Source organism: Somniosus microcephalus, chromosome 26 (assembly GCF_052327205.1).
Source record: "Somniosus microcephalus isolate GS21.2 chromosome 26, FLI_Smic_1.0, whole genome shotgun sequence".
NCBI lineage: Eukaryota > Metazoa > Chordata > Chondrichthyes > Squaliformes > Somniosidae > Somniosus > Somniosus microcephalus.
Genome location: NC_141012.1, coordinates 54671105 through 54959462, shown reverse-complemented (window position 1 = coordinate 54959462; position 288358 = coordinate 54671105). Strand labels below are relative to the sequence as shown.

Genomic DNA, 288358 nt, shown 5'->3' with positions numbered 1-288358 from the left:
GGCAGGTTGCGGGCCTTGATGAAGTGGAAGAACCTGGTGACCCCCGGGTGGCAGAGGTCATTGTGGAGGGCCCGCAGTCTATCGATCTGCGTGCTGGCGCAGGTGCCACGCGATAGCGCATCCGGGGGTTCATTGAGCTTCCCGGGCCGGTACAAGATCTCGTAATTGTAGGTGGAAAGTTCGATTCTCCACCTCAAGATCTTGTCATTTTTGATTTTGCCCCTCTGCTTGTTGTTAAACATGAAAGCAACTGAACGCTGGTCAGTGAGCAGGGTAAATCGTTTTCCGGCCAGGTAGTGCCTCCAATGACGCACAGCCTCCACAATCGCCTGGGCCTCCTTCTCAACAGCGGAGTGTCTGGTCTCCGGGCCTTGAAGGGTTCGTGAAAAGAAGGCCACGGGTCTCCCCGCCTGATTGAGGGTAGCGGCCAGGGCAAAGTCGGACGCGTCGCTTTCCACCTGGAAGGGGATGGATTCGTCCACTGCGTGCATGGTGGCTTTGGCAATGTCCTCCTTGATACGGTGGAAGGCTAAGCGGGCCTCTGCCGTCAAGGGAAAAGAGGTGGACTTGATCAGCGGACGGGCCTTGTCCGCATAGTAGGGGACCCACTGGGCGTAATAGGAGAAAAACCCTAGGCATCTCTTCAGGGCCTTGAGGCAGTGGGGCAGTGGGAGTTCCATAAGGGGACGCATCCGGTCGGGGTCGGGGCCGATGACTCCGTGTTCCACAACACAGCCAAGGATGGCGAGGCGGTTTGTGCGGAATATGCACTTCTCCTTGTTATATGTCAGGTTCAGGAGTTGGGCGGTGCGGAGGAATTTTTCAAGGTTTGCGTCATGGTCCTGCAAGTCACCGCCGCAGATGGTCACATTGTCCAGATATGGGAAAGTGGCCTGCAACGCATTTTGATCTACCATCTGGTCCATCTCCCTTTGGAAGACGGAGACCCCGTTGGTGACGCCAAAGGGAACCCTAAGGAAGTGATAGAGGTGGCCGTTTGCCTCAAAGGCAGTATACTGGCGGTCCTCAGGGCGGATAGGGAGCTGGTGGTATGCTGATTTCAGGTCAATGGTCGAGAAGACGCGGTACTGGTTGACCATATCAGCTATGCGGGGGAGTGGGTAGGCGTCCAGCAGGGTGTAGCGATTTATTGTCTGGCTGTAGTCGATGACCAGGCGCTGCTTCTCGCCGGTCTTAACGACCACAACCTGGGCTCGCCAGGGGCTGGTGCTGCCCTCAATAATCCCTTCCTTCAGGAGCCGCTCCACTTCGGTTTTAATGAAAACCCTGTCCCCGGCACTGTATCGCCTGCTCTTTGTGGCGATGGGCTTACAGTCGGGGGTGAGTTTAGCAAACAGTGGGGGGGGGGTGACTCTGAGTGTGGAGAGGTTGCACCTGGTGCGCGGCGGGCAATTTGGAAGCTGCTGGCTGCGGACTGTGAGTGGGGGTAGGGGTCCACCTAACGCCATCGTAACACTTTTAAGGTGGCACTGAAAATCTAACCCCAGCAGGACGGCAGCGCAGAGGTCGGGCAGGACCAGAAGTTTAAAATGATCGTACACAGTCCCGTCTACTACGAGTGTCACCATGCAGTAGCCGCCGATGTCCGCCGACTGGGACTCGGAGGCCATAGAAATCCGCTGGTGCGCAGGCAGGACTGGGAGAGAGCAACGCCGCACCGTGTCGGGGTGGATGAAGCTCTCCGTGCTCCCAGAGTCAAAAAGGCAGATTGCATCATGACCATTTACCTTAATGTCCATTGTGGAACTGGCCAGCTGGTGCGGTCTCGCTTGGTCCAGTGTAACGGATGCCAGCATAGGGGTCGGTGTGTCGCTGCGGGTATCAGATGAGGCGGTGTTGGGGGCCTGCTGCGTTCCGGCTGTCGTCCAAGATGGCGGCGTCCATGATTCCCATGTGGCTGGAGGCGTCCAAAATGGCTGCTGTACCGGTGGTTCACACATGGCCGGGGAGTCCCAAGATGGCGGCCCACATGGCCCACACATGGCGCTGCTGGGGTTCGGGGTGGCTTTGGCCCTGCAGACGCTAGCGTAGTGTCCCTTCTTCCCGCAGCCCAAGCAGATCATGTTTTTCGCCGGGCAGCGCACTCTGGGGTGTTTTGCCTGGCCACAGAAGTAGCATTTCTGGCCTTGGGGCACTGCTGTCTGGCCTTGGGACACTGCTGCGGTAGTTGGGCCGTTGCTGGGGTGTGGCTGGGGTGGCACGGCGCTATGAGGTGGTCCTACTGTGTCCCAGGCTGTCATTCCCCGCGGCGTCCACGGTGCAGAGGAGTAGGCATCCATGCCCCGGTAGGCTGCATCCAATGATAGTGCGAGTTCAGAGGCCTTGTTGAGGTCGAGGTCACTCTGCTACAAAAGCGTCCCGGATAAGTTCCTCTGTATACACGGCGGCCTTTACATCCTTACAACCACAGGCCCGGCCAAGCACAGACAGTGCCTGACGGTATTCCACGGTCGATTCCCCAGGTTGTTGTTTACGACTCCCCAGAAGGTGCCTGGCATACACTTCGTTCACTGGGCGCGTGTACTGGTCCTTGAGGAGCTTGATAGCGTCCGTGTACGAGGTCACGTCTTGGATGACCGAGTACACTCGGTGGTTCACTTTGGAGGTCAGGACATCCAGTTTGTCCTCGTCCGATTTGATTGCTGCGGAGGCGGTCAGGAATTTTTTGAAATACTTAAGCCAGTGAGTAAGCTTGGTGGATGAGTCCGCCTCCCGATGATCTAAGTCCAGGCATGCTGGTGTGAGGATCTTCTCCATTATAAAAATTTTGTTAATAAAATTGATGCGCTATCAATTACTCATAAAAGACTGAGAGTTAAGAGAGTAACTAAAGGCTTTTATTAACAAAAGAATGAAGGTCTGCCTCGAGTGGTCGACCGGTCCAGAAATACAAAGGGCTGGGGAGCAGTCACCTTTATACTAGGACTTGTGGGAGGAGTCAGCCGAGGCATGTCCAGGCATGTACACAGTGGAATACAAACAGTGGTTTACCACACTTGCCTAACCCATTCTCGGCTCCCCAGAGACAGTGATTTCTAAGGTCCACGAGGATTCCGTGTTCCACCAAGAAATCAGCCCCGAGGGTGCCTTTCCCACCCCCCTCATTCCACTTCAATAGGATGCACGTCCATGTGGTGTGGAGTGCTCCCAAATGAATGGAGAGCGGGATGGAGTACGCGCCAGCCTGTTCTCTGCCTGCGAAACCCGCTACTGAGAATGGAGCCTGGGTAGATAGAGGTGAGGCAAAAGGCTTAGCTGTGTGGATCACGGTGCATGATGCTCCCGTATCCAACAGGTAACTACCCTTCTCCTTCTCCACCTCCATCTCCACAACGGGTCTTCTCCACGCATCATAACGGAGCAGACACAGGTAGACGGGCTGCGCGGGCTTCAGTCATTTGGGCGCTTCGGTTGGGGCTGGGGGAGCAGCAGGGCTGTTGACGACTGCCACCTTCCCCTGCGAGGTCATTAGAGACCGCATTGCCTCTAAAACCGACTCGATCGTGTCGGGGTGGATCGACGCATCGGCTCCCCTCTCCCAGACGGGCGCTTGGGCTGGGGCTGCGGGAGGTTTTCCCTTTAAATCCTTCTAGGGATTTCTACAGTCTCGGCGCCAATGACCCTCCTTTCCACACCCGTAACAACTGCTCTTGGCTTGGGGGGCGCGATTCCCCTCCTGATGCCATTCCTTTTTTAGCAGGAGCTGCAGGCCTCACCTCATGCACCTTTCCTTTTGAGGAAGGCACATCCCTACTCTTGTTGTTCCTGTAACTTATCGTGAGCTGATCAAGTACTACTTCCTCCGTGGAGCGGGGGTTAGTGGGGTCAAACCATGCCTTGGCCTGCTCCCTCACCGGCGGCAAGCAATTGGCGACCAGACACCGGAGCCAATGAGCCCTTTGGTCATCATTTAGCACGTTCCGGTCCGGTCCTCCCGGGCAGCTGCGCCGGTACACTGGCCACAATCTTCCGGCGAAAACCCATGGGGGTTCTCCCTCGAGCTGTACCGTCCTTTCCAATCGGAGGAACGGAGTTCCGTCACCCTCCCCTATGATCTCCAGGATCTCATCCCGTAACTCCTCATACGCCTTGTGCCCTCTCTTGCTCTTGTCAGGGAGACACTGGAGGAGCGAGCTGTCCAAGGAGAACAGCAGCATTTTGGACTGTTCAACCCCGTCGCAGTCATTAACTGCTGCGGTCTGCTCCACGTCCCTAAAATGCACGGAGGGATCTCCTGACTCGGAGAGTTTTGGGAGGTGACTTATCATTTCCCTTAGCTGTCGTGCGCTATGGGGCATTATGATCTGATTCACGAGGGGTCCATCCCCACCATTCTGGTCCGGACCGAGCCTCCGGTGTCGCGTGGGACACATCGGTGCCGGTCCTGACTCTGCTTCCTGGGGTTGCTCTGCCTCAAGAACCCCTGTGTTGGACTCCTCCGTTTCCTTCCCCGGAATCCAAGACTCATCATAGGCAGGAGGTGCTGAGGGCTCGGGGGTTGGTACCCTAACTGTCTCTTGTGGAATCGGTCTTTTGGATTCCTTGGCTAACAGTAGCTGGCTCGCTGGCGGGTTTATGAGACACACCAAGCCGTTTGCCTTGGCTAGGGCCATTCTTAGGTCCTCTAGCTCCCGATGGCAGGCACTATGGTCGGTGTTCTCAGACCTATCCTGCATGGCCATCTTATAGGCTGCCCTAGCCCCCAAAATTCTTTCCTCCTGTGCCGCTACCTGCTTAGCTAGGCGGAAAGACCTCTCTTTCATTCTACCTTCACTGGCCTTGGCCTCAATGACCTGACATTCCAAATACTCTATCCGGGTCTCATGGCGGTGAGTTATGGATTGGCGTTCCTGATTCAGTGCTTTAAGCGATTGAATCAGTTTCTGACCTCCCGCAACCTTTTCCTCTACTTCTGCTAATAACCCCTTTATCTGGGCCGTGTGTGCTACAACGACTTGGTCCAAAAGCTGGACTTGCTTCTTGTAGCACATCAGCCAGACCGCCTTTTCTATCGATTTCTTATGCTCATTGCTTCCTGTACACTTGATGGCTGCATCTAGCGGATGCCTATCTCTCAATAGGTCTGATATCCACTGTTTTGTGAGGTTCACCTCCCCAAAAACATAGTCCGCTATCCTTTCATCCATCACATTTCATTTATATAAACCTTGATCTAACATGCTACATTCCTGCTGCCAAGGTCCTGCCGCGGTCGCCATTTCTGTATGGGTTTCTCTTGCTCGTTCTGGTCTCCTGCCAGGCTTCGTGCAATAATTACCCTTGAGTGGTTCGACCCACTCTCCCCTACGGTTCTAGACCTTAGACTTAGGTGCAGGGAACTGTAGTGCAGAGAAAGACTCAATAGACCAGGTTGAATAGCACAAAATGGATGCTTTTATTATTAAACAGTTTGCAGCATTATAAAATACATGTCATAAGCATAAATTAAAGTGACTACAAGCATGCACATATCTATAAACTTAATTCCATGGAAATGGGAAACACACGGCACATCGAAAAAGGGGAAACACATTACGATTACCCTTACCCCCTCCCCTAGACCTAGACTAAGTTTCGACCTGAGGAACTCGGAATCATGCTCACCACTTTCAGATTTGCAAAAGAGGGGGTTCGCAGCCTTTTGGTACAGCCTTCCGTCGTCACGTGGATTTGGAAACTTCTGGCGCAGCTTGTTTTTCTCTCTCTCTCAGGCGAGGAGGCAGTGGACACAGCCTCGATGAGCGTTCATCATGACTGGATCCATTACCAGTTGTTGAAGAACTGGATGCCCATGGGAGAGTCCGAGAGTTTCTGGCCGAATGGTATGTCGAGGCCCTGACTGGCTAGGCCCGGAGTGTCCTTTTATTTCTCTTTCCCGCCTGGCTCGGGGTTTTCCAGAGGGTGTCTTCTCCTTCGGCCTGGGTCATCGATGATCTCCCGACAAAAGTACCCGGGCCACCCTCCTTCGTCTTCCCGTCGTGGTTGAGCCTTGCCTGGCCGAGCTGGCTTCCCAGCCAAAGTCTTCTCGTCGTCACCGAAGTTACGAATTGTACCGAAGAAGTGAATCGTCCTATGAATGAAGCGTAGCCGTCGAGGTGAAGCATTGCCTCCAGTGTGTGTGTTCTTTTTTTTTTCGATGGACTTTCAAATCCATAATTATACTCTTATCTCCCGCCAGATCATAGTCCAGTCTTTGTAATATTTTTGGCGGGCAGAAATCTCTGCAGGGGCGCTTTGTCTTGTAACGGGAGCCGGTGATAGCTTAACTGGCCTTCCTGGCCGATAATGTCTTTTACTTTGTCACCGTAACTTGGTTCGCATATTGATCGGTCTGGAGATTGCCCTTGATGGCTGTTAAACGGTTCTTCCTTTGTACAGTAAATGGGTTTAAGTGTTCATTCAATTGTCCGCCCATATCTTGATGAGCCCCATCCTGTTAGCTGAAACTGTCTTGTACTTAGAATCCAATTGAATATGTATGCCCATTTCCTTGCGTGATTAGTTAATGAAAATTTTCGAATCTTACAGAACCCGGTAACAGAGAGAGCGAAAGCCTGGGAACAGAGAGAGAGAATCTAGGAACAGAGAGAGAGAACCCGGGAACAGTGAGAGAGAGAACCCTGGAACAGAGAGAGAGAACCCGGGAACAGAGAGAGAGAACCCGGGAACAGAGAGAGAGAAACCGGGAACAGAGAGAGAGAAACCGGGAATAGAGAGAGAGAACCCGGGAACAGAGAGAGAGAACCCGGGAACAGAGAGAGAGAGAACCCGGGAACAGTGAGAGAGAGAGAACCCGGGAACAGAGAGAGATAACCCGGGAACAGAGAGATAGAGAACCCGGGAACAGAGAGAGAGAACCCGGGAACAGAGAGAGATAACCCGGGAACAGAGAGATAGAGAACCCGGGAACAGAGAAATAGAGAACCCGGGAACAGAGAGAGAGAACCCGGGAACAGGGAGAGAGAACCCGGGAACAGGGAGAGAGAGAATCAGGGAACAGAGAGAGAGAGAACCCGGGAACAGTGAAAGAGAACCCGGGAACAGAGAGAGAGAACACGGGAACAGAGAGAGAGAACCCGGGAACAGAGAAAGAGAGAATGCGGGAACAGAGAGAGAACCCGGGAACAGAGAGAGAGAGAGAACCCGGGAACAGAGAGAGAGAACCCGGGAACAGAGAGAGACAGAACCCGGGAACAGAGAGAGAGAGAACCCAGGAACAGAGAGAGAGAACCCGGGAACACAGAGAGAGAGAACCCGGGAGCAGAGAGAGAGAGAACCCGGGAACAGAGAGAGAGAACGCAGGAAGAGAGAGAGAGAGAACCCGGGAACAGAGAGAGAGAGAACCCGGGAACAGTGAGAGAGAGAGAACCCGGGACCAGAGAGAGATAACCCGGGAACAGAGAGATAGAGAACCCGGGAACAGAGGGAGATAACCCGGGAACAGAGAGATAGAGAACCCGGGAACAGAGAGAGAGAACCCGGGAACAGAGAGAGATAACCCGGGAACAGAGAGATAGAGAAACCAGGAACAGAGAAATAGAGAACCCGGGAACAGAGAGAGAGAACCCGGGAACAGGGAGAGAGAACCCGGGAACAGGGAGAGAGAGAATCAGGGAACAGAGAGAGAGAGAATCAGGGAACAGAGAGAGAGAGAACCCGGGAACAGAGAAAGAGAACCCGGGAACAGAGAGAGAGAACACGGGAACAGAGAGAGAGAACCCGGGAACAGAGAAAGAGAGAATCCGGGAACAGAGAGAGAGAGAACCCGGGAACAGAGAGAGAGAGAGAACCCGGGAACAGAGAGAGAGAACCCGGGAACAGAGAGAGACAGAACCCGGGAACAGAGAGAGAGAGAACCCAGGAACAGAGAGAGAGAACCCGGGAACAAAGAGAGAGAGAACCCGGGAGCAGAGAGAGAGAGAACCCGGGAACAGAGAGAGAGAACCCAGGAACAGAGAGAGAGAGAACCCGGGAACAGAGAGAGAGAGAACCCGGGAACAGAGAGAGAGAGAACCCGGGAACAGACAGAGAGAACCCGGGAACAGAGAGAGAGAACCCGGGAACAGAGAGAGAGAACCCGGGAACAGAGAGAGAGAGAACCCAGACACAGGGAGAGAGAGAACCAGGGAACAGAGGGAGAGAACCCAGGAACAGAGAGAGAGAGAATCCGGGAACCGAGAGAGAGAACCCGGGAACAGAGAGAGAGAACCCGGGAACAGAGAGAACCCTGGAACAGAGAGAGAGAGAATCCGGGAACAGAGAGAGAGAGAACCCGGGAACAGAGAGAGAGAACTCGGGAACAGAGAGAGAGAACCTAGGAACAGAGAGAGAGAGAACCCGGGAACAGAGAGAGAGAACCCAGGAACAGAGAGAGAGAGAGAACCCGGGAACAGAGAGAGAGAGAACCCGGGAACATAAAGAGAGAACCCGGGAACAGAGAGAGAGAACCCGGGCACAGAGAGAGAGAGAACCCGGGAACAGAGAGAGAGAACATGGGAACAGAGAGAGAGAACCCGGCAACAGAGAGAGAGAACCCAGGAACAGAGAGAGAGAACCTGGGAACAGAGAGAGAGGAAACAGAGAGGGAGAGAATCCGGGAACAGAGAGAGAGAACCCGGGCAGAGAGAGAGAGAGAACCCGGGAACAGAGAGAGAGATCCCAGGAACAGAGAGGGAGAGAACCCGGGAACAGAGAGAGAGAGAACCCGGGAACAGAGAGAGAGAGAACCCGGGAACAGAGAGAGAGAGAACCCGGGAACAGAGAGAGAGAACCCAGGAACAGAGAGAGGGAAACCGGGAACAGGGAGAGAGAACTTGAGTACAGGGAGAGAGAGAACCCGGCAACAGAGAGAGAGAGAACCCGGAAACAGAGAGAGAGAACCAAGGAAAAGAGAGAGAGAGAACCCGGGAACAGAGAGAGAGAGACCAAATCGATTGACACCTACAGAATGTTGGAAAACTGTACCTTTTAGCTATGTAAGCTTTGGCAATATGGTTCTCTGTAAACTTTCATGCCAATAAAGCAATTGAATTGAATTGAATTGAATTGAGAACCCGGACAGAGAGAGAGAGAAGTGAAGTCCCTGTTCTATGCGGACGACCTGGTTCTGCTGTCTCCCACAGAACAGGGATTACAGCAACAACTAGACCTACTCGACAAATACTGCCAAAATTGGGCTCTAACAGTAAATCTAAAGAAAACCAACATCATGATTTTTCAGAAAAGACCCAGATGTCAGGAAAACAAATACCAGTTTACCCTCAGTGATACCACTATAGGACACACTATGAGCTACACCTACCTTGGTCTAACTATTACAGCATCAGGGAGCTTCAGCATAGCAGTGAATGCACTAAAAGAAAAAGCCCGAAGAGCCCTATATGCAATAAAAAGAAAATTCTACAACATCCAAATCCCAATCAAAATCTGGCTCAAAATTTTTGACAGCATAATCCTGCCCATTGCACTGTACGGTAGTGAAGTATGGGGCCCGCTAAATCACCAAAGCTACACTAAATGGGAAAAACACACAATAGAAGCCCTACATGCAGAATTCTGCCGAAGCATCCTTCGCACCCAAAGAAAAACGCCAACAAATGCATGCAGAGCCGAACTAGGCAGATACCCACTGATAATAAACATCCAAAAACGAGCACTAAACTTCCTAAATCACCTCAAATCTAGCTCCCCAGACACCCTTCATTTCAAAGCCTTTCAGACCCAAGAGCTAAACCCAGAAAAGAGTCCCCTGAGTCAGCTGCTACTGAAACTAAGTACTCAGCCGGACCCTGACCAGCCCCAGACCAACACAGCCGTCCAAACACCAATCCGAGTGAACCAAATCATTAAACAATGCAAAGAAACCTACCTGGAACATTGGAACAAAATAACCGAAAGCCAAAGCAGATTAGAATGTTACCGGGCCCTAAAAAGAGAATATAAACTGGCAGACTACCTCACGACCATCAGAGACACAAAACAGAGACAGACCCTCACCAGGTACAGACTAAGCGACCACCAACTGGAAATTGAAAAAGGCAGATACAAGAAATCCTGGCAGCCTAGAGAGAATAGAATATGCGATCAATGTCTGGCCGGCGAGGTTGAAACAGAAATGCATTTCCTCCTAAAATGCGAAAAATTCAACACATCAAGAAACATATTATTCAACAAGCTAAGCCAAACAACCCCAGATTTCAAGGAATTGGATGATCTGTCAAAATTGAGATGAGTCCTAGGAGAAGGAGACAGACCATACCTTGGGGCCAAATATGTAACAACATGTCACAACCTGAGGACTGTTTAAAATTAAGACTGTTTAAAATTAATATTGAACGTACCAAATGAAGTACAAAGACTGTTTAAAATTAATATTGTTTAAAAGTAATATTGTATGTACCCAACAAATGTCATATCGATTGACACCTACAGAATGTTGGAAAACTGTACCTTTTTGCTATGTAAGCTTTGGCAATATGGTTCTCTGTAAACTTTCATGCCAATAAAGCATTTGAATTGGAATTGAATTGAATTGGAGAACCCGGAAACAGAGAGAGAGAACCAAGGAAAAGAGAGAGAGAGAACCCGGGAACAGAGAGAGAGAGAACCCGGACAAAGAGAGAGAACCCGGGAAAAGAGAGAGAGAGAACCCAGGAACAGAAAGAGTGAGAACTCAGGAACAGAGAGAGGGAACCCAGGAACAGAGAGAGAGAACCCGGGAACAGAGAGAGAGAGAACCCAGGAAAAGAGAGAGAGAGAACCCAGGAACAGAGAGAGAGAAGCCAGGAACAGAGAGAGAGAGAACCCGGGAAAAGAGAGAGAGAACCTGGGAACAGAGAGAGAGAATCCGGAAACAGAGAGTGAGAACCCGGGAACAGAGAGAGAGAGAGAACCCGGGAACAGAGAGACAGAACCCGGGAACAGAGAGAGAACCCGGGAACAGAGAGAGAGAACCCAGGAACAAAGAGAGAGAGAACCCGGGGACAGAGAGCGAGATCCCGGGAACAGAGGGAGAGAGAACCCGGGAACAGAGAGAGAGAGAACCCGGGAACAGAGAGAGCGAGAACCCGGACACAGAGAGAGAGAACCCGGGAAAAGAGAGAGAGAAAACCGGGAACAGAGAGAGGGAAACCGGGAACAGGGAGAGAGAACTCGAGTACAGGGAGAGAGAGAACCCGGGAACAGAGAGAGTGAGAACCCGGACACAGAGAGAGAGAACCCGGGAAAAGAGAGAGAGAGAACCCGGGAACAGAGAGAGTGAGAAATCGGGAACAGAGAGAGAGAACCCGGGAACAGAGAGAGAGAACCCGGGAACAGAGAGAGAGAGATCCCGGGAACAGAGAGGGAGAGAACCAGCGAGCAGAGAGAGCGAGAACCCGGGAACAGGGAGAGAAAACCCGGGAACAGAGAGAGAGAACCCGGGAACAGAGAGAGAGAAACCGGGAACAGAGAGAGAGAACTCCAAAACAGGGAGAGAGAGAACCCGCGAACAGAGAGAGAGAACCCGGGAACAGAGAGCTAGAGAACCCGGGGACAGAGAGAGAGAACCCGGGAACAGAGAGAGAGAGAACCCGGGAACAGAGAGAGAGAACCTGGGAACAGGGTGAGAGAGAACCCGGGAACAGAGAGAGAGAGAACTCGGGAACAGAGAGAGAGAGAACCCAGGAACAGAGAGAGAGAGATACTGGGAACAGAGAGAGAGCGAACCTGGGAACAGAGACAGAGAACCCGGAAACAGAGAGAGAGAGAAACCGGGAACAGAGAGAGAGAACCCGGGAACAGAGAGAGAGAGAACCCGGGAACAGAGGGAGAGAACCCGGGAACAGAGAGAGAGAACCCAGGAACAGAGAGGGAGAGAACATGGGAACAGAGAGAGAGAACCCGGGAACAGAGAGAGAGAAACCGGGGACAGAGTGAGAGAGAACCTAGAAACAGAGAGAGAGAGAACACGGGAACAGAGAGAGAGAGAACCCGGGAACAGAGAGATAGAACCCTCGAACAGGGAGAGAGAGAACCCGGGCACAGACAGAGAGAGAACCCGGGAAAAGTGAGAGCGAGAACCCGGGAACAGAGAGAGAGAACCCAGGAACAGAGAGAGAGAACCCGGGAACAGAGGGAGAGAGAACCCAGCAACAGAGAGAGAGAGAACACGGGAACAGGGAGCGAGAGAACCCAGGAACAGAGAGAGAGTACCCAGGAACAGAGAGGGAGAACCCGGGAACAGAGAGAGAGAGAACCCGAGAACAGCGAGAGAGAACCCGGGAACAGAGAGAGAGAGAATCCGGGAACAGAGAGAGAGAGAACCCGGGAACAGAGAGAGAGAGAAACCGGGAACAGAGAGAGAGAACTCGAGAAAAGTGAGAGAGGGAACCCGGGAACAGAGAGAGAGAACCCAGGAAGAGAGAGACAGAGAACCCGGGAACAGAGAGAGAGAACCCGGGAAAAGAGAGAGAGAGAACCCGGGAACAGAGAGAGAGAACCCATGAACAGAGAGAGAGAACCCGGGAAGAGAGAGAACCCGGGCACAGAGAGAGAGAACCCGGGAACAGAGAGAGAGAACCTGGGAACAGAGAGAGAGAGAATCCGGGAAAAGAGAGAGAGAACCTGGTAACAGAGAGAGAGAACCTCGGAATAGAGAGAGAGAACCCAGGAACAGAGAGAGAGAACCTGGGAACAGAGGGACAGAGAACCCGGGAACAGAGAGAGAGAACCCGGGAACACAGAGAGAGAAACCGGGAACAGAGAGAGAGAGAATCCGGGAACAGAGAGAGAGAACCCAGGAACAGAGAGAGAGAGAACCCGGGAAGAGAGAGAGAGAACCCATGAACAGAGAGAGAGAACCCGGGAAGAGAGAGAACCCGGGCACAGAGAGAGAGAACCCGGGAACAGAGAGAGAGAACCTGGGAACAGAGAGAGAGAGAATCCGGGAAAAGAGAGAGAGAACCTGGTAACAGAGAGAGAGAACCTCGGAATAGAGAGAGAGAACCCAGGAACAGAGAGAGAGAACCTGGGAACAGAGGGACAGAGAACCCGGGAACAGAGAGAGAGAACCTGGGATCAGAGAGAGAGAGAACCCGGGAACAGAGAGAGAGAGAACCGGGGAACAGAGAGAGAGAGAACCCGGGAACAGAGAGAGAGAACCCGGGAACATAGAGAGAGAGAACCCGGGAACAGACAGTGAGAGAATCCGGGAAGAGAGAGAACCCGGGAACAGAGAGAGAGAACCCGGGAACAGAGAGAGAGAGAACCCGCGAACAGAGAGAGAGTGAATCCGGGCTCAGAGAGAGAGAACCCGGGAACAGAGAGAGAGAGAGTCCGGTCTCAGAGAGAGAGAACCCGGGAACAGAGAGAGAGAGAACCCGGGCACAGGGAAAGAGAGAACCCAGAAACAGAGAGATAGAACGTGGGCACAGTGAAAGAGAGAACCCGGGAACAGAGAGAGAAAACCCAGGAACAGAGAGAAAACCCGGTTACAGAGAGAGGAAACCCGGGAACAGAGAGAGAGAACCCGGGCACAGAGAGAGAGAACCCAGGAACAGAGAGAGAGAGAACCCGGGACGAGAGAGAGAGAACCCGTGAACAGAGAGATAGAACCCGGGAAGAGAGAGAGAGAACCCGGGCACAGAGAGAGAGAACCCGGGAACAGAGAGAGAGAACCTGGGAACATAGAGAGAGAGAATCCGGGACAAGAGAGAGAGAACCCGGGAACAGAGAGAGAGAACCACGGAACAGAGAGAGAGAACCCAGGAACAGAGAGAGAGAGAATCCGGGAACAAAGAGAGAGAGAACCTCGGAACAGAGAGAGAGAGTACCCAGGAACAGAGAGAGAGAACCCAGGAACAGAGAGAGAGAGAACCCAGGAACAGAGAGAAAAAACCCGGGAACAAAGAGAGAGAACCCGGAAACAGAGAGAGAGAGAAACCGGGAACAGAGAGAGAGAACCCGGGCACAGAGAAAGAGAGAACCCGGGAACAGAGAGAGAAAACCCGGGAACAGAGATAGAGAACCCGGGAAGAGAGAGAGAGAACCCGGTAACAGAGAGAGAGAGAACCCGGGAACAGAGAGAGAGAACCCAGGAACAGAGAGAGAGAGAACCCGGGAACAGAGAGAGAGAACCCGGGAACAGAGAGGAAGAAGCCGGGAACAGAGAGAGAGAGAACCCGGGAACAGAGAGAAAACCCAGGAACAGAGAGAAAGAACCCGGGGACAGAAAGAGAAAACCCGGGAACAGAGAGAGAGAACCCGGGCACAGAGAGAGAACCCGGTCTCAGAGAGAGAGATCCCGGGAACAGAGGGAGAGGACCAGGGAACAGAGAGAGAGAACCCGGGAAGAGAGAGAGAGAACACGGGAACAGAAAGAGAGAACCCGGGAAGAGAGAGAGAAACCCCGGGCACAGACAGAGAGAACCCGGGAAGAGAGAGAGAACCCGGTAACAGAGAGATAGAGCCCGGGAACAGAGAGAGAGAGAACCCGGTAACAGAGAGAGAGAACCCGGGACCTGAGAGAGAGAGAACCCGGGAACAGAGAGAGAGAGAAACCGGGAACAGAGAGAGAGAGAACCCGGGAACAGAGAGAGAGAGAACGCTGGAACAGAGAGAGAGAAACCGGGAACAGAGAGAGAGAGAACCCGGGAAGAGAGAGAGAGAACCCGGGAACAGAGAGAGAGAGAACCTGGGAAGAGAGAGAGAGAAACCGAGAAGAGAGAGAGAGAACCCAGGAACAGAGAGAGAGAGAATCCGGGAACAAAGAGAGAGAGAACCTCGGAACAGAGAGAGAGAACCCAGGAACAGAGAGAGAGAACCCGGGAACAGAGAGACAGAGAACCCGGGAACAGAGAGAGAGAACCCGGGAAGAGAGAGAGAAACCCCGGGCACAGACAGAGAACCCGGGAAGAGAGAGAGAGAACCCGGTAACAGAGAGAGAGAACCCAGGAACAGAGAGAGAGAGAACCCGGGAACAGGGAGAGAGAGAAACCGGGAACAGAGAGAGAGAGAACCCAGGAACAGAGAGAGAGAGAACGCTGGAACAGAGAGAGAGAAACCGGGAACAGAGAGAGAGAACTCAAGAACAAGGAGAGAGAGAACCCGGGAACAGAGAGAGAGAACCCGGGAACAGAGAGAGAGAGAACCCGGGAAGAGAGAGAGAGAGAACCCGGGCACAGAGAAAGAGAGAACCCAGAAACAGAGAGATAGAACGCGGGCACAGAGAGAGAAAACCCAGGAACAGAGAGAAAACTCGGTAACAGAGAGAGAAAACCCGGGAACAGGGAGAGAGAACCCGGGCACAGAGAGAGAGAACCCAGGAACAGAGAGAGAGAGAACCCGGGAAGAGAGAGAGAGAAACCGTGAACAGAGAGAGAGAACCCGGGAAGAGAGAGAGAGAACCTGGGCACAGAGAGAGAGAACCAGGGAACAGAGAGAGAGAACCTCGGAACAGAGAGAGAGAACCCAGGAACAGAGAGAGAGAGAATCCGGGAACAAAGAGAGAGAGAACCTCGGAACAGAGAGAGAGAACCCAGGAACAGAGAGAGAGAACCCGGGAACAGAGAGACAGAGAACCCGGGAACAGAAAGCGATACCCCGGGAACAGAGAGAGAGAGAACCCGGGAACAGAGAGAGAGAACCTGGGAACAGAGAGAGACAGAACCCGGGAACAGAGAGAGAGAGAACCCGGGAACAGAGAGAGAGAGAACCCGGGAACAGAGAGAGAGAACCCGGGAACAGAGAGTGAGAGAACCCGGGAACAGAGAATGAGAGAACCCAGGAACAGAGAGAGAGAACCCGGGAACAGAGAGGGAGAACCCGGGAACAGAGAGAGAGAGAACCCGGGAACAGAGAGAGAGAGAGAGAGAGAGAACCCGGGAACAGAGAGAGAGAGAGAGAGCCGTCCAAACACCAATCCGAGTGAACCAAATCATTAAAAAATGCAAAGAAACCTACCTGGAACATTGGAACAAAATAACCGAAAGCCAAAGCAGATTAGAATGTTACCGGGCCCTAAAAAGAGAATATAAACTGGCAGACTACCTCATGACCATCAGAGACACAAAACAGAGACAGACCCTCACCAGGTACAGACTAAGCGACCACCAACTGGAAATTGAAAAAGGCAGATACAAGAAATCCTGGCAGCCTAGAGAGAATAGAATATGCGATCAATGCCTGGCCGGCGAGGTTGAAACAGAGATGCATTTCCTCCTAAAATGCGAAAAATTCAACACATCAAGAAACATATTATTCAACAAGCTAAGCCAAACAACCCCAGATTTCAAGGAATTGGATGACCTGTCAAAATTGAGATTAGTCCTAGGAGAAGGAGACAGACCATACCTTGGGGCCAAATATGTAACAACATGTCACAACCTGAGGACTGTTTAAAATTAAGACTGTTTAAAATTAATATTGTATGTACCCAACAAATGTCAAATCGATTGACACCTACATAATGTTGGAAAACTGTAACTTTTTGCTATGTAAGCTTTGGCAATATGGTTCTCTGTAAACTTTCATGCCAATAAAGCATTTGAATTGAAATTGAGTGAATCCAGGCTCAGAGAGAGAGACCCCGGGAACAGAGAGAGAGAGAGTCCGGGCTCAGAGAGAGAGAACCCAGGAACTGAGAGAGAGAGAACCCGGGAACAGAGAGAGAGAGAACCCGGGAACAGAGAATGAGAGAACCCAGGAACAGAGAGAGAGATCCCGGGAACAGAGAGGGAGCACCCGGGAACAGAGAGAGAGAGAACCCGGGAACAGAGAGAGAGTGAATCCAGGCTCAGAGAGAGAGACCCCGGGAACAGAGAGAGAGAGAGTCCGGGCTCAGAGAGAGAGAACCTGGGAACAGAGAGAGAGAGAACCCGGGAACAGAGAGAGAGAGAACCGGGGAACAGAGAGAGAGAGAACCCAGGAAAAGAGAGAGAGAGAACCCGGGAACAGAGAGAGAGAGAACCCGGGAACAGAGAGTGAGAGAATCCGGGAAGAGAGAGAGAGAACCCGGGAACAGAGAGAGAGAACCCGGGAACAGAGAGAGAGAGAACCCGCGAACAGAGAGAGAGTGAATCCGGGCTCAGAGAGAGAGAACCCGGGAACAGAGAGAGAGAGAGTCCGGGCTCTGAGAGAGAGAACCCGGGAACAGAGAGAGAGAGAACCCGGGAACAGAGAGCGAGAACCCGGGAACAGAGAGAGAGAGAACCCGGGAACAGAGAGCGAGAACCCGGGAACAGAGAGAGAGAACCCGGGAACAGAGAGAGAGAGTACCCGGGAACAGAGAGAGAGACCCCGGAAACAGAGAGAGAGAGAACCTGGGAACAGAGAGAGAGAGAACCCAGGAACAGAGAGGGAGAACACCGGAACAGAGAGAGAGAGAACCCGGGAAGAGAGAGAGAAAACCCGGGAACCGAGAGAGAAACCAGGAACAGAGAGAGAGAGAACCCGGGAACAGAGAGAGAGAACACGGGAACAGAGAGAGAGAACCTGGGAACAGAGAGAGAGAACTCGGGAACAGAGAGAGAGAGAACCCAAGAACAGAGAGAGAGAACCCGGGAACAGAGAGAGAGAGAACCCGGGAACAGAGAGAGATAACCCGGGAACAGAGAGAGAGAGAACCGGGGAACAGAGAGAGAGAGAATGCGGGAACAGAGAGAGAGGAACCGGGAACAGAGAGAGATAACTCGAGAACAAGGAGAGGGAGAACCTGGGAACAGAGAGAGAGAACCCGGGAACAGAGAGAGAGAGAACCCAGGAACAGAGTGAGTGAACCCGGAAAAGTGAGAGAGAGAATCCGGGATCAGAGAGAGAGAACCCGGGAACAGAGAGAGAGGACCAGGGAACAGAGAGAGAGAGAACCCGGGAAGAGAGAGAGAGAACCCGGGCACAGGGAAAGAGAGAACCCAGAAGCAGAGAGATAGAACGCGGGCACAGTGAAAGAGAGAACCCGGGAACAGAGAGAGAAAACCCAGGAACAGAGAGAAAACCCGGTAAGAGAGAGAAAACCCGGGAACAGAGAGAGAGAACCCAGGAACAGAGAGAGAGAGAACCCGGGAAGAGAGAGAGAGAACCCGTGAAAAGAGAGAAAGAACCCGGGAAGAGAGAGAGAGAACCCAGGCACAGAGAGAGAGAGAATCCGGGAAAAGAGAGTGCGAACCCGGGAACAGAGAGAGAGAACCCGGGAACAGTGAGAGAGAACCCGGGAACAGAGAGAGAGAACCCGGGAACAGTGAGAGAGAACCCGGGAACAGAGAGAGAGAACCCAGGAACAGAGAGAGAGAGAACCAGGTGACAGAGAGAGAGAGAACCCGGGAACACAGAGTGAGATCCCCGGAACAGAGAGAGGGAGAACCCGGGAACAGAGAGAGAGAACCCGGGAACCGAGAGAGAGAGAACCCGGGAACATAGAGAGAGAGAACATGGGAACAGAGAGAGAGAGAACCCGGGAATAGAGAGAGAGAACCCGGGAACAGAGAGAGAGAACCCGGGAACAGAGAGAGAGAACACAGCAACAGAGAGAGAGAACCCGGGAACAGAGAGAGAGAACCCGGGAACAGAGAGAGAGAACCCGGGAACAGAGAGAGAACCCGGTAACAGAGAGAGAGACAACCCGGGAACAGAGAGAGAGAACTCAGGCACAGAGGATGTGAGAACCCGGGAACAGCGAGAGAGAACCCGGGCACAGAGAAAGAGAGAACCCGGGAACAGAGCGAGAAAACCCGGGAACAGGGAGAGAGAACCCGGGAAGAGAGAGAGAGAACCCGGTAACAAAGAGAGAGAACCCGGTAACAGAGAGAGAGAGAGAACCCGGGAACATAGAGAGAGAACCCGGGAACAGAGAGAGAGAGAACCCGGGAACAGAGAGAGAGTGAACCCGGGAACAGACAGAGAGAACCCGGGAACAGAGAGGGAGAACCCGGGAACAGAGAGAGAGAGAACCCGGGAACAGAGAGAGAATACCCGGGAACAGAGAGAGAGAACCCGGGAACAGAGAGAGAGAGAACCCGGGAACAGAGAGAGAGAACCCGGGAAGAGTGAGAGAGAACCCGGTAACACAGAGAGAGAACCCGGGAACAGAGAGAGAGAACGCGGGAACAGAGAGAGAGAGAACCCGGGAACAGAGAGAGAGAACCCGGGAACAGAGAGGGAGAAGCCGGGGACAGAGAGAGAGGTTGAAACAGAGATGCATTTCCTCCTAAAATGCGAAAATGCAAAAAATTCAACACATCAAGAAACATATTATTCAACAAGCTAAGCCAAACAACCCCAGATTTCAAGGAATTGGATGACCTGTCAAAATTGAGATTAGTCCTAGGAGAAGGAGACAGACCATACCTTGGGGCCAAATATGTAACAACATGTCACAACCTGAGGACTGTTTAAAAATTAAGACTGTTTAAAATTAATATTGAGCGTACCAAATGAAGTACAAAGACTGTTTAAAATTAATATTGTTTAAAAGTAATATTGTATGTAAACAACAAATGTCAAATCGATTGACACCTACAGAATGTTGGAAAACTGTACCTTTTTGCTATGTAAGCTTTGGCAATATGGTTCTCTGTAAACTTTCATGCCAATAAAGCATTTGAATTGGAATTGGAATTGGAGAGAAAACCCGGGATCAGAGAGAGAGAACCCGGGCACAGAGAGAGAACCCGGTCACAGAGAGAGAGAGAACCCGGGAACAGAGAGAGAGAGAACCGGGGAACAGAGAGAGAGAGAACCCGGGAACAGAGAGAGAGAACCCGGGAACATAGAGAGAGAGAACCCGGGAACAGACAGTGAGAGAATCCGGGAAGAGAGAGAACCCAGGAACAGAGAGAGAGAACCCGGGAACAGAGAGAGAGAGAACCCGCGAACAGAGAGAGAGTGAATCCGGGCTCAGAGAGAGAGAACCCGGGAACAGAGAGAGAGAGAGTCCGGTCTCAGAGAGAGAGAACCCGGGAACAGAGAGAGAGAGAACCCGGGCACAGGGAAAGAGAGAACCCAGAAACAGAGAGATAGAACGTGGGCACAGTGAAAGAGAGAACCCGGGAACAGAGAGAGAAAACCCGGGAACAGAGAGAAAACCCGGTTACAGAGAGAGGAAACCCGGGAACAGAGAGAGAGAACCCGGGCACAGAGAGAGAGAACCGAGGAACAGAGAGAGAGAGAACCCGGGACGAGAGAGAGAGAACCCGTGAACAGAGAGATAGAACCCGGGAAGAGAGAGAGAGAACCCGGGCACAGAGAGAGAGAACCCGGGAACAGAGAGAGAGAACCTGGGAACATAGAGAGAGAGAATCCGGGACAAGAGAGAGAGAACCCGGGAACAGAGAGAGAGAACCACGGAACAGAGAGAGAGAACCCAGGAACAGAGAGAGAGAGAATCCGGGAACAAAGAGAGAGAGAACCTCGGAACAGAGAGAGAGAGTACCCAGGAACAGAGAGAGAGAACCCAGGAACAGAGAGAGAGAGAACCCAGGAACAGAGAGAAAAAACCCGGGAACAAAGAGAGAGAACCCGGAAACAGAGAGAGAGAGAAACCGGGAACAGAGAGAGAGAACCCGGGCACAGAGAAAGAGAGAACCCGGGAACAGAGAGAGAAAACCCGGGAACAGAGAGAGAGAACACGGGAAGGGAGATAGAGAACCCGGGAAGAGAGAGAGAGAACCCGGTAACAGAGAGAGAGAGAACCCGGGAACAGAGAGAGAGAACCCAGGAACAGAGAGAGAGAGAACCCGGGAACAGAGAGAGAGAACTCGGGAACAGAGAGGAAGAAGCCGGGAACAGAGAGAGAGAGAACCCGGGAACAGAGAGAAAACCCAGGAACAGAGAGAAAGAACCCGGGGACAGAAAGAGAAAACCCGGGAACAGAGAGAGAGAACCCGGGCACAGAGAGAGAACCCGGTCTCAGAGAGAGAGATCCCGGGAACAGAGGGAGAGGACCAGGGAACAGAGAGAGAGAACCCGGGAAGAGAGAGAGAGAACACGGGAACAGAAAGAGAGAACCCGGGAAGAGAGAGAGAAACCCCGGGCACAGACAGAGAGAACCCGGGAAGAGAGAGAGAACCCGGTAACAGAGAGATAGAGCCCGGGAACAGAGAGAGAGAGAACCCGGTAACAGAGAGAGAGAACCCGGGACCTGAGAGAGAGAGAACCCGGGAACAGAGAGAGAGAGAAACCGGGAACAGAGAGAGAGAGAACCCGGGAACAGAGAGAGAGAGAACGCTGGAACAGAGAGAGAGAGAACCTGGGAAGAGAGAGAGAGAAACCGAGAAGAGAGAGAGAGAACCCAGGAACAGAGAGAGAGAGAATCCGGGAACAAAGAGAGAGAGAACCTCGGAACAGAGAGAGAGAACCCAGGAACAGAGAGAGAGAACCCGGGAACAGAGAGACAGAGAACCCGGGAACAGAGAGAGAGAACCCGGGAAGAGAGAGAGAAACCCCGGGCACAGACAGAGAGAACCCGGGAAGAGAGAGAGAGAACCCGGTAACAGAGAGAGAGAACCCAGGAACAGAGAGAGAGAGAACCCGGGAACAGGGAGAGAGAGAAACCGGGAACAGAGAGAGAGAGAACCCAGGAACAGAGAGAGAGAGAACGCTGGAACAGAGAGAGAGAAACCGGGAACAGAGAGAGAGAACTCAAGAACAAGGAGAGAGAGAACCCGGGAACAGAGAGAGAGAACCCGGGAACAGAGAGAGAGAGAACACGGGAACAGAGAGAGAGAGAACCCGGGAAGAGAGAGAGAGAGAACCCGGGCACAGAGAAAGAGAGAACCCAGAAACAGAGAGATAGAACGCGGGCACAGAGAGAGAAAACCCAGGAACAGAGAGAAAACTCGGTAACAGAGAGAGAAAACCCGGGAACAGGGAGAGAGAACCCGGGCACAGAGAGAGAGAACCCAGGAACAGAGAGAGAGAGAACCCGGGAAGAGAGAGAGAGAAACCGTGAACAGAGAGAGAGAACCCGGGAAGAGAGAGAGAGAACCTGGGCACAGAGAGAGAGAACCAGGGAACAGAGAGAGAGAACCTCGGAACAGAGAGAGAGAACCCAGGAACAGAGAGAGAGAGAATCCGGGAACAAAGAGAGAGAGAACCTCGGAACAGAGAGAGAGAACCCAGGAACAGAGAGAGAGAACCCGGGAACAGAGAGACAGAGAACCCGGGAACAGAGAGAGAGAACCTGGGAACAGAGAGAGACAGAACCCGGGAACAGAGAGAGAGAGAACCCGGGAACAGAGAGAGAGAGAACCCGGGAACAGAGAGAGAGAACCCGGGAACAGAGAGTGAGAGAACCCGGGAACAGAGAATGAGAGAACCCAGGAACAGAGAGAGAGAACCCGGGAACAGAGAGGGAGAACCCGGGAACAGAGAGAGAGAGAACCCGGGAACAGAGAGAGAGAGAACCGGGGAACAGAGAGAGAGAGAACCCAGGAAAAGAGAGAGAGAGAACCCGGGAACAGAGAGAGAGAGAACCCGGGAACAGAGAGTGAGAGAATCCGGGAAGAGAGAGAGAGAACCCGGGAACAGAGAGAGAGAACCCGGGAACAGAGAGAGAGAGAACCCGCGAACAGAGAGAGAGTGAATCCGGGCTCAGAGAGAGAGAACTCGGGAACAGAGAGAGAGAGAGTCCGGGCTCTGAGAGAGAGAACCCGGGAACAGAGAGAGAGAGAACCCGGGAACAGAGAGCGAGAACCCGGGAACAGAGAGAGAGAACCCGGGAACAGAGAGAGAGAGTACCCGGGAACAGAGAGAGAGACCCCGGAAACAGAGAGAGAGAGAACCTGGGAACAGAGAGAGAGAGAACCCAGGAACAGAGAGGGAGAACACCGGAACAGAGAGAGAGAGAACCCGGGAAGAGAGAGAGAAAACCCGGGAACCGAGAGAGAGAAACCAGGAACAGAGAGAGAGAGAACCCGGGAACAGAGAGAGAGAACACGGGAACAGAGAGAGAGAACCTGGGAACAGAGAGAGAGAACTCGGGAACAGAGAGAGAGAGAACCCAAGAACAGAGAGAGAGAACCCGGGAACAGAGAGAGAGAGAACCCGGGAACAGAGAGAGATAACCCGGGAACAGAGAGAGAGAGAACCGGGGAACAGAGAGAGAGAGAATGCGGGAACAGAGAGAGAGGAACCGGGAACAGAGAGAGATAACTCGAGAACAAGGAGAGGGAGAACCTGGGAACAGAGAGAGAGATCCCGGGGACAGAGAGAGAGAGAACCCGGGAACAGAGAGAGAGAGAACCCGGGAACAGAGAGAGAGAGAACCCAGGAACAGAGTGAGTGAACCCGGAAAAGTGAGAGAGAGAATCCGGGATCAGAGAGAGAGAACCCGGGAACAGAGAGAGAGGACCAGGGAACAGAGAGAGAGAGAACCCGGGAAGAGAGAGAGAGAACCCGGGCACAGGGAAAGAGAGAACCCAGAAGCAGAGAGATAGAACGCGGGCACAGTGAAAGAGAGAACCCGGGAACAGAGAGAGAAAACCCAGGAACAGAGAGAAAACCCGGTAAGAGAGAGAAAACCCGGGAACAGAGAGAGAGAACCCGGGCACAGAGAGAGAGAACCCAGGAACAGAGAGAGAGAGAACCCGGGAAGAGAGAGAGAGAACCCGTGAAAAGAGAGAAAGAACCCGGGAAGAGAGAGAGAGAACCCAGGCACAGAGAGAGAGAGAATCCGGGAAAAGAGAGTGCGAACCCGGGAACAGAGAGAGAGAACCCGGGAACAGTGAGAGAGAACCCGGGAACAGAGAGAGAGAACCCGGGAACAGTGAGAGAGAACCCGGGAACAGAGAGAGAGAACCCAGGAACCGAGAGAGAGAGAACCCGGGAACATAGAGAGAGAGAACATGGGAACAGAGAGAGAGAGAACCCGGGAATAGAGAGAGAGAACCCGGGAACAGAGAGAGAGAACCCGGGAACCGAGAGAGAGAGAACCCGGGAACATAGAGAGAGAGAACATGGGAACAGAGAGAGAGAGAACCCGGGAATAGAGAGAGAGAACCCGGGAACAGAGAGAGAGAACCCGGGAACAGAGAGAGAGAACACAGCAACAGAGAGAGAGAACCCGGGAACAGAGAGAGAGAACCCGGGAACAGAGAGAGAGAACCCGGGAACAGAGAGAGAACCCGGTAACAGAGAGAGAGACAACCCGGGAACAGAGAGAGAGAACTCAGGCACAGAGGATGTGAGAACCCGGGAACAGCGAGAGAGAACCCGGGCACAGAGAAAGAGAGAACCCGGGAACAGAGCGAGAAAACCCGGGAAGAGAGAGAGAGAACCCGGTAACAAAGAGAGAGAACCCGGTAACAGAGAGAGAGAGAGAACCCGGGAACATAGAGAGAGAACCCGGGAACAGAGAGAGAGAGAACCCGGGAACAGACAGAGAGAACCCGGGAACAGAGAGGGAGAACCCGGGAACAGAGAGAGAGAGAACCCGGGAACAGAGAGAGAATACCCGGGAACAGAGAGAGAGAACCCGGGAACAGAGAGAGAGAGAACCCGGGAACAGAGAGAGAGAACCCGGGAAGAGTGAGAGAGAACCCGGTAACACAGAGAGAGAACCCGGGAACAGAGAGAGAGAACGCGGGAACAGAGAGAGAGAGAACCCGGGAACAGAGAGAGAGAACCCGGGAACAGAGAGGGAGAAGCCGGGGACAGAGAGAGAGGTTGAAACAGAGATGCATTTCCTCCTAAAATGCGAAAATGCAAAAAATTCAACACATCAAGAAACATATTATTCAACAAGCTAAGCCAAACAACCCCAGATTTCAAGGAATTGGATGACCTGTCAAAATTGAGATTAGTCCTAGGAGAAGGAGACAGACCATACCTTGGGGCCAAATATGTAACAACATGTCACAACCTGAGGACTGTTTAAAAATTAAGACTGTTTAAAATTAATATTGAGCGTACCAAATGAAGTACAAAGACTGTTTAAAATTAATATTGTTTAAAAGTAATATTGTATGTAAACAACAAATGTCAAATCGATTGACACCTACAGAATGTTGGAAAACTGTACCTTTTTGCTATGTAAGCTTTGGCAATATGGTTCTCTGTAAACTTTCATGCCAATAAAGCATTTGAATTGGAATTGGAATTGGAGAGAAAACCCGGGATCAGAGAGAGAGAACCCGGGCACAGAGAGAGAACCGGGGAACAGAGAGAGAGAGAACCCGGGAACAGAGAGAGAGAACCCGGGAACATAGAGAGAGAGAACCCGGGAACAGACAGTGAGAGAATCCGGGAAGAGAGAGAACCCGGGAACAGAGAGAGAGAACCCGGGAACAGAGAGAGAGAGAACCCGCGAACAGAGAGAGAGTGAATCCGGGCTCAGAGAGAGAGAACCCGGGAACAGAGAGAGAGAGAGTCCGGTCTCAGAGAGAGAGAACCCGGGAACAGAGAGAGAGAGAACCCGGGCACAGGGAAAGAGAGAACCCAGAAACAGAGAGATAGAACGTGGGCACAGTGAAAGAGAGAACCCGGGAACAGAGAGAGAAAACCCGGGAACAGAGAGAAAACCCGGTTACAGAGAGAGGAAACCCGGGAACAGAGAGAGAGAACCCGGGCACAGAGAGAGAGAACCCAGGAACAGAGAGAGAGAGAACCCGGGACGAGAGAGAGAGAACCCGTGAACAGAGAGATAGAACCCGGGAAGAGAGAGAGAGAACCCGGGCACAGAGAGAGAGAACCCGGGAACAGAGAGAGAGAACCTGGGAACATAGAGAGAGAGAATCCGGGACAAGAGAGAGAGAACCCGGGAACAGAGAGAGAGAACCACGGAACAGAGAGAGAGAACCCAGGAACAGAGAGAGAGAGAATCCGGGAACAAAGAGAGAGAGAACCTCGGAACAGAGAGAGAGAGTACCCAGGAACAGAGAGAGAGAACCCAGCAACAGAGAGAGAGAGAACCCAGGAACAGAGAGAAAAAACCCGGGAACAAAGAGAGAGAACCCGGAAACAGAGAGAGAGAGAAACCGGGAACAGAGAGAGAGAACCCGGGCACAGAGAAAGAGAGAACCCGGGAACAGAGAGAGAAAACCCGGGAACAGAGAGAGAGAACACGGGAAGGGAGATAGAGAACCCGGGAAGAGAGAGAGAGAACCCGGTAACAGAGAGAGAGAGAACCCGGGAACAGAGAGAGAGAACCCAGGAACAGAGAGAGAGAGAACCCGGGAACAGAGAGAGAGAACCCAGACAACATCAAAAATGAAATGCTCAAGTTCAGCAATATGGAGATGCAGGGTGCGGTACTCAAATTATTCAACATCATATTACGTTCAGGCTGTTTTCCCGATATCTGGTGCCAAGGACTAATCTCCCCCATATATAAAAGCGGAAACAAATCAGACCCAAATAACTACCGCGGCATCTGTGTCAACAGTTGTCTAGGGAAGTTATTCTGCAGTATTCTAAATAGTAGATTACTTGATTTTCTTAACAAACATAATATCCTCAGAAAAAACCAAATAGGCTTTCTTCCAAAACACCGCACCGCCGACCATATCTATACCCTTCACACCCTCATTGAAAAACATATACACCAAACAAAAAATGGGAAAATATTCGCCTGTTTCATCGACTTCAAGAAAGCCTTTGACTCTATATGGCACGAAGGGCTCTATTATAAACTTCTTCAATGTGGAATAGGGGGCAAAGTCTATGACCTTATTAAATCAATGTATCTGAAAAACAAATGCGGGGTCAAAATTGGAGACAAACGCACCGATTTCTTCACCCAGAGAAGAGGCGTCCGGCAGGGCTGCAATTTGAGCCCGACCCTGTTCAACATATACATAAATGAATTAGCAGACATGCTGGAGCAAAGCGAGTCACCAGGTCTCCGTCTCCTGGATGGAGAAGTGAAATCCCTGTTCTATGCGGACGACCTGGTTCTGCTGTCTCCCACAGAACAGGGATTACAGCAACAACTAGACCTACTCGACAAATACTGCCAAAATTGGGCTCTAACAGTAAATCTAAAGAAAACCAACATCATGATTTTTCAAAAAAGGCCCAGATGTCAGGAAAACAAATACCAGTTTACCCTCAGTGATATCACTATAGGACACACTATGAGCTACACCTACCTTGGTCTAACTATTACAGCATCAGGGAGCTTCAGCATAGCAGTGAATGCACTAAAAGAAAAAGCCCGAAGAGCCCTATATGCAATAAAAAGAAAATTCTACAACATCCAAATCCCAATCAAAATCTGGCTCAAAATATTTGACAGCATAATCCTGCCCATTGCACTGTACGGTAGTGAAGTATGGGGCCCGCTAAATCACCAAAGCTACACTAAATGGGAAAAACATACAATAGAAGCCCTACATGCAGAATTCTGCCGAAGCATCCTTCGCACCCAAAGAAAAACGCCAACAAATGCATGCAGAGCCGAACTAGGCAGATACCCACTGATAATAAACATCCAAAAACGAGCACTAAACTTCCTAAATCACCTCAAATCTAGCTCCCCAGACACCCTTCATTTCAAAGCCTTTCAGACCCAAGAGCTAAACCCAGAAAAGAGTCCCCTGAGTCAGCTGCTACGGAAACTAAGTACTCAGCCGGACCCTGACCAGCCCCAGACCAACACAGCCGTCCAAACACCAATCCGAGTGAACCAAATCATTAAAAAATGCAAAGAAACCTACCTGGAACATTGGAACAAAATAACCGAAAGCCAAAGCAGATTAGAATGTTACCGGGCCCTAAAAAGAGAATATAAACTGGCAGACTACCTCACGACCATCAGAGACACAAAACAGAGACAGACCCTCACCAGGTACAGACTAAGCGACCACCAACTGGAAATTGAAAAAGGCAGATACAAGAAATCCTGGCAGCCTAGAGAGAATAGAATATGCGATCAATGTCTGGCTGGCGAGGTTGAAACAGAAATGCATTTCCTCCTAAAATGCGAAAAATTCAACACATCAAGAAACATATTATTCAACAAGCTAAGCCAAACAACCCCAGATTTCAAGGAATTGGATGACCTGTCAAAATTGAGATTAGTCCTAGGACAAGGAGACAGACCATACCTTGGGGCCAAATATGTAACAACATGTCACAACCTGAGGACTGTTTAAAAATTAAGACTGTTTAAAATTAATATTGAGCGTACCAAATGAAGTACAAAGACTGTTAAAAATTAATATTGTTTAAAAGTAATATTGTATGTAACCAACAAATGTCAAATCGATTGACACCTACAGAATGTTGGAAAACTGTACCTTTTTGCTATGTAAGCTTTGGCAATATGGTTCTCTGTAAACTTTCATGCCAATAAAGCATTTGAATTGAATTGAATTGAATTGAATTGAAATTGAATTGAATTGAGTACCCGGGAACAGAGAGAGAGAGAACCCAGGAACAGAGAGGGCGAACCCGGGAACAGAGAGAGAGATCCCGGGAACAGAGAGGGAGAACCCAGGAACAGAGAGAGAGCGAACCCGGGAACAGAGAGAGCCCAAACTACAGACACAAAAAAGGAACCCATTAAGCTACATAAAATAAACCAGACATACAGATGGGCCCCAGACAGTGGAGATAAATTCATCACAGCACTAAATTCACCTGATCTCACAAGTAAAATTTCAAAATTTAAAGAAAATCTATATGAGATCACCAGAGATGGTGTAAACATGGCCATAGAGGATATAAATATGATCTTCCATGAGGCAGCTGTAAAAGCCGACCTCGTGAAACAGAAGAGGAAGAGTCACAAAAGACAAAATAAAAATAAGAACTGGTTTGACCACGAATGCAAAAATGCCAGAAAAGACCTGAGAAAAATATCAAACCAAAAGCATCGGCAACCAAACAATCCGGACATACGTACTAGATACAATGAAACCCTCAAAAGATATAAACACACCATTAGGAACAAAACACAAAACTATACCCACAAAATACTCGAAGAAATTGAAAACTCCACCAATCCAAAACAATTCTGGGAAATGTGGAATAACCTGAGTACATCACAATTGCAAGCATTACCAATCCAAGATGGCGACATCTGGAGAACACATTTTGAAAACCTCTACAAAGACATCCCAATAAACGAAACAAACCCAAGTCAACATCAGGTCACAGAGAAACTCCACACATTAGAAGCAACAATTAAAGACAACCAAAACCCTCTAGACTCCCCAATCACATGGAAAGAACTGGCCACAAAAACAAAATCTCTCCACCTAAAGAAAGCCTGTGGCCCAGACAACATCAAAAATGAAATGCTCAAGTTCAGCAATATGGAGATGCAGGGTGCGGTACTCAAATTATTCAACATCATATTACGTTCAGGCTGTTTTCCCGATATCTGGTGCCAAGGACTAATCTCCCCCATATATAAAAGCGGAAACAAATCAGACCCAAATAACTACCGCGGCATCTGTGTCAACAGTTGTCTAGGGAAGTTATTCTGCAGTATTCTAAATAGTAGATTACTTGATTTTCTTAACAAACATAATATCCTCAGAAAAAACCAAATAGGCTTTCTTCCAAAACACCGCACCGCCGACCATATCTATACCCTTCACACCCTCATTGAAAAACATATACACCAAACAAAAAATGGGAAAATATTCGCCTGTTTCATCGACTTCAAGAAAGCCTTTGACTCTATATGGCACGAAGGGCTCTATTATAAACTTCTTCAGTGTGGAATAGGGGGCAAAGTCTATGACCTTATTAAATCAATGTATCTGAAAAACAAATGCGGGGTCAAAATTGGAGACAAACGCACCGATTTCTTCACCCAGAGAAGAGGCGTCCGGCAGGGCTGCAATTTGAGCCCGACCCTGTTCAACATATACATAAATGAATTAGCAGACATGCTGGAGCAAAGCGAGTCACCAGGTCTCCGTCTCCTGGATGGAGAAGTGAAATCCCTGTTCTATGCGGATGACCTGGTTCTGCTGTCTCCCACAGAACAGGGATTACAGCAACAACTAGACCTACTCGACAAATACTGCCAAAATTGGGCTCTAACAGTAAATCTAAAGAAAACCAACATCATGATTTTTCAAAAAAGGCCCAGATGTCAGGAAAACAAATACCAGTTTACCCTCAGTGATACCACTATAGGACACACTATGAGCTACACCTACCTTGGTCTAACTATTACAGCATCAGGGAGCTTCAGCATAGCAGTGAATGCACTAAAAGAAAAAGCCCGAAGAGCCCTATATGCAATAAAAAGAAAATTCTACAACATCCAAATCCCAATCAAAATCTGGCTCAAAATATTTGACAGCATAATCCTGCCCATTGCACTGTACGGTAGTGAAGTATGGGGCCCGCTAAATCACCAAAGCTACACTAAATGGGAAAAACACACAATAGAAGCCCTACATGCAGAATTCTGCCGAAGCATCCTTCGCACCCAAAGAAAAACGCCAACAAATGCATGCAGAGCCGAACTAGGCAGATACCCACTGATAATAAACATCCAAAAACGAGCACTAAACTTCCTAAATCACCTCAAATCTAGCTCCCCAGACACCCTTCATTTCAAAGCCTTTCAGACCCAAGAGCTAAACCCAGAAAAGAGTCCCCTGAGTCAGCTGCTACTGAAACTAAGTACTCAGCCGGACCCTGACCAGCCCCAGACCAACACAGCCGTCCAAACACCAATCCGAGTGAACCAAATCATTAAAAAATGCAAAGAAACCTACCTGGAACATTGGAACAAAATAACTGAAAGCCAAAGCAGATTAGAATGTTACCGGGCCCTAAAAAGAGAATATAAACTGGCAGACTACCTCACGACCATCAGGGACACAAAACAGAGACAGACCCTCACCAGGTACAGACTAAGCGACCACCAACTGGAAATTGAAAAAGGCAGATACAAGAAATCCTGGCAGCCTAGAGAGAATAGAATATGCGATCAATGTCTGGCCGGCGAGGTTGAAACAGAAATGCATTTCCTCCTAAAATGCGAAAAATTCAACACATCAAGAAACATATTATTCAACAAGCTAAGCCAAACAACCCCAGATTTCAAGGAATTGGATGACCTGTCAAAATTGAGATTAGTCCTAGGACAAGGAGACAGACCATACCTTGGGGCCAAATATGTAACAACATGTCACAACCTGAGGACTGTTTAAAAATTAAGACTGTTTAAAATTAATATTGAGCGTACCAAATGAAGTACAAAGACTGTTAAAAATTAATATTGTTTAAAAGTAATATTGTATGTAACCAACAAATGTCAAATCGATTGACACCTACAGAATGTTGGAAAACTGTACCTTTTTGCTATGTAAGCTTTGGCAATATGGTTCTCTGTAAACTTTCATGCCAATAAAGCATTTGAATTGAATTGAATTGAATTGAATTGAAATTGAATTGAATTGAGTACCCGGGAACAGAGAGAGAGAGAACCCAGGAACAGAGAGGGCGAACCCGGGAACAGAGAGAGAGATCCCGGGAACAGAGAGGGAGAACCCAGGAACAGAGAGAGAGCGAACCCGGGAACAGAGAGAGCCCAAACTACAGACACAAAAAAGGAACCCATTAAGCTACATAAAATAAACCAGACATACAGATGGGCCCCAGACAGTGGAGATAAATTCATCACAGCACTAAATTCACCTGATCTCACAAGTAAAATTTCAAAATTTAAAGAAAATCTATATGAGATCACCAGAGATGGTGTAAACATGGCCATAGAGGATATAAATATGATCTTCCATGAGGCAGCTGTAAAAGCCGACCTCGTGAAACAGAAGAGGAAGAGTCACAAAAGACAAAATAAAAATAAGAACTGGTTTGACCACGAATGCAAAAATGCCAGAAAAGACCTGAGAAAAATATCAAACCAAAAGCATCGGCAACCAAACAATCCGGACATACGTACTAGATACAATGAAACCCTCAAAAGATATAAACACACCATTAGGAACAAAACACAAAACTATACCCACAAAATACTCGAAGAAATTGAAAACTCCACCAATCCAAAACAATTCTGGGAAATGTGGAATAACCTGAGTACATCACAATTGCAAGCATTACCAATCCAAGATGGCGACATCTGGAGAACACATTTTGAAAACCTCTACAAAGACATCCCAATAAACGAAACAAACCCAAGTCAACATCAGGTCACAGAAAAACTCCACACATTAGAAGCAACAATTAAAGACAACCAAAACCCTCTAGACTCCCCAATCACATGGAAAGAACTGGCCACAAAAACAAAATCTCTCCACCTAAAGAAAGCCTGTGGCCCAGACAACATCAAAAATGAAATGCTCAAGTTCAGCAATATGGAGATGCAGGGTGCGGTACTCAAATTATTCAACATCATATTACGTTCAGGCTGTTTTCCCGATATCTGGTGCCAAGGACTAATCTCCCCCATATATAAAAGCGGAAACAAATCAGACCCAAATAACTACCGCGGCATCTGTGTCAACAGTTGTCTAGGGAAGTTATTCTGCAGTATTCTAAACAGTAGATTACTTGATTTTCTTAACAAACATAATATCCTCAGAAAAAACCAAATAGGCTTTCTTCCAAAACACCGCACCGCCGACCATATCTATACCCTTCACACCCTCATTGAAAAACATATACACCAAACAAAAAATGGGAAAATATTCACCTGTTTCATCGACTTCAAGAAAGCCTTTGACTCGATATGGCACGAAGGGCTCTATTATAAACTTCTTCAGTGTGGAATAGGGGGCAAAGTCTATGACCTTATTAAATCAATGTATCTGAAAAACAAATGCGGGGTCAAAATTGGAGACAAATGCACCGATTTCTTCACCCAGAGAAGAGGCGACTGACAGGGCTGCAATTTGAGCCCGACCCTGTTCAACATATACATAAATGAATTAGCAGACATGCTGGAGCAAAGCGAGTCACCAGGTCTCCGTCTCCTTGATGGAGAAGTGAAATCCCTGTTCTATGCGGACGACCTGGTTCTGCTGTCTCCCACAGAACAGAGATTACAGCAACAACTAGACCTACTCGACAAATACTGCCAAAATTGGGCTCTAACAGTAAATCTAAAGAAAACCAACATCATGATTTTTCAAAAAAGGCCCAGATGTCAGGAAAACAAATACCAATTTACCCTCAGTGATACCGCTATAGGACACACTATGAGCTACACCTACCTTGGTCTAACTATTACAGCATCAGGGAGCTTCAGCATAGCAGTGAATGCACTAAAAGAAAAAGCCCGAAGAGCCCTATATGCAATAAAAAGAAAATTCTACAACATCCAAATCCCAATCAAAATCTGGCTCAAAATATTTGACAGCATAATCCTGCCCATTGCACTGTACGGTAGTGAAGTATGGGGCCCGCTAAATCACCAAAGCTACACTAAATGGGAAAAACACACAATAGAAGCCCTACATGCAGAATTCTGCCGAAGCATCCTTCGCACCCAAAGAAAAACGCCAACAAATGCATGCAGAGCCGAACTAGGCAGATACCCACTGATAATAAACATCCAAAAACGAGCACTAAACTTCCTAAATCACCTCAAATCTAGCTCCCCAGACACCCTTCATTTCAAAGCCTTTCAGACCCAAGAGCTAAACCCAGAAAAGAGTCCCCTGAGTCAGCTGCTACTGAAACTAAGTACTCAGCCGGACCCTGACCAGCCCCAGACCAACACAGCCGTCCAAACACCAATCCGAGTGAACCAAATCATTAAAAAATGCAAAGAAACCTACCTGGAACATTGGAACAAAATAACCGAAAGCCAAAGCAGATTAGAATGTTACCGGGCCCTAAAAAGAGATTATAAACTGGTAGACTACCTCACGACCATCAGAGACACAAAACAGAGACAGACCCTCACCAGGTACAGACTAAGCGACCACCAACTGGAAATTGAAAAAGGCAGATACAAGAAATCCTGGCAGCCTAGAGAGAATAGAATATGCGATCAATGTCTGGCCGGCGAGGTTGAAACAGAAATGCATTTCCTCCTAAAATGCGAAAAATTCAACACATCAAGAAACATATTATTCAACAAGCTAAGCCAAACAACCCCAGATTTCAAGGAATTGGATGACCTGTCAAAATTGAGATTAGTCCTGGGAGAAGGAGACAGACCATACCTTGGGGCCAAATATGTAACAACATGTCACAACCTGAGGACTGTTTAAAACTAAGACTGTTTAAAATTAATATTGTTAAAAGTAATATTGTATGTACCCAACAAATGTCAAATCGATTGACACCTACAGAATGTTGGAAAACTGTACCTTTTTGCTATGTAAGCTTTGGCAATATGGTTCTCTGTAAACTTTCATGCCAATAAAGCATTTGAATTGAATTGAATTGAATTGAATTGAGTACCAGGGAAAAGTGAGAGAGAACCCGGGAATAGAGAGAGAGAACCCAGGAACAGAGAGAGAGAGAACACGAGAACAGAGAGAGAGAACCCGGTAACAGAGAGAGAGAACCCGGGAACAGAGAGAGAGAACCCGGGAACAGAGAGAGAGAGAACCCGGGAACAGAGAGAGAGAACCCGGGAACTGAGAGAGAGAACCCAGGAACAGAGAGAAAGAACCCGGGAACAGAGAGAGAGAACCCGGGAACAGAGTGAGAGAAACCCGCGAACACAGAGAGTGAACCCAGGAACAGAGAGAGAGAACCAGGAACAGAGAGAGAGAACCTGGGAACAGAGATAGAGAATCCGGGAACAGAGAGAACCCAGGAACAGAGAGAGAGAGAACCCGGACTCAGAGAGAGAAAACCCGGGAAAAGTGAGAGAGAACGCGGGATCAGAGAGAGAGAGAACCGGGAACAGAGAGAACCCGGGAACAGAGTGAGAGAGAACCCGGGAACAGAGAGAGAGAGAACGCGGAAACAGAGAGAGAGACAACCTGGGAACAGAGAGAGAGAGAACCCGGGAACAGAGAGAGAGAATCCGGGAACAGAGAGAGATCCTGAACAGAGAGAGAGAGAACCCGGGAACAGAGAGAGAGAACCCTGGAACAGAGAGAGAGAACCCAGACACAGAGAGAGAGAACCCGGGAACAAAGAGAGAGAGCCTTGGAACAGAGATAGAGAGAACGCGGGAACAGAGAGAGAGAACCCGGGAACAGAGAGAGAGAACCCGGGAAGAGAGAGAGAGAGAACGCAGGAACAGAGAGAGAGAACCTGGGAACAGAGAGAGAGAGAACCCGGGAACAGAGAGAGAGAATCCGGGGACAGAGAGAGAGAGAAGCCGGGAACAGAGAGGGAGAGAACCCGGGAACAGAGAGAGTGAACCAGGGAACAGAGAGAGAGAACCCGGGAACAGAGAGAGAGAACCCGGGAACAGAGAGAGAGAGAATCGGGAAACAGAGAGAGAGAACCCGGGAACAGAGAGGGAGAGAACCCAGGAACAGAGAGGGAGAAACCAGGAACAGAGAGAGAGAAACCGGGAAAAGAGAGAGAGAGAACCCGGGAACAGAGAGAGTCAAAACCCGGGAACAGAGAGAGTGAGAACCCGGGAAGAGAGAGAGAGAGAACCCGGGAACAGAGAGAGAGTGAACCCAGGCACACAGAGAGTGAGAGCCCGGGAACAGAGAGAGAGAGAACTCGGTAACAGAGAGAGAGAGAACACGGGAACAGAGAGAGAGAACCCTGGGACAGAGAGAGAGAGAACCCGGGAACAGAGAGAGAGAGAACCCGGGAACAGAGAGAGAGAACCCGGGAACAGAGAGAGAGAACCCGGGAACAGAGAGAGAGAATCCGGGAACAGAGAGAGATCCTGAACAGAGAGAGAGAGAACCCGGGAACAGAGAGAGAGAACCCTGGAACAGAGAGAGAGAACCCAGACACAGAGAGAGAGAACCCGGGAACAAAGAGAGAGAGCCTTGGAACAGAGATAGAGAGAACGCGGGAACAGAGAGAGAGAACCCGGGAACAGAGAGAGCGAACCCGGGAAGAGAGAGAGAGAGAACGCAGGAACAGAGAGAGAGAACCTGGGAACAGAGAGAGAGAGAACCCGGGAACAGAGAGAGAGAATCCGGGGACAGAGAGAGAGAGAAGCCGGGAACAGAGAGGGAGAGAACCCGGGAACAGAGAGAGTGAACCAGGGAACAGAGAGAGAGAACCCGGGAACAGAGAGAGAGAACCCGGGAACAGAGAGAGAGAGAATCGGGAAACAGAGAGAGAGAACCCGGGAACAGAGAGGGAGAGAACCCAGGAACAGAGAGGGAGAAACCAGGAACAGAGAGAGAGAAACCGGGAAAAGAGAGAGAGAGAACCCGGGAACAGAGAGAGTCAAAACCCGGGAACAGAGAGAGTGAGAACCCGGGAAGAGAGAGAGAGAGAACCCGGGAACAGAGAGAGAGTGAACCCAGGCACACAGAGAGTGAGAGCCCGGGAACAGAGAGAGAGAGAACTCGGTAACAGAGAGAGAGAGAACACGGGAACAGAGAGAGAGAACCCTGGGACAGAGAGAGAGAGAACCCGGGAACAGAGAGAGAGAGAACCCGGGAACAGAGAGAGAGAACCTGGGAACAGAGAGAGAGAGAACCCAGGAGCAGAGAGAGAGAGAACCCGGGAACAGAGAGAGCGAGGTCGCGGGAACAGAGAGAGAGAGAACCCGGGAATAGAGAGAGAGAGAACCCGGGAACAGAGAGAGGGAACCCAGGAACAGAGAGAGAGAGAACCCGGTAACAGAGAGAGAGAGAACCCGGGAAGAGAGAGAGAGAGAACGCGGGAACAGAGAGAGGGAACCCAGGAACAGAGAGAGAGAGAACCCGGGAACAGAGAGAGGGAACCCAGGAACAGAGAGAGAGAGAACCCGGAAACAGAGAGAGAGAGAACCCGGGAACAGAGAGAGAGAGAACCCGGGAACAGAGAGAGAGAACCCGGGAACAGTAAGAGAGAACCCGGGAACATAGAGAGAGAGAACCCGGGAACAGAGAAGGAGAACCCGGGAACAGAGAGAGAGAACCCGCGAACAGAGAGAAAGAGAACCCTGGAACAGAGAGAGAGAGAACGCTGGAACAGAGAGAGAGAGAACCCAGACACAGGGAGAGAGAGAACCAGGGAACAGAGGGAGAGAACCCAGGAACAGAGAGACAGAACCCGGGAACAGAGAAAGAGAGAACCCGGGAACAGAGATAGAGAACCCGGGAACAGAGAGCGAGAGAACTCTGGAACAGAGAGAGCGAAACCGGGAACAGAGAGAGAGAGAACCCAGGAACAGAGAGCGAGAACCCGGGAACAGAGAGAGAGCGAAGCCGGGAACAGAGAGAGAGAACCCGGGAACAGTGAGAGAGAGAACCCGGGAACAGAGAGAGAGAACCTGGCAACCGAGAGAGAGAACCCAGGAACAGAGAGTGAGAACCCGGGAACAGAGAGAGAGAGAACCCAGGAACAGAGAGCGAGAACCCGGGAACAGAGAGAGAGCGAAGCCGGGAACAGAGAGAGAGAACCCGGGAACAGTGAGAGAGAGAACCCGGGAACAGAGAGAGAGAACCTGGCAACCGAGAGAGAGAACCCAGGAACAGAGAGTGAGAACCCGGGAACAGAGAGAGAGAATCCGGGAACAGAGAGAGAGAAACCCGGGAACAGTGAGAGAGAACCCGGGAACAGAGAGAGAGAATCCGGGAACACAGAGAGAGAACCCGGGAACACAGAGAGAGAAACCGGGAACAGAGAGAGAGAGAATCCGGGAACAGAGAGAGAGAACCCGGGAACAGAGAGAGAGAGAACCCGGGAACAGAGAGAGAGAGAACCCGGGAACATAGAGAAAGAGAACCCGGGAACTGAGAGAACCCGGGAATAGAGAGAGAAAGAACGCGGGAACAGAGAGAGAGAACCCGGCAACAGAGAGAGAGAGAACCCGGGAACAGAGAGAGAGAACCCGGGAACAGAGAGAGAGAACCCGGGAACAGAGAGAGAGAACCCGGGAACAGAGAGAGAGAGAACCTGGGAACAGAGTGAGAGAGAACCCGGGAACAGAGAGAGAGAGAACCCGGGAACAGAGAGAGAGAGCCCAGGAACAGAGAAAGAGAAGCCGGGAGCAGAGAGAGAGAACCCGGGAACAGAGAGAGAGAGAACCCAGGAACAGAGAGCGAGAACCCGGGAACAGAGAGAGAGAGAACCCGGGAACAGAGAGAGAGAACCCGGGAACAGTAAGAGAGAACCCGGGAAAATAGAGAGAGAGAACCCGGGAACAGAAAAGGAGAGCCCGGGAACAGAGAGAGAGAACCCGGGAACAGAGAGAGAGAGAACCCTGGAACAGAGAGAGAGAGAACCCTGGAACAGAGAGAGAGAGAACCCAGACACAGGGAGAGAGAGAACCAGGGAACAGAGGGAGAGAACCCAGGAACAGAGAGAGAGAACCCGGGAACAGAGAAAGAGAGAACCCGGGAACAGAGAGAGAGAACCCGGGAACAGAGAGATAGCGAACCTTGGAACAGAGAGAGAGAACCCGGGACCATAGAGAGAGAGAACCCAGGAACAGAGAGCGAGAACCCGGGAACAGAGAGAGAGCGAAGCCGGGAACAGAGAGAGAGAACCCGGGAACAGTGAGAGAGAACCCGGGATCAGAGAGAGAGAACCCAGGAACAGAGAGAGAGAGAACCCGGGAACAGAGAGAGAGAACCTGGGAACCGAGAGAGAGAACCCGGGAACAGAGAGTGAGAACCCGGGAACAGAGAGAGAGAGAACCGGGAACAGAGGGAACCCAGGAACAGAGAGAGAGAGAACCCGGAAACAGAGAGAGAGAACACGGGAACAGAGAGCGAGAACCCGGGATACGAGAGAGAGAATCCGGGAACAGAGAGAGAGAACCCGGGAACAGAGAGAGAGAACCCGGGAACAGAGAGAGAGAAACTCGGGAACAGAGAGAGAGAACCCGGGAAAAGTGAGATAGAACCCGGGATCAGAGAGAGAGAGAACCGGCAACAGAGAGAACCTGGGAACAGAGAGAGAGGGAACGCGGGATCAGAGAGAGAGATCCCAGGAACAGAGAGAGAGAGAACTCGGGAACAGAGAGAGAGAACCCAGGAACAGAGAGAGAGAACCCGGGAACAGAGAGAGAGAACCCGGGAACAGAGAGTGAGAACCCGGGAACAGAAAGAGAGTACCCGGGAACAGAGAGAGAGAGAACCCGGGAACAGAGAGAGAGAGAATCCGGGAACAGAGAGAGAGAGATCCGGGAACAGAGAGAACCCGGCAATAGAGAGTGAGAGAACGCGGGAACAGAGAGCGAGAACCCGGGAACAGGGAGAGAGAGAACCCGGGAACAGAGTGAGGGAGAAGCCGGGAACAGAGCGAGCGAGAACCCGGGAGCAGAGAGAGAGAGCCCGGGAACAGAGAGAGAGAACCCGGGAACAGAGAGAGAGAACCCGGGAACAGAGAGAGAGAGATCCGGGAACAGAGAGAACCCGGGAACAGAGAGAGAGAGAATGCGGGACCAGAGAGAGAGAACCCGGGAACAGAGAGAGAGAGAACCCGGGAACAGAGGGAGAGAACCCGGGAACAGAGAGAGAGAACCCGGGAACTCAGAGAGAGGGTCCGAGAACAGAGAGAGAGAACCCAGGCAGAGAGAGAGAGAACCCGGGAACACAGAGAGAGAACCCGGACACAGAGAGAGAGAACCCGGGAACAGAGAGTGAGAACCCGGGACAGAGAGAGGGAGAACGCGGGAACAGAGAGAGGGAACCCGAGAACAGAGAGAGAGAACCCGGGAACAGAGAGAGAGAACCCGGGGACAGAGAGAGAGAACCCGGGAACAGAGAGAGAGAGAACCTGGGAACAGAGAGAGAGAGAACCCGGAAACAGTGAGAGAGAACCCGGGAACAGAGAGAGAGAGAACCCAGGATCAGATGGAGAGAGAACCCGGGAACAGAGAGAAAGATCCTGGGAACAGAGAGAAAGGACCCGGACACAGACAGAGAGAACACGGGAACAGAGACAGAGAGAACACGGGAACATAGAGAGACAGAACCAGGGAACAGAGAGAGAGTACCCGGGAACAGAGTCAGAGAGAAAACCCGGGAACAGACAGAGAGAACTCGGGAACCGAGAGAGAGAGAACCCGGGAACAGAGAGAGAGAGGTCCCGGGAACAGAGAGAGAGAGAACCCGGGAACAGAGAGAAAGAACCCGGGAACAGAGAGAGAGAGCCCGGGAACAGAGAGAGAGAACCCGGGAACAGAGAGTGAGAACCCGGGAACAGAAAGAGAGAACCCGGGAACAGAGATAGAGAATCCGGGAACAGAGAGAGAGAACCCAGGAACAGAGAGAGAGAGAACCCGGACTCAGAGAGAGAAAACCCGGGAAAAGTGAGAGAGAACGCGGGATCAGAGAGAGAGAGAACCGGGAACAGAGAGAACCCGGGAACAGAGTGAGAGAGAACCCGGGAACAGAGAGAGAGAGAACGCGGAAACAGAGAGAGAGACAACCCGGGAACAGAGAGAGAGAGAACCCGGGAACAGAGAGAGAGAATCCGGGAACAGAGAGAGATCCTGAACAGAGAGAGAGAGAACCCGGGAACAGAGAGAGAGAACCCGGGAACAGAGAGAGAGATCCCTGGAACAGAGAGAGAGAACCCAGACACAGAGATAGAGAGAGAGAAACAGACAGAAGGAGAGTGATTGGGAGAGAGAACGAGAGATTGGGAGTGTGAGAGAGAGACTGGGAGTGAGAGAGAGAGAGATTGGGAGTGTGAGAGAGTGTGTGAGAGAGAGACTGGGAGTGTTGGAGAGAGAGAGAGTGTGGGAGAGGGAGAGAGCAGAGCCCGAGCAGCAACCGGAGCACGGAGCCTGAAGCCGGAGAAAGGCCTGAGGAACCGGGCCGAGCGAGGCACCGGAGAGAAGGAGAGCGAGCAGCAACAGGAGTAGACCCAGACCGGGAGGAGCGGCCCGAGCCAGTCAAAGAGGCGAGTGGAGAGGTAGGGGTGCCGGATCGGGTCGGGCCTGGAGAGCGAGCAAGCCCGAGGCCTGAAACCCGAGAAACTCCGGGGTCGGAGAAACTCGGACAAACACCGGGCCGGGACAGCACAGCCGAGCCGAGAGGCTGGGGCCAGGGCAGAAGCCCGGAGAGAGCGTTGGGAGCTGAGAGCGCGAAATTTGAATGAAGGGAAACGGCTGAAAGGAGAAAAGGAGCAAAGAGAGGTAACTGCACCTAGAGAGAGAGAGACGGAGCGAGAGAGCGTGAGAGAGAGAGAGGAGAGGAAACACCAGCTGGAGAGAAAAAGCCGGAGAAATAAGTTTTACCTAACTCTACCTAAGTTTCATTTTAGTTAAAGTTAGTTCGGAAAAAGTTTAATTTTATTTAAATTTAGCTCGAAAAAAAAAAATAAAAAAATAAAAAAAACCTGAAAAAAGAACAACAAACCCGCGAGGAAAAGGAATAGAAACCCGAGAGAAACGATAAACTACCCGAACCAAGAGCCTGTGAGAAAAAGAGAAAGATAAACCTTTAAGAGCAGCTATATCAAAGATGAACCCCTGAAAAACTCCCAATTTTGGACCTAAAAGTGGGCTAAGGTGGAACACGACACAAAAAAGAGAAAAAAAAAGTTATCTATCTGAGACAAAAAACAAACGACTACAATGAGCAGGGAAATGATATATCCTGAGCAATGCACAAAAAATAAAGCAAAGGAAAAATACAAGTACACAACACTAAAAAATAACCCAGAAATCCTCTACGTTGACTATACCACACACAAAGGGACTAAGCTGAAGAACAACCTCATATTCTACACCGAATACGTCACCTCCTGGAAGGAGACTTTACAAAAACACTACACATACGTCTCCAGCGAAGGTATTGGCAGTGGAGGCAGACTGAAAATATGTAAAGATGGAAACCTAGATAAAGATGACCCCCTGCTAACCATAAGCTACTACAACAAAAATAGAAAGATCATGATACAGGGGAATGTGGAAAATCTGGACACCTTCGAAAAGGAATTCCCCCAGTTGAAAACTAAGGCAGACACAAAGAGGACCAATGGACAGGAAGCAAAAGAGAGTCGAACAGAGGATGATGAGAGCCAAGTGGAGGAAGAAGAAGAGAGACCAGCAGAGGAAAACACCTCCCTGTACATCTCCACCCCCCCCACACCTCTCAACGAAAACAAAATGATGAAAGAGAATCTGGCCAAACTAGAACTTGATTTCAATGAATACAGAGAAACACTGGCCAAGAATTTGAAGGAGGAATTCAAACAGCTAAAAACGGAATACGAGTCCACCATCCACAAGATGAGAAAGACCATAGAGGAGCAAAGAAATGAGATCAAAGAACTCCGTACTCAACAAAACAAAACGAAGGAGACCGTAGAAAGGCTCAGCAGGCAACACAAACCTCTTAAGGTCCAAAAACCTGAGGACACAAAAACAACACACACAAAGACACAGAACCCGCCGGATGCCACCCCACACGAAGACACACCGAAAGCCACAAACCCCGCTCCAACCAGCCCTCAGTCGAGTCATGCCCAGACTACTGCTACCCAGTCCTCACACACAGGAACACAAAAACCGACAGATACCCCCCCAAACCATGACACACCGAAAGCCCCAAACCCCGCTCCTGCCACACAACATATCCCAGAAACCCAGCCAACAACCAGCCACCAGGCGAGCCCTACCCAGACTACTGTTACCCAGTCTGAAAAACCAGCCCCTCAGGCGGTCCTGCTGACCGACTCCAACGGAAAGTTTCTGGACCCCCAGAGGCTGTTCCCAGACCATCAAGTCCTGAAAAAATGGTGCAGCAACACAGGCCAAGCAATGAAGATCCTGAACAAAGAATCCCTTGGAAGCCCCAAATGGATTGAGATCCACACAGGCACGAACGACCTACGCACCCTACAGGAAGGCACGGCTTGGGCGGTGAGCAGGATGGCAGAAAAGGCCAGCAGGGAATTCCCCGAGGCGCGGATCGTGATCTCCACACTACTGCCCAGAAAGGACACCCCAGCCTATATAATCCACAACACCAACAGGGAGATCGACATGAGATGTTCTGTCCTCCCCAACGTCTCCCTGGCCCATCATCCAAACATCAACACAAGGGACCTCTATGACGAAATACATCTACTCAAACAGCGGATGGGGGTCTTCGCAAGAAACCTCATAAACACTGCCAAAAGACGCAGCCCTCCCACCCCCTCTACCATTGGGAGCCCAAACAGGACCACCAATGTCCCCCACCCCCCTTTACAAAACCAACAACAGAACCGTGCTTTTATACCTGACCCAAGACCCCCCTCTAGACCACAGACTGTAGACCAAGAACTGAGAAAGATCATGACGATGCTGAACAGCCTGATAGAAAGCCGGAGAAATTATTAATATTGTTATTTATCATTATCATTATTGTTATCTTATCAGTATTATTACTATTATTAGATAGATATATGTGCATGCCTCATGAAATTTATACTAAATCATCATTTAGCATTATAGAAAATACTGTTTCCACACTCATCCCACAAAATAGGTCCATTTTATTTCGTTTTATTGAACTATATAAATGCGTTCTTTCCACATAAGCTGCTGGAATATCCAGGGCCTCCGCTCCTCAACTTTTGGGATGAAGAGTACAGACCCTGAATTCCTAAAAGCTATAAAAGACATTGATATAATTGTGTTAACAGAAACATGGTGCCAAAAGGACATGCCGACCTACTGTCCTCCAATGTACCATGAAATCATTGTGCCCTCAGTAAAGAACACTAAAACACGCAAGGGCAGAACCTCCGGGGGAATATTGGTGTGGTATAAGGGAGAACTGGACAAACACATCTCACCGGTAAAACAGGGGAAATCACACGTATGGCTAAAACTAGATAAAAATATAGGAATAGCAAAAAAAGATGTTTACTTATGTGCGATCTACATACCTCCAATAGATTCGCCATATTTCGAAGAGGAGTTATTTGATACTCTCCACATGGAAATCAGCCATTTCCAGGCCCAAGGAAAGGTGATAATATGTGGGGACCTAAATGCAAGGACCGGTTGTGAACCTGACTTCATAGACCCACAGGGAAACAACCATGTGTTTGGCCAGACCCCTTTAGATGTCACACCAGCCATCGCAAATCGGAACAACCTTGATCGTGAAATAAATAAAAGCGGTAGGGAGGTAGTGCAACTCTGCCGAGCCTTAGGCCTGTACATAGTTAATGGTAGGTTCAGAGGGGACTCCCAAGGGAGACTCACATACTCCTCAACTCTTGGGTCTAGTGTGGTGGACTATACAATCACTGACCTGGACCCCTGCGATATCAACGCATTCACTGTCAGGCAGCAATCCCCCCTCTCAGACCATAACCAAATAAATGTGTACCTTAAATTTTCTGCCCAAACTACAGACACAAAAAAGGAACACAGTAAGCTACATAAAATAAACCAGACATACAGATGGGCCCCAGACAGTGGAGATAAATTCATCACAGCACTAAATTCACCTGATCTCACAAGTAAAATTTCAAAATTTAAAGAAAATCTATATGAGATCACCAGAGATGGTGTAAACACGGCCATAGAGGATATAAATATGATCTTCCATGAGGCAGCTGTAAAAGCCGACCTCGTGAAACAGAAGAGGAAGCGTCACAAAAGACAAAATAAAAATATGAAATGGTTTGACCACGAATGCAAAAATGCCAGAAAAGACCTGAGAAAAATATCAAACCAAAAGCATCGGCAACCAAACAATCCGGACCTACGTACTAGATACAATGAAACCCTCAAAAGATATAAACACACCATTAGGAACAAAACACAAAACTATACCCACAAAATACTCGAAGAAATTGAAAACTCCACCAATCCAAAACAATTCTGGGAAATGTGGAATAACCTGAGTACAACACAATTGCAAGCATTACCAATCCAAGATGGCGACATCTGGAGAACACATTTTGAAAACCTCTACAAAGACATCCCAATAAACAAAACAAACCCAAGTCAACATCAGGTCACAGAAAAACTCCACACATTAGAAGCAACAATTAAAGACAACCAAAACCCTCTAGACTCCCCAATCACATGGAAAGAACTGGCCACAAAAACAAAATCTCTCCACCTAAAGAAAGCCTGTGGCCCAGACAACATCAAAAATGAAATGCTAAAGTTCAGCAATATGGAGATGCAGGGTGCGATACTCAAACTATTCAACATCATATTACGCTCAGGCTGTTTTCCCGATATCTGGTGCCAAGGACTAATCTCCCCCATATATAAAAGTGGAAACAAATCAGACCCAAATAACTACCACGGCATCTGTGTCAACAGTTGTCTAGGGAAGTTATTCTGCAGTATTCTAAATAGTAGATTACTTGATTTTCTTAACAAACATAATATCCTCAGAAAAAACCAAATAGGCTTTCTTCCAAAACACCGCACCGCCGACCATATCTATACCCTTCACACCCTCATTGAAAAACATAAACACCAAACAAAAAATGGGAAAATATTCGCCTGTTTCATCGACTTCAAGAAAGCCTTTGACTCTATATGGCACGAAGGGCTCTATTATAAACTTCTTCAGTGTGGAATAGGGGGCAAAGTCTATGACCTTATTAAATCAATGTATCTGAAAAACAAATGCGGGGTCAAAATTGGAGACAAACGCACCGATTTCTTCACCCAGAGAAGAGGCGTCCGGCAGGGCTGCAATTTGAGCCCGACCCTGTTCAACATATACATAAATGAATTAGCAGACATGCTGGAGCAAAGCGAGTCACCAGGTCTCCGTCTCCTGGATGGAGAAGTGAAGTCCCTGTTCTATGCGGACGACCTGGTTCTGCTGTCTCCCACAGAACAGGGATTACAGCAACAACTAGACCTACTCGACAAATACTGCCAAAATTGGGCTCTAACAGTAAATCTAAAGAAAACCAACATCATGATTTTTCAGAAAAGACCCAGATGTCAGGAAAACAAATACCAGTTTACCCTCAGTGATACCACTATAGGACACACTATGAGCTACACCTACCTTGGTCTAACTATTACAGCATCAGGGAGCTTCAGCATAGCAGTGAATGCACTAAAAGAAAAAGCCCGAAGAGCCCTATATGCAATAAAAAGAAAATTCTACAACATCCAAATCCCAATCAAAATCTGGCTCAAAATATTTGACAGCATAATCCTGCCCATTGCACTGTACGGTAGTGAAGTATGGGGCCCGCTAAATCACCAAAGCTACACTAAATGGGAAAAACACACAATAGAAGCCCTACATGCAGAATTCTGCCGAAGCATCCTTTGCACCCAAAGAAAAACGCCAACAAATGCATGCAGAGCCGAACTAGGCAGATACCCACTGATAATAAACATCCAAAAACGAGCACTAAACTTCCTAAATCACCTCAAATCTAGCTCCCCAGACACCCTTCATTTCAAAGCCTTTCAGACCCAAGAGCTAAACCCAGAAAAGAGTCCCCTGAGTCAGCTGCTACTGAAACTAAGTACTCAGCCGGACCCTGACCAGCCCCAGACCAACACAGCCATCCAAACACCAATCCGAGTGAACCAAATCATTAAAAAATGCAAAGAAACCTACCTGGAACATTGGAACAAAATAACCAAAAGCCAAAGCAGATTAGAATGTTACCGGGCCCTAAAAAGAGAATATAAACTGGCAGACTACCTCACGACCATCAGGGACACAAAACAGAGACAGACCCTCACCAGGTACAGACTAAGCGACCACCAACTGGAAATTGAAAAAGGCAGATACAAGAAATCCTGGCAGCCTAGAGAGAATAGAATATGCGATCAATGCCTGGCCGGCGAGGTTGAAACAGAGATGCATTTCCTCCTAAAATGCGAAAAATTCAACACATCAAGAAACATATTATTCAACAAGCTAAGCCAAACAACCCCAGATTTCAAGGAATTGGATGACCTGTCAAAATTGAGATTAGTCCTAGGACAAGGAGACAGACCATACCTTGGGGCCAAATATGTAACAACATGTCACAACCTGAGGACTGTTTAAAAATTAAGACTGTTTAAAATTAATATTGAGCGTACCAAATGAAGTACAAAGACTGTTTAAAATTAATATTGCTTAAAAGTAATATTGTATGTAACCAACAAATGTCAAATCGATTGACACCTACAGAATGTTGGAAAACTGTACCTTTTTGCTATGTAAGCTTTGGCAATATGGTTCTCTGTAAACTTTCATGCCAATAAAGCATTTGAATTGAATTGAATTGAATTGAATTGAAATTGAATTGAATTGAGTACCCGGGAACAGAGAGAGAGAGAACCCAGGAACAGAGAGGGCGAACCCGGGAACAGAGAGAGAGATCCCGGGAACAGAGAGGGAGAACCCAGGAACAGAGAGAGAGCGAACCCAGGAACAGAGAGAGAGTACCAGGGAAAAGTGAGAGAGAACCCGGGAATAGAGAGAGAGAACCCAGGAACAGAGAGAGAGAGAACACGGGAACAGAGAGAGAGAACCCGGTAAGAGAGAGAACCCGGGAACAGAGAGAGAGAACCCGGGAACAGAGAGAGAGAGAACCCGGGAACAGAGAGAGAGAACCCGGGAACTGAGAGAGAGAACCCGGGAACAGAGAGAAAGAACCCGGGAACAGAGAGAGAGAACCCGGGAACAGAGTGAGAGAAACCCGCGAACACAGAGAGTGAACCCAGGAACAGAGAGAGAGAACCAGGAACAGAGAGAGAGAACCCGGGAACAGAGATAGAGAATCCGGGAACAGAGAGAGAGAACCCAGGAACAGAGAGAGAGAGAACCCGGACTCAGAGAGAGAAAACCCGGGAAAAGTGAGAGAGAACGCGGGATCGGAGAGAGAGAGAACCGGGAACAGAGAGAACCCGGGAACAGAGTGAGAGAGAACCCGGGAACAGAGAGAGAGAGAACGCGGAAACAGAGAGAGAGACAACCTGGGAACAGAGAGAGAGAGCACCCGGGAACAGAGAGAGAGAATCCGGGAACAGAGAGAGATCCTGAACAGAGAGAGAGAGAACCCGGGAACAGAGAGAGAGAACCCGGGAACAGAGAGAGAGAACCCTGGAACAGAGAGAGAGAACCCAGACACAGAGAGAGAGAACCCGGGAACAAAGAGAGAGAGCCTTGGAACAGAGATAGAGAGAACGCGGGAACAGAGAGAGAGAACCCGGGAACAGAGAGAGAGAACCCGGGAAGAGAGAGAGAGAGAACGCAGGAACAGAGAGAGAGAACCTGGGAACAGAGAGAGAGAGAACCCGGGAACAGAGAGAGAGAATCCGGGGACAGAGAGAGAGAGAAGCCGGGAACAGAGAGGGAGAGAACCCGGGAACAGAGAGAGTGAACCAGGGAACAGAGAGAGAGAACCCGGGAACAGAGAGAGAGAACCCGGGAACAGAGAGAGAGAGAATCGGGAAACAGAGAGAGAGAACCCGGGAACAGAGAGGGAGAGAACCCAGGAACAGAGAGGGAGAAACCAGGAACAGAGAGAGAGAAACCGGGAAAAGAGAGAGAGAGAACCCGGGAACAGAGAGAGTCAAAACCCGGGAACAGAGAGAGTGAGAACCCGGGAAGAGAGAGAGAGAGAACCCGGGAACAGAGAGAGAGTGAACCCAGGCACACAGAGAGTGAGAGCCCGGGAACAGAGAGAGAGAGAACTCGGTAACAGAGAGAGAGAGAACACGGGAACAGAGAGAGAGAACCCTGGGACAGAGAGAGAGAGAACCCGGGAACAGAGAGAGAGAGAACCCGGGAACAGAGAGAGAGAACCTGGGAACAGAGAGAGAGAGAACCCAGGAGCAGAGAGAGAGAGAACCCGGGAACAGAGAGAGCGAGGTCGCGGGAACAGAGAGAGAGAGAACCCGGGAATAGAGAGAGAGAGAACCCGGGAACAGAGAGAGGGAACCCAGGAACAGAGAGAGAGAGAACCCGGTAACAGAGAGAGAGAGAACCCGGGAAGAGAGAGAGAGAGAACGCGGGAACAGAGAGAGGGAACCCAGGAACAGAGAGAGAGAGAATCCGGGAACAGAGAGAGGGAACCCAGGAACAGAGAGAGAGAGAACCCGGAAACAGAGAGAGAGAGAACCCGGGAACAGAGAGAGAGAGAACCCGGGAACAGAGAGAGAGAACCCGGGAACAGTAAGAGAGAACCCGGGAACATAGAGAGAGAGAACCCGGGAACAGAGAAGGAGAACCCGGGAACAGAGAGAGAGAACCCGGGAACAGAGAGAGAGAGAACCCTGGAACAGAGAGAGAGAGAACGCTGGAACAGAGAGAGAGAGAACCCAGACACAGGGAGAGAGAGAACCAGGGAACAGAGGGAGAGAACCCAGGAACAGAGAGACAGAACCCGGGAACAGAGAAAGAGAGAACCCGGGAACAGAGATAGAGAACCCGGGAACAGAGAGCTAGAGAACTCTGGAACAGAGAGAGCGAAACCGGGAACAGAGAGAGAGAGAACCCAGGAACAGAGAGCGAGAACCCGGGAACAGAGAGAGAGCGAAGCCGGGAACAGAGAGAGAGAACCCGGGAACAGTGAGAGAGAGAACCCGGGAACAGAGAGAGAGAACCTGGCAACCGAGAGAGAGAACCCAGGAACAGAGAGTGAGAACCCGGGAACAGAGAGAGAGAATCCGGGAACAGAGAGAGAGAAACCCGGGAACAGTGAGAGAGAACACGGAAACAGAGAGAGAGAACACGGGAACAGAGAGCGAGAACCCGGGATATGAGAGAGAGAATCCGGGAACAGAGAGAGAGAACCCGGGAACAGAGAGAGAGAACCCGGGAACAGAGAGAGAGAAACTCGGGAACAGAGAGAGAGAACCCGGGAAAAGTGAGATAGAACCCGGGATCAGAGAGAGAGAGAACCGGCAACAGAGAGAACCTGGGAACAGAGAGGGAGGGAACGCGGGAACAGAGAGAGAGATCCCAGGAACAGAGAGAGAGAGAACTCGGGAACAGAGAGAGAGAACCCAGGAACAGAGAGAGAGAACCCGGGAACAGAGAGAGAGAACCCGGGAACAGAGAGTGAGAACCCGGGAACAGAAAGAGAGTACCCGGGAACAGAGAGAGAGAGAACCCGGGAACAGAGAGAGAGAGAATCCGGGAACAGAGAGAGAGAGACCCGGGAACAGAGAGAACCCGGCAATAGAGAGTGAGAGAACGCGGGAACAGAGAGCGAGAACCCGGGAACAGGGAGAGAGAGAACCCGGGAACAGAGTGAGGGAGAAGCCGGGAACAGAGCGAGCGAGAACCCGGGAGCAGAGAGAGAGAGCCCGGGAACAGAGAGAGAGAACCCGGGAACAGAGAGAGAGAACCCGGGAACAGAGAGAGAGAGATCCGGGAACAGAGAGAACCCGGGAACAGAGAGAGAGAGAATGCGGGACCAGAGAGAGAGAACCCGGGAACAGAGAGAGAGAGAACCCGGGAACAGAGGGAGAGAACCCGGGAACAGAGAGAGAGAACCCGGGAACTCAGAGAGAGGGTCCGAGAACAGAGAGAGAGAACCCAGGCAGAGAGAGAGAGAACCCGGGAACACAGAGAGAGAACCCGGACACAGAGAGAGAGAACCCGGGAACAGAGAGTGAGAACCCGGGACAGAGAGAGGGAGAACGCGGGAACAGAGAGAGGGAACCCGGGAACAGAGAGAGAGAACACGGGAAGAGAGAGAGAGAGAACCAGGGAACAGAGAGAGAGAGAACCCGAGAACAGAGAGAGAGAACCCGGGAACAGAGAGAGAGAACCCGGGGACAGAGAGAGAGAACCCGGGAACAGAGAGAGAGAGAACCTGGGAACAGAGAGAGGGAGAACCCGGAAACAGTGAGAGAGAACCCGGGAACAGAGAGAGAGAGAACCCGGGATCAGATGGAGAGAGAACCCGGGAACAGAGAGAAAGATCCTGGGAACAGAGAGAAAGGACCCGGACACAGACAGAGAGAACACGGGAACAGAGACAGAGAGAACACGGGAACATAGAGAGACAGAACCAGGGAACAGAGAGAGAGTACCCGGGAACAGAGTCAGAGAGAAAACCCGGGAACAGACAGAGAGAACCCGGGAACCGAGAGAGAGAGAACCCGGGAACAGAGAGAGAGAGATCCCGGGAACAGAGAGAGAGAGAACCCGGGAACAGAGAGAAAGAACCCGGTAACAGAGAGAGAGAACCATGGAACAGAGAGAGAGAGAACGTGGGAACAGAGAGAGAGAACCCGGGAACAGAGAGAGAGAACCCGGGAACAGAGAGAGAGAGCCCGGGAACAGAGAGAGAGAACCCGGGAACAGAGAGTGAGAACCCGGGAACAGAAAGAGAGAACCCGGGAACAGAGATAGAGAATCCGGGAACAGAGAGAGAGAACCCAGGAACAGAGAGAGAGAGAACCCGGACTCAGAGAGAGAAAACCCGGGAAAAGTGAGAGAGAACGCGGGATCAGAGAGAGAGAGAACCGGGAACAGAGAGAACCCGGGAACAGAGTGAGAGAGAACCCGGGAACAGAGAGAGAGAGAACGCGGAAACAGAGAGAGAGACAACCCGGGAACAGAGAGAGAGAGAACCCGGGAACAGAGAGAGAGAATCCGGGAACAGAGAGAGATCCTGAACAGAGAGAGAGAGAACCTGGGAACAGAGAGAGAGAACCCTGGAACAGAGAGAGAGAACCCTGGAACAGAGAGAGAGAACCCAGACACAGAGATAGAGAGAGAGAAACAGACAGAAGGAGAGAGATTGGGAGAGAGAGCGAGAGATTGGGAGTGTGAGAGAGAGACTGGGAGTGAGAGAGAGAGAGATTGGGAGTGTGAGAGAGTGTGTGAGAGAGACAGAGACTGGGAGTGTTGGAGAGAGAGAGAGTGGTTCTCTGGTTCTGCTGTCTCCCACAGAACAGGGATTACAGCAACAACTAGACCTACTCGACAAATACTGCCAAAATTGGGCTCTAACAGTAAATCTAAAGAAAACCAACATCATGATTTTTCAGAAAAGACCCAGATGTCAGGAAAACAAATACCAGTTTACCCTCAGTGATACCACTATAGGACACACTATGAGCTACACCTACCTTGGTCTAACTATTACAGCATCAGGGAGCTTCAGCATAGCAGTGAATGCACTAAAAGAAAAAGCCCGAAGAGCCCTATATGCAATAAAAAGAAAATTCTACAACATCCAAATCCCAATCAAAATCTGGCTCAAAATTTTTGACAGCATAATCCTGCCCATTGCACTGTACGGTAGTGAAGTATGGGGCCCGCTAAATCACCAAAGCTACACTAAATGGGAAAAACACACAATAGAAGCCCTACATGCAGAATTCTGCCGAAGCATCCTTCGCACCCAAAGAAAAACGCCAACAAATGCATGCAGAGCCGAACTAGGCAGATACCCACTGATAATAAACATCCAAAAACGAGCACTAAACTTCCTAAATCACCTCAAATCTAGCTCCCCAGACACCCTTCATTTCAAAGCCTTTCAGACCCAAGAGCTAAACCCAGAAAAGAGTCCCCTGAGTCAGCTGCTACTGAAACTAAGTACTCAGCCGGACCCTGACCAACCCCAGACCAACACAGCCGTCCAAACACCAATCCGAGTGAACCATATCATTAAACAATGCAAAGAAACCTACCTGGAACATTGGAACAAAATAACCGAAAGCCAAAGCAGATTAGAATGTTACCGGGCCCTAAAAAGAGAATATAAACTGGCAGACTACCTCACGACCATCAGAGACACAAAACAGAGACAGACCCTCACCAGGTACAGACTAAGCGACCACCAACTGGAAATTGAAAAAGGCAGATACAAGAAATCCTGGCAGCCTAGAGAGAATAGAATATGCGATCAATGTCTGGCTGGCGAGGTTGAAACAGAAATGCATTTCCTCCTAAAATGCGAAAAATTCAACACATCAAGAAACATATTATTCAACAAGCTAAACCAAACAACCCCAGATTTCAAGGAATTGGATGATCTGTCAAAATTGAGATTAGTCCTAGGAGAAGGAGACAGACCATACCTTGGGGCTAAATATGTAACAACATGTCACAACCTGAGGACTGTTTAAAAGTAAGACTGTTTAAAATTAATATTGAACGTACCAAATGAAGTAGAAAGACTGTTTAAAATTAATATTGTTTAAAAGTAATATTGTATATACCCAACAAATGTCAAATCGATTGACACCTACAGAATGTTGGAAAACTGTACCTTTTTGCTATGTAAGCTTTGGCAATATGGTTCTCTGTAAACTTTCATGCCAATAAAGCATTTGAACTGAACTGAACTGAACTGAACTGAGTGTGGGAGAGAGAGAGAGCAGAGCCCGAGCAGCAACCGGAGCACGGAGCCTGAAGCCGGAGAAAGGCCTGAGGAACCGGGCCGAGCGAGGCACCGGAGAGAAGGAGAGCGAGCAGCAACAGGAGTAGACCCAGACCGGGAGGAACGGCCCGAGCCAGTCAAAGAGGCGAGTGGAGAGGTAGGGGTGCCGGATCGGGTCGGGCCTGGAGAGCGAGCAAGCCCGAGGCCTGAAACCCGAGAAACTCCGGGGTCGGAGAAACTCGGACAAACACCGGGCCGGGACAGCACAGCCGAGCCGAGAGGCTGGGGCCAGGGCAGAAGCCCGGAGAGAGCGTTGGGAGCTGAGAGCTGAGAGCGCGAAATTTGAATGAAGGGAAACGGCTGAAAGGAGAAAAGGAGCAAAGAGAGGTAACTGCACCTAGAGAGAGAGAGACGGAGCGAGAGAGCGTGAGAGAGAGAGAGGAGAGGAAACACCAGCTGGAGAGAAAAAGCCAGAGAAATAAGTTTTACCTAACTCTACCTAAGTTTCATTTTAGTTAAAGTTAGTTCGGAAAAAGTTTAATTTTATTTAAATTTAGCTCGAAAAAAAAAAAAAAAACCTGAAAAAAGAACAACAAACCCGCGAGGAAAAGGAATAGAAACCCGAGAGAAACGATAAACTACCCGAACCAAGAGCCTGTGAGAAAAAGAGAAAGATAAACCTTTAAGAGCAGCTATATCAAAGATGAACCCCTGAAAAACTCCCAATTTTGGACCTAAAAGTGGGCTAAGGTGGAACACGACACAAAAAAGAGAAAAAAAAAGTTATCTATCTGAGACAAAAAACAAACGACTACAATGAGCAGGGAAATGATATATCCTGAGCAATGCACAAAAAATAAAGCAAAGGAAAAATACAAGTACACAACACTAAAAAATAACCCAGAAATCCTCTACGTTGACTATACCACACACAAAGGGACTAAGCTGAAGAACAACCTCATATTCTACACTGAATACGTCACCTCCTGGAAGGAGACTTTACAAAAACACTACACATACGTCTCCAGCGAAGGTATTGGCAGTGGAGGCAGACTGAAAATATGTAAAGATGGAAACCTAGATAAAGATGACCCCCTGCTAACCATAAGCTACTACAACAAAAATAGAAAGATCATGATACAGGGGAATGTGGAAAATCTGGACACCTTCGAAAAGGAATTCCCCCAGTTGAAAACTAAGGCAGACACAAAGAGGACCAATGGACAGGAAGCAAAAGAGAGTCGAACAGAGGATGATGAGAGCCAAGTGGAGGAAGAAGAAGAGAGACCAGCAGAGGAAAACACCTCCCTGTACATCTCCACCCCCCCCACACCTCTCAACGAAAACAAAATGATGAAAGAGAATCTGGCCAAACTAGAACTTGATTTCAATGAATACAGAGAAACACTGGCCAAGAATTTGAAGGAGGAATTCAAACAGCTAAAAACGGAATACGAGTCCACCATCCACAAGATGAGAAAGACCATAGAGGAGCAAAGAAATGAGATCAAAGAACTCCGTACTCAACAAAACAAAACGAAGGAGACCGTAGAAAGGCTCAGCAGGCAACACAAACCTCTTAAGGTCCAAAAACCTGAGGACACAAAAACAACACACACAAAGACACAGAACCCGCCGGATGCCACCCCACACGAAGACACACCGAAAGCCACAAACCCCGCTCCAACCAGCCCTCAGTCGAGTCATGCCCAGACTACTGCTACCCAGTCCTCACACACAGGAACACAAAAACCGACAGATACCCCCCCAAACCATGACACACCGAAAGCCCCAAACCCCGCTCCTGCCACACAACATATCCCAGAAACCCAGCCAACAACCAGCCACCAGGCGAGCCCTACCCAGACTACTGTTACCCAGTCTGAAAAACCAGCCCCTCAGGCGGTCCTGCTGACCGACTCCAACGGAAAGTTTCTGGACCCCCAGAGGCTGTTCCCAGACCATCAAGTCCTGAAAAAATGGTGCAGCAACACAGGCCAAGCAATGAAGATCCTGAACAAAGAATCCCTTGGAAGCCCCAAATGGATTGAGATCCACACAGGCACGAACGACCTACGCACCCTACAGGAAGGCACGGCTTGGGCGGTGAGCAGGATGGCAGAAAAGGCCAGCAGGGAATTCCCCGAGGCGCGGATCGTGATCTCCACACTACTGCCCAGAAAGGACACCCCAGCCTATATAATCCACAACACCAACAGGGAGATCGACACGAGATGTTCTGTCCTCCCCAACGTCTCCCTGGCCCATCATCCAAACATCAACACAAGGGACCTCTATGACGAAATACATCTACTCAAACAGCGGAACACTGCCAAAAGACGCAGCCCTCCCACCCCCTCTACCATTGGGAGCCCAAACAGGACCACCAATGTCCCCCACCCCCCTTTACAAAACCAACAACAGAACCGTGCTTTTATACCTGACCCAAGACCCCCCTCTAGACCACAGACTGTAGACCAAGAACTGAGAAAGATCATGACGATGCTGAACAGCCTGATAGAAAGCCGGAGAAATTATTAATATTGTTATTTATCATTATCATTATTGTTATCTTATCAGTATTATTACTATTATTAGATAGATATATGTGCATGCCTCATGAAATTTATACTAAATCATCATTTAGCATTATAGAAAATAGTGTTTCCACACTCATCCCACAAAATAGGTCCATTTTATTTCGTTTTATTGAACTATATAAATGCGTTCTTTCCACATAAGCTGCTGGAATATCCAGGGCCTCCGCTCCTCAACTTTTGGGATGAAGAGTACAGACCCTGAATTCCTAAAAGCTATAAAAGACATTGATATAATTGTGTTAACAGAAACATGGTGCCAAAAGGACATGCCGACCTACTGTCCTCCAATGTACCATGAAATCATTGTGCCCTCAGTAAAGAACACTAAAACACGCAAGGGCAGAACCTCCGGGGGAATATTGGTGTGGTATAAGGGAGAACTGGACAAACACATCTCACCGGTAAAACAGGGGAAATCACACGTATGGCTAAAACTAGATAAAAATATAGGAATAGCAAAAAAAGATGTTTACTTATGTGCGATCTACATACCTCCAATAGATTCGCCATATTTCGAAGAGGAGTTATTTGATACTCTCCACATGGAAATCAGCCATTTCCAGGCCCAAGGAAAGGTGATAATATGTGGGGACCTAAATGCAAGGACCGGTTGTGAACCTGACTTCATAGACCCACAGGGAAACAACCATGTGTTTGGCCAGACCCCTTTAGATGTCACACCAGCCATCGCAAATCGGAACAACCTTGATCGTGAAATAAATAAAAGCGGTAGGGAGGTAGTGCAACTCTGCCGAGCCTTAGGCCTGTACATAGTTAATGGTAGGTTCAGAGGGGACTCCCAAGGGAGACTCACATACTCCTCAACTCTTGGGTCTAGTGTGATGGACTATACAATCACTGACCTGGACCCCTGCGATATCAACGCATTCAATGTCAGGCAGCAATCCCCCCTCTCAGACCATAACCTAATAAATGTGTACCTTAAACTTTCTGCCCAAACTACAGACACAAAAAAGGAACACAGTAAGCTACATAAAATAAACCAGACATACAGATGGGCCCCAGACAGTGGAGATAAATTCATCACAGCACTAAATTCACCTGATCTCACAAGTAAAATTTCAAAATTTAAAGAAAATCTATATGAGATCACCAGAGATGGTGTAAACACGGCCATAGAGGATATAAATATGATCTTCCATGAGGCAGCTGTAAAAGCCGACCTCGTGAAACAGAAGAGGAAGCGTCACAAAAGACAAAATAAAAATATGAAATGGTTTGACCACGAATGCAAAAATGCCAGAAAAGACCTGAGAAAAATATCAAACCAAAAGCATCGGCAACCAAACAATCCGGACCTACGTACTAGATACAATGAAACCCTCAAAAGATATAAACACACCATTAGGAACAAAACACAAAACTATACCCACAAAATACTCGAAGAAATTGAAAACTCCACCAATCCAAAACAATTCTGGGAAATGTGGAATAACCTGAGTACAACACAATTGCAAGCATTACCAATCCAAGATGGCGACATCTGGAGAACACATTTTGAAAACCTCTACAAAGACATCCCAATAAACAAAACAAACCCAAGTCAACATCAGGTCACAGAAAAACTCCACACATTAGAAGCAACAATTAAAGACAACCAAAACCCTCTAGACTCCCCAATCACATGGAAAGAACTGGCCACAAAAACAAAATCTCTCCACCTAAAGAAAGCCTGTGGCCCAGACAACATCAAAAATGAAATGCTAAAGTTCAGCAATATGGAGATGCAGGGTGCGATACTCAAACTATTCAACATCATATTACGCTCAGGCTGTTTTCCCGATATCTGGTGCCAAGGACTAATCTCCCCCATATATAAAAGCGGAAACAAATCAGACCCAAATAACTACCGCGGCATCTGTGTCAACAGTTGTCTAGGGAAGTTATTCTGCAGTATTCTAAATAGTAGATTACTTGATTTTCTTAACAAACATAATATCCTCAGAAAAAACCAAATAGGCTTTCTTCCAAAACACCGCACCGCCGACCATATCTATACCCTTCACACCCTCATTGAAAAACATAAACACCAAACAAAAAATGGGAAAATATTCGCCTGTTTCATCGACTTCAAGAAAGCCTTTGACTCTATATGGCACGAAGGGCTCTATTATAAACTTCTTCAGTGTGGAATAGGGGGCAAAGTCTATGACCTTATTAAATCAATGTATCTGAAAAACAAATGCGGGGTCAAAATTGGAGACAAACGCACCGATTTCTTCACCCAGAGAAGAGGCGTCCGGCAGGGCTGCAATTTGAGCCCGACCCTGTTCAACATATACATAAATGAATTAGCAGACATGCTGGAGCAAAGCGAGTCACCAGGTCTCCGTCTCCTGGATGGAGAAGTGAAGTCCCTGTTCTATGCGGACGACCTGGTTCTGCTGTCTCCCACAGAACAGGGATTACAGCAACAACTAGACCTACTCGACAAATACTGCCAAAATTGGGCTCTAACAGTAAATCTAAAGAAAACCAACATCATGATTTTTCAGAAAAGACCCAGATGTCAGGAAAACAAATACCAGTTTACCCTCAGTGATACCACTATAGGACACACTATGAGCTACACCTACCTTGGTCTAACTATTACAGCATCAGGGAGCTTCAGCATAGCAGTGAATGCACTAAAAGAAAAAGCCCGAAGAGCCCTATATGCAATAAAAAGAAAATTCTACAACATCCAAATCCCAATCAAAATCTGGCTCAAAATATTTGACAGCATAATCCTGCCCATTGCACTGTACGGTAGTGAAGTATGGGGCCCGCTAAATCACCAAAGCTACACTAAATGGGAAAAACACACAATAGAAGCCCTACATGCAGAATTCTGCCGAAGCATCCTTCGCACCCAAAGAAAAACGCCAACAAATGCATGCAGAGCCGAACTAGGCAGATACCCACTGATAATAAACATCCAAAAACGAGCACTAAACTTCCTAAATCACCTCAAATCTAGCTCCCCAGACACCCTTCATTTCAAAGCCTTTCAGACCCAAGAGCTAAACCCAGAAAAGAGTCCCCTGAGTCAGCTGCTACTGAAACTAAGTACTCAGCCGGACCCTGACCAGCCCCAGACCAACACAGCCGTCCAAACACCAATCCGAGTGAACCAAATCATTAAAAAATGCAAAGAAACCTACCTGGAACATTGGAACAAAATAACCGAAAGCCAAAGCAGATTAGAATGTTACCGGGCCCTAAAAAGAGATTATAAACTGGCAGACTACCTCACGACCATCAGAAACACAAAACAGAGACAGACCCTCACCAGGTACAGACTAAGCGACCACCAACTGGAAATTGAAAAAGGCAGATACAAGAAATTCTGGCAGCCTAGAGAGAATAGAATATGCGATCAATGTCTGGCCGGCGAGGTTGAAACAGAAATGCATTTCCTCCTAAAATGCGAAAAATTCAACACATCAAGAAACATATTATTCAACAAGCTAAGCCAAACAACCCCAGATTTCAAGGAATTGGATGATCTGTCAAAATTGAGATTAGTCCTGGGAGAAGGAGACAGACCATACCTTGGGGCCAAATATGTAACAACATGTCACAACCTGAGGACTGTTTAAAAGTAAGACTGTTTAAAATTAATATTGTTAAAAGTAATATTGTATGTACCCAACAAATGTCAAATCGATTGACACCTACAGAATGTTGGAAAACTGTACCTTTTTGCTATGTAAGCTTTGGCAATATGGTTCTCTGTAAACTTTCATGCCAATAAAGCATTTGAATTGGAATTGGAATTGGAGAACCCGGGAACAGAGAGATAGCGAACCTTGGAACAGAGAGAGAGAACCCGGGACCATAGAGAGAGAGAACCCAGGAACAGAGAGCGAGAACCCGGGAACAGAGAGAGAGCGAAGCCGGGAACAGAGAGAGAGAACCCGGGAACAGTGAGAGAGAACCCGGGATCAGAGAGAGAGAACCCGGGAACAGAGAGAGAGAGAACCCGGGAACAGAGAGAGAGAACCTGGGAACCGAGAGAGAGAACCCGGGAACAGAGAGTGAGAACCCGGGAACAGAGAGTGAGAACCTGGGAACAGAAAGAGAGAACCCGGGAACAGAGATAGAGAATCCGGGAACAGAGAGAGAGAACCCAGGAACAGAGAGAGAGAGAACCCGGACTCAGAGAGAGAAAACCCGGGAAAAGTGAGAGAGAACGCGGGATCAGAGAGAGAGAGAACCGGGAACAGAGAGAACCCGGGAACAGAGTGAGAGAGAACCCGGGAACAGAGAGAGAGAGAACGCGGAAACAGAGAGAGAGACAACCCGGGAACAGAGAGAGAGAGAACCCGGGAACAGAGAGAGAGAATCCGGGAACAGAGAGAGATCCTGAACAGAGAGAGAGAGAACCCGGGAACAGAGAGAGAGAACCCGGGAACAGAGAGAGAGAACCCTGGAACAGAGAGAGAGAACCCAGACACAGAGAGAGAGAACCCGGGAACAGAGAGAGAGAGCCTTGGAACAGAGATAGAGAGAACGCGGGAACAGAGAGAGAGAACCCGGGAACAGAGAGAGAGAGCCCGGGAAGAGAGAGAGAGAGAACGCGGGAACAGAGAGAGAGAACCTGGGAACAGAGAGAGAGAGAACCCGGGAACAGAGAGAGAGAATCCGGGGACAGAGAGAGAGAGAAGCCGGGAACAGAGAGGGAGAGAACCCGGGAACAGAGAGAGTGAACCAGGGAACAGAGAGAGAGAACCCGGGAACAGAGAGAGAGAACCCGGGAACAGAGAGTGAGAGAATCGGGAAACAGAGAGAGAGAACCCGGGAACAGAGAGGGAGAGAACCCAGGAACAGAGAGAGAGAAACCAGGAACAGAGAGAGAGAAACCGGGAAAAGAGAGAGAGAGAACCCGGGAACAGAGAGAGTCAGAACCCGGGAACAGAGAGAGCGAGAACCCGGGAACAGAGAGAGAGAGAACCCGGGAACAGAGAGAGAGTGAACCCAGGCACACAGAGATTGAGAGCCCGGGAACAGAGAGAGAGAGAACGCGGTAACAGAGAGAGAGAGAACACAGGAACAGAGAGAGAGAACCCTGGGACAGAGAGAGCGAGAACCCGGGAACAGAGAGAGAGAGAACCCGGGAACAGAGAGAGAACCTGGGAACAGAGAGAGAGAGAACCCAGGAGCAGAGAGAGAGAGAACCCGGGAACAGAGAGAGCGAGGTCGCGGGAACAGAGAGAGAGAGAACCCGGGAACAGAGAGAGAGATCCCGGCAACAGAGAGAGAGAGAACCCAGGAACAGAGAGAGAGAGAACCCGGGAACAGAGAGAGGGAACCCAGGAACAGAGAGAGAGAGAACACGGTAACAGAGAGAGAGAGAACCCGGGAAGAGAGAGAGAGAGAACGCGGGAACAGAGAGAGGGAACCCAGGAACAGAGAGAGAGAGAACCCGGGAACAGAGAGAGGGAACCCAGGAACAGAGAGAGAGAGAACCCGGAAACAGAGAGAGAGAGAACCCGGGAACAGAGAGAGAGAGAACCCGGGAACAGAGAGAGAGAACCCGGGAACAGTAAGAGAGAACCCGGGAACATGGAGAGAGAGAACCCGGGAACAGAGAAGGAGAACCCGGGAACAGAGAGAGAGAACCCGGGAACAGAGAGAGAGAGAACCCTGGAACAGAGAGAGAGAGAACCCTGGAACAGAGAGAGAGAGAACCCAGACACAGGGAGAGAGAGAACCAGGGAACAGAGGGAGAGAACGCAGGAACAGAGAGACAGAACCCGGGAACAGAGAAAGAGAGAACCCGGGAACAGAGAGAGAGAACCCGGGAACAGAGAGATAGAGAACCCTGGAACAGAGAGAGAGAAACCGGGAACAGAGAGAGAGAGAACCCAGGAACAGAGAGCGAGAACCCGGGAATAGAGAGAGAGCGAAGCCGGGAACAGAGAGAGAGAACCCGGGAACAGTGAGAGAGAGAACCCGGGAACAGAGAGAGAGAACCTGGCAACCAAAAGAGAGAACCCAGGAACAGAGAATGAGAACTCGGGAACAGAGACAGAGAATCCGGGAACAGAGAGAGAGAAACCCGGGAACAGTGAGAGAGAACCCGGGAACAGAGAGAGAGAATCCGGGAACAGAGAGAGATCCTGAACAGAGAGAGAGAGAACCCGGGAACAGAGAGAGAGAACCCGGGAACAGAGAGAGAGAACCCTGGAACAGAGAGAGAGAACCCAGACACAGAGAGAGAGAACCCGGGAACAGAGAGAGAGAGCCTTGGAACAGAGATAGAGAGAACGCGGGAACAGAGAGAGAGAACCCGGGAACAGAGAGAGAGAGCCCGGGAAGAGAGAGAGAGAGAACGCGGGAACAGAGAGAGAGAACCTGGGAACAGAGAGAGAGAGAACCCGGGAACAGAGAGAGAGAATCCGGGGACAGAGAGAGAGAGAAGCCGGGAACAGAGAGGGAGAGAACCCGGGAACAGAGAGAGTGAACCAGGGAACAGAGAGAGACAACCCGGGAACAGAGAGAGAGAACCCGGGAACAGAGAGTGAGAGAATCGGGAAACAGAGAGAGAGAACCCGGGAACAGAGAGGGAGAGAACCCAGGAACAGAGAGAGAGAAACCAGGAACAGAGAGAGAGAAACCGGGAAAAGAGAGAGAGAGAACCCGGGAACAGAGAGAGTCAGAACCCGGGAACAGAGAGAGCGAGAACCCGGGAACAGAGAGAGAGAGAACCCGGGAACAGAGAGAGAGTGAACCCAGGCACACAGGGATTGAGAGCCCGGGAACAGAGAGAGAGAGAACACAGGAACAGAGAGAGAGAACCCTGGGACAGAGAGAGCGAGAACCCGGGAACAGAGAGAGAGAGAACCCGGGAACAGAGAGAGAACCTGGGAACAGAGAGAGAGAGAACCCAGGAGCAGAGAGAGAGAGAACCCGGGAACAGAGAGAGCGAGGTCGCGGGAACAGAGAGAGAGAGAACCCGGGAACAGAGAGAGAGATCCCGGCAACAGAGAGAGAGAGAACCCAGGAACAGAGAGAGAGAGAACCCGGGAACAGAGAGAGGGAACCCAGGAACAGAGAGAGAGAGAACACGGTAACAGAGAGAGAGAGAACCCGGGAAGAGAGAGAGAGAGAACGCGGGAACAGAGAGAGGGAACCCAGGAACAGAGAGAGAGAGAACCCGGGAACAGAGAGAGGGAACCCAGGAACAGAGAGAGAGAGAACCCGGAAACAGAGAGAGAGAGAACCCGGGAACAGAGAGAGAGAGAACCCGGGAACAGAGAGAGAGAACCCGGGAACAGTAAGAGAGAACCCGGGAACATGGAGAGAGAGAACCCGGGAACAGAGAAGGAGAACCCGGGAACAGAGAGAGAGAGAACCCTGGAACAGAGAGAGAGAGAACCCGGGAACAGAGAGAGAGAGAACCCGGGAACAGAGAGAGAACCTGGGAACAGAGAGAGAGAGAACCCAGGAGCAGAGAGAGAGAGAACCCGGGAACAGAGAGAGCGAGGTCGCGGGAACAGAGAGAGAGAGAACCCGGGAACAGAGAGAGAGATCCCGGCAACAGAGAGAGAGAGAACCCAGGAACAGAGAGAGAGAGAACCCGGGAACAGAGAGAGGGAACCCAGGAACAGAGAGAGAGAGAACACGGTAACAGAGAGAGAGAGAACCCGGGAAGAGAGAGAGAGAGAACGCGGGAACAGAGAGAGGGAACCCAGGAACAGAGAGAGAGAGAACCCGGGAACAGAGAGAGGGAACCCAGGAACAGAGAGAGAGAGAACCCAGAAACAGAGAGAGAGAGAACCCGGGAACAGAGAGAGAGAGAACCCGGGAACAGAGAGAGAGAGAACCCGGGAACAGAGAGAGAGAACCCGGGAACAGTAAGAGAGAACCCGGGAACATGGAGAGAGAGAACCCGGGAACAGAGAAGGAGAACCCGGGAACAGAGAGAGAGAACCCGGGAACAGAGAGAGAGAGAACCCTGGAACAGAGAGAGAGAGAACCCTGGAACAGAGAGAGAGAGAACCCAGACACAGGGAGAGAGAGAACCAGGGAACAGAGGGAGAGAACGCAGGAACAGAGAGACAGAACCCGGGAACAGAGAAAGAGAGAACCCGGGAACAGAGAGAGAGAACCCGGGAACAGAGAGATAGAGAACCCTGGAACAGAGAGAGAGAAACCGGGAACAGAGAGAGAGAGAACCCAGGAACAGAGAGCGAGAACCCGGGAATAGAGAGAGAGCGAAGCCGGGAACAGAGAGAGAGAACCCGGGAACAGTGAGAGAGAGAACCCGGGAACAGAGAGAGAGAACCTGGCAACCAAAAGAGAGAACCCAGGAACAGAGAATGAGAACTCGGGAACAGAGACAGAGAATCCGGGAACAGAGAGAGAGAAACCCGGGAACAGTGAGAGAGAACCCGGGAACATAGAGAGAGAATCCGGGAACACAGAGAGAGAACCCGGGAACACAGAGAGAGAAACCGGGAAAAGAGAGAGAGAGAATCCGGGAGCAGAGAGAGAGAACCCGGGAACAGAGAGAGAGAGAACCCGGGAACAGAGAGAGAGAGAACCCGGGAACAGAGAGAAAGAGAACCCAGGAACTGAGAGAACCCAAGAATAGAGAGAGAAGGAATGCGGGAACAGAGAGTGAGAACCCGGCAACAGAGAGAGAGAGAACCCGGGAACAGAGAGAGAGAACCCGGGAACAGAGAGAGAGAACCCGGGAACAGAGAGAGAGAACCCGGGAACAGAGAGAGAGAGAACCTGGGAACAGAGTGAGAGAGAACCCGGGAACAGAGAGAGAGAGAACCCGGGAACAGAGAGAGAGAGCCCGGGAACAGAGAAAGAGAAGCCGGGAGCAGAGAGAGAGAACCCGGGAACAGAGAGAGAGAGAACCCAGGAACAGAGAGCGAGAACCCGGGAACAGAGAGAGAGAGAACCCGGGAACAGAGAGAGAGAGAACCCGGGAACAGAGAGAGAGAACCCGGGAACAGTAAGAGAGAAACCGGGAAAATAGAGAGAGAGAACCCGGGAACAGAAAAGGAGAGCCCGGGAACAGAGAGAGAGAACCCGGGAACAGAGAGAGAGAGAACCCTGGAACAGAGAGAGAGAGAACCCTGGAACAGAGAGAGAGAGAACCCAGACACAGGGAGAGAGAGAACCAGGGAACAGAGGGAGAGAACCCAGGAACAGAGAGAGAAAACCCGGGAACAGAGAAAGAGAGAACCCGGGAACAGAGAGAGAGAACCCGGGAACAGAGAGATAGCGAACCTTGGAACAGAGAGAGAGAACCCGGGACCATAGAGAGAGAGAACCCAGGAACAGAGAGCGAGAACCCGGGAACAGAGAGAGAGCGAAGCCGGGAACAGAGAGAGAGAACCCGGGAACAGTGAGAGAGAACCCGGGATCAGAGAGAGAGAACCCGGGAACAGAGAGAGAGAGAACCCGGGAACAGAGAGAGAGAACCTGGGAACCGAGAGAGAGAACCCGGGAACACAGAGTGAGAACCCGGGAACAGAGAGAGAGAGAACCGGGAACAGAGAGAACCCGGGAACAGAGTGAGAGAGAACCCGGGCACAGAGAGAGAGAGAACCCGGGAACAGAGAGAGAGAATCCGGGAACAGAGAGAGATCCAGAACAGAGAGAGAGAGAACCCGGAAACAGAGAGAGAGAACACGGGAACAGAGAGCGAGAACCCGGGATACGAGAGAGAGAATCCGGGAACAGAGAGAGAGAACCCGGGAACAGAGAGAGAGAACCCGGGAACAGAGAGAGAGAAACTCGGGAACAGAGAGAGAGAACCCGGGAAAAGTGAGATAGAACCCGGGATCAGAGAGAGAGAGAACCAGCAACAGAGAGAACCTGGGAACAGAGAGAGAGGGAACGCGGGAACAGAGAGAGAGATCCCAGGAACAGAGAGAGAGAGAACCCTGGAACAGAGAGAGAGAACCCGGGAACAGAGAGAGAGAGAACCCGGGAACAGAGAGAGAACCTGGGAACAGAGAGAGAGAGAACCCAGGAGCAGAGAGAGAGAGAACCCGGGAACAGAGAGAGCGAGGTCGCGGGAACAGAGAGAGAGAGAACCCGGGAACAGAGAGAGAGATCCCGGCAACAGAGAGAGAGAGAACCCAGGAACAGAGAGAGAGAGAACCCGGGAACAGAGAGAGGGAACCCAGGAACAGAGAGAGAGAGAACACGGTAACAGAGAGAGAGAGAACCCGGGAAGAGAGAGAGAGAGAACGCGGGAACAGAGAGAGGGAACCCAGGAACAGAGAGAGAGAGAACCCGGGAACAGAGAGAGGGAACCCAGGAACAGAGAGAGAGAGAACCCGGAAACAGAGAGAGAGAGAACCCGGGAACAGAGAGAGAGAGAACCCGGGAACAGAGAGAGAGAGAACCCGGGAACAGAGAGAGAGAACCCGGGAACAGTAAGAGAGAACCCGGGAACATGGAGAGAGAGAACCCGGGAACAGAGAAGGAGAACCCGGGAACAGAGAGAGAGAACCCGGGAACAGAGAGAGAGAGAACCCTGGAACAGAGAGAGAGAGAACCCTGGAACAGAGAGAGAGAGAACCCAGACACAGGGAGAGAGAGAACCAGGGAACAGAGGGAGAGAACGCAGGAACAGAGAGACAGAACCCGGGAACAGAGAAAGAGAGAACCCGGGAACAGAGAGAGAGAACCCGGGAACAGAGAGATAGAGAACCCTGGAACAGAGAGAGAGAAACCGGGAACAGAGAGAGAGAGAACCCAGGAACAGAGAGCGAGAACCCGGGAATAGAGAGAGAGCGAAGCCGGGAACAGAGAGAGAGAACCCGGGAACAGTGAGAGAGAGAACCCGGGAACAGAGAGAGAGAACCTGGCAACCAAAAGAGAGAACCCAGGAACAGAGAATGAGAACTCGGGAACAGAGACAGAGAATCCGGGAACAGAGAGAGAGAAACCCGGGAACAGTGAGAGAGAACCCGGGAACATAGAGAGAGAATCCGGGAACACAGAGAGAGAACCCGGGAACACAGAGAGAGAAACCGGGAAAAGAGAGAGAGAGAATCCGGGAGCAGAGAGAGAGAACCCGGGAACAGAGAGAGAGAGAACCCGGGAACAGAGAGAGAGAGAACCCGGGAACAGAGAGAAAGAGAACCCAGGAACTGAGAGAACCCAAGAATAGAGAGAGAAGGAATGCGGGAACAGAGAGTGAGAACCCGGCAACAGAGAGAGAGAGAACCCGGGAACAGAGAGAGAGAACCCGGGAACAGAGAGAGAGAACCCGGGAACAGAGAGAGAGAACCCGGGAACAGAGAGAGAGAGAACCTGGGAACAGAGTGAGAGAGAACCCGGGAACAGAGAGAGAGAGAACCCGGGAACAGAGAGAGAGAGCCCGGGAACAGAGAAAGAGAAGCCGGGAGCAGAGAGAGAGAACCCGGGAACAGAGAGAGAGAGAACCCAGGAACAGAGAGCGAGAACCCGGGAACAGAGAGAGAGAGAACCCGGGAACAGAGAGAGAGAGAACCCGGGAACAGAGAGAGAGAACCCGGGAACAGTAAGAGAGAAACCGGGAAAATAGAGAGAGAGAACCCGGGAACAGAAAAGGAGAGCCCGGGAACAGAGAGAGAGAGAACCCTGGAACAGAGAGAGAGAGAACCCTGGAACAGAGAGAGAGAGAACCCAGACACAGGGAGAGAGAGAACCAGGGAACAGAGGGAGAGAACCCAGGAACAGAGAGAGAAAACCCGGGAACAGAGAAAGAGAGAACCCGGGAACAGAGAGAGAGAACCCGGGAACAGAGAGATAGCGAACCTTGGAACAGAGAGAGAGAACCCGGGACCATAGAGAGAGAGAACCCAGGAACAGAGAGCGAGAACCCGGGAACAGAGAGAGAGCGAAGCCGGGAACAGAGAGAGAGAACCCGGGAACAGTGAGAGAGAACCCGGGATCAGAGAGAGAGAACCCGGGAACAGAGAGAGAGAGAACCCGGGAACAGAGAGAGAGAACCTGGGAACCGAGAGAGAGAACCCGGGAACACAGAGTGAGAACCCGGGAACAGAGAGAGAGAGAACCGGGAACAGAGAGAACCCGGGAACAGAGTGAGAGAGAACCCGGGCACAGAGAGAGAGAGAACCCGGGAACAGAGAGAGAGAATCCGGGAACAGAGAGAGATCCAGAACAGAGAGAGAGAGAACCCGGAAACAGAGAGAGAGAACACGGGAACAGAGAGCGAGAACCCGGGATACGAGAGAGAGAATCCGGGAACAGAGAGAGAGAACCCGGGAACAGAGAGAGAGAACCCGGGAACAGAGAGAGAGAAACTCGGGAACAGAGAGAGAGAACCCGGGAAAAGTGAGATAGAACCCGGGATCAGAGAGAGAGAGAACCAGCAACAGAGAGAACCTGGGAACAGAGAGAGAGGGAACGCGGGAACAGAGAGAGAGATCCCAGGAACAGAGAGAGAGAGAACTCGGGAACAGAGAGAGAGAACCCAGGAACAGAGAGAGAGAACCCGGGAACAGAGAGAGAGAACCCGGGAACAGAGAGTGAGAACCCGGGAACAGAAAGAGAGTACCCGGGAACAGAGAGAGAGAGAGAACCCGGGAACAGAGAGAGAGAGAATCCGGGAACAGAGAGAGATCCGGGAACAGAGAGAACCCGGGAATAGAGAGTGAGAGAACGCGGGAACAGAGAGCGAGAACCCGGGAACAGGGAGAGAGAGAACCCGTGAACAGAGTGAGGGAGAAGCCGGGAACAGAGCGAGCCAGAACCCGGGAACAGAGAGAGAGAGCCCGGGAACAGAGAGAGAGAACCCGGGAACAGAGAGAGAGAACCCGGGAACAGAGAGAGAGAGATCCGGGAACAGAGAGAACCCGGGAACAGAGAGAGAGAGAATGCGGGACCAGAGAGAGAGAACCCGGGAACAGAGAGAGAGAGAACCCGGGAACAGAGGGAGAGAACCCGGGAACAGAGAGAGAGAACCCGGGAACTCAGAGAGAGGATCCGAGAACAGAGAGAGAGAACCCAGGCAGAGAGAGAGCGAACCCGGGAACACAGAGAGAGTACCCGGACACAGAGAGAGAGAACCCGGGAACAGAGAGTGAGAACCCGGGACAGAGAGAGGGAGAACGCGGGAACAGAGAGAGGGAACCCGGGAACAGAGAGAGAGAACACGGGAAGAGAGAGAGAGAGAACCAGGGAACAGAGAGAGAGAGAACCCGAGAACAGAGAGAGAGAACCCGGGAACAGAGAGAGAGAACCCGGGGACAGAGAGAGAGAACCCGGGAACAGAGAGAGAGAGAACCTGGGAACAGAGAGAGAGAGAACCCGGAAACAGTGAGAGAGAACCCGGGAACAGAGAGAGAGAGAACCCGGGATCAGATGGACAGAGAACCCGGGAACAGAGAGAAAGATCCTGGGAACAGAGAGAAAGGACCTGGACACAGACAGAGAGAACACGGGAACAGAGACAGAGAGAGCACGGGAACATAGAGAGACAGAACCAGGGAACAGAGAGAGAGTACCCGGGAACAGAGTCAGAGAGAAAACCCGGGAACAGACAGAGAGAACCCGGGAACCGAGAGAGAGAGAACCCGGGAACAGAGAGAGAGAGATCCCGGGAACAGAGAGAGAGAGAACCCGGGAACAGAGAGAAAGAACCCGGTAACAGAGAGAGAGAACCATGGAACAGAGAGAGAGAGAACCCGGGAACAGAGAGAGAGAACCCGGGAACAGAGAGAGAGAACCCGGGAACAGAGAGAGAGAGCCCGGGAACGGAGAGAGAGAACACGGGAACAGAGAGAGAGAGCCCGGGAACAGAGAGAGAGAACCCGGGAACAGAGAGTGAGAACCCGGGAACAGAAAGAGAGAAACCGGGAACAGAGAGAGAGAGAACCCGGGAACAGAGAGAGAGAGATCCGGGAACAGAGAGAACCCGGGAATAGAGAGTGAGAGAACGTGGGAACAGAGAGAGAGGACCCGGGAACAGAGAGAGAGAGAATCCGGGAACAGAGTGAGAGAGAAGCCGGGAACAGAGCGAGAGAGAACCCGGGAACAGAGAGAGAGAGCCCGGGAACAGAGAGAGAGAGCCCGGGAACAGAGAGAGAGAACCCGGGAACAGAGAGAGAGAGATCCGGGAACAGAGAGAAGCCGGGAACAGAGAGAGAGAGAATGCGGGAACAGAGAGAGAGAACACGGGAACAGAGAGAGAGAGAACCCGGGAACAGAGGGAGAGAACCCAGGAACAGAGCGAGAGAACCCGGGAACTCAGAGAGAGGACCCGGGAACAGAGGGAGAGAACCCAGGCAGAGAGAGAGAGAACCCGGGAACACAGAGAGAGAACCCGGACACAGAGAGAGAGAACCCGGGAACAGAGAGTGAGAACCCGATACGTAGAGAGGGAGAAGGCGGGAACAGAGAGAGAGAACCCGGAACAGAGAGAGAGATCACCAGAGATGGGGTAAACATGGCCATAGAGGATATAAATATGATCTTTCATGAGGCAGCTGTAAAAGCCGACCTCGTGAAACAGAAGAGGAAGAGTCACAAAAGACAAAATAAAAATAAGAAATGGTTTGACCACGAATGCAAAAATGCCAGAAAAGACCGGAGAAAAATATCAAACCAAAAGCATCGCCAACCAAACAATCCGGACCTACGTACTAGATACAATGAAACCCTCAAAAGATATAAACACACCATTAGGAACAAAACACAAAACTATACCCACAAAATACTAGAAGAAATTGAAAACTCCACCAACCCAAAACAATTCTGGGAAATGTGGAATAACCTGAGTACAACACAATTGCAAGCATTACCAATCCAAGATGGCGACATCTGGAGAACACATTTTGAAAACCTCTACAAAGACATCCCAATAAACGAAACAAACCCAAGTCAACATCAGGTCACAGAAAAACTCCACACATTAGAAGCAACAATCAAAGACAACCAAAACCCTCTAGACTCCCCAATCACATGGAAAGAAATGGCCACAAAAACAAAATCTCTCCACCTAAAGAAAGCCTGTGGCCCAGACAACATCAAAAATGAAATGCTAAAGTTCAGCAATATGGAGATGCAGGGTGCGATACTCAAACTATTCAACATCATATTACGCTCAGGCTGTTTTCCCGATATCTGGTGCCAAGGACTAATCTCCCCCATATATAAAAGTGGAAACAAATCAGACCCAAATAACTACCGCGGCATCTGTGTCAACAGTTGTCTAGGGAAGTTATTCTGCAGTATTCTAAATAGTAGATTACTTGATTTTCTTAACAAACATAATATCCTCAGAAAAAACCAAATAGGCCTTCTTCCAAAACACCGCACCGCCGACCATATCTATACCCTTCACACCCTCATTGAAAAACATAAACACCAAACAAAAAATGGGAAAATATTCGCCTGTTTCATCGACTTCAAGAAAGCCTTTGACTCTATATGGCACGAAGGGCTCTATTATAAACTTCTTCAGTGTGGAATAGGGGGCAAAGTCTATGACCTTATTAAATCAATGTATCTGAAAAACAAATGCGGGGTCAAAATTGGAGACAAACGCACCGATTTCTTCACCCAGAGAAGAGGCGTCCGGCAGGGCTGCAATTTGAGCCCGACCCTGTTCAACATATACATAAATGAATTAGCAGACATGCTGGAGCAAAGCGAGTCACCAGGTCTCCGTCTCCTGGATGGAGAAGTGAAGTCCCTGTTCTATGCGGACGACCTGGTTCTGCTGTCTCCCACAGAACAGGGATTACAGCAACAACTAGACCTACTCGACAAATACTGCCAAAATTGGGCTCTAACAGTAAATCTAAAGAAAACCAACATCATGATTTTTCAGAAAAGACCCAGATGTCAGGAAAACAAATACCAGTTTACCCTCAGTGATACCACTATAGGACACACTATGAGCTACACCTACCTTGGTCTAACTATTACAGCATCAGGGAGCTTCAGCATAGCAGTGAATGCACTAAAAGAAAAAGCCCGAAGAGCCCTATATGCAATAAAAAGAAAATTCTACAACATCCAAATCCCAATCAAAATCTGGCTCAAAATTTTTGACAGCATAATCCTGCCCATTGCACTGTACGGTAGTGAAGTATGGGGCCCGCTAAATCACCAAAGCTACACTAAATGGGAAAAACACACAATAGAAGCCCTACATGCAGAATTCTGCCGAAGCATCCTTCGCACCCAAAGAAAAACGCCAACAAATGCATGCAGAGCCGAACTAGGCAGATACCCACTGATAATAAACATCCAAAAACGAGCACTAAACTTCCTAAATCACCTCAAATCTAGCTCCCCAGACACCCTTCATTTCAAAGCCTTTCAGACCCAAGAGCTAAACCCAGAAAAGAGTCCCCTGAGTCAGCTGCTACTGAAACTAAGTACTCAGCCGGACCCTGACCAGCCCCAGACCAACACAGCCGTCCAAACACCAATCCGAGTGAACCAAATCATTAAAAAATGCAAAGAAACCTACCTGGAACATTGGAACAAAATAACCGAAAGCCAAAGCAGATTAGAATGTTACCGGGCCCTAAAAAGAGAATATAAACTGGCAGACTACCTCACGACCATCAGAGACACAAAACAGAGACAGACCCTCACCAGGTACAGACTAAGCGACCACCAACTGGAAATTGAAAAAGGCAGATACAAGAAATCCTGGCAGCCTAGAGAGAATAGAATATGCGATCAATGTCTGGCTGGCGAGGTTGAAACAGAAATGCATTTCCTCCTAAAATGCGAAAAATTCAACACATCAAGAAACATATTATTCAACAAGCTAAGCCAAACAACCCCAGATTTCAAGGAATTGGATGATCTGTCAAAATTGAGATTAGTCCTAGGAGAAGGAGACAGACCATACCTTGGGGCTAAATATGTAACAACATGTCACAACCTGAGGACTGTTTAAAAGTAAGACTGTTTAAAATTAATATTGAACGTACCAAATGAAGTAGAAAGACTGTCTAAAATTAATATTGTTTAAAAGTAATATTGTATATACCCAACAAATGTCAAATCGATTGACACCTACAGAATGTTGGAAAACTGTACCTTTTTGCTATGTAAGCTTTGGCAATATGGTTCTCTGTAAACTTTCATGCCAATAAAGCATTTGAACTGAACTGAATTGAACTGAACACGGGAAGAGAGAGAGAGAGAACCAGGGAACAGAGAGAGAGAGAACCCGGGAACAGAGAGAGCGAACCCGGGAACAGAGAGAGAGAACCCGGGGACAGAGAGAGAGAACCCGGGAACAGAGAGAGAGAGAACCCGGGAACAGAGAGAGACAGAACCCGGAAACAGTGAGAGAGAACCCGGGAACAGAGAGAGAGAGAACCCGGGATCAGATGGAGAGAGGACCCGGGAACAGAGAGAAAGATCCTGGGAACACAGAGAAAGGACCCGGACATAGACAGAGAGAACACGGGAACAGAGAGAGAGAGAACACGGGAACATAGAGAGACAGAACCAGGGAACAGAGAGAGAGAACCCGGGAACAGAGTCAGAGAGAAAACCCGGGAACAGACAGAGAGAACCCGGGAACCGAGAGAGAGAGAACCCGGGAACAGAGAGAGAGAGAACCCGGGAACAGAGAGAGAGAGAGAACCTGGGAACAGAGAGAGAGAACCCGGGAACAGAGAGAGAGAGAACCCGGGAACAGAGAGAGTGAGAATCTGGGAACAGAGAGAGAGAACCCAGGAACAGTGAGAGAGAACCTAAGAACAGAGAGAGAGAACCCGGGAACAGAGAGAGAGAACCCGGGAACAGAGAGAGAGAACACGATAACAGAGAGAGAGAGAACCCGGGAACAGAGAGAGGGAGTACCCGGGAACAGATGGAGAGAGAACCCAGGAACAGAGAGAGACAGAACCAGGGAACAGAGAGAGAGAAACCGGGAACAGAGAGAGAGAAAACCCAGGAACAGAGAGAGAGTACCCGGGAATAGAGAGTGAGAACCTGGGAACAGAGAGAGAGAACTCGGGAACAGAGAGAGAGAACCCGGGAACAGAGAGAGAGAGAACCCGGGAAAAGAGAGAGAGTGAACCCGGGAACAGAGAGAGAGAGAACCCGGGAACAGAGAGAGAGAAAACCCGGGAACAGAGAGAGAGAGAGAACCCGGGAACAGAGAGAGAGAACCTGGGAACAGAGAGAGAGAACCTGCGAACAGAGAGAGAGAACTCAGGAACAGAGAGGGAGAATCTGGGAACAGAGAGAGAGAACCCGGGAACAGAGAGAGAGAACCCGGGAACAGAGAGGGAGAATCCGGACAGAGAGAGAGAGAGAACCCGGACACAGGGAGAGAGAGAACCCGGTAACAGAGAGAGAGAGAACCCGGGAACAGAGAGAGAGAACACGGGAACAGAGAGCGAGAACCCGGGATACGAGAGAAAGAATCCGGGAACAGAGAGAGAGAACCCGGGAACAGAGAGAGAGAACCCGGGAACAGAGAGAGAGAAACTCGGGAACAGAGAGAGAGAACCCGGGAAAAGTGAGATAGAACCCGGGATCAGAGAGGGAGAGAACCAGCAACAGAGAGAACCTGGGAACAGAGAGAGAGGGAACGCGGGAACAGAGAGAGAGATCCCAGGAACAGAGAGAGAGAGAACTCGGGAACAGAGAGAGAGAACCCAGGAACAGAGAGTGAGAACCCGGGAACAGAAAGAGAGTACCCGGGAACAGAGAGAGAGAGAGAACCCGGGAACAGAGAGAGAGAGAATCCGGGAACAGAGAGAGATCCGGGAACAGAGAGAACCCGGGAATAGAGAGTGAGAGAACGCGGGAACAGAGAGCGAGAACCCGGGAACAGGGAGAGAGAGAACCCGTGAACAGAGTGAGGGAGAAGCCGGGAACAGAGCGAGCGAGAACCCGGGAACAGAGAGAGAGAGCCCGGGAACAGAGAGAGAGAACCCGGGAACAGAGAGAGAGAACCCGGGAACAGAGAGAGAGAGATCCGGGAACAGAGAGAACCCGGGAACAGAGAGAGAGAGAATGCGGGACCAGAGAGAGAGAACCCGGGAACAGAGAGAGAGAGATCCGGGAACAGAGAGAACCCGGGAATAGAGAGTGAGAGAACGTGGGAACAGAGAGAGAGGACCCGGGAACAGAGAGAGAGAGAATCCGGGAACAGAGTGAGAGAGAAGCCGGGAACAGAGCGAGAGAGAACCCGGGAACAGAGAGAGAGAGCCCGGGAACAGAGAGAGAGAGCCCGGGAACAGAGAGAGAGAACCCGGGAACAGAGAGAGAGAGATCCGGGAACAGAGAGAAGCCGGGAACAGAGAGAGAGAGAATGCGGGAACAGAGAGAGAGAACACGGGAACAGAGAGAGAGAGAACCCGGGAACAGAGGGAGAGAACCCAGGAACAGAGCGAGAGAACCCGGGAACTCAGAGAGAGGACCCGGGAACAGAGGGAGAGAACCCAGGCAGAGAGAGAGAGAACCCGGGAACACAGAGAGAGAACCCGGACACAGAGAGAGAGAACCCGGGAACAGAGAGTGAGAACCCGATACGTAGAGAGGGAGAAGGCGGGAACAGAGAGAGAGAACCCGGAACAGAGAGAGAGATCACCAGAGATGGGGTAAACATGGCCATAGAGGATATAAATATGATCTTTCATGAGGCAGCTGTAAAAGCCGACCTCGTGAAACAGAAGAGGAAGAGTCACAAAAGACAAAATAAAAATAAGAAATGGTTTGACCACGAATGCAAAAATGCCAGAAAAGACCGGAGAAAAATATCAAACCAAAAGCATCGCCAACCAAACAATCCGGACCTACGTACTAGATACAATGAAACCCTCAAAAGATATAAACACACCATTAGGAACAAAACACAAAACTATACCCACAAAATACTAGAAGAAATTGAAAACTCCACCAACCCAAAACAATTCTGGGAAATGTGGAATAACCTGAGTACAACACAATTGCAAGCATTACCAATCCAAGATGGCGACATCTGGAGAACACATTTTGAAAACCTCTACAAAGACATCCCAATAAACGAAACAAACCCAAGTCAACATCAGGTCACAGAAAAACTCCACACATTAGAAGCAACAATCAAAGACAACCAAAACCCTCTAGACTCCCCAATCACATGGAAAGAAATGGCCACAAAAACAAAATCTCTCCACCTAAAGAAAGCCTGTGGCCCAGACAACATCAAAAATGAAATGCTAAAGTTCAGCAATATGGAGATGCAGGGTGCGATACTCAAACTATTCAACATCATATTACGCTCAGGCTGTTTTCCCGATATCTGGTGCCAAGGACTAATCTCCCCCATATATAAAAGTGGAAACAAATCAGACCCAAATAACTACCGCGGCATCTGTGTCAACAGTTGTCTAGGGAAGTTATTCTGCAGTATTCTAAATAGTAGATTACTTGATTTTCTTAACAAACATAATATCCTCAGAAAAAACCAAATAGGCCTTCTTCCAAAACACCGCACCGCCGACCATATCTATACCCTTCACACCCTCATTGAAAAACATAAACACCAAACAAAAAATGGGAAAATATTCGCCTGTTTCATCGACTTCAAGAAAGCCTTTGACTCTATATGGCACGAAGGGCTCTATTATAAACTTCTTCAGTGTGGAATAGGGGGCAAAGTCTATGACCTTATTAAATCAATGTATCTGAAAAACAAATGCGGGGTCAAAATTGGAGACAAACGCACCGATTTCTTCACCCAGAGAAGAGGCGTCCGGCAGGGCTGCAATTTGAGCCCGACCCTGTTCAACATATACATAAATGAATTAGCAGACATGCTGGAGCAAAGCGAGTCACCAGGTCTCCGTCTCCTGGATGGAGAAGTGAAGTCCCTGTTCTATGCGGACGACCTGGTTCTGCTGTCTCCCACAGAACAGGGATTACAGCAACAACTAGACCTACTCGACAAATACTGCCAAAATTGGGCTCTAACAGTAAATCTAAAGAAAACCAACATCATGATTTTTCAGAAAAGACCCAGATGTCAGGAAAACAAATACCAGTTTACCCTCAGTGATACCACTATAGGACACACTATGAGCTACACCTACCTTGGTCTAACTATTACAGCATCAGGGAGCTTCAGCATAGCAGTGAATGCACTAAAAGAAAAAGCCCGAAGAGCCCTATATGCAATAAAAAGAAAATTCTACAACATCCAAATCCCAATCAAAATCTGGCTCAAAATTTTTGACAGCATAATCCTGCCCATTGCACTGTACGGTAGTGAAGTATGGGGCCCGCTAAATCACCAAAGCTACACTAAATGGGAAAAACACACAATAGAAGCCCTACATGCAGAATTCTGCCGAAGCATCCTTCGCACCCAAAGAAAAACGCCAACAAATGCATGCAGAGCCGAACTAGGCAGATACCCACTGATAATAAACATCCAAAAACGAGCACTAAACTTCCTAAATCACCTCAAATCTAGCTCCCCAGACACCCTTCATTTCAAAGCCTTTCAGACCCAAGAGCTAAACCCAGAAAAGAGTCCCCTGAGTCAGCTGCTACTGAAACTAAGTACTCAGCCGGACCCTGACCAGCCCCAGACCAACACAGCCGTCCAAACACCAATCCGAGTGAACCAAATCATTAAAAAATGCAAAGAAACCTACCTGGAACATTGGAACAAAATAACCGAAAGCCAAAGCAGATTAGAATGTTACCGGGCCCTAAAAAGAGAATATAAACTGGCAGACTACCTCACGACCATCAGAGACACAAAACAGAGACAGACCCTCACCAGGTACAGACTAAGCGACCACCAACTGGAAATTGAAAAAGGCAGATACAAGAAATCCTGGCAGCCTAGAGAGAATAGAATATGCGATCAATGTCTGGCTGGCGAGGTTGAAACAGAAATGCATTTCCTCCTAAAATGCGAAAAATTCAACACATCAAGAAACATATTATTCAACAAGCTAAGCCAAACAACCCCAGATTTCAAGGAATTGGATGATCTGTCAAAATTGAGATTAGTCCTAGGAGAAGGAGACAGACCATACCTTGGGGCTAAATATGTAACAACATGTCACAACCTGAGGACTGTTTAAAAGTAAGACTGTTTAAAATTAATATTGAACGTACCAAATGAAGTAGAAAGACTGTCTAAAATTAATATTGTTTAAAAGTAATATTGTATATACCCAACAAATGTCAAATCGATTGACACCTACAGAATGTTGGAAAACTGTACCTTTTTGCTATGTAAGCTTTGGCAATATGGTTCTCTGTAAACTTTCATGCCAATAAAGCATTTGAACTGAACTGAATTGAACTGAACACGGGAAGAGAGAGAGAGAGAACCAGGGAACAGAGAGAGAGAGAACCCGGGAACAGAGAGAGCGAACCCGGGAACAGAGAGAGAGAACCCGGGGACAGAGAGAGAGAACCCGGGAACAGAGAGAGAGAGAACCCGGGAACAGAGAGAGACAGAACCCGGAAACAGTGAGAGAGAACCCGGGAACAGAGAGAGAGAGAACCCGGGATCAGATGGAGAGAGGACCCGGGAACAGAGAGAAAGATCCTGGGAACACAGAGAAAGGACCCGGACATAGACAGAGAGAACACGGGAACAGAGAGAGAGAGAACACGGGAACATAGAGAGACAGAACCAGGGAACAGAGAGAGAGAACCCGGGAACAGAGTCAGAGAGAAAACCCGGGAACAGACAGAGAGAACCCGGGAACCGAGAGAGAGAGAACCCGGGAACAGAGAGAGAGAGAACCCGGGAACAGAGAGAGAGAGAGAACCTGGGAACAGAGAGAGAGAACCCGGGAACAGAGAGAGAGAGAACCCGGGAACAGAGAGAGTGAGAATCTGGGAACAGAGAGAGAGAACCCAGGAACAGTGAGAGAGAACCTAAGAACAGAGAGAGAGAACCCGGGAACAGAGAGAGAGAACCCGGGAACAGAGAGAGAGAACACGATAACAGAGAGAGAGAGAACCCGGGAACAGAGAGAGGGAGTACCCGGGAACAGATGGAGAGAGAACCCAGGAACAGAGAGAGACAGAACCAGGGAACAGAGAGAGAGAAACCGGGAACAGAGAGAGAGAAAACCCAGGAACAGAGAGAGAGTACCCGGGAATAGAGAGTGAGAACCTGGGAACAGAGAGAGAGAACTCGGGAACAGAGAGAGAGAACCCGGGAACAGAGAGAGAGAGAACCCGGGAAAAGAGAGAGAGTGAACCCGGGAACAGAGAGAGAGAGAACCCGGGAACAGAGAGAGAGAAAACCCGGGAACAGAGAGAGAGAGAGAACCCGGGAACAGAGAGAGAGAACCTGGGAACAGAGAGAGAGAACCTGCGAACAGAGAGAGAGAACTCAGGAACAGAGAGGGAGAATCTGGGAACAGAGAGAGAGAACCCGGGAACAGAGAGAGAGAACCCGGGAACAGAGAGGGAGAATCCGGACAGAGAGAGAGAGAGAACCCGGACACAGGGAGAGAGAGAACCCGGTAACAGAGAGAGAGAGAACCCGGGAACAGAGAGAGAGAACACGGGAACAGAGAGCGAGAACCCGGGATACGAGAGAAAGAATCCGGGAACAGAGAGAGAGAACCCGGGAACAGAGAGAGAGAACCCGGGAACAGAGAGAGAGAAACTCGGGAACAGAGAGAGAGAACCCGGGAAAAGTGAGATAGAACCCGGGATCAGAGAGGGAGAGAACCAGCAACAGAGAGAACCTGGGAACAGAGAGAGAGGGAACGCGGGAACAGAGAGAGAGATCCCAGGAACAGAGAGAGAGAGAACTCGGGAACAGAGAGAGAGAACCCAGGAACAGAGAGTGAGAACCCGGGAACAGAAAGAGAGTACCCGGGAACAGAGAGAGAGAGAGAACCCGGGAACAGAGAGAGAGAGAATCCGGGAACAGAGAGAGATCCGGGAACAGAGAGAACCCGGGAATAGAGAGTGAGAGAACGCGGGAACAGAGAGCGAGAACCCGGGAACAGGGAGAGAGAGAACCCGTGAACAGAGTGAGGGAGAAGCCGGGAACAGAGCGAGCGAGAACCCGGGAACAGAGAGAGAGAGCCCGGGAACAGAGAGAGAGAACCCGGGAACAGAGAGAGAGAACCCGGGAACAGAGAGAGAGAGATCCGGGAACAGAGAGAACCCGGGAACAGAGAGAGAGAGAATGCGGGACCAGAGAGAGAGAACCCGGGAACAGAGAGAGAGAGAACCCGGGAACAGAGGGAGAGAACCCGGGAACAGAGAGAGAGAACCCGGGAACTCAGAGAGAGGATCCGAGAACAGAGAGAGAGAACCCAGGCAGAGAGAGAGCGAACCCGGGAACACAGAGAGAGTACCCGGACACAGAGAGAACCCGGGAACAGAGAGTGAGAACCCGGGACAGAGAGAGGGAGAACGCGGGAACAGAGAGAGGGAACCCGGGAACAGAGAGAGAGATCACGGGAAGAGAGAGAGAGAGAACCAGGGAACAGAGAGAGAGAGAACCCGAGAACAGAGAGAGAGAACCCGGGAACAGAGAGAGAGAACCCGGGGACAGAGAGAGAGAACCCGGGAACAGAGAGAGAGAGAACCTGGGAACAGAGAGAGAGAGAACCCGGAAACAGTGAGAGAGAACCCGGGAACAGAGAGAGAGAGAACCCGGGATCAGATGGACAGAGAACCCGGGAACAGAGAGAAAGATCCTGGGAACAGAGAGAAAGGACCCGGACACAGACAGAGAGAACACGGGAACAGAGACAGAGAGAGCACGGGAACATAGAGAGACAGAACCAGGGAACAGAGAGAGAGTACCCGGGAACAGAGTCAGAGAGAAAACCCGGGAACAGACAGAGAGAACCCGGGAACCGAGAGAGAGAGAACCCGGGAACAGAGAGAGAGAGATCCCGGGAACAGAGAGAGAGAGAACCCGGGAACAGAGAGAAAGAACCCGGTAACAGAGAGAGAGAACCATGGAACAGAGAGAGAGAGAACGCGAGAACAGAGAGAGAGAACCCGGGAACAGAGAGAGAGAACCCGGGAACAGAGAGAGAGAGCCCGGGAACGGAGAGAAAGAACACGGGAACAGAGAGAGAGAGCCCGGGAACAGAGAGAGAGAACCCGGGAACAGAGAGTGAGAACCCGGGAACAGAAAGAGAGAAACCGGGAACAGAGAGAGAGAGAACCCGGGAACAGAGAGAGAGAGATCCGGGAACAGAGAGAACCCGGGAATAGAGAGTGAGAGAACGTGGGAACAGAGAGAGAGAACCCGGGAACAGAGAGAGAGAGAATCCGGGAACAGAGTGAGAGAGAAGCCGGGAACAGAGCGAGAGAGAACCCGGGAACAGAGAGAGAGAGCCCGGGAACAGAGAGAGAGAGCCCGGGAACAGAGAGAGAGAACCCGGGAACAGAGAGAGAGAGATCCGGGAACAGAGAGAAGCCGGGAACAGACAGAGAGAGAATGCGGGAACAGAGAGAGAGAACACGGGAACAGAGAGAGAGAGAACCCGGGAACAGAGGGAGAGAACCCGGGAACAGAGCGAGAGAACCCGGGAACTCAGAGAGAGGACCCGGGAACAGAGGGAGAGAACCCAGGCAGAGAGAGAGAGAACCCGGGAACACAGAGAGAGAACCCGGACACAGAGAGAGAGAACCCGGGAACAGAGAGTGAGGACCCGATACGTAGAGAGGGAGAAGGCGGGAACAGAGAGAGAGAACCCGGAACAGAGAGAGAGAACACGGGAAGAGAGAGAGAGAGAACCAGGGAACAGAGAGAGAGAGAACCCGGGAACAGAGAGAGCGAACCCGGGAACAGAGAGAGAGAACCCGGGGACAGAGAGAGAGAACCCGGGAACAGAGAGAGAGAGAACCCGGGAACAGAGAGAGACAGAACCCGGAAACAGTGAGAGAGAACCCGGGAACAGAGAGAGAGAGAACCCGGGATCAGATGGAGAGAGGACCCGGGAACAGAGAGAAAGATCCTGGGAACACAGAGAAAGGACCCGGACATAGACAGAGAGAACACGGGAACATAGAGAGACAGAACCAGGGAACAGAGAGAGAGAACCCGGGAACAGAGTCAGAGAGAAAACCCGGGAACAGACAGAGAGAACCCGGGAACCGAGAGAGAGAGAACCCGGGAACAGAGAGAGAGAGAACCCGGGAACAGAGAGAGAGAGAGAACCTGGGAACAGAGAGAGAGAACCCGGGAACAGAGAGAGAGAGAACCCGGGAACAGAGAGAGTGAGAATCTGGGAACAGAGAGAGAGAACCCAGGAACAGTGAGAGAGAACCTAAGAACAGAGAGAGAGAACCCGGGAACAGAGAGAGAGAACCCGGGAACAGAGAGAGAGAACACGATAACAGAGAGAGAGAGAACCCGGGAACAGAGAGAGGGAGTACCCGGGAACAGATGGAGAGAGAACCCAGGAACAGAGAGAGACAGAACCAGGGAACAGAGAGAGAGAAACCGGGAACAGAGAGAGAGAAAACCCAGGAACAGAGAGAGAGTACCCGGGAATAGAGAGTGAGAACCTGGGAACAGAGAGAGAGAACCCGGGAACAGAGAGAGAGAACCCGGGAACAGAGAGAGAGAGAACCCGGGAAAAGAGAGAGAGTGAACCCGGGAACAGAGAGAGAGAGAACCCGGGAACAGAGAGAGAGAAAACCCGGGAACAGAGAGAGAGAGAGAACCCGGGAACAGAGAGAGAGAACCTGGGAACAGAGAGAGAGAACCTGCGAACAGAGAGAGAGAACTCAGGAACAGAGAGGGAGAATCTGGGAACAGAGAGAGAGAACCCGGGAACAGAGAGAGAGAACCCGGGAACAGAGAGGGAGAATCCGGACAGAGAGAGAGAGAGAACCCGGACACAGGGAGAGAGAGAACCCGGTAACAGAGAGAGAGAGAACCCGGGAACAGAGAGAGAGAACACGGGAACAGAGAGCGAGAACCCGGGATACGAGAGAAAGAATCCGGGAACAGAGAGAGAGAACCCGGGAACAGAGAGAGAGAACCCGGGAACAGAGAGAGAGAAACTCGGGAACAGAGAGAGAGAACCCGGGAAAAGTGAGATAGAACCCGGGATCAGAGAGGGAGAGAACCAGCAACAGAGAGAACCTGGGAACAGAGAGAGAGGGAACGCGGGAACAGAGAGAGAGATCCCAGGAACAGAGAGAGAGAGAACTCGGGAACAGAGAGAGAGAACCCAGGAACAGAGAGTGAGAACCCGGGAACAGAAAGAGAGTACCCGGGAACAGAGAGAGAGAGAGAACCCGGGAACAGAGAGAGAGAGAATCCGGGAACAGAGAGAGATCCGGGAACAGAGAGAACCCGGGAATAGAGAGTGAGAGAACGCGGGAACAGAGAGCGAGAACCCGGGAACAGGGAGAGAGAGAACCCGTGAACAGAGTGAGGGAGAAGCCGGGAACAGAGCGAGCGAGAACCCGGGAACAGAGAGAGAGAGCCCGGGAACAGAGAGAGAGAACCCGGGAACAGAGAGAGAGAACCCGGGAACAGAGAGAGAGAGATCCGGGAACAGAGAGAACCCGGGAACAGAGAGAGAGAGAATGCGGGACCAGAGAGAGAGAACCCGGGAACAGAGAGAGAGAGAACCCGGGAACAGAGGGAGAGAACCCGGGAACAGAGAGAGAGAACCCGGGAACTCAGAGAGAGGATCCGAGAACAGAGAGAGAGAACCCAGGCAGAGAGAGAGCGAACCCGGGAACACAGAGAGAGTACCCGGACACAGAGAGAACCCGGGAACAGAGAGTGAGAACCCGGGACAGAGAGAGGGAGAACGCGGGAACAGAGAGAGGGAACCCGGGAACAGAGAGAGAGATCACGGGAAGAGAGAGAGAGAGAACCAGGGAACAGAGAGAGAGAGAACCCGAGAACAGAGAGAGAGAACCCGGGAACAGAGAGAGAGAACCCGGGGACAGAGAGAGAGAACCCGGGAACAGAGAGAGAGAGAACCTGGGAACAGAGAGAGAGAGAACCCGGAAACAGTGAGAGAGAACCCGGGAACAGAGAGAGAGAGAACCCGGGATCAGATGGACAGAGAACCCGGGAACAGAGAGAAAGATCCTGGGAACAGAGAGAAAGGACCCGGACACAGACAGAGAGAACACGGGAACAGAGACAGAGAGAGCACGGGAACATAGAGAGACAGAACCAGGGAACAGAGAGAGAGTACCCGGGAACAGAGTCAGAGAGAAAACCCGGGAACAGACAGAGAGAACCCGGGAACCGAGAGAGAGAGAACCCGGGAACAGAGAGAGAGAGATCCCGGGAACAGAGAGAGAGAGAACCCGGGAACAGAGAGAAAGAACCCGGTAACAGAGAGAGAGAACCATGGAACAGAGAGAGAGAGAACGCGAGAACAGAGAGAGAGAACCCGGGAACAGAGAGAGAGAACCCGGGAACAGAGAGAGAGAGCCCGGGAACGGAGAGAAAGAACACGGGAACAGAGAGAGAGAGCCCGGGAACAGAGAGAGAGAACCCGGGAACAGAGAGTGAGAACCCGGGAACAGAAAGAGAGAAACCGGGAACAGAGAGAGAGAGAACCCGGGAACAGAGAGAGAGAGATCCGGGAACAGAGAGAACCCGGGAATAGAGAGTGAGAGAACGTGGGAACAGAGAGAGAGAACCCGGGAACAGAGAGAGAGAGAATCCGGGAACAGAGTGAGAGAGAAGCCGGGAACAGAGCGAGAGAGAACCCGGGAACAGAGAGAGAGAGCCCGGGAACAGAGAGAGAGAGCCCGGGAACAGAGAGAGAGAACCCGGGAACAGAGAGAGAGAGATCCGGGAACAGAGAGAAGCCGGGAACAGACAGAGAGAGAATGCGGGAACAGAGAGAGAGAACACGGGAACAGAGAGAGAGAGAACCCGGGAACAGAGGGAGAGAACCCGGGAACAGAGCGAGAGAACCCGGGAACTCAGAGAGAGGACCCGGGAACAGAGGGAGAGAACCCAGGCAGAGAGAGAGAGAACCCGGGAACACAGAGAGAGAACCCGGACACAGAGAGAGAGAACCCGGGAACAGAGAGTGAGGACCCGATACGTAGAGAGGGAGAAGGCGGGAACAGAGAGAGAGAACCCGGAACAGAGAGAGAGAACACGGGAAGAGAGAGAGAGAGAACCAGGGAACAGAGAGAGAGAGAACCCGGGAACAGAGAGAGCGAACCCGGGAACAGAGAGAGAGAACCCGGGGACAGAGAGAGAGAACCCGGGAACAGAGAGAGAGAGAACCCGGGAACAGAGAGAGACAGAACCCGGAAACAGTGAGAGAGAACCCGGGAACAGAGAGAGAGAGAACCCGGGATCAGATGGAGAGAGGACCCGGGAACAGAGAGAAAGATCCTGGGAACACAGAGAAAGGACCCGGACATAGACAGAGAGAACACGGGAACATAGAGAGACAGAACCAGGGAACAGAGAGAGAGAACCCGGGAACAGAGTCAGAGAGAAAACCCGGGAACAGACAGAGAGAACCCGGGAACCGAGAGAGAGAGAACCCGGGAACAGAGAGAGAGAGAACCCGGGAACAGAGAGAGAGAGAGAACCTGGGAACAGAGAGAGAGAACCCGGGAACAGAGAGAGAGAGAACCCGGGAACAGAGAGAGTGAGAATCTGGGAACAGAGAGAGAGAACCCAGGAACAGTGAGAGAGAACCTAAGAACAGAGAGAGAGAACCCGGGAACAGAGAGAGAGAACCCGGGAACAGAGAGAGAGAACACGATAACAGAGAGAGAGAGAACCCGGGAACAGAGAGAGGGAGTACCCGGGAACAGATGGAGAGAGAACCCAGGAACAGAGAGAGACAGAACCAGGGAACAGAGAGAGAGAAACCGGGAACAGAGAGAGAGAAAACCCAGGAACAGAGAGAGAGTACCCGGGAATAGAGAGTGAGAACCTGGGAACAGAGAGAGAGAACCCGGGAACAGAGAGAGAGAACCCGGGAACAGAGAGAGAGAGAACCCGGGAAAAGAGAGAGAGTGAACCCGGGAACAGAGAGAGAGAGAACCCGGGAACAGAGAGAGAGAAAACCCGGGAACAGAGAGAGAGAGAGAACCCGGGAACAGAGAGAGAGAACCTGGGAACAGAGAGAGAGAACCTGCGAACAGAGAGAGAGAACTCAGGAACAGAGAGGGAGAATCTGGGAACAGAGAGAGAGAACCCGGGAACAGAGAGAGAGAACCCAGGAACAGAGAGGGAGAATCCGGACAGAGAGAGAGAACCCGGACACAGGGAGAGAGAGAACCCGGTAACAGAGAGAGAGAGAACCCGGGAACAGAGAGAGAGAGAACCCGGGAACAGAGAGAGAGAGAACCCGGGAACAGAGAGAGAGAACCCGGGAACAGAGAGAGAGAGAAACTGGGAAACGAGAGAGAGTGAACCCGGGAACAGAGAGAGAGAACCTGGACACAGGGAGAGAGAGAACCCGGGAACAGAGCGAGAGAGAACACCGAAACAGAGAGAGCAAGAACCGGGAACAGAGAGAGAACTCGGAAACAGAGAGAGAGAGAACCCGGGAACAGAGAGAGAGAACCCGGGAACAGAGAGAGAGAGAACCCGGGAACAGAGAGAGAGAACCCGGGAACAGAGAGATAGAGAACCCTGGGACAGAAAGAGAGAGAACCCGGGAACAGAGAGGGAGAACCCAGGAACAGAGAGAGAGCGAACCCGGGGACAGAGAGAGAGTACCAGGGAAAAGTGAGAGAGAACCCGGGAATAGAGAGAAAGAACCCAGGAACAGAGAGAGAGAGAACACGGGAACAGAGAGAGAGAACCCGGTAACAGAGAGAGAGAACCCGGGAACAGAGAGAGAGAACCCGGGAACAGAGAGAGAGAGAACCCGGGAACAGAGAGAGAGAACCCGGGAACTGAGAGAGAGAACCCGGGAACAGAGAGAAAGATCCCGGGAACAGAGAGAGAGAACCCGGGAACAGAGTGAGAGAAACCCGCGAACACAGAGAGTGAACCCAGGAACAGAGAGAGAGAACCAAGAACAGAGAGAACCCGGGAACAGAGATAGAGAATCCGGGAACAGAGAGAGAGTACCCAGGAACAGAGAGAGAGAGAACCCGGGAAAAGTGAGAGAGAACGCGGGATCAGAGAGAGAGAGAACCGGGAACAGAGAGAACCCGGGAACAGAGTGAGAGAGAACCCGGGAACAGAGAGAGAGAGAACGTGGAAACAGAGAGAGAGACAACCCGGGAACAGAGAGAGAGAGAACCCGGGAACAGAGAGAGAGAATCCGGGAACAGAGAGAGATCCTGAACAGAGAGAGAGAGAACCCGGGAATAGAGAGAGAGAACCCGGGAACAGAGAGAGAGAACCCTGGAACAGAGAGAGAGAACCCAGACACAGAGAGAGAGAACCCGGGAACAGAGAGAGAGAGCCTTGGAACAGAGATAGAGAGAACGCGGGAACAGAGAGAGAGAACCCGGGAACAGAGAGCGAGAACCCGGGAAGAGAGAGAGAGAGAACGCGGGAACAGAGAGAGAGAACCTGGGAACAGAGAGAGAGAGAACCCGGGAACAGAGAGAGAGAATCCGGGGACAGAGAGAGAGAGAAGCCGGGAACAGAGAGGGAGAGAACCCGGGAAAAGAGAGAGTGAACCAGGGAACAGAGAGAGAGAACCCGGGAACAGAGAGAGAGAACACGGGAACAGAGAGAGAGAGAATCGGGAAACAGAGAGAGAGAACCCGGGAACAGAGAGGGGGAGAACCCAGGAACAGAGAGAGAGAAACCAGGAACAGAGAGAGAGAAACCGGGAAAAGAGAGAGAGAGAACCCGGGAACAGAGAGAGTCAGAACCCGGGAACAGAGAGAGCGAGAACCCGGGAACAGTGAGAGAGAGAACCCGGGAACAGAGAGAGAGTGAACCCAGGCACACAGAGAGTGAGAGCCCGGGAACAGAGAGAGAGAGAACTCGGTAACAGAGAGAGAGAGAACGCGGGAACAGAGAGAGAGAGAACGCGGGAACAGAGAGAGAGAACCCTGGGACAGAGAGAGAGAGAACCCGGGAACAGAGAGAGAGAGAACCCAGGAACAGAGAGAGAGAACCTGGGAACAGAGAGAGAGAGAACCCAGGAGCAGAGAGAGAGAGAACCCGGGAACAGAGAGAGCGAGGTCGCGGGAACAGAGAGAGAGAGAGAGAGAGGTTGAAACAGAGATGCATTTCCTCCTAAAATGCGAAAAATTCAACACATCAAGAAACATATTATTCAACAAGCTAAGCCAAACAACCCCAGATTTCAAGGAATTGGATGACCTGTCAAAATTGAGATTAGTCCTAGGAGAAGGAGACAGACCATACCTTGGGGCCAAATATGTAACAACATGTCACAACCTGAGGACTGTTTAAAAATTAAGACTGTTTAAAATTAATATTGAGCGTACCAAATGAAGTACAAAGACTGTTTAAAATTAATATTGTTTAAAAGTATTATTGTATGTAACCAACAAATGTCAAATCGATTGACACCTACAGAATGTTGGAAAACTGTACCTTTTTGCTATGTAAGCTTTGGCAATATGGTTCTCTGTAAACTTTCATGCCAATAAAGCATTTGAATTGGAATTGGAAAAAATTGGAGAACCCGGGAACAGAGAGAGAGATCCCGGCAACAGAGAGAGAGAGAACCCGGGAACAGAGAGAGAGAGAACCCGGGAACAGAGAGAGGGAACCCAGGAACAGAGAGAGAGAGAACCCGGTAACAGAGAGAGAGAGAACCCGGGAAGAGAGAGAGAGAGAACGCGGGAACAGAGAGAGAGAGAACCCGGGAACAGAGAGAGAGAGCCCGGGAACAGAGAAAGAGAAGCCGGGAGCAGAGAGAGAGAACCCAGGAACAGAGAGAGAGAGAACCCAGGAACAGAGAGCGAGAACCCGGGAACAGAGAGAGAGAGAACCCGGGAACAGAGAGAGAGAGAACCCGGGAACAGAGAGAGAGAACCCGGGAACAGTAAGAGAGAACCCGGGAAAATAGAGAGAGAGAACCCGGGAACAGAAAAGGAGAGCCTGGGAACAGAGTGAGAGAACCCGGGAACAGAGAGAGAGAGAACCCGGGAACAGAGAGAGAGAGAACCCTGGAACAGAGAGAGAGAACCCGGGAACAGAGAGAGAGAAACCCGGGAACAGTGAGAGAGAACCCGGGAACAGAGAGAGAGTCCGGGAACACAGAGAGAGAACCCAGGAACACAGAGAGAGAAACCGGGAACAGAGAGAGAGAGAACCCGGGAACAGAGAGAGAGAACCCGGGAACAGAGAGAGAGAACCTGGGAACAGAGAGAGAGAGAACCCTGGAACAGAGAGAGAGAGTACCCAGGAACAGAGAGAGAGAGAACCCGGGAACAGAGAGAACCCGTGAATAGAGAGAGAAAGAACGCGGGAACAGAGAGAGGGAACCCGGCAACAGAGAGAGAGAGAACCCGGGAACAGAGAGAGAGAACCCGGGAACAGAGAGAGAGAACCCGGGAACAGAGAGAGAGAACCCGGGAACAGAGAGAGAGAGAACCTGGGAACAGAGTGAAAGAGAACCCGGGAACAGAGAGAGAGAGCCCGGGAACAGAGAAAGAGAAGCCGGGAGCAGAGAGAGAGAACCCGGGAACAGAGAGAGAGAGAACCCGGGAACAGAGAGAGAGAGAACCCGGGAACAGAGAGAGAGAACCCGGGAACAGAGAGATAGAGAACCCTGGAACAGAGAAAGAGAACCCGGGAACAGAGAGAGAGAGAACCCAGGAACAGAGAGCGAGAACCCGGGAACAGAGAGAGAGCGAAGCCGGGAACAGAGAGAGAGAACCCGGGAACAGTGAGAGAGAACCCGGGATCAGAGAGAGAGAACACGGGAACAGAGAGAGAGAGAACCCGGGAACAGAGAGAGAGAACCTGGGAACCGAGAGAGAGAACCCCGGAACAGAGAGTGAGAACCTGGGAACAGAGAGAGAGAACCCGGGAACAGAGAGAGAGAAACCCGGGAACAGTGAGAGAGAACCCGGGAACACAGAGAGAGAAACCGGGAACAGGGAGAGAGAGAACCCTGGAACAGTGAGAGAGAACCCAGGAACAGAGAGAGAGAACCCGGGAACAGAGAGAGAGAGAACCCAGGAACAGAGAGAGAGAGAACCCGGGAACAGAGAGAGAGAGAACCCGGGAACAGAGAGAACCCGGGAATAGAGAGAGAAAGAACGCGGGAACAGAGAGAGAGAACCCAGCAACAGAGAGAGGGAGAAACCGGGAACAGAGAGAGAGAACCCGGGAACAGAGAGAGAGAACCCGGGAACAGAGAGAGAGAACCTGGGAACAGAGAGAGAGAGAACCCGGGGAGGATGAGCCCGGCTTGAAAACCGGCGGCAGCTACAAGGCCCGACCAGTTCGGGGGAGAGCAGCAACGGAGGAGGAGCCCGGCTTGAAAACCGGCGGCAGCTACAAGGCCCGACCAGTTCGGGGGAGAGCAGCAGCGGAGGAGGAGCCCGGCTTGAAAACCGGCGGCAGCTACAAGGCCCGACCAGTTCGGGGGAGAGCAGCAGCGGAGGAGGAGCCCGGCTTGAAAACAGGCGGCAGCTACAAGGCCCGACCAACTCAGCAGCGGGGAGAGACGTAAAAAGTAATCAGTTTGTGACGTCACCAGGGAGCAGGTAAGTGATTTGTTGGTGAGTATTTCTCTTTTTTAAACTTTAACTCGGTAGTTTATAGTTACTAGGGTCTTTTCTGGTGTAGCAGGGACTGTGCTAGACTATACAAGCGCCTTAGAGATATCTTAAATTGGTGATAGTAAATTAATTTAAATTAATTAAAGGGTAAGTCATGCCAGGAGAGCCCAGCCCCGTGATGTGCTCCTCTTGCTCTATGTGGGAATTCAGGGACACTGCCCCTGATGACCACGTGTGCAGGAAATGCATCCATCTGCAGCTACTAGCAGACCGCATTGAGACGCTGGAGATGCGGGTGGATGGGTTGTGGAGCATTCATGATGCTGAGAAGTTCGTGGATAGCACATTTAGTGAGTTGGTCACACCGCAGGGAAGGGTTGCACAGGAAGAAAGGAAAGGGGTGACCATCAGGCGGAGCAATAGAAGTAGGCAGGTAGTGCAGAAAACCCCTGTGACCATTCCCCTCTCAAACAGGTGTACCGATTTGGATACTGTTGAGGGGGATGACTCACCAGGGGAAGGCAGCAGCAGCCAGCTTCCTGGCACTGGGGGTGCTCCTGCTGCCCAGGAAGGGAGGAAAAAGAGTGGGAGAGCAATAGTGGTAGGGGATTCTATAGTCAGGGGAACAGATAGGCGTTTCTGTGGCCGTAGACGTGAATCCAGGATGGTTTGTTGCCTCCCTGGTGCCAGGGTCAAGGATGTCACTGAGCGGCTGCAGGGCATTCTGGAGAGGGAGGGCGAACAGCCAGAGGTCGTGGTCCACATTGGTACCAACGACATAGGTAAAAAGAGGGATGAGGTCCTGCAGCAAGAATTTAGGGAGCTAGGGGCAAGATTAAGGAGCAGGACCTCAAAGGTTGTAATCTCTGGCTTACTCCCGGTGCCACGTGCTAGTGAGTATAGGAATAGGAGGATAGAACAGATGAATGCGTGGCTAAAGGGATGGTGCAGGAGGGAGGGCTTTAGTTTCCTGGATCACTGGGTCTGCTTCTGGGAAAGGTGGGACTTGTACAAGTCGGACGGTTTACACCTGAACCAGAGGGGAACCAATATCCTTGCGGGGAGGTTTGCTAGCACTGCTGGGGGGGGTTTAAACTAACTCGGCAGGGGGATGGGATACAGAGTGGAGCTATAGTAGGGGGTGATGTACAGCCAAATACGGAGGAAAAAACAAGTCAGCAGGGAAGGCAGAGCAAATATGTGAAGGCAAAAGGGAATATGGCAGGGCTGGAAGGCATTTATTTTAATGCAAGGAGTCTTGCAAATAAGGTGGATGAACTGAAGTTGTTGTTGAACACATAGGAGTACGATATTGTTGCTATCACGGAGACATGGTTGAGGGAGGGTCAGGACTGGCAGCTCAATATTCCGGGGTATAGAATCTTCAGGCGAGACAGAGGGGGGTGTAAAAGGGGAGGGGGTGTTGCAATATTAATTAAGGAGTCAATTACTGCTGTAAGGAGGGATGATATATTAGCGGGTTCCTCTAATGAGGCCATATGGGTAGAACTTAAAAACAAAAAGGGGGCAAGCACTTTGCTGGGAGTGTACTATAGGCCCCCATACAGTCAGGGGGAGATAGAGGAACAGATATGTAGGCAAATCTCAGAAAAGTGTGAAAATAATAGGGTAATAATAGTGGGGGATTTCAACTTCCCCAATATAAATTGGGATAGTCAGAGTGTGAAAGGCTTCGAGGGTGCAAAATTCTTAAAGTGCATCCAGGAGAGCTTTTTGAGCCAACATGTAGAAAGTCCTACAAGAGAGGGGGCGGTACTGGACCTAATTCTAGGGAATGTAGCCGGGCAGGTGGTGGAAGTGTCTGTAGGAGAGCATTTTGGCGATAGTGACCTTAATTCGGTGAGATTTAAGGTGGTCATGGAAAAAGACAAAGACGGCCCGGAAATAAGGGTTCTAAATTGGGGGAAGGCCGATTTTAATAAGATAAGGCAGGATCTGGCCAAAGTGGACTGGGAGCAGCTACTTATAGGAAAATCCACATCAAAACAGTGGGAGGCTTTCAGAAGGGAAATAGAGAGAGTACAACACCAACATGTTCCTGTAAAGGTCAAGGGTGGGACCAACAAGCAAAGGGAACCTTGGATGACAAGGGATATACAAAAATGCATTCGGAAAAAAAGGGGGGCTTTTGGCAGTTACAAAAGACAAAAGATGGAGGAAGCCCTAGAGGAGCATAAAAGGTGCAGGGGCATACTTAAAAAGGAAATTAGGAGGGCGAGGAGGGGCCATGAAATAACACTGGCGAGCAGAATAAAGGAAAATCCTAAGATGTTTTATAAGTATATTAAGGGCAAGAGGATAACCAGGGAAAGTGTAGGGCCCATTAGGGACCAAAGTGGCAAGCTGTGTGTAGAGCCAGATGAAGTAGGTGGGGTTTTAAATGAATTTTTTGCCTCTGTGTTCACTATGGAGAAAGACGATGTAGACATAGAAGTCGGGCAAGGGGACTGTGACATACTTGAACATATTAGCATCGAGAGGGAGGAGGTACTAGCGGTTTTAGCAGACCAAAAAGTGGATAAATCCCCAGGCCCAGACGAGATGTATCCCAGGCTGTTGTGTGAGGCAAAGGAGGAGATTGCAGGGGCTCTGACACAAAGTTTCAGAACCTCTCTGGCCACAGGGGATGTACCAGAGGACTGGAGAACAGCTAACATAGTACCATTATTCAAGAAGGGTAGCAGGGATAGACCAGGGAATTACAGGCCAGTGAGCCTAACATCTGTGGTAGGGAAATTATTGTAAAAAATTCTGAGGGACAAAATTAGTCTCCACTTGGAGAGGCAAGGATTAATCGGGGATAGTCAGCATGGCTTTGTCAAGGGTAAATCATGTCTGACCAATCTGATTGAATTTTTCGAGGGGGTGACTAGGTGTGTGGATGAGGGAAATGCTGTGGATGTGGTTTACATGGACTTCAGTAAAGCTTTTGACAAAGTCCCGCATAGGAGACTGGTCAAGAAGGTAAGAGCCCATGGGATCCAGGGGGCCTTGGCGCGTTGGATCCTAAACTGGCTGAGTGGCAGGAGGCAGAGGGTGATGGTCGAAGGTTGCTTTTGTGACTGGAAGCCTGTGTCCAGTGGGGTACCTCAGGGATCGGAGCTGGGTCCCTTGCTGTTTGTGATCTACATTAATGATTTGGATGAGAATGTAAAAGGTATGATCAGTAAGTTCGCGGATGACACGAAAATTGGTGGGGTGGTAAATTGCGAGGAGGAAAGCCTCAGGCTACAGGACGATATTAACGGGTTGGTCAGATGGGCAGAAAAGTGGCAAATGGAATTTAACCCTGAAAAGTGCGAGGTGATGCATTTTGGACGGACAAATAAGGCAAGGGAATACACAATGAGTGGTAGGACCCTAGGAAGTACAGAGGGTCAGAGGGACCTTGGTGTACATGTACATAGATCCCTGAAGGCAGCGGAACAGGTAGATAAGGTGGTTAAAAAGGCATATGGGATACTTGCCTTCATTAGCAGAGGCATAGAATATAAGAGCAGGGAGGTTATGATGGAGCTGTACAAAACGCTGGTGAGGCCACAGCTGGAGTACTGTGTGCAGTTCTGGTCGCCTCACTATAGGAAGGATGTGATTGCTTTGGAGAGGGTGCAGAGAAGATTCACCAGGATGTTACCTGGGATGGAGCGCCTCAGCTATGATGAAAGACTAAACAGGCTGGGGTTGTTTTCCTTGGAGCAAAGGAGGCTGAGGGGGGACCTGATTGAGGTGTACAAAATGATGAGGGGCATAGATAGGGTAGATAAAGAGGAACTTTTCCCCTTAGTAGGGGAGTCAATAACAAGGGGGCATAGATTCAGGGTAAGGGGCAGGAGATTTAGATTGGATTTGAGGAGGAACTTTTTCACCCAGAGGGTGGTTGGAAGCTGGAACTCACTGCCTGAAAGGTTGGTAGAGGCAGGAACCCTCACAACATTCAAGAAGCATTTGGATGGGCACTTGAAATGCCATTGCATACAAGGCTATGGACCAAATGCTGGAAAATGGGATTAGACAGGACAGGGATTGATGGACGGCGCAGACACGATGGGCCGAAGGGCCTCTTTCTGCGCTGTAAAACTCTATGACTCTATGACTCTATGAGAGAGAGAGAGAAGGGCTGAAAGGAGAAAAGGAGCAAAGAGAGGTAACTGCACCTAGAGAGAGAGAGACGGAGCGAGAGAGCGTGAGAGAGAGAGAGAGGAGAGGAAACACCAGCTGGAGAGAAAAAGCCGGAGAAATAAGTTTTACCTAACTCTACCTAAGTTTCATTTTAGTTAAAGTTAGTTCGGAAAAAGTTTAATTTTATTTAAATTTAGCTCGAAAAAAAAACCTGGAAAAAGAACAACAAACCCGCGAGGAAAAGGAATAGAAACCCGAGAGAAACGATAAACTACCCGAACCAAGAGCCTGTGAGAAAAAGAGAAAGATAAACCTTTAAGAGCAGCTATATCAAAGATGAACCCCTGAAAAACTCCCAATTTTGGACCTAAAAGTGGGCTAAGGTGGAACACGACACAAAAAAGAGAAAAAAAAAAAGTTATCTATCTGAGACAAAAAACAAACGACTACAATGAGCAGGGAAATGATATATCCTGAGCAATGCACAAAAAATAAAGCAAAGGAAAAATACAAGTACACAACACTAAAAAATAACCCAGAAATCCTCTACGTGGACTATACCACACACAAAGGGACTAAGCTGAAGAACAACCTCATATTCTACACCGAATACGTCACCTCCTGGAAGGAGACTTTACAAAAACACTACACATACGTCTCCAGTGAAGGTATTGGCAGTGGAGGCAGACTGAAAATATGTAAAGATGGAAACCTAGATAAAGATGACCCCCTGCTAACCATAAGCTACTACAACAAAAATAGAAAGATCATGATACAGGGGAATGTGGAAAATCTGGACACCTTCGAAAAGGAATTCCCCCAGTTGAAAACTAAGGCAGACACAAAGAGGACCAATGGACAGGAAGCAAAAGAGAGTCGAACAGAGGATGATGAGAGCCAAGTGGAGGAAGAAGAAGAGAGACCAGCAGAGGAAAACACCTCCCTGTACATCTCCACCCCCCCCACACCTCTCAACGAAAACAAAATGATGAAAGAGAATCTGGCCAAACTAGAACTTGATTTCAACGAATACAGAGAAACACTGGCCAAGAATTTGAAGGAGGAATTCAAACAGCTAAAAACGGAACACGAGTCCACCATCCACAAGCTGAGAAAGACCATAGAGGAGCAAAGAAATGAGATCAAAGAACTCCGTACTCAACTAAACAAAATGAAGGAGACCGTAGAAAGGCTCAGCAGGCAACACAAACCTCTTAAGGTCCAAAAACCTGAGGACACAAAAACAACACACACAAGGACACAGAACCCGCCGGATGCCACCCCACACGAAGACACACCGAAAGCCACAAACCCCGCTCCAACCAGCCCTCAGTCGAGTCATGCCCAGACTACTGCTACCCAGTCCTCACACACAGGAACACAAAAACCGACAGATACCCCCCCAAACGAGGACACACCGAAAGCCCCAAACCCCGCTCCTGCCACACAACATATCCCAGAAACCCAGCCAACAACCAGCCACCAGGCGAGTCCTACCCAGACTACTGTTACCCAGTCTGAAAAACCAGCCCCTCAGGCGGTCCTGCTGACCGACTCCAACGGAAAGTTTCTGGACCCCCAGAGGCTGTTCCCAGACCATCAAGTCCTGAAAAAATGGTGCAGCAACACAGGCCAAGCAATGAAGATCCTGAACAAAGAATCCCTTGGAAGCCCCAAATGGATTGTGATCCACACAGGCACGAACGACCTACGCACCCTACAGGAAGGCACGGCTTGGGCGGTGAGCAGGATGGCAGAAAAGGCCAGCAGGGAATTCCCCGAGGCGCGGATGGTGATCTCCACACTACTGCCCAGAAAGGACACCCCAGCCTATATAATCCACAACACCAACAGGGAGATCGACACGAGATGTTCTGTCCTCCCCAACGTCTCCCTGGCCCATCATCCAAACATCAACACAAGGGACCTCTATGACGAAATACATCTACTCAAACAGCGGATGTGGGTCTTCGCAAGAAACCTCATATGTTAAGTATGTGTATTGTATTGAACAATTAACACAAAGACTTAAACGTATAACTCAAACAGGCCTTTACTGGTTGGAGGTAGGGACTGCACATAGGTCTTTACTTCATGCCCACAGGCGGGAACTGAGGGGAATCAGTACCCACAGTACTATTTATACCCCTATGGCCAGGAGTGGTACTGCGTATCACTACGCCCAACAAGTAGTGCAGTCCTGTCCATAGGTTCAAAGTAGCACACATATTACATACACAACATTCCTCCCTTCCTAGCTTTACAGTCATCTCCCCATTTAACATAACGTAATAACATATATACATATATAACTTCAGGTTTACATAACAGAATAACATAAATACATAGATAACTTCATGTCAAAAACAGATCACAGATTCAGTCTCTGCGGAAAACAGTTCACAGATTCAATCTCTGTGGTGTAGTCGGTTCACGTTGCTAGAGTGACTCATTCAATAGTCCTTCCATGGATTTAACAGTTTGAACTTCCGAACTGAATTGGCTCCGTTCGGAGGGACCACGTGTGTGATCTGGTAGAGGTGATAATGGTTCAGATGGGTCATCTTCTGTTTTTACTTTTCCTTTTCTGCTTCTTGGAGACTCTCTGGGCTCCATTGTCAGCTGCCACAGCTGCCAGCTGCATGCGCAGTTCCTCCTTCTCTTCCTCCTGTTTCCGTCGTAGAGCCAGCTTCTCCCGATGTTCCGTAGACTTTTGGTGCTCCTCCATGATTTCTGCACTTTGGGAGTCGAAGTTACAAGCTGGGCAGGACAGGACATCGTAATATTCGGTGTCGTCCTGAGCTAGACCAGTGAGAGGGTCGTCTATTTCCTCCATACCTAGCTGGACGTTAGCCAGCTCTTGTTCCAAATCCAGACATCTTTCCTGAAGAGACTTCTTCATGTGTACCTCTGCATCCAGCTTTTTCTGGGCTTTCAGCAAGTCGTTTACTAGTGACCTCATTTGTGATTTTAATACTTCAACTTCCTTTGGAGATTGATTGATCGGACTATGCAATCCCTCTACCGGAGCAGCTGTTTCAGCGGTCTGTTGTTCTACGTTGACGTGAGTCAGCGTACTTTTGGCATCCAAGGGCTGCTCTGTTGCAGTCATCTCAGTCTGTGTTGCCACCTCAGCTCTTCCAATAACCTTTGAGAGCTCCGAACCCCTTTCGTTTGAATATTGAAGTTCATGTTCAAGTTTTTCCCATTTCAGAGTCCTGTCCTTCAGCATATGCAGGAGTTGGCTGACCGTTAACTCCTCTGACATCAGACGTTTTGTGTGCTCCTGCTCCATTTTCTCCATCAGCTGCTTCTGTTGTCTTTCCAGATTCTCCAACTCTATATCAAAGAACTCTTTCGTTGCATTCAACTCTTGCTCAAAACGGCGAAGCATTTGTTCTAATTGCTGTTGTAGTTTGAAATGGAGTTGAGTTCGAGCCCGGTGTCCCTCAGAAATGGGCACATCAGTAGACTTGCCAGACTCAGAATCCACAGTTAAACTATGTTGTTGTTGCTCAGTGGAATTCTGTGCTGAAACTTTGTCTTTTGCACCTGAGTTGGGCTTACCATCATCCGTTCCAGAGTCTGGGCCGACTATCTTCACCGAGTTCTCACTCGTTATTGTTTGTAGGAAATGCCAGTCCATATTCATTTTCCTAATCCACTCCCGTCCTAGTAGTGGAGGACCTCCTTCAGATATCACATATAAGTCCATTATTTGACTGTCTTCGCCCTTGTGGGCCACTGCAACCTCTATTTTCCCGATGGGGTACACTCTTTGCCCCGTGTATGTTTTCAATATAATCCCCGTATCCTGTAGGGGAATATGTTGGAATAACTTTCCGTAATCTTTCTTATTTATGACCGTCAATGCCGATCCAGTGTCCAATTCCAGTTTTACTTGGACTCCTTCTATCTGAAGAGTGACCCAAATTGTCTGGAGGTCTGCACCCTTACCAGCGTTGAGTACTCTTAAGCTAGCCAGTTCATTACAGCTTAAGCTAGCCAGTTCATTACTGCTAGCGTCTGAATCGGACTCCTGTTCGGTCACCTTGTGTACCTTTGCGTATTTTCCTTGCGGTGACTTCTTGTTGCTGGTCTTCTTCCCTGACCTGCATACTCTAGCTATATGTCCAAGCCTACCACAAGTTCTACATTCTTGGTTTTTAAACCAACACTGGTTCTGATCATGCGTTGTCTTTCCACAACGATAACATTTGCCAGAACTCACACCCAATTTGTGTGCACTGAGCTCCGGTGACCGTAGCTGCATTACTGCCGTGCCTCTCGCTGCGGCTTCGTGTGCTGCTGCCATAGTGACCGCCTTCTCAAGCGTCAGCTCATTCTCCTCGAGCAGTCGCTTTTGTGTATCCTGTTTAAATAAACCACACACAAATTTGTCTCGTAGTGCATCTGTCAATCCCGTTCCAAACTGGCAATATTTCGCTAATTTACGCAATTCCAGCAAATATTCAGCATTGCTTTCATGCTGTAGCTGCCTTCTGTCGTAAAATTTAAATCGTTCCGCTAGCATCAGCGGCGTGGGGTTTAGATGATCTTTCAGGACAGTAACAATCTCATCGAACGTCTTATCCGCCGGTTCATCTGGTGATAACAGGTGTTTCAATTGCCCGTACGTCTTCGCACCCATTAAATTTAATAATGTTAGAGCTTTATCTTGGTCACGAATTTTATTGGCCTTACAATAATTTTTTACTCTTTCAACATATATGGCCCAATCTTCGAGGTCACTATCAAAGGTGCTAATATTCCCGTGTTTAGGCATTGTAGATTTGCAATTTCTCAGATTTTATTTTCTTTACTTGTTATCAAAGATGGCGGCTTCCCGCTCTTGCCGTCGTCCTCCGCCCACAAAATGGCGGTTTTCCCGCGCTTGGCGGTCTTCACCCGTCCCCCGACGCCGTCTCCCTTCAGCCCTCGAGTGCGGCCCTTATCTTCGCCGCGATCGATAGCCCGCGCTGTGCACCGCGACTCTCGCACCTTGAGCTTCTGCAGCCGCCGCGCCTTTCAGTCCGAGTGCGGCTCTTATCTTTGGTCCCGATCGCTGGCCCGGCTGCGCCCCTCACTTCAAAGCGGCCCGGCCCTTATCTGCCGATCGCTATCGCCCTACCTCTCTCTCTTCCCCAGTCCTGTCTTTACTCCGGTTCACAAGCTGATGGAGGCTTCAGGGTCCTAATGCCTGTCTTTTCCAGTCGCTGGAAGCTGTCAGGATTTCTGCTGCCCTTCAGTTTTGAGTGGGGTGTTGAGGATTGAAACCTCTCTTCAACGTCCTGTCTTTGGACGAAGCCGCCTGGAATAACTGCCGCAGGGTAAGAGCCTGACTCGTCGCCAGTGTTAAGTATGTGTATTGTATTGAACAATTAACACAAAGACTTAAACGTATAACTCAAACAGGCCTTTACTGGTTGGAGGTAGGGACTGCACATAGGTCTTTACTTCATGCCCACAGGCGGGAACTGAGGGGAATCAGTACCCACAGTACTATTTATACCCCTATGGCCAGGAGTGGTACTGCGTATCACTACGCCCAACAAGTAGTGCAGTCCTGTCCATAGGTTCAAAGTAGCACACATATTACATACACATCATAAACACTGCCAAAAGACGCAGCCCTCCCACCCCCCCTACCATTGGGAGCCCAAACAGGACCACCAATGTCCCCCACCCCCCTTTACAAAACCGACAACAGAACCGTGCTTTTATACCTGACCCAAGACCCCCCTCTAGACCACAGACTGTAGACCAAGAACTGAGAAAGATCATGACGATGCTGAACAGCCTGATAGAAAGCCGGAGAAATTATTAATATTGTTATTTATCATTATCATTATTGTTATCTTATCAGTATTATTACTATTATTAGATAGATATATGTGCATGCCTCATGAAATTTATACTAAATCATCATTTAGCATTATAGAAAATAGTGTTTCCACACTCATCCCACAAAATAGGTCCATTTTATTTCGTTTTATTGAACTATATAAATGCGTTCTTTCCACATAAGCTGCTGGAATATCCAGGGCCTCCGCTCCTCAACTTTTGGGATGAAGAGTACAGACCCTGAATTCCTAAAAGCTATAAAAGACATTGATATAATTGTGTTAACAGAAACATGGTGCCAAAAGGACATGCCGACCTACTGTCCTCCAATGTACCATGAAATCATTGTGCCCTCAGTAAAGAACACTAAAACACGCAAGGGCAGAACCTCCGGGGGAATATTGGTGTGGTATAAGGGAGAACTGGACAAACACATCTCACCGGTAAAACAGGGGAAATCACACGTATGGCTAAAACTAGATAAAAATATAGGAATAGCAAAAAAAGATGTTTACTTATGTGCGATCTACATACCTCCAATAGATTCGCCATATTTCGAAGAGGAGTTATTTGATACTCTCCACATGGAAATCAGCCATTTCCAGGCCCAAGGAAAGGTGATAATATGTGGGGACCTAAATGCAAGGACCGGTTGTGAACCTGACTTCATAGACCCACAGGGAAACAACCATGTGTTTGGCCAGACCCCTTTAGATGTCACACCAGCCATCGCAAATCGGAACAACCTTGATCGTGAAATAAATAAAAGCGGTAGGGAGGTAGTGCAACTCTGCCGAGCCTTAGGCCTGTACATAGTTAATGGTAGGTTCAGAGGGGACTCCCTAGGGAGACTCACATACTCCTCAACTCTTGGGTCTAGTGTGGTGGACTATACAATCACTGACCTGGACCCCTGCGATATCAATGCATTCACTGTCAGGCAGCAATCCCCCCTCTCAGACCATAACCAAATAAATGTGTACCTTAAACTTTCTGCCCAAACTACAGACACAAAAAAGGAACACAGTAAGCTACATAAAATAAACCAGACATACAGATGGGCCCCAGACAGTGGAGATAAATTCATCACAGCACTAAATTCACCTGATCTCACAAGTAAAATTTCAAAATTTAAAGAAAATCTATATGAGATCACCAGAGATGGTGTAAACACGGCCATAGAGGATATAAATATGATCTTCCATGAGGCAGCTGTAAAAGCCGACCTCGTGAAACAGAAGAGGAAGCATCACAAAAGACAAAATAAAAATATGAAATGGTTTGACCACGAATGCAAAAATGCCAGAAAAGACCTGAGAAAAATATCAAACCAAAAGCATCGGCAACCAAACAATCCGGACCTACGTACTAGATACAATGAAACCCTCAAAAGATATAAACACACCATTAGGAACAAAACACAAAACTATACCCACAAAATACTCGAAGAAATTGAAAACTCCACCAATCCAAAACAATTCTGGGAAATGTGGAATAACCTGAGTACAACACAATTGCAAGCATTACCAATCCAAGATGGCGACATCTGGAGAACACATTTTGAAAACCTCTACAAAGACATCCCAAAAAACAAAACAAACCCAAGTCAACATCAGGTCACAGAAAAACTCCACACATTAGAAGCAACAATTAAAGACAACCAAAACCCTCTAGACTCCCCAATCACATGGAAAGAACTGGCCACAAAAACAAAATCTCTCCACCTAAAGAAAGCCTGTGGCCCAGACAACATCAAAAATGAAATGCTAAAGTTCAGCAATATGGAGATGCAGGGTGCGATACTCAAACTATTCAACATCATATTACGCTCAGGCTGTTTTCCCGATATCTGGTGCCAAGGACTAATCTCCCCCATATATAAAAGTGGAAACAAATCAGACCCAAATAACTACCGCGGCATCTGTGTCAACAGTTGTCTAGGGAAGTTATTCTGCAGTATTCTAAATAGTAGATTACTTGATTTTCTTAACAAACATAATATCCTCAGAAAAAACCAAATAGGCCTTCTTCCAAAACACCGCACCGCCGACCATATCTATACCCTTCACACCCTCATTGAAAAACATAAACACCAAACAAAAAATGGGAAAATATTCGCCTGTTTCATCGACTTCAAGAAAGCCTTTGACTCTATATGGCACGAAGGGCTCTATTATAAACTTCTTCAGTGTGGAATAGGGGGCAAAGTCTATGACCTTATTAAATCAATGTATCTGAAAAACAAATGCGGGGTCAAAATTGGAGACAAACGCACCGATTTCTTCACCCAGAGAAGAGGCGTCCGGCAGGGCTGCAATTTGAGCCCGACCCTGTTCAACATATACATAAATGAATTAGCAGACATGCTGGAGCAAAGCGAGTCACCAGGTCTCCGTCTCCTGGATGGAGAAGTGAAGTCCCTGTTCTATGCGGATGACCTGGTTCTGCTGTCTCCCACAGAACAGGGATTACAGCAACAACTAGACCTACTCGACAAATACTGCCAAAATTGGGCTCTAACAGTAAATCTAAAGAAAACCAACATCATGATTTTTCAGAAAAGACCCAGATGTCAGGAAAACAAATACCAGTTTACCCTCAGTGATACCACTATAGGACACACTATGAGCTACACCTACCTTGGTCTAACTATTACAGCATCAGGGAGCTTCAGCATAGCAGTGAATGCACTAAAAGAAAAAGCCCGAAGAGCCCTATATGCAATAAAAAGAAAATTCTACAACATCCAAATCCCAATCAAAATCTGGCTCAAAATGTTTGACAGCATAATCCTGCCCATTGCACTGTACGGTAGTGAAGTATGGGGCCCGCTAAATCACCAAAGCTACACTAAATGGGAAAAACACACAATAGAAGCCCTACATGCAGAATTCTGCCGAAGCATCCTTCGCACCCAAAGAAAAACGCCAACAAATGCATGCAGAGCCGAACTAGGCAGATACCCACTGATAATAAACATCCAAAAACGAGCACTAAACTTCCTAAATCACCTCAAATCTAGCTCCCCAGACACCCTTCATTTCAAAGCCTTTCAGACCCAAGAGCTAAACCCAGAAAAGAGTCCCCTGAGTCAGCTGCTACTGAAACTAAGTACTCAGCCGGACCCTGACCAGCCCCAGACCAACACAGCCGTCCAAACACCAATCCGAGTGAACCAAATCATTAAAAAATGCAAAGAAACCTACCTGGAACATTGGAACAAAATAACCGAAAGCCAAAGCAGATTAGAATGTTACCGGGCCCTAAAAAGAGAATATAAACTGGCAGACTACCTCACGACCATCAGAGACACAAAACAGAGACAGACCCTCACCAGGTACAGACTAAGCGACCACCAACTGGAAATTGAAAAAGGCAGATACAAGAAATCCTGGCAGCCTAGAGAGAATAGAATATGCGATCAATGTCTGGCTGGCGAGGTTGAAACAGAAATGCATTTCCTCCTAAAATGCGAAAAATTCAACACATCAAGAAACATATTATTCAACAAGCTAAGCCAAACAACCCCAGATTTCAAGGAATTGGATGATCTGTCAAAATTGAGATTAGTCCTAGGAGAAGGAGACAGACCATACCTTGGGGCTAAATATGTAACAACATGTCACAACCTGAGGACTGTTTAAAAGTAAGACTGTTTAAAATTAATATTGAACATACCAAATGAAGTAGAAAGACTGTTTAAAATTAATATTGTTTAAAAGTAATATTGTATATACCCAACAAATGTCAAATCGATTGACACCTACAGAATGTTGGAAAACTGTACCTTTTTGCTATGTAAGCTTTGGCAATATGATTCTCTGTAAACTTTCATGCCAATAAAGCATTTGAACTGAACTGAACTGAACTGAGAACCCGGGAACAGAGTGAGAGAGAACCCGGGAACAGAGAGAGAGAGAACCCGGGAACAGAGAGAGAGAGCCCGGGAACAGAGAGAGAGAAGCTGGGAACAGAGAGAGAGAACCCGGGAACAGAGAGAGAGAGAACCCAGGAACAGAGAGAGAGAACCCGGGAACAGAGAGAGAGATCCCGGGAACAGAGAGAGAGAACCCGGGAACAGAGAGAGAGAACCCGGGAACAGAGAGAGAGAACCCGGGAACAGAGAGAGAGAGCCCGGACACAGAGAGAGAGAACCCGGGAACAGAGAGAGAGAACCTGGGAACAGAGAGAGAGAGAACGCGGGAACAGAGAGAGAGAACCCGGGTACAGAGAGAGAGAACCCGGGAACAGAGAGAGAGAGAACCTGGGAACAGATAGAGAGAACCCTGGAACAGAGAGAGAGAGAATCCGGGAACAGAGAGAGAGAATCCGGGGACAGAGAGAGAGAGAACCCGGGAACAGAGAGAGAGAGAACCCGGGAACAGAGAGAGAGAGAACCCGGGAACAGAGAGAGAGAACCCGGACACAGAGAGAGAGAGAACCCGGGAACAGAGAGAAAGAATCCAGGAACAGAGAGAGAGAACCCGGACACAGAGAGGGAGAACCCGGGAAAAGTGAGAGCGAACCCAGGATCAGAGAGAGAGAGATCCGGGAACAGAGAGAACCCGGGAACAGAGAGAGAGAACCCGGGAACAGAGAGAGAGAACCCGGGAACAGAGAGAGAGAGAACCCGGGAAAAGAGAGAGAGAACCCGGACACAGAGAGAGAGAACCCAGGAACAGAGAGCGAGAATCCGGGAACAGAGAGAGAGAGAACGCGGGAACAGAGAGAGAGAATCCGGGAACAGAGAAGAGAACCCGGGAAGAGAGAGAGAGAGAACGCGGGAACAGAGAGAGAGAATGAATTAGCAGACATGCTGGAGCAAAGCGGGTCACCGGGTCTCTGTCTCCTGGATGGAGAAGTGAAATCCCTGTTCTATGCGGATGACCTGGTTCTGCTGTCTCCCACAGAACAGGGATTACAGCAACAACTAGACCTACTCGACAAATACTGCCAAAATTGGGCCCTAACAGTAAATCTAAAGAAAACCAACATCATGATTTTTCAAAAAAGGCCCAGGTGCCAGGAAAACAAATACCAGTTTACTCTCAGTGATACCATCATAGGACACACTATGAGCTACGCTTACCTTGGTCTAACCATTACAGCATCAGGGAGCTTCAGCATAGCAGTGAATGCACTAAAAGAAAAAGCCCGAAGAGCCCTATATGCAATAAAAAGAAAATTCTACAACATCCAAATCCCAATCAAAATTTGGCTCAAAATATTTGACAGCATAATCCTGCCCATTGCGCTGTACGGTAGTGAAGTATGGGGACCGCTCAATCACCAAAGCTACACTAAATGGGAAAAACACACAATAGAAGCCCTACATGCAGAATTTTGCCGAAGCATTCTTCACACCCAAAGGAAAACACCAACAAATGCATGCAGAGCCGAACTAGGCAGATACCCACTGATAATAAACATCCAAAAACGAGCACTAAAATTCCTAAATCACCTCAAATCTAGCTCCCCAGACAACCTTCATTTTAAAGCCTTCCAGACCAAAGAGCTAAACCCAGAAAAGAGTCCCCTGAGTCAGCTGCTACTGAAACTAAGTACTCCTACTCAGCCGGACCCTGACCAGTCCCAGGCCAACACTGCCGTCCAAACACCAATCCGAGTGAACCAAATCATTAAACAATGCAAAGAAACCTACCTGGAACATTGGAACAAAATAACCAAAAGCCAAAGCAGATTAGAATGTTACCGGGCCCTAAAAAGAGAAGATAAACTGGCAGACTATCTCTCGACCATCAGAGACACAAAACAGAGACAGACCCTCACCAGGTACAGACTAAGCGACCACCAACTGGCAATTGAAAAAGGAAGATACAAGAAATCCTGGCAGCCTAGAGAGAATAGAATATGTGATCAATGTCTGGCCGGCGAGGTTGAGACAGAGATGCATTTCCTCCTAAAATGCGAAAAATTCAACACAACAAGAAACATATTATTTGACAAGCTCAGCCAAACAACCCCAGATTTCAAAGAATTGGATGACCTGTCAAAATTAAGATTAGTCCTGGGAGAAGGAGACAGACCATACCTTGGTGCCAAATATGTAACAACATGTCACAACCTGAGGACTGTTTAAAATTAATACTGAATGTACCCAACAATGTTCAACGACTGTTTAAATTAATATTGTTTAAAGTAGTATTGTATGTACCCAACGAAGGTCAAAATTGTTTGACACCTACAGAATGTTGGAAAACTGTACTTTTTGTTATGTAAGCTTTGGCAATATGGTTCCGTGTAAACTTTCATGCCAATAAAGCATTTGAATTGAATTGAAAATTGAATTGAGAGAGAGAGAACCCGGGAACAGAGAGAGAGAGAACCCGGGAACAGAGAGAGAGAACCTGGGAAGAGAGAGAGAGAGATCCTGGGAACAGAGAGAGAGAGAACCCGGGAACAGAGAGAGAGAGAACCCGGGAACAGAGAGAGAGAGTACCCGGGAACAGAGAGAGAGAGAACCCGGGAACAGAGAGAAAGAGCCCGGGAACAGAGAGAGAGAGAACCCGGGAACAGAGAGAGAGCCCGGGAACAGAGAGAGAGAACCCGGGAACAGAGAGAGAGATCCCGGGAACAGAGAGAGAGAACCCGGGAACAGAGAGAGAGAACCCGGGAACAGAGAGAGAGAGAACCCGGGAACAGAGCGATCCCGGGAACAGAGAGAGAGAGAATGCGGGAACAGAGAGAGAGAACCCGGGAACAGAGAGAGAGAGAACCCGGGAACAGAGAGAGAGAACCCGGGAACAGAGAGAGAGAACCCGGGAACAGAGAGAGAGAACCCCGGAACAGAGAGAGAGAACCCGGGAACAGAGAGAGAGAGAACCCAGGAACAGAGAGCGATAACCCGGGAACAGAGAGAGAGAGAGCCCGGGAACAGAGAGAGAGAACCTGGGGACAGAGCGAGAGAGAACCTGGGAACAGAGAGAGAGCGAGATCCCGGGAATTAAATTTTGAAAAAAATAATTTTATTTTCTAACGGGGCTAAAAATAAACTTACCTTTCTTTAAAGTATTTTAAAATAATAAACCTGTAGAAAAAATGTTTTAATTTTAATTAATTCACCACTTACCTTGTGAAAAGCAGGCCTTGCGACTGCTTTTTATATGTGTAACTTCTGGAGACTTACCCTCTCGGGAAAACCTGCAAAAAAAACGTAAGTTCGATGCGCAAGTGCAGCCTCTCCTGCGCACGCGTTCGACCTTTCAACCCCTTCTTTCAGGGGAACGGAAGTGCCGGTTCCCTGCGCATGCGCAGTGCATGCAGGAAACCGGCACTTCCATTGGGCTTATGGGTTAGTATCCCGTGCGCACTCGCCCGTGGTGACCCGAATTTCTGGGCCAATATAATGCTGTAAGAACTTAGAATTCATTAACAAAACTAATTGCAACAATATTTAAAGTATAATTAGTATAAATTCCAATAAATGAGAGAGATCATGGAAGTTAAGGTATTTATCTGGTAGATTAAAGTGAGATAGTCTGGATACATCAAGACCAGTGAAACAGCGCTGAAATGATCTGGGCCCTTGGTGTAGAGAAAGGCCTTGTACTGCTTGAGGCATGAATTGAAAGAGATATGGTAAATTCCAATGGGGTGAAAAGCTACAAACAAGATAACACGACAGCAGAACAGGGTTAATGGAAATGTACTGGAAAAGGAGTGGCCAGGTTACTAGCCTTAACCTGAGTGACAATGGTATTTTGACCATTAGAACCAATTAAAAAAGGTGATTTTGTTAAAGACCATGGCCTAGAAATTCGGTATTGCCACGTTTCGGGCGCTGCAGCCGGGTGTTCGCTAAATTTAGCGCCCGGTGCAACTTAGCGCCACCTTCGCCGAAATTGAGTTGCATCGCCCCAAGAAGTTGCTGCTGCGCTAAAGCAGGCAATGCACGACTATCATAAGGCGCTAAGCCAGTGAGCCGAGGCGCTAACACCGAGGGCGGGCGCAGCGCAGGTGCGGCGAGTTGCTGATTGAAGGCAGACACGCTGGCGCCGGTCAGCTCTTAAAGGGGGAGGGTGGACTTGTTTGGCTGCCACGCCCTGCACACTGCAGCCCTGAAGCAAGGCCTGACCATTGCTGGATCATCATTTCTACGCCCAGGACCATGCAGAAGGCTAGGGAGCGAGCGGAGCGCTTCAGCGAGGGTGCCCTGAGGCTACTGGTTGGCACAGTAGAGCGCAGGCAACCTGTCCTCTTCCCTGACAGTGGGAGGAGGCCGCTTCCCAGCGAATACCGAAAAGCCTGGAGGGACGTGGCAAACAGGGTTACCACCAACAGCATGGTTGCCAGGACTCCACTTCAATGCAGGAAAAGGTTCAACGACCTCACTCGGGTTGTCAGGATGAGTACCCTTTCCACTATCCTGTTCATCCCTGCATGTGCACCTCAGTTTCTGGCCAGAGGGACCTGAAAGCCCCAATGCCCAGCCCTCATCCAAGAGCTATGGGACTCTCATGAAAACCACTTGCACATTCAGCACTTTACACACTGTCAGGGCTATTCCACCATGGGAGGCAGTGCAGGCAAGATGAAGGCTTGACACTGTCAGGGCTATTCCACATGGGAGGCAGTGCAGGCAAGATGAGAGCTTGACACTGTCAGGTCTATTCCACCATGGGAGGCAGTGCAGGCAAGATCAGGGCTTGACACTGTCAGGGCTATTCCACCATGGGAGGCAGTGTAGGCAAGATCAGGGCTTGACACTGTCAGGGCTATTCCACCATGGGAGGCAGTGCAGGCAAGATCAGGGCTTGACACTGTCAGGGCTGCTCCACCATGGGAGGCAGTGCAGGCAAGATGAGGGCTTGACACTGTCAGGGCTACTCTACCATGGGAGGCAGTGCAGGCAAGATCAGGGCTTGGCACTGTCAGGGCTATTCCACCATGGGAGGCAGTGCAGGCAAGATCAGGGCTTGACACTGTCAGGGCTATTCAACCATGGGAGGCAGTGCAGGCAAGATGAGGGCTTGACACTGTCAGGGCTACTCCACCATGGGAGGCAGTGCAGGCAAGATCAGGGCTTGACACTGTCAGGGCTATTCGACCATGGGAGGCAGTGCAGGCAAGATCAGGGCTTGACACTGTACTTAGAAGCCGTCCTTTCTCTTGCAGGGCAAGCTGGCCCACAATCGCAGGCAGCAGCTACGGACCGGGGGAGGCCGTCCTGACCTCAAAGAGCTCAGTGACCTGGAGCAGCGTGTGGAGCGCATTATGGCAGGCCGGCTGATTGGTCCCATTGCCAGTGGAGATGCCGACCCTGTTCTGGACAGCAATGGTAAGGTCATCACCTTTTTGACCTCTCTCTTTCCACTTGTGCCTCACACCAGCATACTTTGCCACTATCGAACCAATGCAGTGCATAGCAGCACTCATGCCTCCCTCGCTGCCGCCCTGTCCTCACTCTAAAGCAACTCTTGTGCCTCCCTGCTTTCAGATGCTGATTCGCCAGGTGAGGAGGCGGGCCCTCAAGCTGCCACTGTCAGTGATTCTGAATTCGAGGAGGAGGAAGAGGAAGCCGGTCCATCAGTGCCACCCTCAGCCGAGGCAGCCCATGGCCATGATGGGGACACATCTTCCCTAGAGGGGAGCAGGGGGGAAGGGTCTGAGGAGAGTGAAGCTCTGGGGCCCAGCGGGCTGCAGCAACGCGGGAGGGGTGGGGAAGCTCAGCGGCCTTCTCCCCGGAGGGTGAGTGCGGTCTCCAGTCCTGCTACGGTGAGCGCAGAGGAGGTGTGGCTCCTTGGTGAAATGGGCGCCCAGGCTGAGCGCAGGCACACTGAGCTCGTGGCTGCAGTGGCAAAGATGCCTGACTCCATAGAGTCACTGGCAAGGAGTGCTCAGGAATTCAGGGCAGCACAGGCCAGGAGTCTGCAAGAATTCAGTGCAGTACAGGCAAGGAGTCTGCAGGACTTCGCGGCAGCACAGGCTAGGAGTCAGCAGGACTTCGCTGCATCACAGGCGGCTTCCAGCCAAGTGCTCAGTCGTGCCGTGCATTCACTGGCTGGTCTGATGCAGACACAGATCAGGGCCACACGGGCACTAACTGCTGCCACCCTCGCTGGATCGGCCAGGCATCACCGGGGCCCTTGCCGCGCCGCTGCAGCCCAGCAGTCTGTGCTTCAGCAGATTGCTGCAGTGCTGGCCCGTGCGAGTGCCAGTGTATCAGCCGACCAGGGAGTGCCTGTGCTCTGTCAGGTTGGCAGCATTCCTGCAGCCAACACTGTCACTCCTCCACTGCAGCTGCCACCACCCATAGGACAGACTGCTGCCGCCCAAGCAGAGTTGGAGCAGTCAGCAGCCGGCCCCTCCAGGCCCAGAGCTGGTCCAGGCCGAACCCCAAGGGCATCTGCCATCTCACCATCTGACCCTCAGCAGCCTTCCCCCAGCCTTGCTGCAGCCACTGGAGTCCCATTGAGGAGGAGCTGCAGGGTGGGAAGGGACCATTCGCGGAAGCGAGGCGGATCACCCTCACAGGGGAAAAAGTAGAAGGTGTGGCCAAATGTTGTGTTTATATATGAAGGCCGAGAATGTTTTGTTTATATATGAAGGCCGAGACTGTTGTTTGTTTTTTATGAAGGCCGAGACTGTTGTGTTTGTTTTTTATATGAAGGCCGAGGATCGTGGTCATTTTTGTTTAACTTTTTTTCATTTTCTGAAGGTTGTGAGAGCCAGTTATGTCTCTGGCTGTTTTTTGGGGGGTTTATCTGAATTAGTTTGTCATGCGGGAAGGGCACAGAGTTTGCACAGTAAAAAATTTTCTTTAATCACATTGTCCATGTTTGCACTTTGAACTATTTGTTGCCTTGACTGGCTGAGGGCTTGTGGAGCGGCTCCATTCATGTTCTTTCATTGGCACAAGCCATTCCCTGAGAGGGGGCCTAGAACCGAGTTGCAATAAGCCGCTGATGGACGGCCCTTGCACTTTGTGCCTCCCTCCCGTCTTGGTGCTCCTCCTCCTCCTCCTCCTCCGGTGGTCCTCCTGGCAGTGGCTGAGTCCTGAGGATAGCCAGCTTGTGCAGCATGCAGCACACTACAACGAAATGGGAGACTCGCTCAGGCGAGTACTGTAGGGCTCCTCCGGAACGGTCCAGACAGCGGAACCATTGCTTGAGCACGCCGATTGTGTGCTCAATGATGTTCCTGGTAGCTTGATGGCTGTCATTGTATCGCTCTTCAGCAGGGCTGCTGGGCGCACGGAGCGGGGTCATCAGCCAGGTGCACAAAGGATAGCCTTTGTCCCCGAGAAGCCATCCTCGTGGGTGAGCCTGGGCTTCAAAAATGTCTGCCACAGAAGTCTGGCGCAGGATGAAGGCATCGTGGCTGCAGCCTGGAAAGCGGGCATTGACAGCTAGGATGAGCTGCCTGTGGTCACACACCAACTGGACATTGAGCAAATGGTAGCCCTTCCGGTTGTGGTAATCCTCGGCATTCTCTAGAGGTGCCCGCAAAGCCACATGCGTGCAGTCAATGGCGCCCTGGACCATGGGGAAGCCCGCTATTCCTCCAAATCCCATTGCACGCTCTTGCTGCTTGTCCAGGGTCATGGGGAAGGAGATGTACTGACGTCTCCTTCTGAAAGGGGCATTGGTCACCTGGCGGATGCAGCAATGTACCGCGAACTGGGAGATGTTGGCAATGTCCCCAGGAGCGGATTGGAAGGAGCCGGTGGCATAGAAGTTGAGAGCCACCGTCACCTTCACTGCCACCGACAGAGACATCCTGCTCCTCAGCTATGGCTACAGATCTCTGCGAAGCAGGTGGCAGATCTCAGTGACCACCTCCCTTCTGAATCGCAGCCTCCGAACACACTGCTCCTCAGACATGTTCAGATATGAGAACTGCTGGCGGTATACCCTGGGTGGGTAAGGCCTCCTGTGCCGACGCCTGTTGGCCCTTCTCCATCTGGCCATGACTGGCACTCTCTCACGGTGTCTCTGAGCCCTTTGAATGCAATGCAGTAAGCCAACATTTCCACCCATTGCGGCCCCCATTATATGTGGCGACTCAAAGCTATGGCACTGAAAGTTAAATCCAAGTGCAAAGCTCTGGCCTGAAGCCAGAAGTACCTGTGCGAATGCTGAGTCAAAGCAGAAAGCTCTCTCCCTTTGTGTCTCTCCAAATATCCATCTCTCACACAGAAGGATTGCCACAAAATGGCTGCCACTTATAATGCAGGAGGAGTCCCCTTTAAATAGCGCCCCCCGCGCCCCGCAGCGACTGGGAACCATTCCCCTCTACCAGTCGCTGGGGGCGCCAGGCGCACAGAAGGGCGGCGCCACTGAAGTTCCGGTTCGGGGCGCACCAAGGGCGTTGCACCATGAAATGACGTCAGGATCTGCGCGCGCAGCTGAGCGGGCGCTGCAGTTTTGCGCCGCCGCTAAATCTTGAGTGAAGTTTGCGAGAGGCGCAGATCGCACCGCGCCCAGGCGCTAGCTGCTTAGCACCCCACTTCTCCTCCTCCTCCTAAGGCGCTAGCGGCTGCGCTAACAACTGAATTTCTAGGCCCATATATGGACACTGACCAACCAAACTGTTGCTAAGGAATGGGTTAAAACCTCAATACTCAAACAATAACTTCACACAGACGTACTGCGAGGACAAAGGAACAGACTTATCTGTGTCCGAGAGGTTCCAGAGACCAAGGGCTGTGAGCTACTCGTTAAAGCTATCGCCTAATATTAAGTATATTACAGGAAACTCTTTTTTATCCGGGGCCGGCATGGTGCCGGTTTATCAAAAAGTCCGGATTACAGAGATGTGTAATAAAAGGTACGAGAGCTCCGTACACAGCAACAAATCCAGGCTTCCCTGTTGCTTAGCAACAGGTGCAGGAACTCCAGCCACAAGATCCAAGCGTCCCTGTTGCTTAGCAACAGGTGCAGGAACCCGGCCACAAGATCCAAGCGTCCCTGCTGCTTAGCAACAGGTGCAGGAAACCGGCCACAGATCCAGGAACGGCCACTAATATGAAGTAAAACTTACCTGAACCTACTCCTGAATTTTGTCGGTTAACAGAGATTTCCGGTTATTTAGGTGCCGGTAAATTGAGAGTTTCCTGTACGCTGTATACTTAATAAATCTTGATCTATTGCTCAAACATACTGGCTGCTGCCTATTGGTGTCTTGTCCAAGAACTCAGCGATCGTAAAGATCTTACAAGACCAACTGTTTGATCAAAGAGGTAGATTTTAAAGAACATCTTAAAGGAGGAAAAAGGTGTCGAAGTGGAGTGGTTTAAGGAGGGAATTCCTGAGCTTGGAGCAAGGCAGCTGAAAGTACGGCCACCATTGGTGGGCGATTAAAATCTAGGATGTGCAAGATGCCAGAATTGGAGGAGCGCAGAGATCTAGAGGCTTGTAGGGCTGGAGGAGGTTACAGAGATAGGGAGGGGCGAGTTCAATAAGGAATTTGAATTTGAGGCATTGCTGGACTGGGAGCCAGTGTAGGTCAATGAGTACAGGGGTGATGGGTGAAAGAGACTTGGTGCGAGTTAAGACACGGGCAGCAGAGTTTTGGATGAGCAAATTTATGGAGGGTAGAAGATGGCTGGCCATCCCGGAAAGCATTTGAATAGTCAAGTCTGTATTGATTTCTTTGTGAGTTCAATGACGAGACATTTATGAAAGAGAATGAGATTTTATCTAAAGTATGTTCAACTCTTGTTAACAGCATTTACAGGAGACACGATGCTAGTGATGCATCTAGAACGAAACTGAAACTAAACTAACTGCCTTACTTCTCTCAGTCACATGCCCTCTGCTGGTCAGGCACAAGCAATCAATACATGCAAACATGCTATTAAGGCATCATAATCGAACAGGCAAATACCATCTCTATTTGCTGATATCATTACATCTCCTTTTCTTAAAACAAAAGTATTTTACTTTTAACTAACATGTTTTCTTTGCATTAATCTGCATTTTAACTGTAACACTTAATGAACTTACATTATCATTATCATGATCAAGGTTTTTTAACCTTGCTTTGTGTGTTCACATGAAATATGTCAATACACTAGAACTTGAAGAAAGAATAAGATAACATTACTTCCTTCTATAACAATAGTCCTTAAATTTGCTCAATGAGTCTCTCAGGAGGCTTCACGTGTCTTGAGGATTTTCTGATTGATTGTCCTTGAATCTGAGTTGTTGCCTCAGATGATTGGTTCTCAGCTGTGTGATCAGGTTGTTCAACAGTATCAGTCTCTTGACCTGCTGTGGCTGGTCCCATGAGAAGATCTCGACGATTTCTTCTCAGAACAGCACCCTCATCTGTCTGAATGGTGTATGATCTTGGTTGAACTTCACTCAGGACAGTTCCCTTCTGAGTCCATGTGTTTGTTTTGTCTTTGAACCTTACTTGGTCACCAGTGTGGAGTTCAGGTAGGTTTTGTGTTCCTCTGTCATAGTAGTACTTTTGCTTTTCTTTCTGTTGTTCTTTGAACTTCCTCACTTTCTCCCCCTCTTTTGTTTTCAGGAGGTTCTCCGGGATGGGTAGGTTTAACCTTAGCCGATGTCCCATCAGGAGTTGGGCTGGTGACATACCACACTCGAGCGGCATTGTGCGGTATACAAGCATGCTCTGGTAGAAGTCAGTTCCACTGTCTTTTGCCTTGTACATCAGTCTTTTCACTGTCTGGACCGATTTTTCCACTAGTCCATTGGACTGTGGATAGTGAGGACTTGACGTTGTGTGGACAAAGTCCCACTCTTTGGCAAAGTGTCGGAAACTTGCATTGTAAAACTGGGGTCCGTTGTCTGTGAAGACCTCGCTTGCCACGCCATGTCTGGAGAATATGGCTATCATACATGTTATCACAGCATCTGCAGTGGTGGTGTACAGTCTACAAACCTCTGGATACAGGGAGTAATAGTCTGTGACTACAAGATAGTCCTTCCCTTGACATACGAATAGGTCAGCGCCTACCTTCTGGTAAGGTCTGTCTGGTGCTGGGTGTGGCTTTAGTGGTTCTGCCGGATTGCTTGCTCGATATTTCAGGCATATTGTGCAGTTCGACACCTCATTTGTCACATCTTGGTTGATTCGTGGCCAGTACATCACCTCTCGTGCTCTTTTCTTACACTTTTCGATTCCCAGATGTCCTCCATGGATCTTTTTTGACATCTCTTTTCTCAGACTCTTTGGGATAACTATTTTACCTCCTTTGTAGATGATGTCTTCGACCACTGGTAGTTCCGCCCTGCAGTTCCAGTACTCTGCCATGTCAGGTCTTGCTTCATGTTGGGCCATCCATCCAAGATGCTTTTTCTCAGTCGTCTCATTGTTTCATCTTTGTTTGTCTCAGTCTTTATGAGCTCCATTTTTGCATCTGCTATGGGCAGTGCACTTGTGATCATGTCCATGTAGGCGTTCACTTTTTCATCCATTGTGGTGTTTGCGGGCTCACTTGGGTCAACAGCTCTGGACAACGTGTCTGCTGTATACATCAGCTTACCCGGTGTGTACGCAACATTCAGTGTATAGCGTTGCAGCCTGATCATCATTCTTTGTATTCTAAGCGGACAGCTATTTAGTGGCTTTTGGAACAATGCAATCAAGGGCTTATGGTCAGTCTCTACACTGATTGCTTGTCCTGACACAAACTGGTGAAATCTTTCACAGGCATATGTGATGCTGAGCAGCTCCTTTTCTATTTGAGCATATCGCGTCTCCGCGTCTGTCATTGAGCGCGATGCATATGCAATAGGTTGCCAGTCGTCATATTGTTGCAGAAGAATGGCACCGAGCCCACTCTGTGATGCATCTGATGATATCTTAATGGGTCTCGCTGGGTCATAAAACCTCAGAACTGGTTCCTCTGTGAGCAGTTTCTTTAGATCGCTCCATGACTTCTCATGCTCATGATTCCATTCCCATTCTATGTTCTTTTCAGTTAGTCTTCTCAGTGGCGCCATCTTTTCTGAGAGGTTGGATATGAATTTACCCATGTAGTTGATCATTCCATTAAACCTCTGCACGTCCTTTTTGCATTGTGGCTTTGGCATATTCTCAATGGCGGACACCTTTCTGGGATCTGGTCTGATGCCCTCACTGCTAAGGATATCTCCCACGAATGTCAGTTCTGTCACCCCGAGTTGGCATTTCTCTCTATTCAGCTTCAGGTTTGTTTTCCTTGTTGCTTCCAGCACTTTTTTCAGTCTCTCGTCATGCTCAGTTCTCGTGGTTCCCCAGACTATGATGTCATCCATTGATGTATCAACTCCCTCCAGGTGCTCATAGATCATATGGATAGTTTTGTGATACACTTCAGGAGCTGAGGCAATGCCAAATGGTAACCTTAGGAGCCTGTATCTGCCAAATGGACTGTTGAACGTGCACAGTCTTGAACTTGCTTCGTCCAGCTTCATCTGCTAAAATCCTGATGATGCATCTAACTTGCTGAAATATTTTGCATTTGCAAACTGTGCCATGATTTCCTCACGTGTAGGAAGCTTGAAGTGCTCTCTCTTTATTGCTCTGTTTAGATCTCTTGGATCCAGGCAAATTCTGAGCTTTCCATTCTTTTTGTCCACTACGACGAGGGAACTCACCCACTCAGTTGGCTCATCTATCTTCTGAATCACGTTCAGGCTTTCCATCCTGTCCAACTCTGCCTTCAGTTGCTTTTGAAGAGCAAACGGAACTTTTCTGCATGGATGTTATCTACTCTGATCGTGTGTTCTCCTGGAATGCAGCCCAGACCCTTAAATAGGTCTTTGTACTCTTTCATGAGTTCATCATAGACTGTCTCTCCTTCGCTTTCCACAACGAGGACTCTCTTTACCAGGTTCAGTCTCTCACAGGCTTTTAAACCTAGTATGGCTTGCACATCCTTTGGCACCACGATTAATGCTAGCGTGTGCTCTCTGTCCTTGTGTGTTACTTTGACAATGCATCTTCCTTTCACTGGTATATCAGTACCTAAGTATCCTGTCACTTTCACTTTTATTCCATGTATCTTTGGTCTGGGTCTAATTTTCTTAAAATCAGTCTCTCATATCACATTAACTTGTGCTCCAGTATCCAATTTAAATGGAATGTGTATGTCATTCACTTTTAGTGTCAACATCCAGTCTCTTTCTTCTTTTTTGTTTTCAGACACAACATCTACATAGAACTCCTCTATGTCGCTTTCATCTACTGCATGGACCTTGCTTTGTTGCACTTGGTTCTTGCAGCAACGGGCATAATGGTTGTTTTTGGTGCAACTATTGCATGTTTTACCATATGCTGGACACTTTTTTGGTGGATGCTGTGTACCGCATCGACTACATGTCTTTCAATTGTCCCTTTCATTTTCGTTCACTGGCCACGCCTCTTTTTTCACATTGGCGCTCTTTTTGTTAAACAGTTTGTATCCGTTCTTTCTCACTGCATCCACGTTGCAGCTACTGTCACTGAACAGCTCTTTTGCTTGCGACTTCACAGTCTCTGTAGCCCTACACAGTGCTATGGCTTTTCCCAGGTCTAGATCTTGCTCTCTTAGCAGTCTTTCCCTTAGACCATTATCTGGAATACCACACACCAGTCTGTCTTTTATCAGCGAGTCTGTCAATCCCCCAAATTCACACGATTTGCTTCTGTTTCTCAGTTCAGTCACATACTGATCAATAGTCTCACCCGTTTTCTGAACACGTGAAAAATCTGTGCCTCTCAAACGTCACGTTACGTTTAGGTATGCAGTAGGCCTCAAACTGTTCCATTATTTTATCTAGCTTCATTTTGTCTCCATTAGCAGCAAATGTGAAGTTATTATACACCTCCAGCGCTTCATCACCCACGACATGTAAGAACAGTGACGATTTCCTTTCATAACTTTTCTTGTCAGCTCCGATTGCTGATAAATACAACCCCAAACGTTGTTTGAACCTTCTCCAATTTTCTGCCACATTACCTGTCAACTGAAGCGTCGCCGGTGGGAGTAAACCTTCCATTTTTCACTTCGTTAGCTATTCTCTAATGGTAAGCAACGATGTTCTCTTTTGGCTTGCTAATTTGTGGAGAGCTGATTTAACTTCAGATTTTTTCTCTTCATCTCTTTCAATTACTTCTGACACCATGTATTGATTTCTTTGTGAGTTCAATGACGAGACATTTATGAAAGAGAAACTGAAACTAAACTAACTGCCTTGCTTCTCTCGGTCACATGCCCTCTGCTGGTCAGGCACAAGCAATCAATACATGCAAACATGCTATTAAGGCATCATAATCGAACAGGCAAATACCATCTCTATTTGCTGATATCATTACAAAGTCTAGAGCTAACAAAGACATTGATGAGGGTTTCAGCAACAGGTGAGCTGAGGCAGGGTTGGAGTCGGGAGATGTTACAGAGGTGGAAGTAGGCCGTGATGGAGCGGATATGTCGACAGAAGCTCATCTCAGGGTCAAACACACCAAGTTTGTGAACGGTCTGGCTCAGCCTCAGACAGTTGTCAGGGAGAGGAATGGAAACGCTGGTTAGGGAATGGAGTTTGTGGCGGGGACCAAAGGCAACAACTTCGATCTTCCCAATATTTAGTTGGAGGAAATTTCTGCTCATCCAATACTAGATGGAGGACAAGCAATGTGACAAATTAGAGGCAGTGGAGGGGTCATGATAGGCGGTGGAGAGATTGAACTGGGTGTCGTCAGCGTACATGTGGAACCTGATGTTGTGTTTTCGGATGATGTCATCGAAGGGCAGCATGTAGGTGAGAAATAGAACTACTATACAATAATTTCCAAAAGGCGTTCAACAAAGTGCCACATAATAGACTTGCCAGCAAAGTTGAAGCCCATGGAATAAAAGGGACAGTGGCAGCATGGATACGAAATTGGCTAAGTGACAGGAAACAGAGAGCAGTGGTGAACGGTTGTTTTTCAGACTGGAGGAAGGTATACAGTGGTGTTCCCCAGGGATCGGTACTAGGGCCACTGCATTACTTGATATATATTAATGACTTAGACTTAGGTGTACAGGGCACAATTTCAAAATTTGCAGATGACACAAAACTTGGAAGTATAGTGAACAGTGAGGAGGAGAGTGATAGACTTCAAGAGGACAGACAGGCTGGTGGAATGGGCGGACACGTGGCAGATGAAATTTATCGCAGAAAAGTGTGAAGTGATACATTTTGGTAGAAAGAACGAGGAGAGGCAATATAAACTAAAGGGTACAATCCTAAAGGGGGTGCATGAACAGAGAGACCTGGGGGTATATGTGCACAAACCGTTGAAGGTGGCAGGGCAGGTTGAGCCCCAGCCTGTTCAGCCTTTCCTGATAGGCATATCCTCAATGTTCTGGAGATGGATGTATGTGGTCTTTTATCTGGAGGGGAAACAGATTTTGAAGCTAAGTTCCAGATCGATGAGGACCCCTTGATGGTGCAAATGTCTGGGTCAACCCAAGCGAGTAGCATCGGCCGCGATCGGTCAGCCTGGCACGCCTCTCGAGTGCCGGGCTCTTTTACCAGCACCCCGCTCCCCGGTGGTCCAGCAGGGCCCCAGTGCGTGCTGCGCTCGGCCCCTCCCCTTTAATCAGGGGAGGGAGGCCTGCAGTACCGCGGCACCACGTGCCGGTGCGCGTGGCGTTGCTGCAGATGGCGCCACGATATTCAATGGGAGCGCCCCAAGAGGGAGGGGGAGCAATTCCTGTAGCCTCCTGCTTGGGGCGCTACCATTCAATTTACAGCATGGGGGTGCTAACTTTTTTGGGGCGCTAAAAATAGTGCCCTGGCGAAGTTAGTGCCCCAAAGGGGGCGCGACCCAATTTTTCCCCCTTAGTCTCCTGCAGAGGGCTGTCCTTCCAGGGTTTTCATGCCCTTTCCTTCGGGTTGTCAACACTGGTTGGATGTATTCCCGGAGGTTTCATCATATGACCTCTCGCCTCCGACCTCTCGCCTCCGACCTCTCGCCTCCGACCTCGTGCCTCCGACCTCGTGCCTCCGACCTCTCGCCTCTGACTGCCCCGCCCCCACACTCCCACCATTGGCTGCCCGACATGTCTATCCTCATGGTGCCCATCTTCGCCCCGACAACTGCAAAGCGAACAGACTCTTCATTACCCGATTGGCTGATCCTTGACTGTCAGACAAAACACTTTTTCCCCCATCTCCAATATTTTTATTAACTAATACACGAAAGTGTTCAAAGGAAATTGAAAACACACTGGCCTAGAAATTCGGTTGGTTGCGTCAGCGATTAGCGCCTAAAGAAGCCAAAAAGTGGGGCGTTAGCCAATTTTCGCCCGTGCGCAGTGAACCCAGCGCCTCTTGCTATATTGAGTGGGTTTTAGTGCCGGCGTTAAATCTTAGCGGCCGCTCGCGGGCGCAGGCAGATCATGACGTCATTTCAGTGTGCAACGCCTTTTTGGCGCCCCGGACCGGAAATTGAGTGGCGCCCGCCTCTGTTCTGCCTGGCGCTAATAGAGACAGCTTGATGGAACGTTCCCAAGTCCTTCTCGGGGGGCGCTATTTAAAGGGCACTGCACTAGTATAAAAGCGGCAGCCATTTTGGGTGGGCATCTTGCTGGTTGTTGGAGAGAGTTGCTGACCTTCAGTGGGAGAGCGTACTCTTCATTGAGCAAGCGGTTCCTTTGGACCTTCAGCCCTGTCCACAACAGTTTGCTGGTGAGATATTACTGCGTCTTACTTCTCTCACATTATAATGGGAGCTGCTTTGGAGGGGAACGTCCTGCTGGCTGAACATATGGCAAGGGCACAGAGGCGGAGGGAGAGAGGGCCGGGAATGGCCAGAAGGAGGAGGGACAATGGACGTTGCCAAATGCGGCCGTACGCTGCCAGGGTTTTCAGGCAGCAGGTGTCATACATTGCCATGTCGGAGGAGCAGTGTATGCGAAGGCTCCGATTCGCAAAGGATGTGGTGACTGAGCTGTGCCACCTGCTTGCTGAGGATCTGCAGCCGCGGCTACGGTGCAGGACCTCTCTGTCGGTGGCCGTCAAAGTCACTGTTGCACTAAACCTTTTCGCCAGCGGCTCGTTTCAGGCAGCAACTGGGGACATTGCAAATATTTCTCAATTTGCAGTGCATTGCTGCATCCGGCAAATTACAGCTGCCCTATATAGAAGGAGGCGGGAATTAATCACCTTCCCTTTGACCCTGGAGAAGCAGGGTGAGCGCGCACAGGGCTTCGCGGCTATAGCGGACTTCCCCATGGTGCAGGGCGCCATTGATTGCACACACGTGGCTTTGCGGGCGCCATTACAGAATCCCAAAGAGTTCCGCAACCGCAAGGGGTTCCACTCCCTCAATGTGCAGCTGGTCTGTGACCACCGGCAGATGATCCTCGCGGTCAACGCCCAATTCCCTGGCAGAAGCCACGACGCGTTCATCCTGCGGCAGATCTCAGTGGCTGACCTTTTCGAGGCCCCGACTCACCCACGAGGCTGGCTTCTTGGTGACAAGGGCTATCCTCTCTGCCCATGGCTCATGACCCCGCTCCGTTTGCCCAGCACCCCGGCAGAAGAGCATTACAACACCAGCCATCAGGCGACCAGGAACATTGTCGAGCACACAATCGGTGTGCTCAGGCAGCGGTTCCGTTGTCTCGACCATTCAGGGAGCGCCCTGCAGTACTCGCCGGAGCAAGTGTCGCGCATCGTCGTGGTCTGCTGCATGCTCCACAACCTGGCCATCCGACGCACCCAGCCAATGCCAGCCGACCTTGAAGGTCCAGCAGAGCAGGCGGACGAGGAGGAGGAGGAGGAGGAGGAGGAAGAGGAGGAGGAGGAAGACGGGAGGGGTCCAGAAACTGGAAGGGCCATCCGTCAGAGGCTCATAAGGACTCGGTTCTAGGCCTCTCTGATGGAATGCTGGGTGTAATTGGATCAGTGCCCTCCGGTTCGCCCAAAGCCTTTGAAGGCCACCATGCTTGTAAATAGTCTAGAGTTCCAGTGTAAATAAAACATTTTCTTTATTTTCCAAAAAGTGCTTCCTTCCAGCATGACAAAGCAATGGCAACAGAAAGCATAACTAACGAACTAACACATAACTGTCTGACAAACCCGCGACACTACCCAAAACATTACTAACATTCACAGCAGGTGTAGACGGCCTTGAATTCTACAAATGAGACATCTCAACAGCTCCCTCTACTCTTTACCCCTTGATGGAGATCTACTTCTCTTATGAGATCGGCCCCTTCCCTCCCTGCAGCTCCTCCGTAATTGTACCTCAGTGGCTGCGTCAAGGCTGGGGGATGCCTGCTGAGTGTCCGAAAGGGCAGAAGCCCCTGAGGGACGGCCTGGACGACCTCTGGGCTTGGAGGGCCCGGATGATGATTGGTCCAACTGTGAATGGTTGGAAGCAGTCTGTCCTGCAGGTGGTGGCAGCTGCAGTGGAGACTTGCCAGCGGTGGCATCAGCAATGCTTACATCCTGAGAGCGGACACCTGCTCCGTGGTCGGCCGACACACTGGCACTCTGATGGGGCAGGACCGCAGCATGCACCACAATTGGCTGGTCCAAAGATTGATGGCCTGCTGTGGTGCTGCAAGGGCCCCGGGTAATCCTGCCTGATCCAGCTAGGGTGGCAGCAGTCAGTGTTTGCATGGCCTCAATCTGCGTGTGCAGGAGGCCAGCAAGTGACTGCATGGCAGCACTGAGCACTTAGAAACATAGAAACATAGAAACATAGGAGCAGGAGTAGGCCATTCGGCCCTTCTCCGCCACTCAACGAGATCATGGCTGATCATCCAAACCCTAGCACCCGGTCCCTACACCGACAGCCATCCCACCCAAGCCCTATCCCCATAACCCCACGTATTTAATCCCCCCTAACACTAAGGGCCAATTTTTTTTTTTATCATGGCCAATCAACCTAACCCGCACATCTTTAGACTGTGGGAGGAAACCGGAGCACCCGGAGGAAACCCACGCAAACACGGGGAGAATGTGCAAACTCCACACAGTCACCCGAGGCCGGATTTGAACCCGGGTCCCTGGCGCTGTGAGGCAACAGTGCTAACCACGATGCCACCATGCTGCCCTTGCGTGGCAGGTGCCAGTGCTTCGGAGAAGCCCTGGACAGTCCTTTCCACAGCTTTGGACAAGGCCAGGACAGTCCTTTCCACAGCTTTGGACAAGGCCGGGACAGTCCTTTCCATTGCTTTGGTCAAGCCCTGGACAGACCTTTCCAGGGCTGGCCCGAAGCCTTGGACAGTCCTTTCCATTGCTGCCCCAAAGCCCTGGACAGTCCTTTCCATTGCTGCCCCAAAGCCCTGGACAGTCCTTTCCATTGCTGCCCCAAAGTCCTGCACACTCTTTGCCAGTGTGTCGATGGAGGCAGGCATCCTCCCCACTGCAGCCATCAGCTCAGTGTGCCTGAGCTGAGCCTGGGCGCTCATTTCCGAAAGGCTACGCACCTCCTCTGCACTCTGTGCAGCAGTCATCGTGGCCTGCCTCGCCCTCCGGGGAGACGGCCCCCGAGCTTCCCTACCCCCCTCGCGTTGCTGCAGCCCGCTGGTTCCTGCAACTGGTTCCTCATCAGAGACCCCCCCCTCCCCTCCAGGGAACTACTATCCCCAGTCTCCAGATGGGCTGGCTCCCCTGAGGCTGGCACGGATGTTCCGGGTTCCTCCTGCTCGTCACCTCCGGAGGCAGTGGCAGCTTGAGGGCCCGGCTCCCGAGCTGGTGATGCAGCATCTGAAAGCAAGGAGGTTGAAGAGTGGCTTTAGCGAAAGGACAGGGTGGCAGCAAGGGATGCAAGATTGCTGCAATGCTATGACATGGGTCCAGAGTGAAAAAGCATGCTAGTGGGGGGAACAAGTGAAAGGAGACAGCTCAAAAAGGTGAGGACCTTACCATCACTGTGCACAATGGGGTCGGCAGCTCCAGTGGTGACAGGACCAATCATACAGCCTCCAACAATCTGGTGGACTCTCTCTTCGAGATCCGTGAGAGTCTGGAGTTGAGGACGTCCTCCTCCGGTGCGAAGCTGCTCCTTGCGTTTCCTCGCCAGCTTGGCCTGCAGGAGAAAGGACGGGAAGTAATGAAACATGATGCCCTGAGTTGTCATCTCATGCCCCCCATGGTGGAATAGCCCTTACATGATGCCCTGAGTTGTCATCTCATGCCCCCCATGGTGGAATAGCCCTTACATGATGCCCTGAGTTGTCATCTCATGCCCCCCATGGTGGAATAGCCCTTACATGATGCCCTGAGTTTAATGTGCATGTGTGTTCCCAGAAAGGGCCATGGGTGCTTGCTGACAGATGGCTAATGGGGCATCGCGCATCCTCTGGCCATAAGGTCAGGTGCAGATGGAGGGATGAAGAAGTTTGGCGAAACACCACTCACCCGCACGACCCGAGTGAGGTCGTTGAATTTCTTCCTGCATTGCACAGGGCTCCTGGTCACCATGCTGCTGGAGTTGACCTTCTGAGAAACTTCCCTCCAAGCTCTGCGGTATTCCTTCTGATTAGGCCTCCTGCCATTGTCGGGGTACAGCACATCTCGCCGGCGCTCCACTGCACCCACCAATTCATCCAATGCCCCATTGGTGAAGCGCTCCGCTCTCTGCCTCACCCTCTCCATCTTCTCAAAGTTTTTAACGCCACAGAATGGCCAGCTCTGATTTTGAGGCCTACAAGGAGCAGAGTGTGGCTGCTGATCCTTACTGACCCACCCCTTTAAGAGCTGGCCGGCGCCTGAAAGTCTCGTGGTCAGCGGTAATTGACAGCACCTGCGCTGCGCCCATCCGCCCCGATATTGAGTAGCGCCGCAAGGTTAGCGCCTTAGGAGTCCCGTGTAATGCCTGATTTCGCGCCTCAATCACCTTTAGGGGTGCTGCAACCCAGTATCGCACGAGGTAGCGATAAGTTGCGTCTGGCTATAAAATTTGTGCAGTGCCAATTCTAACGCCCCAAGCGGGGCTATACCCAATTTCTAGGCCACAATGTTTTCTTAATGCCCCTATGACAGGGTTTGCTCCCCAGTGTCCAGAAAATGAATCTTGACCTCCTGGAGACTCTAGGGAAATCCTGGCGATCTGGCAACCCATACCAGTCCTTCAGCTTTAATAAAGAGGAAAGGGCTTGAGAGTCCGGGATAGGCCAGATGTCCGCCATTTTGGGGCGGGACTGCCACCAGACATTAAACCAGGAGCGCCCTCACAGAATTTCAGAATCAAAATTTAAAAATGTTCAATTTACAGTGGCGCTTGATCCTGCAGTAGGCCTCTCCAGCTGTTGTCCCACCAGATATTGGGCAGTTTAGTGCAGGAACGCCGAACCGCTATTCAGACTTTCAATACAAATGATAGAAACTGTGAAGATAAAGCCAGGCACAGGGACACTGGGAATGAAAGTTGCCGCCCAAGGAATCCAACTGGAATTAAAGCCCGTTAAACTCCAATTGAAAATACCATGAGTTTTTCTTAATTCATTCTCAGGATGTAGGCATTGCTGGCAAGGTAGCATTTATTGCCCATCCCTAGATGCCCTGAGGTGGTGGTGGTGGGCCTTCTTCTGATACAACTGAGTGGCTTGCTGGGCCACTTCAGAGAGCAGTTAAGAGTCAACTACATTGGTGGAGTCTGGAGTCTACTGGAGTCTACAGGCTCAGACCCGGTAAGGGTGGCAGGTTTCCTTCCCTAAAGGGCATCACTAAACCAGTTGGGTTTTTACTGAGGCCAACTTTTTGTTTCCAAATTTTAAAACTGCATTCAAATTCTCAACTCCCATGGTGGGATTTGAATGTTCTCTCGATTATTCGTCCAGCTACTGAGTTACTAGCGCAGTAACAAAAACGCCCCAGTACCGTAACCCGATAGAGCTTCAGGCTTCTTATTGCTCACTTGTAACAAATGGCAAGAAAAACCACAAGAGTCATTGATCATCAGAGTGAACTTTCTCTTATTGAGAAGATTACTGCGCGACGCCTGGATTACTGCGCGACGCCTGGATTACTGCGCGACGCCTGGATTACTGCGCGACGCCTGGATTACTGCGCGACGCCTGGATTACTGCGCGACGCCTGGATTACTGCGCTACACCTGGATTACTGCGCGACGCCTGGATTACTGCGCTACGCCTGGATTACTGCGCGACGCCTGGATTACTGCGCTACACCTGGATTACTGCGCGACGCCTGGATTACTGCGCGGCGCCTGGATTACTGCGCGGCGCCTGGATTACAGCGCGACGCCTGGATTACTGCGCTACACCTGGATTACTGCGCGACGCCTGGATTACTGCGCGACGCCTGGATTACTGCGCGACGCCTGGATTACTGCGCGGCGCCTGGATTACAGCGCGACGCCTGGATTACTGCGCTACGCCTGGATTACTGCGCTACGCCTGGATTACAGCGCGACGCCTGGATTACTGCGCGACGCCTGGATTACAGCGCGACGCCTGGATTACTGCGCTACACCTGGATTACTGCGCGACGCCTGGATTACTGCGCTACACCTGGATTACTGCGCGACGCCTGGATTACTGCGCTACACCTGGATTACTGCGCGACGCCTGGATTACTGCGCGGCGCCTGGATTACTGCGCGGCGCCTGGATTACAGCGCGACACCTGGATTACTGCGCTACACCTGGATTACTGCGCGACGCCTGGATTACTGCGCGGCGCCTGGATTACTGCGCGGCGCCTGGATTACAGCGCGACGCCTGGATTACTGCGCTACACCTGGATTACTGCGCTACACCTGGATTACTGCGCGACGCCTGGATTACTGCGCGGCGCCTGGATTACAGCGCGACGCCTGGATTACTGCGCGACGCCTGGATTACAGCGCGACGCCTGGATTACTGCGCGACGCCTGGATTACTGCGCTACACCTGGATTACTGCGCGACGCCTGGATTACAGCGCGGCGCCTGGATTACAGCGCGGCGCCTGGATTACTGCGCGGCCCCTGGATTACAGCGCGGCGCCTGGATTACTGCGCTACACCTGGATTACTGCGCGATGCCTGGATTACTGGCCAGTCGCTATACCTCCTGACTGCGGTGAGTATTCTCTGTGCAAAAGGTTTAAATGTTCTCCGGGATTGACTATAAAAATGATCCTTTTGCGATGTCAAGGATGATGCTGGGCGAGGTTGCCGAAGGAACTCTGGCTGAGTGTGATGGAGGATTTAGCCACATGAACTCAATCCTCACCCTCACCCGCGAATCGGACACTTGTCTTCCCTGATGTTTAGCAAACTTCACGAGCCTCCTTCGAAACTGAACCCAAACCTTCCTGCTCTGTCCAAACAGTTCATCTACAATCTCAGCTAAATCGCTCCCTTCCCTAAAGAATTTGCGTATTACTCTTTCTTTGATCGTATTTACATAGAATTACAGGGAGTTTTGCAGCACAGAAACAGGCCATTCGGCCCAACAGGTCTGTGCCGGTGTTTCTGCTCCACACGAGCCTCCTCCCACCCCTCTTCATCTCACCCTATCAGCATATCCTTCTATCCCTTTCTCCCCTATGTGTTTATCTAGATTCCCCTGGAATGCATCTATACTATTCGCCTCAACCACTCCCTGTGGGAGCGAGTTCCACATTCTCACCACTCTCTGGGTAAAGAAGCTTCTTCTGAATTCCAAATTGGATTTATTAGTGACTATCTTATATTTATGGCCCCTAGTTTGGGACTCCCCCACAAGTGGAAACATCTGCTCTACATCTACCCGATTGAAACCCTTTCATAATCTTAAAGACCTTCATTAGGTCACCCTCAACCTTCTCTTTTCTAGAGATAAGGCCCAGCCTTTCCCGATAGCTGTACCCTTCAGTTGTGTCATTTTATGTTTAGGGGAGAGGGGAGGTGTTATTTATTGAATCTGCATACATTGGAAATTCAGGGCACACTGCCTGCAATCTCCATCCAGTAAAACGAATGCTTGGAAAATCTTTGGCAGCATTTCCCCCAGGAAAGGCTCATCCTCCAGGAATGCATCCTCGCAAAATTGCCTCCAGGGTGTAGAACAAGAGTCAAGTAAGTGTTACATTCACCTCCTACATTTGTGCAGAGAAAGAAAGATAAAAGACTTTCATTTATATAGCGCCTTTCACGACCTCAGGACATCCCAAAGCTCTTTACAGCCAATGAAGTACTTTTTGAAATGTAGGCACTGTTGTAATGTAGGAAACGCGGCAGCCAATTTGCACAGAGCAATGTGATAATGACCAGATCATCTATTCTTTTTTAGTGATGTTGTTTGAGGGATAAATATTGGCCAGGATACCGGGGAGAACTCCCCTGTTCTTCTTCGAAGAGTGCCATGGGATTTTTCATGTCCACCTGAGAGGGCAGACGGAGCATCAATTTAACGTCTCATCCGAAAGACAGCACCTCTGACAGTGCAGCACTCCCTCAGTACTGCACCTCTGACAGTGCAGCACTCCCTCAGTACTGCACCTCTGACAGTGCAGCACTCCCTCAGTACTGCACCTCTGACAGTGCAGCACTCCCTCAGTACTGCACCTCTGACAGTGCAGCACTCCCTCAGTACTGCACCTCTGACAGTGCAGCACTCCCTCAGTACTGCACCTCTGACAGTGCAGCACTCCCTCAGTACTGCACCTCTGACAGTGCAGCACTCCCTCAGTACTGCACTGGAGTGTCAGCCTAGATTTTGTGTTTAAGTCTCGGGAGTGGGGCTTGATATGATAGACAACTTTACTGGAAACTAGAGCAGGACAACCAAAGGCAGGTTCAAAATATAGACTAACCTCAGCTTTGAATTGGTTCTATACTTTTATTAATACAAGTCAGGTTTAAAAATGCATTCACAAAGCCATTCTCAAGCGATATAGTTAGGGTGCCGCACCTCACTTTGGACTCAGACCCAGCACTCCAGAGCATGGTGTAACAGATCTGTAGATTATAACTGGTGCTGACGGGTCTTATACTCAACATGGTGCATAAAAAAGGAACAAATAGGCAATCTGGTGGATCAAAATTGATGTCTGTGCCCTGAAATACTTGGATGCCTTTTTCGAAACAATCCATAAGGATTTCACTGTGTCATCAACAGGAAATCCAATTTAAGGGGGCACAACTAATAAAGGAACTTAACCATAAAATAAACTTTCAACAAAGGATAACTTACAAAACTAAATCGTAATACTATTACTGATATCGAAAAGACACTCCACTCCTTGCCGTGCCCGTTGGTCACACAAGGGAAATGCCAGTCGAGATTTATGCCATTTTAGAAGGTAACATGTCCACACATTCTTCACATAGGGTTTGGTCCACATCAGGTAATGGGGCAGAAGGGGTTGATTGAGAATTTCCAGAAAACTGGAACACATGGTTCCATCCGGTCACACTGTTTCCTGTGGAGAAAAATATACCCTCAGTTTGAATTTTACAAATCTGGTCACAGCTATTTTTCCAACCCCTCCACTTTTGAAGGTGCTGACTCTGACTGAGATTGAGATGTCCTTTCACAGCCTCTGCTTGAGGTATACTTTCAGGGGCTCTGCCTGAGTTGTACTTCCATGAGCTCTGGCAGTCCTGCAGTACCTTGCTCAAGTGCCCACACTTCATGTGCGAGCTTAGTCAGTGAGTGTCAGGAGTCTATTCCATCTCAGCCAAGCCCAGTCCTGTTCTGACACAATATGCACATGCACACACATTCTGGGACGAGTCAGTAGATCAGGACCGGGAACTCAGGCTCCTTCCTAACCCAATGGCACTGAAGCACATCACAGTGTCCCATTGGCTGTTGTCAGCTGGGACCGGCTAACTCGGCACAGACTAGGGATTGAATCTTGAACCTTTCCGTGGTCTGTGCGGCTTTAGTATCATAACATGCAGAGCATTTAGCCACTGCTTACTTTGTATGCACAAACTGTAGTAACCTGGGAGGTTATGAGTAACCTGATCCACCAGGTGGTGCTGTGGCAATTGCTCTCCTGAGTTAAGTCTGATCTGTACTGTTGTACTCTGTGTATGCTGCCTCATGGCAGAAGCTTTTATGTGCAAGGGTTGATTAAACCATGTTAAGGAGTTAACCGGTGTCAGTCAGCAGTTTGCACATTCTCCCCGTGTTTGCGTGGGTTTCCTCCGGGTGCTCCGGTTTCCTCCCACAATCCAAAGATGTGTGGGTTAGGTTGATTGGCTATGATAAATTGACCCTTAGTGTTAGGGGGATTAAATACGTGGGGTTGCGGGGATAGGGTGGGATATGTGTTGATGTAGGGGTTACGGGGATTGGGTGGGATATGTGTCGGTGCAGGCTCGATGGGCCGAAATGGCCTCTATCTGCACTGTGGGGTTTCTGTTCTGTTCTGTTCTGTATGGCCACTTCAAGATACCACATATGGCGACGAGGATAAAGGACGGAAGAGTTTTGGAGTATTCGGAAGAGGTGCTCGGGTTGGTTAGCAAACTAGTCGGAAAAGCACGAGGCTAGGCCGCGGGAGTCGAAACGGAGTTGGATTTTTTGGCTGAAGTGACCGGACTCCAGGGATGGCAGGAACGGTAGGCTCCGTGGTACCTTTTGACAGCAAGTCGCAGTCTTGGGAGGAGTATATTGAAATACTGAGCCATTTCTTTATGGCAAACGAGGTGGACAATGCTGAAAAGAAAAGGGCTATTTTACTGAGTTGTGTGGGAGCGCAAACCTATACACGGATGAGGAATCTGCTGAGCCCGGAGCGGCCAGGAGAAAAATCTTTTGACGAGTTGGTGAGTCTACTAAAGAATCATTTCAATCCGAAACCTAGTGAAATAGTACAGAGATGGAAATTCAATTCGAGGATTAGGAGGCCGGAAGAAAGCGTTACTGAGTATGTGGAGGAGCTTCGGAAGCTCGCACAGGACTGTAATTTTGGAAATGCGCTCAGTCATGTTAAGGGACAGACTAGTATGCGGAGTTAACGACGACAGTATACAGCAAAGGTTGCTGTCAGAAGAAGGATTAACGTTTGAGACGGCACTTAAAAAAGCACAAGCCATGGAGATGGCTAACAAGGACATTAAGGACTTAAACAGTATGAGCAAGGAGAAATGGAGTAAACCAGTGGGAGGAGCTGTTTTCAAGATGGAAGCTGGCACGAAAAGTCCACCAGTCGGGGTTGGGGATTGCTACCGATGTGGCGGGATGAGCCATTATGCAAAGGACTGCAGGTTTGCAAAGGCAAAATGCCACAATTGTGGAAAAATAGGGCACTTAAAGAAAGTCTGTAAAAGGGCAGTGAGTGAGAGAAGCAGTGCTAAAGGGGCAAAGCATGCTAAAGGGGGGAGGGAGAAGTACACAAAGCGGGCAAATTACATACAAGAGGAGGAAGAGTCTAGTGAGTCTAGTGAGGAGGTTTTCACTGTATACAGTATGGACACTTCAAGGCCCAACGTACCCCCTCTCACTCAGTATTTGATAGTGAATGGAGGTCAAGTAAAGTTTGAGATTGACACCGGATGTAGTGTAACCATAATGTCGCAGACTGAGTACGCCAAGCTATGGGGGGAAGCAAAAGTACCAGAGCTAGGTACATGCCCCATTAGTCTCAAAACCTACACAGGACAGAAGGTGGACATTTTGGGGGCGGCCGAAGTACAAGTGGAACACAAAGGAGTCACCAAAGAGCTTACGGTGGTAGTGGTAGCAGGGTCAGGGCCAAACCTGTTAGGGCGAGGGTGGGTCAGTGAGTTGAGTGTGTACTGGCAGGCAATGAATAAAATGGAGGACAGTACAGAGGCACTGCAAGAAGTGCTGATGAAGCATGAGTTAGTGTTCAAGGACGAACTGGGCACCTTAAGGGGAGCCACAGCCAAGATTCATGTAGCCAGTGATGCCACGCCTCATTTCTTTAAACCAAGGTCGGTACCTTTTGCAATGAAAACCAAGGTTGAGGCGGAACTAGATCGCCTGCTAAGGGACAAAGTAATAGAACCAGTGACATTTTCAGACTGGGCGGCACCAATAGTCCCGGTATTGAAGCCCGACGGTAACGTAAGGGTGTGTGGTGACTATAAGTTAACAGTGAACAGAGTATCATCACTGGAACAGTACCCCATTCCGAGAATGGAGGACATGTTAACATCGCTCGCTGGGGGAGAAAGATTCAGCAAACTGGACATGAGTCATGCGTATCAGCAGATATTGCTAGATGAAGAATCAAAAAAGTTTGTCACAGAGAACACGCACAAGGGGCTGTTCACGTATGCCAGGTTACCATTTGGTGTCAGTTCTAGCCCAGCAATATTCCAACGGACTACGGAGGGCATTCTGCAGGGCATTCCAAAGGTGGCCGTGTACTTAGATGATATTCTGCTAACAGGAAGTGACGATCAGGATCACTTAAAAACACTGGACAAAGTGCTACAGCGGCTGGAAGAGGCGGGGCTACGCCTGAAATGGAGTAAGTGTAGTTTCATGGAGAAGGAAGTTACATTCCTGGGACATCGGGTGGATGCCACAGGCCTCCATCCATTACCAGGGAAAGTGCGGGCAGTGCAGGATGCACCTGCACCCACCTCAGTGACTGAACTGAAAGCCTATCTAGGGCTCCTGAATTATTATAACTGGTTTCTTCCAAACTTATCGATGCTGCTGGCACCCCTGCACAAACTGCTGAGAAAGGAGGAGCCATGGCGTTGGGGGCCAGAGCAAGCGAAAGCGTTTCAGCAGTCAAAGGAGCTACTTCAGTCCAGCAGGGTGTTGGTGCATTACGACGAGAAGAAGGAGCTGATAATGTCCTGCGACGCATCACCCTATGGAGTGGGGGCAGTGTTGGCCCACCGCATGCCAGATGGAGCAGAAAGGCCCATCGGGTTTGTTTCACGCACGCTCATAGCTACGGAAAAGAACTATTCACAGCTTGATAAAGAGGGGTTGGCCATTATATTTGGAGTAAAGAAATTCCATAAGTACATATATGGGAGGAAGTTTGTAATCAGTACTGACCACAAGCCTCTTATTAGCTTACTGAATGAGATGAAAGCGGTGCCTCAAATGACATCACAGAGAATAATGAGATGGGCAGTAATACTAAGAGCCTATGAATATGTGATCACGTACAGAGCCGGCAAGGAAAACGGGAACGCGGATGCTCTCAGCCGCCTGCCCCTCTCAAAATCTCCTCGCAGTACTTCCCCTGAGGAGCACATCCTGATGCTGGATCAGGAGATCAGTCCCCTGATGACTTCAGCGCAAATCCAGGGCTGGACAGCCAAGGACCCCGTTCTTTCAAGGGTCCGTGAGTATGTGTTGAAAGGCTGGCCAGATCACCGTGAGGGACTGGAGTTCGTGCCGTACAGACAGAGACAGCACGAGCTCAGTGTCCAAGATGGATGTGTGCTATGGGGAGCACGCATCATAGTCCCAGAGCGGGGACGCTCTACTTTGATGGAACAGTTGCATCAATCGCACCCAGGAATGACTAGAATGAAAGGACTGGCTAGGAGCTACCTGTGGTGGCCTAACTTGGATGCTGAAATTGAGTCAAAGGTAAAGTCATGCACTATATGTCAGGAACAGAGGAAAGTGCCTGCCGGGGCACCACTCCATCCCTGGGAGTGGCCCAGCAAACCCTGGAGGAGAATTCACATAGACTATGCGGGACCTTTTATGGGCAAAATGTTTTTGGTGCTGGTTGACGCTCACTCAAAGTGGATCGACGTTTATCCAGTAAGCTCTGCAACGACTGATGCCACACTGAATTGTCTCAGGAACAGCTTCAGCACGCATGGTATTCCAGAAATGATTGTATCCGACAATGCACAGTGTTTTGTTAGTGAAGGGAGCAAAGAATTCATGGTAAGGAATGGAATCACACATGTCACCTCAGCTCCATATCACCCAGCCTCAAATGGGTTAGCCGAGCGAGCCGTGCAGACTTTTAAGGAGCTCATGAGGAAGAGCTCAGGTGACACCCTGGAGACCAAGCTCAATAGAGCCTTGTTTAGTTATCGTATAACACCCCAAGCTACCACGGGGCTTTCTCCGGCTGAGTTGATGATGGGGAGAAAGTTGCGGTGCACGTTAGACCTGATACATCCAGATCTCAAAAGCAAGGTTGAGACAAAACAAACAAACCAAAAAGCGTACCATGACAAACATACTAAAGCTCGCCATTTCGCCATAGGGGACTCGGTGTACACCCGGAACTTCGGTTATGGACCTAAATGGATACCAGGACTAATCCAGGACATTACAGGACCTGTGTCGTACTCCGTGTTACTAGGGGATGGTCGAGGGGTTTGTCGGCATGTGGATCAGCTTTTCAGCCGGCAGCAGGGGGAACTGCCTCAGATGGAACAAAGGGCAGTAGAGGAGGCTGTTCCAGGACCCAGCATGGCTTATAAGGTGCCAGTGGACACTGGTACTGCCAGGCCACAGCAGGACAGAGTAAAACCAACATCAGAGACTACTCCAATCTCAAGTGCGAGTGAATCTGAGAATCCACCACAAGTGGAATTAAGACATTCACAAAGGATTCGCAAGCAACCAGAAAGACTTATACAAACCTGTTAAATTAGTCAGGGGTTAACCATGGTTAGAGCATACTGGTTAATTAAGCGTAGTACCTAGTAAGGGTTATTGTTTAAGAATTGCATACGGCAATCTTAAGGGGGGAGGAGTGTAGTAACCTGGGAGGTTATGAGTAACCTGGTCCACCAGGTGGTGCTGTGGCAATTGCTCTCCTGAGTTAAGTCTGATCTGTACTGTTGTACTCTTTGTGTATGCTGCCTCATGGCAGAAGCTTTTATGTGCAAGGGTTGATTAAACCATGTTAAGGAGTTAACCGGTGTCCGTCTCCATCTATGGCCACTTCAAGATACCACACAAACTTAAACACACGCAGAGCTCTGTGACAGCATATTGAAGCGCACACACAGTGCTGTGCATATTCAAGCGCAGTGTTTGTGTGTACTTATACATTCAGTGTTCATGCAGAGCTCACTATATGAATTGTTAAACACACACAGCTCTGTGAATTTGTACTTAAACACATGCCATTGTCCTAACCGGCAGGGAAAGTTATAAAGGAATTAAAAGCTAACTATCCCATTGATTCTTTTCTAAGTTCCGTGGATGGCCTTAAAAACTGAGCTTCGCACCAGGGGCGAAAGAAAAGACAGCCATCCGTGGCTAAGTAAAGAAATTAAGGATAGTATTCGACTAAAAACAAGGGCATATAAGGTAGCCAAATCTAGTGGGAGGATAGAGGATTGGGAAAACTTTAAAAGACAGCAAAAAATAACAAAAAGATTGATTAAGAAAGGGAAGATAGATTATGGAAGTAAATTAGCAAAAAATATAAAAACAGATAGTAAGAGTTTTTATAGTTATATAAAAAGAAAAAGGGTGGCTAAAGTAAATGTTGGTCCCTTAGAGGATGAGACCAGGAAATTAATGGTGGGAAATATGGAGATGGCAAAAACACTGAATGAATATTTATATCAGTCTTTACAGTAGAAGGCACTAAGAATATCCCAACACTGGACAAACAGGGGGCTAAAGGGGGGGAGGAGCTAAACACGATCAAAATCACTAAGGAAGTGGCACTCGGTAAAATAATGGGACTCAAGGCGGATAAATCACCTGGACCTGATGGCTTACATCTTAGGGTCTTGAGGGAAGTGACGGTAGGGATTGTGGATGCATTGGTAATAATTTTCCAAAACTCCCTGGACTCAGCAAAGGTCCCGGCAGACTGGAAAACTGCTAATGTAACACCCTTATTTAAAAAGGGCAGTAGACAGAAGGCTGGAAACTATAGACCAGTTAGCCTAACATCTGTGGTAGGTAAAATTTTGGAGTCCATTATTAAGGAGACAGTAACAGGACATTTGGATAATCATAATTTAATAGGACAAAGTCAGCATGGTTTTATGAAGGGGAAGTCATGTTTGACAAATTTGCTGGAGTTCTTTGAGGAAGTAACATATAGGGTGGATAAAGGGGAACCAGTGGACGTAGTGTATTTAGACTTCCAAAAGGCATTTGACAAGGTGCCACACAAAAGATTATTGCTTAAGATAAAAAATCACGAGATTGGGGGTAATATTCTGGCATGGATAGAGGATTGGCTATCTAACAGAAGGCAGAGAGTTGGGATAAATGGTTCATTCTCAGACTGGCAATCAGTAACTAGTGGTGTTCCACAGGGGTCAGTGCTGGGTCCCCAACTCTTTACAATCTATATTAACGATTTGGAGGAGGGGACCGAGTGCAACATATCAAAGTTTGCAGATGATACTAAGATGGGAGGGAAAGTAGTGAGGAGGACATAAAAAACCTGCAAGGCTAAGTAAGTGGGCAGAGATTTGGCAGATGGAATACAATACTGGAAAGTGTGAGGTTATGCACTTTGGCAGGAAAAATCGTAGAGCAAGTTATTATCTTAATGGCAAGAAACTGGAAAGTACTGAAGTGCAAAGGGATCTGGGGGTCCTGGTGCACGAAACTCAAAAGGTTAGTATGCAGGTGCAGCAAGTGATTAAGAAGGCCAATGGAATGTTGGCTTTCATTGCTAGGGGGATAGAATATAAAAATAGGGAGGTATTGCTTCAGTTGTACAAGGTATTGGTGAGACCGCACCTGGAATACTGCGTACAGTTTTGGTGTCCATACTTAAGAAAGGACATACTTGCTCTCGAGTCAGTACAAAGAAGGTTCACTCGGTTAATCCCGGGGATGAGGGGATGGACATATGAGGAGAGGTTGAGTAGATTGGGACTCTACTCATTGGAGTTCAGGAGAATGAGAGGCGATCTTATTGAAACATATAAGATTGTGAAGGGGTTGGATCGGGTGGATGCGGGGAGGATGTTCCCGATGATGGGTGAAACTAGAACTAGGGGGCATAGTCTTAGAATAAGGGGCTGCTCTTTCAAAACTTTGATGAGGAGGAACTACTTCACTCAGAGGGTGGTAGGTCCATGGAATATGCTGCCCCAAAAAGCTGTAGAAGCTACATCATTACATAAATTTAAAACAGAAATAGATAGTTTCCTAGAAAGGGAATTAAGGGTTACGGGGAGCGGGCAGGAATTTGGACATGAGTCTAGGTTCGGATCGGACATGGCCCTGTGGGTAGCGGAGCGGGCCCAGGGGCCATGTAGCCTGATCCTGCTCCTATTTCGTGTGTCTAATTCTGTTAGATTCAGGAGATGGTTCTGTGATAGTGGATTGGCGGTTAGGATCAGATCAGCCATGATCTTATTGAATGGCGGAGCAGGCTCGAGGGGCCGATTGGCCTACTCCTGCTCCTATTTCTTATGTTCTTATGTTCTTACACAGCAATTGGTGTGAAGTTGAAGTGCTGCAGAAGTGCTTAGTTCAAGAGTTTTCACTCCACTAAAGGAAATGTGTTTCACTCCACTATGTTACTGGGAAACTGCAGTTATTTAGTGCCCCTTGTGTCGATGTGACGACTGCTTCACACCAACCCCAGATGTGTCACATAAAGGGAACATAACAGGGAACAAATGCTTTTAAATTCATCTTGCAATGTGGGCGTCGCTGGCAAGGCCCAGCATTTATTGCCCATCCCTAATTGCCCTTGTGAAGGTGGTGGTGAGCCGCCTTCTTGAACCGCTGCAGTCCGTGTGGTGATGGTGCTCCCACGGTGCTGTTCGGGGGGGGAGTGCCAGGATTTTTGACCCAGCGACGATGAAGGAACGGCCGATATATTTCCAACTTGGGATGATGTGTGACTTGCAGGGGAACTTGGAGGTGGTGCCTGCTGCCCTTGTCCTTCTAGGTGGAAGAGGTCACGGGTTTGGGAGGTGCTGCCGAAGATATAAGCACACTTACCGATGTGACAGTTAACGGCACTTTAGTGGATTCAGATTCAAATAATCTCTTCCTGGTCTTGCAGACGGGGAAAATCCACTTCTGGTATTCAGCCCTTATCTTAAGAGAAGGTTTTAAAAAAAAACTTATCAAATATCGCACCTGAATGTCGTAAATTAACTGGACTGCACTACAGTAAATTAACTGGACTAGATTACAGTGCATTACAGCCGCGACTACACTTCAAAATCACTGCATTGGCTGTAAAGCGCTTTGGGACATTCGGTGGCCAAGAAAGGCGCTATATAAATGCAGATCTTCCACGTCTTCCTATTAAGACTCTAACCTTCTAATACTATGCTCATAAATTAAGTTATTTATTATAAAAAGCATTATGTGTGGTTTAGAAAACTAGATACGAGAATAGTTGCTGGTGATTCACTGAGAATCAATTGGTTTTCAGACTTTTAACTTTTTGATCGCCAGTAAAACACAGCACACAAACTAAAGTTCAGCCTACAATGCATCAACCTCTACCATAAAGGAATACCAGGGTGAATTGGTCTCTTTCCACCAGCATCGCCATAAGTTTAGGGCCAATTTCTGGCCAATTGCAGGCATTTTGCGTTTGTGGTCCAGTATCACTAGGGTCTGAGTTGGGACTGACCCAAACTCACGTCACACTCCAGGACTTGAGCCGGTAATCTAGGCGGACACGAGAGAAAGAAAAAGAACTTGCATTTATACAGCAAGGCCTCAGTTTAAATCTCATCTGAAAGACGGCACTTCTGACAGGGCAGCACTCCCTCAGTACTGCACTGAAGCATCAGCCTAGATTATGTGCTCAAGTCTCTGAAGTGGGGCTTGAACCCACAACCTCCTGACTCAGAGAGTGAGTGGTACCCATTGAGTCACGGCTGACACACGAGGCTCCTGGCTTGCAGGGTTACCTGGAGCTGAGTGGGCAGAATCCCTGCCCCAGTGAAAGCTCTACTCCTCCATCTCCCATCAACAAGGCAAGTTTGAAGGGCCATCAGCATTGCCCCGAGATACTGCAGTTCGACAGAAATTCACTGGCCAGGAACTTTGACCAGAACCAGTTGTATAACGCTCTGGTCAGACCCTATCTGGACACTGTGTTCAGTTCTGGGCCCCGCACCTCAGGAAGGATTTATTGGCCTTGGAGGGGGAGCAGCGAAGATTCACCAGATTAATACCGGGGCTGAAAGGGTTAAATTATGAGGGCAGGTTGCTTAGACTAGGCTTGTATTCCCTTGAATAGAGATTAAGGGGTGATCTAACCGAGGTATTTAAGTTGATTAAAGGGTTTGATAGGGTAGATAGAGAAAAACTATTTCATCTGGTGGGGGGAGTCCAGGACAAGGGGGCATAACCTTAAAATTAGAGCCGGGCCATTCAGAGGTGATGTCAGGAAACATTTCTTCACACAAAGGGGAGTTGAAATCTGGAACTTGCTCCCGCAAAAACTATTGAGTCTGGGGGTCAACTGAAAATTTGAAGAATGAGCTTGATTGATTTTTGTTAGGTGAGCGTTTTAAGGGTTATGGAACCAAGGCGGGTAAATGGAGTTAAGATACAGATCAGCCATGGTCTAATTGGATGGTGGAACAGGCTCGAAGGGCTGAATGTTCCTAACAAGTTGCAATTTATTCCGTTCCAACTTAAACATTAATAAAACAATAGCACATGCCTTGGGATTTAACACACAGAGGATGATGAAGATAAACATGCCCTGGAAGCTGTTGACGATGGTGAATAAATAGGCCATCACCACGGTTTCCTCCTGAAAGTGGAACAACCCAAGGATCCAGGTGCAGCCCAGGATAAACAGCTGTGCAATGGCTTTAAACGTCAGCATCCTGCAATGAGGAGAAAACTATCGTTAGATATGTTGCCAACAGAAACATATTTATTCGCTAAACCAGTGCCTGAGAACTAGTTTGTCTATTATACCTAAGTGAAATAGTCTGGAAATCACACTCTATAATATTATTGTGGAATCACTATCAACTGAAAATAAACAACTTACTGGCCATGTGCACGCACCTCAGAAACAATTGCATTGCTTTGGGATATTCCTGACAGATGTGATAAGACGCTGTGTAAACTCTTTCTTCTTTCTAATGCCTCCGCTAACATAACAGGTGAACGAGACTTTGAAGTAGAAATTGGTCTCTTGTTGACCTCATCAAACACCTTCTGAAAATCCATATATACACCATCCACCACAGCCCCTTTATTTTTTTTAATTTGTTATGGAATGTGGGCATCGCTGGCAAGGCCAGAATTTATTGCCCATCCCTAATTGCCCTCGAGAAGGTGGTGGTGAGCCGCCTTCTTGAACCGCTGCAGTCCGTGTGGTGAAGGTACTCCCACAGTGCTGTTAGGGAGGGAGTTCCAGGATTTTGACCCAGCGGCGATGAAGGAACGACGATATACTTCTAAGTCAGGGTGATGTGTGACTTGGAGGGGAACTTGGAGGTGGTGGTGTTCCCATGCGCCTGCTGCCCTTGTCCTTCAAGGTGGTAGAGGTCGCGGGTTTGGGAGGTGCTGCCGAAGAAGCCTTGGCAAGTTGCTGCAGTGCATCTTGTAGATGGTACACACTGCAGCCACGGTGCGCCGGTGGTGGAGGGAGTGAATGTTTAAGGTGGTAGATGGGGTGCCAATCAAGCGGGCTGCTTTGTCCTGGATGGTGTCGAGCTTCTTGAGTGTTGTTAGAGCTGCACTCATCCAGGCAAGTGGAGAGTATTCTGTCACACCCCTTACTTGTGCCTTGTAGATGGTAGAAAGGTTTTGGGGAGTCAGGAGGCGAGACACTCACCGCAGAATACCTAGCCTCTGACCTGCTCTTGTTGCCACAGTATTTATGTGGCTGGTCCAGTTAAGTTTCTGGTCAATGGTGACCCCCAGGATGTTGATGGTGGGGGATTCGGCGGTGGTAATGCCATTGAATGTCAAGGGGAGGTGGTTAGACTCTCGCTTGTTGGAAATAGTCATTGAATGGCACTTCTGTGGCACGAATGTTACCTGCCACTTATCAGCCCAACCCTGAACGTCGTCCAGGTCTTGTTGCATGCGGGCATGGACTGCTTCATTATCTGAGGAGTTGTGAATGGCACTGAAGACTGTGCAGTCATCAGCAAACATCCCCATTTCTGACCTTATGTTGGAGGGAAGGTCATTGATGAAGTAGCTGAAGATGGTTGGGCCTAAGACACTGCCCTGAGGAACTCCTGCAGCGATGTCCTGGGGCTGTGATGATTGACCTCCAATCACCACAACCATCTTTCTTTGCGCTCAGTATGACTCCAGCCAGTGGAGAGTTTTCCCCCCGATTCCCATTGACTTCAGTTTTACTAGGGCTCCTTGATGCCACACTCGGTCAAATGCTGCCTTGATGTCAGGGGCAGTCACTCTCACCTCACCTCTGGAATTCAGCTCCTTTGTCCATACCAAGGCTGTAATGAGGTCAGGAGCAGAGTGGTCTTGGCGGAACCCAAACTGGGCATCAGTGAGCAGGTTATAGGTGCGTAAGTGCTGCTTGATAGTACTGTCAATGAAATCTATACACTGATTTCCTCAAAATATTCAATTAGTTTAATCAAGTATCACCCACCCGTTATAAATCCATGCCAACTGTCACCAGTTTCATTATCTCCAGAAACTTACCCACAACCAAAGTAAGGCTATAATTAGTTTTGTTTCTCCATTACCATCTCCTTTTGCCTCGCACCATCTCTTAATGTCTCTCAATCTCTCCTGCCTTCCACCCTATCACAGACCTTCCCTTTTGTTCTTTCCTCCCCTCCCCCCTCTCCCTGCCCCTACACTTACTTAAAAACCTGTTCCATCTCCAACTTTTTCCAGTTCTGACGAAGGGTCATTGACCTGAAACGTTAACTCTGTTTCTCTCTCCTCAGATGCTGCCTGACCTGCTGAGTATTTCCAGCATTTTCTGTTTTTATTTCAGATTTCCAGCATCCGCAGTATTTTCTCTTTTTTGTAAGACTATAATTAGTTGGCTTGCCCCTTTCCACTTTTTAAACAGGGCTATTACATTCCTACTCTCCAGTCCTATGTCACAATTCCTATTTCCAAAGATTTTTTGGAAAATCTATAGTTGGTGACTCCATTCTCTCCTCCCTCAGTATTCTGGGTGATACCATCTGGAGCCTGGTGGTTTGTCCCATTACAGTTTCCTCTGGACTAATACTTTCAGCAGCGTCTGTTCCATTACCTCCTCTGGGTCCACTTTCACCTTCCTTTGCAAGAATTGATTTGTAAAATTTGTGCATTTGGGAGAGGACAGATTCAGTGAGGGTGCCTTCAATAGTCAACTAGCTGGCTGATCAGTAAGCCAGGCCGACTGGTCAGTCACACGGTGCCCTGGAGTACTGCGGATCTCTCTGGCTCAGCAATCAGCTTGCCAATTACAGAGTTGTAGATATCTGGAACTCTCGCCCCAAAAGCCTGTGGCTGTTGGGATAATTGGAGCTTTCAAGACTGACATCGATAGATTTTCATTGGTTAAGTATATCAAGAGATGGAGCTAAGGCAGGTAAATGGGGTTGAGGTGTAGATCAGCCATGATCTAATTGAATGGTGGAGCAGACTTGAGGGGCTGAATGGCCTCCTTCTCTTCCTATGGTCCTAGAGATTTAGCTCTGATTGCCCCATTATTAATATGTCACCTTGGAGCTAACTTGGCCCCAAAGAAACACCAATTAATTACCCCCTCCAAGAAAAATGATCATTAATTGCAGTATAACTGTAATTTCACATATTCAGAGCAATGCTACCTGCAAGGGGGATCCCGAGCTTCCGGTCACCTGTCACTTTAATTCTCCACTTCACTCCCACTCAGACCTCACCGTCATCGGCCTCTTACACTGTTCCAATGAAGCTCAACGTAAGCTCGAGGAACAGCACCTCATCTTTCGATTAGGCACTTTACAGCTTTCTGGACTCAACATCGAGTTCAACAATTTCAGACCATAACCTCGGCCCCTATTCTTTTTTTCCATTTATTTCATCTATTATTTTTTTTTCTCTCTCTCCCCCACAGGGCAGCTGCCTTTCATTCTACCCGCGCAATTTACACTTTATCTAGAGCCATCCTTTGTTTCTTAACCTGGCCCATTACCATCTCCTTTTGCCGTGAATACCTCTTAATGTCTCACAATCTCTCCCGCCTTCCCTTTTGTTCTTTCCTCCCCTCCCCCCTTTCCCCGCCCCTACACTTGCTTAAAAACCTGTTCCATCTCCAGCTTTTTCCAGTTCTGATGAAAGGTCATCGACCTGAAACGTTAACTCTGTTTCTCTCTCCACAGATACTGCCTGACCTGCTGAGTATTTCCAGCATTTTCTGTTATTATTTCAGATTTCCAGCATCTGCAGTATTTTGCTTTTGTATATGAATATATAAGCTTGTTACATGGGTTATGTAAAGTTATTTTGGTTAAACTTCACTTGAATTATATGGTGGAACATAGGAACAGGTGGAGGCCATTCAACCCCTCGAGCCTGTTCCGCCATTTAAGTAGATCACGGCTGATTGTATCTTAGCTCCATCTACCCGCCTTGGATCCATATCCCTGAATAACCTTACCCAACAAAAATCTATCAATCTCAGTTTTGACATTTTCAATTGAGCCCCAGCCTCCACAGTTTTTTGGGGGAGAGTTCCAGATTTCCTCTACCCCTTGTGTGAAGATTTACTTCCTGACATCACCCCTAAATGGCCTAGCTGTAATTTCAAGGTTATGCCATCTTTGTTCTGGACTCCCACTCGTGAGCTTACCTTGTGTTTTTAATTTTCGACACTTTCACATCACGATTAGCAAGTTCTTCATTCAATGTGTAGAGAGTCGTCGTGAACAGAAATGTATTGACCTGTCGGATTATTTGACATTTTAGACTTTGTCATCATGAATAAGGCAACGCACTCGAGCAAAGTCAGAGGAGTCTGAACTACAGCCCTTGATCTTTGGTAATTGACCCTATGAACCCCGGGCAACTCAGCTCAGCCTCTGCTTAGATTTATTACTGATTGGTTTGCTCTGTTTGGATTTCATGGGCCAGGAGGTTTGGAAAATGCTATAAGAACAACAACAACAACTTGTATTTATGTAACGCCTTTAACGTAATAAAACGTCCCAAGGTGCTTCACAGGAGCGTTATCAAACAAAACTTGACACCGAACCACGTCAGGAGATATTATGGCAAATGGCAGCTGGTCAAAGAGGGAGGTTTTAAGGAAAGTCTTAAAGGAGGAAAGAGAGGTGGAGAGGCCGAGAGGTTTAGGGAGGGGATTGCTTAGGACCCAGGCAGCTGAAGGCACGACCACCAATGGTGAAGCGATTAAAATCAGAAATGTTCAAGAGGCCAGAATTTTAAGGAAAACTAAACATTAAGCAACTTTGAATTAAGGGAAGATTGTAAATCCTAAATCAAAGAGAGAAAAAAAATTCATGACCTCAGGACATCCCAAAGCGCTTTACAGCCAATTAAGTACTTTTGAAGTGTAATCACTGTTGTAATGTAGGGACCACAGCAGCTAATTTGCACACAGCAAGGTCCCACAAACAGCAATAGTGACCAGATAATCTGTTTTTCTGTTTTAGTGATGTTGGTTGAGGGATAAATATTGGCCCCAGGACACCAGGGATAACTGCCCTGCTCTTAGGGGGGAAAATTCGGTTGCTTTGCGCCTCCAGTTAGCGCCCTAAGACGCAATATGCTAGTCATGGCCTAACCAGCGCTTTATAAAGGTTCAGCATAACTTCTCTACTTTTGTACTCAATACCTCGATTTATGAAGCCCAAGATCCCATATGCTTTGCTAACCACTCTCTCACTATGTCCCGCCACCTTCAAGGACCTATGCACATTGACTCCCAGGTCCCTCTGTCCCTGCACACTCTTTAAAACTGTGCCATTAAGTGTATATTGCCTCTCCCTGTTCCTTCTGCCAAAATGCATCACCTCACACTTCTCTATTAAATTCCATCTGTCACTTGTCTGCCCATTCTGCTAGCCTTTCAATGTCCTGTTACAGTCGATTGGTATTATCATCACTGTTTGCCACACCACCAAGTTTGGTGTCATCAGCAAATTTAGAAATTCTACTCTGTATTCCAATATCCAGGTCATTAATATATATCAAAAAAAGCAGTGGCCCCAGCACTGACCCTTGGGGAACACCACTGTCTACCATCCTCCAGTCTGAAAAGCAGCCATTTACCACGACTCACTGTTTTCTGTCCTTAAGCCAATTCCTTATCCAAGCTGCCACTGACCCACCTATTCCATGAGCCTCAAATTTTGTTAACCAGCCTTCTATGTGGTACTTTGTCAAACGCCTTCAGTTTGTAGAAATCCATGTGTTAAAATCCATGTAGACAACATCCACTGCATTCCCTTCATCAACCTTTTCTGTTACTTAATCAAAAAATTCAATTAGATTAGTCAAATCCGTGCTGGCTCTGCTTAATTAACTTAAACCTTTCCAAGTACCTGTTAATTTTTTCCCTGATTATTGTTTCTAAAACCTTACCCACCACTGATGTTAACCTGACTGGCCTGTAGTTACTAGGATTGTCCTTACACCCTTTCTTGAGCAATGGTGTCACATTTCCCACATTCCAATCCTCAGGCACCTCCCCCGCATCTAGGGAAGATTGGAAAATAATGAAAAGCCCTCCCGCTATCTCCTCCCCCAATTCGCTTAGCAACCTGGGATGCAAGCCATCTGGACCAGACGACTTATCCACTCTAAGCATTTCCAGCCTTTCTAGTATATCCTGTCGATCAATTTTCACCCCTTCCATTGCTTCTACCATTTCCGCTTCTACCGATATTTTGTCAGCATCCTCTTCCTTAGTAAACACCAATACAAAGTACTCATTGAGTATTCTAGCCTTGCCCTGCGCCTCTAAGCATATATCACCTTCTTTGTCCCTAATAGGCCCCACCCCGCCTCTTACTACCCGCTTACTGTTTACATGCCGGTAGAAGATTTTTGGGTTCCCTTTTATGTTAACTGCCATTCTATTCTCATATTCTCTCTTTGCCAGTCACTCTTAACTTCCCCTTCAACTTACTGTATTTGGTCTGGTTCTCCCTTGAAGAATTCACCTGACATGCATCATACACCCTCTTTTTTTGTTTCATCATCTTCTCTATCTCCCTCGTCATCCAAGGAGCCCTGGCTTTGGTTCCCTTACTCTTCCCTCTTGTTGGAATGTACCTAGCCTGTACTTGGAACATCTCCTCCTTAAAGATCACCCATTGTTCTGTTACAGTTTTTCCTGTCAGTCCTTGGTTCCATTTTACTCTGGCTAGATCCGTTCGCATCCCATTGAAGTTAGCCCTATTCCAGTTTAGAAGTTCCACTCTAGATTGTTCCTTGCTCCTCTCCATTGCTAATCTAAATCTTATGATACGATGATCACTCGTACCTAAGTGTTCTCCCACAGACACTTGGTCGACCTGGCCCACCTCATTCCCCAGCACCAGATCCAACAATGCCTCCTTCCTAGTTGGGCTGAGAACATATTGGTCAAGGAAGTTCTCCTGAACACATTTCAAAAATTCCTCCCCCTCCTTTCCCTTTACTCTAACATTATCCCAATCAATAAGGTAATTAAAGTCCCCCAATATCACCACTCTATAGTTCTTGCATATACATAGATACATAGAAGATAGGAGCAGGAGTAGGCCATTCGGCCCTTCGTGCCTGCTCCGCCATTTAATGAGATCATGGCTGATCCTTTAATTCAGTATCCCGTCCCCGCCTTCTCTCCGTAACCCTTAACCCCTTTTGCCCGTAGAAATATATCTAATTCCCTCTTAAATATATTTAATGAGCTGGCGTACACTGCCCTCTGTGGCAATGAGTTCCACAGGTTCACCACTCTCTGAGTGAAGAAATTCCCCCTCATCTCTGTCCTAAATGGTTTAGCCCTTATCCTTAAATTATGTCCTCTAGTTCTGTTCTCACCCGCCAAGGGAAACATTCCTTCTGCATCCAGTCTGTCTAGACCTGTCAGAATTTTATACACTTCTATGAGGTCCCCTCTCAATCTTCTAAACTCCAGTGTGTACATCCCTAAACTACATAGTCTCTCCTCATAGGTCATTCCCGCCATTCCTGGTATCAGCCTGGTGAATCGCCGCTGCACCCCCTCCATGGCAAGAACATCCTTCCTCAGATGAGGCGACCAAAACTGTACACAGTACTCGAGGTGTGGTCTCACCAGTGCCCTGTACAGCTGCAGCAAGGTATCCCTGTTCCTGTATTCTAACCCTTTTGCTATGAAGGCCAGCATACCGTTTGCCTTCTTGACCGCCTGTTGCACCTGCATGCTCGCCTTCAGTGACTGGTGTACAAGAACACCCAGGTCTCTCTGTACTTCCCCCTCTCCCAATCTATTGCCATTTAAATAATAATTTGCCCTCCCGTTCCTGCACCCAAGGTGGATAACTTCGCACTTGTCCACATTATAGTGCATCTGCCATTTATCCGCCCAATCGCCCAGTCTGTCCAAATCGCTCTGGAGCTTCCTGGTCTCTTCCTCTGAGCCCACCCCACCTCCTAGTTTAGTGTCGTCTGCAAATTTGGAAATGCTGCATCCGACTCCCTGATCCAGGTCATTAATGTAAATTGTGAACAGCTGGGGGCCCAGGACAGATCCCTGTGGTACCCCACTTGTTACTGCCTGCCATTCAGAAAATGAGCCGTTTATTCCAACTCTCTGTTTTCTATCTGACAGCCAGTTCCCTATCCACGCCAAAACTTTCCCCTTTATCCCATGAGCCTCAATTTTCCATGCTAATCTTTTATGTGGGACCTTATCGAAGGCCTTTTGGAAGTCCAGGTACACCACATCTACTGGCTCTCCCCCATCTATTCTACCAGTTACTCCCTCAAAAAATTCCAATAGATTAGTCAAGCACGATTTACCCTTTGTAAATCCATGTTGACTCTGTCCTATCCTGTCCCCATTTGCTAAGTGCTCCGCTATTTCATCCTTAATGATGGACTCCAGCATTTTGCCCACAACTGATGTAAGGCTTACAGGTCTGTAATTACCTGCTTTTTCCCTACCCCCCTTTTTGAATAGTGGGGTAACGTTAGCTACCCTCCAATCCATCGGCACTGTTCCCGAGTCTAATGAATTCTGAAAAATCATCCTTAGTGCATCCGCTATCTCTAGGGCCACCTCCTTCAGTACCCTAGGATGCATGTTATCAGGCCCTGGGGATTTGTCCACCTTCAATCCCTTTAGCTTCCTTAACACCATATCCTTAGAGATATTGATTTGCGTCAGTTCCTCCTTTGCCAATGTCCCTATTTTTCCCGATATCCCAGGGAGGTTTTTTGTGTCTTCCTTCGTAAAGACTGACCCAAAGTATGCATTTAGTTGATCTGCCATTTCCTTATTTCCCATTATATATTCCCCCGTATCTGACTGCAATGGACCAACTTTGGTTTTCACCAGTCTTTTCCTTTTGATATATTTATAAAAGCTTTTGGAGTTAGTTTTTATATTTTCCGCCAGCTTGTTTTCGTAAGCTATTTTGCCCCTCTTGATCATGCCCTTTGCCCTCCTTTGCTCTATCTTAAACTGTTCCCAATCTTCCGCTCTGGCGCTTTTTTTGGCTATTTTATACGCTGTGATTTCCCTGTGATTTCCCTGCAGATTTGCTCCTCTATCTCTCTCTTCATCATAATAATGCCATGGGATCTTTTACGTCCACCTGAGAGGGCAGACGTCTTGGTTTAACTTCTCATCCGTAAGGCTGCCCCTCTGACAGTGCAGCAGTCTCTCAGTACTGCACTGGAGTGTCAGCCTAAATTTTGTGCTCAAGTCTCTAGAGTGGCACTTGAACCCACAACCTTCTAACACAGATTCAAGCATGAGCCACAGCTGACACCATACTTTAGCTGTCTATCAAGTGATAGATAGTTAAATCAACTGCCAGAAATATAAATGTATATCAAGATGGGTAGCAATCTTTGCTCTTTGTTTGCCAAATTAGTTGCAAAATGTAATCAGGTTTGCAGTAAGCCACACAACAATTACAACAACCACGTGTATTTATATAGTGCCTTTAACATGGTAAAACATCCCAAGGCGCTGCACAGGAGTGGCATAAGACAACAAAATTTGACACCGAGCCACATAAGGAGAAATTAGGGCAGATGACCAAAAGCTTGGTCAAAGAGGTAGGTTTTAAGGAGCGGCTTGAAGGAGGAAAGAGAGGTAGTGAGGCGGAGAGGTTTAGGGAGGGAATTTCGGAGCCTGGGGCCCAGACAACTGAAGGCACGGCCACCAATGGTTGAGCGATTATAATCAGGAATGTTCAAGAGGTCAGAATTAGAGGAGCTAAGAAGGGGCAAGGCCATGGAGGGATTTGAAAACAAGGATGAAAATTTTGAAATCGAGGCGTTGCTTAACCAGGAGCCAATGTAGGTCAGTGAGCACAGGGGTGATGTGTGAACGGGACTTGGTGCAAGTTAGGACACGGGCAGCAGAATTTTGGATGACCTCAAGCTTACGTAGGATAGAATGTGGGAGGCCCACCAGGAGTGCGTTGGAATAGTCAAGTCCAGAGGTAACAAAGGCATGGATGAGGGGTTCTGCAGCAGACGAACTGAGGCAAGGGCGGAGACGGGCGATGTTATGGAGGTGGAAATAAGAACATAAGATAAGAGCATAAGAAATAGGAGCAGGAGTAGGCCATTCGGCCCTTCAATCCTGCTCCGCCATTCAATGAGGTCATGGCTGATCTTCTGCCTCAACTCCATTCACCGGCCCTATCGCCATATCCCTTGATGCCCTTACTAGTCAGAAATCTAACGACTTCTGTTTTGAATATACCCAATAACTGAGCCTCCACAGCCCTCTGGGGTAGAGAATTCCAAAGATTCACCACCCTCTGTGTGAAGAAATTTCTTCTTACCTCAGTCCTGAATGGCCTACCCTTTATCCGGAGGCTGTGGCCCCTGGTTCTAGACTCCCCAGCCAAGGGAAACATTCTCCCAGCATCCATCCTATCAAGCCCTGTAATAATTTTGTATGCTTCAATGAGATCCCCTCTCATTCTTCTAAATTCAAGAGAATACAGGCCTAGTTTACTCAATCTCTTCTCATACGACAGTCCCGCCATCCCAGGAATCAATCTCGTGAACCTTTGTTGCACTCCCTCTATGGCAAGTATATCCTTCCTTAGGTAAGGAGACCAAAATTGTACACAGTACTCCAGGTGTGGTCTCACCAAGGCCCTATATAATTGGAGTAAGACTTCTTTACTCCTGTACTCAAATCCTCTTGTAATGAAGGCCAGCATACCATTTGCCTTTCTAATGGCTTGCTGCCTAAATAGGCTGTCTTGGTTATGTGGTCGGAAGCTCAATTCAGGGTCAAATATGACACCAAGGTTGCGAACAGTGTGGTTCAGCCTCAGACAGATGTTAGGGAGAGGGATGGAGTCAGTGGCGAGGGAACGGAGTTAGTGGCGGGGACCGAAAACAACGGCTTCGATCTTCCCAATATTTAAATGGATAAAATTTCTGCTCATCCAGTACTGGATGTTGGACAAGTAGTCTGACAATTTAGAGACCATGGAAGGGTCGAGAAAAGTGGTGGTGAGATCGTCAGCGTACATGTGGAAACTGATGCTGTGTTTTCGGATGATGTTGCCAAGGGGTAGCATGTAGATGAGAAATAGGTGGGGGCCAAGGATAGATAAAGTGAGAGGAAATCCTAATAAAAATGAGTTAAACTGTCTGTACAGCAATACACACAGTGTCCGTAATAAAACAGGGGAGCTGGAGGCGATCATGCATTGCAAGGAACCAGACATTGTAGGGATTACTGAGATTTGGCTACAGAAAAATCAGGACTGGGAATTAAACATTGCAGGGTATAACATATTTAGAAAAGATAGCGAGGGAAAAAGGGGAGGTGGAGTAGCTGTACTTATTAGGGATAACATAATGGCAGTAGAAAAAAGTGACGCAGCTATCAGCAAGACAAAAATAGAATCCATGTGGATAGAGATAAAAGATAATAAAGGATCAATTGCACTAATAGGTGTAGCCTAAAGACCAACTAATAGTGGAAGGGAGGTGGAGGAAGAAATATGCAGACAAATTAGGGAAATCAGTAAAAAACACAGAATAATAATCATGGGGGATTTCAACTACCCTGATATTAATTGGACAGAAGAGGTAGGTAAAGGGGATAAGGGAATAGAGTTCCTACAATGTGTACAGGACTCCTTTCTAACCCAATATGTAAAAAGCCCAATAAGGGAGGATTCGCTATTGGATCTAGTAAAAGTAGGGGAACATCTAGGCAATAGTGACCATAATATATTACACTTTAAGATGATAATTGAGAAGGGCATAAGTATGATGAAAACCAGGGTAATAAATTGGAGAAAAGCTGATTTTGAGGGGCTGAGAATAGAACTTGGGAAAATAAAATGGACAACAATATTGGCAAACAACAATGTAGAACGACAATGGGAAACATTTAAAATGGTGTTCAACAGAGTGCAGGAACAATATATTCCACTAAAAGGAAGGAACAAACTAAACACTAATGAGACTCCATGGATGAAAAAAGCCATAAGGGAACAATTGAGGGTAAGGAAAGAGGCATACATGAAGTACATAGACAGCAGAGGAGTGCATGATAAGGGAGAACACAAAGATATTAGGAAGGAAGTCAAAAAAAAATTAGGAAGGCAAAGAGGAACTATGAAATTAAATTATCAAGGAACATAAAACAAAAAAGAGTAAAATATTTTACAGGCACATCAATAAATAAAGGAAGGTTGGGATGGGAACAGGGCCATTAAGGGATAGACAGGACAATACCACAAGTAACAATAGAGAGCTGGCAAAATATTAAATAATTATTTTGCTTCAGTATTTACCAGGGAGATAGAATAGGTGGACATGACATTGGATGATGAGACTAGTAATGAGATAAGTGCATTTAAAATAAAAAGAGGGGATATATTAAATAAGCTAATGAAACTCAGAGATGATAAAACCCTTGTCCGGATGGATTGCATCCAAGCATTTTAAAAGAATCTAGGGAAGAGATAGCAGAGGCATTACTACACATATTTAATAATTCGTTAGAAAAAGGTGTAGTGTCAGAGGACTGGCGGATAGCTAACATAATACCGATATTTAAGAAGGGAGATAGAACATGTCCAGGGAATTATAGACCAGTCAGCTTAACAGCGGTGGTAGGAAAAAAATTGGAATCCCTACTAAAAGAGAAAATAGAAGAACATCTAGAAACCAAAAACATGGTAATGAATAGTCGGCATGGATTTCAAAAGGGAAATACTTGCTTGACCAACCTCATTGAATTTTTTGAAGAGGTAACAGAGAGAGTAGATAATGGTAATGCAGTAGATGTAATTTATCTAGATTTTCAAAAGGCCTTCGATAAGGTACCCCATAATAGACTGATGAACAAGGTCAGAGAATGTGGAGTCAGGGGACAAGTAGCAGAATGAATTGCTGGCTGGCTTCAGGACAGAAAGCAGGGAGTAGGAGCTAGTCACAGTGGCAGAAGGTGGGTCGTGGCGTTCCACAGGGATCAGTGCTGGGACCACTGTAGTTCACCATTTATATTAATGAATTAGACTTTGGAATCAAAAACACAATTTCTAAATTTGCAGATGTCCCCAAATTGGGAGAGATAGTCAATACCGAGGAGAACTGCAACAAATTACAAGAGGACATTAATAAACTTGCAGAATGGGCATATAATTGACAAATGAAGTTCAACACAGATAAATGTGAGGTATTACATTTTGGGAGGAAGAATAGGGAGGTCACTTATTACTTGGAGGGTGCAAGCCTAGGTGGGGTAGAGGAACAAAGGGATCCATATAGATTGGGCTAACCAAATTAGTAACAATACTGTGCAGGAAGAATTCCTGGAGTGTATACAGGATGGTTTCCTGGACCAATATGTCAAGGAACCAACTAGAGATCAGTCCATCTTAGACTGGGTATTATGTAATGAGAAAGGAATAATTAGCAATCTTGTTGTGCGAGGCCCCTTGGGGTGGAGCGATCATAATATGACAGAATTCTTCATTAAGATAGAGAGTGAAGTATTTGACTCAGAGACTAGGGTCCTGAATTTAAATAAAGGAAACTGCGATGGTATGAGGCGCGAGTTGGGTAGGGTTGATTGGGGAATGTTACTCAAAGGGTTGACGGTGGATAGGCAATGGCAAACATTTAAAGATTGCATGGATGAACTACAGAATTTGTTCATCCCTGTTTGGCATAAAAATAAAACAAAAAAGGTGAATCAACCGTGGTTAACAAGGGAAATTAGGGATTGCATAAGATCCAAGGAGAGGACATATAAATTGGCCAGAAAAAGCAGTAAACCTGAGGATTGGGAGCAGTTTAGAATTCAGCAAAGGAGGACAAAGGCTTTAATTAAGAGGGGGAAAATAGAGTATGAGAGTAAGCTTGCAAGGAACATAAAAATGACTGTAAAAGCTTCTATAGATATGTGAAGAGAAAAAGATTGGTGAAGTCAAGCATAGGTCCCTTGCAGTCAGAATCAGGGGAATTTATAATGGGGAACAAAGAAATGGCAGACCAATTTAATACATACTTTGGTTCTGTCTTCACAAAGGAGGACACAAATAACCTCCCAGAGATGTCGGGGAACATAGGGTCTAATGAGAGGGAGGAACTGAAAGAAATCAGTATTTGTAGGGAAATGGTGTTAGGGAAATTGACGGGATTGAAGGCCGATAAATCCCCAGGGCCTGATAATCTACATCCTAGGGTACTTAAGGAAGTGGCCGTAGAAATAGTAGATGCATTGCTGGTCATCTTCCAAAATTCTATAGACTCTGGAACAGTTCCCATGGATTGGAGGGTAGCTAATGTTACCCCACTATTCAAAAAAGGTGGTAGAGAGAAAACGGGGAATTATAGACCGGTAAGCCTGACATCGGTAGTGGGGAAAATGCTAGAGTCCATTATAAAAGATGTAATAGCAGCGCACTTGGAAAACAGTGACAGGATCAGACAAAGTCAACATGGATTTACAAAAGGTAAATCGTGCTTGACTAATCTACTGGAATTTTTTGAGGATGTAACTGGTAAAATAGATAAGGGAGAACCAGTGGATGGGGTGAATTTGGACTTTCAGAAGGCTTTCGATAAGGTCCCGCATAAGATATTAGTGTGTAAAGTTAAGGCACATTGGATTGGGGGCAAGGTACTGACTTGGATAGAGAACTGGTTGGCAGACAGGAAGCAAAGAGTTGGAATATGGTGGCATAGTGGTTAGCACTGTTGCCTCACAGCGCCAGAGACCCGGGTTCGAATCCAGCCTCGGGCGACTGTCTGTGTGGAGTTTGCACATTCTCCCCGTGTTTGCGTGGGTTTTCTCCGGGTGCTCCGGTTTCCTCCCACAGTCCAAAGATGTGCGCGGTTAGGTTGATTGGCTATGATAAATTGACCCTTAGTGTTAGGGGGATTAAATACGTGGGGTTACAGGGATAGGGTGGGATATGTGTTGGTGTAGGGGTTACAGGGATTGGGTGGGATATGTGTCGGTGCAGGCTCGATGGGCCGAAATGGCCTCTATCTGCACTGTGGGGTTTCTGTGATTCTGTGATTCTGTGAAACGTGTCTTTTTCCGAGTAACTAGTGGGGTACCGCAGGGATCGGTCCTGGGACCCCAGCTATTCACAATATATATTAGGGATCTAGATGTAATATCTCCAAGTTTGCAGACGACACAAAGTTGGGTGGGCGCGTGTGCTGTGAGGATGATGTCGAGAAACTGCAGGATGATTTGGACAGGTTGGGCAATTGGGCAGATGCATGGCAGATGCAGTATAATGTGGATAAATGTGAGGTTATCCACTTTGGTGGCAAAAACAGGAAGGCAGATTATTATCTGAACGGCAATAGATTGGGAGAAGGGGAAGTGCAACGAGACCTGGGTGTCCTTGTGCACCAGTCACTGAAGGTAAGCATGCAGGTGCAGCAGGCGGTTAAGAAGGCAAATGGTATGTTGGCCTTCGTAGCAAGAGGGTTCGAGTACAGGAACAAGGATGTCTTGCTGCAGTTGTACAGGGCTTTGGTGAGACCACATCTTGAGTATTGTGTGCAGTTTTGGTCGCCTTATCTGAGGAAGGATGTTCTTGCCATGGAGGGAGTGCAGCGAAGATTCATCAGACTGATACCTGGGATGGCAGGAATGACGTATGAGGAGAGTTTGGGTCGATTGGGCTTATACTCACTGGAGTTTAGAAGAATGAGAGGGGATCTCATTGAAACTTATAAAATTCTAACAGGACTAGACAGACTAGATGTAGGAAGGATGCTCCCAATGGCCGGGGAGTCCAGAAACAGGGGTCACAGTCTAAGGATAAGGGGTAAGCCATTTAGGACAGAGATGAGGAGGAATTTCTTCACCCAGAGAGTGGTGAACCTGTGGAATTCTCTACAACAGAAGGCAGTTGAGGCCAATTCATTAAATATATTCAAGAAGGAGTTAGATATATTCCTTAGGGCTAAAGGGATCAAGGGATATGGGGAGAAGGCAGGGACAGGGTACTGAACTTGGATAATCAGCCATGATCTCATTGAATGGCGGAGCAGGCTCGAGGGGCCGAATGGCCTACTCCTGCTCCTATCTTCTATGTTTCTATGTTTCTATCTCGGAGTACAAATACACAAATCACTAAAAGTTGCGACACAGCTTAGCAAGGCCATAAAAAAAGCAAACCAAGCACTAGGGTTTATTTCTAGAGGGATAGAATTGAAAAGTAGGGAAGTTATGCTAAACCTGTATCGAACCTTGGTTAGACCACACTTGGAGTACTGCGCACAGTTCTGGTCGCCATATTATAAAAAGGATATAGAGGCACTGGAGAGGGTGCAGAGAAGATTTACAAGGATGATACCAGAATTGCGAGGTTATATATATCAGGAAAGGATGAACAGGCTGGGTCTCTTTTCTCTTGAAAAAAGACTGAGGGGTGACCTCATAGAGGTCTATAAAATTATGAAAGATTTTGATAGAGTGGATACAGAGAGAATGTTTCCACTTGTGGGGAAGAGCATAACTAGAGGCCATCAATATAAGATAGTCACCAAGAAATCCAATAGGGAATTCAGAAGAAACTTCTTTACTCAAAGAGTGGTGAGAATGTGGAACTCGCTACCACAGGGAGTGGTTGAAGCGAATAGTATGGATGCATTTTAGGGGAGGCTGGACAAGCATATGAGGGAAAATGGAATAGAGGGTTCTGCTGATAGATTTAGATGAGGAAAGACGGGAGGAGGCTCGAGTTGAGCATAAACACCGGCATGTGGGGGATGTGGGTGGAGAGCGATACGAGGAAGTGGTCAGAGATGGCCTTATCTGCGATTGACACGTTGGGATCAGCGGGGCCATGAGAGATGGCAAGGTCGAGGGGTGGCTGTGAATATGGGTTGGGGGGTTTACATGGAGGGAGGGATTAAGGGAGGATAGGACGCTCGTGAACTCAGAGGAGAGAGAGCATGATGATTTGAGATGGAGATTGAAATCACCGAGGATGAGAAGTTGTTCGGTGCAGAGGCTGAGGGGGGAAAGCAGTGAAGATATCTCAGTGATAATATTTTGTGGTACTTCGGTGGGTGGTAGAGAACAAGAATTTTAAATGAGAGGTGAGGGGGTGGAATAAGTTGAGATGCTCAAAGGAGGAGAGAGTGCCGGAGGAGTAAGGCGACAGACCAAGGGGTGATTTGGTGATGAGAGCCACACTGCCACCATGGTGGTCTGAGCGGGGCAAGTGGTGGAAGGTATAGCCAGGCAGGGAGGCTTCATTTAAGGGTAAGGTGTCATCACCCCTCAACCAAGTTTCCGTCAGGGCCATGATGTCGATGCAATCATCCACGATAAGCTCATGGATGGCAAGGGCCTTGTTCGCAAGTGAACGGACATTCTGGAGGGAGATGCGGAGAGGGTCGATGATGGCTGCCCCACTGCCAGCGTCCACAGGGTCAGCACTGGGAGGGGCAAGTTGGATGAGAGGAGACTGGCAAGATTAGTTCCCAACAGGTGCGCTGAGTGGGAAGCTCGGCGAGAGATTAGGATGAGACAGTTGGTGTTGCTGCTCGTGAGGAGGCAGCGACGAGTGTCACACAGCATAGATCCGAATAATTATATTTTAAAAATAATTACCAAAATGATCAAATAGACTGGGCCCAAGAAGCTCCACACAAACCCATTCTCTATCTGTAGCCAGCAGCTGGAATTCAAAGAGAAACATGTTGAGAAAAATTGGTTAGAATTCAAAGATTAATATTAATTAAAAACTGTGAGCATGAGGGGACTGGGTGGTGCTATGGGTCAGACACTGACCTTTCACCTCTAGGGCCTGGGTTCCAATTCAGCCCAGACCATAGGCGTGGAAGTCTCCTGAGTCTGCCGGCTGGGAAGGTCCTATGTGAGGCACCTGGGGCAGTCTCAATCCACTGCCTCGTGGGCATGGGTTCACACTTCAACACTGCCCCCCACTTTGCCATTTGGCAGAGTTAGGATGGCTTGACGGGGAAATGGAAATCATCAAGTGGTGCTTTCCCTTCTAAAGTTGGGGTTGATGCACTCGTTTCCTTGCTCAACCATTTGAGTGAGGCAATGGAGACCTGCTCAGCTACTGTGGGGCCTTTAGGAGAGATGGGGAGAATGCTGAAGGAAAGCAATTATCAAAGCTAAAAATAATTGGCTGAATTATCACAGCAGATTCGGGGTAAAACAATAAACGATTTACTTTCTCTGTGATCCGTATCCATTGGGGTATACTGCTGCCGAAACTGCCACGATCAGTGCGGGGGACCCATACCCCAGTGGGTAGATATACTTCCCAATGTTACTTGAACGGGACACCCTCATCTTCTTCAGGTTCCTGACCATCAGGTAAAGCTGTGTTGACTCCAAACTCATCCAAGCGAATGCCGTCAGAAACAAGTAATGTAAACATCCCGCTACGATTCCACACATCGTCTGGAAACAAAAATAATGTGTGAGACTCCTAGACAGGAATATAGGAGCAGGAGGAGGCCATTGAGCCCCTCGGGCCTGCACTGCCAATCAATAACATCGTGGCCGATCTGCACCTCAACTCCACCTAACAGAAATCTATTGGTCTGAGCCTTGAAAACTCCAATTGACCCCCAGCGTCCACAGCCTTTTGGAGGGGGAGAGTTCCAGATTTCCACCCCCGTGTGGGAGAAAGCACTTCCTAAGTTCCGTCCTGAATAGCCCAGCTTTAATCTTAAGATTATGTCCCCTTGATTCCACATCAGAGGAAATAGTTTCTCTCTATCTAACCCATCGAAACCTTTTAACATTTTAAACACCTCGATCAAATCACCCCTCAATCATCTACACTCAACGAATACAAGCCGAGTCTATTCAACCTGGCCTCATAATTTAACCCTTTCAGCTGCTCCTTCTCTAAGATGAAATTCTAGGAACTCATTGTGAAAATCATTGACCAATAGTTTTCTTAAATTGGGATTACTTGTTCCACACCTCAGACCATCTTATTTCTTTTTGTTGGTCAGCCCTTGCCTTTGCTCCCCATCTCTTCTGAAGGTGTCGACTCTGGGCAAGGTTCCATGGGTGCTGATCACACTCCTGTGCCTCGCTCCAAGTGGACATTCTTCATGGGTCTGCTTCGACAGTGTGTGCGCATGTCGGCCAGTTGTTTGGTGATGGAGGACATCACAGCTGAACTTCATCCTGACCTCAGACAGTATCCATCGTCGCGACCTTCCCAGCTGGGGTCACAGGAGTGCGAGCAGCAATGGGAATCCTGGTTGACATTCGCAGTCCTTAATCCAGGATGTTGAGGGCAACTGTGCCTCCACAGGTGGGACGATCTAACTCAGTACAAACTCGGTATAGATCCTGGGACATTCTGGTCTGTATGGGCAACGGTGCCTCCACAGGTGGGACTTTCTAACTCAGTGCAAACTCATTATAGATCCCGGGACATTCTGGTCTGTATGGGCAACGGTGCAACACGGGTGGGACTATCTAACTCAGTACAAACTCGGTATAGATCCCGGGACATTCTGGTCTGTATGGGCAACGGTGCAACACGGGTGATATCGAATTGGCCGCCCGTTATATGCCCGCCCGAATTTCCCTTACATTGAAGTCAACGAAGGGATAAATTAGACGTGTCCCTGTGCCACACTGGAGGGCGGGGGAGGGGATGTATACTGCCCCGCTGAGTCATCGGGGAAACTTTTATTGATTATTAATAATAAACCCAATTACTCCTATTGATTACTCCATATAATTCACTCTGGAATTCCCTCCCTAAAACTCTCCGCCTCTCTCTCCCCTCCTTTAAGACACTCCTTAAAACCTCCCTCTTTGACCAAGGTTTTGGTCACCTGTCCTAATATCTCCTTACGTGGCTCAGTGTCAAGTCTTATTTGATAATCGCTCCAGTGAAGCGCCTTGGGACGTTTTACTAGGTGAAAGGCGCTGTTGTTGGTGGATACTCTCTGACCTGCAGTGATACTATCCCAGGTTGAACTGCCTCGTGCATTGCTGGCCGTGGGGGGGGGGGTCGCTTACCCGGTTTCCAGTTCTGTCGATCCCGACAATGAAGAGCAGCTCCGCCAGGAAGAGACTCATGCACAGCTGCGTGTGGGTGGCTGTTATGGCATTCCTAGCCTGCGGGCAGAAGACGAATGTGCTGACAGCAACCACGAGACACGCCAGAGATATCGGAATCCCAATGAACGTAATTACAGAAAGGGTGTCATGCGAATAATCCTGCAACTGAACGGATAAGGAACAACCTATTAGATTTAAAGAAATTGCCAACAAAATGTCACAACGGCTTAGTGGGTAGATGCACTGCCTGGTGCGGACTTGAATCAAAAGGCCAAGAGAAGATTCCCAGGCCTGTCAACACCCTCCCCATCCACATGCTCACTGCCCTTCCCAACCGCAATTAACGCAAAGTTTTGAGGTGAGGCTCAAAACAGACAAGAGGCGACATTTCTTCGCCAATCAATAAGGCCAATTAAGTAACCTTAAGGAGCGCGTAGTTACCCATGATACATGCTACATATCTAACAGACATACCCCCCCACCATGTCCTTCCCTCATGGGGGTCCTTGTCAAGATCAAGAGCTTTTGCCCTTCTGCTCCACGGGAGGTTTCTGTCCTCCCTGAGCTCACGTTAGGACACCTGCGTTACAGTGACAGGTATACCGCCCCAGTCAAACTCCCCACCTTCCACTGCCCCCAGAGTGGGTCACGCCCGGAATCAGCTCTTCTACAAATAATTTAGCACCAGGTTGCCCAAGAGCAGGCTATGCGTATGGAGAGAGGCACCGCCCATCCGTCCGCACTCCAGCCCCGAAACGAGCGGCACTACACCCCGACCGCAGTCGGCTATCCCAGGCCAACCTGTGATCTAGGGTATCGTTCCGTTTAGAGGGGATTCTGACTTAGAGGCGTTCAGTCATATCCCACAGGTGGTAGCTTCGCACCATTGGCTCCTCAGCCAAGCACATACACCAAATGTCTGAAGCTGCGGTTCCTCTCGTTCTGAGCAGGATTCCTGTTGCAACAACACATCATCAGTCGGGTAAAACTAACCTGATGGTCAGACCCCTCTTAAAGGACTGCAGCATATATGTAGTTACTGTATTGATTTGTATGTGGGTTCAATGACGACACATTCATGAAAGAGAATGTCTTTTAATCTAAAGTTTGTTCAACTCAGTTAACAGCATTACAGCAGACACCATCTTAGAGATCCATCTAAAACTGAAACTAAAACTAAACACTCTCTCTCACATGCCCTCTGCTGGTCAGGCATAAGTAATCAAACAGGCAAATATGCTGGTAAGGCATCATAATCAAACAGGCAAATACCATCACTATTTGCTGATATCATTACATCTCCCTTTCTTAAAACAAAAGTATTTTACTTTTATCTAACAACATGTTTTCTTTGTATTACTCTGCATTTCAACTGTAACACTTAATGAACTTACATTATCATTATCATTATCAAGGTTTTTTAACCTTGTTTTGTGTGTTCACGTGAAATATGAAAATACACTAGAACTTGAAGAGAGAATAAGATTACATTACTTCCTTCTATAACAAGAGTCCTTAAACTTGCTCAATGAGTCTCTCAGGAGGCTTCACGCATCTTGAGGATTTTCTGATTGATTGTCCTTGAATCTGAGTTGTTGCCTCAGATGATGATTTCACAGCTGTGTGATCAGGTTGTTCAACAGTATCAGTCTTTTGACCTGCTGTGGCTGGTCCCATGAGAAGATCCCGACGATTTCTTCTCAGAACAGCACCCTCATCTGTCTGAATGGTGTATGATCTTGGTTGAACTTCACTCAGGACAGTTCCCTTCTGAGTCCATATGTTTGTTTTGTCTTTGAACCTTACTTGGTCACCGGTGTGGAGTTCAGGTAGGTTTTGTGTTCCTCTGTCATAGTAGTACTTTTGCTTTTCTTTCTGTTGTTCTTTGAACTTCCTCACTTTCTCCCCCTCTTTTGTTTTCAGGAGGTTCTCCAGGATAGGTAGGTTTGACCTTAGCAGACGTCCCATAAGGAGTTGGGCTGGTGACATACCACACTCGAGCGGCGTTGTGCGGTATACAAGCATGCTCTGGTAGAAGTCAGTTCCACTGTCTTTTGCCTTGTACATCAGTCTTTTCACTGTCTGGACCGATTTTTCCACTAGTCCATTGGACTGTGGAAAGTGAGGACTTGACGTTGTGTGGACAAAGTCCCACTCTTTGGCAAAGTGTCGGAAACTTGCATTGTAAAACTGGGGTCCGTTGTCTGTGAAGACCTCGCTTGCCACGCCATGTCTGGAGAATATGGCTTTCATACATGTTATCACAGCATCTGCAGTGGTGGTGTACAGTCTACAAACCTCTGGATACAGGGAGTAATAGTCTGTGACTACAAGATAGTCCTTCTCTTGACATACGAATAGGTCAGCACCTACCTTCTGGTAAGGTCTGTCTGGCGCTGGGTGTGGCTTTAGTGGTTCTACCGGATTGCTTGCTCGATATTTCAGGCTGTGCAGTTTGACACCTCATTTGTCACATCTTGGTTGATTCGTGGCCAGTACATCACCTCTCGTGCTCTTTTCTTACACTTTTCGATTCCCAGATGTCCTCCATGGATCCTTTTTAGCATCTCTTTTCTCAGACTCTTTGGGATAACTATTTTACTTCCTTTGTAGATGATGTCTTCGACCACTGATAGTTCCGCTCTGCAGTTCCAGTACTCTGCCATGTCAGGTGAGCAGTCTTGCTTCATGTTGGGCCATCCATCCAAGATGCTTTTCCTCAGTCGTCTCATTGTTTCATCTTTGTTTGTCTCAGTCTTTATGAGCTCCATTTTTGCATCTGCTATGGGCAGTGCACTTGTGATCATGTCCACATAGGCGTTCACTTTTTCATCCATTTTGGTGTTTGCGGGCTCTCTTGGGTCAACAGCTCTGGACAACGTGTCTGCTGTATACATCAGCTTACCCGGTGTGTACGCAACATTCAGTGTATAGCGTTGCAGCCTGATCATCATTCTTTGTATTCTAAGCGGACAGCTATTTAGTGGCTTTTGGAACAATGCAATCAAGGGCTTATGGTCAGTCTCTACATTGATTGCTTGTCCTGACACAAACTGGTGAAATCTTTCACAGGCGTATGTGATGCTGAGCAGCTCCTTTTCTATTTGAGCATATCGCGTCTCCGCGTCTGTCACTGAGCGCGATGCATATGCAATAGGTTGCCAGTCGTCATATTTTTGCAGAAGAACGGCACCGAGCCCACTCTGTGATGCATCTGATGATATCTTGATGGGTCTCGCTGGGTCATAAAACCTCAGAACTGGTTCCTCTGTGAGCAGTTTCTTTAGATCGCTCCATGACTTCTCATGCTCATGATTCCATTCCCATTCTATGTTCTTTTCAGTTAGTCTTCTCAGTGGCGCCATCTTTTCTGAGAGGTTGGATATGAATTTACCCATGTAGTTGATCATTCCATTAAACCTCTGCACGTCCTTTTTGCATTGTGGCTTTGGCATATTCTCAATGGCGGACACCTTGCTGGGATCTGGTCTGATGCCCTCACTGCTAAGGATATCTCCCACGAATGTCAGTTCTGTCACCCCGAGCTGGTATTGCTCTCTATTCAGCTTCAGGTTTGTTTTCCTTGTTGCTTCCAGCACTTTTTTCAGTCTCTCGTCATGCTCAGTTCTCGTGGTTCCCCATACTATGATGTCATCCATCGATGTATCAACTCCCTCCAGGTGCTCATAGATCATATGGATAGTTTTGTGATACACTTCAGGAGCTGAGGCAATGCCAAATGGTAACCTTAGGAATCTGTATCTGCCAAATGGACTGTTGAACGTGCACAGTCTTGAACTTGCCTCGTCCAGTTTCATCTGCCAAAATCCTGATGATGCATCTAACTTGCTGAAATACTTTGCATTTGCAAACTGTGACATGATTTCCTCACGTGTAGGAAGCTTGAAGTGCTCTCTCTTTATTGCTCTGTTTAGATCTCTTGGATCCAGGCAAATTCTGAGCTTTCCATTCTTTTTGTCCACAACGACGAGGGAACTCACCCACTCAGTTGGCTCATCTATCTTCTGAATCACGTTCAGGCTTTCCATCCTGTCCAACTCTGCCTTCAGTTGCTTTTGAAGAGCAAACGGAACTTTTCTGCATGGATGTATGACCGTTGGCATACTTTTATCTACTCTGATCGTGTGTTCTCCTGGAAGGCAGCCTAGACCCTTAAATAGGTCGTTGTACTCTTTCATGAGTTCATCATAGACTGTCTCTCCTTCGCTTTCCACAACGAGGACTCTCTTTACCAGGTTCAGTCTCTCACAGGCTATTAAACCTAGTATGGCCTGCACATCCTTTGGCACCACGATTAATGCTAGCGTGTGCTCTCTGTCCTTGTGTGTCACTTTGATAATGCATCTTCCTTTCACTGGTATATCAGTACCTGAGTATCCTGTCACTTTCACTTTTATTCCATGTATCTTTGGTCTGGGTCTAATTTTCTTAAAATCAGTCTCTCATATCACATTAACTTGTGCTCCAGTATCCAATTTAAATGGAATGTGTATGTCATTCACTTTTAGTGTCAACATCCAGTCTCTTTTTTCTTCTTTTTTGTTTTCAGACACAACATCCACATTGAACTCCTCTATCTCGCTTTCATCTACTGCATGGACCTTGCTTTGTTGTGCTTGGTTCTTACAGCAACGGGCATAATGGTTGTTTTTGTTGCAACTATTGCATTTTTTACCATATGCTGGACACTTTTTTGGTGGATGCCGTGTACCACATCGACTACATGACTTTCGATTGCCCCTTTCATTTTTGTTCGCTGGCCACGCCTCTTTTTTCACATTGGCGCTCTTTTTGTTAACGGTTTGTGTCCGTTCTTACTCACTGCATCCACGTTGCAGCTACTGTCACTGAACAGCTCCTTTGCCTGCGACTTCACGGTTTCTGTAGCCCTACACAGTGCTATGGCTTTTCCCAGGTCTAGATTTTGCTCTCTTAGCAGTCTTTCCCTTAGACCATTATCTGGAATACCACACACCAGTCTGTCTTTTATCAGCGAGTCTGTCAGTCCCCCAAATTCACACGTTTTGCTTCTGTTTCTCAGTTCAGTCACATACTGATCAATAGTCTCTCCCGTTTTCTGTACACATGTGAAAAATCTGTGCCTCTCAAACATCACGTTACATTTAGGTATGCAGTAGGCCTCAAACTGTTCCATTATTTTATCCAGCTTCATTTTGTCTCCATCAGCAGTGAATGTGAAGTTATTATACACCTCCAGTGCTTCATCACCCACGACATGTAAGAACACTGACGCTTTCATTTTATCACTTTTCTCGTCAGCTCCGATTGCTGATAAATACAACTCCAAACGTTGTTTGAACCTCCTCCAATTTTCAGCCACATTACCTGTCAACTGAAGCTTCGCTGGTGGGTGTAAACCTTCCATTTTTCACTTTGTTAGCTATTCTCCAATGGTAAGTAACGATGTTCTCTTTTGGCTTGCTAATATGTGGAGAGCTGATTTAACTTCAGATTTTTCCTCTTCATCTCTTTCAATCACTTCTGACACCATGTATTGATTTGTATGTGGGTTCAATGACGACACATTCATGAAAGAGAATGTCTTTTATCCTAAAGTTTGTTCAACTCAGTTAACAGCATTACAGGAGACACCATCTTAGCGATCCATCTAAAACCGAAACTAAAACTAAACTCTCTCTCTCACATGCCCTCTGCTGGTCAGGCATAAGTAATCAAACAGGCAAATATGCTGGTAAGGCATCATAATCAAACAGGCAAATACCATCACTATTTGCTGATATCATTACAGTTACCACATCCAACTAAAACCATGAAGGGTTTAGATAGAGTAAATAAAGAGCAACTGTTCCCATTGGCGGAAGGGTCGATAACCAGAGGGCACAGATTTAAGGTGATTGGCAAAAGAACCAGAGGCGACATGAGGAAAACTTTTATACACAGCGAGTGGTTAGGATTTGGAATGCGCTGCCTGATAGGGTGGTGGATAGAGATTCAATAAAAGTGTTCAAAAGGGAATTGGATAAATAGTTGAAGGAGAAAAAATTGCAGGGCTATGGGGAAAGAGCGGGGGAGTGGGACTGACTGGATAGATCTTCGAAAGAGCCGGCACAGACTCGATGGGCCGAGTGGCCTCTTTCTGTGCTGTATCATTCTATGATTCTAACAGCCTGTTCCAGAGGCAACAACCCTCTGGGGAAATAACTACTCCCTGGCATCTCACCTGACCCTTTGAGGACAATTTTAACCTCACGCACCTGTCGGCAAACTGACGGGATTGGGTGCAATGCTGGTCTAACACCCCGCCTGAGTTTACTCTCCATTGAAGTCATATTGGGCAGGCGTAAATCCTGCGTTTCACCCGAGCCCATGGGTTTCCTGCCTGGTCAGTTAGGCTGAAATTGTCCCCTTTGCCTCTGTATTTTATAAACTCACCCTCTAGTTTGACTCTCATTATCTCTTTCAAATATCTATTATAATTCTTTGATCATTTTGACATTCTCAACCTTATAATGCCTGAGCCTAAATGTTATTGAGCCCTGAGGGACTCCACCTGTAACCAGGACCCAAACTGAATCCTTTCCTTTCAATAACCACTCTCTGCTTAATTAATTTCAACACGTTTCCATCAATGGCCCCCACTTGCCTCTCAGTAGCCCAGCGTATGTTTATTTCTTAGGCACAAAGCAAAGGACAAAGAGGCGGAGATCTGTGTCATAGAAATATAGAACATAGAAACATAGCAAAATAGGAGCAGGAGTCGGCCATTCGGCCCTTCAAGCCTGCTCCACCATTCAATATGATCATGGCTGATCCTCTATCTCAATACCATATTCCCGCTCTCCCCCCATACCCCTTGATGCCTTTTGTGTCTAGAAATCTATCGATCTCCTTCTTAAATATATTCAGTGACTTGGCCGTCACAGCCTTCTGTGGTAGAGAATTCCACAGGTTCACCACCCTTTGAGTGAAGAAATTTCTCCTCATCTCAGTCCTAAATGTCCTACCCCGTGTCCTGAGACTGTGACCCCTCATTCTAGACCCCCCAGCCAGGGGAAACATCCTCCCTGCATCCAGTCTGTCTAGCCCTGTCAGAATTTTATACATTTCAATGAGATCCCCTCTAATTCTTCTAAACTCTAGTGAATACAGGCCTAGTCAACCCAATCTCTCCTCATACGACAGTCCTGCCATCCCAGGAATCAGTCTAGTGAACCTTCACTGCACTTCCTCTATGGCAAGTATATCCTTTCTTAGGTAAGGAGACCAAAACTGCACACAGTACTCCAGGTGTGGTCTCACCAAGGCCCTGTATAACTGTAGTAAGACATCCTTGCTCCTGTACTCAAATCCTCTTGCAATGAAGGCCAACATACCATTTGCCTTCCTAACTGCTTGCTGCACCTGCATGTTTGCTTTCAGTGACTGGCGTACAAGGACACCCAGGTCCCTTTGTACATCAGCATTTCCCAATCTATCACCATTTAAATAATACTCTACCTTTCTGTTTTTCCTACCGAAGTGGATAACTTCACATTTATCCACGTTACACTGCATCTGCCATGTATTTGCCCGCTCACTCAACTTGTCTAAATCGCCTTGAAGCCTCTTTGCATCCTCCTCACAATTCACAATCCCACCTAGTTTCGTGTCATCAGCAAACCTGGAAATATTACATTTGGTTCCCTCATCCAAATCATTGATATATATTGTGAATAGCTGGGGCCCAAGCACTGATCCCTGCGGTACCTCACTAGTCACCACCTGCCACCCTGAAAAAGACCCATTTATTCCTACTCTCTGTTTCCTGTCTGTTAACCAATTTTCAATCCATGCCAGTATATTACCCCCAATCCCATGTGCTTTAATTTTGCACACTAACCTCTTATGTGGGACTTTATCAAAGGCCTTCTGAAAATCTAAATACAACACATCCACTGGTTCTCCCTTATCTATTCTACCAGTTATATCCACAAAAAACTCCAGTAGGTTTGTCAAACACAATTTCCCTTTTATAAATCCATGTTGGCTTTGTCTAATCCCATTGATATTTTCTAAGTGTCCTTTATAATAGACGCTAGCATTTTCCCTACTACTGATGTTAGGCTAACCGGTCTGTAGTTCCCTGTTTTCTCTCTCCCTCCTTTTTTAAATAGTGGGGTTATATTTGCCACCCTCCAATCTGCAGGAACTGTTCCATAATCTATAGAATTTTGGAAGATGACAACCAATGCATCCACTATTTCCATGGCTACCTCTTTTAGTACTCTGGGATGCAGATTATCAGGCCCTGGGGATTTATTAGTTTTCAGTCCCATTAATTTCTCCAGCACTATTATTTTACTAATAATAATTTCCTTTAATTCCTCCTTCTCACTAGACCCTTGGTTCCCTTGCATTTCTGAGAAGTTATTTGTGTCCTCTTCCGTGAAGACAGAACCAAAGTATTTGTTTAATTGCTCTGCCATTTCCTTGTTCCCCATTATAAATTCTCCTGTTTCTGACTGTAAGGGACCTACATTTGTCTTCACTAATCTTTTTCTTTTTACATACTTGTAGAAGCTTTTACAGTCCACTTTTATGTTCCTTGCAAGTTTACTCTCATATTCTATTTTTCCCCTCTTAACCAATCTCTTGGTCCTTTTCTGATGAACTCTAAACTGTTCCCAATCCTCAGGATTGCTACTTTTTCTGGCAACTTTATATGACTCCTCTTTGGATCTAATACGATCCTTAATTTCTTTTGTTAGCCATGGTTGGGCCGCTTTTCCTTTTGTGTTTTTGCGCCAGAAAGGAAAGTATAACTGTTGCAATTCATGCATTCGTTCCTTAAACATTAGCCATTGCCTATCCACCATCATGTCTTTTAATGAAGCTCCCCAATCTATCATAGCCAACTCACTCCTCATACCATCGTAGTTTCCTTTAGGACCCTAATTTCAGATTGGACTTCTTCACTTTCTATTTTAATGAAGAATTATATCATGTTATGGTCACTCTTCCATAAAGGACCCTGCACAACAAGATTATTAATTAACCTCTTCTCATTGCACAATACCCAATCTAGGATAGCCTGTTCCCTAGTTGGCTCCTCAATGTACTGGTCTAAAAAACCATCTCGCACACACTCCAGGAATTCATCCTCCACAGTACTTTTGCTAATTTGGTTTGGCCAGTCTATATGTAGATTAAAGTCACCCATGATTACTGTAGTACCCTTGTTGCATGCATCTCTGATTTCCTGTTTGATGCCATCCCCTACATTACCACTACTGTTTGGAGGCCTACAGAAAACGCCCACCAATGTTTTCTGCCCCTTGGTGCAGGGTTTCTGCCTCCTTCGATCTCCATGTGCAATTCCTATGGTTTTCCTAAGAGGAACACCTTTGCCTGAAGAGGGCGGAGACATGTAAATAACATGGTAATGAGACAGGAGTGACATCGGCCCACCTCTCACCCCATCGTCCTGGGCCTCGGTTTGACTCCAGGCCTGAAGGCAGTGACTCTTAGTACATGTGACCAGCTGCCTGAGATGGAAGATCTCAGAAGGAGCAGGCAGCATTATCCTAAAAGATCGAACTTGCATTTAAACATCAAGGTTCCGTCTGCCCTCTCAGGGAGACGTAAAAGATGCCAAAACACTATTTCGGAGAACAACAGAGGAGTGTTCGCGACGGTGCTTTCACTAGGTCTCGAACTCTGGAGATAAGCAAGGGAACTACAGCAAAAGGGAACAAACACAATACCTTCTCACTAAATGCCATCAAAATCGCAAAGCTGGACAAGTGATCACATTGACACGTTGTGTGAGTGCCATTGGAAGCCACCAGCTTACAGCTGTTTGAAGACCAGTGACTCCCACTCGTTGTGTGACTCCAGTAGACGCACAGCAACCTCCCACCAACTGTTGGATCCTATAGAAAACAACGTAGATCTATTAGCTGCCAGTCCAGCTCCGAGTGCTGCTTTGTGAGGGAACAAGGAATGGACGGTCAGAGGGAACGAGGAATGGACGATGTGAGGGAACGAGGAATGGGCGGTCAGAGGGAACGAGGAATGGGCGGTCAGAGGGAACGAGGAATGGGCGGTCAGAGGGAACGAGGAATGGGCGGTCAGAGGGAACGAGGAATGGGCGGTGTGAGGGAACGAGGAATGGGCGGTCAGAGGGAACGAAGAATGGGTGGTCAGAGGGAACGAGGAATGGACGGTCAGAGGGAACGAGGAATGGACGGTCAGAGGGAACGAGGAATGGACGGTCAGAGGGAACGAGGAATGGACGGTCAGAGGGAACGAGGAATGGACGGTGTGAGGGAACGAGGAATGGGCGGTCAGAGAGAACGAGGAATGGACGGTGTGAGGGAACGAGGAATGGGCGGTGTGAGGGAACGAGGAATGGGCGGTGTGAGGGAACGAGGAATGGGCGGTGTGAGGGAACGAGGAATGGGCGGTGTGAGGGAACGAGGAATGGGCGGTGTGAGGGAACGAGGAATGGGCGGTGTGAGGGAACGAGGAATGGGCGGTGTGAGGAAATGAGGAATGGGCGGTGTGAGGAAACGAGGAATGGAGGGGCAGAGGGAACGAGGAATGGACGACGTGAGGGAACGAGGAATGGACGGTCAGAGGGAACGAGGAATGGGCGGCCAGAGGGAACGAGGAATGGGCGGTCAGAGGGAACGAGGAATGGACGGTCAGAGGGAACGAGGAATGGACGGTGTGAGGGAACGAGGAATGGACGGTCAGAGGGAACGAGGAATGGACGGTCAGAGGGAACGAGGAATGGGCGGTCAGAGGGAACGAGGAATGGGCGGTCAGAGGGAACGAGGAATGGGCGGTCAGAGGGAACGAGGAATGGGCGGTGTGAGGGAACGAGGAATGGCCGGTCAGAGGGAACGAGGAATGGACGGTCAGAGGAAATGAGGAATGGGCGGTGTGAGGGAACGTGGAATGGAGGGGCAGAGGGAACGAGGAATGGACGATGTGAGGGAACGAGGAATGGACGGTCAGAGGGAACGAGGAATGGGCGGTCCGAGGGAACGTGGAATGGGCGGTCAGAGGGAACGTGGAATCGGCGGTGTGAGGGAACGTGGAATGGGCGGTGTGAGGGAACGTGGAATGGGTGGTGTGAGGGAACGAGGAATGGACGATCAGAGGGAACGAGGAATGGACGGTGTGAGGGAACGAGGAATGGGGGTGTGAGGGAACGAGGAATGGACGGTCAGAGGGAACGTGGAATGGGCGGTGTGAGGGAACGAGGAATGGGGGGTGTGAGGGAACGAGGAATGGACGGTCAGAGGGAACGTGGAATGGGCGGTCAGAGGGAACGTGGAATGGGGGTGTGAGGGAACGAGGAATGGGCGGTGTGAGGGAACGAGGAATGGGGGTGTGAGGGAACGAGGAATGGACGGTCAGAGGGAACGTGGAATGGGCGGTGTGAGGGAACGAGGAATGGGGGGTGTGAGGGAACGAGGAATGGACGGTCAGAGGGAACGTGGAATGGGCGGTGTGAGGGAACGAGGAATGGGCGGTAAGAGGGAACGAGGAATGGGGGGTGTGAGGAGCACATCAACAGTTTACTGATCAGTCATTCAAATCTTCGATGCACTGCTCAAACCGTCGGTCCCTGTTACAGAAAAAAATCAAGGACAAAGAAATTCGGTGCCTCTGTGGGCGGCACTCTCACTCTGAGTCTTAGGTTCGAGTCCCACTCCAGAGAATTGAACACAGAATCTAGGCCTACACTCCAGGGCAGTACTGAGGGAATGGAAGCGTGGTCTGTCACATTAAATGTCAAAATATAACAGTGTACTCACTGTTGTAATGTAGAAGACATGGCAAGTCCCACAAACAGCAATGAAATAAATGACCTGCTGTCGTGCTTTAGTGATGTTGGTTGAGGGATAAATATTGGCCCCAGGACACTGGTGATAACTTCGCTGCTCTTCTTTCAAACAGTGCCATGTCCACCTGAGAGGGCAGTTGGGGTCTTGGTTTAATGTCTCATCTGAAAGACGGCACCTCAGACAGTGCAGCGCTCCCTCAGTACCGCACTGAAGTGTCGGCCTAGATTTTGTGCTCTTAATGTCATGAGGCCTGTAACATTTCCCTGACATATTGGAACAGGAAGATGGGTCCTCACTTTAATGGCCTTGGCTTCATCCAAATAATGGCATCTCCCTACAATGAACAGTTTCGCATTTGGGTGTCATTCTAGAATATGTTTTTAATTCATGGAATGGCGTTTAAACCCACAATCTTCTGGCTTGGAGGCCAGAGTACGACCAACTGAGCCAAACTGGCAGGTCAAATACACTAGAGTGCAGGTAAACATTTTAGGAGCAGGAAGGAGTTCTTTGGTCCAACAAGCCTATCCCTTTTGCACAGGTCAACACCACTTACTCACCTTATCAACCTATCCCTCAATCCCTGCTCTCAAGAATCACATTCGCTCGCACCATGTCGACGGTACTTTACTGATAACACTCGGTCCGTGGAATCTCACGGACTGCTGCCGATTGCCTGAGGAGGTTGGAGAGGAATTTTCCAGAGTGTTTTTTCCTTTATTGGCCCAGAGTTTTTCTATGGTTTTTTTTGCCTCTCCCACAGAACAACATGGCTGCGGGAGGTTAGGAGACGTCGAGTCACGATGCTCCGCCATGGTGAGCGTGGGGCAGGCTTGATGGACCAGTTGGTCTTTACCTGCCCGTCATTCTCGTATACTCTGCCCCTGCCTCAGCTCATCTGCGGCTGAAACCCTCCTCCATGCCTTTGTTACCTCTAGACTGGACTATTCTAACATTCTCCCGCTCGGCCTCCCATCCTCCACTCTATATAAACTTGAGCTCATCCAAACTTCAGCTGCCCCGTGTCCTAACTCGCACCCAGTCCCGTTCACCCATCACCCCCTGTGCTCACTGCCCCGTGTCCTAACTCGCACCCAGTCCCGTTCACCCATCACCCCCTGTGCTCACTGCCCCATGTCCTAACTCGCACCCAGTCCCGTTCACCCATCACCCCCTGTGCTCACTGCCCCGTGTCCTAACTCGCACCCAGTCCCGTTCACCCATCACCCCCTGTGCTCGCTGCCCCGTGTCCTAACTCACACCCAGTCCCGTTCACCCATCACCCCCTGTGCTCACTGCCCCATGTCCTAACTCGCACCCAGTCCCGTTCACCCATCACCCCCTGTGCTCGCTGCCCCGTGTCCTAACTCACACCCAGTCCCGTTCACCCATCACCCCCTGTGCTCACTGCCCCGTGTCCTAACTCGCACCCAGTCCCGTTCACCCATCACCCCCTGTGCTCACTGCCCCGTGTCCTAACTCACACCCAGTCCCGTTCACCCATCACCCCCTGTGCTCGCTGCCCCGTGTCCTAACTCACACCCAGTCCCGTTCACCCATCACCCCCTGTGCTCACTGCCCCATGTCCTAACTCGCACCCAGTCCCGTTCAACCATCACCCCCTGTGCTCGCTGCCCCGTGTCCTAACTCACACCCAGTCCCGTTCACCCATCACCCCCTGTGCTCGCTGCCCCGTGTCCTAACTCGCACCCAGTCCCGTTCACCCATCACCCCCTGTGCTCACTGCACCGTGTCCTAACTCACACCCAGTCCCGTTCACCCATCACCCTGTGCTCACTGCCCCGTGTCCTAACTCACACCCAGTCCCGTTCACCCATCACTCCCTGTGCTCACTGCCCCGTGTCCTAACTCACACCCAGTCCCGTTCACCCATCACCCTCTGTGCTCACTGCCCCGTGTCCTAACTCACACCCAGTCCCGTTCACCCATCACCCTCTGTGCTCACTGCCCCGTGTCCTAACTCGCACCCAGTCCCGTTCACCCATCACCCCCCGTGCTCACTGCCCCGTGTCCTAACTCGCACCCAGTCCCGTTCACCCATCACCCCCTGTGCTCACTGCCCCGTGTCCTAACTCACACCCAGTCCCGTTCACCCATCACCCTCTGTGCTCACTGCCCCGTGTCCTAACTCGCACCCAGTCCCGTTCACCCATCACCCCCTGTGCTCACTGCCCCGTGTCCTAACTCACACCAAGTCCCGTTCACCCATCACCCCCTGTGCTCACTGCCCCGTGTCCTAACTCGCACCCAGTCCCGTTCACCCATCACCCCCTGTGCTCGCTGCCCCGTGTCCTAACTCACACCCAGTCCCGTTCACCCATCACCCCCTGTGCTCGCTGCCCCGTGTCCTAACTCGCACCCAGTCCCGTTCACCCATCACCCCCTGTGCTCACTGCACCGTGTCCTAACTCACACCCAGTCCCGTTCACCCATCACCCTGTGCTCACTGCCCCGTGTCCTAACTCACACCCAGTCCCGTTCACCCATCACCCCCTGTGCTCACTGCCCCGTGTCCTAACTCACACCCAGTCCCGTTCACCCATCACCCCCTGTGCTCACTGCCCCATGTCCTAACTCGCACCAAGTCCCGTTCACCCATCACCCCCTGTGCTCACTGCCCCGTGTCCTAACTCACACCAAGTCCCGCTCACCCATCACCCCCTGTGCTCACTGCCCCGTGTCCTAACTCATACCCAGTCCCGTTCACCCAACACCCCCTGTGCTCACTGCCCCGTGTCCTAACTCGCACCAAGTCCCGTTCACCCATCACCCCCTGTGCTCACTGCCCCGTGTCCTAACTCACACCAAGTCCCGTTCACCCATCGCCCCCTGTGCTCACTGCTCCGTGTCTTAACTCACACCAAGTCCAGTTCACCCATCACCCCCTGTGCTCACTGCCCCATGTCCTAACTCACACCCAGTCCCGTTCACCCATCACCCCCTGTGCTCACTGCCCCGTGTCCTAACTCACACCCAGTCCCGTTCACCCATCACCCCGTGCTCACTGCCCCGTGTCCTAACTCACACCCAGTCCCGTTCACCCATCGCCCCGTGCTCACTGCCCCGTGTCCTAACTCACACCAAGTCCCGCTCACCCATCACCCCCTGTGCTCACTGCCCCGTGTCCTAACTCACACCCAGTCCCGTTCACCCATCGCCCCCTGTGCTCACTGCCCCGTGTCCTAACTCACACCCAGTCCCGTTCACCCATCACCCCATGCTCACTGCCCCGTGTCCTAACTGACACCAAGTCCCGCTCACCCATCACCCCCTGTGCTCACTGCCCCGTGTCCTAACTCACACCCAGTTCCGTTCACCCATCACCCCCTGTGCTCACTGCCCCGTATCCTAACTCACACCCAGTCCCGTTCACCCATCGCCCCCTGTGCTCACTGCCCCGTGTCCTAACTCACACCCAGTCCCGTTCACCCATCACCCCGTGCTCACTGCCCCATTTCTAACTCACACCCAGTCCCGTTCACCCATCACCCCCTGTGCTCACTGCCCCATGTCTAACTCACACCCAGTCCCGTTCACCCATCGCCCCCTGTGCTCACTGCCCCATGTCTAACTCACACCCAGTCCCGTTCACCCATCACCCCGTGCTCACTGCCCCGTGTCCTAACTCGCACCAAGTCCCGTTCACCCATCACCCCCTGTGCTCACTGCCAAGTGCCCTAACTCACACCCAGTCTCGTTCACCCATCGCCCCCTGTGCTCACTGCCCCGTGTCCTAACTCACACCCAGTCCCGTTCACCCATCACCCCCTGTGCTCACTGCCCCGTGTCCTAACTCACACCCAGTCCCGTTCACCCATCACCCCCTGTGCTCACTGCCCCGTGTCCTAATTCACACCCAGTCCCGTTCACCCATCACCCCCTGTGCTCACTGCCCCGTGTCCTAACTCACACCCAGTCCCGTTCACCCATCAGCCCCTGTGCTCACTGCCCCGTGTCCTAACTCACACCCAGTCCCGTTCACCCATCACCCCCTGTGCTCACTGCCCCGTGTCCTAACTCACAACCAGTCCCGTTCACCCATCGCCCCCTGTGCTCACTGCCCCGTGTCCTAACTTGCACCCAGTCCCGTTCACCCATCACCCCCTGTGCTCACTGCCCCGTGTGCTAACTCGCACCCAGTCTCGTTCACCCATCACCCCCTGTGCTCACTGCCCCGTGTCTAACTCGCACCCAGTCCCGTTCACCCATCACCCCCTGTGCTCACTGCCCCGTGTCTAACTCGCACCCAGTCCCGTTCACCCATCGGCCCCTGTGCTCACTGCCCCGTGTCCTAGCTCACACGCAGTCCCGTTCACCCATTGGCCCCTGTGCTCACTGCCCCGTGTCCTAACTCTCACCCACTCCCGTTCACCCATCACCCCCTGTGCTCACTGCCCCGTGTCCTAATTCTCACCCACTCCCGTTCACCCATCACCCCCTGTGCTCACTGCCCCGTGTCTAACTCGCACCCAGTCCTGTTCACCCATCACCCCCTGTGCTCACTGCCCCGTGTCTAACTCGCACCCAGTCCCGTTCACCCATCGGCCCCTGTGCTCACTGCCCCGTGTCCTAACTCACACCCAGTCCCATTCACCCATCGGCCCCTGTGCTCACTGCCCCGTGTCCTATCTCGCACCCAGTCCCGTTCACCCATCGCCCCCTGTGCTCACTGCCCCGTGTCCTAACTCGCACCCAGTCTCGTTCACCCATCACCCCCTGTGCTCACTGCCCCGTGTCCTAATTCGCACCCAGTCCCGTTCACCCATCACCCCCTGTGCTCACTGCCCCGTGTCTAACTTGCACCCAGTCCCGTTCACCCATCACCCCCTGTGCTCACTGCCCCGTGTCCTAATTCACACCCAGTCCTGTTCACCCATCGGCCCCTGTGCTCACTGCCCCGTGTCCTAACTCGCACCCAGTCCCGTTCACCCATCGCCCCTGTGCTCACTGCCCCGTTTCCTAACTCACACCCAGTCCCGTTCACCCATCACCCCCTGTGCTCACTGCCCCGTGTCCTAACTCGCACCCAGTCCCGTTCACCCATCGGCCCCTGTGCTCACTGCCCCGTGTCCTAACTCACACCCAGTCCCGTTCACCCATCACCCCCTGTGCTCACTGCCCCGTGTCCTAACTCACACCCAGTCCCGTTCACCCATCGCCCCCTGTGCTCACTGCCCCATGTCCTAACTCGCACCAAGTCCCGTTCACCCATCGCCCCTGTGCTCACTGCCCCGTGTCTAACTCGCACCGAGTCCCGTTCACCCATCGCCCCCTGTGTTCGCTGCCCGGGTCTAACTCTCACCCAGTCCCGTTCACCCATCGCCCCTGTGCTCACTGCCCCGTGTCTAACTCGCACCCAGTCCCGTTCACCCATCGCCCCCTGTGCTCGCTGACCTACACTGGCTCCCAGTCTGACAATGCCTCGATTTTTTAATTCTCATCCTTGTGTTCAAATTCCTCCATGGTCTCACTCCTCCCTATCCCTGTAACCTCCTCCAATCCTACAACCCCCCCTGAAATCTATGCGCTCCTCCAGTTCTGGCCTCTTGCGCATTCCTGGTCTCCATCGCTCCGCTATTGGCGGCCGTGCCTTCAGCTGCCTCGGCCCCAAGCTCTGGAATTCCCTCCCTAAACCTCTCCGCCTCGCTTCCTCTCGCTCCTCTTTCAAGTCGCTCCTTAAAACCTACCTCTTTGACCAAGCTTTTGGTCACCTGCCAGAATATCTCCTTATGTGGCTCGCTGCCAAAGTTTGTTTGATAATCGCTCCCCTGAAGCGCCTTGGGGCGTCTAACTATGTTAAAGGCGCTAAATAATTGCAAGTTGTTGTTGTTGTAGTGCTGAACTGATCACATTAATTTCACAAACCTCTTTATGTTTTAGGATGAAGTTTGCAGCTACTGCCAAGCTGTCGCTGGCTGAGGATCCCACAGCAGCTGAAATGACTCTCGAGTGCAGCTGAACGTCTTTATATTTGTCGGCAGTTTCTTTGTTTTCATAGCGTGCTCCATGCAGGAGAGAATCCATGTTGTTGTACACGATGAAAGCAACAGCAACAAGACCTGGTACCGGTATGAGTTACAAACTTAAGCAACACGAGAAATACAATGAGGTACAGTAATAGATGGGCACTGTCCACAGGGTGCACTGCAGCAACTCGCCAAGGCTCCTTCCACAGCACCCTGCAAACCCGTGACCTCCACCTCATCCACCACCTTAAACATTCACTCCCTCCACCACCAGCGTACCGTGGCTGCAGTGTGTACCATCTACAAGATGCACTGCAGCAACTCACCAAGGCTTCTTTGATAGCACCACCCAAACCCGCAACCCCTACCATCTCAAAGGACAAGGACAGCAGCCGCATGGGAACACCACCACCTCCAACTTCCCCTCCAAGTCACACACCATCCTGACTTAGACATGTATCGGCCGTTCCTTCATCGTCGCTGGGTCAAAATCCTGGCACTCCCTCCCTAACAGCACTGTGGGAGCACCTTCACCACACGGACTGCAGCAGTTCAAGAAGAAGACCCACCACCACCTTCTTGAGGGCAACTCGGGATGGGCAATAAATGCCGGCCTTTTGAAAAAATTCAGGCTATGGGGAGAGAGCAGGGCAGTGGGACTAGTTTTCAGAAGGGAAATAGAGAGAGTACAACGCCAACATGTTCCTGTAAAGGTCAAGGGTGGGGCCAACAAGCAAAGGGAACCTTGGATGACAAGGGATATACAAAAATGCATTAGAAATAAAAGGGGGGCTTTTGGCAGTTACAAAAGACTAAAGGCGGAAGAAGCCCTAGAGGAGTATAAAAAGTGCAGGGGCATACTTAAAAAAGAAATTAGGAGGGCGAGGAGGGGCCATGAAATAACACTGGCGAGCAAAATAAAGGAAAATCCTAAGATGTTTTATAAGTATATTAAGGGCAAGAGGATAACCAGGGAAAGGGTAGGGCCCATTAGGGACCAAAGTGGCAATCTGTGTGTAGAGCCAGAGGATGTAGGCGGGGTTTTAAATGAATTTTTTGCATCTGTGTTCACTATGGAGAGAGACGATGCAGACATAGAAATCGGGCAAGGGGACTGTGACATATTTGAACATATTAGCATCGAGAGGGAGGAGGTGCTAGCGGTTTTAGCAGGCCAAAAAGTGGATAAATCCCCAGGCCCGGACGAGATGTATCCCAGGCTGCTGTGGGAGGCAAAGGAGGAGATTGCAGGGGCTCTGACACAAATTTTCAGAACCTCTCTGGCCACAGGGGATGTACCAGAGGACTGGAGAACAGCTAATGTAGTACCACTATACAAGAAGGGTAGCAGGGATAAACCAGGGAATTACAGGCCAGTGAGCCTAACATCTGTGGTAGGGAAATTATTGGAAAAAATTCTGAGGGACAAAATTAGTCTCCACTTGGAGAGGCAAGGATTAATCGGGGATAGTCAGCATGGCTTTGTCAAGGGTAAATCATGTCTGACAAATCTGATTGAATTTTTCGAGGGGGTGACTAGGGGGTTGGATGAGGGAAATGCTGTGGATGTGGTTTACATGGACTTCAGTAAACCTTTTGACAAAGTCCCGCATAGGAGACTGGTCAAGAAGGTAAGAGCCCATGGGATCCAGGGTGCCTTGGCGCGTTGGATCCTAAACTGGCTGAGTGGCAGGAGGCAGAGGGTGATGGTCGAAGGTTGCTTTTGTGACTGGAAGCCTGTGTCCAGTGGGGTACCTCAGGGATCGGTGCTGGGTCCCTTGTTGTTTGTGATCTACATAAATGATTTGGATGAGAATGTAAAAGGTATGATCAGTAAGTTCGCAGATGACACGAAAATTGGTGGGGTGGTAAATTGCGAGGAGGAAAGCCTCAGGCTACAGGACGATATAAACGGGTTGGTCAGATGGGCGGAAAAGTGGCAAATGGAATTTAACCCTGAAAAGTGCGAGGTGATGCATTTTGGATGGACAAATAAGGCAAGGGAATACACAATGAGTGGTAGGACCCTAGGAAGTACAGAGGGTCAGAGGGACCTTGGTGTACATGTACATAGATCCCTGAAGGCAGCGGAGCAGGTAGATAAGGTGGTTAAAAAGGCATATGGGATACTTGCCTTCATTAGCCGAGGCATAGAATATAAGAGCAGGGAGGTTATGATGGAGCTGTACAAAACGCTGGTGAGGCCACAGCTGGAGTACTGTGTGCAGTTCTGGTCGCCTCACTATAGGAAGGATGTGATTGCTTTGGAGAGGGTGCAGAGAAGATTCACCAGGATGTTACCTGGGATGGAGCACCTCAGCTATGAAGAGAGGCTGGACAGGCTGGGGTTGTTTTCCTTGGAGCAGAGAAGGCTGAGGGGGGACCTGATTGAGGTGTACAAAATGATGAGGGGCATAGATAGGGTAGACAAAGAGGAACTTTTCCCCTTAGTAGGGGGGTCAATAACAAGGGGGCATAGATTCAGGGTAAGGGGCAGGAGATTTAGAGGGGATTTGAGGAGGAACTTTTTCACCCAGAGGGTGGTTGGAATGTGGAACTCAATGCCTAAAAGGGTGGTAGAGGCAGGAACCCTCACAACATTCAAGAAGCATTTGGGTGAGCACTTGAAATGCCATTGCATACAAGGCTATGGACCAAATGCTGGAAAATGGGATTAGACTGGACAGGGATGGATGGGCGGCGCAGACACGATGGGCCGAAGGGCCTCTTTCTGTGCTGTAAAACTCTATGACTCTATGACTCTATATGTAAAGAGTCAGCACAGAAATGATATGCCAAATGGCATTCACCTGTGCTGTAAACCTCCACGGTTTCATATTGGGTGGGTTATATTTAGAGATGGCAAAGGCAAAGTTACCCTCTGAGGGTAAGAGATCGGAGAATTGAGTTCACCAGCAGACCTTCTGCATCTGATATAATGGCCAATTGAAAAAATGTCATTGGAAAAGATTAAGAGATTGATACGTATAAATTGACCTAATAATCAAAGATGAACAAGAGCCATTAGAAAAGTGTTGTTGCAGTGGATCCCAACCATTGCTGCCCTTGGACTAAGGAGGGGAACATCAGCCAAATTGTTTATATTATAGTTATATGTTTATGTAAATATATATATTATACTCATATTACCATATATTTATCATATTACATTATTATTATTTCCAGTGGTAATTGAGGCTTTTTTGTACTATTCATCATATCCTGCAACTTGGACTGTTATTGCTATACTTTTTGCTTATTTGCTTATTGTTTTTATTTATACTTGTTTTTACTTTTTTGCTTTTATATTGGGCCAGAAATTCGGGTCCAAATGCGTGAGTACGGTCTGGGTACTCACGCGTCTGGCCGGTGGAAATGCCGGCGTTCAGCATGCACAGCGCATGCGGGGAACGCCGGCATTTCCAGTCCTCTGAACGAAGGGGTTCAGAGGCACAGCGCGTGCGACTGCACAGGCAGCGCTTGCGCAGTGAACTTCGTCGATTTCATTCATGGATTCAGTGAGGGCAAGTCCTTACAAGTTACACTTGAAAAAAGCATGTGTAAAGTTGGTCCAAGGCTGCGGAGGAAGATATATTTTATCGTGGAGCTTCTGAAAGGCAATATTTTTGTTTGGGAAAGGGAGGGAAGTTATTTTAAGAAATTTTAAGTAAGTTTTAAAGTTTAAATTTTTTTTTTTTTAAACGGGTTTTCAGAACGGTAGGTAGAAGGAGCAATAGTGGCTGTGTGAATTTCTGTGTTCTAAAATGAGTAATGTAACATTTCCAGCACTTTTAAGAAAGAAACTTTTCATCAGTAATAAGTAATTATGTATGTATGTCCGCATATATTCCTTTACGTATATGTATGTATGTTTTATATTCCTTTACTTATGTGTATGAATGTATGTTTTTAATTATGATTTTCCAATAAGTTACTTTCTCTGAAAGTCATAATTAAATAATACATTCATACACATAAGTAAAGGAATATATACATAACACGCAAAGGAATATATACAGACATACATACTTTCAGAAGCTCCACGATAAGAAATATCTTCCTCCGCAGCCTCTGGAGCAACTGTACCCATGCTTTTTTCATGTGTAAGTTGTAAGGACTTGACCTCACTGAAAGCATGAATGAAAGCGGCGAATTTTACTGCGCACGCGCTGCCTGTGCAGTCGCACGCGTTCTGCCTCTGAACCCCTTCGTTCAGAGGACAGGAAATGCCGGTTTTCCCCACATGCACTGTGCATGCTGAAAACCGGCATTTCCTCCGGCCAGACGCGTAAGTACCCCCGACCGTACTCGCGCATAAAAGTTACCAAAATCTTCAAAAAACTTCCAAAAACCTATTTAAACTGCTGCTTTGCATGTAAAAATGCTTAGCAGCTTGGCAGAAACATTGGGGGCGTGTCCTGTTAAACTGAGACCTCAAGGGGCGTGTCTCAGTTGCACAGCGCGCTACAGGCTTCGCGCTGGCTGCACTGCTGGGCGGCGTGACGTCATACGCTGCCCGGGATTCTTCTTTTTCAAAATCGAATTCCAGGCGTCCCTGGAGGTCAACGGCCAGCGCGTCGGGTAAGTGCATATCGGGGCCTTGCACGCGCGGCAGGCCCCCGATCTGAATTTCTGGCCCATTATATGCTTGTATTGTGGGAGCGAGTGGGGAGTAAGCATTCCATTGTACTAGTTACATATGGCAATAAAATGATCTTGAATCTTGAATCTTGAATCTTGACTGCAATCCAGCGCCCCCTGCGAGCCAGTGTGAGCATGTGTGGAAATGTGGTCAAGCTCGGCTGTGATACACCGCCCACAGTGGAATAGCACACCCACACTCACTATCCAGGTACACATATGAAAAGTGGCCAACATGGGCAAGGTCCCACAGGGCTGCTGGCACCCATGAAACCCAGCCCAAATATGGAGTCAGTGCCTTCTGGAGAGGTGGGAGAAAAGACTGAAAAAGGCAACTAACTTTACCAGTCATCTTGGAGCCCGAGACTGTTCTCCAAGAAATGTCCATCGCATCGCCCTTGGCCTGCAGTCTCACGCTATCATCTGTGGAGGTGTTGTTCACACGAATAACTCGTAACTGCAGATCTAAGAGTGAAACAAAAGATCACAAGCTGAATTTGGATGAAATAAAGGCCGTTTTGCCCCGGCACTCTCATCCGTCCTGAATATCGACCCTTCTACTTTCCCATTAGAGCTTTAGCTTTGACCTGGTTTATGTGTCTCTTGTATCAAGCATATTTGATGCAGAATCATGCAAGGTCTTCCCGTGCACTGGAATGAAGAAAGTAATCATTCCAGAAAGACACATGAAGGATGTTTCCCTCTCCGTGTGCTGCTGGAGCTGTCGTGCGTTTCCAGAGCTTTCTGCCCTTATTTCTCCGGCCTTGTTCCAAGCTCTGATTCCACTCCAGTTGCTGCATTTTCCTTCCTCCCCTCGTGTTGGAATTGATGCATCATTACACATCTCCGATTCCACCCACCATCCAGATAACCCTCAGCACATCGCTACTAATGTACAATGTGTACAGTAGCACAAAAAGCAGCGTGACCATCAAACACAGGGCTAACAGGCTGACACCTGCCCCAAGAGATCGATGTTTGCCAATACTTGCTCTACACAGCACAGGAGGAGGCCATTCGGCCCATCGTGCCTGTGCCGGCTCTTTGAAAGAGCTCTCCCATTAATCCCACTCCCCTGCTCTTGCCCCGTAGCCCTGCAAATTTTTTTCCTTTCAAGTATTTATCCAATTCCCTTATGAAAGTAACTATTGAATCTGCTTCCGCCGCCCTTTCAGGCAGCGCATATTATATAACTTGATAAAAGTGAGCTTGTCTGAATACCAATTGTTGCTGTATTTTCTCTCGTGCCTTGTGAATCGCGTGGGTGGCCGCTGTACATTTACCCATGTCCTTGCTGGTGATGTCTTTCAGTCTTTGATCAGCTGAGTTCAGGGCGACTGCAATGGCAGCTCCTTCCACAGCCTGCAGCATCTTGGAGGCTGAACTCAGCCGCTCCTCCCGCCCCATATCCTTCCACAGGGATTCGTCCGTCAGCAGCTGTGTCATAAATAAAATGACATCCTGTGGAAGAAAAATAACCTGCTGAGACGTTAGGCCAAGGACCTGTCTGCCCTCGCAGGTGAATGCGAAAGATCTCATGGCACTAATCCGAGAAAAGCAGGGGTGTTCTCCCCGGTCCCCGGTCCCCGGTCCCCTGGGGCCAATATTTATCCCTCAACCAACATCACTAAAACAGACTATCTGATCATTGCTGTTGTGGGATCTTGCTCCATGTGAACTGGCTGCCACGTTTCCTACATTTCAACAGTAACAACACTTCAAAGAGTACTTCATTGACTGTGAAGTGCTTTGGGACATCCTGAGGTTGTGAAAGGCGCTATATAAATGCAAGTCTTTCTTGAGGAAAGCAATTAGAGTCATTTAGAGTCATTCCGGCACAAAAGGAGGCCATTCGGCCCATCAGGTCCATACTGGAGACCTCTATTAGGTCACCCCTTGGCCTTCTCTTTTCAAGAGCCTGTTCATCCTTTCCTGACAAAGGAGGACACAACTAACCTCCCAGAGATGCCGGGGAACATAGGGTCTGATGAAAGGGAGGAACTGAAAGAAATCAGTATTTGTAGGGAAATGGTGTTAGGGAAATTGAGGGGATTAAAGGCGGATAAATCCCCAGGGCCTGATAATCTACATCCTAGGGTACTTAAGGAAGTGGCCCTAGAAATAGTAGATGCATTGCTGATCATCTTCCAACATTCGATGGAATCTGGAACAGTACCCATGGATTGGAGGGTAGCAAATGTTACCCCACTATTCAAAAAAGGTGGTAGAGAGAAAACGGGGAATTACAGACCAGTAAGCCTGACATCAGTAGTGGGGAAAATGCTAGAGTCCATTATAAAAGATGTAATAGCAGAGCACTTGGAAAACAGTGACAGGATCGGGCAAAGTCAACATGGATTTACAAAAGGTAAATCGTGCTCGACTAATCTACTGGAATTTTTTGAGGATGTAACTGGTAAAATAGATAAGGGAGAACCAGTGGATATGATGTATTTGGACTTTCAGAAGGCTTTTGATAAGGTCCCGCATAAGAGATTAGCGTGTAAAGTTAAGGCACATGCGATTGGGGGCAAGGTATTGACTTGGATAGAGAACTGGTTGGCAGACAGAAAGCAAAGAGTTGGAATAAACGGGTCTTTTTCCGAGTGGCAGGCAGTGACTAATGGGGTACTGCAGGGATCGGTCCTTGGACCCCAGCTATTCACAATATATATTAATGATCTAGACAAGGGAACTAGATGTAATATCTCCAAATTTGTGGTTAGGCCACAGCTGGAATACTGTGTGCAGTTCTGGTCGCCACACTACAGGAAGGATGTGATCGCGTTAGAGAGGGTGCAGAGGAGGTTCACCAGGATGTTACCAGGGCTGGAGCGCTTCAGCTATGAAGAGAGTCTGGGCAGATTGGGTTTGTTTTCCTTGGAGCAGAGGAGGCTGAGGGGGGACATGATTGAGGTGTACAAAATTATGAGGGGCATAGATAGGATGGATGCTGAGGAGCTTTTTCCCTTAGTAGAGGGGTCAATAACTAGGGGGCATAGATTCAAGGTAAAGGGTGGGAGGTTTAGAGGGGATTTGAGAAAGAACTTTTTCACCCAGAGGGTGGTTGGAGTCTGGAACTCACTGCCCGAAAGGGTTGTGGAGGCAGAAACCCTCACAACATTTAAGAAGCATTTGGATGTGCACTTGAAATGCCATAGCATACAAGGCTACGGGCCAAATGCTGGAATATGGGATTAGATTAGACAAGGCTTGATGGCCGGCGCGGACACGATGGGCCGAAGGGCCTCTATCCGTGCTGTATTACTCTATGACTCTATGACACAAAGCTGGGTGGGCGTGTGTGCTGTGAGGAGGATGCCGAGAAACTCCAGGATGATTTGGACAGGTTGGGTGATTGGGCAAAAGCATGGCAGATGCAATATAACATGGATAAATGTGAGGTTATCCACTTTGGTGGCAAAAACAGGAAGGCAGATTATTATCTGAATGGCAATAGATTGGGAGAAGGAGAAGTGCAACGAGACCTGGGTGTCCTTATGCACCAGTCGCTGAAGGTAAGCATGCAGGTGCAGCAGGCGGTTAAGAAGGTAAATGGTATGTTGGCCTTTGTAGTGAGAGGGTTTGAGTACAGGAACAAGGATATCTTGCTGCAAGCGTACAGGGTCTTGGTGAGACCACATCTTGAGTATTGTGTGCAGTTTTGGTCGCCTTATCTGGGGAAGGATGTTCTTGCCATGGAAGGAGTTCAGTGAAGATTCATCAGGCTGACACCTGGGATGGCAGGAATGACGTATGAGGAGAGATTGGGACAATTGGGCTTGTACTCGCTGGAGTTTAGAAGAATGAGAAGGGATCTCATTGAAACTTATAAAATTCTGACATGACTGGATAGACTAGATGCAGGAAGGATGTTCCCCATGGCGGGGGAGTCCAGAACCAGGGGTCACAGTCTAAGGATAAGGGGTAAGCCATTTAGGACAGAAATGAGGAGGAATTTCCTCACCCAGAGACTGGTGAACCTGTGGAATTCTCTACCACAGAAGGCAGTAGAAGCCAATTCATTAAGGAGCTGGATATATTTCTTAAGGCTAAAGGGATCCAGGGGTATGGGGAGAAAGCAGGGACCAGGTACTGAACTTGGATGATCAGCCATGATCGCATTGAATGGCGGAGCAGGCTCGAAGGGCCGAATGGCCTACTCCTGCTCCTATCTTCTATGTTTCTATGTTTCTATGTTTCTATGATAGGTATACCCTCGCATTTCAGGACACAATTCAAGGGGCAGGTGTGTAAATGTGTTGTGTGGTACAGAGCTGGACAGATTGAGGGGTTCCTGTGTTGAGTCTTTGGTTTGTACATTCAGCTAAACTCAGCCTGGACTGGGGTAAGGGTTGGGGAACAATCAGCCAGGGCTCCTTCTGATCACCATCCCTACTGGAAAATGCAGCTGTGAGATTTATCATAGGATCAGAGACTGTCACAGCACAGGAATAGGCCTTTCAGTCCATCCAATCTACATTGGGGTATTTCTCCAAATGAGCCAGCTAGTCTAATCCCACACCTTGGGGACAATTTTAACATGAAAGAACGGGTGGGTTGGAAATGGGCAGGGGGGAGTTAAAGTTTAAAAATCTAAAACCCGACCGTGACTGGCCTCTGACCCGACCCGACCCGACCCGACCCCAACCGGCCTCTGACCCCCCACTTTGACCTTTCACTCAGGCAGTCAGCCAACCCGCTGCCAGGAGGTGGATGGGCAATTTGAATATGATACTGAGGCCCAGAAGCCTGTGCTTTGTGCTGTTGGGTTTTACGGCAGGCGGCCGGGGATGGCGATGGCGATGGCGATGGCGGGGGCGGGGCTCGGGATTCCCGGTGGCTGCAGCGAGGTGAGCACAGCCTCGGGGAGCAATGCTTGTGGGCTGGGAGGAGCAGGAGAGCTTCCTCCTGGCCCCCCAATCTCCCCACCATCAGCCCGCACCCCCCCAGGGACAGGGATCGGACCCTCCCGGGGCTTGGACAACCTCCCCCGGACCCCCTCCCGGGGCTTGGACCCCCTCCCCGGGACCCCATCCCCCGGACCCCCTCCCCTCTCCCCCGGACCCCCTCCCCCGGACCACCTCCCCCAGACCCCCTCCCCTCTCCCCCGGACCCCCTCCCCCGGACCCCCACCCCCAGACCCCCTCCCCTCTCCCCCGGACCCCATCCCCCGGACCCCCTCCCCCAGAACCCCTCCCGGGGCTTGGACCCCTCCCCCGGACCCCATCCCCCGGGACTCCATCCCCCGGACCCCGGACCCCCTCCCCCGAACCCCCTCCCCCGGACCCCCTCCGCTCTCCCCCGGACCCCCTCCGCTCTCCTCCGGACCCCCTCCACCGGACCCCCTCCCCTCTCCCCCGGACCCCCTCCCCCGGACCCCCTCCCCTCTCCCCCAGACCCCCTCCCCCGGACCCCCTCCCCCGGACCCCCTCCCCCGGGCCCCGAGCCTACCTGGCCCTGTGGTGTCCTGGTCGAGTTCCCAGCCTGTCAATCAGCCTGATGTCTGGGCGGAGAAGCTGCTGGTGATGTCAAACTCCACAGCCTGTGGGGTAACCCGCGGTCTACCCGCCCCCCGCGGGTGGGAAATGACAAAATCCAGCCCCTTGTCTCTAAAGTTCTTTTTCTCAAGCAACTACCCAATTCTTTTATAAAATAACGTATGGATTCTTGTTCAACAATGGTCTGTTGCTGAGCATGCACCATCCTATGTTTCGAGACATTTTCCTAACCTTCCCTTTTTGTAATTGCCTTAAGTTTGTAACTTTCAATATTGTTTCATTCACAAATGGAAACAGTCGATCACTTTTTAGTCTAATATGACCCCTCGTAATATTAAAGGCCTCTATCAGGTTACTCTTTAACCTGCTCGATTCTAGTGAGAGAAAGAAGCCCTAAGTGCTGACGTTGGATGGAATCAGGCTCGACAGTGATACGCAAGACCTGACTGAATAGCCTGTCGACCTTCTCTGCCCTGGTTCAGTACCAGAAGTCATTGAGAGTTGTGCAGCTGTACTTCAGCAAGAAGTCAACAGCTTCAGGAGAAAGAAAGAGAAAATCCAAGTTGGGGGAGGATGGCCAAACATGAGATAATTTTCCTTAAGCACTTTAGGAAAGATGTCAAGGCCTTGGAGAGGGTGCAGAGGAGATTTACTGGAATGGTTCCAGGGATGAGGAACTTCAGTTACATGGAGAGACTAGAGAAGCTGGGATTGCTCTCCTTAGAGCGGAGAAGGTTATAGCGAGATTTAATAGAGGTGTTGAAAATTATCAGGGGTTTTGATAGAGTAAATAAGGAGAAACTGTTTCCAGTGGCAGAAGGGTCAGTAACCAGAGGACACAGATTTAAGATAATTGGCAAAAGAATCAGAGGCAACATGAGGAGAAGGGCGGTGGAAGCAGAGTCAATAGTACCATTCAAAAGGGAATTGGATAAATACTTGAAGGGAAAATTTTGCAGGGCTCTGGGGGAAGAGCTGGGGAGTGGGACTAATTGGTACAGGTACAGTGGGCCAAATGACCTCCTCCTGTTCTGTGCTGAATTATTCTATGAACTCAAGATCTCCAGCTTCCCAAAGCAAACCTGCTCGAATCATGGGCGCTAACACAGTGTATTCTTATCGTAATCTGGGATGTAATGTTTAAGTTATCCACCAGAGGGAGCCAAATAGTAAGGGTTCACATTCACCAGTATTTAAGGTAATGGGTCATGTATTCAATGTCCTGGTACACCAGTTAGTACGGTAATGTGGCATTGCATTATGGGTATGACTCAGAGGTGAATCCTCCATCTTGTGCTCTTGCAATAAGAAAAGGTGCCTTGCTTTCAGCTTGTAAGAGATATGGTTCTCTGCTACACCGTGTAAATAAACAGTTGGGCTTTGTTCCTAATATCTCGCTTCTCTCAAGTTTCTGACCTTACCACTCAGATATCACATATTGGCGACGAGGATCGACAGATCACATCGTGACGGAGAAAGAAAATAAAAGAGCACTGAATAACGGATCATGGCTGCTACGGTAGGAAAGATCTCTGCTTTTGATGTTCAGACGCAGACCTGGGATGAATACTGCGAGGTGTTGATGCATTTCTTTGAAGCAAATGATATAAATGATGTCGGAAAAAGGAGAGCAGTTTTGCTCACTTCCGTGGGAAGTCAGACGTATAGTTTAATGAGAAACTTATGCAGTCCTGCAAAGCCTGGAGACAGATCATTTGCCGACTTAGTGGCCTTGTTAAAGGACCATTTCAATCCCAGACCGAGTGAGATTGTACAGCGTTTCAAATTTAATTCACGGAACAGAAAACCGGGAGAGACTGTATTGGATTATGTAGCGGTGTTGCGAAAATTGGCACACGATTGCAATTACGGCAACAACCTGAAAGACATGCTGAGAGATAGGCTAGTTTGCGGGATAATGGATGATCGAATGTAGCGGAGATTATTGTCCGAGACTGGGCTTACGTATGAAAAAGCGTTGGAACTTGCTCAAGCCAGAGACAGCGAACCGAGATGTAAAAGAAATACAAGGTTCAGACTGGGCTACTACAAAGCAAGTTGGAGGTCAGGTTATTGTGCACAAGTTAAACATGCATCAGAAACCACAAAGGGAGCATGTAAAGGCATGTTATAGATGCAATGGCGATCACATGGCGAGGGAATGCAGGTTTCTGGAGGAAAAGTGCCATAAGTGTGGGAAAAAAGGACATATAAAACATGCATGCAGGGCAAAAGCGACCGTGGAGGAATACAAACCAAAAGGGGGAGGAAAGCAAAACCTAGGAAGAGAAGGGAGCACATCACATCAGTGGAGAAGCTGAGAAAGAAGATGACATGTTCATAATGCATAGTATGCTAGAGAACATTCCAAAAGTGGATCCTATCACTTTGCAACTGACAGTAAATTACTCTAAGGTCAACTTTGAAGTGGATACAGGATGCGGCATAACCATAATGAACAGGGAAGAGTACTCAAAATTGTGGAACCGTGCCAAAGTTCCAGAGTTAAAGTCTTGCTCTATGCAGCTTAAAACATATACCGGTGAACGAGTGGCGACATTGGGTACAGCTACTGTAACTGTGCAACACAGGGACACCGTGGAACAGCTACCTGTAGTTGTAGTATCGGGTTCCGGACCAAAGCTGTTAGGTCGGGGCTGGATACAAGAACTTAAATTAGATTGGGGAGCAATAAATCAAATAGAGGGAGGCAAACAGTTGTCTTTGCAAGAAGTGTTGATTGAACATGAGAAGGTGTTCAAGGAAGAACTTGGCACATTTAATGGCCCCCCAGCTAAGATTTCTGTAGACAAGGAGGCACTGCCAAGGTTTTTTAAACAACGACCTGTGCCTTATGCCATGAAACCGAAGGTAGAGGTTGAGCTTGATCGTCTTTTGAGAGAACATACTGGAACCCATGAAATGTTCAGAATGGGCAGCTCCCATTGTACCTGTTTTAAAACCGGACAATTCAGTAAGACTCTGTGGAGATTATAAATTGACAGTAAATAGGGTGTCTAAACTAGAACAGTATCCTATTCCCAAAACAGAGGATCTCTTTGCAAACCTGGCTTGAGGGAAGAAATTCACAAAGCTGGATATGAGTCATGCATACTTGCAGATTACACTAGATGAGGAATCCAAGAAGTATGTAACCATAAATACACACAAGGGTTTGTTTACCTATAACCGCTTACCATTTGGTGTCTCATCTAGTCCAGCTATTTTCCAGAGGACTATCGAGGGTGTACTGCAAGGGATCCCACATGTTTCAATATATCTGGATGACATTCTGGTGACAGGAAGAACCGACCAGGAGCATCTGAGCACTCAGAGAGGTACTACGAAGATCGGATAAGGCTGGGTTATGGCTCAAGAGGAGTAAGTGCACTTTCCTGGGGAATGAGGCCGTGTTCCTGGGACACAGAGTGGACGCCACCGGGCTCCATCCAATCAAGGGGAAGGTACAAGCACTGCAGGAGGCCCCAGCTCCTACCAATGTGACTGAGTTAAAAGCTTACCTGGGACTGCTAAATTATTATAACAGATATTTACCAAACTTGGCAACATTATTAGCACCTCTTCACAGACTTCTGCGCAAGGAGACACAGTGGCAGTGGAAAGAGGAACAGAGGGTTTCATTTGAACAATCCAAGAAACTGATGCTGTCCTCGGATGTGCTGGTTCACTACAATGCAGAGAAAGACATCATTCTCTCTTGTGATGCTTCACCTTACAGGGTGGGGGTGGTTCTTTCACACAGCTTGGAAGATGGAACAGAAAGACCAATAGGGTTTATGTCTCGAACTCTGACACCAGCGGAAAAAAACTATTCCCAGTTAGATAAAGAGGGGTTAGCAGTAATGTTTGGGTTACAGAGGTTTCACAAGTACATATATGGCAGGAAATTCACCATATGCACCGATCATAAACCTCTTCTATCTCTTTTTAATGAAATGAAAGCAGTACCAGATGGTTTCACCCCGGATCCAGAGGTGGGCAGTGACGTTGAGGGCATATGAGTATGTCATCGTTTACAAGGCGGGCAAGTACCATGGGAACGCAGATGCCTTGAGCCATCTTCCACTGCCAGGTACACCTATCCGTGCAGCACCAGAGGACAGAATTTTGATGTTGGAGGACATGGACACGGCAATTGTGACCGCAGAACAAGGACATGGACCAGTAAAGATCCAGTACTGTCTAGAGTCCGAGAATATGTGATATGGGGTTGGCCACAGCTTTCGGAAGGGACTGATTTCACAGCTTACAGTGTCAGGAAAACAGAGCTGGGTGTGCAGGATGGTTGCGTGTTGTGGGGAGCACGAGTGATTATTCCACAGCCAGCACGACAGTCTATCCTAGGGCAACTATATCAGTGTCATCCTGGAGTTTCGCTTGGCAAGGAGTTACTTGTGGTGGCCAAAGCTAGATGAGGAGATAGAAAATCTAGTCAAGACATGCAGCACTTGTCAAGTACACAGGAAGGCACCAGCAGCGGCTCCTCTCCACCCCTGGGAGTGGCCGGATAAACCATGGAGAAGATTACATGTAGATTATGCAGGTCCATTCATGGGAAAGATGTTCCTCATAATCATTGATGCACATTCCAAATGGATGGATGTTTATCCTGTAAATTCTGCTTCATCTACTGTTACTATAGACTGCCTGCGTCGGAGTTTTAGTAATCAAGGGCTACCGGAGATCGTAGTAAGTGACAATGCCACATGTTTTGTGAGTACAGAAACAAAAGAATTCATGAGAAACAATGGCATAGTGCACGTGACCTCAGCTCCATATCATCCGTCTTCAAATGGACTTGCGGAGAGAGCCGTACAAACATTTAAGGAGATGATGAAAAAAAGTGCGGAAGGGAGTTTGGCAGCCAAGGTGTCACGAGTTCTGTTTAGCTACAGAATAACACCTCAATCTACCACAGGACTCTCTCCTGCTGAGCTGTTGTTAGGACGTCGACTATGCTCCACTCTTGACCTGGTTCACCCAGACCTAAAAAGGAAGGTGGAAAACCGACAAATCAAACAAAAGGAGAACCATGACAGAAGGACAAATAGCCGCAGTTTTGGAAAAGGAGATGCGGTCCTTACCAGGAATTTCAGTTATGGTCCAAAATGGATTCCTGGCGTCATAGGCTCAATGACCGGTCCAGTATCATATACGGTCATGGTGGAAACTGGTCAGGTAGTATGCAGACATGTAGATCAGATACTGACCAGACAAGGGGAAATCGAACTGGAGGTTCCAGAGGAGATGTCGGAGGACAAGTTGGCCCCCAGTTATCCAAAGGCATCGGTGGTACCACCACCACGAACAGAGCCAGTTCCACCTGGACCCCTTCGTCAAGAGGAAACCATCGTAGCAGAGTCAGATACTCTGAGTACTGCTCAGGAGCAGCAGGTGGCTCTACCACAACCAAGCAGGGACTTGACTGTAAGACGTTCACCAAGGACTCACAAGCTGCCAGAGAGATTGATAACGACCTGCTAGATTCATTCAGAATGGACTATCGTTAAAGGAGTTTCCTTATGGGACTTTTTAAGAATGCTGTTAAGAAATTAATGTTCAACTTAAGAGGGGAGGGATATAGTAATCTGGGATGTAATGTTTAAGTTATCCACCAGAGGGAGCCAAATATTAAGGGTTCACATTCACCAGTATTTAAGGTAATGGGTCATGTGTTCAATGTCCTGGTACACCAGTTAATACGGTAATGTGGCATTGCATTATGGGTATGACTCAGAGGTGAATCCTCCATATTGTGCTCGTGCAATAAGAAAAGGTGCCTTGCTTCCAGCTTGTAAGAGATATGGTTCTCTGCTACACCATGTAAATAAACAGTTGGGTTTTGTTCCTAATATCTCGCTTCTCTCGGTTTCTGACCTTACCACTCGGATATCACAATTCTAAATCCTGAATTCCAGGGACAGTATTAAAGGATGATGGGTAACACCTCACCTCAATTGGTAATCCATTGGCAGCTTTATGGCACAGTTTGTCAACTAGCCAACTGGCGTTAGTCATCATAGAACAAAATAATCCCCCAGGCGAAGCTGGCTAGGGAAAAAGAAGAGCAAAGTTTTAGTTTAAATGCGCCAAGCTCTGTTTATTACAAGATGTGCTGCTTGCTGGCGCCCTCTATGGTTAGCATGAAGAACTCGATGAAGTACTTCTGACGTGTAGTCTCATTTCCCACATTACAACAGTGACTACACTTCTAAAGTACTTCATTGGCTGTAAAGCACTTTGGGACTTCCGATGGTTGTGAAAGGCGCTATAGAAATGCAAGTCTTTCTTTCTTTAGTTACCAGCAGTATATGCAAAACAATGACCAATTACTCCGTTTGGTGGCATTTCTCTGCTCTGTTAGCACCGATCATCATTGCATGAGTGTTTCCTGCTCCCTTTAACCAACACACGGCCTCTGATATACAAAGAACATTTGTGTAAAACGCACCATTTTCACAATTGGAAACTTCAATAACGAGCAAAGCTAACCACAGCCTGATTTACAACTAGGTGAATAGAATTAGGCCACTGCCCAGTGGGGGGGCTGAAGTATAGTGAGCTGGAGTCTCTGGTCCCTGATCTCAGCCACGTTGATAATAAAGGGCCCATGCAAGTTGTCGAAAAGGCCAGCCAGGGTCCCTGCTCCTGATCACCATCCAATGGCCCTGCTGGTAAGTGTTCATGCGCGTGCGAGGACAGGATGGTGCTCAGGTACGATGACCCCCATGAATGAATAGCCAGCTGTGCCACTCACTGCCCAGGCTCACGGTTGAGGAATGGTCAGTTGGGTGACCAGCGACTTTAGGAGAGGAGGGGAACGCGCCCCCAAATTTGTGAAGGAAATGCCATTTCAAAATTCATTGAGGTAGATAATACTGATGACCCTACCTGCTCTGGTACTGCTGACAGGCTGGGATCACGTTGTCCAACAGCAGAATCATTGTGGCTTCTGTCATCGGCGAGAGGGTTAGAAGACGGGGCAGAGGCTGGAACAACAGCACATTAGAAATACCGTTCAATGCCTTTATCTTATCTGCGGACACTTTTTACCAGGGGAATCTGAATGGCTGTTAAAGTGAGCGATATTAGTGCGGGAAGTAGAATGCTATGCATTTCAGGCACCCAGTCCCAGGTCAGGTACATCAGGTAGACAGAGAGTAAACTCCCTCCACTCTGCTGACAATGTGCCTCAGTCCCACCAGCATGTAACTTTTCCAGTTCCCGCACAAGACATCCTTTATTAAGGTGGTGGTGAGCCGCCTTCTTGAACCGCTGCAGTCCGTGTGGTGAAGGTACTCCCACAGTGCTGTTAGGGAGGGAGTTCCAGGATTTTGACCCAGCGACGATGAAGGATCGGCGATATATTTCCAAGTCAGATGGTGTGTGACTTGGAGGGGAACTTGGAGGTGGTGGTGTTCCCATGAGCCTGCTGCCCTTGTCCTTCTAGGTAGAAGAGGCTGCGGGTTTGGGAGGTGCTGCTGAAGAAGCCTTGGCTTCGTTTAGCCTTTCGAGTGAGGCGGACAATTTGGTGGCAATTAGTGGAGGCACCATGCCCTAGGCCCAGACCCACAGAGGCTGGCTTGACATTGGCCAAATTAATTTCAACTTTGACCATTAAAGGCAACAGCAGAGACTTTCAGTCCCATCTGTCAGGTTTGGTGGCAAACCAAGGCCCCAGAATTTAAAACCATCATCAAATCCACTGCACCACACAGTTCCTCCACATTGAGCCAATTAGGAAAGGTTACAAACATGGTTTTAAATTGCATCGTAGGTCACATGCTACTCCTTTGACCTTAAATTCAAAGCAATCATTTTTACCCGGTAAAATTCAACTCCATTGCTAAGCAACATTGCACAAGCACGTCTAAATAAATCGAACTTCAAAAATCCTGTAAACAGCTGCAGGAAAATATGAAATAAATAAGCTGTGTCACAAAGTTTTAACTAAAGAAGGGAGGCAAGGGGGCGTCAGTGAGCAGCGTGACTGAAACAGCAGCCGAGATAAAAGGAAATTAAACTGCGAATGCTGGAAATCTGAAATAGAAAAGAAAAACTGTAGGTAGTCGGTCAGGCAGCGTTCTCCGCTCACCGGGAACCTTAGACCTTTCCACCTGGAGACCAGCTGATGCTCTTGGCTGAAGTTTGGCTTTTGTTACGTAGATTTTACAGTTTATATTTCCTAAACTGAACCCGGGGACACACAGGACGGGAGCACAGCAAAGTCGCCAGGGTGGAAAATGTAGGTTGTGCAACGTAGAAAGTCAACATTTTTTAGCAGCCTGTATTTTAACAGCTGCACAGTTACACTACACATGCAAAAGAAATAGGCACTTAATTCCCGCGGATGTGGCGTCACACTATTGAAGCGCATTCAGACACAGCCCAGAGATGCCCGACTCCCACTCTCCCACCCACGCCGCTCCCAACCCCACTGCAGCGACGTTCCCAGAGAGTTCAGCTATTACACCAGTACCTGCAGTAATGGGAATGCAAATGAGCACACCCAGGAAACGTGTGTGCAACTCCCCAACTGAGACATTAAAAGTTAGGGCATTCGTGGATGAGTCTCGTGACCCGGGGACTCTTCCAGGGACATTGTTTGCCCGGGGACACAGTACTTCATCCGAGACTGACCCCGGGACCGTACGGTCACCCTAGGTAACAGCAGAGAGACAGGCCAGTCGGCCCAGCAGGTCTGTGCCGGGGTTTATGCTCCACACGAGCCTCCTCCCATCTCATCCTAGCAGCATCCTAGTCCTTCCTGCCTCATGTGCTTATCTAGCTTCCTCTTGACTACACACTTAAAATGGAGCCGGGCTCAGCTTTGTTTTTTGAATTCATTCTCGGGATGTGGGCGTCGCTGGCAAGGCCGGCATTTCTTGCTCGTTTTTCCCGAGAGGTGCTGGTGAGCAATGTTCCCTCTTGTTTTTTTGGGGTGAGCGGCCCATTCGCCGTTTCGCACACTTTACATTGAAGAAGCCGGTTCCGTGCCGCGGGGAGTGGCAGAGAGGTGCGGGCGCGCACCATATAGGGAATGTTGGTGGTGAGCCTTCTCTCGCGGCTTTGATACAACCAAGGGGGGCACGGTGGCATAGTGGTTAGCACTGTTGCCTCACAGCGCCAGGGACCCAGGTTCGAATCCGGCCTCGGGTGACTGTGTGGAGTTTGCACATTCTCCCCGTGTTTGTGTGGGTTTCCTCCGGGTGCTCCGGTTTCCTCCCACAGTCCAAAGATGTGCAGGTTAGGTTGATTTGGCTATGATAAATTGACCCTTAGTGTTAGGGGATTAAATACGTGGGGTTACGGGGATAGGGTGGGATATGTGTCGGTGCAGGCTCGATGGGCCAAAATGGCCTCTATCTGCACTGTAGATTCTGTGATTCTGTGAAGTGGCCACATCAGAGGGGCAGTTAAGAGTCAACCACTTGGTGAGGGTCTGGAGTGACAGATAGGCCAGACCGGGTAAGGACGGCAGGTTTCCTTCCCTGAAGGACATTAGTGAATCAGTTGGGCTTTTACGACAATCCGACAGCTTCATGGTCACTTTTACCGATACTCGCTTTAAATTTTCTGATTTTTTTAAAAAAAACAATTCAAATTTTCCCTGCTGTGGTGGGATTTAAACTCACATTCTCTGGATTATGAGTCCAGACCCTCTGAATTACTATTCCAGTGACATAACCACTGTACCCACAAACACAAATCCATTCGAGTGAAGCGGACACCACTGAGATTCTGGAAGTTACTGGGCAGTTTCATTCCTTCTAATTAAATGCAGCCCAGCCACTGATTCTCGTTCCCAGTGACTAGACTCAGTGGTGTATAGATTTTGGATTTCATTCATCATTTTGAATTTTTAACTAGTCAGCGACTATTCAATGGCAGCATTCATCTGGACTGAGCCAAGGCCTCCTGTCAGCTGAGAAATGCTCGTTGGCTTTTGTAGTAAGGGACCAGATATGGGGAGGACCGACTGATTGGTGGTCAGTGCTTTAGATCAGTAACAAAAGATAAGGGAATCTCCAGACTTGATAAGGTGCTACATAATTAAAGGTCCTCCATCCTTCCTTTCTGTGCAATATAATTAAACCCTGATTAAACTGGGCTGATTGATCATGTGATGGATGTACAAAGAGTGAGAAAGTATGATCAGCTCAGGTGTGTCCCAATTAACAGGCGCTGGTGTGTTTCCAATAACAGTCTCAGATGTGTCCCTATTACCAGGCTCAGGTGTGTCCCTATTACCAGGCTCAGGTGTGTCCCTATTAACAGGCTCAGGTGTGTCCCTATTACCAGGCTCAGGTGTGTCCATATTAACAGGCTCAGGTGTGTCCCTTTTACCAAGCTCAGGTGTGTCCCTATTAACAGGCTCAGGTGTGTTTCCATTAACAGTCTCAGATGTGTCCCTATTACCAGGCTCAGGTGTGTCCCTATTAACAGGCTCAGGTGTGTCCCTATTACCAGGCTCAGGTGTGTCCCTATTAACAGGCTCAGGTGTGTTTCCATTAACAGGCTCGGGTGTGTTTCCATTGCCAAGCTCAGGTGTGTCCCTATTACCAAGCTCAGGTGTGTCCCTATTAACAGGCTCAGGTGTGTCCCTATTACCAAGCTCAGGTGTGACCCTATTAACAGGCTCAGGTGTGTCCCCATTAACAGGCTCAGGTGTGTCCCTAGTAACAGGCTCAGGTGTGTCCCTATTACCAGGCTCAGGTGTGTCCCTATTACCAGGCTCAGATGTGTCCCTATTACCAGGCTCAGGTGTGTCCCTATTACCAGGCTCAGGTGTGTCCCTATTACCAGGCTCAGGTGTGACCCTATTAACAGGCTCAGGTGTGTCCCCATTAACAGGCTCAGGTGTGTTTCCATTAACAGGCTCAGGTGTGTCCCTATTAACAGGCTCAGGTGTGTCCCTATTACCAAGCTCAGGTGTGACCCTATTAACAGGCTCAGGTGTGTCCCTATTACCAGGCTCAGGTGTGTCCCTAGTAACAGGCTCAGGTGTGTCCCTATTACCAGGCTCAGGTGTGTCCCTATTACCAGGCTCAGGTGTGTCCCTATTACCAGGCTCAGGTGTGACCCTATTAACAGGCTCAGGTGTGTTTCCATTAACAGGCTCAGGTGTGTTTCCATTAACAGGCTCAGGTGTGCCCCTATTAACAGGCTCAGGTGTGTCCCTATTACCAAGCTCAGGTGTGTCCCTATTACCAGGCTCAGGTGTGTCCCCATTAACAGGCTCAGGTGTGTCCCTATTACCAGGCTCAGGTGCGTCCCTATTAACAGGCTCAGGTGTGTTTCCATTTACAGGTGCTGGTGTGTTTCCATTAACAGGCGCTGGTGTGTTTCCATTAAAAGGAGCTGGTGTGTTTCCATTAACAGGAGCTGGTGTGTTTCCATTAACAGGAGCTGGTGTGTTTCCATTAACAGGAGCTGGTGTGTTTCCATTAACAGGTGCTGGTGTGTTTCCATTAACAGGAGCTGGTGTGTTTCCATTAACAGGAGCTGGTGTGTTTCCATTAACAGGCTTAGGTGTGTTTCCATTAACAGGAGCTGGTGTGTTTCCATTAACAGGAGCTGGTGTGTTTCCATTAACAGCAGCTGGTGTGTTTCCATTAACAGGCGCTGGTGTGTTTCCATTAACAGGAGCTGGTGTGTTTCCATTAACAGGAGCTGGTGTGTTTCCATTAACAGGAGCTGGTGTGTTTCCATTAACAGGAGCTGGTGTGTTTCCATTAACAGGAGCTGGTGTGTTTCCAGTAACAAGAGCTGGTGTGTTTCCATTAACAGGAGCTGGTGTGTTTCCATTAACAGGAGCTGGTGTGTTTCCATTAACAGGAGCTAGTGTGTTTCCATTAACAGGCTCAGGTGTGTTTCCATTAACAGGCGCTGGTGTGTTTCCATTAACAGGAGCTGGTGTGTTTCCATTAACAGAAGCTGGTGTGTTTCCATTAACAGGAGCTGGTGTGTTTCCATTAACAGGCACTGGTGTGTTTCCATTAACAGGAGCTGGTGTGTTTCCATTAACAGTAGCTAGTGTGTTTCCATTAACAGGAGCTGGTGTGTTTCCATTAACAGGAGCTGGTGTGTTTCCATTAACAGGAGCTGGTGTGTTTCCATTAACAGGAGCTGGTGTGTTTCCATTAACAGGAGCTGGTGTGTTTCCATTAACAGGAGCTGGTGGGTTCCCATTATCAGACACCGTCGTGTTCCCATTATCAGGCACTGCCGTGTTCCCAATATCAGGTGCCTCCCGCTCTCGGAGTCTTGTATGCGCACCAGATGGGATTTCTGTGGAATTTGAAAATGAGAAGTTGCAGCCTAGTTCAGGAATTACACAACCCGTTTTATGGCCATGGTTAACTCGGCCGTATTGGGACATATCAGACTTTAAATACCATCGGCTTCTAGGCACCAATGGGTCAGGAAGTCATAGGAACATCAAACTGAAACAGGAGAAGGAGCCAATTGATATTTATACAAAGCACAAAGAGAAACTGATCCAATCTCTAAATATTTAAATAATAATCTGTTGACACAATTCTCACTGAATTTTTTGAAGTATTACGGAATCTAGGTGAAGAACTCCAAAGTTACAAAGAGTAGGAAAAATAAGGAAATGATGTCAAGCTTGGGTTTTAGAATACCTGTTCATTTTAGGAGGTAGGGAATCATAGAATCACACAGCACAGAAGGAGGCCATTCGGCCCATTGTGCCTGTGCCGGCTCTTTGAAAGAGCTCTCCAATTAGTCCCACTCCTCCCGTGCTCTTTCCCCATTGCACTGTAATTTTTTTCTTTTCAAGTATTTATCTAATTCTCTTTTGAAAGTTACTATTGAATCTGCTTTCACTGCCCTTTCAGGCAGTGCATTCCAGATCACAACAACTCGCTGCATAAAAATATTTCTCCTCATCTCCTCTCTGGTTCTTTTGCTAATTATCTTAAATCTGTGCCCTCTGGAATTCCCTAAATGACCAAGGATACCGATTGGCTAAGGATGGACACATCTCAGACAAAATGGCTGAATCTGCAGACGGCACGCCTTGACCATTCTGTTGTGATGATCACAGAAGCTGTGAGCTGTCAAGAGGTCTCATGACTGATTAGAGCAACCTTGTGCAAATGGTCTTATCGGGGGGGGGGGTGGCTCATAGGTAGTAAAAATATAGATATATAAAAGAAGGGAGCCAAGAGCTAGTTTAGCAGCGAGAACCTAGGAATCACACTCGAGAAGGGAGGAGCCACAAGTCCGGGACTTGTTGTAGGACACCAGTGCGAAGACTGATCAACTTTCAAACGTATTGTTTTAAGCTAGCACACATGGGAATGACACCCGGTGTCATTTTCCTTGTAAGTTATTCAAACAACTTGTTAACCAAGTACTGAATGTATGCAACTTATTGAGCCTGACCGACATTTGACACTCTGAACTAGTTAACAAGAAGGATAAATTAAGAGTGTCGAATGGAACGAGTTGGAATCTTAAAAATAAGACGCTACGTTACGGGATAACAATGGCGAGTAATAAAGGGGAGACGTCCCAGAGTTGGAAAGAACAGTATAATAAATTAATGGTAGGAAATTATAAAAACTGGGCACTCACCGCAGCTAGAGTATGGCCCACCCAGAATACGGGACAAAGGTTTATGGAAACCTCTGTAACCAGTACAGGAAAGAAAATAAAGAAAAGGGAATATAAATACTTCCTAATGGCGGCCTGTTATCTTGAATTAGTAAATGAATGAAATTTGGCCCAAGAAGCGAAAGATGAGCTGCAAAGGGTGAACAGCCAGCGATGATTCTGAAACCTATAGGAACAATACTGAGGAGTTAAAAAGGGAGGTGAGTGAGCGCCGAGATGAGAAGCGATTACATACCCTCCACATGGCTGCCAGCATCACAACTGTAGATTTGAGCAACTCCCGAGTTCAAAAATATAAAACCCAGGTAGAGCAATTACAGACGGAGCGACATGCCTTAGAAGGTAAATGTCAGGATTTAAAATCAGTCCTTAGGGTAATACAACAGTCCCACCAATGGGAGAAATATGTTCATGCCAACCATACCCGTTGTAATAAAGACATTGAGGGATTAAGATCACAGTTGTCCTCACTAATGGGGTAATTTGCGTCTTTTCAGACGAAGGGGATGCCGATATAGACTACTCAAGTCCAGCTGAGGCTGCTCACGCATATGATCAACGGGAAAGGGAGGAATGGCCTGAGCCAGTGGAGAAAGGGAGACCACCACCCTACGCCCCCGAACCGCCTGATAAAACTCCAACTCCGGAGCGACCCATCAACCCCATGGTAACAACTGCAACCCTAGGGCAAAATGCCAACGACCCCATCAGCTAATCTACCCCGTTTAGTCTTTCCCAACTAAACGACATTGCTAAGAATGTCCCGAAATACGATGGGAAAACTAGTTTTGAGTTACGGAAAGCCGCTGTCAAGCAAGCCTCTCAAATCCAGGGTTTAGATGACGGGGAACTAAGGAAATTAATAACCCGGTGCCTAGGGCCAATTATTGATAACCCAGTGTCTAGGACCGATTATTGATAACCCTGTGTCCAGGACCGATTATTGATAACCCTGTGTCTAGGACCGATTGTTGATAACCCTGTGTCTAGGACCGATTATTGATAACCCGGTGTCTAGGGCCAATTATTGATAACCCTGTGTCCAGGACCGATTATTGATAACCCTGTGTCTAGGACCGATTATTGATAACCCAGTGTCTAGGACAGATTATTGATAACCCTGTGTCTAGGACCGATTATTGATAACCCTATGTCTAGGACCGATTATTGATAACCCTGTGTCTAGGACCGATTATTGATAACCCTGTGTCTAGGACCGATTATTGATAACCCTGTGTCTAGGACCGATTATTGATAACCCTATGTCTAGGACCGATTATTGATAACCCTGTGTCTAGGACCGATTATTGATAACCCTGTGTCCAGGACCGATTATTGATAACCCTGTGTCCAGGACCGATTATTGATAACCCTGTGTGTAGGACAGATTATTGATAACCTGTGTCTAGGACCGATTATTGATAACCCTGTGTCTAGGACTGATTATTGATAACCCTGTGTCCAGGACCGATTATTGATAACCCTGTGTCTAGGACCGATTACTGATAACCCTGTGTCTAGGACCGATTATTGATAAGCCTGTGTCTAGGACCAATTATTGATAACCCTGTGTCTTGGACCAATTATTGAAAGCCCTGTGTCTAGGACCGATTATTGATAACCCTGTGTCTAGGACCGATTATTGATAATCCTGTGTCTATGACCGATTATTGATAATCCTGTGTCTAGGACCGATTATTGATAACCCTGTGTCCAGGACCGATTATTGATAACCCTGTGTCTAGGACCGATTATTGATAATCCTGTGTCTATGACCGATTATTGATAACCCTGTGTCTAGGACCGATTATTGATAACTCTGTGTCTAGGACCGATTATTGATAACCCTGTGTCTAGGACCGATTATTGATAACCCTGTGTCCAGGACCGATTATTGATAACCCTCTGTCTAGGACCGATTATTGATAACCCTCTGTCTAGGACCGATTATTGATAACCCTGTGTCTAGGACCAATTATTGATAACCCTGTGTCTAGGACCGATTATTGATAACCCTGTGTCTAGGACCGATTATTGATAACCCTGTGTCTAGGACCAATTATTGATAACCCTGTGTCTAGGACCGATTATTGATAACCCTGTGTCTAGGACCAATTATTGATAACCCTGTGTCTAGGGCCGATTATTGATAACCCTGTGTCTAGGGCCGATTATTGATAACCCTGTGTGTAGGACCGATTATTGATAACCCTGTGTCTAGGACCGATTATTGATAACCCTGTGTCTAGGACCGATTATTGATAACCCTGTGTCTAGGACCGATTATTGATAACCCTGTGTCTAGGACCAATTATTGATAACCCTGTGTCTAGGGCCGATTATTGATAACCCTGTGTGTAGGACCGATTATTGATAACCCTGTGTGTAGGACCGATTATTGATAACCCGGTGTCTAGGACCAATTATTTATGGGGCTTGACACAAGAACAGAATATCGGAGGAGGTACCACAGCCGAACTCTGGGCTGCGGGACGCGAGGTAGCAGGGATAAATAGTAAGGACCCTGTGATGCAATTAGCAAGTATTAAACAGGCCACTGGGGAACACTGCAGAATGCCTTTGGATCGTTTCCTGCAATGTCTTTGGAACATTGGAGCGTGACGACTTGGATGATACCCAAAAACCATTGTGGCTAAAGTCCATCATCTCGCATGCTTCTGACCATGGCCAAGAGGCGTGTAGAATGTTTGACCCTAATGAGGCCACTCACAATGAAGCTTGGGTCTTAAGATGAATGATTATGGCCTGGCAAAACGAACAAAGTAAACCCCCATCCCAGCAAAAAGGGGAGGTGCATGCGTTTCAGCAAAATCAAGGGAGGAATGGTCCTCCAACATGGAAGACTGAGGGACCACCGGGATACACAGGAGGGAACCAAGAGTACAGGGGAATTGGAGTACCGAAGGCAGCGTGCTTTAACTGTGGGAAACAGGGACATTGGTCCCGAGAATGTAGAGCCCCAAAAAGAAGTACTAGGCCAGGAGCGGTAGGAGGCTTAGGACGAATGGCACTCTACCAGGAACAGCCAGGGCCAGAGCAGGAAGACCAATGACTGGGTCCGACCTCGGACATCGTATGTGGGACAGGATATGACAAACATGGACGACCTATAGTTTCAGGTACCATAGGAGGTCACGATACCACATTTTTATGGGACACAGGTGGATCCGGGACGTGCCTGGGAAACCAGCGCCCTCTCTCACACAGATGGATCCGGGACGTGCCTGGGAAACCAGCGCCCTCTCTCACACAGGTGGATCCGGGACGTGCCTGGGAAACCAGCACCCTCTCTCACACAGGTGGATCCGGGACGTGCCTGGGAAACCAGCGCCCTCTCTCACACAGGTGGATCCGGGACGTGCCTGGGAAACCAGCACCCTCCCTCACACAGGTGGATCCGGGACGTGCCTGGGAAACCAGCGCCCTCTCTCACACAGGTGGATCCGGGACGTGCCTGGGAAACCAGCGCCCTCTGTCACACAGGTGGATCCGGGACGTGCCTGGGAAACCAGCGCCCTCTCTCACACAGGTGGATCCGGGACGTGCCTGGGAAACCAGCGCCCTCTCTCACACAGGTGGATCCGGGACGTGCCTGGGAAACCAGCGCCCTCTCTCACACAGGTGGATCCGGGACGTGCCTGGGAAACCAGCACCCTCTGTCACACAGGTGGATCCGGGACGTGCCTGGGAAACCAGCACCCTCTCTCACACAGGTGGATCCGGGACGTGCCTGGGAAACCAGCACCCTCTCTCACACAGGTGGATCCGGGACGTGCCTGGGAAACCAGCGCCCTCTGTCACACAGGTGGATCCGGGACGTGCCTGGGAAACCAGCACCCTCTCTCACACAGGTGGATCCGGGACGTGCCTGGGAAACCAGCGCCCTCTGTCACACAGGTGGATCCGGGACGTGCCTGGGAAACCAGCGCCCTCCCTCACACAGGTGGATCCGGGACGTGCCTGGGAAACCAGCACCCTCTCTCACACAGGTGGATCCGGGACGTGCCTGGGAAACCAGCGCCCTCTCTCACACAGGTGGATCCGGGACGTGCCTGGGAAACCAGCGCCCTCTCTCACACAGGTGGATCCGGGACGTGCCTGGGAAACCAGCGCCCTCTCTCACACAGGTGGATCCGGGACGTGCCTGGGAAACCAGCGCCCTCTCTCACACAGGTGGATCCGGGACGTGCCTGGGAAACCAGCGCCCTCTCTCACACAGGTGGATCCGGGACGTGCCTGGGAAACCAGCACCCTCTGTCACACAGGTGGATCCGGGACGTGCCTGGGAAACCAGCACCCTCTCTCACACAGGTGGATCCGGGACGTGCCTGGGAAACCAGCACCCTCTCTCACACAGGTGGATCCGGGACGTGCCTGGGAAACCAGCGCCCTCTGTCACACAGGTGGATCCGGGACGTGCCTGGGAAACCAGCACCCTCTCTCACACAGGTGGATCCGGGACGTGCCTGGGAAACCAGCGCCCTCTGTCACACAGGTGGATCCGGGACTTGCCCGGGAAATCAGCGCCCTCTCTCACACAGGTGGATCCGGGACGTGCCTGGGAAATCAGCGCCCTCTCTCACACAGGTGGATCCGGGACGTGCCTGGGAAACCAGCACCCTCTCTCACACAGGTGGATCCGGGACGTGCCTGGGAAATCAGCGCCCTCTCTCACACAGGTGGATCCGGGACTTGCCCGGGAAATCAGCGCCCTCTCTCACACAGGTGGATCCGGGACGTGCCTGGGAAACCAGCACCCTCTCTCACACAGGTGGATCCGGGACGTGCCTGGGAAACCAGTGCCCTCTCTCACACAGGTGGATCCGGGACGTGCCCGGGAAACCAGCACCCTCTGTCACACAGGTGGATCCAGGACCTGCCTGGGAAACCAGCACCCTCTCTCACACAGGTGGATCCAGGACCTGCCTGGGAAACCAGCACCCTCTCTCACACAGGTGGATCCGGGACGTGCCTGGGAAACCAGCGCCCTCTCTCACACAGATGGATCCGGGACGTGCCTGGGAAACCAGCGCCCTCTCTCACACAGGTGGATCTGGGACGTGCCTGGGAAACCAGCACCCTCTCTCACACAGGTGGATCCGGGACGTGCCTGGGAAACCAGCGCCCTCTGTCACACAGGTGGATCCGGGACGTGCCTGGGAAACCAGCACCCTCTCTCACACAGGTGGATCCGGGACGTGCCTGGGAAACCAGCGCCCTCTGTCACACAGGTGGATCCGGGACGTGCCTGGGAAACCAGCGCCCTCTCTCACACAGGTGGATCCGGGACGTGCCTGGGAAACCAGCACCCTCTCTCACACAGGTGGATCCAGGACGTGCCTGGGAAACCAGCGCCCTCTCTCACACAGGTGGATCCGGGACGTGCTGGGGAAACCAGCGCCCTCTGTCACACAGGTGGATCCGGGACGTGCCTGGGAAACCAGCGCCCTCTCTCACACAGGTGGATCCGGGACGTGCCTGGGAAACCAGCGCCCTCTCTCACACAGGTGGATCCGGGACGTGCCTGGGAAACCAGCGCCCTCTCTCACACAGGTGGATCCGGGACGTGCCTGGGAAACCAGCGCCCTCTCTCACACAGGTGGATCCGGGACGTGCCTGGGAAACCAGCGCCCTCTCTCACACAGGTGGATCCGGGACGTGCCCGGGAAACCAGCGCCCTCTCTCACACAGGTGGATCCGGGACGTGCCCGGGAAACCAGCACCCTCTCTCACACAGGTGGATCCGGGACGTGCCTGGGAAACCAGCACCCTCTCTCACACAGGTGGATCCGGGACGTGCCTGGGAAACCAGCGCCCTCTCTCACACAGGTGGATCCGGGACGTGCCTGGGAAACCAGCACCCTCTCTCACACAGGTGGATCCGGGACGTGCCTGGGAAACCAGCACCCTCTCTCACACAGGTGGATCCGGGACGTGCCCGGGAAACCAGCACCCTCTCTCACACAGGTGGATCTGGGACGTGCCTGGGAAACCAGCACCCTCTCTCACACAGGTGGATCCGGGACGTGCCTGGGAAACCAGCGCCCTCTCTCACACAGGTGGATCCGGGACGTGCCCGGGAAACCAGCGCCCTCTCTCACACAGGTGGATCCGGGACGTGCCCGGGAAACCAGCGCCCTCTCTCACACAGGTGGATCCGGGACGTGCCTGGGAAACCAGCACCCTCTCTCACACAGGTGGATCCGGGACGTGCCTGGGAAACCAGCACCCTCTCTCACACAGGTGGATCCGGGATGTGCCTGGGAAACCAGCGCCCTCTCTCACACAGGTGGATCCGGGACGTGCCTGGGAAACCAGCACCCTCTCTCACACAGGTGGATCTGGGACGTGCCTGGGAAACCAGCGCCCTCTCTCACACAGGTGGATCCGGGACGTGCCTGGGAAACCAGCACCCTCTGTCACACAGGTGGATCCAGGACGTGCCTGGGAAACCAGCGCCCTCTCTCACACAGGTGGATCCGGGACGTGCCTGGGAAACCAGCACCCTCTCTCACACAGGTGGATCTGGGACGTGCCTGGGAAACCAGCGCCCTCTCTCACACAGGTGGATCCGGGACGTGCATGGGAAACCAGCGCCCTCTCTCACACAGGTGGATCCGGGACGTGCATGGGAAACCAGCGCCCTCTCTCACACAGGTGGATCCGGGACGTGCATGGGAAACCAGCGCCCTCTCTCACACAGGTGGATCCGGGACGTGCCTGGGAAACCAGCACCCTCTCTCACACAGGTGGATCTGGGACGTGCCTGGGAAACCAGCGCCCTCTCTCACACAGGTGGATCCGGGACGTGCCTGGGAAACCAGCACCCTCTGTCACACAGGTGGATCCAGGACGTGCCTGGGAAACCAGCGCCCTCTCTCACACAGGTGGATCCAGGACGTGCCTGGGAAACCAGCGCCCTCTCTCACACAGGTGGATCCGGGACGTGCCTGGGAAACCAGCACCCTCTCTCACACAGGTGGATCCGGGACGTGCCTGGGAAACCAGCACCCTCTCTCACAGAGGTGGATCCAGGACGTGCCTGGGAAACCAGCGCCCTCTGTCACACAGGTGGATCCGGGACGTGCCTGGGAAACCAGCGCCCTCTGTCACACAGGTGGATCCGGGACGTGCCTGGGAAACCAGCGCCCTCTCTCACACAGGCGGATCCGGGACGTGCCTGGGAAACCAGCGCCCTCTCTCACACAGGTGGATCCGGGACGTGCCTGGGAAACCAGCGCCCTCTCTCACACAGGTGGATCCGGGACGTGCCTGGGAAACCAGCGCCCTCTCTCACACAGGTGGATCCGGGACGTGCCTGGGAAACCAGCACCCTCTCTCACACAGGTGGATCCGGGACGTGCCTGGGAAACCAGCACCCTCTCTCACACAGGTGGATCCGGGACGTGCCTGGGAAACCAGCGCCCTCTCTCACACAGGTGGATCCGGGACGTGCCTGGGAAACCAGCGCCCTCTCTCACACAGGTGGATCTGGGACGTGCCTGGGAAACCAGCGCCCTCTCTCACACAGGTGGATCCGGGACGTGCCTGGGAAACCAGCGCCCTCTCTCACACAGGTGGATCCGGGAGGTGCCTGGGAAACCAGCACTCTCTCTCACAGAGGTGGATCCGGGACGTGCCTGGGAAACCAGCACCCTCTCTCACACAGGTGGATCCGGGATGTGCCTGGGAAACCAGCACTCTCTCTCACAGAGGTGGATCCGGGATGTGCCTGGGAAACCAGCGCCCTCTCTCACACAGGTGGATCCGGGACGTGCCCGGGAAACCAGCGCCCTCTCTCACACAGGTGGATCCGGGACGTGCCCGGGAAACCAGCGCCCTCTCTCACACAGGTGGATCCGGGACGTGCCCGGGAAACCAGCGCCCTCTCTCACACAGGTGGATCCGGGACGTGCCCGGGAAACCAGCGCCCTCTCTCACACAGGTGGATCCGGGACGTGCCCGGGAAACCAGCACCCTCTGTCACACAGGTGGATCCGGGACGTGCCTGGGAAACCAGCACCCTCTGTCACACAGGTGGATCCGGGACGTGCCTGGGAAACCAGCACTCTCTCTCACACAGGTGGATCCGGGACGTGCCTGGGAAACCAGCGCCCTCTCTCACACAGGTGGATCCGGGACGTGCCTGGGAAACCAGCACCCTCTCTCACACAGGTGGATCCGGGATGTGCCTGGGAAACCAGCGCCCTCTCTCACACAGGTGGATCCGGGACATGCCTGGGAAACCAGCACCCTCTCTCACACAGGTGGATCCGGGACGTGCCTGGGAAACCAGCGCCCTCTCTCACACAGGTGGATCCGGGACGTGCCTGGGAAACCAGCGCCCTCTCTCACACAGGTGGATCCGGGACGTGCCTGGGAAACCAGCACCCTCTCTCACACAGGTGGATCCGGGACGTGCCTGGGAAACCAGCACCCCCTCTCACACAGGTGGATCCGGGACGTGCCTGGGAAACCAGCCCTCTGTCACACAGGTGGATCCGGGACGTGCCTAGGAAACCAGCACCCTCTCTCACACAGGTGGATCCGGGACGTGCCTGGGAAACCAGCGCCCTCTCTCACACAGGTGGATCCGGGACATGTCTGGGAAACCAGCCCTCTCTCACACAGGTGGATCCGGGACGTGCCTGGGAAACCAGCGCCCTCTCTCACACAGGTGGATCCGGGACATGTCTGGGAAACCAGCGCCCTCTCTCACACAGGTGGATCCGGGACGTGCCTGGGAAACCAGCACCCTCTCTCACACAGGTGGATCCGGGACGTGCCTGGGAAACCAGCGCCCTCTCTCACACAGGTGGATCCGGGACGTGCCCGGGAAACCAGCGCCCTCTCTCACACAGGTGGATCCGGGACGTGCCCGGGAAACCAGCGCCCTCTCTCACACAGGTGGATCCGGGACGTGCCTGGGAAACCAGCACCCTCTCTCACACAGGTGGATCCGGGACATGTCTGGGAAACCAGCACCCTCTCTCACACAGGTGGATCCGGGACGTGCCCGGGAAACCAGCGCCCTCTCTCACACAGGTGGATCCGGGACGTGCCTGGGAAACCAGCGCCCTCTCTCACACAGGTGGATCTGGGACGTGCCTGGGAAACCAGCACCCTCTCTCACACAGGTGGATCCGGGACGTGCCTGGGAAACCAGCACCCTCTGTCACACAGGTGGATCCGGGACGTGCCTGGGAAACCAGCGCCCTCTCTCACAGGTGGATCCGGGACGTGCCTGGGAAACCAGCGCCCTCTCTCACACAGGTGGATCCAGGACGTGCCTGGGAAACCAGCACCCTCTCTCACACAGGTGGATCCGGGAGGTGCCTGGGAAACCAGCGCCCTCTCTCACACAGGTGGATCCGGGACGTGCCTGGGAAACCAGCGCCCTCTGTCACACAGGTGGATCCGGGACGTGCCTGGGAAACCAGCGCCCTCTGTCACACAGGTGGATCCGGGACGTGCCTGGGAAACCAGCGCCCTCTCTCACACAGGTGGATCCGGGAGGTGCCTGGGAAACCAGCGCCCTCTCTCACACAGGTGGATCCGGGACGTGCCTGGGAAACCAGCGCCCTCTCTCACACAGGTGGATCCGGGACGTGCCTGGGAAACCAGCGCCCTCCCTCACACAGCGATTTGACAGACGTGACAGTTTTACTAAGCGGTTTTACTGGACACGGGCAAATGGCCACATTTACTAAACCGCTAGGCATCCAATTGGGTAATTTAAAATTTAAGCATGTCTGTTTATCGGTACCACAAATGCAGGGAGAAGAAGCGATACTCGGGATAGATTTCATGAGGAAATTTAATCTAGCCTATGATCCTGCGAACAGAGGTATTTGGAGATTGCATGAAATATGTAAGGATGGTTTGATACCGACCGGTCAATATGGTGAACGGGTGTGTTGTATGAAAATGTTTTCTTTAACCCCATATTAATGACAAGTGAACCAGGGTTGCAGAAGGTGCTAAGTCAGAATTTAAATGCCTTTGCCACTCACAAACATGAATGTGGTAGGACCAGCGGAGAGGTGCTAATTACGGGACCCGATCCCCCACCCCAGAAACAGTATAAAATCCCAGTAGAAGCTGAAAAAGATGTGGATCGTGGAACAAGGCAGACTTAGACCTATCGCGTCTACCAGTAACTCCCCCATTTGGCCAGTCCAAAAGCCTGATAAATCATGGCGCATGACTATAGACTACCGAGTATTAAATAAAGTCACGCCTTCAGCAGCGCCCACGATCATCACCGCACCAGAGGCTGCCCTCAATTTTTCCCCAACCGCAAAATTCTTCACAGTATTGGATATTAGTAATGGATTTTGGTCCATACCATCGGCCAAGGAATGTCAGTATAAATTTGCATTCACTCATAAAGGACAACAATACTCTTCGACTTGTTTGCCCCAAGGTTTCCATAATAGCCCCTCGATATTCTCGAATATAATGGCAAATGGGTTAAAGGGATTTTCTCAACCCTCAGCCCTTGTTCAGTACGTAGATGATATCCTACTCCAAACAGACACCCTTGAGGAACACGAGATCCTGTTACAAGAACTATTAGTAACTCTGTACAGATTAGGGGTTAAAATAAACCCGAAAAAGGCACAGATTGGAAAACCAAAAGTGCAATATTTAGGGATGCAAGTAACCCAGGGGGCACGGGAGGTGACCGAAGATAGAAAGAAGTCCGCCGCCACCTTACCCACCCCCACAGACGTAGAATCCCACAGGTCCTTTTTAGGGATTACAGGGTACTGCCGGGATCACATGGAGGACTACTCTGTGGTCACCAAACCCTTGTATAATTTAAGAAAGGGGGTGCTATGGGAATGGACCCAAGAACATGCAAACTCGTTCGGTAAATTAAAATCAGCATTGATCCAAGCCCCTGCACTACGAAACCCAGACATGTCTTCGAGCTTTTATCTGGAAACGGCCTCTAGCGAAGATGGTCTGTCAGCGGTATTACTGCAGGAACACTCTGGAAAGCTCCAACCTGTTGGTTACGCGTCCAGCGTTCTGACCCCCATAGAAACAGTGTTCTCACCCTGTGAGTAAAACTTACTCAGTGTATTTTGGGCCGTACATAAATTCTCCCCTACAGTTAGACTGAACCCTTTGATTATTCTCACCCCACATACTCCTATTAAAATGCTCCTGGATGGAAACTTTAAAGAAGGGGCAGTTAGTTCCAACGAATAGCTAGCTGGACGCTACTCCTACAAGGAAGGGATATCCATATTTGATATGAGCCAAAGCAAACTAGCCTAGCACAAAACATGTTATACCCCGGGGACCAACATGAGTGTAAAATTTTGTCATTGAGTGCCCTGACCAGACAAAATTAAGGGAGGGTGATAATGATTAATTAAAACTCATGTTTACGTAGATGGTTCATCATCAATACGGGAAGGACAACAGTGTACAGGATTCGGAGTGGTAACTATGACCGAGGATGGGAAAAAGGTTCTTGAAACAACCCCAATTAAACTAGAAGGATCAAAAGGAACACAAATAGCTGAACTAAGTGCCATAGCATATGTAGTATTGCACCCAGAATCATTTCTCCCACCGGTGGAACTTCATTCAGACAGCAGTTACACCTGCAACAGCCTAACAGACTTTTCACCCATTTGGCAAGCGAGAGGTTTTACGCGGCAGACGGGAAACCATTAACAACGGGCCCATTTCTTAAAGTTATCTTTGATGTGGCCATGGCCAATCAGGGACAATATATAATGATAAAGGTTAAAGCCCATGTAAAAACCACACCATTAGGAAATCAATTAGCAGATGAAACAGCAAAACAAGGAGCCACTGATGGTTACCTATGGGACCCTCTGCGGGGAAAGGAAGAGACACTAACAGAAACCCTCTCGGCTGTCAAGGTATCCTCCAAGACAGTAATAGATCTAAGGGAGAGTCAAAGCGCTGACCCAGATCTGAACAATATCCAATTAGGAAAGCCTTATCCCGAACCATATCGTCAATATAGAACTGGTTTAACTTTAAATCAAGGAGTGGTGCTAAAGAATGGAAAATATGTGGTACCGGAGGTGGATAGACCCGAAATAATTGACCAGTTCCATGATGTGGGAGGATGTGGTATACATGGATTTCAGTAAGGCCTTCGATAAAGTCCCGCACAGGAGACTGGTCAAGAAGGTAAGAGCCCATGGAATCCAGGGTGCCTTGGCACGTTGGATACAAAACTGGCTTAGTGGCAGAAGGCAGAGGGTGATGGTCGAAGGTTGTTTTTGTGACTGGAAGCCTGTGGCCAGTGGGGTACCACAGGGATCGGTGCTGGGTCCCTTGCTGTTTGTGGTCTACATTAATGACTTGGATATGAATGTAAAAGGTATGATCAGTAAGTTCGCGGATGATACAAAAATTGGTAGGGTGGTAAATAGCGAGGAGGGTAGTCTCAGTCTGCAGGACGATATAGATGGGTTGGTCAGATGGGCGGAACTGTGGCAAATGGAATTTAACCCGGAAAAGTGCGAGGTGATGCACTTTGGGGGGACTAACAAGGCAAGGGAATACACAATGAATGGTAAGACCCTAGGCAAGACGGAGGGTCAGAGGGATCTGGGTGTGCAAGTACACAGATCCCTGAAGGCGGCAGAACAGGTGGATAAGGTGGTAAAAAAAGCATATGGGATACTTGCCTTCATTAGCCGAGGCATAGAATATAAGAGCAAGGAGGTTATGATGGAGCTGTATAAAACACTGGTTAGGCCACAGCTGGAATACTGTGTGCAGTTCTGGTCGCCACACTACAGGAAGGATGTGATCGCTTTGGAGAGGGTGCAGAGGAGATTCACCAGGATGTTACCAGGGCTGGAGCGCTTCAGCTATGAAGAAAGACTGGGCAGATTGGGTTTGTTTTCCTTGGAGCAGAGGAGGCTGAGGGGGGACATGATTGAGGTGTACAAAATTATGAGGGGCATAGATAGGATGGATACTAAGGAGCTTTTTCCCTTAGTAGAAGGGTCAATAACAAGGGGGCATAGATTCAAGGTAAAGGGCGGGAGGTTTAGAGGGAATTTGAGAAAGAACATTTTCACCTAGAGGGTGGTTGGAGTCTGGAACTCACTGCCTGAAAGGGTTGTGGAGGCAGGAATCCTCACAACATTTAAGAAGCATTTGGATGAGCACTTGAAATGCCATAGCATACAAGGCTACGGTCCAAAGGCTGGAATATGGGATTAGATTAGACAGGGCTTGATGGCCGGCGCGGACACGATGGGCTGAAGGGCCTCTATCCGTGCTGTATAACTCTATGACTCTATGACACCAGGGAGTGATAGAACTACTGCCAAGATTAGGGATGTATGTTGGTGGCCAGAAATACAATCAGATGTCTCCTGGATTTCACTTCGGTCCAGACCCATAAATACCTCGATACCTTTCATAATCCCTCCTGTCATAACTCATGTGGTGAGTAGCTGGTGGAAGATAGATTATATAGGGCCACTGCCCACCTGCCCAGGAGGAAAGAAGTACACATTGGTAATAGTAGATGTATTTTCTAAATGGATTGAGGCCTTCCCAGCCAATAACAATTCAGCTACCACTACTGCCAAAATCCTAATGGAAGAAGTGTTCTCCCATTGGGGATTACCAGAAAGCATCGACTCAGCGCGAGCGACCCATTTTACTGGGCAGGTCATGAGATCGGTCATGCAGTTGGCTGGGGTAAAACAGGATTTTCACATTTCATACCATCCAGAGTCCAGTGGGATAGTAGAAAGAATGAATAGGAACCTAAAAACTATGATGAGGAAATTGGTCCAACAAAATCATCCCTCCTGACATAGGGTGCTCCCTTATGCATTAATGGCCGTCCGGAACACGGTGGTAGCACCCACCAGCTACTCACCACATGAGTTATGACAGGAGGGATTATGAAAGGTATCGAGGTATTTATGGGTCTGGACCGAAGTGAAATCCAGGAGACATCCTTGTCATCTGAAAAATACATGACTGATTTGGTGAAGTATTTGGAAGCGGCAAAAATGACCGCAGCCGTAAAAATGGGAAAAAGGCATCAGAAAAGTAAAGCCTATTTTGACAGGAAAACCCACCCATGGGGAGTCAAGATAGGTGACCAGGTCATGGTTAAGGTCCAAAGGGAGGGAACATTCCTGAGCTCAAAATATGCAGGACCCTTTAGAGTAATGGAAAAAGCTAGTCCGTCCGTATATAAGATAATGGACGGACAAGGAAAGTACAAATGGCACCACAGCAATCAGTTAAAAACTGTCGGGAAAGTGGATAGTTTTCACCAGTACCATGTACAACTGGAAGCTTCAGATCCCCAGGGATTGGATGAAGGAAATGATGGTTCAGATGACGATAACCAATCAGATAGGTCCGATCAGGACTCAACAGGTCTGGTGGACAGAGTAGGGACCCTGTTCCTAAATGACGAACGGGACCCAAATGAATCTCCTCCTAACTCACCAATAAGGGAGACGGCGAGTTTCATGGCCACCACTCACCAACTCCAGGGTTGGGCACGCCTACCTGGAATGGATCGCTCCTCAAAGGCCCCTCGTTTACAAAGGGTGACTGATATATAAGAAATAATTCATAAACTGGACATAAGAGCAGCTAGTATCTTGATCATGTTTGTATGTGTTTAGAAATGAATGCCGGAAATAATTCCAGTCGAAACCTCAGACAACTATCGCAAGCGCGATCAAGAATGGAGTGAGGAGCTGTTCGGGACCTTTCTCCATCTGGGACTTTTGATGTTCGGAACATTCTTTATCCTATGGATTCAAATATGAAAGAATAGGGGACACCAACAGAACAACGAAGAAGGACAAGAGGAAATAGAGGTGGTTCGACAATGACGTGTTATATAATAATAACTTGTGTATTTATGATATGTGTAGAATTAAACAGGGTACTAGGTGAACAGAAGGTGATTCTCACCTCCGGGGAAAAAGACTATAATAGCACGAATTGTATCACTGAGTTTAGTCACTGGAAGGCCCTACCCACGGAAACCATGAATGTAGCTGTAGTGGGATGACTAGGACATGCCACGAGACTAGCTATGCAGGGAACCTGACTAGGGTGTGTGTGACTTGCCGCCATACTAACCAAGGTAAAGACGGGCAAACAGTGTAACCCAAACCGAGGTATTGTGCAGCATCTATGGAGACTGGATTTTAAATCAATTACGGGAAAACCTAATGTTAGCCAATCATGGAGACATACCCCTCTGGATCAATAACACCTAATTGAGAGGATTACTCAGAGGGAATCAGTCAAACCAGATTTGAGATTGTGAGTTGAGGAAGCTCAGCAAGGTGTGGTTCAACGAAGAATGCTCAGGGAGCAGTAACAGCATGGCTTTGGCAATGATTATCGGTGTACCAGTAATGGGAGAGCAAGAAGGAATGAAGTTAGTGGAGTCTAAGGATATAGGGATAATACAGGAAGGAATATGGATGAGGTTTGATAATCTGTTACCATATGCTGTCGAATTAGATGGTGCCCTAGTCGGTACCACCCTAAATCAATGTCAACAAACTGACCAAACGGTAATATGCCCCTATAAGATTTATCCAACTAACACGGCAAGATGTGGGTTCAATGGGATCATTGTACGCTGGTAGTGGAATCTACCGCTGGAAGAATCGTGAGGACCAGCTATCAGAGAAATTGAACTTACTGTTTTACCACAACCGAGGTCAGTTATCACTATGGGAACAGGGAATGTCCCATAGAAACCCCGACTTTCTGTCTGCACCCTTTAATACCTATGAGATTGGGTAATGAAGAAATTATCGCTATCGAGCAAAGAGAAACTGTTCTGATTAATGTGGCTGACAGCCTGAAAGGAAACTTGGACAATTACCTTGGAAAATATGACATCAGTATCCAATTAGAGAAGGAACATTTGATTCGGAGCAAGCATCAGCTTGAACTGGTACAGACTTACAGACCAGTGGAACAGAACACACAGGAAATTGGCAAGGACATAAAGAGCATCAAGACAGACACATGGTGCGATGAAATATGGAATTGGGGTACAAATGTCAATATACGCCCATGGATTAGAATATTCTCAGACATTACAGTTATTCTAATTACTGTAATATTCCTGTGTCTGTGTGTCACCTGGAGAAGTATGATGCGATTGGAAAAAAGATTGAAAGGGTGACTCGAAATGATGGAAATGGGGCAAGTGATGAAGATGGAAGACCGAAGGAGACTACTAACTATGAAAGGTGATCAATATAATCTATGATTAAAATGATCAAAGGGAGGAGTGTAGAAATATGAACTCGTGAATTGTGTAAAATGGTTGCCTTGCGAAAACTGCAGCCACAGTGAGATCTCAAATAAACAAAACCTTGAAGTTGGGGGCCTAGGGCTGTTCAAATAACAGTTAACAGGCCTGCAAGAGATGACAAGCTTGCAGGATGATCGAGTCTATGACAATAATTAACTCAAGATAAGGGTGACAATCTAGTCTAACGGTTGAGCTGTCGCAAATCACATAATAAGGGACCTCTGGAATTCCCTAAATGACCTTGGATACCGATTGGCTAAGGATGGACACATCTCAGACAAAATGGCCGAATCTGCAGACGGCACGCCTTGACCATTCTGTTGTGATGATCACAGAAGCTGTGAGCTAACTGTCAAGAGGTCTCATGACTGATTAGAGCAACCTTGTGCAAACGGTCTTATCTGGGGGGGGGCAGCATATAGGTAGTAAAAATATAGATATAATAAAAGAAGGGAGCCAAAAGCTAGTTGAGCAGCGAGAACCTAGGAATCACACTCGAGAAGGGAGGAGCCACAAGTCTGGGACTTGTTGTAGGACACCAGCGCGAAGGCTGATCAACTTTCAAACGGGTAATATTGTTTTAAGCTAGCACACAGGGAAGTGAGCCCTGTGTCATTTTCCTTGTAAGTTATTCAAACAACTTGTTAACCAATAAAGTACTGAATGTATGCAACTTATTGAGTCCGACCGACATTTGACTCTCTGAACTAAGAACCATAATCGTTGAACTGTTGTTGAGCTGACTACTTGTTACTAGCTCAATAGATACAGTGAATTTGGGACAACGTCTCTAACTACTCTATCAAAACCCTTCATTATTTTGAACACCTCTATTAAATTTCCTTTTAACCTTCTCTGCTCTAAGGTGAACATTCCTAGCTTCTCCAGTCTCTCCATATAACTGAAGTCCCTCATTGCTGTAAGACTGAGGGAGGTGAGGGGTTCCAAAGTTGGGAGGTCCTGGGAAAACAATTAGTTAAAGTATGAAACAGTGCGATGAGCCCAATTGGATGTGGGGAGGAGGGAGACCGCGTAGGACTGCTAGCCTTACCTTGACACTGAGGCTTAGTTAAATCAGAGGAATGTATCTCTCCTGAAGACTCAAATCCTTGGTTGCAGGAGCAGATGTAACTTCCTTCTGTGTTGTGGCAACTTTCATTTGGCCCACATAATTCATCATCTTCATCACACTCATTAATATCTGAAATAAATGGGAAACTAAAATGCAAATTTACTGCTGAAAGTTACTATTGAAGTATAACATTATATAATATTTTTAAATGATTCATTCTCAGGATGTGGGCATCGCTGGCAAGCCTGGCATTTATTGCCCATCCCTAGTTGCCCTTGAGGAGCTGATGGTGGGCCTTCTTCTTGAACCTCTATAGACCGTGTGGTGAAATATTCAGTGGCTACAAGCAAATTAGTTGAATGGGAATATCAATCTATTTGGTCTCTTTGCATTTAAAAAAGAAAGCCCTGCATTTATATAGCACCTTTCACAACCTCAGGATGTCCTAAAGAGCTTTACAGCCAATGAAGTACTGTTGTAATGTGGGAAACACGGCAGCCAATGTGCACACAGCAAGGTCCCACAGTCAACAATGTGATAATGACCAGATAATCTGTTTTTTAGTGATCTAGGTTGAGGGATCAATATTGACCAGGACACCAGGGATAACTCCCCTGCTGGTCCTCAAAATAGTGCCATGGGATCTTGTATGGCCACTTGAGAGAGCAAACGGGGCCTCGGTTTAACATCTCATCCAAGAAACAGCACTGCAGTGGAGTGTCAGTCTGGATTCTGGACTGGGACTTAAACGCACAACCCTCTGACCCAGAGGCAAGAGAGCAACCTACAGAGCCACAGCTGACAGCAGACAGGTGCCAGCCTTTATATATCATGGGACAAAAGTCTGTGGGGGAGAAATTCATTCCAGCCCCGTTTGGGGGGCTAAAACTTCAAAAACTGAAAAATTAGAGCCAGGCACTAATGACGATAGGCTCCCGCGAAATTCAGTTGCAGCGCTCCAAGAGGAAAGCTAAATCAAGCATTAACCACTTCCCTTAGGGCGCTAAAGTTGGAGAGCGGGGCGGTGCCAGCAGAGCGCGAGACAATTTGCAGCGCATTCCAGGCGACACTCTTCAATCACAGAAGCTGCTTCCCTCACTTAAAGGGAAGGGCCAATACTGCACCGGAAGCTGTTTATCGGCACTGCAGTCTTGCAAGGCGGCTGCCAATACAGCCCCAAACACTGTCACCAAGTGGAGAGATCGGACATCCTGCAACAATGAAAGTGAGTGCTTTGCGCAGGCACTGGTGGAAATTAGAACGGTTCACCAATCTGAAAAGTATTCCCTTTCATTACCGCTCCCAAAGAGGCCATCTGACTTCAGGACACCTCCTCTTGGCGTTGTCAGCACGAGGCGATAATTGCAGGGGGCGAAAGTCAATTTCACATCCGGGGCGGTAACGGGGCGCTGCGCACTTGATGATGTCATGATCTACAGGGCGCTACAGACCGAGGCGGTAAGTATTAGCGTCAGCGCAAAACCACCAGGGAAGTTCACGGGCATCACTGATTTCACCACGCCCGGTCGGTAACCCCTTAGCGTCCCGTTACCGCCCCCCACCGGCACTAATGGGAGGCACAAAGCAGCCGAATTTCTAGCCCAGATCTCTGTCTAGTAGCTGCAAAGATCTTCTGTCAAATGTCCCAAAGCATCTCCTAGTGGGTATGGACCTCGCAGCTGAATCAAGACTACACGTGCCCATCTTACAGTTATGGGCACAGAAACACTCCCTAATTTGGTACTAATCTGGTCATCTCACCCCAAAGGCTACAGGATGTGTCAGGGTGTGAAATAGATAAACATGTGAGTGTATATAGTGAGGGCTATTCTTATGCTTTTGGGGGCTGAGGCAGATTGTTGGGGCTCTAGTATACTGTACATCCGACTGTGCCGCACCAGAATAGGGAGTGTCTGATACTGTCGCAGGGTGTCAAAATGGAATGGGTGCCCCATCCCCAGCTCTAACACGCCTTGCCATGCTGACCAGTTACATGTGAAAGAACTAATTCAAAGAGGAATCGAAATGATTCTTACCGACACAGTCTGTTCTCGTATCAAAGATAGTCTGAGCGCTGGTGGAAGTATACCCATCCTTACAGTTACAGTTGAATCTGATCTGTGTACCGTAACACTCCGTGTTAGCACCACACTCGCTGATAACATAAGGTTCATCCCTATCGCAATCATCATCATCTGCAACGAAGCACAACATAAACAAAAGGTTCCCTTCCTTTTTAGGTGATTTAAGGTGTACAGTGGGTGACATCAGCCGCTCGGCACAGGCTGGGGTCAAACAAGGGATGTTCCTGGTCTGTACAAAAGAGTTACTCATTGAGATAACTATTAGGGAGCCTATAACCGCTGTGTTTTTTTTAGTGTCAGCTGTGGCTCAGTGGGCAGCACTCTCGCCTCTGAGTCAGGAGGTTCTGATTTCAAATCCCACTCCAGAGACTTGAAACATAGAAACATAGAAGATAGGAGCAGGAGTAGGCCATTCGGCCCCTCGAGCCTGCTCCGCCATTCAATGAGATCATGGCTGATCATCCAAATTCAGTACCCGGTCCCTGCATTCTCCCCATACCCCTTGATCCCTTTAGCTTTGAGAAATATATCCAACTCCTTCTTGAATATATTTAATGAATTGGCCTCTACTGCCTTCTGTGGTAGAGAATTCCACAGGTTCACCACTCTCTGAGTGAAGAAATTCCTCCTCATCTCTGTCCTAAATGGCTTACCCCTTATCCTTAGACTGTGACCCCTGGTTCTGGACTCCCCGACCATCGGGAACATCCTTCCAGCATCTAGTCTGTCTAGTCCTGTCAGAGCACAACATCAGATTCCACACGTACACTGACAGCACCCAGCTCAACCTCACCACCACCTCTCTCGAACCCTCCACTGCGACTGATCTCTCACACAGCTTGTCTGGCATCCAGTATTGAGCAGAGATTTCATCCAATTAAATCATGGGAAGACTGGAGTCACTGCCTTCGATCCCCGCCACAAACTCCATTCCCTCGCCACCGACTCCATTACTCTCTCTGGCCACTATCTGAGGCTGAACCAGACTGTTCGCCACCTTGGCGTCCTCTTTGACCCTGAGCTGATCTTCCGAAAACATCCCCTCTCCATCACCAAGACTGCCGATTTCAACCTCCGTAATATCGCCTCACTCCGCCCCTGCCTCAGCTCATCCACTGCTGAAACCCTCACTCATGCCGTTATTACCACCAGGCTCAATTATTCCAATGCTGTCCTGGCCGGCCTCCCACCTTCAATCCTCTGGTGAAAGTCTTTCTTTTCTTTCTTTTCTGTAAACTTGAGCTCTTCCAAAACTCAGCTGCCCGTATCCTAAGTCACACCAAGTCCCATTCGCCCATCACCCCTGTGCTCACTGCCCGTATCCTAAGTCGCACCCAGTCCCGTTCGCCCATCACCCCTGTGCTCACTGACCGTATCCTAAGTCACACCAAGTCCCGTTCGCCCATCACCCCTGTGCTCACTGACCGTATCCGAACTCACACCAAGTCCCGTTCGCCCATCACCCCTGTGCTCACTGCCCGTATCCTAACTCGCACCCAGTCCCGTTCGCCCATCACCCCTGTGCTCACTGACCGTATCCTAACTCGCACCAAGTCCCGTTCGCCCATCACCCCTGTGCTCACTGACCGTACCCTAAGTCACACCAAGTCCCGTTCGCCCATCACCCCTGTGCTCACTGACCGTATCCTAAGTCACACCAAGTCCCGTTCGCCCATCACCCCTGTGCTCACTGACCGTATCCTAAGTCACACCAAGTCCCGTTCGCCCATCACCCCTGTGCTCACTGCCTGTATCCTAAGTCACACCAAGTCCCATTCGCCCATCACCCCTGTGCTCACTGGCCACGTTGGCTCCCGGTCCAGCAATGGCTTGATTTTAAAATTCTCATCCTTGTTTTCAAATCCCTCCATGGCCTCGCCCCTCCCTATCTCTGTAATCTCCTTCAGCCCCCCAACCCTCCGAGATATCTGCGTTCCTCCAATTCTGGCCTCTTGCGTATCCCTGATTTTAATCGCTCCACCATTGGCGGCCGTGCCTTCAGCTGCCTGGGCCCTGAGCTCTGGAATTCCCTCCCTAAACCTCTCCGCCTCTCTGCCTCTCGCTCCTCCATTAAGTCGCTCCTTAAAAGCTACCTCTTTGACCAAGCTTTTGGTTACTTGTATCTCTTTATGTGGCTTGGTGTCAAAATTTTCTTAACGTTCCTGTGAAGCGCATTGGGATGTTTTTACTACATTAAAGGCGCTATATAAATGCACATTGACCACTGACACTTCAGTGCTGTACCAAGGGATTTCTGCAATGTTGCAGGTGCCATCTTTCCGATGGGATGATAAACCCTCCAACAGGGCTGAAGAGGAAAATGAGGGTAGGTGCTGTAGGGACACCACGCCAAGACCACGCTGTGCAAAGAGGGACCTTCGAGGGACACAAAAGCCCCTCATAAGGCAGGAGTGGCAGCTTTTTAGGCCTTGACAGAAAACTGAGGCCCAGAAAGTTGATGCGCAGGAGCAAGATTGGAGGGAGAGGGCCTCGTGGAGGCCTCCTCTCCCTCCAGTTACAGACATGGGGACCATTACCACTGCGACTCTGGGCCTTCTGCCATCCATCAGGCGGTTCCAGGGAGTGGCATAAACATGGGAGGAAATGGGGGTTGGCAGGCTCCCACCCCCATCACCAGCAGCCAGTGGGAGCAGGAGGAGGGAATCAAGGCTGGGGCTGGGAGGCAGTAGTAGGCCTCACTACCCCATTTTCCTGCGATTTTGGTGGAATAGCCAGGGGCAAATTCAGCCCTAGAGTTGGGTATAGTGCAGAGTAGAGTATAAACTTGATGGGCTGAATGGCCTTTAATTGTTTCGTGCTTTCATATGTTTTAATCTTCAACGCAACTTTACCTCTTTCCCAAATACTCTGTACTTCGTCTCCAACATTGATTCTCCCTTCACATCAGCTTCGCCTCTCCGAGCTCCCACCCACATATGTCACTGTGATACCTGGTCCACACACATATCATATCAGAGATTCGTGCCTGTAACCTTGTCGAGGACTTCTAAAACCTTCCTCTTCTGTGTCTCACTCTTCATGTGCCTATACATGCACTACCCTCGGAGGAGGAGGAGGACAGGTTCAACATTTGGAACTGAGAAAAGTACAAATTACTTCACCTTTCCACACACCAGTCACAGGGACAGGAGTTGGTCATTCAGCCCCTCGAGATTATGGCTAACCTAATCATGGTTAACTCCATCTACCCAGCTTGGTTCAATAAGCTTTAATACCCTTGCCTAAAAAAAATCTATCAATCTCAATTTTGAGTCTTCAATTGACCCCACCCCACCTTCACCCCCACCACACCCCACACCCCTACCCCGCCCCACCCCCCCCCACCCCCCCGCCTGCCCCAGCCTTGACAGCTTTTTGAGGGAGAGAGTTCCAGATCTCCACTGCCCTTTGTGTGAAGAAGTGCTTCCTGACATCACCCCGAACGGCCTGGCTCTAATTTTAAGATTGTGACCCCTTGTTCTGGACTCCCCCCACCAGAGGAAATAGTTCCTCTCTAATCATCTTAAGCACCTCAATTAGATCAACGCTTAATCTTCTATATTTGAGGGAATACAAGCCTGGTCTGTGCAACCTGTCCTCATAATTTAACCCGCAGTCAACCTTTGACCCATCACCTAGGTTTCCAAGTATTCAGAAGCGGAACATATTTCCTAAGTGGACACGCAATGCAATCGCACTACCTCTGTGCACTATTTTTAAACATGTGTGGACCTGTTTAAGGTATGTAAGCATAGGGCACAGACAACTATAGTGTGAATGTGTTAAGTGTTCGATTCGAACTTTGCCAGTTGAAATATATATTCCCTGTGGCATTAAAAGAACTCAATTAAGAGAGGGAAGTCCTGGAAGGCAGCTCACCAATGCAATCTTGGTTCCTCATGAGAGCGTGTTCACGTGAGCAGGGTTGAGTTGTAACTACAGAGAGGACCACAAGGTAACCAAAGTAAAGCGCTGTCAAAAATAAAAAGGAAAAAAAGAATCATTGAAGACTTTGAAGAACAATTTTATTTGTGAACTGTGCTTGCTGACCTGCATTGGCCCCTGGTCCACCATAGACTTGATTTTAAAATTCTTATTCTCATGTTCAAATCCCTCCATGGCCTCGCTCCTCTCTATCTCTGCAACCTCCTCCAGCCCTACAACCCTCCAAGATCGCTGCACTCCTCCAACTCTGGCCCCATTTCCATCCCTCACTCTCTTCGCCCCACCATTGGCGGCTGTGCCTTTAGCCGTCTAGACCCTAAGCTCTGGAATTCCCTCCCTAAACCTCTCCACTTCTCTCTCCTCCTTTAAGTCATCACTTAAAACCTCCCTCTTTCACCAAGTGTTTGGTCATCTGTCCTTAATATCTCCTTATGTGGCTCGGTGTCAAATGCGGAATATAGGGAGTTAGGAGGTAAACTAAAAAACAGGACCTCAAAGGTAGTAATCTCAGGATTGCTACCAGTGTCACGTGCTAGTCAGAGTAGAAATAGAAGGATACTTCAGATGAATACGTGGCTAGAGGAATGGTGCCAGGGGGAGGGATTCAAGTTCCTGGGACATTCTGGGGGAGGTGGGACCAGTTCAAACCGGACGGTCTGCACCTGGGCAGGGCTGGAACCGATGTCCATGGGGGAGTGTTTGCTAGTGCTGTGGGGGAGGGTTTAAACTAAAATGGAAGGGGGTTGGGAACTTGAGCAGGGAGACAGAGGAAAGGAAAACAAGGATAAAAGCAAAAGATAGGAAGGAGAAAAACAAAAGTGGCAGTCAGAGAAATCAATGGTTTAAATCAAACGTGGCCACAGTAAATAATAATTCTAATAGGTCTAAGAGCATTAAAAAAACAAGCCTGAAGGCTTTGTGTCTTAATGCGAGGAGCATTTGTGATAAGGTGGATGAATTGGCTGCGCAAATAGAGGTAAACGAATATGATTTGGTTGGGATTACGGAAACGTGGCTCAAGGACAGCCAAGACTGGGAACTCAACATCCAGGGGTATTCAATATTCAGGAAAGATAGGCAAAAAGGAAAGGGAGGAGGGGTAGCATTACTGGTTAAAGAAGGGATTAACACAATTGTAATGAAGGATATTAGCTCTGATGAGGTGGAATCTGTGTGGGTAGAATTGAGAAATACTAAGGGGAAAAAAACATTAGTGGGAGTGGTATATAGATCTCCAAACAGTAAGGTGGAGGTTGGGGATGGCATTAAAAGGGAAATTAAAGAAGCGTGCAATAAGGGCACAGCAGTCATCATGGGTGACTTTAATCTACATATAGATTGGGCTAACCAAATTAGTAACAATACTGTGGAGGAGGAATTCCTAGAGTGTTTACGGGATGGTTTTTGGACCAATATGTCGAGGAGCCAACCAGAGATCAGGCCATCTTAGACTGGGTATTATGTAACAAGAAAGGATTAATTAGCAATCTTGTTGTACGAGGCCCCTTGGGTCGGAGCAATCATAATATGATCGAATCCTTCATTAAGATGGAAAATGAAGTAGTTGACTCAGAAACTAGGGTCCTCAATTTAAATAAAGGAAACTACGATGGTCTGAGGTGCGAGTTGGGTAGGATTGATTGGGGAATGGCACTCAAAGGGTTGACGATGGATAGGCAATGGCAAACATTCAAAGACCGAATGGATGAACTACAGAAGTTGTTCATCCCAGTTTGGCATAAAAATAAAACAAAAAAGGTGACTCAACCGTGGCTAACAAGGGAAATTAGGGATAGCATAAGATCCAAGGAGAGGACATACAAATTGGCCAGAAAAAGCAATAATCCTGAGGATTGGGAGCAGTTTAGGATTCAACAAAGGAGGACAAAGGGATTAATTAAGAAAGGGAAAATAGAATATGAGAGTAAGCTTGCAGGGAACATAAAAACTGACTGTAAAAGCCTTTATAGATATGTAAAGAGGAAAAGATTGGTGAAGTCAAGCGTAGGTCCCTTGCAGTCAGAATCGGGGGAATTTATAATGGGGAGCAAAGAAATGGCAGACCAACTAAATACATATTTTGGTTCTGTCTTCACAAAGGAGGACATAAATAACCTCCCAGAAATACCGAGGAACATAGGGTCTGATGAAAGGGTGGAACTGAAAGATATCAGTATTTGTAGGGAAATGGTGTTAGGAAAATTGATGGGACTGAAGGCCGATAAATCCCCAGGGCCTGATAATCTACATCCCAGGGTACTTAAGGAAGTGGCCCTAGAAATAGTAGATGCATTGCTGGTCATCTTCCAGAACTCAATAGACTCTGGAACAGTACCCATGGATTGGAGGGTAGCTAATGTTACCCCACTATTCAAAAAAGGTGGCAGAGAAAAAGCGGGGAATTATAGACCGGTAAACCTGACATCGGTAGTGGGGAAAATGCTAGAGTCCATTATAAAAGATGTAATAGCAGAGCACTTGGAAAGCAGTGACAGGATTGGACAAAGTCAACATGGATTTACAAAAGGTAAATCATGCTTGACTAATCTACTGGAATTTTTTGAGGATGTAACTGGTAAAATAGATAAGGGAGAACCAGTGGATGTGGTGTATTTGGACTTTCAGAAGGCTTTCGATAAGGTCCCGCATAAGAGGTTAGCGTGCAAAATTAAGGCACATGGGATTGGGGGCAAGGTATTGACTTGGATAGAGAACTGGTTGGCGGACAGAAAGCAAAGAGTTGGAATAAACGGGTCGTTTTCCGAGTGGCAGGCAGTGACTAGTGGGGTACCGCAAGGATCGGTCCTAGGACCCCAGCTGTTCCCAATATATATTAATGATCTGGACGAGGGAATTGGATGTAATATCTCCAAATTTGCAGACGACACAAAGCTGGGTGGGAGGGTATGCTGTGAGGAGGATGTCATGAAACTCCAGTACGATTTGGACAGGTTGGGTGATTGGGCAGAAACATGGCAAATGCACTATAATGTGGATAAATGTGAGGTTATCCACTTTGGTGGCAAAAACAGGAAGGCAGATTATTATTTGAATGGCAATAGATTGGGAGAAGGGGAAGTGCAAAGAGACCTGGGTGTTCTTGTGTACCAGTCGCTGAAGGTAAGCATGCAGGTGCAGCAGGCGGTTAAGAAGGCAAATGGTATGTTGGCCTTCGTAGCAAGAGGGTTCGAGTACAAGAACAAGGATGTCTTGCTGCAGTTGTACAGGGCCTTGGTGAGACTGCACCTTGAGTATTGTGTGCAGTTTTGGTCACCTTACCTGAGGAAGGACGTTCTTGCCATGGAGGGAGTGCAGCAAAGATTCACCAGGCTGATACCTGGGATGGCAGGAATGACGTACGAGGAGAGATTGTGTCAATTGGGCTTATACTCACTGGAGTTTAGAAGATTGAGAGGGGATCTCATTGAAACCTATAAAATTCTGTCAGGTCTGGACAGACTAGATGCAGAAAGGATGTTTCTGATGGCCGGGGAGTCCAGAACCAGGGGTCAAAGTCTAAGGATAAGGGGTAAGCCATTTAGGACTGAAATGAGGAGGAATTTCTTCACCCAGAGAGTGGTGAACCTATGGAATTCTCTGCCACAGAGGGCGGTGGAGGCCAGTTCATTAAATATATTCAAGAAAGAGTTGGATATATTTCTTGAGGCTAAAGGGATCAAGGGATATGGGGAGAAGGCAGGGACAGGGTACTGAATTTGGATGACCAGCCATGATCTCATTGAATGGCGGAGGCGGCTCGAAGGGCCAAATGGCCTACTCCTGCTCCTATCTTCTATGTTTCTATGTTATCTGATTATGTTCCTGTGAAGCACCTTGGGATGTTTTACGATGTTAAAAGTGCTGTGTAAATGCAGGTTGCTGTTGTTGATTCTCTACAGCGGCTAATGTCTGAATAGTCTGTTTATTCCCGCCTCCAGTTATCCGTTCTTCTCTGCTGTAGGGACTGATCCCTGCTGTAGGGGCTGATCCCTGCTGTAGGGGCTGATCCCTGCTGTAGGGGCTGATCCCTGCTGTAGGGGCTGATCTCTGCTGTAGGGGCTGATCCCTGCTGTAGCGACTGATCCCTGCTGTAGGGACTGATCCCTGCTGTAGGGACTGATCCCTGCTGTAGGGACTGATCCCTGCTGTAGGGGCTGATCCCTGCTGTAGCGACTGATCCCTGCTGTAGGGACTCATCCCTGCTGTAGGGACTGATCCCTGCTGTAAGTGCTGATCCCTGCTGTAGGGGCTGATCTCTGCTGTAGGGGCTGATCCCTGCTGTAGGGACTGATCTCTGCTGTAGGGACTGATCCCTGCTGTAGGGACTGATCTCTGCTGTAGGGACTGATCCCTGCTGTAGGGGCTGATCCCTGCTGTAGCGACTGATCCCTGCTGTAGGGACTGATCCCTGCTGTAGGGACTGATCCCTGCTGTAGGGGCTGATCTCTGCTGTAGGGGCTGATCCCTGCTGTAGGGGCTGATCCCTGCTGTAGGGGCTGATCCCTGCTGTAGGGGCTGATCCCTGCTGTAGGGGCTGATCCCTGCTGTAGGGACTGATCTCTGCTGTAGGGGCTGATCCCTGCTGTAGGGACTGATCCCTGCTGTAGGGACTGATCTCTGCTGTAGGGACTGATCTCTGCTGTAGGGACTGATCTCTGCTGTAGGGGCTGATCCCTGCTGTAGGGACTGATCTCTGCTGTAGGGGCTGATCCCTGCTGTAGGGACTGATCCCTGCTGTAGGGACTGATCTCTGCTGTAGGGACTGATCCCTGCTGTAGGGGCTGATCCCTGCTGTAGCGACTGATCCCTGCTGTAGGGACTGATCCCTGCTGTAGGGACTGATCCCTGCTGTAAGTGCTGATCCCTGCTGTAGGGGCTGATCTCTGCTGTAGGGGCTGATCCCTGCTGTAGGAGCTGATCCCTGCTGTAGGGACTGATCCCTGCTGTAGGGGCTGATCTCTGCTGTAGGGGCTGATCTCTGCTGTAGGGGCTGATCCCTGCTGTAGGAGCTGATCCCTGCTGTAGGGACTGATCTCTGCTGTAGGGACTGATCCCTGCTGTAGGGACTGATCTCTGCTGTAGGGACTGATCCCTGCTGTAGGGGCTGATCCCTGCTGTAGCGACTGATCCCTGCTGTAGGGACTGATCCCTGCTGTAGGGACTGATCCCTGCTGTAAGTGCTGATCCCTGCTGTAGGGGCTGATCTCTGCTGTAGGGGCTGATCCCTGCTGTAGGGGCTGATCTCTGCTGTAGGGACTGATCCCTGCTGTAAGTGCTGATCCCTGCTGTAGGAGCTGATCTCTGCTGTAGGGACTGATCCCTGCTGTAGGGACTGATTCCTGCTGTAGGGGCTGATCCCTGCTGTAGCGGCTGATCCCTGCTGTAGGGGCTGATCCCTGCTGTCGGGGCTGATCCCTGCTGTAGGGACTGATCCCTGCTGTAGCGGCTGATCCCTGCTGTAGGGACTGATCCCTGCTGTAGGGGCTGATCCCTGCTGTAGGGACTGATCCCTGCTGTAGGGACTGATCCCTGCTGTAGGGGCTGATCCCTGCTGTAGGGGCTGATCCCTGCTGTAGGGACTGATCCCTGCTATAGGGACTGATCCCTGCTGTAGGGACTGATCCCTGCTGTAGGGACTGATCCCTGCTGTAGGGGCTGATCCCTGCTGTAGGGGCTGATCCCTGCTGTAGGGGCTGATCTCTGCTGTAGGGACTGATCCCTGCTGTAGCGGCTGATCCCTGCTGTAGGGACTGATCCCTGCTGTAGCGGCTGATCTCTGCTGTAGGGACTGATCCCTGCTGTAGGGGCTGATCCCTGCTATAGGGACTGATCCCTGCTGTAGGGACTGATCCCTGCTGTAGGGACTGATCCCTGCTGTAGGGGCTGATCCCTGCTGTAGGGGCTGATCCCTGCTGTAGGGGCTGATCTCTGCTGTAGGGGCTGATCCCTGCTGTAGGGGCTGATCTCTGCTGTAGGGGCTGATCCCTGCTGTAGGGGCTGATCTCTGCTGTAGGGGCTGATCCCTGCTGTAGGAGCTGATCCCTGCTGTAGGGACTGATCCCTGCTGTAGGGACTGATCCCTGCTGTAGGGGCTGATCCCTGCTGTAGGGACTGATCCCTGCTGTAGGGACTGATCCCTGCTGTAGGGGCTGATCCCTGCTGTAGGGACTGATCCCTGCTGTAGGGACTGATCCCTGCTGTAGGGATTGATCCCTGCTGTAGGGGCTGATCCCTTCTGTAGGGACTGATCCCTGCTGTAAGAGCTGATCTCTGCTGTAGGGGCTGATCCCTGCTGTAGGGACTGATCCCTGCTGTAGGGACTGATCCCTGCTGTAGGGGCTGATCCCTGCTGTAGGGACTGATCCCTGCTGTAGGGGCTGATCTCTGCTGTAGGGGCTGATCCCTGCTGTAGGGACTGATCCCTGCTGTAGCGACTGATCCCTGCTGTAGGGACTGATCCCTGCTGTAGGGACTGATCCCTGCTGTAAGTGCTGATCCCTGCTGTAGGAGCTGATCTCTGCTGTAGGGACTGATCTCTGCTGTAGGGACTGATCCCTGCTGTAGGGGCTGATCCCTGCTGTAGGGACTGATCCCTGCTGTAGGGACTGATCCCTGCTGTAGGGACTGATCCCTGCTGTAGGGACTGATTCCTGCTGTAGGGGCTGATCCCTGCTGTAGCGGCTGATCCCTGCTGTAGCGGCTGATCCCTGCTGTAGGGGCTGATCTCTGCTGTAGGGGCTGATCCCTGCTGTAGGGACTGATCTCTGCTGTAGGGGCTGATCCCTGCTGTAGGGACTGATCCCTGCTGTAGGGGCTGATCCCTGCTGTAGGGGCTGATCCCTGCTGTAGGGACTGATCCCTGCTATAGGGACTGATCCCTGCTGTAGGGACTGATCCCTGCTGTAGGGGCTGATCCCTGCTGTAAGTGCTGATCCCTGCTGTAGGGACTGATCCCTGCTGTAGGGGTTGATCTCTGCTGTAGGGACTGATCCCTGCTGTAGGGGCTGATCTCTGCTGTAGGGGCTGATCCCTGCTGTAGGGACTGATCCCTGCTGTAGGGACTGATCCCTGCTGTAGGGACTGATCCCTGCTGTAGGGGTTGATCTCTGCTGTAGGGACTGATCCCTGCTGTAGGGGCTGATCTCTGCTGTAGGGACTGATCCCTGCTGTAGGGACTGATTCCTGCTGTAGGGGCTGATCCCTGCTGTAGCGGCTGATCCCTGCTGTAGCGGCTGATCCCTGCTGTAGGGGCTGATCCCTGCTGTAGGGACTGATCTCTGCTGTAGGGGCTGATCCCTGCTGTAGGGGCTGATCCCTGCTGTAGGGGCTGATCCCTGCTGTAGGGACTGATCCCTGCTATAGGGACTGATCCCTGCTGTAGGGACTGATCCCTGCTGTAGGGACTGATCCCTGCTGTAGGGGCTGATCCCTGCTGTAAGTGCTGATCCCTGCTGTAGGGACTGATCCCTGCTGTAGGGGTTGATCTCTGCTGTAGGGACTGATCCCTGCTGTAGGGGCTGATCTCTGCTGTAGGGGCTGATCTCTGCTGTAGGGACTGATCCCTGCTGTAGGGGCTGATCTCTGCTGTAGGGGCTGATCCCTGCTGTAGGGGCTGATCCCTGCTGTAGGGGTTGATCTCTGCTGTAGGGACTGATCCCTGCTGTAGGGACTGATCCCTGCTGTAGGGGCTGATCCCTGCTGTAGGGGCTGATCCCTGCTGTAAGTGCTGATCCCTGCTGTAGGGGCTGATCCCTGCTGTAAGAGCTGATCTCTGCTGTAGGGACTGATCACTGCTGAGGGGCAGTTCCCTGCTGTAGAGGCTGATCCCTGCTGTAGGGGCTGATCCCTGCTGAGGGGCTGATCCCTGCTGTAGGGGCAGTTCCCTGCTGAGGGGCAGTTCCCTAGGCACTGGCAGCCCTCTGATACATCAAGGCTATTCTTCCTTTCTGAGCTTAGATATGGAGTTGGCTATTCAACTATAGATGCATCACAGTTGAGCCCAAGTCCAAAGATGTGCGGGTTAGGTTGATTGGCTATGATAAATTGACCCTTAGTGTTAGGGGGATTAAATACATGGGGTTACGGGGATAGGGTGGGATATGTGTTGGTGTAGGGGTTACGGGGATCGGGTGGGATATGGCAGGCTCGATGGGCCGAAATGGCCTCTATCTGCACTGTGGGGTTTCTGTGATTCTGTGATTCTGTGAATACCGTCCTCACCCAACACCCACATTTCTAAAAAAGGACCGCTAGATGGCAGTGATGAGCCGGAAGTCTGATTTTTCACCACTCGAACTGATGCTCTGACTGAGGTTAGACACCGTACCATGATTTGTACCTGGGATCTTTCTGGTCTGTATGGCTTAGGACCAATCCTAGCTGCACATTTATCAACTACGTCCACTGCAGGAGATCTGAACTGTGTGTGTGATTGAGAAACTAGGAATTGAAGGAAGGAAAGGAAGGTCCAGTGACTATAGCAGAACCTGCGCTTCGGGTGGCCAGCTCTGGTTGGATATATTCCCGGAGGTTTCATCACATGACCTCCTGCCTCCAATGGGGTAGAATCCATGAATGGGCCGATTGTACATGATCTGTAGAAGGCTTTTCCTGGTAGATTTTTGCAAAAATCTGGATGAAAAGGCCATAACTTCCTTTCTTACTACTGATTCCCTATTTATAACCAGCTCATGGCCCCTGCTACTTGAACTCTTCATCCCCAGGAATGGTTTGCCTGGATCATTTTTTTAAATCAATTTTTTCATAGTCTTGAAAACTTCAATTAGATCATCTCACAGACTCCGCGCTTCCAAAAAAAACATGCCTAACTTCCTTAACCTTTCCTCGTAACTGCATTGCTCCTCTCCATTCCCACTCAATGGGAATAATCTCGGAGTACAAATACACAAATCACTAAAAGTTGCGCCACAGGTTGGCAAGGCCATAAAAAAGCAAACTAAGCACTCGGGTTTATTTCTAGAGGGATAGAATTGAGAAGTAGTGAAGTTATGCTAAACCTGTATCGAACCTTGGTTAGACCACACTTAGAGCACTGCGTGCAGTTCTGGGCGCCATATTATAAAAAGGATAGCGAGGCACTGGAGAGGGTGCAGAGAAGATTTACAAGGATGACACCAGAAGTGCGAGGGTTTACATATCGGGAAAGGATGAACAGGCTGGGTCTCTTTTCTCTTGAAAAAAGAAGGCTGAGGGGTGACCTAATAGAGGTCTTTAAAATTATGAAAGGTTTTGATAGAGCGGATACAGAGAGAATGTTTCCACTTGTGGGGAAGAGCAAAACTAGAGGCCATCAATATAAGATAGTCACCAAGAAATCCAATAGGGAATTCAGAAGAAACTTCTTTACCCAGAGAGTGGTGAGAATGTGGAACTCGCTGCCACAGGGAGTGGTTGAAGCGAATAGTATCGATGCATTTAAGGGGAGACTGGACAAGTATATGAGGGAGAAGGGAATAGAGGGTTACGCTGATAGTTAGATGAGGAAAGACGGGAGGAGGCTCGAGTGGAGCATAAACGCTGGCATGGACTGGTTGGGCCGAATGGCCTGTTTCTGTGCCCTTTATCCTGTGTAATGTAATCCTGTGTGATGTAACTAGAACAACACGTATTGCCCCAGAGACACCTTCCAGAGGTAACTGAAAGAGTACATCGACAACCTGATTTTTTAGTTTTTACATATAATTAAGCGTAAAGGGGTTTAATTTCATTTGAAAAAGCCCATTGAATCATGGAGCACAGAGGGAGGCCATTCAGCCCATCGTGCTTTGAAAAAGCTCTCCAATTAGTCCCACTCCCCTGCTCTTTCCCCCTAGTCCTGCATGTTTTTTCCTTTTCCAGGATTTATCCAATCCCCTTTTGAAAGTTACTATTGAATCGGCTTCCACCAGTGCATTCCAGATCATAACAACTCGTTGCATAAAGAAATTTATCCTCATCTCCCCCCTGGTTCTTTTGCCAATGATCTTAATTCTGTGTCCTCTGGTTACCGACCCTCCTGCCACAGGAAACGGTTTCTCCTTATTTACTCCATCAAAACCATTCATGATTTTGAACACCTCTATTAACATAGAAACATGGAAACATAGAAGGTAGGAGCAGGAGTAGGCCATTCGGCCCCTCGAGCCTGCTCTGCCATTCAATGAGATCATGGCTGATCATCCAAACTCAGTACCCTGTCCCTGCCTTCTCCCCATATCCCTTGATCCCTTTAGCATTAAGAAATATATCTAACTCCTTCTTGAATATATTTAATGAATTGGCCTCAACTGCCTTGTGTGGTAGAGAATTCCACAGGTTCACCACTCTCTGGGTGAAGAAATTCCTCCTCATCTCTGTTCTAAATGACTTACCCCTTATCCTTAGACTGTGACCCCTGGTTCTGGACTCCCCGGCCATCGGGAACATCCTTCCTGCATCCAGTCTATCTAGTCCTGTTAGTATTTTATAAGTTTCAATGAGATTAAATCTCCCCTTAAATCTCTGTTCTAAGGTGAACATCCCCAGCTTGTTTAGTCTCCCCATATAACTGGTGTCCACTCACTGTCCACACTTACTGTGCTTGTCTACAAATTCCTCTTCAATCTCCAGTATTTTAAAGTGGTTACTGTTAAAATTCTGCTCAAAAGAAATTTTACGTGTTAAATAGTGAAGCACGAGAGGAAAGGAAATCTTCAATGACAGGAATAAGGATGCACTGCCAACATTCCATTGCTCCCATTCGTGATGTTGTTCATATGGAATTTCAAGCTGTTACAGTAGCTGGGGAACAGGAGGAGGCCATTCAGCCCCTCGATCCTGTTCCGACATTCAATTAGCTCACGGCTGATCTGTATTTTAACTCCATCTACCTGCCTTGGTTCTGTAAACCCTTCCATAACAAAAATCTATCAAATCTCAGTTTTGAAATTTGCAATTGACCCCCAGCCTCAACAGTTTTTGGGGGAGAGTTCCAGATTTCCACTCCCCTTTTTGTGAAGAAGTGCCTCCTGACATCACCGCTGAACGACCTGGCTCGAATTTCTGATTGGAGGAAATATTTCTCTATCTACCCTATGGAATCCTTTAATCATCTTAAATCTCAATTAGATCACCCCTTAATCTTCTATACTCAATGATATAAAAACCCAGACTGCGTAGCCTGTCCTCATAATTTAACCCCTTTACCCCGGTATCATTCTGCTGAATCTGCGCTGCCCCCGCTCCAAGGCCAATAAATCCTTCCCGAGGTGCGGGGCCTGGAACTCTCAGACATGCACACGCACTTCCAGCGGGGGGGGGGGGGGGGATCACTGAGCAGCAACCAGGAATGGGAATCCCTCGTTAAGAGAAGAGCGAGCAGGTTATAAAATCGACAGGAGTCCCATAACGCTTTACAACTTTTGACATGCCATTGAGGACTGCCTCACCAGGAAGGGGCAATCCTACACAAGGAGGTCCTTTAACTTAGGGGTGCCCTTGCTTTGTGACCCCTTCAACCCTCATCCTTTTCTAACAGCTTTCCCACTTAAAATTGAACCTTCAGTGTACTTTCTGTCGAGGAAACGCCTTGCCACTCAGTAATTGGAGAGCAATCTATTTTTAAATCAAGTTGAGTATCAGAGGAGCAACTGACTGGAAAGAAATGAGAAGGAACATTTTCCCACACAATAGTTTGCCATAATGGTGTGGGAGGGGCAGGTATTTCTTTACTCACGTTTGGAGCTTGTTTAAGAAAACACATTTCAAAAGCCCCTTTATAACAATAAAAGGAAACAGGAAGTTCCCACCTTAAATAACTTCCCTGGTCACTGTGTGGAATGTTTTGTTTATTGACGTGACTGTGGCCTGATTGTATTCAGCAAACCCTCCAACAGAGTGAAGGCCGGGCTACCAGTCAGAGTGAAGGCCGGGCTACCAGTCAGAGTGAAGGCCCAACTACCAGTCAGAGTGAAGGCCGGGCTGCCAGTCAGAGTGAAGGCCCAACTACCAGTCAGAGTGAAGGCCGGGCTACCAGTCAGTGTGAAGGCCCGGCTACTAGTCAGAGTGAAGGCCGGGCTACCAGTCAGAGTGAAGGCCCAACTACCAGTCAGAGTGAAGGCCGGGCTACCAGTCAGAGTGAAGGCCCAGCTACCAGTCAGAGTGAAGGCCGGGCTACCAGTCAGAGTGAAGGCCCAGCTACCAGTCAGTGTGAAGGCCCAACTACTAGTCAGAGTGAAGGCCGGGCTACCAGTCAGAGTGAAGGCCCAACTACCAGTCAGAGTGAAGGCCGGGCTACCAGTCAGAGTGAAGGCCCAGCTACCAGTCAGAGTGAAGGCCGGGCTACCAGTCAGAGTGAAGGCCCAGCTACCAGTCAGAGTGAAGGCCCGGCTACCAGTCAGAGTGAAGGCCCAACTACCAGTCAGAGTGAAGGCCGGGCTACCAGTCAGAGTGAAGGCCGGGCTACCAGTCAGAGTGAAGGCCCAACTACCAGTCAGAGTGAAGGCCCAACTACCAGTCAGAGTGAAGGCCGGGCTACCAGTCAGAGTGAAGGCCCAACTACCAGTCAGAGTGAAGGCTGGGCTACCAGTCAGAGTGAAGGCCCAACTACCAGTCAGAGTGAAGGTCCAGCTACCAGTCAGAGTGAAGGCCCAACTACCAGTCAGAGTGAAGGTCCAGCTACCAGTCAGAGTGAAGGCCCAACTACCAGTCAGAGTGAAGGCCCAGCTACCAGTCAGAGTGAAGGCCCAACTACCAGTCAGAGTGAAGGCCCAACTACCAGTCAGAGTGAAGGCCGGGCTACCAGTCAGAGTGAAGGCCCAACTACCAGTCAGAGTGAAGGCCCAGCTACCAGTCAGAGTGAAGGCCCAACTACCAGTCAGAGTGAAGGCCCAACTACCAGTCAGAGTGAAAGCCGGGCTACCAGTCAGAGTGAAGGCCCGGCTACCAGTCAGAGTGAAGGCTGGGCTACCAGTCAGAGTGAAGGCCCAACTACCAGTCAGAGTGAAGGCCCGGCTACCAGTCAGAGTGAAGGCCCAACTACCAGTCAGAGTGAAGGCCGGGCTACCAGTCAGAGTGAAGGCTCAACTACCAGTCAGAGTGAAAACCCAACTACCAGTCAGAGTGAAGGCCCAACTACCAGTCAGAGTAAAGGCCGGGCTACCAGTCAGAGTGAAGGCCCAACTACCAGTCAGAGTGAAGGCCCAACTACCAGTCAGAGTAAAGGCCGGGCTACCAGTCAGAGTGAAGTCCCAACTACCAGTCAGAGTGAAGGCTGGGCTACCAGTCAGAGTGAAGGCCGGGCTACCAGTCAGAGTGAAGGCCCAACTACCAGTCAGAGTGAAGGACCAGCTACCAGTCAGAGTGAAGGCCGGCTACCAGTCAGAGTGAAGGCCGGGCTACCAGTCAGAGTGAAGGCCCAACTACCACAGAGTGAAGGCCCAACTATCAGTCAGAGTGAAGGCCGGGCTACCAGTCAGAGTGAAGGCCCAACTACCAGTCAGAGTAAAGGCCCAGCTACCAGTCAGAGTGAAGGCCCAACTACCAGTCAGAGTGAAGGCCCAGCTACCAGTCAGAGTGAAGGCCCAACTACCAGTCAGAGTGAAGGCTGGGCTACCAGTCAGAGTGAAGGCCCAACTACCAGTCAGAGTGAAGGCCCAACTACCAGTCAGAGTGAAGGCCCAACTACCAGTCAGTGTGAAGGCCCGATTGCCAGTCAGAGTGAAGGCTGGGCTACCAGTCAGAGTGAAGGCCCAACTACCAGTCAGAGTGAAGGCCCAGCTACCAGTCAGAGTGAAGGCCCATCTACCAGTCAGAGTGAAGGCCCAACTACCAGTCAGAGTGAAGGCCCAACTACCAATCAGAGTGAAGGCCTAACTGTCAGTCAGAGTGAAGGCCCAACTACCAGTCAGAGTGCAGGCCCAGCTACCAGTCAGAGTGAAGGCCCAACTACCAGTCAGAGTGAAGGCCGGGCTACCAGTCAGAGTGAAGGCCCAACTACCAATCAGAGTGAAGGCCGGGCTACCAGTCAGAGTGAAGGCCCAACTACCAGTTAGAGTGAAGGCCCAGCTACCAGTCAGAGTGAAGACCCAACTACCAGTCAGAGTGAAGGCCCAACTACCAGTCAGAGTGAAGGCCGGGCAACCAGTCAGAGTGAAGGCCGGGCTACCAGTCAGAGTGAAGGCCGGGCTACCAGTCAGAGTGAAGGCCCAACTACCAGTCAGAGTGAAGGCCCAACTACCAGTCAGAGTGAAGGCCCAGCTACCAGTCAGAGTGAAGACCCAACTACCAGTCAGAGTGAAGGCCCAACTACCAGTCAGAGTGAAGGCCGGGCAACCAGTCAGAGTGAAGGCCGGGCTACCAGTCAGAGTGAAGGCCGGGCTACCAGTCAGAGTGAAGGCCCAACTACCAGTCAGAGTGAAGGCCCAACTACCAGTCAGAGTGAAGGCCCAGCTACCAGTCAGAGTGAAGGCCCGATTACCAGTCAGAGTGAAGGCCCGGCTACCAGTCAGAGTGAAGGCCCAACTACCAGTCAGTTCTGAGAAGCTACACTCCTTCTGAGACTGGTTGTGGAGGGGGTGGTGGTTTGCCACGATTGAGAGGAAAATCACCCCGTGTTCCTTCTGATTGCAATCCGGTGGCATCGTGCTGGAACGTGTGCAGACATCGGGTGAGCAGAGGATGGGGCTCGGCTGTGGTGCCCCATGATCTGAGGATCCCATCAGCACTCAATATCGAGGCTTAAATATGAAAAATGACCACTTGAATGAGGCGCGAATTGCACCTCGAGAAGGAATCATCATCTTCAGAGGGAGCATGGAAGGAAATTCAGAGGGAGGGTGATAAAAGATAATAATATTCCTCAGAGACTCAGTGCCATTGTGTATTGGTGCCTTCCTTTGATTCCCTGTGCTGTCTGAGGAAGTATTTGGGCACAGCTTGTCACCCATAGGGCGGACCAAGTATCGGAAGGTATGACAAAGCAAAATACTGCGAATGCTGAAAATCTGCTGGAAACACTCAGCAGGTCAGGCAGCATCTGTGGAGAGTTAACGTTTCAGGTCAATGACCTCTCGTCATCTTGAAGAAGTTCTGCTCTTCTCTCCGACGGAATTTCCGTTTGTCTCTTTTACCTTGTGCATCTTCATTGCTTTCTGTTTCCCTTCTCGTGTTACCTGTTACATCTCTAACTTTTTCCAGTTCTGACGAAGGGTCACTGACCTAAAACTTTCGCACTGTTTCTCTCTCCACAGATGCTGCCTGACCTGCTGGGTCATGGAGTCATAGAGTCATAGAGTTTTACAGCACAGAAAGAGGCCCTTCGGCCCATCGTGTCCGCGCCGCCCATCCACCCCTGTCCTGTCTAATCCCATTTTCCAGCATTTGGTCCATAGCCTTGTATGCAATGGCATTTCAAGTGCTCATCCAAATGCTTCTTGAATGTTGTGAGGGTTCCTGCCTCTACCACCCTTTCAGGCAGTGAGTTCCAGATTCCAACCACCCTCTGGGTGAAAAAGTTCCTCCTCAAATCCCCTCTAAATCTCCTGCCCCTTACCCTGAATCTATGCCCCCTTGTTATTGACCCCCCTACTAAGGGGAAAAGTTCCTCTTTATCTACCCTATCTATGCCCCTCATCATTTTGTACACCTCAATCAGGTCCCCCCTCAGCCTTCTTTGCTCCAAGGAAAGCAACCCCAGCCTGTTTAGTCTTTCTTCATAGCTGAGGCGCTCCATCCCAGGTAACATCCTGGTGAATCTTCTCTGCACCCTCTCCAAAGCAACCACATCCTTCCTATAGTGAGGCGACCAGAACTGCACACAGTACTCCAGCTGTGGCCTCACCAGCGTTTTGTACAGCTCCATCATAACCTCCCTGCTCTTATATTCTATGCCTCAGCTAATGAAGGCAAGTATCCCATATGCCTTTTTAACCACCTTATCTACCTGTTCCGCTGCCTTCAGAGATCTATGTACATGTACACCAAGGTCCCTCTGACCTTCTGTACTTCCTAGGGTCCTACCACTCATTGTGTATTCCCTTGCCTTATTTGTCCGTCCAAAATGCATCACCTCGCACTTTTCAGGGTTAAATTCCATTTGCCACTTTTCCGCCCATCTGACCAACCCGTTTATATCGTCCTGTAGCCTGAGGCTTTCCTCCTCGCAATTTACCACCCCACCAATTTTCGTGTCATCTGCGAACTTACTGATCATACCTTTTACATTCTCATCCAAATCATTTATGTAGATCACAAACAACAAGGGACCCAGCACCGATCCCTGAGGTACCCCACTGGACACAGGCTTCCAGTCACAAAAGCATCCTTCGACCATCACCCTCTGCCTCCTGCCACTCAGCCAGTTTAGGATCCAACGCGCCAAGGCACCCTGGATCCCATGGGCTCTTACCTTCTTGACCAGTCTCCTATGCGGGACTTTGTCAAAAGCTTTACTGAAGTCCATGTAAACCACATCCACAGCATTTCCCTCATCCACCCCCCTAGTCACCCCCTCGAAAAATTCAATCAGATTTGTCAGACATGATTTACCCTTGACAAAGCCATGCTGACTATCCCCGATTAATCCTTGCCTCTCCAAGTGGAGACTAATTTTGTCCCTCAGAATTTTTTCCAATAATTTCCCTACCACAGATGTTAGGCTCACTGGCCTGTAATTCCCTGGTTTATCCCTGCTACCCTTCTTGTATAGTGGTACTACATTAGCTGTTCTCCAGTCCTCTGGTACATCCCCTGTGGCCAGAGAGGTTCTGAAAATTTGTGTCAGAGCCCCTGCAATCTCCTCCTTTGCCTCCCACAGCAGCCTGGGATACATCTCGTCCGGGCCTGGGGATTTATCCACTTTTTGGCCTGCTAAAACCGCTAGCACCTCTTCCCTCTCGATGCTAATATGTTCAAGTATGTCACAGTCCCCTTGCCCGATTTCTATGTCTGCATCGTCTCTCTCCATAGTGAACACAGATGCAAAAAATTCATTTAAAACCCCGCCTACATCATCTGGCTCTACACACAGATTGCCACTTTGGTCCCTAATGGGCCCTACCCTTTCCCTGGTTATCCTCTTGCCCTTAATATACTTATAAAACATCTTAGGATTTTCCTTTATTTTGCTCGCCAGTGTTATTTCATGGCCCCTCCTCGCCCTCCTAATTTCTTTTTTAAGTATGCCCCTGCACTTTTTATACTCCTCTAGGGCTTCTTCCGTCTTTAGTCTTTTGTAACTGCCAAAAGCCCCCCTTTTATTTCTAATGCATTTTTGTATATCCCTTGTCATCCAAGGTTCCCTTTGCTTGTTGGTCCCACCCTTGACCTTTACAGGAACATGTTGGCGTTGTACTCTCTCTATTTCCCTTCTGAAAGTCTCCCACTGTCTTGATGTGGATTTTCCTATAAGTAGCTGCTCCCAGTCCACTTTGGCCAGATCCTGCCTTATCATATTAAAATCGGCCTTCCCCCAATTTAGAACCCTTATTTCCGGGCCGTCTTTGTCTTTTTCCATGACCACCTTAAATCTCACCGAATTATGGTCACTATCGCCAAAATGCTCTCCTACTGACACTTCCACCACTTGCCCGGCTACATTCCCCAGAATTAGGTCCAGTATCGCCGCCCCCTCTCTTGTAGGACTTTCTACATGTTGACTCAAAAAGCTCTCCTGGATGCACTTTAAGAATTCTGCACCCTCTAAGCCTTTCACACTCCAGTATTTCCAGCATTTCCTGTTTTTACATCAGAAGATATAAGTTCTCGCGCTCTCACAGCCGTGCAAGAGCGGTATTGACTTTGGCCTATGAGCAAGCTTCCAGCCCACTGTCTTGGCTGCAGAGTTGTGCTGCTCAGATGGACGGATATAAATCGGTATAAGGGGCGTGCCTTGTTGGAGAGCAACATTGTCTTCAAAATAAACGCACTCCCGGAAAAGCAACCCAGCTAGTTCAGAATGATGGACAGGTGAAAAAGAACAGTGGGAGGCCAGCAAGACCCAACGATGCTCATCCAGTGCGTTAGACCTCGTGTACAACCCTCCTCAATCACTAGTAAAGGCCATTCGGCCCATCAGCGGGAGGTTGGCAGCGGCGGTAACCAGTAGCGCCCCGCAGCGCTGCGCCGTCAGCGATGACGTCATCACCATGCGCAGCGCCCCGCTCGTGCCCCGGCCGCATGTCCAGCCGGGTCAGGGGCCGTTTTTGCAGCCGCAGCAGCCCAGGCTAAAGGGCAGGTGACGGGCAGCCATTTTTTGTTTTTGGCTCACTGCCAGCACCTGCTCCCTTCCCCTTTTTTCTTCAGGTGCCGGCTGCGATTGCTCAGCCCAGCACACCTCTTGAGTGCGGGGCTGTTTTGCCAGCACCCCGCTCCCCGATGGTCCAGTGGGGCCCCGGTGCACGCTGCGCTCAGCCCCTCCCGTTTAATCAGGGGAGGGAGGCCTGCAGTACCGCGGCACTATGTGCCGGTGTGCATGGCGTTGCTGCAGATGGCACCATGATATTCAATGGGAGCGCCCCAAGAGGGAGGGGGAGCAATTCCTGTAGCCTCCTGCTTGGGGCACTAACACTCAATTTACGACGCAGGGGCGGTAACCTTTTCGGGGTGCTAAAGTTAGCGCCTCAAAGGAGACGCCTCCAAATTTCTCCCCCAATGTCTTCTGTTGATAGATAGATAGATAGATAGATAGATAAATAGACAGACAGACAGGCAGGCAGACAGATAGACAGACAGATAGACAGATAGATAGAGAGATAGATAGAGAGATAGATAGATAGATAGACAGACAGGCAGGTAGACAGACAGATAGATAGATAGATAGATAAATAGACAGACAGACAGACAGGCAGACAGATAGACAGACAGATAGACAGACAGATAGACAGATCGATAGAGAGATAGATAGATAGCTAGACAGACAGGTACACAGACAGACAGACAGACAGACAGACAGACAGATAGATAGATAGATAGATAGGTAGGTAGATAGATAGAGAGAGACAGACAGACAGACAGACAGACAGGTAGACAGACAGACAGATAGATAGACAGATAGATAGACAGGTAGATAGATAGATAGATAGATAGATGAAATATATATATATATATAAATAGTAACACTGGTAGTTAAATAATAGATAGATTAATAACATTTAAAAACTTGCGTTTCTCCAGCGCCTTTCACAACTTCAGGACGTCCCAAAGCACTTTACAGCCAATGAAGTACTTTTGAAATGTAGTCACTGTTGTAATGTAAGAAACGCAGCAGCCAATTTGCGCACAGCAAACAGCAACGTGATAATGACCAGATAATCTGTTTTTAGTGATGCTGGTTAATAAGTAGATAGATTATAGATAGCTCACTTGCATAGGGGAGAGGGAGAAGACAATATTTAAGTGCAGAAAAGATTTATTTTCCTTTTTATTGTACTCTCTAATCGCGCAGATTTTAAGCAATACTCACTCAATACCAGATGGCACTGTCTCCAGTCCATGATTTTCCCAGGTACAGTCTCTGGCAGTATAGATCCCAGTTACTTCAGACAGTGTCTCTCCCACTCAGTATCAGTGTCTGAAAACAACTTCAACCCTTGTAGATAGCCTGGCCCAATACCAGGAACTGCGAACAATAATCAGGGTGGGACGATTCTTAAAGCTGTACAGCATTTCTACAGGCGAGTCTGTGACTGGCTTTTCAGGAACTGTTATAATGTTATTATTCTGTAATAATAATCGGTTCATAGTATTAGCTTGCAAGAAAAATCTGGTGACAATAACGCGCGTGAATAACGCCAGAAGGGAACAACGTCATAAGGGAACAACTGAGGGGAAGGAAAGAGGCATACATTAAGTACATAGACAGCAGGAGAATACAAAGAGATTAGGAGAGAAGTCAAAACAACAATTAGGGAGGCAAAGAGAAACAATGAAATTAAATTATCAAGGAACATAAAACAAACAGCAGTTTCCAGTTAAAACCTGTTTTGTTCCATTAAAGTTCATTATTTTGATTGCCTGAGTCGAACTCAGTCTTTTCGTTAGGAACCTACAATAGTAAAATATTTTATAGGCACATCAATAAAAAAAGGAAGGTTGGGATGAGAATAGGGCCCTTAAGGGATAGACAGGATAATACCACAGGTAACGATAGGGAAATGGCAGAAATATTAAATCATGATTTCGCTTCAGTATTTACCAGGGAGATAGAACAGGTGGACGTGACATTGGATGATGAGATTAGTAATGAGATAAGTGCATTTAAAATTTTTAAAAAGGGATATATTAAATAAACTAATCAAAATCAAAGAGGATAAAACCCCTGGTCCGGATGGATTGCATCCATGCATTTTAAAAGAATCTAGGGAACAGATAGCAGAGGCATTACTATGCATATTTAATAATTTGTTAGAAAAAGGTGTAGTGCCAGAGGACTGGCAGATCGCTAATGTAACACCGATATTTAAGAAGAAGGATAGAACATGTCCAGGGAATTATAGACCAGTCAGCTTAACATCGGTGGTAGGAAAAATAATGGAATCCCCACTAAAGGAAAAAATAGAAGAACATCTAGAAACCAGCATATAGGAGTAGAAAAGAGGAATAAGGTGCATAAAAGAGTGTGTTGGATAGTACTAGAGAAGAAAGTACTAGAGGCGGAAGTAGTACCATATTAGATAGGAGCAGACTAAGAAAGACTACGAAAAATTCAAAAATGTGTTTAGAATGCATGTACGTAAACGCACAAAGTGTGGTGAATAAGGTTGGTGAGCTACAAGCACAATTAGCCATGTGGCAATATGATGTTGAGGCAATAACGGAAACGTGGCTTAAAAACGGTGAGGACTGGGCACTTAATATTCAAGGGTACAAGGTGTTCAGAAAAGATAGGGAAGGAAAAAAGGGAGGTGGGGTGGCAGTGCTGATTAAGGAAGACATTGTAGTTTTGGAAAGGGAGGATGTTCTAGAGGAGACAAGGACATAATCTATTTGGTTAGAGTTGAGGAGCAAAAAGGTATTGGGGGTATTCTACAGGCCTCCAAATAGTGAGAGGGAGGTAGAGGAGCAAATCTGCAGAGAAATCGCAGAGATATGCAAGAGCTATAGAGTGGTGATATTGGGGGACTTTAATTATCTTATTGATTGGGATAATGTTAGAGTAAAGGGAAAGGAGGGGGAGGAATTTCTGAAATGTGTTCAGGAGAACTTCCTTGACCAATATGTTCTTGGCCCAACTAGGAAGGAGGCATAGCTGGATCTGGTGCTGGGGAATGAGGTGGGCCAGGTTGACCAAGATCCTGTGGGAGAACACTTGGGTATGAGTGAACATCGTATCATAACATTTAGATTAGTAATGGAGAGGAACAAGGCACAATCTAGAGTGGAACTTCTAAACTAGAATAGGGATAACTTCAATGGGATGCGAAAGGATCTAGCCAGGGTAAAATGGAACCAAAGGCTGACAGGAAAAACTGTAATGGAACAATGGGTGATCTTTAAGGAGGAGATGTTTCAGGTACAGGCTAGGTACATTCCAACAAGAGGGAAGGGTAAGGGAACCAAAGCAAGGGCTCCTTGGATGATGAGGGAGATTGAGAAGATGATGAAACAAAAAAGAGAGTATATGTGTGAAGGGATAAGCCATATAACCTATTCAGAAAAATACACTATCTTATGAAAGAATTCTGGCCTTACTAAAACATGACAAACTGGGTTTGGAAATTTAGCAACCTAATTATGAAATAGCTATGAAAGCATTCTGGCTATTGAGATAAGACAGTTGTTGACCCTGAATAAATAACCTTATTGAAACAGAAGGTGAAGGGCTCCGACAAGCTGAACTTATGGGAACGAAACAATGGTTCACCCTGGTTAAGGTGTTCTAATTTACACTTCGTAAAGAAGCACATAAGATAAGGAACATCTGCCTTCTTAAAGATGACATAAAGTAAGGAACACCTGCCGTCACACCGTTTTTATATGGTAAACTTAGAACACCTAGAGATGAGACATGAGTCTGGCTGAGGTGGCAGTAAGAGTTGCAGAGGTCGGCAGAATAATGATTAGATATAATTAGCTTGCATCAGCAGAAAACCTTAAAGGAATACCACTGGAAAAAGGTATAAATATTGAACTCTCAAATGGGATATCAGACTTGCTTTAATCGGGCAATGCGATTCTCGGCTTCAGAGGCGGCTCTGTAGTCTCCAACTCTTTGTACCTCGGGGATCAAAGGTATTTGATATTGGTGGATATCCTGTAGAACACTAAGAACTGTAATACTGTAGTGAAGTCAAGATTTAAAAGTAAGATTCACTGTTAATAAGATTGTAAGTTTTCTCTTTTTGGAACTGTTAATGTTGCGATTGACTCACCAACTGTAAATTACATGTCGGTTCTTTAATAAATCTATATATTTTTAGAATTGTCTCACATAAGACTTCTGTATCAAAAACTCGCAAACTCAATCTCTGTACACTCTTTCGTGGGGAGTTGCAGAATTCTGAGGGAGTTTTCCGGACCCTCATAATATCCGGGACGTTACAGTCTAGCTAAACTTATTAAAAGTGCTATCTGGAGGACGGGAACGTTCTCGGGTTGTTCCTTTCCTTTAGGGAGAGATAGCCTGGACCTTTAGACCCAATTAAGCATCTTTAGGATTCGGCTACCTCAAACCTTAGTTGAAGGTGAACGTCTTGAGAAATACGTCTGATCTGGGGTAGCCCTAAAGGGGATAGGACTAGTAATTATCCCTTCATATGATGCATGTCAGGTGAATTCTTCAAGGGAGGACCAGACCAAATACAATAAGTTGAGAGGGGATGTGAAGAGGAAAATAAGACTGGCAAAGAGAGAATATGAGAGTAGAATGGCGGTTAACATAAAAGGGAAGCCAAAAATCTTCTACCAGCATGTAAACAGTAAGTGGGTAGTAAGAGGTGGGGTGGGGCCTATTAGAGACAAAGAAGGTCATATATGCTTAGAGGTGCAGAGCAAGGCTAGAATACTCAATGAGTACTCTGTATCGGTGTTTACTAAGGAGGTGGATGCTGACATAATATCAGTAGAAGTGGAAAAGCTAGAAGTAATGGAAGGGGTGAAAATTGATAGACAGGATGTACTAGAAGTATTGGGTATACTTAGAGTGGACAAGTCGCCTGGTCCAGATGGCTTGCATCCCAGATTACTAAGGAAATTGGGGGTGGAGATAGCGGAAGGGCTTGCCATAATTTTCCAATCTTCCCTAGATGCGGGGGAGGTGCCTGAGGATTGGAAAGTGGCAAATGTGACACCATTGTTCAAAGGATGTAAGGACAATCCTAGTAACTACAGTTTAACATCAGTGGTGGGTAAAGTTTTAGAAACAATAATCAAGGAAAAAATTAACGGGCATTTGGAGAGTTTTAAGTTAATTAAGGAGAGCCAACACGATTTGTAAAAGGAAGATCGTGTTTGGCTAACCTAATTGAAATTTTTGATGAAGTAACAGAGAGGATTGATGAAGGGAATGCAATGGATGTTGTCTACATGGATTTTCAGAAGGCATTTGACAAAGTACCACATAGAAGGCTGGTTAACAAAATTGAGGATCATAGAATAGGTGGGTCAGTGGCAGCTTGGATAAGGAATTGGCTTAAGGACAGAAAGCAGCAAGTTGTGGCAAATGGCTGTTTTTCAGACTGGAGGATGGTAGACAGTGGTGTTCCCCAAGGATTAGTGCTGGGGCCACTGCTTTTTTTGATATATGTAAATGACCTGGATATTGTAATACAGAGTAGAATTTCTAAATTTGCCGATGAGACCAAACTTAGGGGTGTGGCAAACAGTGATGATGATATCAATCGACTGCAACAGGACCTAGAAAGGCTAGCAGAATGGGCAGACAAGTGGCAGATGGAATTTAATACAGAGAAGTGTGAGGTGATGCATTTTGGCAGAAGGAACAGGGAGAGGCAATATACATTTAATGGCACAGTTTTAAAGAGTGTGCAGGGACAGAGGGACCTGGGAGTTAATGTGCATAGGTCCCTGAAGGTGGCAGGACATATTGAGAGAATGGTTAACAAAGCATATGGGATCTTGGGCTTCATAAATAGAGGTATTGAGTACAAAAGTAAAGGTCATGCTGAACCTTTATAAAGCACTGGTTAGGCCACAACTGGAGTATTGCATCCAGTTCTGGTCACCACACTTTAGGAAGGATGTGAAGGCACTTGAGAGGGTGCAGAGGAGATTTACCAGAATGGTTCCGGGGATGGGGGATCTTAGCTACAAGGACAGGTTGGAGAAGCTGGATTTGTTTTCATTACAGCAAAGGAGGTTGAGGGGTGATTTGATAGAGGTGTACAAGATTATGACGGGTTTGGATAGGCTACACGGGGAAAGGCTGTTCCCTCTAGTTGATGGTACAAGGACTAGGGGACACAGATTTAAGGTTTTGGGCAAGAGATACAGGGGGGACGTGAGGAAAAACTTTTTTACACAGCGAGTGGTGATGACCTGGAATTCGCTGCTGACGGAAGTGGTGCAAGCGGAGACACTCAATGTTTTCAAGGGGAGACTGGATAGGCACTTGAGGGAAATAAACTTGCAGGGCTACGGGGATAGAGCAGGGGAATGGAACTGACTGGATTGCTCTACAGAGAGCCGGCGTGGGCTCGATGGGCCGAATGGACTCCTTCTGTGCCGTTATGACTCTATGACTATGAAACCAAAAATATAATAGTGAATAGTCAGCATGGATTTCAAAAGGGAAAGTCTTGCTTAACCAACCTTATTGAATTTTTTGAAGAGATAACAGAGAGAGTAGACAATGGTAATGCAGTCGAAGTAATTTATCTGGATTTTCAAAGGGCCTTCGATGAAGTACCCCATAATAGACTAATAAATAACGTCAGAGAATGCGGAGTCAGGGGACAAGTAGAGAATGGATTGCTGGCTGGCTTCAGGACAGAAAGCAGAGAGTAGGGGTAAAGGGTAGCTATTCACAGTGGCAGAAGGTGGGTAGTGGTGTTCCACAAGGATCAGTGCTGGGACCATTGCTGTTCACAATTTATATTAACGATTTAGACTTTGGAATCAAAAACACAATTTCTAAATTTGCAGATGATGCCAAATTTGGGGAATAGTCAATACCGAGGAGGACTGCAACAAATTACAGAAGGACATTAATAAACTTGCAGAATGGGCAAATAATTGGCAAATGAAGTTCAACACAGATAAATGTGAGGTATTACATTTTGGTGGGAAGAATAGGGAAGTCACTTATCATTGGGAGGGTGCGAGTCTAGGTGGGGTAGAGGAACAAAGGGATCTCGGAGTACAAATACACAAATCACTAAAAGTTGCAACACAGGTTAGCAAGGCCATAAAAAATGCATACAAGCACTAGGGTTTATTTCTAGATGGATAGAATTGAAAAGTAAGGAAGTTATGCTAAACCTGTATCGAACCTTGGTTAGATCATACTTGGAGTACTGCGTACTGTCCTGGTCGCCATATTATAAAAAGGATAGAGAGGCACTGGAATGGGTGCAGAGAAGATTTACAAGGATGATACCAGAAATGCGAGGGTATACATATCAGGAAAGGATGAACAGGCTGGGTCTCTTCTCTTGAAAAAAGAAGCCCTAATAGTGACTTAATAGAGGTCTTTAAAATTATGAAAGGTTTTGATAGAGTAGATACAGAGAGAATGTTTCCACTTGTGGGGAAGAGCATAACTAGAGGCCATCAATATAAGATAGTCATCAAGAAATCAAATAGGGAATTCAGAAGAAACTTCTTTACCCAAAGAGTGGTGAGAATGTGGAACTCGCTACCACAGGGAGTGGTTGAAGCGAATAGTATAGATGCATTTAAGGGGAGGCTGGACAAGCATATGACGGAGAAGGGAATAGAGGTTTCTGTTGATAGATTTAGATGAGGAAAGACGGGAGGAGGCTCGAGTGGAGCACAAACACCGGCATGGACTGGTTGGGCCGAATGGCCTGTTTCTGTGCCGTATATCCTATGACTGTTTTTTGCAGTAGTAATTGGCAGGGTAGATAAGAGGGAACCAGTGGATGTAGTGTACTTGGATTTTCAGAAGGCATTCAATAAGGTGCCAGCTATTTACAATCTATATCAATGACTTAGATGAGGGGACCAAGTGTAATATACCCAAGCTTGCTGACGAGACAAAGCTAGGTGGGAAAGTAAGCTGTGAGGAGGACACAAAGAGGCTGTAAAGGGATAGAGACATGTTAAGTGTGTGGACAAGAATATGGCAGATGGAATATAATGGCCCAGAAATTTGGGTTGGGGGCTTCCCGCGGGTGCAAGCACCCGACCTGCACTTACCTTGGTGCCAGCCGTTGTGCTGTGGGCCCCCGTGGAATTCCGATCCGGGGCCTGATCCAGCTGCCGGCGCACAGTGCTTGCGTATCCCAGGGGCGCAGTTAGTTCAATGCATCTCCTGGGATCACGTGGGCCAATGTAGGGGTCACAAAATCCCTTCAGCCCCCGAAGATCGGGAAATATTAATCCACATTGTGGATGAAGACTTGTGTGACTTAAATTGTCTCTGGGTTGGACAATGTTTTGAAACATACCCAGAACCAGAAAAGGCTGCGTTAAAAAGCTCGTAAGCTAGGCAGCACCTGGACACTGGAATCAAAGAACTTTGTGAAAATCGCACACTTTAAGATTGTACATTTTATTAAAAGATGTACTCCTGAGTTTTGGACTGTTTAAATTGCCCAGGGCATAAAAATGGCTGAACAGACCTCATGGAAACAGAATTATAAAAAGGCAGCAGAACAGGACAGACAGGCTGTTAGCATACGAAAAGCTCAGCGCTGCCCTGTAGTAAGTTTGAATGGAGCCCAAGCTGTCAGTCACCCTGTGGTATTGGGCGGGTCCGATAACCTACAAGCTGCTTGTTTACACTGGGGAGTAGCCCGTTTGAATCAGCCAATCATCGGACAGCAAGCACAATGGGTTGTTTACACACATCCATTCGCTGAAATTGACTCTACTATGTGATGTCTCCATGTATGAATGGAGGAAGCCCTTCTCTTGTGTATTCAGACTTCTCGGCGTGAAATTGCGCACGGACCTTTTCGGCGCGAAAACAGCAGGGACTCCCAGGGTATAAAGATTAAGCCCAGGAAGTCCTCTCTCTCTATTCTCTTTTACTCTTTGGACTGCAGGTGAGCAAGGCTTCTGACCCACTAGCAAGACAATCTAGTGAGAAGTAAAGGGGTGGTAACTTATGGGAAATGTTGCTAAGATTGTAAAATTAACATTGTAACCATTTATCCCTCGTTTTTGCCATCTGCCTTCCCCTGTTAAGCAATTTTACCGTGATTACTTTGATTGTGTGGTGTAGTTTCTTTAGTTTTAATAAAATTTGACTTTCTTGCATCCAGACCATTTGTCCGTTTTTAATATATCTTTAATTATAAGTTCCTCCAGTCAGAACTGGAGGGGGAGGTTTAGCGATTCAAAACTGCTGATTGGAATTGGTCACAGTGCAGTGGCAAAAGGCTGCCTGACCAGGTAAATTACTGTAAACCAGGTAAAGGATGCTCCCCTACAAATTGGCGACCGTGGCAGGAGTGGAGGCATTTTTTGCTATGATAAGTGGCCTGGATCTGGAGAAAGCATCAGCTCTTGCTTTTCTTGCTTTCAGTCTGTGGGTAGCCCTGCAGAAGTTAGCGGCAGCTTGTAAACTGACCTATTATAGTATAGGTGGCTGGTTTAAGAAGGGTGAGATGAGGGTGCAGGAGGAGGTTACAGAGGCAAAGAATCGGGAGTCAGAGTTTGAAAAATGCCAGGCGGAGGTAGAACGCCTCATAAGAGAGGTGAATGAGGCCAGAAATAGTGGGATGAGGGTGCGGGAAGAAAATGCACGCCTCACACTAGAGTTCACGAAATGCCAGGCAGAGATAGAGCGGCTTGTGCACGAAGTCACAGAGGCTAGGGACAGTGAGATGAGACTACAGGAGGAAAACGCACACCTCACCCAAGAAGCTAGCGAGGGCAAAAGCCACGCGAGGCACAAGATAGAGTTCCTAAAGTGCCAAATTACAGAAGCAAAGAGTAATGAGATGAGACTGTGGGAAGAGAATGCCCGCCTCACCTCAGAAGTAACAGAGCAGGAGGAAAAGGTTAGGGAGGTAAAAGCAGCTGATAAGCTGGCCTGCGACCAAAGGTTTAGTGGAGCAGATCATACCCCATGTAACAGAAAGATAGAGAGTTTGGGTGTGGAGTTATTAATGACTACAGGGATGGTATGTGATGTGCCTTCAATAACCACAAAACTAGAAGTTATAGACTTAAACAAGTTGGCTTTTAATCACTAAGATCAGAGCTAACATCTCAACACGCCGACTGGTTCACAGGAATGAGGCATACAGATCCTGGGATCTTTATGTGAGAGAAGTCAGGGGCGGAGCCAAGAGCCAAGACCTGGAACCTTCCAGGTTAGTCAGGAAAGAGGAAGTGAAACTATACACAGTGTGGGGGAGGGTAATATACATGAGTGCAAAACGAATACAGGAAATACAGGATCAAGACAAACAGATTTCATTACATTCACCCATTCTTTAGATTTAGTCCATCGGGGTGATGTTTCTTAAAAGTTGGTATAAGTGAGTCTGTCAGGAGGTTTTGCAGTTCTCAGTGATCAGTGCAAAGCTGGTTGGTATGCCTCTAGGGAGGTAGATTCTGGTTCCTCCGCTGTCCGGGCCTCCGCAGTGTCTTCCAGGTTATCTGCAGTGTTCTCCAGGTTAAAGTTGGGTATTGATACCTCTGGGCGTCCTGTCTCTTTGTAGTGTAGGTCTTCATCGGGTAGTCTCTCATCGTTCTCTCCGCTCCCCAAGGGAGCGAGGTCTTTTATGGAAACAGTGTCCTCTCGCCCGTCAGAGTATTCGATATAGGCGTACTGAGGGTTTGCATGGAGGAGCTGTGCCTTTTCCACAAGGGGGTCCGTTTTATGGCCTCTCACGTGCTTCCGCAATAGTACTGTCCCCGGAGACGTCAGCCACGCGGGTAGAGATATGCCCGAGGTGGATTTCCGGGGGAAAACGAACATCTTTTCGTGAGGGTTAGTGTTAGTGGCTGTACATAACAGAGACCTTATGGAGTGGAGCACGTCTGGGAGGACTTCCTGCCAGCGGGAGGTCGGAAGTCCTTTTGAATTTAATGCTAAAGTGACAGCCTTCCAAATAGTAGCATTCTCCCTTTCCACTTGCCCATTACCCCGGGGGTTGTAGCTAGTGGTTCTGCTAGTGGCTATCCCCTTCGAGAGCAAGAACTGGCGCAGTTCGTCACTCATGAATGACGTCCCCCTATCGCTGTGTATGTAGTTCGGCATGCCAAACATGCAGAATAGATTACAGAGACACTTGATGACCGTGGCACTGGTCATGTCTGGGCAGGGAATGGCGAAGGGGAAGCAGGAATATTCATCAATGATATTGAGGAAGTATACGTTACGGTCGGCAGAGGGAAGGGGTCCCTTGAAGTCCAGACTTAGGCGCTCGAATGGCCGTGTGGCTTTGATAAGGTGTGCACGGTCAGGCCTGTAGAAACGAGGCTTGCATTCCGCACAGATGCGGCAGGCTCTGGTCATTGCCCTGACCTCCTCGATGGAGTGGGGCAGATTGTGGGACTTTATAAAATGGTATAGTCGGGTGACCCCTGGGTGACAGAGGTCGTTGTGGAGACCCTGTAATTTGTCCGCATGAATGCTGGCACACATTCCCCGCGATAGGGCGTCTGGGGGTTCATTAAGGGCTCCCGGCCTGTACATAATATCATAGTCGAACGTGGATCGTTCGATCCTCCACCTGAGTATTTTGTCATTCTTGATTTTCCCCCTTTGTTTGTTATTAAACATGAAAGCCACCGACCGCTGGTCGGTGAGCAGGGTGAAACGTTTGCTTGCTAGGTAGCGTCTCCAGTGCCGCACTGCCTCCACTATAGCCTGTGCCTCCTTCTCGACAGAAGAGTGCCTGATTTCAGGTCCCTGAAGGGTTCGGGAGAAGAAGGCCACAGGTCTCCCAGCCTGATTGAGGGTCGCAGCTAAGGCAAAGTCTGACGCATCGCTTTCGACTTGAAAGGGAATGCGTTCGTCCACTGCACACACTGCAGCCCTTTCAATGTCCTGTTTGATACTGGTGAAAGCCTCCCGAGCTTCAGCTGATAGTGGGAAGGACATCGATTTAATGAGGGGTCGGGCCTTATCAGAGTAATTGGGCACCCATTGGGCATAATACAAAAAAAATCCCAGGCACCTTTTTAAAGCTTTGGGATTGTGTGGCAGGGGCAGTTCCTTTAGGGGGCGTAATCGGTCAGGGTCCGGTCCAATTACCCCATCTTCCACCACACAGCCGAGGATACAGAGACAGGTTGTGTTGAAGACACATTTGTCTTCGTTGTAGGTTAGATTCAGCTTTAGGGCAGTTTTTAAAAATCTCGCAAGATTTAGATCGTGGTCTTGCTGGTTGTGCCCGCAGATAGTGACATTGTCCAGATAGGGGTAGGTAGCTTGTAGTTTATTCTCGTCAACCATGCGGTCCATCTCACGTTGGAAGACCGAGACCCCATTTGTTACCCCGAAGGGCACTCTGAGAAAATGGTAGAGGCGTCCGTTCGCCTCAAAGGCGGTGTATGGGCGGTCCTCCGTTCTAATGGGGAGCTGGTGATACGCGGATTTGAGGTCGATAGTCGAGAAGACTCGGTATTGCGCAATCTGGTTGACCATTTCTGATATGCGGGGTAAAGGGTAGGCGTCCAGCTGGGTATAAATATTAACAGTCTGGCTGTAGTCAATTACCATCCGTTTCTTTTCGCTATTTTTAACTATGACTACTTGGGCACGCCACGGACTGGTACTGCATTCAATAATACCTTCCCGCAGGAGTCTGTCCACTTCCGCCTTGATAAAGTGTCTGTCTTCCAGACTGTACCGTCTACTTTTGGTCGCTATGGGCCTACAGTTCGGAGCGAGATTAGCGAATAAAGAGGGCGGGCTGATTTTTAAGGTTGATAGGCCACAGACTGTGAGTGGCGGCTGGGACCCACCATATGCTAGCGTGACACTTTCGTGGTGGCACTGGAAGTCCAGGCCCAAGATTACATTAACACAGAGTTCTGGCATCACGAGGAGTTTAAAATCCTTGTAGTCCGTGCCTTTTACAGTCAGTGTTACCACACAGTAGCCCAAAATGTCCGAAGTGTGGGGCTTAGCAGCCATAGCAATTCTGCTCCGTGTAGGGGTTACCGTTAATGAGTGCCGCCGTACCAGGCTAGGGTGGATAAAACTCTCGGTACTCCCACAGTCAATTAAACATTTCGTTAAATTCCCGTTTACCTGTATGTCCATCATGGATTTTGTCAACGGGTGTGGCCTGGATTGATCCACCGTGATCGAAGCCACTGTTGGGCCCTGGGCGGCCGTTGATCCAGTGTACAAATTGATTTGATGCTTCAGCAGAATGTGGATCCAAGTCCAGACGCTCTGGTTTTAGGAGTCGATCCATCCTAGTATTCTTTAGTGATTAAAATTGATGTGCCTTCAATAACCACAAAACTAGAAGTTATAGACTTAAACAAGTTGGCTTTTAATCACTAAGATCAGAGCTAACATCTCAACACGCCGACTGGTTCACAGGAATGAGTCATACAGATCCTGGGATCTTTATGTAAGAGAAGTCAGGGGCGGAGCCAAGAGCCAAGACCTGGAACCTTCCAGGTTAGTCAGGAAAGAGGAAGTGAAACTATACACAGTGTGGGGGAGGGTAATATACATGAGTGCAAAACGAATACAGGAAATACAGGATCAAGACAAACAGATTTCATTACATTCACCCCTTCTTTAGATTTAGTCCATCGGGGTGATGTTTCTTAAAAGTTGGTATAAGTGAGTCTGTCAGGAGGTTTTGCAGTTCTCAGTGATCGGCGCAAAGCTGGTTGGGGTGCCTCTAGGGGAGTGGATTCTGGTTCCTCCGCTGTCCGGGCCTCCGCAGTGTCTTCCAGGTTATCTGCAGTGTTCTCCAGGTTAAAGTTGGGTATTGATACCTCTGGGCGTCCTGTCTCTTTGTAGTGTAGGTCTTCATCGGGTAGTCTCTCATCGTTCTCTCCACTCCCCGAGGGAGCGAGGTCTTTTATGGAAACAGTGTCCTCTCGCCCGTCAGAGTATTCGATATAGGCATACTGAGGGTTTGCATGGAGGAGCTGTACCTTTTCCACAAGGGGGTCCGTTTTATGGCCTCTCACGTGCTTCCGCAATAGTACTGTCCCCGGAGACGTCAGCCACGCGGGTAGAGATATGCCCGAGGTGGATTTCCGGGGGAAAACGAACATCTTTTCGTGAGGGTTAGCGTTAGTGGCTGTACATAACAGAGACCTTATGGAGTGGAGCACGTCTGGGAGGACTTCCTGTCAGCGGGAGGTCGGAAGGCCTTTTGACTTTAAGGCTAACGTGACAGCCTTCCAAACAGTAGCATTCTCCCTTTCCACTTGCCCATTACTGCGGGTGTTGTAGCTGGTGGTTCTGCTAGTGGCTATCCCCTTCGAGAGCAAGAACTGGTGCAGTTCGTCACTCATGAATGACGTCCCCCTATCGCTGTGTATGTAGTTCGGCATGCCAAACATGCAGAATAGATTACAGAGACACTTGATGACCGTGGCACTGGTCATGTCTGGGCAGGGAATGGCGAAGGGGAAGCGGGAATATTCATCAATGATATTGAGGAAGTATACGTTATGGTCGGCAGAGGGAAAGGGTCCCTTGAAGTCCAGACTTAGGCGCTCGAATGGCCGTGTGGCTTTGATAAGGTGTGCACGGTCAGGCCTGTAGAAACGAGGCTTGCATTCCGCACAGATGCGGCAGGCTCTGGTCATTGCCCTGACCTCCTCGATGGAGTGGGGCAGATTGTGGGACTTTATAAAATGGTATAGTCGGGTGACCCCTGGGTGACAGAGGTCGTTGTGGAGACCCTGTAATTTGTCCGCATGAATGCTGGCACACATTCCCCGCGATAGGGCGTCTGGGGGTTCATTAAGGGCTCCCGGCCTGTACATAATATCATAGTCGAACGTGGATCGTTCGATCCTCCACCTGAGTATTTTGTCATTCTTGATTTTCCCCCTTTGTTTGTTATTAAACATGAAAGCCACCGACCGCTGGTCGGTGAGCAGGGTGAAACGTTTGCTTGCTAGGTAGCGTCTCCAGTGCCGCACTGCCTCCACTATAGCCTGTGCCTCCTTCTCGACAGAAGAGTGCCTGATTTCAGGTCCCTGAAGGGTTCGGGAGAAGAAGGCCACAGGTCTCCCAGCCTGATTGAGGGTCGCAGCTAAGGCAAAGTCTGACGCATCGCTTTCGACTTGAAAGGGAATGCGTTCGTCCACTGCACACACTGCAGCCCTTTCAATGTCCTGTTTGATACTGGTGAAAGCCTCCCGATGTTCAGCTGATAGTGGGAAGGACGTCGATTTAATGAGGGGTCGGGCCTTATCAGAGTAATTGGGCACCCATTGGGCATAATACGAAAAAAAGTCCCAGGCACCTTTTTAAAGCTTTGGGATTGTGTGGCAGGGGCAGTTCCTTTAGGGGGCGTAATCGGTCAGGGTCCGGTCCAATTACCCCATCTTCCACCACACAGCCGAGGATACAGAGACAGGTTGTGTTGAAGACACATTTGTCTTCGTTGTAGGTTAGATTCAGCTTTAGGGCAGTTTTTAAAAATCTCGCAAGATTTAGATCGTGGTCTTGCTGGTTGTGCCCGCAGATAGTGACATTGTCCAGATAGGGGTAGGTAGCTTGTAGTTTATTCTCGTCAACCATGCGGTCCATCTCACGTTGGAAGACCGAGACCCCATTTGTTACCCCGAAGGGCACTCTGAGAAAATGGTAGAGGCGTCCGTTCGCCTCAAAGGCGGTGTATGGGCGGTCCTCCATTCTAATGGGGAGCTGGTGATACGCGGATTTGAGGTCGATAGTCGAGAAGACTCGGTATTGCGCAATCTGGTTGACCATTTCTGATATGCGGGGTAAAGGGTAAGCGTCCAGCTGGGTATAAATATTAACAGTCTGGCTGTAGTCAATTACCATCCGTTTCTTTTCGCTATTTTTAACTATGACTACTTGGGCACGCCACGGACTGGTACTGCATTCAATAATGCCTTCCCGCAGGAGTCTGTCCACTTCCGCCTTGATAAAGTGTCTGTCTTCCAGACTGTACCGTCTACTTTTGGTCACTATGGGCCTACAGTTCGGAGCGAGATTAGCGAATAAAGAGGGCGGGCTGATTTTTAAGGTTGATAGGCCACAGACTGTGAGTGGTGGCTGGGACCCGCCATATGCTAGCGTGACACTTTCGTGGTGGCACTGGAAGTCCAGGCCCAAGATTACATTAACACAGAGTTCTGGCATCACGAGGAGTTTAAAATCCTTGTAGTCCGTGCCTTTTACAGTCAGTGTTACCACACAGTAGCCCAAAATGTCCGAAGTGCGGGGCTTAGCAGCCATAGCAATTCTGCTCCGTGTAGGGGTTACCGTTAATGAGTGCCGCCGTACCAGGCTAGGGTGGATAAAACTCTCGGTACTCCCACAGTCAATTAAACATTTCGTTAAATTCCCGTTTACCTGTATGTCCATCATGGATTTTGTCAACGGGTGTGGCCTGGATTGATCCACCATGATCGAAGCCACTGTTGGGCCCTGGGCGGCCGTTGAGCCAGTGTCCAAATTGATTTGATGCTTCAGCAGAATGTGGATCCAAGTCCAGACGCTCTGGTTTTAGGAGTCGATCCATCCTAGTATTCTTTAGTGATTAAAATTGATGTGCCTTCAATAACCACAAAACTAGAAGTTATAGACTTAAACCAGTTGGCTTTTAATCACTAAGATCAGAGCTAACATCTCAACACGCCAACTGGTTCACAGGAATGAGTCATACAGATCCTGGGATCTTTATGTAAGAGAAGTCAGGGGCGGAGCCAAGAGCCAAGACCTGGAACCTTCCAGGTTAGTCAGGAAAGAGGAAGTGAAACTATACACAGTGTGGGGGAGGGTAATATACATGAGTGCAAAACGAATACAGGAAATACAGGATCAAGACAAACAGATTTCATTACATTCACCCCTTCTTTAGATTTAGTCCATCGGGGTGATGTTTCTTAAAAGTTGGTATAAGTGAGTCTGTCAGGAGGTTTTGCAGTTCTCAGTGATCGGCGCAAAGCTGGTTGGGGTGCCTCTAGGGGAGTGGATTCTGGTTCCTCCGCTGTCCGGGCCTCCGCAGTGTCTTCCAGGTTATCTGCAGTGTTCTCCAGGTTAAAGTTGGGTATTGATACCTCTGGGCGTCCTGTCTCTTTGTAGTGTAGGTCTTCATCGGGTAGTCTCTCATCGTTCTCTCCGCTCCCCGAGGGAGTGAGGTCTTTTATGGAAACAATGTCCTCTCGCCCGTCAGAATATTTGATATAGGCGTACTGAGGGTTTGCATGGAGGAGCTGTACCTTTTCCACAAGGGGGTCCGTTTTATGGCCTCTCACGTGCTTCCGCAATAGTACTGTCCCCGGAGACGTCAGCTACGCGGGTAGTGATATGCCCGAGGTGGATTTCCGGGGGAAAACGAACATCTTTTCGTGAGGGTTAGCGTTAGTGGCTGTACATAACAGAGACCTTATGGAGTGGAGCACGTCTGGGAGGACTTCCTGCCAGCGGGAGGTCGGAAGGCCTTTTGACTTTTAGGCTAATGTGACAGCCTTCCAAACAGTAGCATTCTCCCTTTCCACTTGCCCATTACCCCGGGGGTTGTAGCTAGTGGTTCTGCTAGTGGCTATCCCCTTCGAGAGCAAGAACTGGTGCAGTTCGTCACTCATGAATGACGTCCCCTTATCGCTGTGTATGTAGTTCGGCATGCCAAACATGCAGAATAGATTACAGAGACACTTGATGACCGTGGCACTGGTCATGTCTGGGCAGGGAATGGCGAAGGGGAAGCAGGAATATTCATCAATGATATTGAGGAAGTATACGTTACGGTCGGCAGAGGGAAGGGGTCCCTTGAAGTCCAGACTTAGGCGCTCGAATGGCCGTGTGGCTTTGATAAGGTGTGCACGGTCAGGCCTGTAGAAACGAGGCTTGCATTCCGCACAGATGCGGCAGGCTCTGGTCATTGCCCTGGCCTCCTCGATGGAGTGGGGCAGATTGTGGGACTTTATAAAATGGTATAGTCGGGTGACCCCTGGATGACAGAGGTCGTTGTGGAGACCCTGTAATTTGTCCGCATGAATGCTGGCACACATTCCCCGCGATAGGGCGTCTGGGGGTTCATTAAGGGCTCCCGGCCTGTACATAATATCATAGTCGAACGTGGATAGTTCGATCCTCCACCTGAGTATTTTGTCATTCTTGATTTTCCCCCTTTGTTTGTTATTAAACATGAAAGCCACCGACCGCTGGTCGGTGAGCAGGGTGAAACGTTTGCCGGCTAGGTAGTGTCTCCAGTGCCGCACTGCCTCCACTATAACCTGTGCCTCCTTCTCGACAGAAGAGTGCCTGATTTCAGGTCCCTGAAGGGTTCGGGAGAAGAAGGCCACAGGTCTCCCAGCCTGATTGAGGGTCGCAGCTAAGGCAAAGTCTGACGCATCGCTTTCGACTTGAAAAGGAATGCGTTCGTCCACTGCACACACTGCAGCCCTTTCAATGTCCTGTTTGATACTGGTGAAAGCCTCCCGAGCTTCAGCTGATAGGGGAAGGACGTCGATTTAATGAGGGGTCGGGCCTTATCAGAGTAATTGGGCACCCATTGGGCATAATACGAAAAAAATCCCAGGCACCTTTTTAAAGCTTTGGGATTGTGTGGCAGGGGCAGTTCCTTTAGGGGGCGTAATCGGTCAGGGTCCGGTCCAATTACCCCATCTTCCACCACACAGCCGAGGATACAGAGACAGGTTGTGTTGAAGACACATTGTCTTCGTTGTAGGTTAGATTCAGCTTTAGGGCAGTTTTTAAAAATCTCGCAAGATTTAGATCGTGGTCTTGCTGGTTGTGCCCGCAGATAGTGACATTGTCCAGATAGGGGTAGGTAGCTTGTAGTTTATTCTCGTCAACCATGCGGTCCATCTCACGTTGGAAGACCGAGACCCCATTTGTTACCCCGAAGGGCACTCTGAGAAAATGGTAGAGGCGTCCGTTCGCCTCAAAGTCGGTGTATGGGGAGCTGGTGATACGCGGATTTGAGGTCGATAGTCGAGAAGACTCGGTATTGCGCAATCTGGTTGACCATTTCTGATATGCGGGGTAAAGGGTAGGCGTCCAGCTGGGTATAAATATTAACAGTCTGGCTGTAGTCAATTACCATCCGTTTCTTTTCGCTATTTTTAACTATGACTACTTGGGCACGCCACGGACTGGTACTGCATCCAATAATGCCTTCCCGCAGGAGTCTGTCTACTTCCGCCTTGATAAAGTGTCTGTCTTCCAGACTGTACCGTCTACTTTTGGTCGCTATGGGCCTACAGTTCGGAGCGAGATTAGCGAATAAAGAGGGCGGGCTGATTTTTAAGGTTGATAGGCCACAGACTGTGAGTGGCGGCTGGGACCCGCCATATGCTAGCGTGACACTTTCGTGGTGGCACTGGAAGTCCAGGCCCAAGATTACATTAACACAGAGTTCTGGCATCACGAGGAGTTTAAAATCCTTGTAGTCCGTGCCTTTTACAGTCAGTGTTACCACACAGTAGCCCAAAATGTCCGAAGTGTGGGGCTTAGCAGCCATAGCAATTCTGCTCCGTGTAGGGGTTACCGTTAATGAGTGCCGCCGTACCAGGCTAGGGTGGATAAAACTCTCGGTACTCCCACAGTCAATTAAGCATTTCGTTAAATTCCCATTTACCTGTATGTCCATCATAGATTTTGTCAACGGGTGTGGCCTGGATTGATCCACCGTGATCGAAGCCACTGTTGGGCCCTGGGCGGCCGTTGAGTCGGGAAAAGATGGCGGATCCCAAGATGGCGGCCTGCACGGCACGCACGAGGCGGTGACGGAGTTGGAAATCGGATTCCCCCTGCTGACTTTGCTAAAATGCCCCTTTTTCTTACATTTGAAGCATGTAGCGTCCTTCGCTGGGCATCATTGTCTGGGGTGCTTGGCCTGGCCGCAGAAGTAGCATTTCGGGCCTCGAGACATTGCCGCTGTAGTAGGACTCCTGGGTGGACTTCTGTGTGGGGACTCCGGCGGCGTAGAGCTGGTCTGAGACCTGGATGGGGAAGATGGCTGATTCCAAGATGGCGGCCCGCTCGGCGCGCACGAGGTGGTGAGGGCCGCATGGCCGGAAGAATAAGAGTCAGAGTTTTTCTGGGCCACGTCCAGCGATCGCGCAGTGGCCACTGCCTTTTTTAAGTCCAGGACCTCCTTCTCCAGCAGTCTCTGTCGGATATAATTCGATATGAGGCCCGTGATGAAGGAATCGCGGACCAATTCATCAGAGTACACGTTGGCCGTCACGGCCTTGCAGTTACAGTTCCGGACCAAGTCTTTTAGGCCCTGTAAGAAATCGTCCATTGATTCCTCAGGTCGCTGCCTGCGTGTAGCCAGCAGATGTCTGGCGTACACTTCATTTACCGGCCTCTGGTATTGGGCCTTCAGGATAGTGATGGCCTCCGTGTCAGAGGTGGCGTCCTGGATGAACGAATAAATCCGATGACTAACGCGAGTAGTCAGTAGGCTCAGTTTATCTACCTCGCTAGCGGATGAGGTCCCCGCGAAGGGTTCGAAGCATTTGAGCCAGTGTCCAAATTGATTTGATGCTTCAGCAGAATGTGGATCCAAGTCCAGACGCTCTGGTTTTAGGAGTCGATCCATCCTAGTATTCTTTAGTGATTAAAATTGATGTGCCTTCAATAACCACAAAACTAGAAGTTATAGACTTAAACAAGTTGGCTTTTAATCACTAAGATCAGAGCTAACATCTCAACACGCCGACTGGTTCACAGGAATGAGTCATACAGATCCTGGGATCTTTATGTAAGAGAAGTCAGGGGCGGAGCCAAGAGCCAAGACCTGGAACCTTCCAGGTTAGTCAGGAAAGAGGAAGTGAAACTATACACAGTGTGGGGGAGGGTAATATACATGAGTGCAAAACGAATACAGGAAATACAGGATCAAGACAAACAGATTTCATTACAGTATGTCTCATAAGTCCGAAGGGAAGTCCGCCCAAATCAAACCGCCCCACAGGCAGCACCCAGACAGGGCTGGCTAGGGAATTAGAGATCCCAAGACCGCAGCCTACAGCTCCGAGTTTTGAGGAGCTCTGGCAGCAAGAAGGGGTGGACAATGGGGTGGTAGGAGAACGCCAGCTGGTCCCGCTAGGCAGGCAGGGACCAGGACCAGTGTACCCCCTCCGACAACGGAGGTACGGTCCGCCCATGAACGATAATGACCCAGGGGCTGTTCAGCATACCTATCTGGTACCCTACAGCTCAGAGGCCTGGTGAAACATATTCCCCTGCTCTCCGAAAAGGGAGACCCCTCAATGTACTTCCAAGAGATAGAACAGGCAGCCTGTGTTAACGGCTGTGATGATGAAGAGAATGCCAAAATGTTGCTTTTCTCTGTAGATAGTAAGCTCTATCAGACCCTTTCAGATGAGGCCAAGAGAGGGCAGAAGGAGTTTGAGGACCTAAAGGAGGAAATACTGGAAGCCATGTGTGCGAACAACGGCAGTCCATTCGATCGCATAGGGAAAACACTGCAGAAGGAAGGGGAGACCCCACAGGCATTTGCAGACAGGCTGTGGCCAGTCTACAACAGCACGTGTACAAGGGGACAAGATAGGGCACACCTGAACCAGCGGCAGCGGACCCAATGGCTTCGTTGCCTGGTGTCCAATTGCCTGCCCCAGATAAAAGCAAAGGCTGATACTTGGTTTGACCACCGAGACCCCCTAGCAACCGAAGAGACTGTAATCCGGCAGCTCACGGTAGCATATAGGAATGGTAGGAATAGTGGGACCCCCCAGCAAAAGGGTAAGGTCCACGAGGTTAAACCGGGGGCTCAATACAAGTAAGAGTGGCGCCAGGAGGGGAGCCATCCCTCCCAGAACAAGGTCACTTGTTACAGGTGCGGGGAGGATGGCCACTGGCGCAGGGATTGTGAAAAGCCTGGGAGAGACGATAAAGCCAGGACCCCCGCAGCCCCAACTCAGAAGGCAGAGACAGAAACTCCTCCCGATACAGTCGAGTATGTCATGGAGGCGATAAAATCTTTCCTCAGGGCCAATCAGGGAAAGGTAGCAGCCATCAGTGGTGCTGCAGCCCCCTCACCCACCTCTGCCTCCCCACAATGACTGGAGCCCGCGCAGCCTGTCCGTCTGTGTAATCTCCGGTATGATGAATGGAAGAGACCGCTCGTACAGATGGAGGTAGAGAAGGTTACAGGGATTGTATCTATTGGATATGGGGGCATCATGCACCGTGATCCATACGGATAATCCCACCACCTCACCTCTGTCTAACGGGGTTCCATACATACTATCGGGATTCCCAGTCAGGAGCAGGCGGGGGTATACTCCAGACCCCTCTCAGTCCATCTGGGCAAATGAATTTATGGGCAGGCAGCAGACAGCATGGGGAAGCAGCATCGGAATAACCAGCTGCTGCTCGAGCCCAGCAAGAGCCACCAGTGGGAGATAGGAGACCTAGTGATGGTAAGAAACTATGCCCGGGTGGGAAGTTTAGAGCCACTCTACATGGGACCCTATAGTATAGTTGATAGGGCCAGCCCCATGGTCTATGCAGTAAAACTACCCCGGTGCACAAAGTGTTTCCACGCCAACCAATATAAATTGTATAAATCTGACCATACAAGTTCAAGTTCACAGGCTGTAAAGACAAGCGCTGTGGCTTGTTTCAAGGGAAAAGTTGTCCGGCCCACCAATTGGGACACTTCCCCGCCCCAGTGGGACCTAAATTTTGGCCAAAGTTTAAATTTGAACCAGTTATTTAGTTCAGAAACAGAGAAACCACAGCCTGAGAGTAGAAATCTGCAGGCTGCTGCGAGTTCATTCACAGAAAATCGCTTGGGGGGCTCCAGGGAGGAGCTGCCTTTTGAAGGGACTGCCCACGCATGCGTAGTCGCTGGTCTGGAGACAGGAATTCCCCAGTCTTTTGAACAAGTCTGTTCACGCAGGCGCAGTTCCCCAGCCCGTGACCACAGTGGCTCCTCTTCAGTTTTCACACGCAGGCGCAGCCACCTTTTTGAATACAGAGGTTTCACAGCCTCTGCCATGGGACTCCAGGGAGGAGGTTCGCACAGGCGCAGTTCCCCAGCCCGTGACCACAGCGGCTCCTCTTCAGTTTTTCCGCGCAGGCGCAGTCGCCTGTTTGAATACAGAGGTTTCACAGCCTCTGCCGTGGGACTCCGGGGAGGAGGTTTGCGCAGGCGCAGTCACCTGTTTAAAGGGACAAGCTTCCCAGACCGCTTCTAGAGTGGTTCCCCCTATGGTGTGGGACTCTGGGGAGGAAGGGATAGCAATTTCTCTTGCAGGGGACATATGGAAGGAGCTGGTACCAGGTTTTGGACCTGGAGAGGAAGACTTTCAGCCACCAGCAGCGGGTGCTGAGGGGATACGTGCCCCCAGTACAGGAGCAGGTAGGGAAAAGGAGACAAACCCGGATTACTGGCAGGCTGCCAGGTATATTAAACAGTGCGGGCTGTTTGCATCAGGGGGAGAAGGTTCCCAGCCAGCTAGGGCTGTGACCCAGGCTCAGGGTCCATCAGCCAAAGTTTCCCCCACAGAGATGCCCCTCAGAAGGTCTCAGCGGGTCCACAAGCCCAAGATAAGATGGTCACCAGAGTACCCGCCACAAAGAGCAATCTCCCGAGCCCGGGAGGAAACAGATCACAGAGGTCCCCAACTAGCAGCCATAAGCTGCCAGGGACGAGAAGCAGGAGGCAGTCCAGCTTCGCTGCAGGCAGCAGTAATCTGCAACAGTGACACCAGAGATTAGCCTGGCCGTCCAGAGATGGGCGGCATTTGTATTATAGCTTTGTGTGAAGTTACCAATGTTTATAGCTTGCTTTTAAGGGGTTTAAATTTTAAGTTTAGAATGTAACTAGTAGTTTTGAGTTTAAGTTTAAAGTTTAAGTTTATAAGTGTGCCAAATGCTTGTATTTTGGTCTGAGGTCGAGGGACCCAACCATGTCTCCACCTAAGGCAGCAGGTCAGTGAGAGACCTGGCTGCATGTCCTTTTAAGTTCTTTTGCAGGAGAGTGGACAAAGGAGCAGCCCTGTTTGCCCAGCCCAAGCTGGGCATCGAATGAAGATATGGTTATACAGAATGTTGGGGATCACCTCGCCACTGGACAAATCCAGGAGGAGACCCCACAGTGACCTTCGGGAGAAACTGGACAGGGTCCGGAGGAACCTGCCTACTCATCCTATGCGGAAGAGATGGCCCCAGCTGGGCAACCCACCACTATCCTGACCAAATTTCACTTGCGGGAGACCTCGCTATTGAGGAGTCATGGTGGGGAAGCGCGGCCGCCTTGTCAGATAGGGACGCGTTCCCCGGGAGTGGGTGGTGATGGCCCGGGAAAGATTGTAAAGGGGAGGGGGAGATCCAAGAGTTGCGTGGGTGCATTCGGGGAAGGGAGGAACTCACCCGGGGCCCACGGGCAAAGTTAGAGTGTAAGTGTGGCCGGGAAGGATGAGTGGGTGGCCGGATCTGGGATCCAAGTTTGAGTGTGGGGCCAGTGAGAGCCGCCACACAGGCACCCATCATTTTCTGCAGCCAGTCGAGGGAAGATGGGAGGGCGAGGGACTGGGAGTCGTGATCCCATACTCCCCGGTCTCGGTCTGTGAAACATGAGGGGTACCCCGCCTCCACAAAGGGACAAGGGAACGGCTCGGGGCTGGCGGATCAGACTGTTCTGTAAAATCCATTCTGTATGTTTTAAAAGTTTAAGACCATTAAAGGGGGGGTGGAAGGAACATTTACTGCCCGGGTGGGAGGAGCAATACCCACTCGAATTTCGCGACCCATCATTGGCACGTGATGGTCGGGGTTTATTTCAGCATTTTGTTTCAAATGTTTAATGAAGATTTTTGTATTTTGTTTTACAGTTCCAAGTGGTGCAGAGGTGTAGGACCCTCTCCGTGCTTGGGATCATTTTGATTACATTGTATAACCAAGATTGCAACATTTTGTAATATGTTATAATGTAACAAGTGGTGCTGGGGTATGAGACCCCTAGTGTAACATTTTGTAATTGATGTATCTGTAGATGCCTACCATACCATGGTTTTTCTCGGATTTGAGGGGAATAGATGGGTCGGGGAATCAATGATAGGTAGCTATAGGTAAATACAGGGGATGATTGTTTGTGGGGGGTCAGAAAATTTTGCTCACTTCTTCAAGAGGATACTACAAGCAAGTTGGAAGTATCCAAGGGGGGAATGTAGGGGTCGCAAAATCCCCTCAGTCCCTGAAGATCGGGAAATATTAATCCACATCATGGACGAAGATGTGTGTGATTTAAATTGTCTCTGGGTTGGACAATGTTTTAAAACATACCCAGAACCGCAAAAGGCTGCGTTAAAAAGCTTGTAAGCTAGGCAGCACTTGGACACTGGAATCAAAGACCTTTGTGAAAATCGCACACTTTAAGATTGTGCATTTTATTAAAAGATGTACTCTTGAGTTTTGGACTGTTTAAATTGCCCAGGGCATAAAAGTGGCTGAACAGACCTCATGGAAACAGAATTATAAAAAGGCAGCAGAACAGGACAGACAGGCTGTTAGCATATGAAAAGCTCAGCAATGCCCTGTAGTAAGTTTGAATGGAGCCCGAGCTGTCAGTCACCCTGTGGTATTGGGCGGGTCTGGTAACCTACAAGCTGCTTGTTTACATTGGGGAGTAGCCCATTTGAATCAGCCAATCCTTGGACAGCAAGCACAATGGGTTGTTTACACACATCCATTCACTGAAATTGACTCTACTACGTGATGTCTCCATGTAAGAATGGAGGAAGTTAAAAGCCCTTCTCTTGTGTATTCGGACTTTTCGGTGCGAAATTGCGCACGGACCTTTTCGGCGCGAAAACAGCAGGGACTCCCAGGGTATAAAGATTAAGCCCAGGAAGTCCGCTCTCTCTCTTCTCTTTTACTCTTTGGACTGCAGGTGAGCAAGGCTTCTGACCCACTAGCAAGACAATCTAGTGAGAAGTAAAGGGGTGGTAATTTAAGGGAAATGTTGCTAAGATTGTAAAATTAACATTGTAGCCATTTATCCCTCATTTTTGCCGTCTGCCTTCCCCTGTTAAGCAATTTGACCGTGATTACTTTGATTGTGTGGTGTAGTTTCTTTAGTTTTAATAAAATTTGACTTTCTTGCATCCAGACCATTTGTCTGTTTTTAATATATCATTAATTATAAGTTCCTCCAATCAGAACTGGAGGGGGAGGTTTAGCGATTCGAAACTGCTGATTGGAATTGGTCACAGTGCAGTGGCAAAAGGCTGCCTGACCAGGTAAATTACCGTAAACCAGGTAAAGGATGCCCCCCTACACCATGGGGAGCCAATCGGAGCAGGGAATGCTCCATTCATAAGTCTGACAGGAAGTGCTGTCAAACTTAGAAATACTACGGGCCCCTTCTTCTTACAAAACATCACTAAATCTTCAAATAAATTTTTTAAAAAGTCACATTTTTAGAATAAACTATAAATTACATTAAATAACGATTTTAATACCTTCCCGGCAAAACTTGTAAAAAAAAAGGAAGTTCGACGCACACGCGCAGCCTCCCCCACGCACGCGTTCGACCACTGAACCCCTTTGTTCAGGGGAATGGAAGTGCCGGTTTCCCGCGCATGCGCAGTGCATGCAGGAAACCGGCACTTCCATTGGGCCTATGGGTGAGTACCCCGTGCGTACTCACCCGTGGAGACCCGAATTTCTGGGCCAATGTGGAGTAATGTGAAGTTATCCACTTTGATAAGAACAATAGAAAAGCAGATTATTTTTTAAATGGTGAGAGATTGGGAGATGCTGGTATTCAGAGGGACCTGGGTGTCCTTGTACACGAATCACTGAAGTTAACATGCAGGTACAGCAAGCAATTAGCAAAGCAAATGGTATGTTGGCCTTTAGTACAAAAGGATTGGAGTATAAGAGTAAAGATGTCTTACTGCAATTATATAAGGCATTGGTGAGACCACACCTAGTGTACTGTGTACAGTTTTAGTCTCCTTACCTAAGGAAGGATAAACTTGCCTTAAAGGGAGAGCAATGAAGGTTCACCAGGCTGATTCCTAGTTTGGGGGGGATTGTCCTATAAGGAGAGATTGAGGAACGCAGATATCTGGGAGGTCGGGGGGGCGGGGTGCTGAAGGAGATTAGAGATAGGGAGGAGCGAGGCCATGGAGGGATTTGAAAACAAGGATGAGAATTTTGACATCATGCGTTGCTTAACCGGGAGCCAATGTAGGTCAGTGAGCACAGGGGTGATGGGTGAACGGGACTTGGTGCGAGTTGGGACATCGGCGGCCAAGTTTTAGATGACCTCAAGTTTACGTAGGGTAGAATGTAGGAGGCCAGCCAGGAGTGCGTTGGAATAGTCAAGTCTGGAGGTAACAAAGGCATGGATGAGGGTTTCAGCAGCGGATGAGCTGAGGCAAGAGCGGAGACGGGCGATGTTGCGGCGCTAGGAAACGGCAGCGCAGTGGTAATGTCACTGGGCTAGTAATCCAGAAACCTGAACTAATGATCCAGAATCGTGAGTTCAAATCCCACCACGGCAGCTGGAGAATTTAAATTCAGTTAATTAAATAAATCTGGAATTAAAAAGCTCGCATCAGTAATGGTGACCATGAAACTATTGGATTGTCGTAAAAACCCATCTGTTCACTAATGTCCTTCAGACTCCAGACCCACACAATGTGGTTGACTCTTAACTGCCCTCTGAAATGGCCCAGCAAGCCACTCAGTTCTAACAAACCACTACGAAACACAATAATACGAATGAAACTGGATGGATCACCTGGCATCGACCTCAGCACTGGCTACAGACACGGCAATGGCACACCCAGCCCAGTCGACCCTGCAAAGTCCTCCTCACTAATATCTGGGGGCTTGTGCCAAAATTGGGAGAGCTGTCCCACAGACTAGTCAAGCAACAGCCTGACATAGTCGTACTCACAGAATCATACCGTTCAGCCAATGTCCAAAATTCCTCCATCAACAGCCCTGGGTACGTCCTGTCCCACCAGGGTGGCAGCACAATAGTATACAGTCGGGAAGGAGTGGCGCTGGGAGTCCGCAACATTGACTCCGGACCCCATGAAGTCTCATGGCTTCAGGTCAAGCATGGGCAAGGAAACCTCCTGCTGATTACCACCTACTGCCCTCCCTCAGCTAATGAATTCTCCATGTTGAACACCACTTGGAAGAAGCACTGAGAGTAGCAAGGGCACAGAATGGGTGAGGGACTTCAATGTCCATCATCAAAAGTGGCTCGGTAGCACCACTACTGACCGAGCTGGCCGAGTCCTGAAGGACAAACTGCCAGTCTGGGCCTGCGACAGGGGGTGAGAGAACCAACACGGGGAAAAACCTACTGGATCTCGTCTTCACCAATCTACCTGTTGCAGATGCATCTGAAGAGTTGTGAATGCATATTGGTAGCAGTGACCACTGCACAGTCATTGTGGAGACGAAGTCCCGTCTTCACACTGAGGACACCCTCCATCGTGTTGTGTGGCACTACCACCGTGCTAAATGGGATAGATTCAGAACAGATCTAGCAGCTCAAAACTGGGCATCCGTGAGATGCTGTGGGCCATCAGCAGCAGCAGAATTGTATTCCACCACAATCTGTAACCTCATGGCTCGGCATATCCCTCACTCTACCATTACCAGCAAGTCAGGGACCAACCCTGGTTCAATAAGGAGTGTAGAAGAGCATGCCAGGAGCAGCAACAGGCATACCTAAAAATGCAGTGCCAACCTGGGGAAGCTGCAATGCAGTTTCAGGTCGGTGAGTAGAGGTGTTCCAGGTAGAATAGACATGGTGAGATTTTAACATATATCCACATGTTTGTACTCTTTCTGTACCGGCTATGCAAGTCGGCCTGGAACCATTGGAGACCTCACCTCATTAACCAGCCATAAGAAGATACAGTAAGTCAGTCACATGAGTGTAGGGAGGTAGTCTGCGATGAACAGGCTTGTTTTATGTATGAACTGGGAAGAGATCAGGAGAAAGGCTATAACTGATACCCACAGTTTCTCACTAGCGAGTAAACAGACGCTATTGCACAGACTCATTGAATGCAGGTTACACACTGACAGAATGACATTACTTTAGGACGTATTTACATTAAAAAGATAGAAACACTGGGACCCCTTCAAGACTTTTCCAGTCTTGCTGAGGCGAGCGTAAGCAGTTAATGCTGACACACTTGCGATGTCCTGAGGAGTCCCTGGTATTTGAGTAAACCGATGCCTATATCTCATATGCACTGCATGTAAGGGCTTGTGTTTTACTATCTTTGTTTCAGGGCCTATAAAAACAGGCTTTGAAGTGCGATTTTGCACTGAGTGCGATTTTCAACAGAGTGCTGAGAGTTGGGCGAGTCAGGGAGTCAGGTGAGGCAAGGCCTCAGAGCTTCGGCGGGTGCTTCAGCGGCAGAGCGGGCCTACAAAGGGCTCCAGAGACCAGGTAAGGCTTACTTTACTGGTGGTATTGAACTAAGTTAACTTAAATTGATTAAAGGGGTAGGCCATGCCAGGAGAGCCCAGCCCCGTGATGTGCTCCTCTTGCTCTATGTGGGAATTCAGGGACGCTGCCAGTGTCCCTGACCAACACGTGTGCCAGAAATGCATCCAGCTGCAGCTACTAACGGGCCATCTTGCAGCGCTGGAGCTGCGGGTGGATGGGTTGTGGAGCATTCGCGATGCTGAGAGGGTCACGAATTACTCGTACTGTGAGTTGGTCACACCGCAGGGTAGGGCTGCACAGGCAGAAGGGAAATGGGTGACCACCAGGTGGAACAATAGAAGCAGGCAGGTAGTGCAGGAGACCCCTGTGGCCATCCCCCTTTCAACCAGGTATACCGCTTTGGATACTGTTGAGGGGGATGACTTACCAGAGGAAGGCAGCAGCAGCCAACTTCCTGGCACTGGGGGTGCTCCTGCTGCCCAGGAAGGGAGGAAAAACAGTGGGAGAGCAATAGTGGTAGGGGATTCTATAGTAAGGGGAACAGATAGGCGTTTCTGTGGCCGTAGACGTGAATCCAGGATGGTTTGTTGCCTCCCTGGTGCCAGGGTCAAGGATGTCACTGAGCGGCTGCAGGGCATTCTGGAGAGGGAGGGCGAACAGCCAGAGGTCGTGGTCCACATTGGTACCAACGACATAGGTAAAAAGAGGGATGAGGTCCTGCAGCAAGAATTTAGGGAGCTAGGTAGAAGATTAAAGAGCAGGACCTCAAAGGTTGTAATCTCTGGATTACTCCCGGTGCCACGTGCCAGTGAGTATAGGAATAGGAAGATAGAACAGATGAATGCGTGGCTAAAGAGTTGGTGCAGGAGGGAGGGCTTTAGTTTCCTGGATCACTGGGTCTGCTTCTGGGAAAGGTGGGACTTGTACAAGTCGGACGGTTTACACCTGAACCAGAGGGGAACCAATATCCTTGCGGGGAGGTTTGCTAGCACTGTTGGGGGGGGTTTAAACTAACTTGGCAGTGGGATGGGATACAGAGTGGAGCTATAGTAGGGGGTGATTTACAGCCAAATACGGAGGAATAAACAAGTCAGCTGGGAAGGCAGAGCAAATATGTGAAGGCAAAAGGGAATATGGCAAGGCTGGAAGGCATTTATTTTAATGCAAGGAGTCTTGCAAATAAGGTGGATGAACTGAAGTTGTTGTTGAACACATGGGAGTACGATATTGTTGCTATCACGGAGACATGGTTGAGGGAGGGTCAGGACTGGCAGCTCAATATTCCGGGGTATAGGATCTTCAGGCGAGACAGAGGGGGGTGTAAAAGGGGAGGGGGTGTTGCAATACTAATTAAGGAGTCAATTACTGCTGTAAGGAGGGATGATATATTAGCGGGTTCCTCTAATGAGGCCATATGGGTAGAACTTAAAAACAAAAAGGGGGCAAGCACTTTGCTGGGAGTGTACTATAGGCCCCCAAACAGTCAGGGGGAGATAGAGGAACAGATATGTAGGCAAATCTCAGAGAAGTGCAAAAATAATAGGGTAATAAGAGTGGGGGATTTCAACTTCCCCAATATTAATTGGGATAGTCAGAGTGTGAAAGGCTTAGAGGGTGCAGAATTCTTAAAGTGCATCCAGGAGAGCTTTTTGAGCCAGCGTGTAGAAAGTCCTACAAGAGAGGGGGCGGTACTGAACCTAATTCTAGGGAATGTAGCCGGGCAAGTGGTGGACGTGTCAGTAGGAGAGCATTTTGGCGACAGTGACCATAATTCGGTGAGATTTAAGGTGGTCATGGAAAAAGACAAAGACGGCCCGGAAATAAGGGTTCTAAATTGGGGGAAGGCCGATTTTAATATGATAAGGCAGGATCTGGCCAAAGTGGACTGGGAGCAGCTACTTATAGGAAAATCCACATCAAAGCAGTGGGAGACTTTCAGAAGGGAAATAGAAAGAGTACAACGCCAACATGTTCCCGTAAAGGTCAAGGGTGGTACCAACAAGCAAAGGGAACCTTGGATGACAAGGGATATACAAAAATGCATTAGGAAAAAAAGGGGGGCTTTTGGCAGTTACAAAAGACTAAAGACGGAGGAAGCCCTAGAGGAGTATAAAAAGTGCAGGGGCATACTTAAAAAAGAAATTAGGAGAGCGAGGAGGGGCCATGAAATAACACTGGCGAGCAAAATAAAGGAAAATCCTAAGATGTTTTATAAGTATATTAAGGGCAAGAGGATAACCAGGGAAAGGGTAGGGCCCATTAGGGACCAAAGTGGCAATCTGTGTGTAGAGCCAGATGATGTAGGCGGGGTTTTAAATGAATTTTTTGCATCTGTGTTCACTATGGAGGAAGACGATGGAGGCATAGAAATCGGGCAAGGGGACTGTGATATACTTGAACATATTAGCATCGAGAGGCAGGAGGTACTAGCAGCTTTAGCTGGCCAAAAAGTGGATAAATCCCCAGGCCCGGACGAGATGTATCCCAGGCTGCTGTGTGAGGCAAAGGAGGAGATTGCAGGGGCTCTGACACAAATTTTCAGAACCTCTCTGGCCACAGGGGATGTACCAGAGGACTGGAGAACAGCTAACGTAGTACCATTATTCAAGAAGGGTAGCAGGGATAAACCAGGGAATTACAGGCCAGTGAGCCTAACATCTGTGGTAGGGAAATTATTGGAAAAAATTCTGAGGGACAAAATTAGTTTCCACTTGGAGAGGCAAGGATTAATCGGGGATAGTCAGCATGGCTTTGTCAAGGGTAAATCATGTCTGACCAATCTGATTGAATTTTTCGAGGGGGTGACTAGGTGTGTGGATGAGGGAAATGCTGTGGATGTGGTATACATGGACTTCAGTAAGGCTTTTGACAAAGTCCCGCATAGGAGACTGGTCAAGAAGGTACGAGCCCATGGGATCCAGGGTGCCTTGGCACGTTGGATCCTAAACTGGCTGAGTGGCAGGAGGCAGAGGGTGATGGTCGAAGGTTGCTTTTGTGACTGGAAGCCTGTGTCCAGTGGGGTACCTCAGGGATCGGTGCTGGGTCCCTTGCTGTTTGTGATCTACATAAATGATTTGGATGAGAATGTAAAAGGTATGATCAGTAAGTTCGCAGATGACACGAAAATTGGTGGGGTGGTAAATTGCGAGGAGGAAAGCCTCAGGCTACAGGACGATATAAACGGGTTGGTCAGATGGGCGGAAAAGTGGCAAATGGAATTTAACCCTGAAAAGTGCGAGGTGATGCATTTTGGACGGACAAATAAGGCAAGGGAATACACAATGAGTGGTAGGGCCCTAGGAAGCACAGAGGGTCAGAGGGACCTTGGTGTACATGTACATAGATCCCTGAAGGCAGCGGATCAGGTAGATAAGGTGGTTAAAAAGGCATATGGGATACTTGCCTTCATTAGCCGAGGCATAGAATATAAGAGCAGGGAGGTTATGATGGAGCTGTACAAAACGCTGGTAAGGCCACAGCTGGAGTACTGTGTGCAGTTCTGGCCGCCTCACTATAGGAAGGATGTGATTGCTTTGGAGAGGGTGCAGAGAAGATTCACCAGGATGTTACCTGGGATGGAGCGCCTCAGCTATGAAGAAAGACTAAACAGGCTGGGGTTGTTTTCCTTGGAGCAAAGAAGGCTGAGGGGGGACCTGATTGAGGTGTACAAAATGATGAGGGGCATAGATAGGGTAGATAAAGAGGAACTTTTCCCCTTAGTAGGGGGGTCAATAACAAGGGGGCATAGATTCAAGGTAAGGGGCAGGAGGTTTAGAGGGGATTTGAGGAGGAACTTTTTCACCCAGAGGGTGGTTGGAGTCTGGAACTCACTGCCTGAAAGGGTGGTAGAGGCAGGAACCCTCACAACATTCAAGAAGCATTTGGATGAGCACTTGAAATGCCATTGCATACAAGGCTATGGACCAAATGCTGGAAAATGGGATTAGATTAGACAGGGCTTGATGGACGGCGCGGACACGATGGGCCAAAGGGCCTCTTTCTGTGCTGTATAACTCTATCTCATTGATTTGCTTTAATGAAGAGTATTCCCGAGACATTTCAGTGTTTTTTAGTCCTCAAACTTGTACTGGAGTTAAAGGATGTACGATAATATCCTGTAATATCTCCACACAAGGCATTAGTGACATCATTTACGTCAAAGGTTGTGAGTCATTGGCTAAATTATGGATGAGAAACTGCTCCAATTGGTTAGTGGGTAAATACGCTGCACAGTGTGATACGGAGCCATTCAGACCACAAGGTCCGAGGTCAGAAATTATTTCTTCTCGAATGAGGGGACACAATGAGACAACCCAACAACTCAGCATACCTGGTAACCTTGAGTCACAGATTACAGAGCGAACAGGTTTTAACTGGTATGTCTAATGGAAAGACTGACATGTTGCAGTGGGGATTTTTCATTCATTGTGTAAGTCTTATGTATAAGAAACGCCATATCCCAGTACTATCAAAGCTCCATTTCACACCTTTCACTTGTGGCCCTTGGCAGACTCATTGCCTCCTGTCTCTCCATTCACTGCCTGCCCACGGGAGGTTGATGGGTTGAGACTTGGTGCCGTTCCCGCTCCTTGTTTTGCTCTACAGCAACAGAAGGCAAGGCATGCTTTGAAGAGACGGAGCTAATTCAGATTTCACATGGCAAGTCTTCCTGCAAGATTTGCTCTTGCTCCATGGAAGTGCCTTTAAGGAAAGGCAGCGTAGCTTAAGAAAACAAATATAAGGAGTCGGGCATTGTTCGAGAGCGCACTGCTTCACGTAGTGAGGGGAGGGGGAGGGAAAGGTAGAAAGGAGTGAGCGGATATGAGGACAGGAAGAGTGAAGCAGGAAGAGACAGAAGGGAGGAGAGGAGAGGAGAGAGAAGGAGAGGAGAGGAGAGAGAAGGAGAGGAGAGGAGAGGGCAGGAGAGAAGAGGAAAGGAGAGGGAAAGAGAGGGAAAGAGAGGGAAGGGGAGAGGAGAGGGAAGGAGAGGAGAGAAGGGGAGAGGAGAGGGAAGGAGAGGAGAGGAGAGGGAAAGAGAGGGAAGGGGAGAGGAGAGGGAAGGAGAGGAGAGGGAAGGAGAGGGAAGGACAGGAGAGGAGAGGAGAGGGAAGGAGGGGAGAGGAGAGAGAAGAGGAGAGGAGAGGGAAGGAGAGGGAAGGAGAGGAGAGGGAAGGAGAGGAGAGGAGAGGGAAGGAGTGGAGAGGAGAGGGAAGGAGAGGGAAGGAGAGGAGAGGAGAGGGAAGGAGGGGAGAGGAGAGAGGAGAGGGAAGGAGAGGGAAGGAGAGGAGAGATCAAAACGGGATCAAACTGAGACCTTGATAACAAAGTGCTTAGAGATTTTTAGGGGGTAATTTTAGCCTAACTGATGAGGCGGGGAGCCCATGGGATCGGGTGTGTTGTGTCTGTGTATAATAAGACACAGACTGCAGGAGAACGGTATAACAGGTGTTTACTCAACGTGGCTCACACGGGAACTGCCTGTACAGATTACTACTCAGTGCTATATACAGGTGTGGTCACTGCCGGTACTACAGTATACATGAGCTGTAAAAAGTAGTTCCCCCCTTAAAGGTATATACATTACAATTCCTCCCCTTTTAGATTAACAGTACCATAACACACATTTAACAATTAAATATCAAACTAATTACAATTAACACTTTTAACATGCAACATTAGCTGAAAATAGTCAATTTATATATTCAGTCTTTGGGGAGGTCTCCTGATCCTTTCTGGATAGCGCCTTTCCCGAGTGTCTTGCTCTTGGTGCGGAGGCGATTCTGGCCCCCTGTCGTCGGTTGGTTCATCAGCTTCCGATGCTACTGTTTCTGGGGTAGATGCTACCTGTACGTCAGGTTCATCACCAGGTACGTATGGGCGAGGCATGGGGTTGACTTGTTCCTGTGACTCTAGGATCTGGTCAGAATGGCATCTCACGATGCTCTCCCCAACGTCCACTGTATACATTAGTGGCCTCTGCCGTGTGCATATCGTTCCTGGCTGCCATTTTTCTGTTCGGTAGTCGCGGGCCAAGACTGGTTGCCCTACATTGAAGCTCCTTGTTGGCTTCTCATGGATGTGCTGGAATTGCTTACTCTCAACATCTCTTCGTACGTTTGGTCTGAGCAAATCCAGACGAGATCTTAACCTTCGGTTAAAGAACATCATGGCTGGGGCCTGGTTGGTGACTGCATGTGTCGCATTCCGGTGGGCAAACAGGAAATTGTCCACCTTGTGCTGCAGCGGAATGTTGTCATTGTACATAGCCTTTATTGCCTTCTTAAAGGTTTGTACGAACCTCTCAGCCAATCCATTTGTGGCTGGATGATACGGGGCGGATGTGTAATGCCTTACCCCATTCTTTTTCAAGAACCTCCGGAACTCTTCGGACACAAACTGTGGTCCGTTGTCAGAGCAAATCTGTTCTGGCAAGCCATTCCTGGCAAAAATGGTCCGTAGGACTGCAATAGTTTTCACCGTGGTGGTGGAGGACATTTTGATGACCTCAGGCCATTTCGAGTGCACATCCACGGCTATTAAAAACATTGAGTCCATGAATGGACCAGCAAAATCAATATGCACCCGTTGCCATGGGATGAGGGCCACTCCCATGGGTGTAGAGGGGCCTGTGGTGGTGCATTTTGGACTTTCTGGCATCCTGAGCAGCTCTTGGTCAGGTCCTCGATTTCTTTATCGATTCCCGGCCACCACACATAAGCCCTGGCTAGGCTTTTCATTTTTACCCCTCCCAGATGACCCTCATGAAGCTCATTGAGCACTCTATCCCTTAACTTGGGTGGAATTACCACTCGGGATCCACACATCAAGGTTCCCCGGCACACTAACAGCTGTTCTCTCCTTGTTGAGAATGCTGGCAACAGTGAGTCGCCATGTGCTGGCCATCCCTTCACCGTCAAATCATATACCCGAGACAGTGTCGGGTCATTTCGGGTTTCCTTTTCGATACAAGCGTTAGTTACCGGTAGGTATTCAACTATAGTCGAATGGAATATTTTGACAGGATCCACTGCTGGTACTTCCTCTGCAGTAGGCAGTGGCAGGCGTGATAGCCCATCAGCATTTCCATGCTGTTTCGTGCCCTTATATTCAATCTCATAGTGGTGCACCCCTAGAAAAAGTGACCATCTTTGTAGTTGTTGCGCAGTCATCACCGGAACGCACTTCTTCGGATTAAAAATGGAGACAAGAGGCTGGTGATCAGTCAGCAAGGTGAATTTCTGCCCGTGCAGATAGTGATTGAACGTTTTCACTCCCCACACTAGGCTGAGGGCCTCCCTGTCAATCTGGGCGTAGTTACGCTCAGCTGAGGTTAGTGATCATGACGCAAAGGCTACTGGCCTCTCCGAGCCGTCCAAGAATTTGTGCGACAGCACCGCTCCAATGCCGTAGGGTGACGCATCACATGCCAACCGAATTGGTAATGCTGGGTTGTAATGGGCCAATACCTCTTTTGATGTGATTAGTGTTTTGCTCTTCTGGAAAGCTCGTCTACATTCGTCACTCTACTTCCATGGCACCCCAATTTGCAGTAGGGTGTTCAGTGGGTGTAGTATTGTAGACAAATTTGGCAAGAACTTATGGTAGTAGTTTACCAGCCCGAGGAACGACCTCAGTTGTGACACATTTTCCGGTGCTGGAGCCTTGACTACTGCCTCAATCTTCTCTGGGGACTTATGTAACCCCTCTTTATCGATGACGTGGCCACAATACGAGATCTGTTTTCTAAAGAACTCGCATTTGGGGTGGTTAGGTCGGAGCCCATATTCCTGCAATCTAGTGAGCACCTGCTCCAGGTTAGCAAGGTGATCACTGTCATTTTCGCCCGTGGCCAGGATGTCGTCCAAATAACACTGGGTCCCTGGGATCCCTTGCAGGACTTGTTCCATTGCCCTCTGCCAAATAGCCAGAGCTGATGCTACCCCGAATACCAGCCGGTTGTATTGGTAGAGACCTTTATGGGTGTTGATTGTGAGGTATTTTTTTGATGCTTCTTCTACCTCCATTTGTAGATACGCCTGGGCCAGATCAATCTTAGTGAAGTGTTTCCCTCCAGATAGCGAGGCGAAAATATCTTCAATCCGCGGAAGTAGATATTGTACGGTGTGAAGGATCGGGTTCACTGTTACCTTAAAGTCCCCACAGATGCGAACCTTCCTTGGTTCCCCAGGCATGCTGCTCAATGACTTTTTCATCACAGGGACGATGGGTATAGCCCACTCGCTCCAGTCTACCTTGGACAGTACACCTGAACGTTCCAGACTCTCCAGCTCTGCTTCGACGGCTGGGCGGATCGCATAAGGTACCTGTCTGGCCTTAAAAAATTTTGGGCTTGCGTTTTCTTCAATTTTAATCGTCGCTGTCATGCCTTTTAGTGTTCCGAGTCCTTGCTGGAACACTCCTTTCGCGTCAGTTAGGATCTTTGACAGTCGCCCAGGTGTGACGTCGTCATCCTTTTTGTCAGCCACAGTCAGTGCCTGTATGGAATGCCAATCCAGTTGGATTTTCCGGATCCATTCACGTCCCAGTAATGGTGGTCCTCCATCTTGCAATACATACAGGTCTAGTTTTGATGTTTCCTTACCGTTATATATAACGGTCACCCTTATTTTTCCTTTGGGGTAGACTTTTTGCCCCGTATACGACTTCAAAATAATTTTTGTGCCTCTCAAGGGTATGTGTGAGAATAGCCACTCATAGTCCCATCGGTTTATGACTGTTAGGGCTGATCCTGTGTCCAATTCCATCTTTACCTGGACTCCTGCTATCTTGAGAGTGACCCAAATGGTTCGGTGATCCTCCGTTGTGATCACATTATATAGTTTCAGACAACTCAGTTCCCTGCTTTCGGAGTTGTTATCACTCTTTTGTTCGTCTGAACTATTCTCCGTCATCTTATGTACCTTCTTGTACTTTCCTTTGGTAGGTTTCTTATTGCTGGTTTTCTTTCCCGACCTGCAGACTCGTGCTATGTGTCCTACTTTTCCACACTGTCTGCACACTTTGTCTTTGAACTAGCAATCATTCTGGTCGTGTGTTGTTCTGCCGCAGCGATAGCACTTCTCTGTTCCATATGACATTTTGTTTGTGCCATATTCTTGCGGTCGTGCTGCTGCTTCATATGATACCGCAATGCTGAAAGCCTTTTCCAGCGTAAGGTCCTTTTCAGATAAAAGCCATTTCTGGGTTCCTTCACTTTGAAGCCCACACACAAACTTGTCCCTGAAGGTATCTGCCAGTCCCGCTCCAAACTGGCAGTGTTTCGATAGTTTGCGCAGTTCTGTTAAATAATCAGCATTGCTTTCATCCTTATGCTGGTTCCGTTTGTGAAACTTGAATCTTTCTGCTATCACCAGCGGTGTGGGGTTTAAATGTTCCTGTAGTATCATTACTATGTCTTCAAAACTCTTTTCCATTGGCTTCGTTGGGGTTACTAGATTTCGTAATAAACCATACGTCTTTGCACCCATTAAATTTAACAATACCGACGCTTTCTTGTCATCTGACACCTCATTTGCCTTGCAGTACACCTCTATTCGTTCGACATATGTAGTCCAATCTTCGACTTCATTGTCAAATGCAGTGATACTGCCACTCTTCGGCATTTTCGGTGTGGTTTAAAATGGCGTCTCCCAATGGCTTAAAATGGCGTCTCCCGCGCTTTCCTTCCTCCCCCGCTGCTGCCAACGCCGCTCCCGGCAGTTCTCGTGGCAATGGTGGCGCCCTGTAGGTTTCGCGCGCTTCTCCTGTGCTGCTGCCAACGCCACTCTCGGCGGTCCTCGTGGCAATGGCGGCGCCTCGCGGGTGTCTGCGCGTCTCTCTCTCCCTCTCTTCGACGCTGCTCAGCCCCTGAACACCGGCTGCACCCTGGGCGCTCTGCCCTCTCTCTCTCTCCCCCGTCGACGCTGCTCGGCCCTTTGCTGTGCCGCTCGGTCGGGCTCTAGCCCACCGCTGTCCGGGAAGGGTCTGCGCACTACCTGTTGCCAGCCCGTTTCGCTGGACCACCTCGACTGGAAAGCCAAGCCTGGCTCTCGACAGCCTTCCCCGCAATTTTCGAGTCTCTGCTGGACGACTGGGCGGTTGCCCGTGGTCGACGCCCGAGTCTCTGGCCTTGACCTCCAATCCACTGATCTACAGGAACGAATCCCCGGGAGGTGATGCAGAGTTGCAGGTAGGTTCGAACTTGCCTTGTCGCCAATGTTGTGTCTGTGCATAATAATACACAGACTGCAGGAGAACGGTATAACAGGTGTTTACTCAACGTGGCTCACACGGGAACTGCCTGTACAGATTACTACTCAGTGCTATATACAGGTGTGGTCACTGCCAGTACTACAGTATACATGAGCTGTAAAAAGTAGTTCCCCCCTTAAAGGTATATACATTACAGGGTGCAATGCCAGTTTACATCCCACCCTGATATTAACTTCAATGGAGATTAAAGTCGGGCAGGGTGTATAACCAGCGTCGCACCCAATCCCGACAGTCTCCCAATGGGCGGGTGAGGTTAAAATTGCCTCCTAGAGTCCTTATAATCACGTGTGAGAAATCTGTAAGATGGGTGGTGCGATTTGCAGTGACATCGGTTCAGTATCCGGCTGGCAATCACTGCCTGGACTCACACACTGAAGGCCGTCCCTTTGAGTGAGGGTTGCCGTGGAGCCCGTACCCCCTTCAGGGGGAGGTGACATGAACACATCGAGGGCGTTCCAATTTAAACAATGGAGAAAATAGAGAGGACTTCCTGTAGTGTCCGAGTATAAATAATACACGGACTGCAGGAGAACAATAATAACAGGTATTTACTGAACAGAGGGTAACTTAAGACTGACGTACAGAAGCCTGCTATGGCTTTATATACAGGGGTGGTCATTGCCGGTACTGCAATATAGAATCAGTTCTTCTCTTAAAGGTACATACACAACAATTCCTCCCCTTTTAGATAAACAGTACATAACATTCATTTAACAACTAAATAATAACTAATTACAATTACAATTTTTTCTGTACTATATACATCAACTGAAATAATCATTTATAAGTTCAGTCTTTGAGGAGGCTTCCTGATCCTGACTGGATAGCGCCTTTCTCGAGTATCCTGTTCTTGCGGCAGAGTTGATTCTGGTTCATTGTCATTGGTTGGTTCGTCAGCTTCCAATACCACTGCTTCTGAGGTAGACGCAATCTGTACTTCGGGTTGATTACCAGGTGCACCTGCTCGTGGTATGGGTTTGGCTTGTTCCTGTGACTCTAGAATCTGGTCAGCATGGCGTCTCACGATGCTCTCTCCAACGTCCACTGTGTACATTAGTGGTCCCTGCTGTGTGCATATCGTTCCTGGCTGCCATTTTTCTGTTCGGTAGTCGCGGGCCAAGACTGGTTGAAGCTCCTGGTTGGCTTCTCATTTATGTGCTGGAATTGCTTATCCTCAAAATCTCGTCTTATGTTTGGTTTGAGCAAATCCAGGCGACATCTTAGCCTTCGGTTGAAGAACATTATGGCTGGAGCTTGGTTGGTGACTGCATGTGTCGCATTCCGGTAAGCAAACAAGAAATTATCCACCTTGTGTTGTAGTGGTATGTCGTCATTATTCATTGCCTTTATTGCCTTTTTAAAGGTCTGAACAAACCTCTCAGCCAATCCATTTGTGGCTGGATGATATGGGGCAGATGTGTAATGTTCCACCCCATTATTCCTCAGAAACCTCCGGAAAACCTCGGACACAAACTGTGGCCCATTGTCGGAGCAAATCTGTTCTGGCAAGCCATTCCTGGCGAAGATGGTCCGTAGGACTGCAATAGTTTTCTCCGTGGTGGTGGAGGACATTTTGATGACCTCTGGCCATTTCGAATGGGCGTCCACAGTGATTAGGAACATTGAGTCCATAAATGGACCAGCAAAATCAATGTGTACCCGTTGCCGTGGAGATGAGGGCCACTCCCATGGATGTAGCGGGGCCTGTGGTGGAGCGTTTTGGACCTTCTGGCATCCTGTGCATCTCTTGGTCATATCCTCGATTTCTTTATCAATTCCCGGCCACCACACAAACACCCTACTCTTCATTTTTACCCCTCCCAGATGACCCTCATGAAGCTCATTGAGCACTCTATCTCTCAACTTGGGTGGAATTACCACTCGGCCTCCACACATCAAGGTCCCCCGGCACACTGACAGCTGTTCTCTCCTTGGCGAGAATGCTGGCAACAGTGAGTCGCCATGTGCTGGCCATCCCTTCACCGTCAAATCATAGACCCAAGAGAGTGTCGGGTCATTTCAGGTTTCCTTCTCTATACTTGAGTTTGTAACAGGTAGACATTCGACTATGGTCGCATGGAATATCTCAACAGGGTCCACTGCAGGTGATTCCTCCACCGTAGGCAACGGTAGGCGCGACAGCCCATCAGCATTTCCATGCTGTTTCGTACCCTTGTACTCTATGTCGCACTGATGTGCCCCTAGAAAAAGTGACCATCTTTGCAGCCGTTGCGCCGTCATCACCAGAATGCCCTTCTTTGGGTTAAAAATGGAGACCAGGGGCTGATGATCAGTCAGTAGGGTGAATTTCTGCCCGTGCAGATAGTGATTGAACTTCTTCACCCCCCACAGCAGGCTGAGGGCCTCCCTGTCAATCTGGGCGTAGTTACGCTCGGCTGAGGTTAACGAGCGCGACGCAAAGGCTATTGGCCTCTCTGAACCGTCAAGGAATTTGTGTGACAGCACCGCTCCGATGCCATAGGGAGACGCATCACATGCTAACCGAATCGGTAGTGTTGGATTGTAGTGGGCCAATACTTCTTTGGAAGTGATTAGGCATTTACATTTCTGAAAGGCATGCTTACACTCATCACTCCATTTCCATGTTACTCCAGTTTGCAGTAGGGCGTTCAGTGGGTGCAGAATTGTAGATAAATTCGGCAAGAACTTATGGTAGTAGTTCACCAACCCGAGGAACGACCTCAGTTGCGAAACATTTTCCGGTGCTGGAGCCTTGACTACTGCCTCAATCTTGTCCGGCGACTTGTGCAACCCTTCCTCATCAATCATGTGGCCACAATACGAGATTTGTCTCCTGAAGAACTCGCATTTGGGGCGGTTGGCTCGTAGCCCATATTCCTGTAATCTCGTGAGCACCTGCTCCAGGTTGGCAAGGTGTTCACTGTCATTTTCGCCCGTAACCAGGATGTCATCCAAATAACACTGGGTCCCCGGGATCCCTTGCAGGACTTGTTCCATCGCCCTCTGCCAAATAGCCGGGGCTGATGCTACCCCGAATACCAGTCGATTGTACTGGTAAATGACTTTGTGAGTGTTTATCGTGAGGTATTTCCTAGATGCTTCTTCCACCTCCATTTGTAGATACGCTTGGGCCAGATCAATCTTTGTAAAGCATTTCCCTCCAGATAGTGAGGCGAAAATATCTTCTATCCGTGGAAGTGGATATTGTACTGTGTGCAAGACTGGGTTCACAGTTACCTTGAAGTCCCCACAGATGCGAACCTTCTTCGGTTCCCCAGGCGTGCTGCTCAATGATTTCTTCATTACAGGAACGATGGGTGTGGCCCACTCGCTCCAGTCCACCTTTGACAGCACACCCGAACGCTCCAGACTCTCCAGCTCTGCTTCAATGGTTGGGCGGATCGCGTAAGGTACCGGTCTGGCCTTAAAAAATTTTGGGTTTGCGTTATCTTCGATTTTTATCATTGCCGTTACTCCTTTTAGAGTCCTAAGTCCTTGTTGGAACACCTCTTTCACGTCAGTTAGAATCTTTGACAGTCATCCAGGTGTGACGTCATCATCCTTTTTATCAGTCACAGTTAGCGCCTGAATGGAATGCCAAACCAATTGTATTTTTCGGATCCATTCACATCCCAATAATGGTGGTCCTCCATCTGGTAGTATATATAGATACAGTTTCTGTGTTTCCTTGCCGTTGTATTTAACTGGCACCCTTATTTTTCCTCTGGGGTAGACTTTTTGCCCCGTGTATGTCTTCAATACAATGGACGTGTCCTTCAAGGGTATGTGTGGGAATAGCCGCTCATAGTCTCGTCGATTCATGACAGTTAGGGCTGATCCTGTGTCCAATTCCATCTTTACTGGGGACCCTGCTATCATGAGGGTGACCCAAATGGTTCGGTGATCCTCCTTTGCGATCATGTTGTGTAACTTTAGGCAATTTAGTCTCCTGCTCCCGGAGTCCTTATCACTCTCCTGATCTTCCGAACTACTGTCTGTCAATTTCTTTACTTTCTTGTACTTTTCCTTAGTAGTTCTTGTAGTGTTGGTTTTCTTTCCCGACCTGCAGACTCTTGCTATATGTCCCATTTTCCCACATTGCCTGCATACTTTGTCCTTAACCCAACAGTCATTCTGATCATGGGTTGTTCTGCCGCAGCGATAGCACTTTTCTGCTCCATACGCCATTTCGTTAGCGCTGTATTCTTGTGGTTTCTGTTGTATTTCCGCAGCTCCCCGTGCTGCTGCTTCGTAGGATACTGCCATGCTGAAAGCCTGTTCTAGCGTCAGGTCCTTTTCCGCCAGTAGTCATTTCTGGGTTCCTTCACTCTGGAGCCCGCAGACAAACTTATCCCGAAAGGTGTCTGCCAGTCCTGCTCTGAACTGGCAGTGCTTCGATAACTTGCGTAGTTCCGTAAGATAATCAGCATTGCTCTCATCTTTGTGCTGGTTTCTTTTATGGAACTTGAATCTTTCTGCTATCAGCAGCGGTGTAGGGTTTAGGTGTTCCTGTAAGGTATTAACAATCTCTTCAAAACTTTTCTCCATTGGTTTAGCTGGGGTAATTAAATTCTGCAATAGGCCGTACGTTCTCACGCCCATCAAATTTAATAATACCGACGCCTTCTTTCCATCGGCCACCTCATTTGCCTTGCAGTACACTTCAATTCTTTCCACATACGTGGTCCAGTCTTCTACCTCGTTGTCGAAAGCAGTGATACTGCCACCTTTCGGCATCTTGGGTGATTTAAAATGGCGCCTCCCGTGCTTTTTCTTCTTCACCAATGGATTAAAATGGCGCCTCCCACGCTTTTCCTTCTTCCCCAATGGAATAAAATGGCGCCTCCCGCGCTTTTCCTTCTTCCCCTTGCTGCCACGCTGCTCCTAGCGTTCTGCAGGGTAATGGCAGCGACCCGCGGCTTCGGCGCATCTCACTTGTCCTTCCTCTTGTTTTATTTTTGCTACGCTGCCCGGTTCTTGAGCACCGACCACGCCCTGTGCGCTCCACCCTCTCTCTCTCTCTTTTCCTCCTGACGACGCTGCACGGCCCCTTTGCAGAGCCGCTCGATCGAGCTCGAGCCCGCCGCAGTCCGGGAGGGTCAGCGCACTACCTGCTACCAGCACGATTTGCTGGAACACCTTGACTGGGGAGCCAAGCCCAGCTCTCCACAGCCTCTCCTGCAACTCTCCGAACTCCGATGGATCCTTGGGCGGTTGCCCGTGGTCGACGCCTGTTGTTCTGACTTCGACCTCCAAAAGCTTCTTCTCAGGGAAAGATCCCCGTGAGGTGATGCAGTGCTGCAGGTGAGTTCGAACCTGTTCGTCGCCAATGTAGGTCCGAATATAAATAATACACGGACTGCAGGAGAACAATAATAACAGGTATTTACTGAACAGCGGGTAACTTAAGACTGACATACAGAAGCCTGCTATGGCTTTATATACAGGGGTGGTCACTGCCAGTACTG

The 288358-nt window shown here is 49.0% G+C and overlaps 1 protein-coding gene across 3 annotated transcripts; it reads right to left on the bottom strand.

Annotated features, from left to right (window-relative positions):
- Positions 1 to 129125: 129125 nt before the first annotated feature.
- Positions 129126 to 244653, bottom strand: LOC147100465 (adhesion G protein-coupled receptor E3-like). Of its 3 annotated transcripts, XM_085968210.1 has the most exons (18): positions 244382 to 244652; positions 224878 to 224970; positions 220951 to 221109; positions 218894 to 219043; positions 199107 to 200138; positions 194739 to 194836; positions 193800 to 193898; positions 183609 to 183786; positions 182671 to 182790; positions 177584 to 177777; positions 169604 to 169771; positions 159816 to 160022; positions 157993 to 158225; positions 157404 to 157470; positions 143955 to 144046; positions 139845 to 140013; positions 138155 to 138253; positions 129126 to 129722 (listed from the first exon to the last, which is right to left on the bottom strand). In XM_085968210.1, the coding sequence occupies exons 1-18, from the start codon at positions 244410 to 244412 to the stop codon at positions 129711 to 129713; spliced, it is 3201 nt and encodes a 1066-aa protein (XP_085824336.1). In that variant the 5' UTR covers positions 244413 to 244652; the 3' UTR covers positions 129126 to 129710. The 3 variants fall into 3 exon arrangements, with proteins under 3 accessions (XP_085824336.1, XP_085824335.1, XP_085824337.1); XM_085968209.1 differs by lacking the exon at positions 129126 to 129722 and having other exon boundaries at positions 138098 to 138253; positions 244382 to 244653; XM_085968211.1 differs by lacking the exons at positions 129126 to 129722; positions 199107 to 200138 and having other exon boundaries at positions 138098 to 138253; positions 244382 to 244646.
- Between the last annotated feature and the right edge of the window lie 43705 nt (positions 244654 to 288358).

Coding starts and splice junctions, on each gene's coding strand:
- LOC147100465 (XM_085968209.1), bottom strand. CDS start 244,412: ATGGACTGGAGACAGTGCCATCTGGTATTGA. Junction 160,023..169,603: donor TGATGGCATTTAGTGAGAAG/GTATTGTGTTTG, acceptor TTATCCGTTCAG/TTGCAGGATTATTCGCATGA. Junction 140,014..143,954: donor TCGAAAATTAAAAACACAAG/GTAAGCTCACGA, acceptor TCCTCATTGCAG/GATGCTGACGTTTAAAGCCA.